The sequence below is a fragment of the Myripristis murdjan genome, chromosome 14 (genome assembly GCF_902150065.1).
Source record: "Myripristis murdjan chromosome 14, fMyrMur1.1, whole genome shotgun sequence".
Taxonomy (NCBI): Eukaryota; Metazoa; Chordata; class Actinopteri; order Holocentriformes; family Holocentridae; genus Myripristis; species Myripristis murdjan.
The window spans coordinates 13,293,482-13,581,839 of NC_043993.1; the positions used below are offsets into that span (position 1 = coordinate 13,293,482).

Consider the following 288,358-nt stretch of genomic DNA (forward strand, 5'->3'; position numbering starts at 1 on the left):
TTACCTATATTAAAGTATTTCTGATACTGATTCTGATTTTCCAGTTTTGTTTCCTCTCACAGTAGGTACTGTATATTGTACTCTGTGTCTGCTTAACCATGAAAAAGTGTTCTTCTCCACATTTTTCCATCTATTCTTCCATCAGAACAGCAGGAATTTAATGAAAGATGGTGGTGTGCATGGAGTCCCATTGACCAAGTGGGCATTGAGAGGGAGTGGGATGTCCTGGTGGCTCAGGGGTGCAGGGTCTCCGCCACGGGGCCGCAGTGCCCTGGATTCCCATCTCTCCTCATGCTATCCAAGAAAAAAGCCTAAAAAGGATTGAAGCCAGGTGAAAGAACAGTTTTTGCTCCTAAATTTTTGCTTTGTGGTAAAACTGAAAATGTAATTATCTAGGTGATTAAGGGACATCACTCACAAACTCATAAAACTACAGCGAGTCTAGTCAGTAAACACCAGGGAGCTTTATTTTTCTATATGGAATAAAACTCTTCGCCTGACCTTCTTTCTGTCTTCAGTCTGCCTTGTTGTGACACTTTCATTATGAGTATCTCGAAAAGGAGGTGACTCATGGAGCACTGCAAATAACAAAACCTTTGCCAAGCACATTCTCCTGGTTTACTCATAGCCTTGCCTTAAAGTATGACTCCTGTTCACTTTTTTTCATAAGATAGATCATTGGTTTGAACATTGTCTAAAAAAAACCTGCTGAAGCTGGAACGCACACTCTGGTCCTCTGGTTACGGTCTTGCAAAATATAGCAGCGGCTAACACCAAATGGATGAAATCATGTGATTAGAAAACAAGTTGAGTGATTTAAGCTGATTTGTGCTCGAAGTACACAGTGTTTTGCTGTTAGTCCTAAGGCTCCCATTAAGTTGAGTAACAGTGGCAGCAATACTTAGCACATGTTCATGTGGTGATCAGAGGTGACCAGAGAACAAAGCATCTTATCCCCGTGGTTCCTCCAGCTGGACGCTCCCACTCTGAACTGTGACTATAAAAGTGACTATAAAAGCGGATAAAGCTTTAAAAGACGACCATAACAAACTTTAATGGAAGAGAACAGAGACTGATACACGTGAGAGAGCATGTAAATGGGTGGAAGAAGGAAATGAAGTTGTCAGTGTGTGTGTGTGTGTGTGTGTGTGTGTGTGTGTGTGTGTGTGTGTGTGTGTGTGAAAGAGAGAGAGAGAGAGAGAGAGAGAGAGAGAAAGGAAGGAGGGACACTAGGGGATGATTAGCAGTGAAGAAAAAAGGATCAGGGTGTTCTTAGTTTACCTGAGGGATACCTTGAGCTCAGCTAATGTCTTTTCCCCTGATGCCTCCTCTAACTGCTTCCCTCTCCGGCCACCATATTACAACTCAAATTTAACCTCTTACACTCTATGAGTGCACGCGTTTTTTGTACTCGGGGGCCCAGTGGTGATCAGATTGACTAACTGTTGCAGAGACACACTTCATTCTTCAAGGCATACTTCATCTTTTGAGCCACACAGGAGTGACGAGGAGTGACATATTTAAGACTGCATACAGCATGCACACAGTTATCATGTTTATCACAAAGTGCTTTACAGATCAATATAGGATAGAGGGAAAAAAAACACCAGAATTTAAAGATATGAAGTGTGTGAGTGAGTGAGTGAGTGAGTGAGTGAGTGAGTGAAAGAGAAAGAAAGGGAGAGAAGTACTTGTAATGCTCTCCAAGCTGAGTACTGCAACATACAGTACAGTGAGGTTGTATCTTACTGCCTGCTAAAAAAAAAGTCTGGCTCAGCTGTCACGTAGCTCATGGCTGCTCATTAACACAGCATCGGAGCAGCGTGTCAGACATTCCCATTTTCATTATCCTCTCCACCCACTCATGTTGTTCTTTGTCACTACCTCTGCACTGAAGGCAGGCTATTTTTCCACGGTTGAGCCGATGAATAATACAAGTCATTATCTTGCTCTTAGAGTTGAAAGGTATTATAAAAATACACAGTAACTGGAAGCATCGGAGAGAAAAAGAAGTTTACAGTGACATGTCAACCCGGTGGCTAGAGAGTTTTTGTAACACTTGTAGCGGGTTTGATTGATACGACGTTGGCCCATGTAGCCAACTCCTTTTACTCTAGCCTCACCGTCACATTGACTCACCAAAAGAATTATATGGACTAACCTTGAATGGCCTTGTATGCTAATCTAAAGAATGCAGCCACAGTGTTTTGCAAGAGGATGGAAAGATGTGATGACGGAAAATTAGTTCTCTTAGGTCACACTAATCTCTCCTGTGTCAGTGTTCCACCTGCAGCCAAGACTGTCACCATACCTCATAATGTGAAAATGAGATTTTTACACAGTACACACACACACTCACATACTCTGTCACATATAAATGTGCACACGCTTTGGCACCTCTGTGTGTTTTTGCTCACCATTTGAATGCCTGGTAATTCAAAAAGTAGATCCCACTCAACTCACGGCAGCTATACTTCATTATAACATTTTTCAACTGTAATTTCTTTCTAAATTTCTACAAACCACAATACTGTGTTCACTTTACCTCTTGGACCAGTGACACACTGTCATTAGGAAGAAAGTATAAGACAAAGTGTTATGCCCAGCTCGTTCAGGCCACAACAAACAAGGGAGGTCGACACAACAAGCTTGAATAAACATGTGTTTCTTTAATGAGAAACAAAAAGTAAACCAAATGTATGTGGTGTGAAGTCAGTAATCAGTGTGTGGTGTAAGTGTTGGATGCAGGAAAGCCGGGTGTGTGTGCAAATGTGTACAATTTGGTGAAAAATGAACAAAACAAACTGAAGAAGGTTGGCAGGAGCTTGGCGTCCAGGGAGAGAAAGAGAGAGAGAGAGCTGAGGGGAGCTAGGCTTTTATACCCTCCCTCCCAGGTGCAGCTTGTCAATCACAATTGCTGGGTGGAACCCCAGCAGCCGGGCAGCCAGACCAGCAGGAGGAGGCATAGCAGGCCTGGCACCTACAGCAAGAAGAACAAAACAACCAAGCAGAAAACAAACACACGGCCAAAACGGAGACCCCTCAGGGTCTTCATAAGCACTACACTAAAGCACGAGACAAAGCATCTGCCATTACATTCTTGACCTTTGGCAAATGTTTAGGTTAAAGGGTGGTAAAAACAACAACCACCGCATTAGCCTCTGGTTGCTATTTTGCATGCTGGACAGAAAAGTCAAGGGATTATGATCTGTGAAAACAGTCACCGGTGTTGACCCAGAACCCACATAAACTTTAAAAAACTGAAGTGCCCAAATCAACGCCAGTGTCTCCTTCACCACCAAATCGTTCAGCTGGTGATGCTTGAACTTATGTGAGAAGAAACAGACCGGGTGGTCAACGCCCCCTTCCCCCTCTTGCAACAGCACTGCTCCCGCGCCAACTCCACTGGCATCTACCAGGATTTTAAAAGGCTTCACAAAGTCTGGAGCAGCAAGTACAGGAGAAGAGCAGAGGATATTTTTCACTGCCTCAAAAGCAGCTTGACATTAGGGAGACCACACAAATACCACCTTTTTACTCAAAAGGTTCATCAGTGGGGCTACCATGGTAGAAAAGTTTTGACAAAACCCCCGGTAGTAGGCTACCCCACCAAATCCAAGAACCTCCCCAACTCTTTCTTCGTTGTTGGCACAGGGTACCTATCGACAGCCTCCACTTTGGCTCTCACAGGTCGCACTTCCCCTTGGCCCACGACCTTGCCCAGATATGTCACAGTGGCCTTTGCAAACTCACATTTTGACAAATTAACTGTCAAACTGGCCTCCACCAGGCGATCAAAGAGAGCCTTAACACGTTGAACATGACAGTCCCAAGAATCACTGAACACAGCAACATCATCCAAATACGCAGTACACCCTGAAAGCCCATGCAACACCTTATTCATGAGGCGCTGAAAAGTAGCCGGAGCGTTCCGTAACCCAAATGGCATGACCTTCTACGAGATCAACCCTCCAGGTGTAACGAAAGCACAAATTTCCTTTGCCCTTGGTGTCAGTGGCACTTGCCAGTAGCCCTTCAGAAGATCCAGTTTTGTAACAAACTTTGCACTCCCTACTTCATCCACACAATCTTCAATGCGTGGCAACGGATAACAGTCAGGTTTAGTGACCGCACTGACCTTTCTGAAGTCAGTACAAAATCTGTCAGAAGCATCCTGTTTAGGAACCAGCAAGCATGGTGAAGCCCAATTGGATGACGCTGGTTCGGCTATACCATTCTCTAGCATGTACTCAACCTCCTTTTCCATGCGTTTTCTCTTCAAGAGGAACACGATAGAAGCGCTGTTTTATTGGTCATACTGGTCATGCTGAACAAGGTGGTTACGTGATGGAGTGTCTGAAAACAGGGAAAGGTGAGAATTAATCAACCGAATTAGATCCACAGGGTGAGAGCCCCTGCCCTACTGCAGCATTCCCCCCCCCTCTCTGACACCACATCTGACTGTCCACCATAATATGACTTCAGTAGACTGACATGACACCATTGCACTTTTTTCCTTCTGTCAGGGGTATGGATGAGATAGTCACACTCAGACATACGGCTCTTAACTATACACGGTCCACTAAACCTTGCCTGGAAAGGAGAACCAACAACAGGCAACAATGCCAACACTTGATCACCAGGTTCAAACAGACGAGACTTGGCTCTGTGATCGAAAAGATCTCTCATCTTCCCCTGAGCTACACAAAGTTTCCTTCGGGCTGTTGCACAAGCAGTATACAAACGACAACGAAAATCATTCACATAACTCAGAATGTTGTCAGGAGGATCCACACTCTTCCAATGGTCACTCAAAACTGCCAAGGGACCACGTACAGTGTGCCCGAAAACCAAGTCATTTGGGCTAAACCCAGTACTCTCCTGACACACCTCCCGCACAGGACCTCTTGGACCAGTGAACACAATTCTCACAGTGACACACTGACATTAGGGAGAAAGTATAAGACAAAGTGAAATATTAATGAGCATGGCCCAGTTAAAACCAACTAGCAATACACCATGTACGCCTTGCAAAGTTAAAATCCACCCTGAAAAACTACACAGCTATTGGTGATGCACTTTGCTTTTCCAGGTCCACTTTGTTTATTGGTGTAGTTTTCTCCGTCATGTCTGCCTCCTCTGACCCAAAAAGTTGTCTCGGTAGCTGCTTTCATTTTCCTCGTAGAATAATACACATCAACTTGGTTCAAACTTGAGAACTACCATTTTCTGGTTCCAGCTGAGAACCAACTTTTCTATTCAGGAACCAATCTATAGTATAGTGAAAATGCAAAGAACAGTTCAAAATTTGCTGTGCAGACCAGAATGGAACCGGTTCTTTGTTGGTGGCAAAGGTGTATTTGTGTGAGTGTGTGTTTATCTGAGTGGAGACAGGTGTGTTGTGTTGGAGTCAAAGCAGATCACCACCAGCTGCCCATCATCCCGCAATCAAGACGCCTTTATATACCCAGTTCATCCACGTCTACCCTGCCAGATTGAAGTCTCTGCTTCCAGTGAGTCAAATCTACACTTCCAGACTTTCTTGTTTGCATTTTTTCAAGTTCTCTGCTCTGACTCTGGCTCCAGACCTGCACAACTCCGTACTTTCTTCTCCTCCGTGCCTTAAAATTAAACTCTTTGCATCAGTCCTGTCCTGCCGCTCTGTGTTTTGTTCTTGAGTTCACCTGCTCTGTAGCCTTGTAACTTTCTAATTACCTTGAGTCCACACTTTGGTGACATTAGCAAAGTGCAGACATATGGTGCGCTAATGAGACAGGGGTCTACAACCTTTGTGAGTCACCAGATGGCATGTTGAAAAGATCAGGAGGATGTTTCCTGTGTTAGATAATCACATTAGGTTAAAGGCCCAAAACTGCTTGGTGACAATGTAAAAGAAAATTGATGCTCACATTGTAATATTTTTTTCTCTGCCATTGTTCCACTCCACAGTGGCGGTTCTAGACCAATTTTACTGAAGGGGCCTGGCTGGGGCCAGGGGTTTTGTCAGAGGGGCACATTCAACCCGGGGCAAAAAAGACAAAGACTCAAAATTATATCTGATTTTTTTCCCTATAAAACTAGTGATTACCCATTGTAACCAAATTAAATGGTTTAAAATATCACATTTGAGACACAAGTATAAGAGACAGAAATAGTGGAGACATCCTGTTTTTCAGTGTAACCGTAGTACAGACAAACTCCTCACTTAGTACAAACTCCTGCTTCTAAAATCTTTATCAGGAACTGCCTGATAAAGATTTTCATCAACATCATCATCACATCTTCATTACACCACTGTCTTCTTATCATCTTCATCAATAAATCATCATCATATTTACACTCTAAAAGCTTATTGTTATCTTGTAACAATAAAATATTGTTCATGGTATTCGCTTGCATTCGATTGCAACGCTCTAAAGCGGCTTTCACATAGCACGCGCACGGCACAGACCGCGGCTGGCTCAACCATTCATTGTGTATGTGATCACGGAGCGCAAGAGCGCACTGGTCTGCGTTTATTTTTTAGAAATCTAGATGATTGACATCATTAGATATGCACTACTCTTGTAAAGACAATGCAGTAGCCTATAGTCATACATTTATTATAAAATTCCATGTGAAGTCACACACACAACAGGTAACAGGTGAAATCACAAGAAATGAGAAAAAAAAATACAGCCTTCGTTCATGTAACATAATTTATTAAGAAGCATTAGTTCAGCTAATTCATAAATTTAAAAATGTATTTGCCTCTTTACACGGTGCATCCGAAGCTGCTGTACTGTCCACCAGAGAAAAATTGCGCCAGAATGGAAAACTACTTCCTAGCGTCTCTTTCAGTCGCGTAGCAACCAGCGCCACATACGTGCACGCTGTGCGTGCGTGCCTTTCATGATGAACGTCTTTGAGTAAACAGAGCTGCATTCAGATTATGGAACTTGGTTCCAGGTACCGTCTGATAAAAACACACCAAGAGAAAATTTCAACCACCACTACAGCTGCTACAACATTTTGGCCTGCTGGAGGTGCTAGAACAAAGCAAGGCTCAACAACAATACACACAATGACAGGAAACACACTGCACATCATTGGAAACATTACAAACTCAAGCAAGGAGCACAAGTGGCAAAACAAAAGGTCCATACACTCTACAGTTACAGTTGTTTGTCTCCAATTTTATTCTGGATCACCTCATAACAATGTTAATCTTAATCGCGCACAGACTATTTCATCGTCATTTCAGCATCAGTTGAGGCTGAGACCAAATTTCAAACTCTAGCACCATAGCCTGTTTTGAAATTTTCAAGCATAACTGAGCGGATGTGTTACCTGCATACTCAGTGTCCGTGGACACAAACAAAAAACAGTCAACAATGCAGAATGTAGAGCTGTAGCCATTGTGACGTCATGCCGTCCGTCAAAAAACAAGTATCTGTGCAGGTGACTGTAAAGTACTGAGCACTGTCCCAGGTGTTGTCTATGCTGCGCGTGCGTCGTCATCATCTGGTTGACTGGTGACGTCACTGGCCGGAGCAGCAGAGGCCATAAAAAGCCAGCTCGGCAGCAGGTGTGTGTCGCACATGCTGGAGTTGGTCTTCGGCTGGTCTGAGACCAGGTTAGGCTAGCCTGTATAGGGGTGGCCGCTCGGCAGTGTGTGTCCGCTCTCCAAGTTCAGCGGGGGGGTGTCCACATCTGCTGGATCTGCTCTCAGACTAAGCAAAGACCAAGCGAGTCTCGCCTTTCCCAGGCGGGCTCTCCAGCTGGCTCTGCTAGCTGCACAGCAGGTGTGCCCCTCAGGCCGGTCTCCGGTGGTCGGTGCAGCCTGCGCAGAGACTATTAGTCCAATCATTTTATGAAAAAACCTAGGACAAATTGCAAGAGAAAAAAACTCTTGCAATTTGCTTCTCTTGCAATTTGTCCTAGGTTGACGCCAATTTTGGCCTAAAATTACTGGACTATAAAGGTCGACAGACCGGAGATGCTGACGGATGCAGGCGATCTCTTCTGCTAGGAGGAGCCAATGCCTGCATCACGGTTGTCATGGAGATGGCTCATTGGCCTGCTGAACATCTGGTCACAAGGACCGTGCTGTTGTCCAGACTGCGCCACCATGGCTTCTGGTCAGGGTCACCAACATGAAGACTGCGGTCGCTGCCGTTAATACCATACCGCCTGCGCCTGCTCCTTGATACAGGGACGGGACCTGGGGTGTGTGTGTGTGTGTGTCTTGTGTGTCTTGTCCTTTCCAATTTTGTTTTTTCAGTTTCAGCTTTTAATTTAAAATGCTCCAATTCAAGATCCATTTAGGGCTACTGTACCTGTTGCCCAACGATAAAAAAAAAATGAATTAATGTATAAATAAAAAAAATTAAAAAGTAACATGTCTTCTATTCTTTGTGGCTGCAGTGAACCAGTTTTCCCTCCAGTTCATTTGTCTCATTTCTTTGTCAGTAATAGGAGATAACAGCACCGTCCCCCTGATGCCCCTATGTTTGACACAGCATCTCAAGTATCCTGTACAGAGCCAACAACCACAAGAAGAAATGGCCCGCGTGTGCACGCTGCTCTGCGCAAGTCTGCGCCGTCATAGATCTATGTGCGCTGTACCCAGCGCAGAGCGCGGCCCAAACCACACGCTATGTGAAAGCATCACAATGTATAATCTTTGTTCGGAGGGGGGGCCACAGCGGGGTCCAGACTCAGTGTTACGGGGGCACTGGCCCCTGCTGGCCCCTCCCCAGAACCGCCAGTGCCACTCCACCATATGCAAGATTGCTCATCACAGGAAGTTATAGGGCTGGTTTCACAGACAGGGCTTAAGGCTAAAGCCAGACTAAAATGCTTGAACTTGAAGGGACTTGCACAGAAATATCTTAAAACAGTTGGAGATGTAGCCTGCTCTAGATTAAGCTAAGCCAAGTGCAAGAGGGAGGATAAGAGCTAGTCGAGGACTAAATTGAAGCCTAAATTAATCCTTCAAGGAGGCAGGTTTAACTTCTGCTTAACCATGTTACTGAGAGCATGGACCACTTGGATTATCTAAATGAAGACCAACATGCAACACAGAGGCCAGCCAGACGAGTCCTTGTTGATAGGACTAATCACTGAATTACTTTGAAATAACTTTTTGAGACCACTTTCATATGTACAAAAACAGTATTTTAATCAACACAAACCAGCCTTGTGGTTTAGTCGCTCATTTAATTTTGCCACATATTACTTTAATTTTGTACAGAATAAACAGTATCAAAGCAAAAATAAGCAATAATGAATGCCTGCCGTATGTCTGAGTGTGACTATCTCATTTCAAGTGGGTGTGGGCCTTCCTCTTTGAGGAAAGAGTGGAAAGGCTAGGCTCAAGCACATATTATTTGTGTTGATTAAAATACTCACACATATGAATATCCAAATAACAAAACATTCAGGTTTTTTTTTTTTAGAAATCACAGAGTTCATTATATTCACAATTTTCTCATTACTGTATTTTTTTCCCCATCTTTCTCCGGGTTGAATTTCCAGTTCAACCTGCAGAATTCTCATTTTCAGTTCATGTTCTTCCTTCAGATATTTAATTTTCTGCTCATGGAATTCTCTGGCTAACTTTTCATCTTTTTGTTCTCTGCTGAAAGGTGGCAGCTCATGGATGGTTCAGCAGATGTGGAGGGTGCACACTCACTGTGCACCGACTCTTCCAACGGGTTCATATTCTTTTCCTCTGAGAAAAAAAAAGGACACCGTAAGAACCACAAAACTCTTATGGTGCTTATAATAAAAGAAGAATAAAGATTGACACAGACAGTGGGATATACTGTATTTACCAAAAGAAGTAACCAGTTTAGTTTCTTTGCTGTATTTACCATTTGTGTTCAAGCCTTCATCTGAACTGTGCAAGTGATCATATCTGGTTTACCATCCAGACAGCACTTAATTCACCAGTCTTGCTTTTTTTCGGACACGCACCACCAGCTGTAAATCAGTCCCTTCTCATATTTGAATTCTCTCTTTTTTTTTTTTTTTTTTTTTAACAGCCAGTTTAAGGCCACAGAGTTCCACAGAGTCTATAAAAGAAGATATCACTCAATATAAGCAACATAAATATGAATATTACTTATGAAATACTGATAATTATGAGGATATCTCACCTGAAGTTGTTGTACTAGCCTTGTGGTTAAACAGCCATGTTTGTTTATTGATAGGATAGCCCCTTGAGATGAATCATCACTTGCATTGAACTCACTGCAAACTGTAGTCCAAGCACTCATTTTCTTATACTCAGTAGCAACAGTATGGTTTTTACTTTCAGTTACTAGATGGTTTAACAGTTTGTTTTAGAAGCATTTTTGATTTTTTTTTTTTAACAACATCTCTAACTCTGCCATTGTTTGGTCCCAAGAGTCACACCAGTAATCATGTTTTCTATTCCACTCCTGGTTTTTATGAGCGCCATGAGACCAACAGGATGTACTCTTACTTCAGATAATAAGGCTTAATCCAGGTGTTCTCATTAAGTCTTACTTACCTTACTCCAGGACTCCATAGTTATAGACTAACTAAGCCGAGTTAAAGGCAAGTTCATGAAAGCCACTTAACCGTTCTAGCTTAACTAGTCCAAATTAAGGCCTACTCATGATTTAATATGAGCCCTATTTCTAATAATAGCCCTATTTCTGAAACCAGCACATCGTGTCAGACTGCTGAGGCTGCCACTTGTCCACTTCACTGGAAGGCACATTTCGGAGTCTATTATGTGAACATACAACTATGGACTGAGACGGCTATTTTGTCATTAAGGATATGGCCCATTTCAAGATACATTAAGCACAGCTACAATGAATTTTGAGAGCAGTTTTTTTCAGCAGTCTACAAAATCAGAAAATCAGTAAATCAGTAAATGCCAGGTGTTGGTGACAGGCTCTCAGAATCAAAGAGCTCGGGCGTCTTTGTAGTTTAACCTCTCTGCACCAATTTTGCACAGTCATACAGGGAGAAAGTGGCTGGAGAAGAGGCAGAGAGACCAATTTCTCCATCAGTGGTGACCCAAGAGGAACATCTGATCCAAGTAACAGCTGAGATTTAGGTGAATTAAGGGCAAATAGTTTGTTGCAGCTTACATGACCGTAAAAGAACTCGTATCACACATTCAAAACAAGACAAAATAATTCACAGTTACATCTTCAGAAGTTCAGGGACACATTTCCCTAAAATACAACAAATTAATAACAAAAATAGTTAAGAAGTAAGACTTTGAACAAACTTAAATGCTTGTTATGTAGCTTAACAGCAGAGTGGATGAAATATTTGGTGTTGTGATTGTTTTTTGTCGTAGGGACTGTGTACTCAGTCCTGCGGGCATCATGAATTCATTTGCCAGCACAAGATTAGGCTGACATGATATACTTTTTGCCTTCCTCACCACTATCTTCTCCCAGACACTCTCATTGTTGGACACCAATAATCTTTTTAACAGACTTTAATAATGTTGTTAAGACTGTTGCTGTCCTGAACAGAAAAGGTTATGGAAATACTGAATTGAATGCATTTCACTGCTGCTCCCGAGCTCTCTGAATGTGCCAAATGTGCCAAAATGTACCAAATACGTTGGAGTTCCTGATAATGTCAATCTGCAGCACACATCTCCTCCACTCTCTTTGTGTTTTTCTCTGCCTTTTCCTCTCCTCTCCCTATAATTTTACCTCACAGCTTCTACCGTGCTAGAGAAATGAATGAATGGAGTCATATCCCACTGCTTTCATTCTTCTTTTCACCTTCTCCTGCCAGTCTTGTGGTTCTGTGCCAGAGCACATGGGCTAGGTAAAGGTCAGGGCAGATTGAGCCAGCCTCAGTGGAATGGCAGGGGTAGCTGCCTTATCCGCTCGCTGTCTTCTTTCTCTTTTCTCAGGTTTTGGGTTTGGGTTTGGTGTTATTATTTGGTGTATTATTTATTTGAGATAGTATAATGGAGAAAAAATAGTAAGTGAATAAGTAGCAATGACAATTTAAGCTGAACTGTCTACATGAATGCTGCTGCTACAGGTTTCATACAAAAGGAGGGAGATGAAATTAACTTCCGGGCCGATTTTCACCTGTAGGTTGATTATCACCATGATTTAGTCCTCACAACTGATCATCAGTATTGGCGCCAGTCTGGTCTGGTGTACTGGTGGTCACAATGGAGAGCTGTCACAGATGTTCTTATATCATGACATATCAGGTAGTTGATCTTTGTCCCCCAGTCCAGTTGTAACCACCTTGGTTATTTCAAAGGTTAGATGTTACAACTTGATTGCGGATACATTTTTAATGTAGTCTGGAGGCTTGACTCATCAAGATGTTGAACACGGTCAGGATATAGCAGCAGGCTTCACAATATTAAACAATGGAAATCCTGGCTAATTTGTTTCACAGAGATGGTAATCAGCTCGATTTGTCAACCCAAGTTTTTCCAGTCCAGCTTTGAATATGTTAGCATAAACGGGATGAGGTTTGTAACAAATAAACAATGGCATGCATTATGAACAAATCCAGAGCAACAGATAAGATACCCTTGGGGAAATTAGGTTTTACTTTTGCAAATGGATTACTAATGTTATAATAATGTATTGGCCTAAATTTGAGCTCTATAAACAAATATAAATGCAAAGATTGACAGTGTTTCTGCTATCAAGGCCAGAGAGGATTATTGGAGGATAATTGCTTCAGACTGTGTAAAAGCATAAGTAAATAGTCCTATCACTTCCCCATCATTCAGGCACAGTGATAATACTTTGCCTTGATATAATGTTGTGTCATCATGTTGAGTCTGTGAAAAGATTTTTCAATTCACTTAAATTTGCCTCATTTTCCCAGGGCAGTGGAGATGGAATATGAATGCAGTCTGCTGCTTCAATCACTCTCAGGAAGAGGGCATTTAATACACAACAGTAAATTTCATTCATTACTGGTAACTGTAGTCAGTTCCTTTAATTTACCTGTTATTTGACAGAAACCCTCTTTTATATCCAGAGAGAGCAATTTGTCTGAAATTTATGAGAACCCCATCATGGAAAGTAAAGTGATTCTTCTGGTCTGCACTCTTCTCACACCAATCTCAAACTCAACACGACCGCTATCGCTGCAAGACTTGAGATCTGTTCTCTCTCTGTCTGCTGTCATTTCGTTTTTTTTTTTTTTTTTTTTCACACTGCACCTCCACCCCTTCACCACCTCATCCTTTTCCAGTCAGATTGTCTGCCTGACAGGAAGAGCGGTCTCTTAAGCACCTGAGTTCACCTCCTACACTGTCTACACTCCAACACAGACTTCCTATATATAGATGTGTATACTTGATTGGACCTCTGCCCATTAAGAAACATTTCCTGTCAGGAAGTAAAGTGCCAAAGATTCACTTCTTCCTCCTTTTCACAAGTAATGAATATTAATTTTGTCCTTTACTCACTGACGTTGGCCTGCCTGTTTTCCCCAGCTTTGCCTTGCTGTAAAGTGCATCATGATCCCCACTGCCAGCTTGTGTGTGTGCCTCAATAACCAATAACACAGAACAAAAAAAAAAAAAAAGAAAAAAAAAGAAATCTGCAAATATCAAACAGAGTGTCTGACGCCCAGTCCTCTGTGTTGAGTCCCCAGCCTCAGGGAGTGCGGTGCAGCTGCTTGTCAGAAATCCCTGAGAAACAGATGGACTTGTGTTGGTAAGAACTTTATTTTCTGAGGGGGCTGAAGTTATAATAATTAAAAATTAACACTTGGCTCGCAGTTTCACCACCCTCCATGATGTACTGCTAATATGTGATTGTGGTGCATTTATGCATGCAAGTCATTTCAGAGCATGTGTTTACACGGATGTCGGACATGGATCACTTTTCAAACATGAAAAGTTGAGATTTAAGATGAAAAAAAATTGGGAGCTGACCAAAAAATAGGACTGGAGCATTAAGACCTGCAGCCCACAGTATGAGGCAGTCTGTTTTTCCCAGCACTGAGGACAAAACTCTCGCCTTGTCTTTCCCTTGTTATAGTTTTAAGTTGAACAGTTTCATCCAAATTATGCATCCAGTAATGGTAGCTGTGTTATTGCTGTTATTGTTATCATTTTTTATATTGAATGCATTTAATAGCAAAAAGTTTACCTTTCACAGAATTGCACTGCTTATGTGGTGATTTTCTTGTATTCAGGTCCTTTGTGCTGCAGAATCTTTTTGTATGCAATCAAAAATCCTTCTCCAATATGAATCACAGTTTCATTGGCCATAAGTTTTTGCATCATAATTTTCATGTTGTGAATCAACTTGTAGTTTTCTTTTTGTTGTTTGTTTTGTTTTGTTTTTGTTTTTGTTTTGTTTTTTTTACATTTTACCATTATTAAAAAAATTGCAGCTTGTGCAGTTTTGATATTGCTCTACGTCATAATTACAATCTTGATTGGTGTTATCATTTGTGGCAAATTTCATTGATCACATTAATTGCCCAGCCCTAATATAAAAGGTTATATGCAGTTGACTGCTCTCTCTCTGTTCATTTTTTCTCCCCTGATGCATCAGTGGAAAACCTTCTGGAGTCTGAGTGCCTGCAAGCGGTTTGGCACCTTGAGGACACAAAGGCACACTGACCTCTTTTTGGTTTTCAGACCTTGTCATTTCTTTTGAGCAGCCAGCAGCCACTTTAAACTAACAAGAATGGAGCAGCTCTTGTTTGTGTCATACACTTATGGTTTCTCCCTGAAAGCCAAAACCAAATTTGTGGAAAATGGTGTGAAAGCCACACAAGTGCATAGTTAGCGTACTCTACACAGTTAAACATCAGCATCACAAAGCTGGATTTGTTTTGCAAAACATCCAGTCCATTTTAATAATCAGAAATGCTTTTCATTTATCAGTTATAACAGTTTGCCCGACTTGCATCCCTTTTGATTTCTGCCCCTCAGGAGGATTGTGTGGGATTATGGTGGATACGATTTATTTTTAAATCTTCATTTACACCCCATCAGGCTAGACTCTGACAGTCTAGCCAGTCTAACTCTTATGATTAATAATAAAATGTGCACAGTAGACATTATGCAGACTGGTACTGAGAGAGATCTAGATCCATGTCATATCACTCATAGAAAACAAATGAAGATTCCTGTACAGAAAATCACTCTGTCTGTATTGCCTGTCGATGTTCGGTACAACAAGACCTCTATCAAGACATTATTCATGGAAATAAAAAGACTTTTGTGCGTGACAAGGCCTAACTCTGGCATCACTGAGGTATGATGGTTTTCTATCAGGTTTTAGCTGTGATATGTTATCAAACACGTCCTGAATCATTCTAATTTTTTTTAAGTTTTTGACCTGACTGTCTTGTGTTATATAAATACTGACAGAGACTTTACTTAAGTGGCCATAATATTGTACATTAAAAGCTTTTCTAGCCTAGTTCTTTACTAGAGGAATGTTTCTCCACGTTTGTTTGTTTTTTATTGTAGTTTTTTGTCTTTGTTTTTTGTTTTTACAAAAGTGATGATAACCTCAGTGGGAGGTAATGCTCAATCAGACTTTCTTTTGTTATGTTTTTTTTTTCTTTTATTCATAAATCCATGCCTGTATTACTACTTGTGAGTTTTTAAAATTGAAGTGAAAACTGAAGTGAGGGACTCTGATGTGGCAATTCTGAGGATGATTGTTATAACTGGGCATGTTCAAGGTTAAGGAAACAGGAGGATATTTTGAATTTTAGTGAGTTATTCAGTTCATCTAACGTTTGTCATATTGAGGGGAAAAGTTTTGCCTTTTGGTTTCCATTAGGAATGAAGACAGGAATAAATACCAAAAAGCCATTTGGAAAGAAAAACCAAACAATGTTTGTGTCTATTTGTGATGAAGTGTCCTTAATGAGAGCTTAAAGTTAGTGTATTGGCAATGAATGTAGTCAATGTAACAAATATAGTTGCACAAGACTGTGTGACTATGTAAATAAAAAAATCACTGGACTGACCTAAGGCCTAAGGCTGCTCGTTGGGTTTCAGCAAATCAACAGAGTGTACTGTTCTCCTAATTTAATTGTTTTGCTTTGCCAACTTGTTCACAGTATTTTGATGATGATGATAATGATGATGATGATGATGATCTCGGATATCAATTCAACAGCCACGTTTGGATGATATATTATGGACTGGCTTGAGATAACCAAAATGTCCCCTGCGCTATTGGATGTGTGTGTGTGTGTGAGTGCGTACATTAGAACAGAGGACTTTATTCTTTCCAAAATAAATAAATAATAGAAATGAGGCTGTGATCCAGAAAATTTCTAAGATCATCAGGAGTTACAAGAAATGATCCATAATCACTCGGTCATAGAAGGCACAGAAATGTGGAGTGGTTGAAAACTGCGTCTCTGCTACAACTACATCAGCTTGAAGATTACATACACCTCTCAGCTATCGCTTAACAGCAGGATGCTGCCCTCCACCTATTTACCTTCCATGTATTTACACAACTGCATCTCTACACACTGTAGCATAGGGATATGTACTAGGTATGTTAATGGGCGCCAGACAGGAGAAAGTTAATCCTATCAATTTTTTTCTAAATTATAAAAGGTTTAAAGATACATAACTAGTACAAAACAAAACCCGATTAGCCCTCCTGCTATCCTAGCTACAAAAGAATACCAACAGAGGAACAAAACACCATTCACAGCGAACAAATCTGCATAAATGAGATGTTAATGAAATTAAATCAAAGGCAAACAATCAAATCAAATATAGGGATGCGCTATCCAAAGAACCAGGGACAGGGGCAGTGAAATAGTGTGGGTCAGGAGGGTGGACAGGTGAAAGGAGAGAGAGGAAGACAAGCCTGGAGAGCGACAGGCAGGGAGACTTAGCACTTAGTTTCAGCTTCTATGGATCCACCCAGGCAGAGAACAGCTTCCAAGCATGCTGTATATGAAGCACACCAAACGACACTCCTCCCAAGCACACTCCAGGGTTCAGCTCCTCTCCTCAGCCCATCGCTTTTTCATACAGCAAACTGCAATTCCTCCTTACTCTTCAGTTGGTTTTGTAGTCTTACTGTTTTCTTAGAGATTTTAGTTACATTTTCTAGAAACTGGTTTAGCTTTTAGTGATCTCGTCCTTTGTGCTCTCACTCCTCTCTGCTCTCCTCCATGCACAAGCCAGATGGCCCTACAGGTGTGTCCAATTTATCTCCTCTGCTCCCCACTCCCTTTCCCCTGAACTAATTAAAGGGCTATTCCACTGTTTGTTTTTTTCTCTCTGCCACAACACATTGAATAGCTCATGTGGGATGCATACTTTTAACCTTTAACATGATGTCAGGTCTTTAGCATATGGTGGTTAGAACTACATCTCATAATAAAGTAATGGCATTTAAATGTTTCTTTATTTGGGCAAGATTGAAATCATCGTAAATGCTTACGTCAGGGCAGTTACGAATGGCGATATTAGTCAAAAAGATGTATTGTGAAGGGATTCAGACAACGGATGGAGGAGACAGCCTTATTAATTGGGGATATTGAGTGATTAGGATCATGTCCACTGTCCTCAGCTCTGACGTATGTGTTGAAGCTATTTATTAGGGGCCGGGCAGCCTAAGCTGCCAGGTCCATCTTGTATTCCTGCATGTTTTTCTTCTTCTTTCTTTCTTTCTTCTGAGGAAGTCCTACTTCCCATGCATGAAAAATCACTAAATTTTGTCCCATGCCAGATTACCTCAGATGCAAACACAAGCCAATAGTCCTGATGGTGGCGTTACAGCAAGCCTCTAAATTTCAAAACTTTGAAAATTCATAACAAATCAACCACGTGCTACAGCTTTGCAACTTTCACCAAAATGTAGCCCTGATACTGAAGAAACTTCTGTGCACTTAAACCTATTGCAAATTATGAAATCCATCACTCTGTTTTTTTTAAAAAAAAACTGTAAAACTTCTTAAACCTATGTCCTCCCACAATTTTTGCTTAAATGTCACCAAACTTGCTACAGAGCATCTTCAGACTGTCCTACACATATGATCCACACAGATTTTTGATTTATCAAAAATTGAGCCTACAGTGCATCAAAATGTTTGACTGTAAACGGTGCTGTAAACATACACTTGCAAATTCTTGGTAAATAAATCTTCAATGTTCATGCAAAAAACTGACAAAATTTTGCAGTCATGGTAGATGATGTGTGGTAAATTTCAGAATTTTATCTCAAAAACTCAATTTTTGACAGAATTTAGAATTTTGCTCTTGTGAAAAATTGGAGTCAATGCAAGAATGGCATTTTTAAACATCAGTTTTTCACTTATGGAGCAAATCAATCATTGTTAAAAAAAAAAAACAAATCCTTGTTGTTGAAGATTGCGAGTTCAAGCCTCAGCTTGTGCAACATTACCATGTGCGAAAACTCACCATATTTTGCACAAAGGTCCAGTCCCATGCCAGATTTCCTCAGCTGCAAACACAAGCCAATAATCCTGATGGTGGCGCTACAGCAAGCCTCTAAATTTCAAAACTTTGAAAATTTATAATAAATCAACCATATGTGCTACAGCTTTGAAACTTTCATCAAAATGTAGCCCTGATACTGAAGAAACCTTTGTACACTTTACACTTTAACATCAGTTTTTCACTTATGGAGCAAATCAATCATTGTTAAAAACAAATTACCAACATCTCCTTGCTGTCTAGATGCAAGATGTGTATTTTCAGATTTTTGTCTTGATGACCGATTTTTTTTTTTTTTTTTTTTTTTTTTTCACAGTGGTTTGAAATCTGTCTTTCCATGCATAGGCGGCTGCTATCATGTGACTGGCTTAGTCAATTTGTGAAGCCTCACATGAACTGACACTTGCCAATTAGCTCAGTGAGACAGAGCATTGTCCTTAATGCTAGAAATTGTGAGTTCAAGCCTCAACTGATGCAAAATGCCATTTTCCTGTTCTCCACTTGTTGCTCAGAATTGCCTACAATTGCCTGGCCCCCACCATTGCTGCACAGCGGCTCTAATTATTTTTGTAATATTGGTTAAATATTTGCACGCCAGGTTAATTTATATACAGGCAATCAGGGACAGGTGAGCCAGGCACTGGGAAGGGTCCTGCCCCGCATTCCAAATCACATACTTCTACTGTGTACTGCAGCTGCCCTTACAAAGTATGTAGTGTAGTATGCAGTATGAATGTGTATGCATACTATTGGGACACACTACATACGTCATCCCTGAAGTGTCTACTCTTGCCATACTGCATCTGGCATACTATGTATTGGGACATACTAATTCTTTTTTTGCCTACTAAATAGTATGGTAGTATGGGTATTGGAATGCATGGATGTTTTTTTACCAGGGTGAGAGAGAAAGAGAGGTAGCAGAGGCCATTGCTTTTTGATTGTCAATGGAAATAAACCACCAAACGTTTGATTTTTGCCTGGACAATAAACTCATTTCTCTCACTGTGTGATTTTACTCCCTTAAGTGCCTCAGTGGCCGTTTGATTGTTTTGTTTTATTTTTAAAGGTTTTCTTATTCTTTTGTTTGTTTGTTTGTTTGTTTAAGACAAATAGCCACTACAGTAAGTAATTCTGAACATGCTGATCTAGAGCTTTCTCCCTCCCTCTCGCTCTCTCTCTCTCTCTCTCTCCCCCTCTCTCTCCCTCTCTCTCCCTCTCTCTCTGTGCCAATTGGTTTGCCCTGTTGGCTCCCCACTGCCTCCTAATGAATAAACATTGGTTTATGTGCTTGTTTCTGTTTATGCCTTTTACCACAAGCAAAACAACTTACAAACTTGTGGTGTGTTAAATGCACCAGCTTAATGCACTGTTTATGTGATGTGTGTGTGCATTCATGTGTGTAACTCCAAATAGGTTATAATCCATTGCAGATGCTGAGGTTGGGTCCCTCATTTAAGTTGATTCTGCTGTTTTTGATCAATTTTAATTCTGTCGGAGGTGACAGCCAGTAGTGTTTTTTTGTTGTTTTCACTGGGATTTTACCTCTTTTTAGCCATTTCATGGATTCACCAACACTTATCAGACACAGTGTGCTTTTTAAAAGTGTTTTAAGAATAGGAGACAAGAAACAAAATACTAGAGACAAGAGGACAAGAGCAACAGTTGTTGCTGTTGTAGGTGAGGTGGGCTACTTTTTTGTTTGTTGTTTGTTGTTTTTGTTTTTGTTTTTTGTTTGTTTGTTTTTTACAAAAGGGCTGTAACCTGAAAGCCACTCTTTCACACTTTCACTTACATTGTGAGTAAGAAGGTATGGACTGGACAAATTGATAATTGTTTGTTTAAGATGTGAATTAAAATCCGTGTCTTCATTGCTGTCAGCTGAACTGACTTGTGCCTCGTGTTTATATGCCAGCCGGTAATCTTGTGGCCAAATATCAAATGAGTCTTCTCTGTCTGTCTATTCAGTGTAATGAGGCGGTCTTCTGTCTGGTTGGCAGGAAAACCTGATATTATTGCCTGGCTGTGGGCCAGTGCTGTGTGATGATGGTGAAATTCAGCATTTCACTAGAGGGAGTGCTTGATCCTCACCCACTTGAGGCTGGTGATGAAACAGTTGATCTCCATTTCCCCTGTAGATACTGTCACTGTTGTGTGTGTGTGTGTGTGTGTGTGTGTGTGTGTGTGTGTGTGTGTGTGTGTGTGTGTGTGTGTGTGTGTGTGTGGATGTCCAATTGTGGCTTATTGGTCAAGGTTAGGGTTAAGCTTAGAGTATGGGTTTGGGCTAGGCATAATTTGGTTATGGACAAGATAAGGCAGAGGCTGTAGTGTGTGTGTGTGTGTGTGTGTGTGTGTGTGAGAGAGAGAGAGAGAGAGAGAGAGAGAGAGAGAGAGAGAGAGAGAGAGAGAGAAAGAGCTTACACATGGTGCAGTCACGTTACAAATACACTGTACTATACATAAAGAAAACAATGGAAAAGGCGACTAAACATAGACATTCACAAGAAAAGAAAAAAGAGACATTTTCGTTCATCTCCCCCCATTGTTGTGATCCTCTCTCTCTCTCTCCCTCTCTCTCCCTCTCTCTCTCTCTCTCTCTCTCTCTCTCTAGAGAGGGAGGAAGGCTGGTTCCGCTGAGGGACGGACAGGGGATGCCACTGTTTTGGCGCACACGCTGGACCTCACCTGTCATCTCATCTCTTTATCCAATGGCTTAGTTTTCAGTTTTCTTCATTTTTTCGCGGTGATGGTGTGACATCGGACTGCCGGGGACCTATCAGCGACGGGTTTCCACGGAGGATCGGTTTGTCTGGAGCCTCGGACCCGGACGATGAGACGGACAATGCGCGCAGGAAAACTTCTGAGCGCCGGCATGGACATACCGCTCATCTTTCTGCTCATGCACTTGACCCACACGGATATCAGAGGTAAGGACAGTGGATACTGCCACTGAACCGCTGACAAAACACTGAAAGAAAGAAGAAAAATTACCACAATACTTTAAATAATATTCCTCTAATGACTTGTTTTGCGTGTCATCAGTATCCTCTAGTGATCTTAATCTTAAATCCTAATCTTTGTCATGTTGTGCTGTATTGTATTATTTGTGTGATACTAATATATAATTTCCCAAGGTTTTAAAGGGATTTTTATACTATCTGTGCAGCAATCCATAATTATAGGATTAGCCTGCTCTGCTATTTTTCTCGAGGGTGCTCTACTTTTTGCAATTAAATATCAGGCCCAAACTAGTCAATATGCTCTCTGGGCTGGGCTGCAGGTCATTTGCACGCACCTATTAACCAATGGATTGTTTTACCAAAGTTAGATTAAATGGAATGAAGCACTTCTGCTTCTGGTATGCTTTGTACATTTAGTCCGTTTTACTTGTTCAGAGTCTGGTGCATATGTCTGGACTTGATGAATCATTTGACATCCATAGTGGAGGAGTTTGCAGCTACAACTTCAGCACTTAGCACTTATGGCTGCTCACTGAAGTTAGTCATGGCACTGCTGAGACGGAGATGATTTTGTGCATTTTGGTAGACAGTAGGTCTTTCATGCTTTGGAGAATGCCTAGATGAGAAGCTCTGTGCAGCTGGGAGGTAAATGGCGTGAAATAGGCTGCTAAAATAATGAAAGCCTCTTTGTTTGTGTGTGCGTGTGTTTGAAAAGTCCTTACAAATATAGTCATACAAACCTGCATGTGCTTGCGTCCTGCACATATAATTCTTGTGGCATTTGCTCTGCTCTCAGATGAGAAATGAGCCCTGTCACATCTCAAACTGTCATTTACTCAAATGCCTGTGTGTGTTTGTCTGCAGAGGATGGGGTGTTAATTATTACAAGATGAAAACCTTGATTCATATTTCATTCATGCACATCACACATGCACAGACTTCCTCTGTCTAACTTCATTAGCAGATTTTTTGCTTTTGTACAGTAGGGAAATGTTTTTGATGGGGTAATGTATATGCTCGTTCATTTTTAATTAGTTGAATTCTCTCTAGTTTTGTTTTTGACACAGCGGGATGTCCAGGGTGATGGGAATCACAGGAGCCTTGCACAGGATTTCTATTGTGCCGCTCCAGTCTCTGCTTTGGCTTTACAACATTTTCCTCTATTCAGTTTCTAGCTACTACTTACAGTGTTTGAGTCCAAGATGCCAGCTGGGAGGTTTCATCAGTCCTATGAAATTGATTGTGAACTTACATGCAATGGCAATGGGGTATACTACAAAGCAGGGATGATGGCCAGATAACTTTCAAAAGTATTGCAAACTGTCTTCTGAAATTTTGTTTATTATCAGCCACCTACAGCATGAATTTACTGATTTAAATCACCAGGATATATAAACTTTTCTCACAGTCAACCTTCTAATCCCACTTTGTGCCCTGATACTACCAAAATAAATACCAGTGTCAAATGAAATTAAATGTGTATTAAAAACATAGCCTTATGATAGACTGCCAAAGAAAGGAAGGGAAGGGCAAGACGCATGCAACACTGAATTCCTATCCTTAGCATTTGTTAGATTTTCTGTATGGCTTTTTCTGCTTTTGCTATTTCTCATCCCTCTTTAGCAAGCATTTGTTTTAAGCCGTCCAAACTGGTGTGTAAGCAACCACCTATTGTCTTTATATCACAAAGATGCAGAAATCCCATGCAGATTTAGACAGAATCAAGTCATTTTTGGAGAAGAGTGGGCCGTCCGATCACATAGACATTTTCCTTTGTGAGACAGCAGGAAGTAGCAGAGACAAAAGAATAGGAGAGCCCAGGACAGAAAGTCTACCATGATTCAGAGGAACCAACACATAGTTCTGAGTACAGTACCACATTCAGTAAATTATACTAAAGGAAGCAAGTCTGTTTTGTTTACTTTTATTTCACATCTCCCTCTATGACACACAAATTATGTACACAATAAGCAGATTATATACATTACATGTCAATTAAACAAGAAACACAAAAACTTCAAAAAATAAGAGTAACATTAAACCAACAGTAAACATAAGGACACATCAAGTCACACGTTTATCAAGTGCAGAGCTCCTGTGTGTGTGTGTGTGTGTGACAGCTGCAGAGCATTGCCACGTAAAAACAAAAAATCGAAGGGAAAGGCATAAACAAAACAAACTTACAAGATTTAGATCCTGGACAGTATGTGTGGAACTGGCCACTGAATGGGTGCAGCTGTGATGGAAAAGGCTGGCATGGTATCTGTTCATCCCATCTCTTGATCTCAGTAAATATTTGTATATGTGGACATCATGTCTCTATCTTTCTTACATTGGGTTAGATTTGCTCTGCAGACTCCATGTGAATCTGCTCTTGGTGGCAGAGTAGACTCTTCACAGGCTAGTGGTCTCCTGTTTGATGTATCCTGCCCGTCTCTGTCTGAAGAACACAGTGTCATTTTGTATTGAGTTGAGTGGAGATGGAAGCAATGCAAAGTGGCTTTCACACCTGTCAGATTTCCTTGGCTTGAATTTAAGTGATGACAATGAACCAGGTGTTGGAAATGAAACTATGCAACAAATGGCGAAGGGTTTCAGGTATGGGGGAATAATTTCTGATCTCACCTGAATCAAATAATTTGTTAAAGCAGAATTATTAGGACTTGTTTGTTGCAATTTGTAAACACAACCTTCACAGTAGGCTAAGCAAACTGCTTGGCAGCAAGGTTTCTAACAAAATGACAAAACTTTAAAAGAGTAAAACTTTACGTCACCATAGGAATACTTACCCAGCACCTACCTGTCCAACATAAAACAGTCCAATACCACATCATTCTTCATCCTCATCCTCTCCTTTAGTGTTCATCAGTGGGTGAAAGCCAACCCCAGGTTCACTCTCATTGTGGAGTGAATTTCGTCTGCTTGGTGTTTTGCTTCGCTGTATTTCCTTTTTTTTCCACATCTTGCAATTTTTGTAGCTTCCTACTGGATGTTTGGCTATCGATCTGGCATTGGCTGGGAACCACACACCCACTGCCCAAAGGCTGATGCCCAGAAGAGTCTTGAGCTCAGCACAACCAGAAAATCCAGGCAAAGGGCAGGGTCTCTGCAGACACTCTGCAGACCAACACACACTTGTAGTGGGTCAAAAGTGATGATTGAGAAGGAGTATTTTTGTTTGAGTCTGTACATAGTTTTTTTTGTTTTGTTTTGTTTTGTTTTTTTGAAAAATCCTGTCTTTCATAAAAAAGTATGTAAAATGCTTTTGCCTAACCCAGTTCAGTTGAAGGCACCAAATATTTGCTTGTCACTCTGTCATCCTGCACCTCCTACACAAAGACATGACAGAGCATTTTGTTCTCCTCCATTACAAAACTGATGGAGGGCCCTGGCACCGAGCACACTACTTTTTAAGGGAGAGGATGAAGCGGTTTGATTACTCAAAATGACACTAAATCCTATCACACCTACTTAGCATAACACTTTATGTTAATCCCCCCAGTGAGACATTTGTAAACAATCTATGAAAAATTAATGTTTTCTAACACACTACAACAGTGATAAGCGCATAAAAAGGATGTGATTAACACATGTCTTAAATTGTGTGATGAACAGTTTTGAAAAGCATGCCAGACAATACTCTACAAAAAAGCTTTATAAATGTCTAAGTTATCTTTATGTGTGCTTACTATTATGTTATAGCATATTAGAAAGCACTTGTTTACTTTTTGTTTGTTTACTGTTAATGCTTATGGAGAGGGTTAAAACAAAGTGGGACCATGTATTTCTTTTAATCCAACTCCATTTCCAACTGCACTTCAGGTGTGCCACATGCGGTTGGCCACAAAACAACCAAACATTTGTGGCCATGCCCTGTGTGCCCTGCACCGCGTTGCATTGACTATGCTTTGCACTAAATAGAGTCCTCAGCATAGACTGTGGCTACTAAACAGCAGCAGAACCTACTGGTCAAAAAGAGAGAGCCAGACCTGAATCTTTCCCTGTTGTCACTGCTCATCTTGTAGTGCTTTTGAATTTGAATTTGAATGCCTTTATTGTCATTGTATGTTCACGTGTAACAAAATTTGCTGTCTTATAAAAGAAAACTGTTTCCATTCACTATGCTCAAACACACACTCACACACCCAGAGAGTCCAGTAATTTTTCTATTGATTTGCAGACCTCGTATCTGTAGGCTGTCTCATTGCCGTATGCTGTCTCATCACCAGTGCTGTGTCCTCTGCGAATTTCATGATTGTATTTGTGGGGTGTGTAGATGTGCAGTCATATGTCTATAGGGAGTAGAGGGTGGGGCTAAGCATACAACCTTGTGGTGCTCATCTTTGGAAGGAATCCAGTTTTCTCCCTGGGTCAGGCTCCTTTTTTTATTTTCAGCACACTTGCCTTTAAATTAATCTGTAACTCTGTCTGTTGATCAGGTTTCACCCTAACTCAGCCATGGTGGCGCTTCCATGCTAAATACACTATATTACCAAAAGTATTCGCTCACCTGCCTTTACTCATACTATGAACTGAAGTGCCATCCCATTCCTAACCCATAGAGTTCAATATGATGTCGGTCCACCTTTTGCAGCTATTACAGCTTCAACTCTTCTGGGAAGACTGTCCACAAGGTTGAGGAGAGTGTTTATAGGAATTTTTGACCATTCTTCCAAAAGCGCATTGGTGAGGTCACACACTGATGTTGGTCGAGAAGGCCTGGCTCTCAGTCTCCGCTCTAATTCATCCCAAAGGTGTTCTATCGGGTTCAGGTCAGGACTCTGTGCAGGCCAGTCAAGTTCATCCACACCAGACTCTGTCATCCATGTCTTTATGGACCTTGCTTTGTGCACTGGTGCACAGTCATGTTGGAAGAGGAAGGGGCCCGCTCCAAACTGTTCCCACAAGGTTGGGAGCATGGAATTGTCCAAAATGTTTTGGTATCCTGAAGCATTCAAAGTTCCTTTCACTGGAACTAAGGGGCCAAGCCCAGCTCCTGAAAAACAACCCCACACCATAATTCCTCCTCCACCAAATTTCACAGTCGGCACAATGCAGTCTGAAATGTACCGTTCTCCTGGCAACCTCCAAACCCAGACTCGTCCATCAGATTGCCAGATGGAAAAGCGTGATTCATCACTCCAGAGAACGCGTCTCCACTGCTTTAGAGGCCAGTGGCGGCGTGCTTTACGCCATTGCATCCGACGCTTTGCATTGCACTTGGTGATTTGTGGCTTGGCTGCAGCTGCTCGGCCATGGAAACCCATTCCATGAAGCTCTCTGCGTACTGTACTTGGGCTAATCTGAAGGTCACATGAAGTTTGTAGCTCTGTAGCAATTGACTGTGCAGAAAGTCGGCGACCTCTTTGCACTATGCGCTTCAGCATCCGCTGACCCCTCTCCGTCACTTTACGTGGCCTACCACTTCGTGGCTGAGTTGCTGTTGTTCCCAAACGCTTCCATTTTGTTATAATAGAGCTGACAGTTGACTGTGGAATATTTAGGAGCGAGGAAATTTCACGACTGGATTTGTTGCACAGGTGGCATCCTATGACAGTTCCACGCTGGAATTCACTGAGCTCCTGAGAGCGGCCCATTCTTTCACAAATGTCTTGTTTCACAGTCTGCATGCCTGAGTGCTTGATTTTATACACCTGTGGCCAGGCCAAGTGATTAGGACACCTGATTCTGATCATTTGAATGGGTGAGCGAATACTTTTGGTAATATAGTGTATCAAGTTCTTCTTTTGTTCATTCCAAACTGGTATTGTAAACTGCATGACTTTCTGTGTGGCACTTAGATTTTCCCTGGAAAGATGTGCCCGATTATAAGTGTTTAAACCAGGGAATATAAATGCTGTAATGAACTGGTTATCAGCTCAATCACTATTTTATGGTATCTACTGGCAATAGACAGCAGCAAAATGTGCTTAATTTTCATTTAAAAGGAGCATATAACCTTGAGGCCACCTCAGTGACATATTTTGTGGGACAGCAGATCATTAGTGTTCACTTTCGTAAGTAATTCAATGAATTTTAACCTGGAATCTCTATTTTCACATTAAGGCTAAATAAGCTTCTGCCAACCCCACTGGCAAATTGCCTTGTTTCAGCCTCTCCAAGTTTTGCAGGCTTCACTAGGTTTCATAATTGTTTCTGGATGCATTTTACCGTTGTAGCAAGTTTTAGTAATTTTTATGGCTGAATTTTAACATAAGCCACATACTCATCACATGCCAAGCCAATTACAGACAAAGATCCAGTGTTAGAATAGAGTAGAATAGAATAGAATAGAATAGAATAGACAATATGCAAAGAACAGATAACTCTTTTATTAAAATATAACATTTTTGCGATTAGGCAGAATGCAGTTTCTTTGGCATCAAGGTTAAATCTTATCCCCCCTTTAAAACAGATTGAGCAGCAAATGAAAGCACAGGAAGTCATAAATGTGAATTCCCATAGGGGAACATGCAGAACAGAGCCAGCAGGTAGATTCTGGGGCGGTGGTGGGAGCAAAGAAAAGTACATGCACAGCAGTGATTCAGCAGCTGTGCCGGCAGCGATAGAGCAGCAGCAGCAGAATTACCAGGTAAGCTTTATGTATGGGGCAGCTGTGTTACGGAGAAGCTCTCATGAGTGGGGAAAACATCACTGACAAGTGTCATATGGTGCCATTTGAGTTATCTGTTTAAAATGTAGGCTTTGCTTCATTACAGTCTAACAACTTGCATACTAAAATGTACAGTTTATTGAAAATTGGTGATATGCAAAATATTTTGGGGTCAAAGCTGTATCTTATTGCTCCCTGTAAAGCTTATTGTGCAGCACAATCTATTGGGCAGATTTCACTGATCCCAAGCACAACATGCCCCCCCAGAGAATGAACCCTGTCAATTTTGGTGACCTCATGATGTTTCCTCCAGCATCACCCTCAAATCAAAATGAAATGGGAATATCAATTGGCAAAGGGTTGTAAGTGAAATATGACAAGAAGGAGCAGAAATATCATGGTGAATAATAAGCTTTTAATTCACATTAAGTTAATCCTTTTCTCTTGTAACTGGCCTGCTGCCAGTTACAGTGGCCTTGAGGGATAATCCACATAGCTAAAGTGAGATCTCTAAAGAAAGAATTTCTTGTTTGGGTAAAGACACAGCTCATGTTGGTTAATCAGGTGTCATCAAGCAAAGATACTTACATCACAAGCCTAATTGGCTACATACAGGCCCAGAAGGGAGGGAGGAAAAAACTTTATTCATCATGATAATGCAGCAAACCGGATGAAACTCAATGATTTGCATGTGTGGGCTGTGCAACCAAAATTTTAATTGGACTGAAAAATAAATTTTGGCTCACTGTTTTACTCCATAACGTTTGCCACTGGGAGGGATGGATATCTAATATCTGTGTATCAGTAATAATCTGCTTTCCTTAAGCAAGCATCTGAAAAAGCTGTTTTAATTATCTCAGAGTAACAAGGATGAGTGTTGAGGATGAATCAGACTGTTGATACTTGGAATTGAACCATGAGGCACTGAGAGGTTAATGAGGTTAATATTTTTCGTTGCTGTACCAATGGTGCTGATTCTCAAAATACTAAAGGGATACTTGTTGAACACACCAATCTTATATCCTTTGCCAGCAAAGGATACAAGACTGTAAGTTCTTCCATATGTGTGTAACTTCAAGTGATGCCTCAATTATATGCTCAATAAAAAAAAAAAACTACAGCCACATGCAGCAGTCATGGGATCCAAGTGCTTTGAGGGAGAAGCTTAGTGAACACTCTTGAAATGGTATCTCAAATTTCACACTGATATCTCAATGCGTTCAGCTGCAACAATTTTTGTCAAAATCAGGCTTTCATCTAAATTTTGAACACAAATTGTAAGGACTGCCCTGCGATGGACTGGCGATCTGTCCAGGGTGTTTCCTTGCCTTTGCCCTGTGTGCGCTGGGATAGGCTCCAGCACCCCCCCGCGACCCTCGTGAGGATAAGCGGTTTAGAAGATGAATGAATGAAAGAATGAATTGTAGGGACACCCTTGAATATCAAAATAATGTGTTTGTGTGGACTGGTCCTGATATTGTCTTTGGAAAGGCAAAATTCGGTGAAATTTGAACCAAATTTATAGGAAGAGCAGCAAAAAACTGTTTTGGACAAAATACAAAATAGTGGGAAGCACAGTGCGAGATTTTTATATGGATACGTACATCCTGACCCAGGGAATCCGGGGGAAAAGAAAAAAAAAGAGTTTTGTTGCTACTACTCACAGTTAGTTAGTTATGGGCCAAAAGTGTCATTATAGCGCCACCATCTGGTCCAACAGGTATAATTTTTGTTGCTTCAGTAGTGGGTGAGATTTCCGCCCTAGCTGCAAAGTTTAATGACTTTTTCTCTTTTGGCGTTGGAGATCCAGATACTTTTAGCAGAGAAGAATGGAAATAATCACTTGCCAAAGCAACAACAACAGAGCCCCAGCACTTTGAGATTGGACCTCTAAAAAGGCATGGCTTTCTCATGGGGATTAACATGGGGATTTCTCAGCAATTGATTAGAACCGAAGAGGCTGTTTGGATGAACTGTGTAACATCTTTAAGCCACAAAGCCAGTCAGTAGATTTTGTAGGAGAGTGGATAGAACAGTGTCAATCAGGCTGTGCCCCCAAGGTAATGAGGTCGGACATCAGTTATGCAGGATTTAATTTAAAGCTGAGAAGTTTTTGTCTGAAGCTTTGTCTGTGTCCGTCTTGGTTGTTCAAACAGTGCCTCTCACCACTTGATCCTCCGTGACTGCAGCGTCACACTTCATGTTCAGTGCCACTGGAGATTGGTATATAGTGGGCATTAAGAGCTTTCAGATGCTGAGGGACAGGTCAGTCACTGCCTGGAATGGTTTTCAATGAGCTAGGAGATACGACAGGGTTGAGAGCTGTCGCTTTCCTCGGTTCAGCTTTAGCTCCATCCAGTGTATAAGTCAAACTCTCTCATGGATGAAGTCCATATCCTCGCTCAGGAGACCCACACTATAAGCCGATTCAGAGCTGTGGAGAGACAATGAAGCGGTGAGGACTAAGCAGATGAGCAAAGGAAAATACCTGTTTGACAGCAGTGTCAGCAGCAATAAAGCTGCAGGAGCAACCACAGAGGCAGAATGAGCAGGTAGGCACAGAGGTATATTTAATACCGGCCATTTAGGGAGGTGTTCTCATGAGTGGGGAAAAAGGGACAAGGGACTAGCTCACAAACTTCACTTTAGTATTTAGTCTACATTGTGTTGGTGATCCTAAACATTTCCAGCGTCACAGATGAGAAAACTGTTTGATATCTGTATAACCAACCAACACCACAGAGTTGCTCCAGTTCTCTAAACACTATGTTGTTGTCTCTGATCTAACACACAGCATGATGACTGATGGGTTCTGCCACTTGGTTTCCTGGTTCCATGGTGTCAAGCTTACCCTGTGCCATACCATCTACTATCTGTATTTTTCATTTTTCATATTTATTATTTTCATCAGTATATCTTACATTTCTTACATTTCAACACTTAAACATCTCATATTCTCACTTTATTGTATATACTTAGCCCTTATTGTCTTTAGTGTATATATTTCGCATATTTTAGTCTCTATTGTATATACTTTTAATTTTATTTTATTTTTTTTTAATTTTTTGCTTTTATTGATGATGCTGCTGTAATGTGTGAATTTCCCAGTCTGGGATCAATAAAGTATACCTATCTATCTATCTATCTATCTATCTATCTATCTATCTATGATAACTGACTTTGATGTAAACTCTTTTCAGATTCCAAAACCATTAGAAAAGATCAGATCTCTTGCAAAGCTGCACAGCTCAGTGTCTATCCGACTCCTCAAAGTTATTCCACATGCCTAGGCGTAAGGTAGTGTAAAAAATAACGCAATAAATAAATAAGGAGAGCAGATTGAGGCTGGGGAGAAAAGACTGGGACCAAAGATGAAAGCAGTTCAGGGTGTTTGATAGTTGAGTGTTTGATTTAAATGTTGCATCTTCGTTGCTAAAGAGACGCCCTTTATGACCAGCCAAGAGTATCCTTTCAGAACATCATGAGTACTCAGTGTTCAGAAGAATATTAGCTATATACTCCAGTTACACTTAGTGCTAACCACTTTGGTCACACACTTCTGAGACAAATAGCTCGCACTGGCTTAGAAAACAAACCAAAACAAAAACATTATTTTAATCCACTTTGAGGTATAATGTACAGCGAGTTCACTTGGACAATTTAGTCTGACTGTTTCCAATGAGAGGTCCAAAGATTGATTGTATTTTAGTTTAGTCTGAAAAATTGACAAAGCAGATGTTACCATGCTTCATTCTGCAGTTTCACATCCAGACTAACCGATTTATCTTCTCAGTCTCTGAACCGGATAGTTTCCCCAGAACATTGCAGTGTCATTAACGTTATTTATCTTGTCATTTTCACCGTACACAAATATTAGCTTGACGTTGTAGAAACTGGAACTCACAATTGATAAAAACCGCTGACTCATTATCAGAATATTTATGACGGTTGAGCTTTCTGTCTTGCGGTTTTTGGACCCATTTTTTGTTTCTCTATTATTTGTCAGAGAAGTTGAGATGTAAATACTGTCCTTTTGTTTTTTTTTTCTCTCTCTCTCAGTCACCCCATCAAACAGTCTCATTCTCTTACGAGTAAGCTGCTTGTCACAAAGAGTTGGACCACAGAGAACAGAGTTGTCACTCAAGACTTGATGACAAAGTCAGAGTCACACAAAGTCATATTTACTACTCCCAGCTAATTCATAATTAAAAGACCATACCAGCGATTCATACCAGTGAATGTTTTACTACAGTTTACCCACATTTTACATCGCAACAAACCATTTTGCAAATCATGCAGGGGGACTAAAGATTTTACAATGTGTAGTATGTGTAAAATCCCATTATTTTCAAATTTGACTTGCTTGACAGGTGCTCAGCACTGAGAGTTCAGTTTCCGAGTTCAGAGAGTTAAACACTAGAATCCCTCATTTTGTGTCAGGAGGATTTGTGAATTGAGTACGTAGTAGAAAAAACATTTATTTTGGAATCAGATTGGTGTCAGTATAGTTCACTTATGCTTTATTCATTATCTCATCTGATATGTGGTCTCATCTGATATGTGGTTCCCACTTTTTTCTCTCTTAAACTGCTGCTTGCTTATACTAATGTGTTTTGAAGGGATTTTGGCTCTGTTACTTCACAATAACCTCTCAGGAATTTCAGGAAAGGTTTTTGGCCCCTCTGGCAGACAGGCCTAAGGTTTGGCTGTGTCGGTGCATTTGTCTCTTTGTACTCTTACCTCATCAACTCTTAATTCCAAGGCAACATAATTCTTACCATGAAATTTGTAAGCAAGTTCATGCATCCCAGAAAATCTGCTCATTTTGGTGATCCCATGACCTTTTCTGCAACACCGCTCTCATGCTGTCTTCCGTAGATGTTACCTGTATTGTCTTTAATGTTATGTGATGTCCTCCATGTTTATATGTGTTTTTGTGCCTTTATGCTGCTGCACACCAAATTGCCCTTTGGGACATTAATAATTAATTGAACTGAACTGAACTGAACTGAACTAAAACTAAAATGACGAATTTGCACATATGATTTCACTAGGTCTAAAAATTGGATTGCCATGATATTTTGAGAGTACATTCATGCTCCCTGCAGTAAGATTACTCTTGATTTTGATGACCCTATGACCTTTCCTCCAGCACCAACTTTAGGCCAACATGTCAAATCTGACATCTTAGAATCTATTGATACCCATCAACTTTCAAGCTACTTTCAAGCTGATGATCTTTCCTCTAGCACCACCCCAGTCTAAAATGTACACAGTCTCCCACTACTTGTACTGCCATGCATCAAAGCATTGGAATGTGTACCTGTTTGTCTTGTTGCCATGTCACTGTTTATCATTTTCCAGTGTAAAGCATCAAAAAACAAAATAAAGACTAAAATGTTTATTTTCACGGTTTCATTAGGTAGCAGTGATCTTTACAAAAAGTGGATTACTTTATTGTATTGTCCTGTCAAAGAAAATGCTCTTCCTTACAGTTGGGAAGCAGTGCTTTATTGTCACCTCCATTGTTGTGGGCTTCTCATGAATCCTTCTTGTGGTATACTACTAGTAATACACTATATACTATTTCCAGTGCATCACCATTCACCATGTATCATCTAAGCTTATTCAGGCATGGATTTTCATCCATGAAATTGCCATTAGGCATTTTTAAGAAGTTGTGAGAAGCTTAGTCAGGGAAGAGAGAACATGTGGGAGAGTCAGACAAAGATAATGAGAAAAAGAGTGTAGAGTGAAGAAAACAAAAAAGACTGTAGGTGAAGCTTTTGTCTGCAGTACGTACTACAGGAATAGGAAGAAAGAATTAGTGAGTAAAAGGAAACCTGTAGGGCACAGAATGTGGGTATTACAGGAGTAGGAGGCATTTCAGAAATTGCTGAGGGCTGAATATCTTCAATCATACTTGGCCTTATTGGGAGACAGCAACAGTAAGATAAAGACATGCGTAATAGGTTTACTGAATTGCTGACTGTATCCAAAGAAGAGCCCACAGTACAATACAATTAAGTTGAGATTAAACAAAATAGAAGTACAGCTGCATGCAGCATAGCGTACAAACAGATACTCACTGTGGCTTTGCTTGGCTTCATTTATGTACAATCCACACCACCTGGAAATTGACCAATATAAATATATGCTTTTTTTTTTTTTCCTTTTCCTTTTTTTCACCGGTTGTCATGAGCTGGTCTGGGTCCAGGGCTGTTTTTTAGACCTGGTCCGTCCCTGTTACCTACCATTCCTATTTACGGTCATGGGGTGCTAGTGTCCAGCATACACTGGGCAGAAGGCAGAGAAACATCTGGAACAGGCCCCCAGTCTATCATGGAGCTGCAGAAGGAGGTCATTTACACTAACTGTGAGAAGTCGCCTTGGTTCTGTGAGTCAGCAGTGTAACATACATCGAGCAAGCCGAGATTTGTCAAATACAGACCTCTCCGCCCCTAATAAATGCTGTAGAAAGCTGGTTTTATATTGCAATCACATTATCACAAGGGCTAAGTTTAAAATGAGTATGCGTGTACATGTGTCACAGGCTCATGTGGGAGTGTGGGCCGCAGTGTGGTGAGTGCATAATTGTGTAAGTGGGTGCCAAAGTGTTTTATATCAATGAGTTAATTAAACATGGGCACGTCTCATGCCTGTCGGGGTTTTCTATTGTCTCTCTACCCACATAACGGACTAGTTTTGTGCACTTATCTAACTCTTTTTTCATTCCCTTTTTTGTGCTACCTTTCTGTGTCCTTGTTTTAGATTTCTCTTTGTTCATTCCCTCTCCACTCTGGGGAATTGGTAGGCTGCAGGGGCAGGATCACCCTGTTTCTCTGACTGGAGTTATGAAACATTTGTGTGTCATGCTGCAATTCTGAAAAGGCCATGCTTCAGAATGTCTGAATGGTGCTCCCTCATACATACATTATTATTTGTACTGTATATCTTATCTATCCACATCTGGCCCAGTTCAAGTTGTAATTGAATAGCCCTGTTCTAGGTGTGGTGAATGTGCACAGTAAGTCTGAAGGTTTAAATGAAAGATATTCAATTTATTGCACAGCCAGGATCTGCATTGATGATGTTTGTGAGTAACTGACCTGAAATTGGTTCCTAATGAACACAATGTTGTGCTGTGCCTCCTTATGCAAATTTACTAAGCAATGAGGCCAGATGATGAGTTTTTTTCTATATATTTGTCTTTGTTATGGCTTTCCACTTTCCAGCTGCAGCTAAATGACTGTTAATGAAACATTTTAGATGAAAAATGGTATGGTATGTAAGCCATTTCAAGTTAAGTATGTGCTATTTCTCGTCAAGGAGAGGCCCTTCAATACTTGTCAGACTGAAGAACTCTCTCCCAACCCAGCAACCAAAGAGATAAGCACCCCCACTCATACCACAGCCTATTTATTGACAAGGAATAGGAGACAAAATGTTCCCTGTTTTTCTTCAATTTTTCTTTATGAACAGAAAATTAACATTCAACCTTTAAAGGAAGAAGACAAGAAAATTATAGGGGAAACAACATTTATTGATTCTTGCTGCTGTTCTTCACTTTATACCTGGTTCTTACAGTGGTGACATTTCCCCAGGTTTGTTAAGTTTATCCAGCCAAAAGAGAAAAATCAAATTTGCACTGTATCTCTCATCATCAATATGAGGTATGATAGAAATAGGATGATTGTTTAGAAGTGATTTGTCTTCCCAGGGCTTTGACATAGTCAATTACACAGCCAGAAATGTTCAATAATTCTCACTTGAGAGCTGTGAGGTCATATCAGGCCTGAGCTGGAAACCCAGAAGTGAGATGTAAAGAAGTAAATGAATTTGAACTAGTGACGAAAATGATATCCCAGAGTTACTATCAGGAATTATGAAGGGCAGGTTAACTGCTTAGGAAATATTTTGTCCGCCCAACATTCAGCCCCACCCTGTCGTCCAGCAAACATACTGTACACTCACACGGTAAAGTTCATGTATTACCCTCTGTTACGACCGGCTCGTTGGCCACAACAAAAAAGGAGATGTACGAGAACTTAAATTATAACAACTGAATTTTAATCAAGTAAATAAATAAATGTATGGGGTGTGGAAGTCAGTATCAGTGGTGTGGGTGAGTGTATGGATGCAGTGAGTGATGTGTGGTGCATGTTGTCAGTGCAGCAAAGGAAAAACAAACAAAAGGCCAGCACACCGGCAGGGTGCTGCCTGGAGCAAGGACCAGGTAGAATGGAGAGCAGAGCGAGAGAGTTGGCGTCTGGGAAGGCGGGGTTAAGTAGACCTTAATGGGAACACTGGCCAGGTGTTCCCAGTCAGCTTAATGGCAGACTGGACAAACCTGGAAGACAAAACACACACACCAGTACACCGAACACTAAACACCAGGCCTGGGGGCCGTCACACCCTCCCAACTCATGCTTTCCTACATCCTCCATGCTGTTCCTCTCGAACCACTCCAATCACAACACTTACTTCAAAATAACTATGATGCCATTTGGAAGTAAAATTGATGTTGTTAAAGTCTAAAGAGATTGTGCTTCTTTCTCATTTTTCTGTATAATTTCATTGTCTTTCCTTTCGTCTCTCTTCCCTCTCTCTCTCTCTCCAGCAGCAACGATGGTGACAAGCAGGGTGGAGGCAGAAGGTGGTTGCCCCTTGGGCCAGTTCCCCTGTGGGAACATCAGTGTGTGTCTCCCTCAGGTGCTGCAGTGTAACGGACACACAGACTGTCCCAACGGAGCTGATGAGGACCGCTGCGGTAAGAATGTGTGTCTGGATGTGTGTGTGTGTGGATGTGTGCGTTGTGATGTATAGTGAATGTGAACTTGTTTAACCCCTTTCCATTCTGGCCCTTTCTTAGACCTATTTTAGTGGTGGGGGCAGGAAGTCTTCAGGGAGAAATAAAAGGTCAATATTAGATGCCAAATATAAGTGGTAATCATCATCTGAAATCTGGGATTTCTTTGAGATACAGCTCAGCACTATGTGTCAAGTTATTATAGGCATAAATCTGTAAACAAACAAACAAATAAATAGGTGCCTAACCAAAACACAGTACTTATTAGAGTGTATAAGGGTTAGAACATTTTGATGGGAGCATATGGTAGCTATTCCCGTGCTCAATTATGTGTCAAAAATTGTCTCATCAGTTTTTGGTTTGATACCATTTGTTATATTAATACCATTTGTTACCACTCAAGAAGTAATAGAAATGGTCAAGCATCCCTCCAAAATACCACAGGACACCAAGACCTCGAGGAGTACCACAGAAAAATTCATGCTTTGGTTTGACATTTGGAGATTTCTATAAGAATTGCATTTTTTTTTTTTTTTTTTGATTGGATGGCGAGCACTTCTGTCTGGAAATTGCTCAGAAATGCCCCTTTATTGACAATGTAGCTAGAATACCATGCACCCTCTGAATGTAAAGTTTCATTAGGCTGTGATTATCCTAGAGGGGTCAATGGGTCATTTTATACAGTGACGTGAAGTGATGTCAAGTGACATCAAAGTTGTCTCACTACAATGAAATGGATACTGTGGGGGCTAACATCATCACACATGAATCAAATGTGGCTCACTGAATCCATAAGAGTCTCACCTTTCCAGTCAAAACCAATTTATGCAACTCCAAGACTGTTTAGACCCCAGGATGTAGAGATACACCATTTTAGTATAGGCCAAAATAATACATCTGTGCTGCATGCAAAACCTTACATGGTTTGTGCCCAAAACTGCATGGCAGTAGCATAAGGTGGGCATGTGTGTAAACCGGAGAGCCGTGGGTGCCCATAGACCCATTCTCATTCAGATATCTTGAGATCAGAAGTCAAGGAACCCCTCTGAAAATAGACATGCTTGTTTTTTTTACTTCAACGTAGAACAAGTATAACTCAGTTTGTAATATTTTAAGAACTAATTTCATTATTAGAAGGTCCTGGGTTCGATTCCCACCCAAGGTCCTTTCTGTGTGGAGTTTGCATGTTCTCCCCGTGTCTGCGTGGGTTTCCTCCGGGCACTCCGGTTTCCTCCCACCGTCCAAAGACATGCAGGTCAGGTGAATTGGAGAGGCTAAATTGTCCCTAGGTATGACTGTGTGTGTGAATGTCTGTGTTTGTCTGTCTGCCCTGTGATGGACTGGCGACCTGTCCAGGGTGTTTCACTGCCTTCGCCCTATGTGCGCTGGGATAGGCTCCAGCACCCCCCCCGCGACCCTAGTGAGGATAAGCGGTTTAGAAGATGAATGAATGAATTTCATTATTATTTACTGAGAGAAACTGTTCAGGCCACATGTCTCCTGCAGTTTTTGGTGTGACAACTGTATTAATGAATAAAAGTGAGTTTATTTACCTTAACATGAGAGCATATCTCAAAGATCTTATGAAAGTGAGACCCGCACTCTTTAATATGAGTTATGAACTATAGTGGCTGATGTCCCAGTTCCAGCTTTAGTTCGCCTGTTTGTGTCAGGTAAACACACCTGAGGCATTTGTTTCTTTGCAATGTTTTAATCCGCAACCAATTTTATGGCATCATGTTACCTAACACTCTTGAATGCTCTACTTTGTTTCCTGAGTCATTAAGAGTTTTATCCCAGATCCAGACTAAATCAATGCCCTCTCTGCTGTTATTCACAACAAAATTATTACAACTGTACATGTTCATATGGTGGCAATCTTGCTTAAGCGTTTTTGGTAGAATCTTCTGAATTCGTTTAGAATTCTTAAAAACATGGATTCAAAATCTTGTCTAAATACCCTAAATGCAATGCACAGCTTAACTTTAAAGCCAAAATCGGTTCACTCCAAGCTCCCTAGATGCTTGAGAATAAATAATACTGAAGCTTGTCTGGTTACGCTGCACTGTAATACAGAAGATGTGAAGTTCCGGGATCTGCCTGATCTTTTTGTACCAAATTTATACACACTGTGACTGCACAGGGGAGATATTGTTCTGTTCTTTATAATTTTGTTAGGCTGTCTTTGATTTGATTTCATGAATGGGTTTTAGAGAAGTACTGGCTTACAAATCTGCACTACAAACCCCTTAAAGTGACTTTATAGATGATCTTTTAGCCATAACAGGTGATGGAACTTATTGAAAAGACAGCTGTTAAATATCCCATTCACAAAAAATCACCTTAGATATATTTTTAAAGCAATAACTAATGTACAGCAATTCAAATCTGCATCTAATTGGTAACATACTGTAGATGATGAGCAATTGATTTGATTTCCGTTAGATTTTCCCCAAAAATGCCCAACATGCCCACACATTTCCTGCCACTGTCATGCGGCTGGTGCCACCTGTTATCAGTCACTGGAACACCAGTCCAAACCCCTTAAGCAGCCAGAGAATTTAATAAATACATTATACTGCCCAAGTCTACATAAAATTATATGAAATAGTGTAATGCAATGAATGAATGAATGAATGAATGAATTGTATTATCATCTCATGCATACAACTGTATGCCCAGCCCATGTAAGTATCGTTGTCAGATTCATTAGACTGTTACCAAGTAGGGCAGAACTCCTAAATCACAGACAGAAGCTTACAACATATTAATAAAAGATCCAAGTACATATTAATTAAACAAACTGTTTTGCCAGGATTATTGTGAGTGAGTATTGATCCAATTAGTTTTTACACACATAACCCACTTTCTAAGCATAGACAGCTGGCAACAGTTACCACCAACCAGCACGGCTACGTAAATGTACGGTTGCTTCTTTATGATAGTGGAAAAGTTTTTAACTCATCCCTCCGGTCTGTTAATCCAGAAACAAGCGAGAGATCACCCGAAAACTCCATCAGTTGAAGCTTCAGCTGAAAATGAGACCTCGTTACCAGGGCAACAGATTGTGAACAAACCTAACACTGGACAGACAAAATGTCAAAACCTAAACTGTGGTTGTGTATAGTTTCCTGCAGCTGAGGCTAAGCTGAACCACTCCAGGTGCCATGCAACAAGTGTGTTGTGAAAATACTTTGATCAGGATCAAACAGTCTTCCTTTGCGGTTTAATATTGCAATATGGAAAAAGCAGTACACCAGGTTGCTTAATCTTCACCAATTATACCTTTAGGTTACTTATTATGACTTTTTGATCATTTGTGTTGGTTACTTCAGCATGGTTAAAGTCTTCCTGTCTGCACACGTGCATAACGGGCAAAAAAAAAAAAAAAAAAAACTCTTCAACGTTCCTCTCATGCACGTTGCATGCATGCACCTCAGTTTCTTAAACACGCAGTTTTCATCACAGCTAGAGTCAAAACAAAATGTAGCCTGGGCAGTGTGTGGGATTGTTTTGGTTCTCTGCACTCCAATATTATAACAGGCTGCATAAACTCTCATGGAATATGAAATAGGAATGAAAATGGAATACTGAATAAAAGTGGTGGGATTTTTTTAATGATGAAGAAAAGAAAATATATGATTGTCAAGCATATGTACATAATTTCTTTCAGAAGTGTATGACACTCTAAGTAGATCAGACATATATAGACAAAGCATGTCACATACAAAAATGCTCTTTTTTTAACAGACGGCAAATAGATGAGTTGTACACAAACAGAAGTGAACTCATCTACTGGTTTAGATAAGGAACCTCCTCTATTTCCCTCAGGGCATGCATAAAATGCCCATCTAATTTAATCTACTATCATTTAAAAACATCCTATGCTGTGGCTCAGAAAATAGCCGAGATAAAAGTTTCATATCACTGGATAACAGTTTATTTAGCTCTGTCCGGCTGAGATAGTGAGAGTGAGCTGGAAAAATCCAACAACGAGCTGTTAGTCATCAGCTCTCAGATGTGTCTGTGGACAAAAGAGACACGTGGCTTCATGGCAATGACTCTGCCACCCAAATGTCACACTTACCGACATCCTGGTCAAAAGATAAAAGCAGTGTCTCTGTGTGCAACTTGTATACACTGCTTTCTGCGTCGAGACGTACTCGCTGCAATTGACTTATTACAAAACAATTTCCATCTTAACTTGTCATTTAATCTCACATTTGTTGTTAAAATCTTCTTTTCCTTAACACAAAGTCTTGTGTTAATCTGCCAGTGGGATGAGATAATCCCACGTGTTTCTCATGCAAATCGGTGTTCCCTGTATTTGCGTGAATCAAGCATCTTTTTCTTGGTATAACTGGGGTGACCTGCCTTATTCTGCCTTGATTCAACATAATTATTCCTGGAGCAAATCAAACTGCAGTGAAGAAAATGGTATTAACTCATCCTGCTGGCAGATGTTTTCACTTGTTTCAAGAAAAACAAGATTTGAACCCTTAATATGAGATTCAGTAACTAGCTAATATTTAGATATCCCAGTATAGAGCCTGGCCTACAAGTTTTGTTCACCACTATGAATAATGTTAACTTTGTCAAAGCTACAGCCACATACCGCAGGCCTCATGTGAAGGAGGGGGTGCTGACCAGTACTCACTGCTCTGGCACACGGGGCTGCAGTGACTGTCCTTTGGTCCGATTGTAGCATCCCCAGAAAGATGATGGTCAGACTCTTCGACTGATGTTTCATGAATTTATTCAAAATCATTCCACACCGTAAGAGCTGAGTGAAAAACACAACCAATATTAAATCAATATACGTTTACAAAAATATTTCTGTCAAAAAACAACAAACATGCCCAAAATGGCTTCAAAGAAAAATAATATACAGTGGTCCCTCGCTATAACGCGGTTCACCTTTCGCGACTTCGCAGTTTCGTGGATTTTTTTTTGTGCAATTTTTTTAACAGCGCATTGTGTTCTGCGTCCTGATTGGCTAAGGGAGAGCCCGCGCATTGTGTTCTGCATCCTGATTGGCTAAGGGACTATAGACCATTGTCAATCAATCTCCTCCGTGCCGTGTCTCCTGTACAGTACAGAATGCGTTCATTCTATAATACTGGACTTATTTTTCTACGAAGGTTTGAATTTTGAGAGTGTTTAAACAAGAGAGAAAAGTGAGAAAATGTTAATGCCTGTCTGAAAAAAGTGTATAAAGTGTGTAGTGAGGGGTTTTACACATAGGCGGAGTTTGCAGGGGGGAGGGGGGGGCATTGCCCCCCTGGGCGTCTGAAATGTGTCACTACATTGAGTCAAAAATAGGTCCAATATTTTTTTTTCCCTGTATACATATCTATAAACATTTAAGCAACGCAATAAAATAAGATTATTTTCAGAAATAAATCTGAATTACATTATGTTTGGTATTGTAATAAATAAAATAATAATAAAAAAAATGTCCCCCCCCCCCCCCCCCCCCCCCCCAACACAAATTTCAAAATCTGCCTATGGTTTTACAGCCTTAACAATAATTGTAAAAAATAAAGCTGACTACTTCGCGGATTTCGCCTATTGCGGGTTATTTTTAGAACGTAACCCCCGCGATAAACGAGGGACCACTGTATAACGGAATAAATTATACATTCACAGTGTTCACTCCAACTGAGGTGCTAAATGCTTGTCCTGTGTAGACATCCTCCCCAGCACAGCTACAACAATTGCAACTGTATTCTCTAACCTTTATGAAAACATTGAGCAAGTTTTCCCCTTTTTTTTTTTTTTTTTTTTTTGCGACAGCTACGGCAGACTGCATCAGAGCCCGTCTACGACGAGCCTTGCCACTCTCCATTAACCCCCGTTGTATCGAACTTGGTTGCAGTTCCACCGTAATTCCACTGGGGGTGATCGCGGGCGAGTGCAGAATGAATGGGGCTCTATGGAGCCTCTTACTCCTGTTTATGGTTGAAAAATCGCAAATACTGTTGTAGTTTCTGAAAGTTATATTAGACATTCTCTGACTGCATTTGGCGCGGAGGACGTTGTTTTCTTCCGCCACCGGAAGTTACAAAATAAAAGCTCAATTTTCAAAATAAAATATCTTCTGTCCTTTACATAGATCCAAACAAAAGGAAAACAATACCACTGGAACAAATGAAAACATGTGCAAATGTGTGCAGTGTATACAGACACAAAACAAAACAAATTACACTAAAATGCACTGTCCTTTACACCGATGCTGATGCATTTGTTTTGTCTGAAGGAGGATCTATAGTTTTCTGTCAGAGTGGATACCTGGTCCGGTGGAGGTTTTGTGGCTTGGTCAACTTTGCTTTGCATAGGATGTATTCAGCGAAAACAACCAAGATCAACAGAATAATACAGGGTTGAAATGCCAACAGCATCATCCAGCATGAACAAGTGGAGGTGTCAAAAAGAAAACTCAAACAGTGGAAGACTCATCTGGAATCACTGATTTTTGAACGTACATTCACCAAAGAGAGACAGGTGGTTTTTAGGACCATCAAACGGCAGGTAATAGAGCAGCTGTCAGAGTTTCTGGAGCAGTTTGACATTTACTTTCTTCAACCTCACAGAAGCCTCTTATTAGTGGATTGGTAAAAACTTCACTGAGGACATTTAAGCACAGCCTCCAGCCACCGCTTTATCCAAACTCTGTTTCTCTCTCTCTCACTCTCTCACAGACTTATCTGATTCAACTGAGAGCAGATTTGGGAGAAGCGCCACTGGAGACCACACTGTTCTGAATGTGGTGCTGAGTACAAAGAACGTCATAACACTCTGCCCAATATATTTATGTGAAGCTTCACAGCCACAGCAGCCCTTGAAACGAAATAGAGAAGCAATATGGAGAACTGAGGATGACATGCATGTTCATAGCTTATCAAAGATATTACCAGGCATCAATCACATTTTTAACAAACATCAGCAGCAGTGCTTACATTGACTGGGGCACTCGGACAATGTTTTCAAGAGGAAATGTCAACCTCAATAAAGCTAATGTGTCAGAAATTCATTTTTCTTACAGTTCTTACAGAGGTTTTGTTTTGAAGAAGAGTGGTGTAAGTGTGTGTGTGTGTGTGTGTGTGTGTCTGTGTGTGTGTCTGTGTCTGTGTCTGTGTGTCTGTGTAGAAATACAGCTAATTAATGTAATGGCATTGAACTTTTTATTTAACATTTGTAAAAAGCTACTGTCACATATGAACCAGGCACTTTTACGTTACTGCTGTTACTGTCATTTTGGGTAATATTGTAAAAACAAAGTTGGTAAGACTTCATTTGAGGGGGTGTTCACAAGACTGACAACTATGTCATTATGATGTTTTCACAACTGTCATGATCATTAAGGAATTTATGTTGCCTCTGTCATGTCAATGTGACAGCGAAGGTTATGACTATTATCATGTTGGTCTCTTATGTAATTTTCGGTGAAAAGCTGATGTTTTGGCATGTCATGGTTATGACATCTTAAGATTAGCCAAGGCACTGCGTCCTGTCATAAACATGACAAGGCAGGCAAACCTACAGTTATCTGGTAGTGTTGCAGTACCAGACTGGAGCACTGGAAACCAGCATGAAAACCCACTTGGTTGTGGAGGGGACTCTACAGGATCATCACCAGAGTATTAACATTAACATCCTTTCTAAACTGGAGGAAAACACGTCATGATGATTTAGAGATTTACAATTTGTGAGGCTTAATGTGTCTTATTCTTAGCACTTGTACGTGTTTATGGAATAAACAGCAGGCCAGGTGAGTTTTTCTCACTTGCACTTTATCTTACAAAAGTGTGCAGATAAGTCTCTCTTGTTTGGTCTGGCAGGGGACAACATCGGATGGGCGGACTTATTTGGAGAAACATTTCAGAAAACCAGTCCCACGGACCAGTCATCCCAGAAAGAGTGTTGTAAGTGAGTTTGCTTGTGTATGTATATGTGTTTTTGTCATTTGTGTGTCTCTGTATGCCTCTGTGTGTGTCCATATGCAGTTTTTTATGTGCATGATTGTGTGTGTGTGTGTGTGGGTGGGTGTCCACTGATTTATCAGTATTGTGTCACCATGTTGGCCAAGGAACAAAAAAAGAAAGATTGTAATTTCATCACCTTTTCCTCCCTGATCTTCTCCCCATGTTACCACTTAACACATTGTGGAGTACAATAAACCCAGAGCACAGAGATAAGGCAAGAGGTTATAACATCTTGAATTCTGCTTTTGATGTCACTCCTCAAACATGGTGGAGTGTTTCATATATCTGCTGGGAGCTCCTCCTGGTGGTCTGAGATAATCCTCTGTTAGTAAAACCTTGTAAATGCCATCTGAAGGTTATATGTTAATTTGTATGCATGTGTGTGCTTGTGTGTGCATGTGCATTTGTGTGTGTGTGTGTGTGTGTGTGTGTGTGTGTGTGTGTGTGTGTGTGTGTGTGTGTGTGTGTGTGTGTGTGTGTGCGCGCATGTGTAGTCTTGCAGGAGTATCCAGAGAGATGTGACTGTATACAGACAGAAGTGGAGTGTGTGAAGGTCAACTTAAAGGATGTTCCTCGGCTGTCTCCCAACATTACGTGGTTGTAAGTGCAACCATTGTGTGTGTGTGTGTGTGTGTGTGCCAGTGTTCTCTGCAAAGGTATAGAGTAGTGGTGGGTTATTATTATTATTATTATTATTATTATTATTATTTGCACAGTTTCCATTTATTATATGCATTAGTCCAAAAACAATCTATTGATTCTAATGACGCTGTATCCATATGTAACATACAGTATGGGCCACTTTCCAGAGTTTCTCAGGAAAACTCCTGCAGGCAGCTTTAGAAATAACAGCTTAGAGGAACCAAAGATGACATATCATGCTGTTGTTTTTATTGGCTGAAAACCTTGTGATGTCAGGTGGACTGTTGATAAGAGGAACCAAATGGAGGAGCAGAGGCTAAAATAGGCTGGAACTACACAAGTGAACAGGCTGACAGAGGGCTTGAATACACACAAAGGCGATTAACACAAGCAGGTACAGGTGGCAAAGAGAGACACCGTGAACTGAAACTTCACAAAACTTGTAACTCACATTTTGTGTTGTAAACCTGTAGTGTGGAACCTTTACATGTAAATTTGTTATGTTCAACCACTTTTCAATCACAATTTTTCAACTGGAGGACTACAAAGTTCCTTTATGAATTGAGAAAACTGTTGGGCTTTTTTTTTGCTATCTTCATCTTCTAGCTCCCGTCTTTCTTTCAATAAGTTTGCTAAGAGATGGTTTCATCCACTTGTCTTAATGCAAGATGATAATAATAAGCTAACAAAGTTGTGTCAGTCAGACAGTCATCAGACAATCAAGTGTGAGGAGACTGTTGATCAGTGAGTCTCATAGACATACATACACTCTATGGACAAAAGTATCGGGCTACCTATACATTTCACCTACAGGAGCTTTTATTACATCCCATTCTAAATCTATAGGCATTAATATGGAGTTGCTCCCCCTTTGCAGGTAGAACAGTTTCCACTCTTCTGGGAAGGCTTTCTACAAGATTTTGGAGTGTCTGTGGGAAATTTTGCCCATTTATCCAGAAGAGCATTTGTGAGGTCAGACACTGATATTGGACGAGGGGGCCTGGCTCACAGTCTCTGTTTTAGTTGATCCCAAAGATGTTAGATGGGGTTGAGGTCAGGGCTCTGTGCGGGCCAGTCAAGTTCTTCCACACCAAACTCACCCAACCATGGAGCTGCTTTGTGCACTGGGGCTCAGTCATGCTGGAACAGAAACAGGCCCTCCCCAAACTGCTCCCACAAAGTTGGAAGCAGAGAATTGTCCAAAATGTCTTGGTGAGCTGAAGCATTAAGATTTCACTTGACTGGAACTAAGGAGCCGAGGCCGACCCCAGAAAAACAAGCCCATAGCATTATCCCTCCTCCACCAAACTTTACAGTCGGCACAATGCAGTCAGGCAGGGAACGTTCTCCTGGCATTCACCAAACCCAGACTCATTCATCAGACCGCCAGATACAGAAGTGTGATTTGTCACTCCACAGAACACATTTCCACCACTCCAGAGTCCGGCGGCGGTTTGCTTTACACCGCTCCATCTGACACTTGGCGTTGTGCTTGATGATGTGAGGCTTGCATGCAGCTGCTTGGCCATGCCATGAAGCTCCCGGCTCACAGTTTTTGTGCTGATGTTGATGCCAAAGGAGGTTTGGAGCTCTGCAGTTACTGAGTCAGCAGAGCGTTGGTGACTTTTGAGCTCTGTAACTTTATGTGGTCTGCCGCTTGGAGGCTGAGCTGCTGTGGTTTCTAAACACTTCCACTGTGCAATAATACCACTTACAGTTGATGGTGGAATATCTAAGAGGGAAGAAATTTCACGAACTAACTTGTTGCAATGGTGACATCCTACTTCATTGCTGTTACAGTACAACGCTCAAATTCAGTGAGCTCTTTAGAACGAGCCATTTTTTCACAAATGTTTGTAAAGGCAGACTGCATGGCTAGCTGCTTGATTTTATACACCTGTGGCAAAGGGACTGGATGAAACACCTGAATTCAGTGATTAAGAGGTGTGTCCCAATAGTTTTGTGCATACAGAGTATATAGATATGATTCATTTGTTATTGCCAGATTGCACCCCATAGACATAGAACATTCTGCTGAGTTTGTTTAAACCAGATCAAGCTTTGATGTGATGATATATGTTCCAATCAAACAAACATTGATTTAAAAAAAAAAAAAAAAAAAAAGAGTGTGGGAGCCATTTTGCAATGAACAATATTTGTGTGACGACACAATTATTGTACTGTATCAGAGATAAAACAGGAAAAGAATTACAGTAAGAGCTAAGAAGAGACGTATAAGTTTTTTTTGTTTTTTTTGTTTTTTTTTTATTAATACAGCTGTTCGCCTGCCGGTTGGTGTCACAGCTTTTTGGATAACTGGTCTTCCCTCTGCGGTCAGTCTGACCTCCTTAACAGATGGCATTTACCTCCACTAGCTGCTGACATACCTGGTTAGAAAGCCCAATTTATGTGTCCACTCTGGCCCTCTGCCATTGAATCCCCCACTGGACAACTAGTTGTGCTACTCACTGATTGTTATCAATACCATTCAGGCCCTCATTTATTCTGTGACTTCTGTGCATCCAAAAGTCATTAGTTTGAGGGCTAATGGTGTGAATCTGATCATGTTTGTGTTTGTTTATCTTACATTTCGGCTTGTCTGAGTAATAAGGTTCGAAAGATTGCCTTGTTGCCTATTAAATATGTCCTTGAATTACAGTAAATATGTGGATGCTAAATCTTGACTCCCCAGAACAGCAGCTTGCTTATCTCTCATATTTTTCTTAACTCTCGGTCTTTTGCTTCCCTCACATCAACTGAAATGTGGTTATTCCCTGAAGACGATGTCTTTTTTAATGAAGGCAGCATGACAGTTACTCCTGAAGGACTGTAATGATCAGCGTCGGGAGGGTTACTTTTAAAACGTTTTTCACTACAGATTACTGAATACATGCCTCTAAAATGTAATCTGTGACGTATTCTATTAGATTAAGCAAGTGAAGTAACATATTTTGAATACTTTGCCTTACTTTGGAATACAAAAAGTTACTCATATTTTGTTTTTTAAATACGCCATGGCTTGTATTCTGTTACTCCCAAACCCTGATAGTGATGCAGTGGTTATCTATAAATCACATTTGCGTGTAGCTCCACATGTCTTGGGGATTTATCATCCTGTACCCAACCTCAGCAGCCTCCTCTCTCTGCCTGTGGCCAAGTATGACAATGTTGTAATTCACGGTACCTAGAATAATCACATCTCAAGAGTTGTTGGACTTGAACGAGGCATCGTCTTGTGCAATCTGCCAAAAAATCCTACACAGAGTCTTGAACACCCATTTGTCCTTTACATGATATTACAGCATGTTCCTAAATGGTATTATATTATCTTTATTATGCCAACACCCACTCAAATTGTTAACCTTGTAGTATACTGTAGATTATTTTTTATTGAAAAGTTTTACAGCAGTAAAAATCACACTGGAGGCTTGGAGGCAGTGGACGTAACTGCCCTTCCAGGCAAAAATATGATCTATACATGAAGTACAAAGATCTTCAGGAGATTTATTTTGTAGTACAAATAGTTCTTTGTTTGTGTGTTTATCAGATGACATTATCCTTATCAAAATCTATAACCGTTGATCAAAGTTGGCTACACTTACAGTTTGCTTTTTGGCTCTGACATAAAGTTTGCCAACACCTATGTACACTCCTCTGGCTCCCAGCCCTCCATGTTAGCCCCTCCCATATATGGCATGTTTTCCTTCCTGCTTCATTCTCATCCATAAGCTGTTTGAGTGCCACTTCAGGAGAAAGTCTGCCGGGTCTTTTACCCCTTCTCAAGTTGTAGTGGAGGTTATAGAGCCAGTTCACTTTGCTGAGGCCTCAAGGCGGAGGCTCAGGTCACATTAGCATCTTGGGGCTCGACTGCTGAAGTTATTAATAGGCATCACTCATGTTCTGCATCTTTACACACACATTTAGATTTAGAACGGTTACATGCATGAATGAGTAACGCTCCTGTGTTTTCAGCACCGTCATAACGTGTATACACATGCAGTATTTTCTCTCAGCATAAATCCTGCAATTTAAATATGGTGTGAGTGTCAGCTGGAGAAGATATGTTTTTGTATATTTTAGGTATTTTTCAGCAGAAAATACAACAAAAACACTGACTTCAATCACGCTTTTTATCCACTGAGAAATGACACTCCCGAAGTCAAAATAGGCTGTTTTAGTCATTTCCTAATCTTGAAAGAACTTGATTGAATTATGTTTTCTTTTCTTTTTCTTTTTTTTTTTTTTTGTACCTCTTCCAGGCAGTAGTTTTTATTCCTATTAAGTTGCAGCTGATCAATTCCATATCCAACTGATGCCAGAGAGATCATATCAGCCCTATTTTAGTTTTTAGTATCTCTGACTTGATTTTATAATGATTGATCACATTTAAATGAAAATGGGGTCCACCGTCAAATTTTATGACACACATTTCAGCTTCCTGATATAGGACATTGCCCTATATAACCAAAGCCCAAGATTTTGGAATTTCCTCTCAAAAGAAATAAAAAAAAAACTTTAAAAGGTTGCACAAGACCCATTTTACAGTTTTGCCTTTTGTATCTGCTGGACACAGTTTTTGATGGTGCTAATTTTTAGGCATTGTAGTTTTCTCTTTTATTTTTGTATGAATAAAAGTTATTACTATATTTCATGAAGTTGGACTTGCACAATCTGTTTCAAACAAGACCTTCTGCCTCTGTGAGAAATCCTTTGCCTGCCTTGTATGTGTGCGTGTGCTTGCATATGCATTGGTGAGGGTGACTATGCATTATGCATTCAGGATCTGAAGAAAAGCCAACATGAAGCTTTCATCAGTCCCTATGGGTCTGTGTGTCTCTGTCAAAGTTATGCTTGGCCTGTATTATCCTCCTGTGCTTGTGGTAATCTTCCCAGAGCTCAGGACACCACACCTTTGGGGATTCACATCTTCCTGCTCTGACAGATGGTTCCTCTATTATCTACTCTTAGTGTGTGGTGATGTGACACCAGGAAGTGGTTGAGAGGCTCTTACAGGGCTGTTTGTAATAGATCCTTAATAATACAGTAATAATGAAATGTTTTGAATGTCTGTTTTTCTGCATAATACATCAGACATATCTCTCTCTCTATCTCTCTCTCTCTCTCTCTCTCCTTCTCGCTCTCTCTCTCTCTCTCTCTTTCTCGCTCTCTCTCTCTGTTTGTATCTGTGATTGTCTGCTGTTGGTGTCTGTTCAGAGGAAATGTGTGCTCTGTTTTTGTAACTCTGACATTTCATGGTCTCCATTTCAGGTCTTTGAAGAGCAATGAGATCCGAGTGTTGTCCGACAATGTCTTCTCCGAATACTCTGCCCTAGAGAGACTGTAAGTAATATTTGCGACTCTGCATTACAGCACACGCGTTCATTTACTTTGATGTAGTCAACCATCATCGGCCATTATTCATGTTTTCTGAATTCACTTAATATTTAAAATGAGTGTCCAATTGGCAGTGTGAGGTTCAGCACCATGTGCAATAGGACTTGACATTTATGGAGCCTCTAGTCCACATGACTAGAACTTAGTGGGGTTTCTCCAGGGGCTGATGTAAGACAACTTCCTTTCACCTCCTTTTAAAATTACATACAGACTGATGTCAAATAGTAAATCCAGATATGTGTTTTGGCTGCTCTAGCCCATCTTTGCTCCTGCTTCACAGTTTATTTGTGTCATTTTGATGCAGTAAAACCCACTCATTTGGTGCCTGAAGCAGGATAAATTAAACAGACAGTAGTAAACAGCAACTTTGCCCTAGACGAATGTTCCATTTTAACCAGACATATGCTGACGCTCGAAATGCCATCCTGGGTAAAATAGTAGTGGCTCGGTGTCACTGGCAGCCAGGTGAAACAACGGCCTCAAAGTGAGAACAGGACAGCCACAGTTTTGGGATTACAATAACACCAGAGCTGAAATATATTTAAAAACCTCTTTGATTTGAGAGAACGTTGATGATACAGAAATTTCAGGCCAAACTTTCTTTTTTCTTTTTTTTTCTTTCAGGTCACAGTTGTAATTAATGCTGAAACTTTGTGTCTTCTGACAGAAAGACCGTCTTGTTGTTTCAGCTTGGTCTGGGTCAGTGATGTAAATATGACATGAATACCTATTTTTCAAGTCATTCACTATGTACCAATAAAAAGCTAAAATACCATAAAAACAGTCACATCAGAAATGTTTGTCTATTCTGTACCAAACCCACCCAGAGACACATTAAATAAATGTAGCCAGGCCAACCACCCCACTGAGTCACTTTGGCCTGTTTCACCTCAAAATGTCAAGTCAAACAAAATAAAATAAATGGAAACAAAACAATGCATAAGGCACAAGATGCTGCCTTTTAAAGATGTAACAGCCCTACACCAAAATGCAGAAAACTAATAAAAAAGCATCCCAAACCAGGTTCGTGCAATAAAAAATAACATGGATAGTGACAATGACTCATTTCCATAAAATGGCTTTCACTGTGGAAATGATAAAATTAAATAGTTATTCTTCACAAAATTATTATTCACAAAAAAAAAAACACAAACAGGCAGTAATAAAGTTGATGCAAATTTTGCACATCTGTCAACACGAAGAGAAAATGGTCAGCTGATAATAGTGTTTTTTAAGTGTCCTCATTTGCATCTGAGCTTTTGGCGGATTTCTGTCTAAATGGGGAGAAAATAATTTATGAATGAGTGAATTATCAAAACAATCAGTTAGAGGATGATAATAATTACACTAAATGATTATATACAGTACAGGCCAAAAGTTTGGACACACCTTCTCATTCAATGCGTTTTCTTTATTTTCATGACTATTTACATTGTAGATTCTCACTGAAGGAATCAAAACTATGAATGAACACATGTGGAGTTATGTACTTAACAAAAAAAGGTGAAATAACTGAAAACATGTTTTATATTCTAGTTTCTTCAAAATAGCCACCCTTTGCTCTGATTACTGCTTTGCACACTCTTGGCATTCTCTCGATGAGCTTCAAGAGGTAGTCACCTGAAATGGTTTTCACTTCACAGGTGTGCCTTATCAGGGTTAATTAGTGGAATTTCTTGCTTTATCAATGGGGTTGGGACCATCAGTTGTGTTGTGCAGAAGTCAGGTTACTACACAGCCGACAGCCCTACTGGACAACTGTTAAAATTCATATTATGGCAAGAACCAATCAGCTAACTAAAGAAAAACGAGTGGCCATCATTACTTTAAGAAATGAAGGTCAGTCAGTCCGGAAAATTGCAAAAACTTTAAATGTGTCCCCAAGTGGAGTCGCAAAAACCATCAAGCGCTACAACGAAACTGGCACACATGAGAACCGGCCCAGGAAAGGAAGACCAAGAGTCACCTCTGCTTCTGAGGACAAGTTCATCCGAGTCACCAGCCTCAGAAATCGCAAGTTAACAGCAGCTCAGATCAGAGAGCAGATAAACGCCACACAGAGTTCTAGCAGCAGACCCATCTCTAGAACAACTGTTAAGAGGAGACTGCGCCAATCAGGCCTTCATGGTCAAATAGCTGCTAGGAAACCACTGCTAAGGAGAGTCAACAAGCAGAAGAGATTTGTTTAGGCCAAGAAACACTAGGAATGGACATTAGACCAGTGGAAATCTGTGCTTTGGTCTGATGAGTCCAAATTTGAGATCTTTGGTTCCAACCGCCGTGTCTTTGTGAGACGCAGAAAAGGTGAACGGATGGATTCCACATGCCTGGTTCCCACTGTGAAGCATGGAGGAGGAGGTGTGATGGTGTGGGGGTTTTGCTGGTGACACTGTTGGGGATTTATTCAAAATTGAAGGCACACTGAACCAGCATGGCTACCACAGCATCCTGCAGCGACATGCCATCCCATCCGGTTTGCGTTTAGTTGGACCATCATTTATTTTTCAACAGGACAATGAGCCCAAACACACCTCCAGGCTGTGTAAGGGCTATTTGACCAAGAAGGAGAGTGATGGAGTGCTGCGGCAGATGACCTGGCCTCCACAGTCACCGGACCTGAACCCAATCCAGATGGTTTGGGGTGAGCTGGACCGCAGAGTGAAGGCAAAGGGGCCAACAAGTGCTAAACACCTCTGGGAACTCCTTCAAGACTGTTGGAAAACCATTTCAGGTGACTACCTCTTGAAGCTCATCGAGAGAATGCCAAGAGTGTGCAAAGCAGTAATCAGAGCAAAGGGTGGCTATTTTGAAGAAACTAGAATATAAAACATGTTTTCAGTTATTTCACCTTTTTTTGTTAAGTACATAACTCCACATGTGTTCATTCATAGTTTTGATTCCTTCAGTGAGAATCTACAATGTAAATAGTCATGAAAATAAAGAAAACACATTGAATGAGAAGGTGTGTCCAAACTTTTGGCCTGTACTGTATGTATATGTGTGTGTGTGTGTGTGTGTGTTGGGGGGGGGGTGCTTGTGTGTGTGTGAATATGAGAGAGAGAGCAGGAGAGACAGAGACAAACTGTCGAGGGTTATAGAGTTGTAGACCTTGAAAAGAAAGCAATTCACTAATGCTTATTATAAATTGCTGTTGTTTTTTTTCTTTCTTTTCTCCACTGTTTGCAGGTTCTTGCAAAACAACAGCCTCCAGACAATTTCCAGACATGCCTTCAGTGGCCTGTACAAACTGAAGAGGTTGTGAGTACCCTGTTTGCTTCAACACTGAAGTGGTAATGGTTGATGAAAAGAAGCAAAACAAAACAAAACAAAACAAAAATGTGTCTCTTGGAAGCTGTTTTTTTTTTTTTTTTGGCTGCAGGTAATGGAGAGTGGACAGAGCGATCAATCAATCTGTTTTTGAAATTTCGAAAAGCATATCTCATTACAGAGGACAGAATCCAAGGAGTTTCATGGAGAGATTTAAAAAGTGAAAAAGAAAACATCACAAAAACAAAGATCTGACAAGTGCTGTGCCACAAGTGAAACTAATGAATCAAACCCCTAGCCTGTGGAAGTGATAATGCCACAGTCACTGACTATTTCTTTCCTCAGCTGCCACCATCTACATGTACATGGATTCCTCTGGGATGCAGCTGAGAAAGTGGCGAGTCTAAAAAACGCTGTTGGCTGCATTTTTATCAGATGAAACGGTTTTCAGGAAAATGGCCAGTGACACCAACAGTTTCTGTCAGCTGACTAATAACGACAAGAAGATCAGCTACAGAACACCATTATGATTACAGTGTGTCAACATCATCAGACCTTTTTCATTTAGGAAAAAAATGTGCCTGAGCACGGTCAACAGCCAGTCCACCAGCGAAAAATTTTGAAAAGTTGTGGTTGTCAGCTGGCCCCCCTTTCTCTTTTTTTTTGACTGAACACTATTAGGTTACTTCCAGTAAATGGGAAAGGAATTATGATCTTAACAGTAATCACACCAAAGTGAGCCAGGCTCCTTGACTTTGAGTTGATGGTCTACTGTGGTATTTTCAGAACCAGGCTACTTCAATACCTGGGTTCAGATCTGGACCCTTTATGCCCATAAACATAGTCACTTAGTTGTGGAGTTATTTGCCACAGAGTGAGAAAATCTCAGATTTTATACCATGCACAAATCTTCTTACTGTATATACTGGAATCTTGGATTATGTTACTGCACTGTTGAATAATACTGCTGTTAATACTGAGATGTTTATAGCTTTAACATGTTCTGCAGTCACGCATTAGTCCACTTTCCATTCATTATTTTTCTAAGTAGTAGACAAAAACAACATCAGCTATCCATTTGGCCTGTATGCCTGCCTCTTGGGTAACCCAGTGGTTGTGAAAGTGGGTTCTGGAGACCCTCAGGTGGCCTTAAGGGACTTCCAAGGGGTCCACCGCAAAATGAGGAATAGTTTAATTTCACCATAATTCACCAAAAATTACTACTGTACAAAAATATATGTCATTATTTTAACATTATGGTTTAATCCCACCACTTTGACTCTATTTGTCAGTGTTCCAGTAACATTTAAACAATTTAAAACTTATTACAAAGCAAAATATCTTTTCATTTCATGATACCTAGGACAAAATCATTTAAAAAGGGGGCTCTGCAGCTTAATGAAGGTCATTGTGGGGGTATGGAATAGCATTAAAACCCCTGCTTTAGCCAGTTTGTCACTGAAGAATTGTTTTATTGTTGTGTTATTGTTGAAGAAAAACCACTGTAGTCCAATCTAGGAGTTTGCTGTAATGGTGTGAGTTTATTGAAGTATACCGGCACACTGGTGAACTGACCGTCACATTATCAAGCAGGAGATGCAGTACACACATTGATGTGTGTGATACAATGTGATTGATACGATCACAGTATGCACTAGACTGTAGGTTCTGAGCTACTTTCTGACGGCCAGAGCATTAGATGTAATAGTTTACCATTCAGCTGTCCGCTGCTTTATTAGAGAAAATTTGTTAGAAATTATGTGTATTTTTAACTCATTCTCGCAGGTTTCTGAGCGAGAACTTGATATCCTCTCTTATTCCTGGTGTGTTCAGGGACCTCCATCAGTTGCAATGGCTGTGAGTAGCACACACACACACACACACACACGTATACACTCATACACACACATACACAATTGTAATTCTTATTCTATTAAGATGAAGAATAGATGTTGATTAGTGGATCTGGCAGTGACAATGTAGTTGTGCTTTTTTATTGTTTTATTTATTTATTTATTTATTGAGCCAGCCTTTTTTGAAAAGTTCATGTAGGCTTGTTGAAATTCCTCAACCCTAAACCATTTCCTTTACTTGGTGTGTCAATTTGTCCATCCTAAAAACACGCCCCTAGGTGAACTAACTCAAATTAGCTGGAAATGGTGCAGTGTGTGTTTCAATTTAACCATATATGAGTCATAAATTAGGGCGAGCTCCTGTGTGGATTTCTCTGTATCTGCTCTAAACATAGATGTGATGGTATGTAATTCAGAAACCTCTGAAGTCAGATCTGTGATGGAAAACTTTTTATTAAGTGAAACCTTAAAGAGAGTAAGTAAGGCAATGAAGTAAGTAAGCAAGTAAGTAAAAAATGAATACAATAAGTTAGTTAGGTATTAGAATTTATCAGGCAGTGTTACAATACAAATAAAGGAACACAGTCACAATAACGGAATAGTTGCATTTGGCACGGTTGGCATGTCAAAGAAAGTTATAAAAAAAAATGACTGTAAAATTACCGCTGAAAGCATGATTTCTTTTAATTTTATTCAGTTTCACTGTGGTTCAAAATGTCCAACATTCACGTCATTATCTCCTAGATTTTCCCCTATCACAGAGCTCCTGCCACACTGCAGCCATTTTACTGAAGAGTCTTGTTGCTTTCATGTGATTTTCTTGCGCTCATAACATCGGAGTTTTACAGTCATAAAATACAGAATATGCATTTATTCTGAGAATTTTTTGGTGACCGCATAGCACAGAGCTACTTTGTGCTTCAGAATGAATATGACAATATTCAGACCAGTTTGAATTGATCATTGAAGAGAGGATTTTATTACTGTATTCTCAACTGCATTATAAGATAAAAATGCAATGGCAGCTCTTGGGTTTTAGCAGTCTTGCTGAGTGCCTAACATGGTGAAATTGTCCCTTTGTGTTTGAAAATGGAAGAATACAGTGGTGTGATGCATCACTCCACCAAGAAGAGGACTGAGCGCAGATATGTGTGATGCATGAATGGACAAACCACCTAACAAACAAACAGACCAACAGAGACCAATCAATTGCCCCCTCCAATTTATAGTGGGCATCCACAATCAGTATCTGCTGAAATGCTGACATTCTGTCTGAAATCAAATGCTCATTAAAAAGCTGTACCACTCACTCATATCTTCAGTTTCTCTGGGATTATCCCATGGATATGGCGGTCAGTCAGCACAACTCCCACTTTTCTCTTTGCAAGTCCCAGTGGCATAATTTATTCTATTTCAAGAGGATTTAGTTTGGCTAGGTCTTCCCTGAATAATTCATAATCTTCAATCAATCTATGACCAGCTTTTCTCTCCAGTTCCTCTTTATGTTTTGATATGTGGTGTCGGTATGGCATCATTTCAGCTGCATCATCAGAAAGAAATGATTCACTTGACAGAAAAGAAAAGAGGATCCTTGCATTGCCTTATAAAGAGACAAAAGGCAAACATCCTTGAATTCAGTTGTTTGTGCTTTTTAAGCCTGGACAGTGGCAGCATCTCAGTCCTGGTATTATTGGATGTCAGTGCTGCATTTGACACAGTTGACCATAACATATTACAAGACTGGGACGGCTTTCTGGCACAGCACTGAACTGGCTTTATTCCTACTTAAAGGACAGTGCCACTGCCTTTAATTCAGTCAAATGTGAGGCTTTACACTGCACTGTAACTCTTACTTTTACTTCTCTCTCTCGGTTTTATCTGTCCTTTTCCATTTAAATCTTTTTAGTTGGATTTAAATGTCTTTTTTAAATGCCTTATGTTGTTTTTACATTTGTGCCTTTTATGTTTCATGAAAAGCAAATTGAATTGTACAACTGTAGAAATGAACTTGCCTTGCCTCTTTTGCTTCTAGGACAGGATTTTAGTACCGTGTTCTGAACTGCATTATGAGATAAAAATACAGTGGTAGGTCTTGCCAAGTTGCTGAGTGCCCAAAACTGTGAATGTATAGTCCCTTTGTGTTTCTCAGGCTTAAACTTGGTCTTTATATAAAGTTTGTTTGGAGAAAAATATCAAGTACCACTTGAGGAACTGGGGGGCACTAGAAAGTTTAAAGGACAAGTCATGCATACCATAAATTCACATTCAGTCTCTCAGTACCTGGGGAAGAAATCAGACACAAAGGCAAGATGCTTCATCTGTCCACTAAACTGTCTTACAACTAATACACTTTAATTCAAGAGATTTAAAGTAAAATTTTTGCATACGTTTATCAAAGGACACAGATATTATACATGAAATTGCTTCTCCCACATTAGTGTGCAATGCAAATATTTAATTTGATCTTTAATTATAGTGTTTATAAAAGAAGACCATCATACAGTTGTGATTAGTGTGTTGATGCCTGGGATATTGCTAAGAAATAAGGAATTTTAAAAAATCTGAATGAAAAAATATATATTAGCATATATATCAGCAAACATCCTTGTAACTGGGCCCAATCCACATGATGCAGTGGCTAAACTTGAGTGAAATGTTTATAACGTGAGACTTTTTTTTCTTGGCAGGGTGCTGGATCATAACCCGCTGAGGAGCCTGTCCCAGGACACCTTTGTAGGCCTCCAGTCCCTCATGTACCTGTGAGTGGCATTTTATTTCCCTTCATAATCTGCGATGCACAGCGCTGGCTGTGACGGATCCCCTCTGTCGACGGGACAGCAGCATAATCCGGTTTTCCTGACGTGAATGCCATTTTGAGATTTCAGCAGTGCAGTGCCCTTTTTAATGCAAATTTTCAAGAGTTTTGGTTACAATGTGACAATATGACAGTATGATTACTGACTTAAAAGTGAAATTCATCACAGAAAAACTTTTTATTTGTGCTGCATTCAAAGGGATCTGAACACAAAGTGCAGACAGTTTTGAAGACAGATATTTTTCACTTTTTGAGATGAATTTCAGGTGGCAGAAAAATGGATGTATAGCATATTGGAATGATTTTTTTTTTTTGTGTGTGTGTGTGTTGTATACAGTTGAGTTCAGATGTCTCCAGGATATACTGTATAAGAGGCTTCACTGCTGCCTTCACAAACATCATAAACCAGTTATTGTCCAAACATAATGTAGTGTAATGTAGAATTTTTTTCATGAAGCGCATCTGAACAATCTAAATTTAATCTCTAATCTGCTTTACCACACACAGCGTCATTATTCTAAACACAGCAAGAATAACGTCGCCTGCGTTTGTGTTGTGTCTGTTAAAAGACTTTAGCTGTGAGGCCGTTTGGAGCCTTTCACTCCAAATTTCTCCCACTGATTCTCCTCCAAATAATAAAGAGTAGATCAAGGGGTTTTATTGCTCATAAAATACCTGCCAAGTTTCACTTATTGAAAAATCAGTACCTCCAAACCTCATTCCACACTCAACCATGTCTCTGTGGAACCGTTGTAAAAGGAGGTGATGAGGGAGTTATATGGGTTTGAAACCGCAAACTGCCTCACCGTTTGATTTAAAATCATTTCAAAGGCTTAAAGCAGTGGATTCCCACATATCTTTATTGACAGACTTACAGACTTCACCAAAACTCTGCTGCTCGCTTATTAACCAGAACCAGGAAGAGAGAGCATATTAGTCCAGTCTTAGCTGCCCTACATTGGCTCCCTGTAACATTTAGAGTTGACTTTAAGGTACTCCTACCTATACAAAGCACTTCATGGGCTAGAGCCAAGCAACATTGCCAACTCCCTTATTGGCTATGCACGCCAAAGAGCACTGCAATCATCTGCTGCTGGCTTATTGGCTCCCAACAACTGTCGAAAGAAAATTGGGGATGTCGCCTTTGTTACTTACGCCTAAGCTTTGGAACACACTACCTTTAGATATCAGGGAAGCCAGCTCACTAGATATCTTTAAGAGAAGATTAAAAACCTACCTTTTCACTCTAGTCTTTAACTAGCTTCTATTTTATTCCACTCTGTGTTGTCTTTTATTGCTTAATTTGCATCTTTTGTTTCATTTCAAAGTTCTCGTCTTTAGCGTTTTCCTTTTTTAACTTCACCCTGTGCTGTGTTTTTTAATGTTTTTTTAATGTGTTTTCAAATGTTCTTCTTTTTATCGTGAAGCACTTTGAGCTGCAATTCTTGTATGAAAGGTGCTATACAAATAAAGTTTTATTATTATTATTATTATTATTATTATTATTGTTGTTGTTGTTGTTGTTATTACATTAGAATGGACTGGCACCAGTTTTCCTTTACCCTATGAATAATGCGATTTTTGAGTTTCATTCATGTGTTTCTTTCCTTTATAAACAAAAGATTCACATGCAGACTTTGTACTTCCACGATCTCTCTCTCTCTTGCTTCTTTTCTCACTTTCCTCCCCTCTCTCAGTTTCTCCTTCAGCATCCTTGCTAGGATCAACCTTCAAATACATACATCAGCAAAATCAAACTAATTTTTTCACCAGTCTTTGTCTCTGTTTACGCGTCATCCCTTCACACTGATTGTCTCATTCACACCTCCCTGCCCTCTGCTCATTTGAGATTTTGTTTATCTGCTTGACCAAGCCTCAGTATATTTTTACTTGATCTGTGACAATCAGTTTTTTTTTCTTCATCCATTTCAAATAAATGTCCTTCTCTTTCTCTATCACATTCTCTACTGTGTCCTTAATCTGTCTGGTTCTTCTGGATGTGTTTCTCCCTCCCAGGGATTATTGTTAATTAATGACCTTGTGTCACTGCAATGGGTTACTGCATTCATCTGTCTCGTCATGGGAGAATCCCTTGCCTCTGGAGCACTCCTCTATCTTCACATCTAGCTGAAATATATTTTACAACCCCATGTATGAAGACTAACTTCAATTATTTTTTCTGAATCAGTAGGAATTGAGATATCACTATATTATAGGTACACCATATAGCTTTTCTTCTTTTAGAGAGATTTGACTAAAAAAAAGCCAGGCTTAAGGGTCTTCTATACATGGTTTGGTCTAGTGGTTTGTTACAATGTGTGCTTCCTTAAAGTACTCATATTTTATAAAATTAATTTCCCTTCACCTTCCATATTTAAGCCTTTTGTCATTGTATCTAATAGCTTAGAAAAAGTGGCATATGTAACTCCTCCTGTCCTGCCACAGCTTCCTTTAACATCATGCAATTCCACAAACTGTTTTGAATTAGTGCCCTTAAAGCGAAAACCTTTTTTACAACCTGGGTCACATTTTTGGCCTGGGCTCATATTAATCTGACTGATTTAATGTCTATCCACCGAAAAATAAAGACCAGGTTGTAAAAAATAGCCTTTTCTTTATGATGGAAACACCCTAAAACACACAGTACAAATGCTATGGGACCTGGCAGGGCAGTTGCAGTGTCATTTAGCTGTTTAAGGACTGTCAGCTTTGTGCCTTCCCTGTGAAAAGTACAGGTCTTTTCCTTCCTTAAGTGTCTTTCCTCTCTTGTCAGATCCATGGTGGACGCCTCGCTGCAGCACCTGTCTCATCCAAGCTTCTGTAAACACATGCCTGCTTTGGACTGGCTGTGAGTTTGTTTTTTAAGTGTGCGTGTGTATGTGAGTTTGTATGTCTGTGTACATACACGTGAACTTGTGTGTGGCTTGTGTAGATGTGTGCATTTCAGCTGAATTAATACGTGTATATGTGTATGCTTGAAAGAATTAAGCGGAGGGATGGAGGTCTGTGTGCATATGGCACAGAGATGAGTTGGGCTGATGGATAGAGGCAGCAGAGAGCTTCAGTGCTGACTGTATGACAACCACATGAGTGGTTCTTCTCGGTACATGAGAAGTCGTGAAGTATCCTTGGCAGGTGTCATAGCGATCAGTCAGCTTGACCGGCTACTTTTGTTCCATGAGTTTTGAATGGAAAGTAGCCACTGGACAAGGCTGCCACTGCTAATGACCCGAGTGTCATCTCTAGCTTTTAGCAGCTGCAGCTGCATGCACTTTAGCAGCGCCAAGTTCCATTTACGCTCATTTAAAACTTCTTCAGCCGTGCCGGTCCGACTGAGGGGGTTCTTGGTTGCAAATGCATGCTGCACGGCCAAGCTTTGTTCAAACCCCCAGAAGTTTGTTTTAAATTCTAGTGGAGATTCCAGACACAAAATATGCGCAAAACTACAGGGAATAAATGTGAATAAAAAGATGAACAAAATTATTTACTATTAAATGTAGTTTTGCAGCCATAAAACGATTTCATCTTGGGTTAGAATATTTCACTCAGTATAGGACTATAAACTTTGAGAGACTTCACTGATCATTCACTGAAACCTGCAAACACCACATGTTTTATACTATTCTGCTAAAAATTGCCCCCTCTGCCCCCTCTCTTTTTCTCTCTCAGGGACCTTGAGGGAAACCAGATTCAAACTATCAACTATTCCATCTTGAAGACCTGCAGTAAACTTGAAGTTCTGTAAGTGTCATACTTAAACACTTGATAAAAACATCAGTGCTTTACATAACAATAGAGCCTGAGATAGCTTTCATGAGTTTCCATGGGTTATATCACTCCACTCCACGTCAGGCAAGCTTTTGAAATGAACCAAAAAATAAACTTCAAATTATATGGGTTTTGGTCTGCAGGGTTGAAGTGAATAAACAGGCTTGAGTGCGGTGTGTACATCAAAAATAAAAAGTCTATGCACATCAACATCATCTGTTATGCAACAAAAGTGTTTCCATCAGTAGTTATCTTACAGTTTTGTTTTATTTTGTTTTGTTGTTTTTACCAACAAAGAAACCCTTCTCTACCTCTAGTTTGTTTGAAAAAAAATCTGATAGTTTCTATTCTTAATCAAAATGCAGCTCAGCTAACTGCTTATACTTCTTGCATTTCAACCTCAGCAAACATTGTTAATAACTTCCAATTTAAGAACTACAAGGGGAACTTGGTACTGTCAGATTCTGAGGTTATTACAGCTTCAACACTGCAGCTTGTGTATATTTATGCCCTTGGGAACCTGTAAACTAATTTTTTTGGGACGGCACCAGATCAAATACTAAATTCTGCCTGGAAGTAAATTGAAATGATCAGTTTTGTCGTGTACCAGCCGTTATAAAGGCACCTTATAATTGTTTTTTTTTTTTTTTAATAAATCTTACGAGAAAGTTAAAACAATCTGAATAATCTTTGAGGCCTTTCAAAAGGGCTACATTCTGTGGGATTTATTCTATAGAACGGTAACAATGTCTGTGTTTTGGTGTTCTTGTTCTCTTGGGGTCAATTTCATTAAGAAATTGTACAAATTAGGTCCACTTTTACTTCCGTTCCCTTCATGTAAGAGTTTGGCGCTGCTTGATGGTGAAGATAAGGTTCTTGTGTTACAGTAAACTGAATTAAATAACAGTTAAACTGAAACAATGCAATTTTTCATCATTAATTCTTAAGAGTTCAGAAAACTTATGGAAAACAGTCATGTTAGCTGAAGAAATGATTACTATGGATCCCTTATGACAAGTTTTTTTTTTCCTCATGCTTTCTTTATACATCCTTTTTATTCTTTATTTAATCTCCTCTCTAATATCCTCCATTTTTTCTCTCTCTCTTACACACACACTTCATTTCAGCCTAGTTTACATTTTTTTTTCTCACCTGTATGCTTTCCATTGTAAGACAGTAAAGTAAGGTGTGTTCATCCATTAATTGCAGATTTGTGATTTAGCTGGAGAAAAATTATAGTGTTATTAATCTGCTCATTTCTGTCATTTTTCAGCCTCAGAACCATGGAGCGTTTTGCAAACGTGCAGCATGTCATGACATTCAATTACTGGTGCAAACAAACAAACTAGTGCAGTTAATCACCAGTGGGTTGTAGACTCATGCAGAAACTAAACTTTAAATGCTGATTTTTAGTTAATTCATTAATTATCATCTCAATAGGCAATAAATTGTGCAGAGATAGATCCTGCAGCTCAGTCGTTCTGGCGGTGTGATACATGAGCACAAACTCCTAACAAAGAAAACAATCTCAGGCCAGCTGGGATACACCTGCACCAATATGCATCATATTTGACACCGTCTCTGTCCCATCTAGCTTGCTGATGGACAACAGGATCCAAAGTGTCCCTGAAAACACTTTCCAGTCTCTGTGGAAACTGGCTGAGTTGTGAGTAGCAGCCCACTTTTATCGTGCCTTTCTCATTCTGCTCACGTCGTCAGTTCAGTCCAGTGAGGAAAGATTTTGCCAGGTTTACTCTATTCTGAAATGTAAGTCATTAAGAAGAATCTCTTGATGAATGAACCGCAGTGGAAATTGAAAGGTCTCTTTTATGGTGATAAATGCTCTTTTGCAGTGGGATTTTCATTTCCTGCTGCTGATATTGACAATGGAGAGTGTTTTTCACAAACAAACTGGAACTTAATTAAATTGTGTGTTATTTGAAGTGTAATTTCTAACAATGGCAATTTCAAGGGGTAATCATGGAGACGAAATTCTGCATTTTAATGTTGTTTTTATCTAATTTATTTAAAGTGAAATAAACTTCAGAAACAGTTTTATGTTTTTGCTTTGTGATTAGGAAAAACCTTTGCTAGAATCTTTGTAAAACTTTATACAGATTATTGTACTCACTATTAAATGGTCATGAACTGATCAGAGCTCTGTGTATGATCAGTTGTACACCTCTTTAGTGCATGCTGAGGTTAATCCTCATATGGATCCCCCCAAAACACCATTTTTAACAAAGGCTATAATGTCTGCTTCTAGTAGCAATAACCCACCACCTGATAGTTGGATATTAATGATATTAATTTGGCTCTGTGCTATTGTTTTACCAATCTTCTGGAAATTAGAGGAGTGTGTTTAATGTTTTGGTGCACTATGCAAAAAAAGAAGTAACATGTGAAGTAAATAAGTAAATGATGAAATCTGTGTTTTTTAATTGTATCCGTGTAGATTAAGTCATCCTTCTGTATCTTCAGTTAACATACAGTAGTTTGTAGTTATCCATGCATTCTGATGACAGGGTGAACTCTTATGTTAAGTGAACCTACAGGCGTGTCACCTTCCTTTTTTGCATAGAATTAGTGTTGCACCCCTTTCCCTCAACTCTCTCGGTGTTTCTCTTTGCTTAGGGATCTATCCAGCAACAGGATCAGGGAGCTGCCAAAAAACACGTTCAGGAGCCTGTCCAAGTCCCTCCTCAAACTGTGAGTAAACTATGGTCAGCAAAACCAGAGAGAGGGGTAATTCATTGTGATCAGATGATGATACTTGAGATGGGGATTAAGATGTCTGAGGATCCGATTTTTAAAAGTAAGCTTAAAAAACACACCAGGTTTGTCAGGATTCAAGGTTGGATTCAGACAGCTTAATTTTAACTGTCTTCTCCAGTAAACAAACCAGGAAAGAGGAATCATTCTGAAATACTTTAGTCATCATACAGATACTATATTTTGAACACACTTGATGGCAAGTCTGTTTATTCATCTGTTTGCTAGATTAAATGGTGGAGCTGTTCTGTTTCCATGGTGCTGCAGTCCATTTTAATCTACTACAAAATATAATGAGAGTAAATTAAATGATAGTCTTTACTTTACTGTGTCTTCAATTTAATTCATCTTCAGGATTTCCTGGAAAGAGCATTTATATTGTGTAAATGCAATGTGGCAGCCACACCAAGTGATTGTGGTAGCGTTTGATCAACCCACAGCTGCCTTTACATCAGACAGTCAACGGCAGAGGATTTCATTACAGCCCACTTCTCTATCTCTTTTACTTTCTGCCTCAAAGTTAAGTAGTTTGTTAAAGCTGAAGCTGCAAAACTCAAGAGTTTTCAACGAGCCATCACATCCCACTCACTGGGTCGGTGGTGATGTACTTCTTACAGGAGCACATATACACTCATACACAAAGCATCGTCCTAGTTTGCATCTCTGCCTGCCACGCCATCACTAGGAGCTCTTAAGCAGGTTTTTGTACCCTTAAGTGACATCACCTTCTCACATTACATAGTAAAGTACCTTTTAGTACGTCTAAATTGCAAAACCAAGGTTATGTCCATCTTTGATCATGGTTAGACTGAAAACAAACAACTTTGTTAAAGCAAATATTCAAAGTCATCAAAGAGCTAAATCACGTACTGAGACAAATCTATGCATGAAAGCCTTTGGGATGTCCACTGTCTTTCATCACCTCTGGTCAACCAGCGCACAGAATTTACATATGGAAAATAATCTCTTTTAATCACCAGTGGGTTGTAGACTCATGTGGAAACTAACCTTAGATGATCATATTTAGTTAATTCATTCATTCTCATCTCAGTAGGCAATAAATTGTGCAGAGATCCTGCAGCTCAGTCATGAACGCAGGGTGCTAAATTGATTAATCATAACAGTGACTAACTCTGGATTGCTCTAGCTCAATTTCAGCTAATCAAATATTTTGTCACTGAATTTTCACAGACCCGCTGTTAGTTGATCTAATAACTTAAAATCAGAACTGTTTCCTGTTAAGGACAAATGGTTTGATTCAGAGTTTGCAGAAACAAGCAATGCAACTGTTTCTTTCAGCCACAACTAAAGCTATGTGAGATAAGACCTGTGACATATTAAAGGAATACTCCAAGGTTTTGGTAAAATATTCTTTTTCTAACTTACAGGATGTTTGATACCATTTTCACCTCGGTACATCAAGTGGTTCAACTCCTATGGGTAGCAATTCATGTTAGCTTAGCATAAAATGGGAGTCATTACACAGTGTATCGTGTATTTGAAATAGACATCTTGGAATAAAAAAAAAAAAAAAAAAGTCATTTTAGGAGAAGTTAGATGGTGGAACTGTAACCACGGAACACATTTATCCTCCCATCTATCACAGTGACCCACACGCTGCTGAGGGTATTGGTAGATCCAGCACAAATTTATTTCTCCTAAAACGGAGTATCGGAGTAATCCTTCAGGTTTTTGTAGATATGCACTCAGTGAGCAGGCTGGTCAGACCCTCCATTAAAGAGAAGCACTTGTCTTTGACTGAAAAGAGAAATATAGATCAAATAAACCTAAATGTTTTATTAACTACTATAATAGCTGGATTTGCACCATTACATTGCTTTTTCAGTAATAGGTGTATATGGTTTTAGCTAATTAAAATTCTGTATTTATTGTTGTAATTTGAAAGTGATGTGAGGCCCAAGAGGTTGTGTGTATTGAATGCATTACAACCAGTTTGGCCAAATAAAATGAAACTGTGGCCTTGATACTGGGTATTGAACATCACACACAAACACACACACACAGACTGCTGCAAGTCAGAATCTGAGATGTCAGGAAACAGCTCCTGCTGTGCACATGTAGCTGCTGGAGAGCTGCCTGGAGAGCCTCAGTATGGGGAGCAGAACGAATGCTGACCCACACAATTTTGTGGCTAAATGCCCAGTATGTGCACTCAACTCTTAACTGTGAAACTGACTAAGAACCCAAGAGCATCCCCATACAGTTGACCTCCTCTGCCACATGTTACTAAGACATCAGGTTTCTCATCATCTGTTTCCTGTTTGTTGCAGAAATATTTCCCACAACCCCCTTCTCCGCATTCACCCTGGCCACTTTAACCACCTGACCCATCTGCAGTCTCTGTAAGTACACACACTCACACATCACCCTTCCTCATATCCAAACCTTTGTGGGGGTCCCGTGAAAAATGATGACATGAAAACTTGGCTGAACCCTTCATGAAAAAAAAAAAAGACTAAAACTCCAGATGGAAAAAAAAGAAGGATGGAGTTTTAAGAAACCTTTCAGCTGGGTGATGCCCTAGTTTAGTTTCCCACTTACCTCTTTTGTTTGATTTTATGACACAAAAACATCATATAACAAAATGACAACATTCCTGATGTCATATTGCTCTGCTGTGTCTGTAGCTGACCACTCCTCTTGTTCTTTTCTATTTTTGAGACTGTACCCAGTGACTTTTACCACTTCATGATGCTGTAATCACTCAGCTGCCAAGTAATTTGGCTTTTTGGCTTGTGGCTTGTCCCAGAACTGATTCTCAAAAAGCAGTGTTGCAGTATTACGCTGTCTATATGAAAATTGGGCGATTTGCAGCCGTATCACCCATTAGCCTGCAAATCAATGTGTGTGTATGTGTGTGTGGTGGCTGTGGTGATGGAGAGATTTTATTTGAGAGAAGATACCCCTCCCAACTACAGGGATGCTTATGTTCCTTTTGTTTATTGCCTATGCCACTGATTGCCACCACACACACACACACACAATACTTGCTGCAGTCACCATTGATGAACTGTGCTCTGTTTTCTGTAGAGCGCTGGAAGGCATTGAGATCCCAGATATTCAGATTAAGATGTTTCTGGCTATGGGAAACCTCTCCCACATGTATGTATAGCTCTACACAAGTGTCATCACAGTCACTGCAAGCATTCGTCATCATTGAATAAGCAAACAAGATGTCTCTTTATCTTTTATCTCCTCTACATTGTTCATTTTCCCACTCTGCCTCTCCTCCATGTCTCTCCTGCTCACTCCCTCTTCTTTTCCAGCTACTTTAAGAGGTTCCAGTATTGCTCCTACGCGCCCCATGTCAGGTCCTGTAAGCCCAACACTGATGGGATCTCTTCATTTGAGGACCTGCTGGCTAACATGGTCCTGCGAGTGTCCGTCTGGGTCATGGCCTTCATTACCTGCTTTGGCAACCTCTTCGTCATCGGCATGAGATCAGTGATACGGGCTGAGAACAACCTGCATGCCGCCTGCATCAAAGTCCTCTGCTGTGGGTCACTACACACTAAATTATGCTGAACACCATATAGAAAATAAAGGTAGCAGTCAGTACAAATGCAGAAATAGTGAAAAAAAAAAAAAAAAAAATGAAAAAAAACACCATCTACGACACTGGTTCTCAAGGAAAGTATTACTTTGCATGTCTGAAAAGCCTGTACAAATAATCTCCATATATCTGAGGTTTTTACTTCAACTAACTTCATTGAATCTACAATATCAAAAGTGCCATTCAATAATTCAAAAAAAGATCATATTTTAACTGAATAAGCTGATGCAATTAAGAAAATTAAAGTAATAAATTACTTCATTATTTTATAGGTATGGTAGGGCAGGGTATCGCCACTGATTTCCCCAAATGATTTGATATATGCTTTGATTCGATTTAATTTGATTCATTTAGGGATATTTCAGTTATGCATTTTCCATGGATATGAAAGAGATTCTCAGAGATCTATTGCTGTAAATTGTACAAGGAAACCTCTAACCAGGGCATTATTAAAAATATTAATGTTTACATTAAGAATTGACCACAAACAGACAAGATGTCTACAATTACAAAATGCTTGTTACTTAATCAGATCGTTTTACAGAACATAATTAATTAATATGCTTTTTATAATGGTAATTTACCTGTGCACTTACTCAAGCACATTATCCCACATTAATTTTACATGCCCATTTCGTCCTATTCATGTTGCTAGTCCATCACAGGGATAACACACACAAATGGACATTTCCACTTTAATTCAGAGCCTCCAAAATGTCTGACACACATTTCTTTTGACTGTAGAGGGAACCCAGGCAAATACTCAAATCCAAGGCCTTTCTGCCTATAAGACCACCTAAGACACTTAATGTGTTGTTGTTTCAATAAGTCACCAGTTATTTATATATGTTGGTTCTAGGCTGGCTCTCATTTATTACATGTATTTTCAACAGTTTGCTAAAGTTCCTTGACCATCAACTCTCACTCTCTCTCTCTCTCTCTCTCTCTCTCTGTATAGATAGATTTCAATCGCTGCTCCTTTATGTCTCCCAGGCTATACAACTGCATTTAAGCATTAAGAATTTATTTTATAGTTATTGTCAGTGGCGTTATGCATTGTGATTTTTTAGTGTGAGCGAGTGCTGCATACTCAAGTGCACACTTAAGACCCTTCATCTCAGAACAAATCAGCTCAGCTTCTAAAACTGAAATATCTCTTTAACACTCCATCCTTCTTACATTGTTGGCGGTGACTGATGTCTGTCTTATCACAGGGATTTTGAGCTACAAAAGGGATCGCTCAGTCATTTTGCAACAAAACCATTGTGTGTGTTTGTTGCCTGGCTTCAAGTAACATCAGACATCAGATCATTTTATCTGTTGTGAGCCATGGTCACATTTTTTTTTTTTTTTTTTTTATCATAATATTTATTTATTTATTTATTTGTATTATTTTTTGTTGTTATTTTGTATGGGAAAGTTTTTAGATTTATAATGTTTTTTGTTTTAATTGTTTTGTGTGTGTTGTTTTATTTCGTTTTTGTTTTGTTTTTTTTTGTTTTGTTTTTTTTTGAGATTTTGTCCTTGAGTTTTTTGCCTTTATGTATTGTGGAGATAGACAGGGAAGACTGGAAGAGAGGGAAGGTGATGGCACGTGTTTTCCTGATTTCATGGTGTGCACCTCTGCCCACTGAGCCACAATGATCCCCATTGTTCATCCTGCCAGCCGTGCTCCCTTTGCTCTGCCCTCACCTTCATTTAAGATATACTTAAGTGTCTGAACGCCATGTGTTTCCTGCCCCACGTTGTCTTTTATCCCAGGACCAGACACCCCAAACAAAACAAAAAAAAAACCCTGAAATAACTTTAAAAAAAAAAAAAATGCTGACAGTTCTTTTCTCAGATATTTCTTCAATTACAAATTTCTCATTTTTCGTCTGTCTGGTTCAGAATCTCAATAGAGCAGGAGAAGTAGAAAAGTGTTGAAGCTCTAAAACTTGCTTCCCAAAATTTTGGATTGCTGCTGCCCCACATCAAAAATACTCAGCTGATTTACCTACTTTCACACACTCACCCTCAAACACACACCCTTCTGCCAAGAGGAGATTGTACTTAGCTGTGCGCGCAAGTGTGTGTTTTTCACTGGGCACTAGCAATTGGTCTTGTCTGCCAGAGACTGAAAATGGAGGTAATGACCTGTTCTGGGTGTTTAAATGAGAACCTCCTGGTGCTGTTACAGCAAATGCTTCTAGCTGACACATATACCCCTGTGGGATACTCACACAGACCATTCCTCGCTGTAGATAGATCATAACTTATGTTTGTCTCTGTCTCATATCTCTTAGGTGCAGACTGCCTCATGGGTGTGTACCTTTTCTTTGTTGGAGTGTCTGATGTTAAATTCCGCGGGCAGTACAACCGAAATGCCTTGCTCTGGATGGAGAGTGCTGAGTGTCGGACTATTGGATTCCTTGCCATGCTCTCCTCCGAGGTAATCTTCTCAAATGTGCATGCACAGACATCAGCACTCTGTAAAATGCAGTTACTGTAATGCATTTTCTGTTGGTTTTTGGACGGCCCCTGCACACACACACACACTCTACACCACCAGCTGGATCTCAGAGAGATGCAAGTATCCTGCTGAGTCATGGTACAGATTCATGATAAGCAATTTTTCTCAGGTGTCTGTTCTCCTCCTGTCCTACCTGACTCTGGAGAAGTTCCTGGTCATCGTCTTTCCCTTCAACAACCTGCGGCCAGGCAAACTGCAGACTGTGGTGAGGCATTCAACTTATACAGTAGATTGTTACACTCAACATGCATTTAGATTTACTTAAAACCTCTTTGCCTGCAGCTGTCCGGTAAATAATTTGAGCTACCTACTGGGAGATGTAACATTCAGTCCAGGTTCAGTTCATTCAAGTTCAGCGGCAGCCAGCTAGTGAACCTTTGGGAACTTCAGATAACATTTAGCCTCCAGGAGGTCACATTAAATTCCCGAGGACTGATTTAAGTGAGTACCTGAACTGACAAAAAGCCTAGAATAAGCATGTAATTTATCAGTGAGTCAGGCTGATGATGAGACTCAACCGTCAAATTATTTGCATCCACATTTTTTTGCCAGTTGAGTCTAAAGGATCCTAACTTAAATTGAGACTAGGCAAAATAGCTCTTAGAAGTGTTGTAAGTTACTTTTTTGGTGGACCCACTTTTCCTGAGCCTGCCTCATTTAGCTGTACTTCAGTTAGCGTTTTCCTTTGTATCCCAGAATGCCTTTTTACAAACTCCAAAGGATATGCATAAACTTTTTGCAATCAGTGCAGTTTGGCGCAGAGAGAAATAACAGCAGTGATTATTGACAGTGATTGTGATAGTAAGAGCAAGAAAGCGAGTTTTCCAGTCAGGAAAAAAGAATGGCCCCTACTCAAAATTACAACATGTCTTGTCTGTATTGTATTATGGATTGTTTGTGAGTCTAGAAAGAAGCCCTTGTTCTTTGACTGTTGACTTGTTTTTTTAATATTTGAAATGTGCTTTGCTGTCAGACTCCTTTGTAGTTGTACTGAAATATCTCAAAGTGATGCCACACCACCTAAGTAAGGCCAGTTATCAGTGTGAGTAAGATAATAGTACCACCAAAAAACAACATGGGCTCCATGGGCTATTATAAATTCCATTTATAATAGCTGTTTTTTTCTGTAACAGTTTTAAGGTGTTTTAGGGCAACTTTCCCATTTAAAATACTGTGTGGTACGTATCTGCTTTTGTGTAATTGTAAATTTTAGAATTTTTTTTGCACATTTTTCGTATTGAATTGATCAGTTTTGTTTTGTTTTTATGGAGTGTAGTTTATATCTAATCGCAGAATAAACACCAAAGTTTGTTGCTTCTCTGAGTTGTTTCGTGTGTAAAGTAATTTAAGTTATTAAAGTGATGTGAAAACTATGCTATTTGAAAAACTTAACAAATTGACCTGCTTTGGCTCTGGCCATCAAGGTTATTTTTGCTGCCTTTTATCACAACCATCAGAATAAAGTTTAAGGGTGTTGGGCAAACTCAAATCATATTATCTGTGTGTCTTATTGATGCAAATGGATCCCAGCTTCCAGGTTCACTAATCAGACACTCTGTGGTACTGACACACTGTGGCCTTGGTGAACACTTGATTCTGATTGACAGGATATTGATTAGCTCTAGCACAGGAGTCTTATCCTTTGACCATTTCGGTGCTCCGTCAAGCCGTCAGCCAGTGCATACAGTGTCAAATTTTATGTGAACTTGCTCCACTGTGCCCAAATTAAGGAATTTATAAATTATAAAGCAGAGTAAAGTCAAACAAGCCCAGTAGAATGCATCATTGTGGGAAAAAAAATTATCTTTAGTTATGTCTTCTGCATAATAAATGACAGTGAAATATGATACACAATGTGCGATACACACTGGTGCTTGATCCTGCTGAGCTGTTGTGTGTGCAAGCTGTATAATACCAAGGTCTTGATCAATGTTAACAAATTAGTTATGATTCTAATCAAATCAGATTGCCAGATATTGCCCACACAGTTTAGTTGATTCTACAGTTTAAGGAACACTTTAACACCACAGGGAGGGAACAAAGATGGTATCAGGACTACCAGATATGGGGTTGCTGTATCTGATTTTCCCTAGGTTGCTTATCTACAAAATAATAAACAGAGGAGTGCTTTCTGCAGTTCAGTGGCAAAGAATGCCTCTAAAATTTATGGGTAAAGGTCTGAGTCCTAGTTGAGCCATCCATGAATGAGTGATGAAGCTCCCATGACAATCTAATTTCCTACTTTATTAATCCTGCAGGATTAATAAAGTATCATTCATTCATTCATGCTCAAAAATGCTCTCACATACTGTATATAGTTAGTCATATATAAATAATATAAAATGTTCACGATACCTTAAATATTGATTGATGATTACATGAAGATTACAAAAGAGGAAGACAACAAAAATGACAATAGACAATAAAAAATGATTGGTGCAAAAAGAGGGGAAATTTCCTGCTGTGTCGCAAACATGAGGCTTGTTGCCTTTTACTGTTTTTTTCTGTTTGAGATTAAAAAAAACCCCACTAAAATCCCACTTAGAGTTTATCAAATACAGTACGTTAATGCACCCAATGGTTTCGATAGAGTGAGTCTGAAAAATAAACGCTAGATGTATTAACAAGTAAATACTCAGTGACTTAACTGTATATTTCTTAGTAGAAGAGTAAAATTTAAGTTACAAAACTTGTATTCAAACTCACACAAACTCCTCAAGTGTGTGCCAGTTGGAGCTTAATTGTCTGCAGTGCACAAAGGACTGTGGAGCATCCTATCTGATGTAGGATGCATCTATGCTGTCTCCAAAAAGTGTCCAAATGGAGGCACCTCAGCACAAAGCATTTTATGCAAAAATTTGACTAGAGCATGACTTGATGTCTTCCTGCTCCGCAGTGGGAACCTTTTTCTGTTTTGGACACAGGGATGTACCAGCATATTATTCCAACACAGACAGAATCTGTGCTCCGTGGGGAAGTTTTGCCATTTAAGTTTTGCCGTTTGTTTGCTCAGGGTCTTCAAAGGGGGCGAGAGCTTTAAACAACTTGTTGGTCACAATCAGTGTCCTAGCTGGCACAGTTTGACTATGCTCTGATTAATTAAATAACAATGAAAGTGTGGCTAATTTTTTTTTTTTTTTTTAAGTCATTGTTTTGCTTTAAACAGTATTTTTTCTTTGTGGAGTAGGAAGAGCCCACTGTCAGAAACACTTCAATGCACTTGTGTTTGGTGTCTCACTTCAAGATTATCCTGGCCTCTATCTGGATGCTGGGGTTCATTATTGCTGCTGTGCCCCTAATGAATGAAGACATATTTGGAAACTACTATGGCCGCAACGGGGTGTGCTTTCCCCTGCACTCCGACAGGCAAGAGAAACCCACTGCCAAAGGATATTCTACAGGAATTTTCTTGGGTAAATTAAAGTTTATTTATTTCTTTATTTATTTTAAATTGACATAATAATTTCTGTAATATTCCTAGTTGTAGGTGAGCTGTGGAATGTCACTGAAGTGTACAGCCATTGTCTATAAACAATATATACTGTACATACTGGCATATAAATGGAATGAGTATTCTGAACAGGGGAAATTGATTTGAAGCTCAAAAAAACATTACATCATGACAAAAGCACATTGCACACTGAGATTAAATACTCCCCTTCTTGTGCCTCAAATTGCCAGGGAGAAGACAAAGTTTATCAACAGTCCCCCCCATTTCTTGGTGTAAGTCATGGTGTAACTCATCTAGGAGTCAGAGAGTGAGATAGATAAATGACCTTTATATTTTAAATTACATAATGATAAGAAACACCTCATGAATTGTCTACAGAACAGAGGAGTGTAATGCTGAATATGAAGTGAGAACTCGTTTTGTTTCAGTTTCCAGTGCTTCTTGAGTAATCTGATCTGATTTTTAGGTAGTGTTGCACAAAGCCACAATGTGCCTACCAGTATCAACAGCATGGCACATGTGAAAATTACTTTGTACACACTCGGGCTCCATCAACAATACATAGTTGGTCTGGAGGCGTATTACTTCATGTTCTCACTGAGGAACAGATGAGTAGGAGTGTGTCAGGGGGGATGAATGAATTTCTGTGTTATGAATTACTTTTGATATTCCCTCTCTAAGGATGCCAGTATTTACGTCAGTAGGAGGTCAAGTTGAGATTTCTGTGAATCAATTCATGAGGTGCCTTGTTTTTGCCTTTTAATGACTCTTAATGACTTGATTCTGCCTCTGTGTGTGTGTGTGTATACATGCACAAACTTGACCACATGTCAACAGCATATGTAAGGGTGAGACAATCTATTTGCCCTCCTTGCACGTGTCTACTGTATGTGCATTTATATGTATGTACAGTCGGTGTGTTTGTTTAGGTCTGAACCTGGTGGCGTTCCTGGTGATCGTCTTCTCCTACTCCAGCATGTTCTACTCCATCTATAAGACTGGCATCAACGCCACAGACCTGAGGAGCAGACTGCACAAAGATGTGGCTGTGGCCAACAGGTTTTTCTTCATAGTGATCTCTGACGCCCTCTGCTGGATTCCCATATTTTTGGTCAAAGTCCTCTCACTGTTGGAGGTTGAGATTCCCGGTGAGAAACAAAACAAGATGCCTGCAGTAGATATACTACATACAAGTGCATGTGCAAGATAAACTAGTGCCATTTTCCAGAGCAACTTGTGAAATTCTAATTGCATAATAATCTCTTTAAATATCCCCTCCAGTCTTTTCATGACCTGAGTAGTTTTCAAAACTCTTCCTCGGTTCATGTATGATTCATGCATGATTCATGTATGATTATCCCACTGATAACAATGTGTACGTGTGCAGCAGGTTAATCAGGGCCTGCTATGGGTGTGCCAAGTGTCTATAATTAGTTGTTACTCCCATTTCAGCAGGTAAACTAATGATTTACTTGCAAGGCCTGTTCGAAACTACTTGAAGGGGTGTGGTTACACCTGCTGCACAGGTGACACTCATTCTGATTGTGACTGTCATAGGTGAAGATAATCATACATCACTTAACTGTTTAAGGAAAAGTCTGGAAAGCAACCAGGATCATGAAATCACTTGAGAGGGGCTTTAGCACAATTTCAAAACTTGGTGATACACATTACATTTCTGGTCTCATTTTGTTGTTATACATTGTATTTTTGTTACTCTGTCATAACTGGCCAACAGTAAACCATTCTCAGACATTCTCAGCACAGCTACAATGGTGTTTATAGCAAGAGCTTTTTGTAGACTCAGTGATTTGCAGTGATTCTAAAAAGAGAGGGAGGGGTATATTTTCTTTATTGCATTAAGTCCCCTTGTAGCTGCAGCTGTTCCCTATATGCATTGCATTGCCAGTTTACCCACAAGAAAATAGAGTTATACCCTCTTTAAAGATCTTTAAACAGCATTAAGGTCTTAACAGCATTACATCCTCATATCTAACAACAACAACAAAAAAATGTCACAGTAAGACAAATTGAGACATATTTGGACAAAGTCCTATCAGACTGGGGTTGAAGTTCTGATGTACTTCTATGTCTATTTTGGCATCTTGGCATTAAAACCCCTCAGAGCTTTGCATTAGTTCACCACCACCACATGAATGGTAGCGATGGAGTGGTTGTTTTTTCAGCCTGATAACAATATCATCCCACTGTAGTAGCTGACAGCAATACTGGTGCCAAAAAAAAAACAACAAAAAAACAAACAAACAAACAAACAAAAAAAAACCCATCATAATAACAGCTTACAAATGCAGGTGCAGAACAGGTTTACCTTACAATAATTGTTTTGTAATCAAAGAGCATGTTAGTTTTATTCTATTGCAAATTTGTGAGTTCTATGTGACACACTCCTAACAAAAGGCCAAATTTCACAAAGAGCCAAATATTGGTAGTAACAATATTTTTCGGTCTGATACCGATAAAGCTGATATCAGTTTACACATATTATCTACTGATATATCGATCCAACCCTAATGAATGGCACACATTTACTGTGTAAACAGGATTGCTGACAATTGCATTCTTCATTGCATTGTTTTTCTTCAGGCACTATCTCGAGCTGGGTAGTCATCTTCATCCTTCCCATCAACAGTGCCCTGAACCCCATCCTGTACACCCTGACCACCAGCTTCTTCAGAGAGCAGGTGGAGCTCTTACTGTGTCGCTGGCAGAGGAGATACACTCTGAAAAAAGACCGCAAAAGCCTCACCTCCTCCACAGTCTTCATGGAGAACTCGCGGGCTCCTTGCTACCAGCCGCCAGCCTACCTCCCACGTGTGTCATTGACAGGCACAGACCCTCGCTATGGCTGAGGGAGGTGTAAACTTAAACTATGGGTTGGAGGCCCAAAATTGTTTATATACCCATTTATTTTGGGTTCCCATGTGTCTGTAGCATCTTGTGTTTTAATGATACCGAGTGCCAAGCGAAACAAGCTTAACAGCCTATGAGTTATCTCATCATCCTTTGTTATAAAATTACAAAAACCACAACAAAACAGGAAAGACAGGATCAAAGAGGGAGAGGAACACATCCAGTGTACTGCTGTGGTCATTGTGATATTGCTCTAGGTGATAGGAAGTCAACAACAGGAATATCAAAAGACAAGAAGGGGAAGATGCTGTAATGGATGAAATGATAATGATATGATAGGATCACAGTGGATATAAAGTGACTTAGAAATGCATGTACACCATGTATTTTAAGAACTGAAAAGTGAGCCAAGCCAACTGGAAGAGACTGTCAAGCAGGAGCAGTACTCTCAATGTTTTCCTCACTCCCCCACATGACAAGTCTTACTGCAGTGACCCCTCGCTCAGCAGCTGAGTCTGTCTCTCATCTGCCTGGAAGTCTCTTCTGAAGAGAGGCTAAAGGATGAAGCTTCCTTCGACTTGCAATGCATCAGACTTTGAGCCAAGAAGTGGATGCGAGGATAGTAAATGGTTCAGTTTTAAGTTGTATGTTACCATCATACCACTCAAAAATGTGATCTGTATCTGGACATGTTATCTGGATAAGGAAAAACACATTAACGCAAGGTGTAAATGCAAGTCCTGATATCAGATTTCATTCTCCAAATAACATGTCTGGTAGAGAGATCACATTTTAATGCCAGGTGTAAATGGTGCCTTCGAGGAAAAACCTGTAAGACTTGAGACTTGACCATATTGACAGTCACTGAGTTCTGCACAATTACATGTAGCAGCAGCAGCTATCCCCCTGTTCCCATTTTAAATTGCCGATCGGCGTCCATTTTTTCCCCATATTTTCATGTTTTGTTGAGAAAAGGGGGTTTTTACTATATGTAATGAGTCAACTATTTTATACTGCCCACTTTGTACTGTCCATCTGCATGTATTTGCTCTGACTAACAGTGAGCCTGAACTGATATGCTGCAATCTATACCTTGACACTGCTGAATCATGCAGTTTTGTGCAGAGCGACTTATTTATATGCGACTGATAGAAACTGGGTGAAACAATCTGGTTTTAGCATGCCACATCTCCTGCAATTCTTAAATCTATACATGAACAATTCATTTAATTCATTGGTGAAGTCATTGTGTTTCACAGGTGGTACATGGACTGTTCAAATGTCGGTACTTGCTATGTCTATTTGTACTTTTCTATACATATCTGTTCGGGCTGTTCGGGCTGTTCGGGCTCGGGCATCTGTTTCGGATGCCCCCTGGACGCCTCCCTGGGGAGGTGTTCCGGGCATGCCCCACCGGGAGGAGGCCCCGGGGAAGACCCAGGACACGCTGGAGGGACTATGTCTCTCGGCTGGCCTGGGAACGCCTTGGGGTTCCCCCCGAGGAGCTGGCGGAAGTGTCTGGGGAGAGGGAAGTCTGGGCGTCCCTGCTTAGACTGCTGCCCCCGCGACCCGGTCCCGGATAAGCGGTAGAAGATGGATGGATGGATGGAGGTGGTACATGGACTGTTCAAATGTCGGTACTTGCTATGTCTATTTGTACTTTTCTATACATATCTGTAATAAACATAATGTATGCCCTTGTTTTTGTTTCAGTTTTTGCTTATTTTGCTGCCTTTTGATAGTTGCTTCACGTTATAGCAATCAATAAGCAATGATAACTGGTTACACCAAAATGGGGAATCAAAAGAGGTGGAGATGTCATTTAAGATTTGGTGGTCATCAGTGGAACCCCACTGATAACATGAGGACTGTAATTTATCATTATGCTCTACCAGTGTAAATAGTGAGGTTTCATTTTGTTGTGTTCTACTTGGTACGGGTTACCAGGGTTATTTTTCTGTATGTTTGTTATTTATGTTATCTTACAAGATTTGTCTGGCAATGTCATGGCTCCGTTACCATTGCTAGTGTATATCATCGTGTTAGTTGGAGTCTATTGTTACAGTGAATTTTATGCTTCTTGGTTTCCCCACTCCTACCTTTGCTGAAGACCCGTTTGACTGGTATAATAATAATAATAATAAAAAAAGACAAGAACAAGCTAGAAGTCCTCTCACACGTTTTGTCCTGCTGTGTGATCTAAAAGGAGTAATACCCATTTCCTGCGACCACCAGAAGCAACAGAATTCCACAAAAATGAAACAAGCCAATTTCAGTTTAGCAGTATGTATTTACAAAACACTGAGGCAGCAGCAACAAAACAAGCATAGAACATATGTACACATACACACACGACAAGATGTGACAAGTATGAGGTTATATATTTTTCAAACATACAACAGATACTCCAGATATAGATGTTATGAAGTTATAAAGTAATCCTAGTTGTAATGGAATTAAGCAAACAGATAAATACTTTCAGTTTTTTGTCTGGTTTTGAAATGATTTTTTAATTATGTTTCATAACTTTGTTGAAACTTGAATGATTCCTGTTGGGAAACTGTGCCATTGCAGCAGAAGATAACAACAGGATACATCAAAGATAAATACAAGATCATTAGGAATGTAACAAATGAGAATTTGGACAGGAGTAGATGCTAAGCTGAAAAAAGAATGGAAAGGATTAAAGCACTAATAGGTGAGCAACCCAAAGCCATATATAGACAGTGTCAAGGTGTGTGGAAATGCACTGAAAAAATGATTCACCTTATCATATTCCAATTACTGTGCATTATATACACAAAAAGTGCAGATATGGATAAATTAATTACTGATATTATCCAACTGGCATTAAACATAACATAACATAACGGTAAAACGTTTACAACAACGCTTTAAACATCCAAATGTTGACTTCTTTCATTGTCACAGCCGTCAGTGGCAAGCTTACCCGCCTCCTGCTCCAAAATGTCTTTTCAGGTTCCCCACAGCTCCTTCATTACTTCATTGGTTTCACACCTGCGGCGCTCAGCATCCTTCCATGGCAGGTGTCCTACCCTTGGACCAAGGTGCGCCCTTAGCGACAAGTTGACTGACCGCACCGCCAACCAATAGGCGACGTGCTTTGCCTCAGTTTCCAGAGGACCGGCGTCTGATTGGTTGCTAAGGGCGGGACCCTGTCATCCCGAGCTGTAGTGCTGTCAGCCGAGGAGGCACGACTCCTGGAGGAGAGACGAGACGGATTGATGAAAACAAGACACTATCCACATAAACAAAGCATCCGCGCCTGGAAATGATTTTGTAAACGCCACGGTCGACGCGGAAAAGGTACGGTGTGATTAAATGTTACATTACTGCAATGGCCGGTGATGTTTCTTTGGTCTTGGGTTGACTACAAAGGCAAACCGGCAATGTCTCCTGGTTCTCTCCATACAACTACCAGAGGGGTTTGTACTAGCTCGTTGGCTACTGAGTTAGCTACAGCCATAGCTGGTTATAGTGGTCGACACCCATTATTAGAGAAACGTTAATCTTACCCGCTGAGCCTCCTTGGTGCCATTCATAGTTACAGTGAACAATGCCGCGGTGCTTTGTGAGCACACAACACGGATTAGCTGAGCAACAGCTTCTGTGAACAACGACGCCGATGGTAAATAGACCCACCAGACAGACTCGTGATGGCGATGGATGATAATGTGCTAAACTGCCCGCTGGGAGCCTGCTAGCTCACAAGGATCCGCTATCAGTTACCATACCATGACGATACAGTGCATGACCGTAACTAAAAAAAAAAAATACTGTAGACAGTGTTGTTACATAAACAAATGCCTTTGAATGTGTACGTCTGTCTGATACAGTTAGTGTGAGCTTTAGGATTACTTTTCCCTGACTTGCCTTTGAAACATCATTGTTGTTGTTGAGATGTATTGCTTAGTGGCATAAAATCCAGATTGTGTCTGGTTCAGTGGCGCTCATCGTCCCACCTGAGTAGCTGTGCGTTTGGTTATTCCAGCATGCCTAGGATTTTTTTTTTTTTTTTTTGAGTGAATTTGATCATGCATTATTTACTGAATCACTCACATTTAAGCACAGCCAGATACTAGGCTATGTAGGGCTCCTTCGTTGTTATCTATTTATTTATTTGTGTTCCTCTCATATACAGTTATGTTGACATTGTTAATGCCTTACTAGCCTGAGTAGTTTTCTGTATGGGCATTACCCCTGGTTATTAGCACCTTATGATGACCCTCACCTTTTGGTGAGGTTGCTTTCCAACATGATAGTCCTCCCTTGTACTCCTCCACAACTTGGCTTAATGCCATACTCCCCATCTCCACTCTTATTCCTATTTTAAGCCCACTACTCCTAATTCCTCCTCCTCCCCCCTCCTCCTCCCCCGCAACTCTGTCAAGCTCTCTTTACATCTCTCCAGCTGTTTGCCACAGCCAGTCTAAAACGGCGACCCAGTTAACTCCATTGTTCTGCGTCTGGACTTTTACGCTACACGTAACACACACATTCACTTAATATGTTATTGTGTGTGACAGTGTTGTGTGTCTTGGGCGTTCCTCCCACAGTCCTACACTCGGCTTTCATCCTCTACACATTTCAGTTTGTGCATCTCCCCTTTCACACCCCAATAAAAGTGCAATGGTATTGTCCCACATTTTCTAGTGAATCTTATACTGGTATATACATGCAGCCAAAGTGTTGTAGTCTGTCTAGTAGATACATGCCCTCAGGGTTTTGTCCCAGAAAAGCTGTCAGGTTTTCGTGGCACCTGGTTTTGAAGGACACCTGCTATAAACTCATGGACTGATTTAGATCTAAGGATTAATCAAATATTTAATTAAGCCCTATAATAATGCAGTGTTAACAGGTTTGAAAACATGAGAGGAATTCAGATTCTCCATTGGACCTAGCCTTTCCAAGCAAATATATATTGGAGGGCACAGGGAGGTGACTCATCCCATCTGGCTTATAATACCCTGGATGAAACACTGCATCTCCATAACCCCCTTGTTTTTATACCCAATAAGTGTACTCCCATACAGCACGGGCTGGGTATTATTTCAATATTGTCTGTCATCTTTCAGTGCAGTCATGGCGCGATGAAATTTTGATATCCTGTTGCTTTGATACATAATTTTGTGGTCTAATTTAATAATAAAAAGAAAATGCAATCAAAATCGCTCACAAAATTAGATTTGAAACCAGTTAGAGAATATAAAACTAGTTTAACTTTTTTTAATCATAGTTAATATGGTAGTGTAGTTCAATGAGATTGAATATATTGCATATATTAGCTGATACTGTCAGTATATCAGAATCAAAATAATTACTTAAGACTGTTGGGATATTAACGTCATCCATATCACCCAGTCTTGTAAAGCTGTTTGCTACACATCATCTCTGCTTTAAGGCAAGCATGCTGTCATTGTGAGGCCACAGGTGATGATATTTGAACTTTTCAGACTGGATAAAACAATGCTCATGACATGTCTTGGAAGAACCAGTGCTTTTAACTGTGAGAGGCAGGGACCGTAGATGCTGACAGACACACTAAAAGCAACACACGTGGAACCTGTTTTTCCTATTTTCTTGCAGTCAACACAAATATTCACCGCAGCTACCATGAACTCCAGCAATAAGAGTTGGACAGAAGCCTCCATACAAATCTGATGACATAAATAGTGACAGGACATCAATCTTTGACAAAAACCCTATTTACTGTTCCAGTGTGTGTTCAAACACCAACTCCACTTTAGTCTCTGTGCATGGCACAGATCACTCAACCATGTCATCCAGGTTGTGATGGCCATAATGCCCTTTTAAACTTAAATAAAGGTAGTTGTCAGTGGGTGTCAGGAGTTCCAGTTCCCTGCCTATTTCTGTTTAGTAGTTGCTCACAGATGTATGCAATCTACTATGATAATAGAAGGCGTTAATGGGCTGTATCTATCATCATGGAATAGAGAAGAACTTTTTTCAACCTCCCACTCCTGACTGGTGAGCCTCCATTAACTGGTGAACCACTCGAGGAAACATTCATCCTTCTCTGCTCTCATTGTTTCCATAGATACCACCAGGCATCCCAGGTCCAAAACTCACTCCCACTGGCTTACATAACTTGATGTTTCTGTCAGACACACACTCTGTCAACACACATGGATACACACACCACAACATCCTGCCCCACTCCCTATCTGATTTTGCCTGAGGTGCTGTTGCATTATAAATTGATGTTTATTTTATTGGCAAGCTCTCCTCCTGAATGTCACTATGAGATCAGCAGAACACACTTTCACTTTAGATGGTCCAGTGCACCTGTTTCAGCTTGATATAATTACATTGTTATAGCACAGAATAGATTTGTTTGACCTCAGTGATTCATATGGGTGAATATATCTTCTTCACCTGATTGGTCATGAAATGTTTTATTTATTTTATTTACTCCTGTTAATTTTTACAGAGCACTGAGGACATTCTGATTTTTGTGTTTGTGTGTGTGTATGTGTGTACATCCATGGATAATATTTGTGTCTGAATTAGTGTGGATAGTAATGTTATGACATTTCACCAACTAACTCCAAGTAAATGACAGGACTGTCATGTATGTATGTTCCTTAGAGTATTCTCACAAATGCCACTTGAAATCAGTATTTAGTGGGCTGATTTTTGTTTCTTCTGAAAGACATTCCCGCCTCCTAAGTGTCAATAAATTTCTCAGTTTGATCATCAGCATAGAATATTTATCTCTGCGGCAGAATTATGTATGTATTATGTACGCCTGACTTCATCAGGCATGGATTACCAGTGAAGGGCATGACTGAAATGGTACAGCAATAATTTATTGGGGGCTTTAATTTTCAGTGTCTGGATACCCTTTTTTCTTCTGTTGTATCTGCTCTTTTTGTCTTGCACCTGATCCCAAATTGGGTTTGATATGCAACATCACCAACACCTCTGTCTTTTCTTCAGTCTGGATGGCTCTAGTCCAAGCCCCCCAAAACAGCAGGCATCCACCCTGCTGAGGTTGTTACCTTGAGCAAAACAGCAAATCTACCATCTCCAGGGTTGGTGTTAAGGATCAGTTCCTGCCCTCTGTCCTCCCTGTGGAGGACAGCAAGCAAAAAGATTATTTACAGAATTACAGAATGTTACAACAAAAAAAAGTCTAGGTCTCAAAGTGTCCTGGAAAATGACCTCCTGAACAAAAGACAGAGAAGAGTGACTGACTGCATGAGAAGCATTAGCTTTTCTCCCATAGGCTCAAGGGGGCGCCATTGCAGAGCTGGTATGTGGGTTTGAATTGAAGGAAGAGAGACATCAGTGGAGGTTGACACACAACTGGCATTGCTCCAGAACAAAGAGTTGGTACAATAATGCCTCACTACTCTGACTCTGACCCTGTGATTATTTTCAGTTCTGTATAACTATTGTTGCTATACTACCACTATTGTCAGTGGTAGCAGTGGCAGAGGCACTGATAATAATAGCAGTAGTAGTGATGGTAATGGTATTGTTGTTGTTAAATAAACTTGCTGAAGACACTAAATTTGAAAGGTATGAAACAAAATTATTGTTGCTATTTTGCTTTAAGTAAATACAATTCATGTTCATTTCAGTGCAGACTGTTTTCCTGTTTTCTGGCAGCACGCCTGCCGAATATGATGGAAGTCATTCAGCTGAGGCATAAAGCTTTGCTATGTGCTTACATTAGTGCAAAGAGCTGCCAGCTTTTTTCAGTCTAATAAAAGAGCATAGCCAATATCGCCACTATTAAATTATTCTTTAATCTCTGTTGTGTTCACAAGTTCTCAAAATGTAAGCTTGTACTCTTACTTGATCACGTGTATTGTCAATATACATCTACAAGTGACTAAAGTGCAATGGATTTGCTTGTTTTTGTATGGCACTGATATGTTTAATTTATAGCTAATCTCCGTGAATGTATGAACTTGAATCTTACTGGAGGGCATAAGCCAAAAGCAAACTTGTTTGTGCCATCACTTCTCCTGTTAGACCAGGTTGCTGTAAATCCGGGGCGGTTTGGGCAACAGTCAGCATGACAAGAGGTTTGAGTGACAGGGTAAATAGCTTTTCCAGTTGAGAGGAAATCACAGAGGCAGCAATGTAAGATGATTAGTGAAATGGTGATAATGTATTTATGAAGGGGTTGGAGGTTAAAAGTGAAAGATCAAGTGATAGGCTATGTCTGAAAAAACTGTGTGTTACCCCTCGCTGATGAGTCTGCTATGTAAAGTATGCTTGACAATTTCTACAGTATCAGTGCAAAAATGATGGTGGCACATTTCTTGTAACTTTTTGGCTCCGAATGTGCTGGGTGGCAAAGAAAATAGTCTACTGTTTCAGAGGACAGGACGTGAGGCTGAGACAAAGTGACGCTGGTTTGTTTTAGTTAAAAAATTTACTCTGCACCTCACTTCCATATCACCATCAGCTGTGTCACTGTGTCAGGGGCTTGTTACTGTTTACTGGGATGTGTTTTCTGTCTTTGAAAGGCTGCTGATTACAGTGCACACACCCCGGTTGATTTTATTGTTGATAGGGGAGGAAGTTGAGCGAATGTGGAATCCTGTCAGGAGAGAGCAGGGAGGAGACAAGGAGACAATAACAGAAAAGCGGCTGGTTGGATGAGTCAAAAAGTGAGAACTAAATAGAGAGGGTAAGGAGGGCAGACATGAGGACATGCGTGACTTGGTGGGGCTTTGAGGCAGGGGACAAATCATGGTTAAGATGTTGTTGTTTACCACACATTTCAGGCTGAAGACAGGGAATGACTCTGTGGTTTACATGTGTCTGTGAATGTATGTCTATATTTGCTTGCAGTCCCAGTCAGCCAAATCATGTCTGTATAGTGGGTGGCAGGCAATGCAAAGCTCATAATTCATGCTAAAGCTGATTGATGTTCAACATCTGTTTACAAACCAATGAAAACAGGCTTTGAACAACACTCATACCATATATCTGAAATGATGTTACATCTAACATATTTTGACTGCAACAATGATGGAATCTGCTGCTTTTTCTATCAAGCTACAACTCAGGATTGCTATTCTCTTGTTTGCTTGACCTGATTACTGTAGCCTGATGTGTTTGTCTTCATTGCGTCCAAACACTGCAGATCTCACCCGTTCTACACAAAGGATAATCCCATCCCTTCCTCCTTTAGCTTTCAAGACATCTTGATGCAGTTTATCTTATTTACTCTGTCATGTAAATGAGTCTTTTGATTTCTTTTGAGTAATGCAAGTAGACTTTTATGCACACTGAGGTGAGGTAGTTGTGCTGTTGACAGGATTGAAGAACTAATAATGTGCAGCCTCTTATCTTAATTTGTCCTTCAAAAAAGTTTTTCTTTTGCATCAGATTCAGATTTAGAGGTTTGATGCTAATTAGGCTGCCTTTAGGGTAGCAGCATGACAACAATCTGCCTTGCTATTAAACACAGATTATTTTGTTGATTTGCTCTTTGTCTTTCATCCCCCCGCGACCTACCCCGCCCCACCCAGCCCCTCCCGGCACTACCTTCATCACACCACCCCCTTTTGTTTGTCAACATATTCCCAATTCCCAAAGATGACTGGTTAACCACAGTGCCTTTTCTCCCATTGGTTGTCTGCAGTTGTCAGTAACTGGGAGGACAAAACACCCTCCTGTTTATGAGGGTGAGAGACGTGTGTGTGTGTGTGTGTCTGAATATTTTGCTGTTGTAGTACCCTAGGGGATGGCACGCCTCTCTAACTGACTTTGGCACTATGCCTCCCTCTCCTTTTTTGCCACCCTTAACCATTTGTCTGCCGGATCTAAATACGCATCAATGTCGCTGCAACTGTTGACAGACACACACCACCCTTCTGTCAGGTTGGCTGTGAAATGAATTTTGGGAGACAAATGCCCACCACTAAAAATATTTATTGCACCAGGTCACTTAATATAGTATTCAATCTCAAATTATAGTTTTAGAATTAGCCTACTTTCTTAAAACAGTTGTAATATCAGTTTTGTTTTAATTTCACTTGTTCTAAATATTTCCTTGAGTCAGTCAATAGATCTTGAAATCCTGAAACCAGTGGGGTACTCATTGTATTTCATTGAAAGCAAATGAAAATGCAAGATTAAATGTTTAAAGTGAAAGTACCAAACATTCAACAGTAACAAATGAATGCTTTACTTTGGGATCACTGCAACAGACAAACGCAGATAGATACTTAATTTTCAAGTCATTCATCTCTACTTAAACTGTTATCAAACCATTTTCTGTACGTGTATACATGAACTCTCAGCTGAGGTGCTTCAGGGAGCTGATGTCATGACAATTATGGTATAAACAACTAGAAGTCACCTCAGGGTAGGTATCTCCCTAGAGACAGACAGAGAGTAGGATACAGGGTAAGAGAATAGAGAGAAAAAAGATAGAGGGGGCAATAGAAATTGTGTATATATAAGGGAATTTATGGAAAGGATTCTCAAAAAAACATCCGAGAGTAATGTAATGATTGAGGTAATAGTAGGCATACTTCAAATGGGTTTTGTAGATCAACTCAAAAGAGAGTCACTGTAATAAACCGATTTGATGTTTGTCTTTTTACACACACTGTGTAAAAGCACTTTTGTTTACCTCTTGGAAACAAGGTCAGGTTCTTGTCATTTTTTTCCCTTTGCTTTTAGTGTTCCACAATACTTTTTTTAACTGGTAAAAGATAGGAATGTAGTGCAACACTCTGCACCGCAGCTGATGTTGACAGCTTGGATTTACTTATGATCAAAATCAGTGTCAATTGTTTGGGTGCTTCTCTGATCTCAGTGTTTGGATTGAAATTGTCTGACAACAGCTTGCATTAGATCAATCAAAGGAACTTAAGCAATTAGGGCTAGACCTCGACAGTGTTTCTTGTTTCTATAATAGGGGTATGGACACCATTGTGGTCCTTAAACCCTAATTCTCACCTGGTCCTAGGATCATATTTAGAGATTTGAATCATGATATATCGACAGGTGTTGTGTAATTTCAATTTTTCTAACAAGTCGAGCCAGAAGATTATTTTTTCTGTGTAAAGGAAACTCAGGCTAAATTTTCGTCTTTACTATTTTTGTCATTCAGGTTTAACAGCCTACTTTCACCTATACACTGTCTCTTTGGGCATTTGAGATTCTTCCTGTTTGTGTTTGGCTTACTTTTTCCCCCTCTGTAAAGGGGTGTGTCTGCCCTGAGTAATCCTACACCATTAACACACTGAGGTTACTGTAACTGGCTAAACAGCCTCGACCAGTGACTACACTCACATTTATTCACACCCACATGCCATTTGTTGGCCATTTGAAACAGGCGGATGCATGCCATTCTGCCTTGCTTTACCAATATGTGAGATGAAAAAGGAGAGACAGATACCCAAGAAGAGGGAGAGAGGTGTATTTGAAAGGGCGGGAGTAGGAAATGATTATCTCATTGCCGAACAGTGAGGGGAGGAGGTAGTTGAAAAAACCCTGGAGAGAGAAAAAAGAGGGGAAAAAAAGACAGTCAGTAGGAGAGGGAGTAAGAGAACCACCCAAACTTCCCAAACCACCCAATCAAGCTGCGTTCTTGGAATTGGATCCCTCCCTTGTTCACCACCTGAGAAGAGAGGAGTGCAACTGTGCCTCCGAGACTCTCAGAAGAGTGAGAGAGAGAAAGAGAGAGAGGGAGAGAGTGAGAGAGAGAGAGAGAGAGAGAGAGAGAGAGAGAGAAACAGGTGAGAGCAAAAACAAGAGGAATCCCAGACACAGAGAAGAAGACGGCATTTGTTAAACTGTCTGCAGTTTGGCAGAAAAGACAAACACTGCTCAAACAAATTGAGAAACAAAGATATTTGTTCTTGAGCGAGAGAGAGAGAGAGTGAAAAAGAGACTCAGGAGAGGAAAACCTGGACTCTCAGGAGAGTTGTGTGTGTCTGTAACAACAACAAAGCAACGAGCTCACTGTCTGTCTCGATTGGACATCTCTCTGTCCAAGGACTGGGTAAAGGAGAGGGAACCCGTCATGAGAAGAAAGTCAAGAAGTGCAAAACGTGAAGATAAGACAACAGGAATTGTGGCACTACTTGAACAATAAGTTAAAGGAAGAAACTGAAGAGGGAGTTTAGAGGAGCAAGAGGGTACAGCATCTCCAGAGAAAAACAACACAGTAGCAAGTGGCTTATGCTTTGCTGGCAAGAAAGAGAAATCATCTTCAAAATTATTGGAAATATTTTTGTTTAAGTGTTCACTTGTGTTGGTTCTGATTCAAGGACTTTTGTGACCAGCTGTTTTTGCGACTACTCTTGAACCATCATGTAGTAGAGTTCCCTTGTTACCTGTGAGGAGGACAGGGGTTTGAAAGTAGACTGCCAGTAGCTCCTGCTTTCTGACAGTGGAGTCATGTCCCTGGAAGATGTAAGAAGCATTGCCAGCCTTGGGGCCGAGAGCGTGGCCTCGGACTACTGCGACAGCCACTCTCTGAGCCAAGGTCAGGACCAGCATCCAGAGAACCACAGCCAGCAGTCCCAAGATGGGATTGTTTTGGAGCGGATCAAGTCTCTGTCAATGGACATGTTTGATCCCAGTGACTTCACAGGGAGATTTACTAAAATCCAGTCCAAGTCAAGGAAGAGGACAAGGATCATCAGAGGTAGGTGATCATTGCTCCTGCTCATAATCAGAGTTGTGGCAAGAGCAAGACTCAGTTGCGTGTCCGAATTATGCTGGGCCTTTAGCCTTTCAAGAATTCCTTTCAAGGTGGCATTTACAGTGGACTATAACTTCCTAGAAATGAAACTATATCAGTATCTTACAAAAGTCACAAGAGGTCAGATGATTGTTGCGCAGGCATGCATGTAAGACCCGTATAATCATTTTTTTCTACCTGCCCATCATGCGCATAATCGAAGAACTTTTGTGACATGAGTGATGACATAATTGTTTGATTGCTAACTGTGATTACTGAATTTAGGAACAGTAACATGTTACAGACAAATTTAGTATGATTACAGCCCAACACATCTTGTAATAGGCAACATTAGAATAAATATGGGAAGAACACAGCATCAACAAACAAATGACAATGACAAAATAAATGACAAAGATTTAGTTTTGTAAGAATCTCACCTTTGACTGTTAGTGTAAAATGTACATTCCTCATGACCTCAGGGGTCGGAGATTGTACATGAGCTGGTTCAGCATTGAGTTAAGATTGTGATCCTTGGAATGACGCCTAGATTTAATCCACTCTTGAATATGCAGACATTTTTTAGATGTCTTGCAACCTGTGTGGACCATCTGTGTCTGTTCATGTTTGCCAGAAAGTCCTTGCATTAGTCAGAGAAGCACTGTTGTGGTTTCTCAGACACTTTGAAAAGTGAGACCCTCTGTGTCTCGATAACAATACAGCACTTTATGACTGTGTCTTTACTCAAGAAGATGAGATGAAGACATGCTTATGTGGTTCTGGCCTCAGATGTAAGCAGTATTTTTTTCTCCAAACCACATACTCTTTCTCGGCTTACCTTAACCTCTGGGAATTTCATGTCCAAATACTTCCAGTTGCGAGGTTATGCCAAGACCTTACGGAGTCAGTCAAGTAATAATGGTCTCAGTCTGGATGCTTAAATCCCTTTCTATTGGTATTACACATTGTCTTTACAGTAAAGCAATGACTGTTTTTCACAAGTTTTACCAGTCACCGATTTCTTACATACTGATGATTGAATTGATTGTTAAAATAGTGGTACCACTGTATCATATGCCTTTAAAACCTGATCAAAGGGGTCATTGATGAAATGACTGGTGCACAGAATCCAACATGAATGTTTATTTCAAATCACTGCAGTAAAATCTTGAAATAATCCTGGCTTAAAACCTGGTTTATAGAGACAAAAAGCAGATTGCAGGCTTACTCATGGTGGATCAGCACCTGACAATATATTTTCATAAGCTTGAGACCAAAGGAGAGAGACTAAATTGCCGGGTGCTTAGATGAAAACCTCAAAAATTTCTGTCGGGAACACTGAGTTATTGTGAATTATAGTATGTAGTGAAAAGCACAAGTACAAAGATGAAACACACAAGTGAACATTTTTGGAATTTCAAAAACAGCTTTTCATTGAGCAATAATTGTGTGGTCTGTTATCAGAAATCTTAATGTACAACAATACCAACATTTAGCATTAGCAGTGTTAATAATAATGATGCATTTTATTTATAACACACTTAATTCAAATTCTAACAATGCAAAGCACCACAACAATATATCATATTGATTTTTTGTTCTATCCCCTATTGCATTAATAACACCCAAACGTCACAATATTGACACATCTTATCACAGCATATTCAAGCCTGAACTTGTGAACTTGTGACCTTTGTGGTTGCAGGATTGTCTGTCTAACAATGTGAAACAATGATCAGTATATCCTCAATTGATCTCTTCACATGTTCAGTGCTTAATCAGTATGATCTCTTCCTGGAAAGCCACCACACTGACAATGCCATGTCAAGATCATGGAGATCTGTTGTTTGCAGTACATTTTCGCATTTTTATGTAGCTGATGCTCATATTCAGAGTGCCTTGGAATCACAGCAACAACAGAATAATCCTCTATTCCTAGAGCTCACCTATCACTCAGTAGTAAGGAGTGCAAGAGTAAGAGCCAGTATCCTAACAGTATTCCCATAACCCTAAAATAATCACATAAGAGAGTAGTGAGAGGAAAAGAGGAGAATTCCAAGGCAAAGGGGACTATTTTTTATTTTTTATTTCAAGATAAGGTGTTATTAGAGCTAGGGGGAAGATTTAAGAGTGCAGTGAGTATTTTTCACTTAGTCTTTCTATATCTGACTTTGTTTTCCCATCCAAAATTTTTACTGGGGTTCGGCCAAACTTGAGAAGAGTAATATGAGCTTACCAGCAGTGTGCAGAAAAACGTGGGTGTAAAGTGAACTGTGAAAGGGGAAATGTAGAATGAAGTGGTGCCGATGTAACAAATTTCCACCTGCACAAACATGTTGCACAGAAACCCGAGCGTATCAGTGTGTTGCGTCAGTGATTTGCTAACAAAAAACAGTAGAGCTTAAATTAGAGGTGATTCAAGAAATGCCAATAAAGTCAACAGCAAGTTGATGAACCTCTAAAATCCCCTCTTAAAATCATGAGCACGTTTGTGTGTGTGTGCGTGTGCACGCGAGTGTGTGTGTGTGTGTGTGTGTGTGTGTGTGTGTGTGTGTGTGTGTGTGTATTTATGTGACCAAGTGAGTTTTTTCATTGGGAAAAAAACCCTGATTAAAACTTAGATCTGGCTCTAGTAAAAAAAAAAGTATGAGTGGCATGAAAGCACAGTAATCTCACACATCTATTATTTATCCAGCCCAGCTGTGTCAAGGACACACCAGTGCGTGAACTGTGAACCTCAAACATCCCTCTGTGGCTGTCTGTGGGGGTTTTGTTTGTGTGTGTGTGGGAGTGTGTGTGTGTGTGAGGATAACGGTGGGTTAGATGACACCCACAGGCATGCCCGATGACCATTCGAGGAAGATGGATCAATGGTGCATGTAGTAGTCGTCATATTTCACAGAATCATGTGGTGGAGTTGGTATGATCCAGTCACTCAAGTTCGCCCCGTATGTAACCCTCTCAAAATCATGCCGTCTTGGTCCATATCCCGAGAAGAGCATCACTGCTAAATGCTTGTGTGTGTGTGTGTGTGTGTGTGGTATTGCATGCTTTAGTGTGCATATGTTGATCAAAGCCACTGCTCTTTATCCCCCCTTCTCTCTCTCTCTCTCTCACTCTCTCTCACTCCTCAAAGTAATGAATGGATTGATTTCAGCAGCTGCTCCTTTATGTCAGTCATTGTCTTTCTTTCTTGATCTCTTTTTTTCAAGATAAAGAGCCAAATGAGTTTCCCCAACTATCACCTCATGAATTAACATTGGTTTATGGTTTTGGTTATGTTGCCTTGAAACACAAGAGGAAAATTACACCAGAACTGCCCCGTGAAAGTTGATGAGTCGAATCATGGGTCATAGACCTCCACAGTTGACTCAGGAGGTGGAGTCGAATAGTCATGCTTTTTTTTCTGTTTGTTTTTGTTTTGTTTTGTTTTTCAGTACTTACTGGGCATTGCAGTATGACAATAAAATAAGACAGATCCTCTTAAAAATGCACTGGTAATACATTGCAATAGCAAACGGACAGATATGAAAGGATCACTTTGCTTATTTTCAGCCTTATCTCTATCTATCTGAATGAGGGATGAAATGTAAAAAATCTGCAAAATCTATTTTTCTTCCAGCACCAATGTCATTTGACATGTAAGGTGACGTAGTTGGTCTCAAAGAAGAACTCCATGTAGCTTCTGCTTGGATTTCTAGTCTCTACCTCTGGGTAGCAAAGGGGCATGCAGTAGATGGTGATCAAAAACAAAACTTCCTTGTTCTCTTTGCTTACAAAATAGCTACATATCCAATAGGGGAAGTGGCATCCCAAAATGTGGGTGCAGAGGATTTTATGGACAAGGATACATTTTACAGTGTTTTGGCTGACTGAGATACTCAGCCATATTTCTTTGAGCCAGAGTATACGGCCATAGAAATGCAGCTGGGAGAGGGCGAGGCTACGGCTGCAATCCGGCATGTTTATTTGTGCTCTAGGTTATGGATGGACAATATGGACACACATGTTATCTCGACAAAACTACTTATGAATTTTTATTTTTATTTTATTTTATTATTTTTTGGGGTTTTCTGAGCTGGCCACCTCATTGAGCTAGGTGGCACCAGAACCGTGCGTGCAGTGCATCTTGGTATATGTAGGCACTGCTGGCCTGGCACAAGCAGGAGAAGTCCCATTCCTTCTGCAGTGAGGAATGTATTGCTTGTATTGACTGCGTTTACCATCAACCCTGATTGGACATGTATGTAAATAGTGGCAAAATCTTCCTGTAAGTTTTTATATCTTTTTTAGAACTGGTAGATGCACAATTAAGTGGATTATTTAACTGGAGATTTACATAGCACAGTACTACAGCTCCTCTGTCAGCAACTCTGTCCATAATCACCATGAAAACATACCACATGTCTACAAGTGGGTAAAATCAAGACATACCTACGTTACCAAACAAAAGCTGATGCCGCCCACTGAGCTGGTGGAGTAAAACCGTGGCCCGCTGGAAATGCTGGCGAAAGCAGCCCCGCAGATACCATGCACTGTCAGAGTGGAGGAGTGTGTGTGCGTGTGTGTGTGTGTGTGTGTGTGTGTGTGTGTGTGTGTGTGTGTGTTTGTGTGGGTGGGTGGGGTCTATGCAGGAGTACAGCCCCAGATAGCACGTCTCTTTCATATGGAACGACATGCAGTGCAAAAGTACATGTATTTATTTGTTGCGTATTTCTTTGTATGTGTTTTTTGATTGTTTGTATGTATCTGTATATGCATGCATACCTGTGTGAATGAGTGTGTGTGTGCATGCATACATTGGCGTGTGCATGTGTGTGTGTAGAGGAGTCACATTCCAACAGCTGGCATGTCCAGGCCCGTGCTCAGAATGTGTGGAATCCTGGGAGCTCTGCAAGTGTATGTGTGTGTGTGTGTGGGTGGGTGGGTGGGTGTGAACTGTTTACTGGGTACAGCTTTCTGCAAGGAGGAGTTGATTTGTTGCGTTGCAAGTCGGGATGGATATCATGGAAGTTTTTCAGTTCTGGTTCCTTGTTTGGGTACAAGTTTCAAATCTGTACCTTTTTTTGACATCTATGAAATAATTAGGATTCCTATGGAGATCTTCTTAAGCAAACAGAAGCAAAGCAGACAGTAACATAAGCGTTGTTTTTATCAGATGCCCAAAAAACAAACAAACAAACAAAAACTGCATGATATCAGCATAACCCTGCTCTTTAAATATTGGGAACGGCATTGGCTGTTGAAAAAGGAGCTGAAGATCAACTGCTCCAGACAAACTGCATCTTTAGTTTGTGCATAACAAGTAAAAGTCTCCTTTGTCCCATTGTGTATGTAAGCGTGGAATTTGTAACCTTTCAACCTAATGAGAAATTTGCACAGTGGGGCCAACAAACAATAATTCCTTAAAGCTGTCAGCTTCTGTCTCATTTTCTCCTGAATGAAGGAGAGTGATAACAGAGCTGGGATGGAGATGAGGAAACAGACCTGGGTCAAATAAGTTCTGCATATCTTTTGCAGAGTTTGTATTCATCACTCCTTCTGGGTAGAAACTGTGCAACGGAAAATCCACTGAGTGCGAGAAAGATTATACAATCCCAGGAGCTACTTGGTTTATTTTTCTGTGATTGTCAACTTGGCAGAATTGCCCTGATGCGATTAACTCCCAACCATCTGGAGTACCAGGCAGGCTAAATATTTGGCTCAGGACTCTAAGGGAGTCAGCAGAAGTTTGGCTAGAGACAAGAATAGGCCTGCAGTGATTCTGTCTTTCATTTCTCCTCCTTTGAGATTAGATTGTAATTGTCTGTTAATGTGAACCAGGCCATCCTGTATTCCGCAGCTCTCTCATGAGATGTGGCTTTGAATGACACCGTACCTTGTGCCCTTTCTCCTCCTCCCCTTTTCTCCACTTATCTCTCATTCGCTCACAACCTGTTTTTCACTAACTCTTATTTGTCTTCTCTCTCTGTCTCTTTTTTCTTTCTCTCTCTCTCTTCTCCTTTTTTCATCCTCCCCATGTCCAGTGGCACTTCCGCAGTTCATCCAGGGAATTACATAATGACCCCAATTATCTACTTACTCTTCCGCTCCTCGGCCAATCATAGCATCATCACCATTATACCTTTCCTTTTGTGGAGACGCTATTGTGGTAATTCCTGTTTTATGTCTCCAGACTACTTTTTGAACATCTTGATTAGTCTTGTCTTGGCATTTTACTGAATTTGTCTTTGTTCTTGTCCCAGATAAGATCTGTATTACTTCTCCTCTGCTAAACACAAATAAGCTCCAAGCATCACTATATATGAGACAACCTGTATATGAAATAAAGGGTAAGGGTTATAAATGACTGAATGATGTGACTTGCTCCAGGTTTATTAGACTCGGTGTTTGGTCTTGCTCTACACTCTGAGTTGGTTGGTGGAAGAAGTTGGAGAAGTGGCATAACTCCTTCAGCAGTCAGATTGAGGTTCCCTTGAGGAAGGCACTTAATCCACAGCTGCTATGGTGAAGCTGCTCAGTGACTAACAGTGAGAAGTTGTGGTTACACAGCTCCCATGTGCAAATGAGAAAAGCTGAGAAACAGCATCACATGTCAGTTTTCTAGCCAAGATTTGTCTCGAAGAGAATTGTGTTTAACTAGTAGGAGAGTCGTTCTCCTTGTTATCTGCTGCTTTCTTGTGAGTTTTATGCATTTCAGGAGGAATGCACACACACATGCATGCATGAACACACCATGAATAGTGTCCAGAAAGAGCAGGACAAGCCAAATTAGTGATGAAATACTTGAAAAACAACTGGCTCTCCTGCTGTATGTTTTGATTCAGTGAGGTGTGTTGTTGTGTGTTGTTGCAGTGTCATCGTTACACCAGTAGGGGGAGGTGGAAAGGTTACAGTTTAGGACTGATGTGATGATGCTGATGACCAGTGTTTTTCACTGGCTGTTGGTTGGTGCAGCCTGCCGGGTTTGTCACCGCTTCTCTTGGCTCTGATTGGCTGTGGCGGGCTCGCAGCACACTAGCTCAGCTTTTATTGCTAGCCAGAACTGGATAGCAAACATCACAACAAGGTGCCTCCTGTCATTTCTCTTGTCCATCTTAATTTCTCTAAACATCCCTTACCTCCTCCATCTCCCTCTCCATTGTCCCTCACTCACCTTCTCTTCTTCCCTCCCTCTTTCTATTTTCCGCTGTCTCCCTGTGCATCTCTCTCTCTCTCTCTCTCTCACACACACACACACACACTCTCTCTCTCTCTCTCTCTCTCTATTTGCCTGTCTATCTATCTCTCACATCTAACTCTCTTTTCTCTAAGAGGATTGGCTGTTTGTGTCTCTCAACATCTGTGTATTACTGTCCTGAGAGAGCGAAACACAGAGGGGATGGGTGGTGTTTGCGAGCAAGATAGCACCACAGAGCAAGCAAACAACGCTGCGAGCCGCTGACACACATGCCTCTCTCTCTCTCGTTCTTCCTCTCTCACACACACAGACGCAGACAAACACACACACTCTCACTGGCAGCAGGAGGGAGAGCCGCAACATACGCATCGCTGGCTGCCCACCCGCACCCCTCTCTCTTTCTCTCCAAGTCTCAGTCGCCCTCCTCCTATCTTGGAGCAAACTCCTCTTTATCTCTCGCTCGCTCTGCCAGCACCGCCTCATCCTGCCGTCCTGTCCTCCCTCTGCTGTCTGTCACCGTGGCGACATAGCCTCTGCAGCCATGGCGACCAGCCAGCAGGATTCAGGCTTCTTTGACATCAGCATTAAGTCTCTGCTCAAGTCCTTAGGAGGGAGTGAGTATACACATGCATCACAGCTCAGGGTGCTTGTTTACATGCTGAACAAATTTGCAGTACGGTCTGCTCTCCTAACAGTACAGTAGATCTTTGAGAGTGTGATGTACGCTTGTTTTGTTTGTGTGCGTGGACATGCTACGAGGGTTGAGGAGTGGACACAGAAAAACAGGCATCGTAGCAAGATCCACATTGTCAATATTTGGCAATGTTACATAATGGAATAATAGAGGGAAGGGGTTAGCACAGGCTCAATCTGGCTCCTCAGCACTTTTCTGTATTAATTACGCACCACAGTATTCAGCAAAGGCAAAAGTCTTTGACTTTCCTTTGAATTCCTTGAATATAAGACTGGGTAATATATGGAGGCATCTGTTCCAAAGTGCTATGTATCCATCACCTGAATACAAAGAATCCAGTCTGTAAAAGTGTTATTTTGTCAACTAAGGCCCCAAGCTGCCTATTTGCCTTCAGCACATACAATAACTTGTTTTAAATATTGTTACACCAGTTATTTTATCAGTCAGTTATTTTATTCGTCAGAAACACCGCTCTAAATGTAGGATGTTTAATTTTAGAAAAAAAATGTCTCATATTAATCTGTATGCTCTTGCAATTTGAAAAACTCCAAACTCTTAATCCATTACTCGCTCATAGAGTCACATTGTTTACCAAGTAGAGCTGCATCACTCTGAGGCAGTCTGTGGTCAATAACCTTGAGCCATTTCTTCATTCAAGTTCCTCCAATCCGACTGTTCTGTGACATCATGTACCTGAGACTCATCAGAGAGGAATGTTATCTTATAATCCTATACAGTCATCACCGTACAGCCTGCAGTTTACATTCAACATACAGTAAATGTTTGCTTGGTGAAGTATGCGATGAGGAGATAGGCTGGCAGTCTTTGTTGTAATCAATAAGTGGTTCAGAGAGTTCCTGTTATTTTTGCATATTGACACCAGCTGTGCGTACATGGTGTGTTTATGTGTGTATATGATGTGTTAGAGTGTGTATGTATCATTGTGTTTGTAAAGATGTGGGTGCATATACGGCAGTTACTTACATTTTTGTGTGTACTGCATGCGACCTATCATTAGGTGTTATTAAAACTCCTTGGTTGTGTGCATAGTGTGTGTGTGTGTGTGTGTGTGTGTGTGTGTGTGTGTGTGTGTGTGTGTGTGTGTGTGTGTGTGTGTGTTGTAGCAGCAGGGCAGCTGTGTGGAGCTGGTGTATATTAGCTGTGTGCTGAAGGTTACTGTCAACAGGGGTGGTGTTGGAGGGGCACAGCGTGACTGTGGTGGATGTGTTGATGGCTTTTCTTCAGTTGACTTTGATGATGTAATAAAGTCAGAAATCACAGGGGTCATGCTGAGATGGTGTGTGTGTGTGTGTGTGTGTGTGTGTGTGTGTATGTGAGAGAGAGTTATGAGAGAGAGAGAGAAAAAGAGCGAATGAGAGCAAAAGAGTCCCCAACTTCTCCCTATGATAGTAAGAAAGTCAGTGATTTGGTCAAGGCCCCAGGGTCAGGCGTCTGACGCAAAGAAATAATATAAACCTCCTCTGTTTATTCCTGGTTGGACTCGTATGTCAAGTAGAAAGTTTTGCAGTGAAATCATGACATAAATAGCTGACTTCACTAACTTGTACTTTCATGCCAAATCATTTTGTGGTCTATTAACAGCATTTCCTTATCCACATGCACACACACACACCCACACACACTCACACACAGACAAATCAAGGAAAGCTTGGTTCTGAGTGACTATTTGCAGATATGAGAAGAACTACTTTTTTCATTAATTTAAATGATTTATTATTAGAAAATTCATCTTATTGTTAGTTCAGTAGCAAAATGTCTCAAAAGTAAACAAGAAAATGATAAATAAAGAGTTGATTACATGAGCATAGTTTAAATCTATTTAAACCCCTCTTTGCACCCCTCTTTGTATTCTTAGAGGACCCTCATAACTAACAGGTAGAAGCCCACACCTTCAAAAAAAAAAAAAAAAAAAAAAAGCAAGAAAAAAAAAAGCAAGAAAAACAAGGGACATTCCCGAGGCAGGTAATTGTCATGCCAGCACATTAATCAGACCTGATGAGGGACTGCCAACAGACAGCCAAGGTGTTGTGGCATGTTGTGGTCATTTAGCATATTTAAGGTATTCTAATTGTCAGTGGCATTAAAAATGAGTCATTGCAATATCCTTAGGACAGGCTGTAAAGGCAATAAGTTATTGATCTGTTATTTTCACCATCAAAGGAAACTTGTTGCTTACCAACTCAAGTTAACATCTTTCTGACCTCATCTTCAACCAGTGTGTGACACATTATGAGTGATTACCATGGTGTCTGAAATGTATGTGTGGATGTGTTTGTGTGTGTTATCACTCTGCCTCATCTTGGACATGGTAGTCATTATTCAACATGAAACCATGCCTGTTTTTTTTTCTTTCTTTCTTTCTGTCTTTCTTTCTTTCTTTCTTTCTTTCTGTCTTTCTTTCTTTCTTTCTCCCTCTGCTCATGCCTCATCCTTGCTGTATGGCAAGGAAGTCAGCCCATTAGAACAGAGAATTTGATTTAAGCAGAGGAACCACGTATTGACTAGATGTTACTAATTTCTGCTGACTCATCTCTGAAAATGCTGAGTCATGCAAATGACCACAAAGGTCCTGGGAAGTGCTGTTGTGCTGCATTAACAACTCTACTGGACATGTTATGTCGCCCTGCTCTTTACTGCCTTCCCACAAATACATGCGTGCACACACCCACACATGCATGCATATAACACACATCTGCACACATGCACCTTAAATTCATGTCACTGAAAAGCTGTTAAGGATAATTTCTGTTTACGACCGTCTACCTTATATTTTCTGTATTAGATTAGTGCTATCTGCTTTGTAGTGTAACTAAATTACTGAATTTCCCTGATATGTCACTGTCTACCTTGTTAAGATGTCATGCGTGTGTGTGTGTGTGTGTGTGTGTGTGTGTGTGTGTGACTCTGTGTTTCTGTGTGCACGTATATATGTTGTGTGTATGTTTTGTGACTGTGTGCATGTTTTGTCAAATGTTTGTGTGTGTGCATGTGTGGTGTGCATGTGTGTGTGCTCCTGTGTATGAGTATGGGTCAGTGGGAGTGGTGGGTATGTAAGAGAGTGACCGCCAGCGGTCTATATATAGTGCCTCCTCCCTCCTCCCCTCTCCTCTCTCGGGGCAGTGTTGAAATTCCAACCCAACTCTCTGGACTTTTTAAACTGCTACTGACAACCAAAGGACAGATAAAACCACCTCCAAGACAGCACTTCATTTCAACACAACTTTCCAATGGGACAGACAGAGGCATGGAAGTGTCCCGCAGACGGAGGAGTGCCAGCCGACTGGAGGGGCAGGAGGACCTAAAGCAGAGACTGATACTTGGTCTGTAGGCTTATATAGCTCTCCAGCATGGGGCCCTACACAGCCTGTCATGGAGGAGTAGAGTGGAATATTTCCCGTTCAGTCGTGGTAGAGTCCCCTTACAGCAGAATACTTTGGCGCTAGTGGGCTTGGCGTCGCTTGTCTCTTCTGTTATTTGGAGGAGACACTTTGACACCATCTCTTCCTTTGTGATTGCAACATTGCAGCTTTAAAACATCAAGCTGTCGTGCCACTTTCAAGTTAAAGTGGTAGTTTCACTGTGGTCATGGATGTTCCAGTCTTCTCCCATGGATATGAGATACCTTCCTACTTCATTTGGATTAAGTGCATCGTACAGCTGTAATACTGCAGTTATTAGAGTTCCTTCACTCAGCCAAGTCTCGGATGGTTCTCTGTAGCAACCTATCATTTACTGAACAATGAATCTACAAGCTTTTAGCTTTGGTTGAGCCTGCCTAGTACCTAGTACATTACTGGGATACCCGCAGTTACTGTCATGGTGGAGTAGTTGGACAACAGCCACAAACTTCTTCTGTGCAACTAATTTTCAATGAGGGATTTATTAATTTGTGAATCATGGGAAATGTAGTGTTCGCCTGGTAGACTACTCAGCGGCCCCATCCCTCCTCATCCTGTTACCATTTCCCAGTGTCCCATTCCTTACCCTTCACTGTCACCCATTTGTGGCCATTTTACCTTCCTCCACCTGTGGCACCTACCTGTATCCCTGTCTCTCTGTCTGCGTGTCTACACCATGGAGGTGCCAACTAAATGGAGCAGGGCCAGTGTCATCAGCTTCATCAAGGGTCTTGGTAAGCGTGAGGTGTGCGCGGGCGTGTGTGTGTTTACATGTGTACATGTTGCACCGCACAAGTGCTCAGGTTTCCCACAAACTGGTCTGTGTGTATGTGACCTGCTATTTGTCTGCCAGGGGTCCAGTCCTGTCCTGGATTGAGCGTTTACATCTAACCTGTCCAGTGAAAGTGTCAGGGTTGGGTCACAGGGTCAGGAAAGGTCAGTTGACTCTTACACAAGGAGAGTTGTTGACACTGACACAATTAGCCGGGTCTGAGGAATGTATCCGTGTGTTTTTGTGTTTTACTCATATTTATTTGAGAAAAGATGAGTGGTCTGAGTTTTTTTCACATTCTCACAGACACAGTCTTACCTGGGAGCTGACCAGTACATCCATAGTCATCTACTGAGCAGCTCCACTTGAGCAGCTCAGGGTTAAAGAGCATTGCTAAAGAGCATTTTGACATCAACAGTTGATGTATTTTATGTTCTCCATGTAATTCTTCCAAACATGCCCGGTGATTTGAACTAACAAATTTGGTTTGGTTATAAGCCTCCTTCTTCCACTTCTAGGCCAGGGGGTTTTATGTTCCAGACCTCCAAGTGGACTAGGATTTGAAGTGATTTTGCCCAAGGAATCCTGGTTTAAAGAAAGGATATATGTACTTATATATCCTTAGGTTAGGTAGGCTAAATAGGTTCAGAGTGGTGAGTTCCAATTGTAATGTAAAATATAGTAAAGTTAAACTATTCCTCATTTGATTGAAGGCCCTCCTGAAAGTCCCCCAAGGACACCTGGATGTCCCTGGACCCCACTTTGAAAACCACTGTCCTAGACCTCTGCCACAATCAGTGCTTGTTTGTGTGTGTGTTTGGGTTTACTAAGACTATTTAAACGGTTGTCTTTTGATTACGTGTTAGCAAGATTGCAGCAAGTGAAAGTTTTCTCAGAGGTATTGCCTAAGCTTTCATAGTACGTAGTCACTGAGACTGGAAATATGCAGTTTCTTAGAGTGATGAGGTTGTGCTATTTTAAGGGCATGTAATGTCACAATATTCTTAGAGGCACATGACAGGAGTGGGGCCACCCCCTTTTCTGTCTCTTTGCCTGTCTGTCCGTCTGTTGTCTGTCTGTCTGCCCTTGCAGACACCAATGCCTCCTTGTCTGTTTACCTCCCTGTATGTCTGTCATTTCATTATATGAGAACTCATATAACCCAGTATCCCTAATGTCTTCCTAATGATGTCATCAGCAGGGATAAATGAAAACATCAGCTGTCCAGTCAGTGTGGATGTGTGTGTCTGTGTGTTGCATATATGTGTGCCTTTAAATTAAGTGTAATGCGCAATTTTCGCCATCATGCTGGACGCATATTGAATATAATGTACTCAACAGTGCCTGAGAAATAAAGATTTATCTGTTTTGACAATACAAACAGAAGCATCCATATATTCAGTCGATAAGCACAAATCAACTGACTTTTTCTGTCCTTCTCCAGCCTCTCCAGTGGGACTGAAGCCACCCCTCCCTCCAGTCAGCGGAACCTTGGGCGAGAGGAAGGATCCTGTCGTCATGGCGCCCGTCAACGTGGACCCTGAGAGCAAGCCGGGTGAATTCGTCCTCAAAAGCCTATTCGCCAACTTCACCCTTCTTTCCGAACGGAAGATACGAATTATCATGGCAGAACCACTGGTAAGTGACTTTGCATGGATACCTCTTTGTTGTGCATTTTTTCATGTCTCTCTCTTCTGTTACATTTACATTTACATGTTAGACCTTTTACGAATGCTCTCATCCAGAATGATTTACACTGAAAGAAGGGATGGATTTATTCTTCTAATACAGAGGAAGTGAAGCCTCTGTGCTTAGTAGTTTATTTATAATATATCTTCAACTTCCTGGCTTATTTATAATGCAACCCAATTTAGAATAGGCCTACAAAATTTCTAAGCCCTATTTTACATATTAACATGCCTGAGGTTGCATTTAGGGAATTAGCTTCCTCTTTTAATTGTGATTTCATGATGAGTCACAACTTCTTGTTGCTCATTTGTTCAAAACTTACACAGTAATATCTTTGAGGTTTGTGGGTTTTGCAGGTGTTTTGCTGTCACACGGTTTTTCCCCTTGATGAGGTTCCATGCACTCAAGTCAAGAAGTTGATATTTGAGCAGCTTTTAATGGCTGTTTTTGCAGCACTACTCCATGGTATCTAGCTGCCATTGCAGTAGAACAAACATTTTTGTTTAAATATTTTGATAGCTCCAATTTCTTGGACCAATTTCCTGCTCCCTAAGGAGGGAAGAGTATAGTTTATGCACCAATACACATATGGCTGTTTAATGTGATTCAAAGCAGTGGTTCAGCACTTTATTGTCTTGGCTTTACATATTGCCATTTATACTGCAAATGGGAGTTATCAGATAAGTATACATTTCTTATATCACTTTTATTTCTGCCCCATTCATAAAGTGTGCAAAAAGCTGCTTTCTTGGGCTCAGAGACTGAATTCGGGTGTGTTGAGTTTTCCAAATGAATCCACTATTCAGAGCACAATCCACAATGCAGAATGTTGTTACTTGTTAGAGGCACAGTGTTGCATTCACTCAGGCAAGCACTCAGGGCTCATCTCCTGGTATGCTTTATGAGTGGAATATAAATAAGCTGATCTCAAGCTTTTAGTCTGGTCCAATGAATGGTTCATATGGCACTGGGTGAACTTAGAGATACTCCATATAAACTTTTAAAGTTACATTTCTTTTTAGGCACTTAGTGGGTGCTCATATTCTGAAGCATAGGCTTAAAATCTTTAATAAAACTGGACTTTAAAAAAAATGTTTTTTCATTTGCATACACAAGACCAGGGCAACATGTAAGACACAGGTGAACAGTGAAGATGGGTTTCCACAAAGGGTCCTGTTCAGGGGCAAACAACAGACCCCATTTACATGAACCAAACGCTGATCTAGTGTGATATACTGCCAGATATGGAGCTCTATATGCAATTAAACTTGTACCATTTACATTTGCAAGGGTTAGGGTTAGGGTTTTTTTTTAGTTGAGAGAGAGAGAGAGAAATGACATACGAGGTTTAACAAAAAAAAAAAAAAGAAAACTAAACCCAGAGGATGGTGAAACGAACACACATTCACATTGTGGCCTGTAATAGTTCTCTAGTATTCCCCTAACCAGTCCTGATGGACAGCTAGGTACTTTGCCATGGTAGCCTTTGCCATCAGTGTGTGAATGTATGTGTGTGAATGGGTGAATGTGAGGCAAACATTGTGAAGTACTTTGAGTGGTCAGTGGACTAGAAAAGCGCCATAGAAATGCAGTCCATTTACCATTTACCATTTAGTTACTGCAACGCACACATTCACACTGTTGCACACTGCTTGCCATGTCTGTAGGGGAGCTCATATAAAGGGGAGCTAAGCTCTTCCTGGCTCCCTTGTAATTCCCACCCTCAAGGTAGTGTTTTTATTCAATAAACAGCTGCTTTATAGCTGACCTGCACTTCAGTTTACATTTGGCCCATCAGCTGACAGTTCAGCTGCACTGGGCAGAATCAGGCAGGAGATTTTTTTCTATCGAAAAAGTGGCGGTCTGCCCAGTGTCAGGGTGTTGGTGTTGGGCTGGACCAGAGCTTAAGAGAGGGGGACATCGGAGGATGTTAGGTTAGAAGGTGGTCCTTCAATTTATCCTGGGACACGTGTTGGTTTACACTTCTGATGCGATGTGGACAAAAGCGTCCCAGGCCACCTCTGAATGTGGCCTGAGTGATCGGATCTCAAGACGCACTGAGGACACATTGGTGCTTTTAACACTTGTAGTTAGAGGTGTCAGCTTGAGAAGAAGAATTATTTTGGTATATTAGCAGATTCCCTTTAAAAACAACAATGTAGAGAGTTGAGCCAAGAATAAAGTTTAAAACGATGTTAAGGACCGTTTGTGCCAGTTTCAGTGTATGCCAGTGTTTTACAGAGAAATGTCTACCTGATCCCAAGTGTGCTGTTGTGCAAAAGATATGACTGTTTTCTCTTATGTCTTTTCTCTTGTCACAGGAGAAACCTTTAAACAAATCCCTACAGAGAGGGGAAGACCTACAGTTTGATCAGGTATGTGTTCTTGACATGAACACATCATCCCTTTTACCTCTCAGCTAAATCCCACTGTACACAGTTCATATGAGACTCTTTCTTTTTGCAAGGGGCAAAACCCCTCTCTCTCTCTCTGTCTCTCACCTGTTTTTCCTCTCTCTTGTGCAGTTGATCAGCACCATGAGTTCTCTGGCTGAATACTGTCTGCCGTCAATCCTGAGGACTCTGTTTGACTGGTACAAGAGGCAGAACGGCCTGGAGGATGAGTCTCACGAATACCGACCTAGGGCCAACACCAAGTCCAAGAAGTGAGTGAACATGAGCAGCACCTGCATTTAATTGTAGAGCTCCTATCTGTGCATGAGAAGTCAGAGTAGATCTGTCAAATGAATTTAGCTCAGCTCAGTCCAAGACTTTGGTTTGCAAAGAGGATTTACAATAACACACACAATCAAGACACAAAGTGATAACAGCAAAACAAGCACAACAAAAAATATAAATCATCACGACATGTATCAGATGAACAGGCCTTCCTCAACTCATGCCTCTCAAAGATTTTGTTTAGGTGTGCCTGGATTATACCAGTTTCCTAGCTCTTACTCAATAATGTGTCCCCCTACCCCCCTCTGTCTGCCTGTCTGCCTGTCTGTCTGTCTGTTGTCTGTCTTATCTCAGTGATGAGCAACAAAAGGACTACTTATTGGAGCGGAGAGATCTGGCTATAGACTTCATCTTTTCCCTTGTTCTCATAGAAGTTCTAAAGCAGGTAAAACCTAAATACAAACTGTGATCATCCTGCTTTGTGTTTTTTTGTCACCAAATCATGTATGTCTCATTATATTATTTGTATGGATTTCACTTTGGGTTAGAATTCACATAATATCCTGTCTTCAAGCATTATTTTAGTTACTGGAATAAGGGCCCTTGGTCATTAGTATCTACAAATACATTTCTGTATTTATCTTAATCTTGTTGGAGCGCTGGATGGGTCTGGTTTGACGCATCAGACAACAGCGTGTACTGAGAGGTGTAGACAACCACAGTGAAGTATTTGAAAATCAATTCAGCATACTCTTCTGGGATTAACAGCTTACTTGACATCAGCTGAATTGTCCTAAATGGAGTAAACCCCACCCCACCCATCTGGTACCGTAATCAAATTTAAAAAATACCAAGAGTTATTTGCATACTGTATGCTCTGTGACACACTTATGGATCCAGGAAACACAGTCGCATCCCAAGCTCCTAAAGCTCTAAACCAAGCAGGAAGAAATGGCTTATTGGGCTGAACATATTGTGTGGACTGAATGCTTGGGTGGATTGAAAATTTCCACCAAGTGACATCTACACACACACACACACACACACACACACACACACACACACACACACACACGTGCTATATATACTGTGTGTGCTATATACTGTATATGTTATATGTAACAACCATGATAACTTTTTCTCTCAACCCAGATCCCCCTCCATCCTCTCTTGGATGGACTGATCCAGGAAGTTATAAACTTGGCTTTCAAGCACTTCAAATATAAGGAAGGGTAAGGAGGAAATTAAAAAAATAAATAAATAAATAGCGCTTGAATGAAATGAAGCATTTCAGTGTAACTTTGTGTGCTGCGCTTTCTTGTCCATGGTTACATATCCACATGCATTCACGCACATGTCTGTGATCATGTCTGTGATCAGCTGTATAACATACATATACGGATTTGCTAATTGTGGACTCAGCTGTGTTCCTTACTATTCATGTGTAATGTTTTGTCTTTACCTCACAGGTATTTGGGACCCAACACAGGGAATATGCACATTGTGGCTGACCTCTATGCTGAAGTAGTAGGGGTTGTAGCTCAGTCCAGGTAGGCTGCACCTCACTGTATCAGTTTATATATGTGTATTTGTTTTTGTGTGCTAATTAAAATATGCACAGGCCATAGAAGATACCATGTATAATTTTACACTGGGTTTTTGTGAGAAAATCAAATTTGTGTTTTGAAAAATTGTTTTTGTGTATTAATCTCCAAAATGTCACAAAGTACCAATCTGTGAGAAAACAAATCTGACATTCATCATTCAATATCACAAAACTGTTGAGGATGCAGTCTGTAAAGGTCATTTTGAAAATAACATAATACCTTTCAATTTTTTGTAGCCCATCATTCTGTACACATATCACTTTATGATGATGATGATTTATTGTGGAACAAAATGCTTCATTTCCTCTTTTTCTGTGCAAGCAAAGTTCCAGTTCTTGTTGTAGCAGCACGCTTATTTGTGAGGATAGAAAATTCAGTGTGCAGCACAGTAGCTACCTGTCCTCTTGACCTCATTTGCAGTAGAAAGAACAAATGTTGTTTATCCCTTTATCTTCAGTACAAGGAAGGAAGGGCACAGAACTAATGAATGCACTTCCTTTGTGCTAGTATTTGGGTTTTGTGTGTTTGTGTGTGTGGGTGGGTGTTTATGTGTGTTGGTAAATATACTGTATGTGTGCATAATCCAGCATGCGAGATGGCAAATGAGGACAATGACGCTACAGATGATAGTCTTTCATCTGTGTAATGCTGCATGTGATGAGAAATGAGCACTGCTCCTGGTTTCCTGGAGGTTATTACTGTGATGGAGGAGGTGTGGGTTCACAGAGCATAGAGCAGCACTGCAGTCATGCAAACACACGCGCACACATGCGCGCGCGCACACACACACACACACACACACACACACACACACACACAAACACACACACACACTAGCTGAGCAAATACAGTCTCTTAACACAGCTATAAATCTCATGATGGGTCAATGTGGATACATTAAGATAGGAAATCTAATAGATGAGTGCCTTGTGAGTGAAAGATGGCTTTCTTTCATTTAAGCGATTAAGATCCTTAGTTGATTTCTTACCTTTGTTTAGGATTCTGGCTCTTGGTTAATGAAGTGCCCTTTTCAGTGTATTTATTTCCACACATGCACACACACACACACACACACACACACACAGGAGCATAAACATTCCGAGCACAAATTCTTGGCATTATCTGTGTGTATTTGCAGCTGGGTGTGTGGTGTTTATCTGTATCTTATTTAAACAAACACTCTGCACTACACAGAGGGTTGGTCACTGTCCCGCTTACTTAACTGTTGTGGCAACCCCCGTCAAGCATGCAAAAGCACACAGAAATGCACGCACACAAGCACAAGTGCACACATGTACACACTCCCTCCACATCACCCTTCCAGATGCCATTCTAAATATAGAGATGGTGAGCACTGTCCGTAAACCCTATCTGGTCAGCGGGCACACACACACATACAGTATATATGCACACACTGCTGTGCATATATACGCACAAACACACACATAGAGGAGTTTTGTCTGTGTGTGTTTGCGTGTGTGTGTGTGTGTGTGTGTGCTTATGTCTGTGTGTGTGTATTTCAAGATTGTATATCATAATCTAGTGAGAGTTAGGATCTATATGAGCTGTCTACACATTACACCCTTTTAATAAATAGGAACTCAGCGCCGACAAATGAACTGCAGTACTCATAAATAAATTCCCGCTGTCTTATTAATTCTCATAACAATACTCCTAGGGAGTGCAACAGTTCATTCATTCCATTGATGCACTGATTTTAATTTTGCAGATTCAATCTGTTAAACCAGTCTGCTAAAAGGAACAAATAGAATGGATTGCTCTGACTTTGGCCTGCGTTGACATGAAATGCTCTGAATCGATCCAGTCACCACTCAAAAAAAAAAAAAAAAAACCCTAACATTGTGGCGACCTAACGGAATACTATAATTTGCAACTTGTTGTAAATAAAGCTGTTTATAGTGTAAATAGTTTAAAGTAATCCTTTTGTCTATGAAGAAAGGAAGAGTAGGAGAAGGCTACAGCGTGTCAACATTTCATTTAAAAAAGGTTCATTTCATGACCCAAGAAGGTGCTCATTGGACTTACGGGGAGATATTTCCAAGAGAAAGTTCAAAAATTCCTTCATCAGGAAAAGATGAAGGCCATGCTCTGGCCGAAACATGTTGAAGCTTCTTTTTTTAATCATGTAAGCCACCTTTAATAAAGGCTTTTTAATGAACAAGAAGAGCTGCCTTGGAATTTTTGAACTTTCTCTAATCCTTTTGTCTGTTTTTTTCATGTTTCAAAAGAAAAAAGGAGGTCTTATTGCATGTGTGTATTAATGGGTATAAAGTTTGAGCTAAAAATACAATTGAGTCAATCATTGACTAGCTAGTGAACTGTGAATCAACTTGAATCAATGTTAAGCCACAGATTCACAACTCCACTACTGTCAGCTAAAGTCCACTTACATAAATAAAACAACAACATATAACTCAGGAGAACTGAACACTTGATTGAATCTATTTATCATTTACTTATCAGGTTCCCAGCCGTGAGGAAGAAGTTTATCTCTGAGCTGAAGGAACTGAGGCAGAAGGAGCAGACCCCCTACGTCATCCAGTCCACCATCAGCCTCATCATGGGAGTCAAGTTCTTCCGCATTAAAATGTACCCAGTGGAGGACTTTGAAGCCTCCTTTCAGTTCATGCAGGTATAGTTTGCTGAAATGACTTGATAATTTACCTTCATGGCCTTTTAACCCCTGTAAACTGAAAATGGGCTATAGTATGGGAACCTCACACAGTATTTTTTCACCCTCCCTCACAGTCAGACAGATACACACATACAAACATGGAAGCTGCTCAGTATGTTTTACTATTGGCCAAAGAGATGCTCCACTGGAGGAAAATAGTGTTTTGTCACTGGCAATAGAGCAGCCGTTGATGGGATTTGAACCGCTGACCTACTGCACCATTCACAGGCTTGCTTCAAGTCTGCTTAATAACTATATGGATTGTGCTTATGTGCTATGAAAATGATAACGCATATGCACTCTCTTGTTCTACCTGTCTTTCTCTCCATCTGTACAGGAATGTGCGCAGTATTTCTTGGAAGTGAAGGATAAAGACATTAAGCACTCATTAGCCGGACTCTTTGTGGAGATACTTGTTCCTGTGGCTGCTGTAAGTGTCTCTGTTCACTCTGCGCTTTGTAATGAGTTGGCAACCTGTGCACTACTGCTGTTTCATATTCTTCATGGACCATAAAGTCAGTTAAAAGTCAGTGTCTGTCTTCAAAGTAATATGTCTGCCTCTCTCTGTATCGTTCTGTGTGGGTGTCTGGTTTCTTCATGTTCCATCTGTCTGTCTCCCTTAATCTTAAGAAAGAGTTCTCTCTCTGCATAAAAAAGTGGAATAATCGTCAGTAAGTGAAACTGCGTATTGCTGTGGACGTTCAGGTTAATGACACAGGAACTTGTAAGCAGCACAGAAAAAGGCTTTCACAGTTTCTGATGTGTAACTTTAGTGTTACTTGAGCTGATATTCATGTTTAAAAGGTTTCTTAGCAATACATATAATTTATTTTAAATTTATTCATTTTTTAACGTAATTCTTCATTTTTCGTTTCATCAGGCGTTTGTTCTTTAAATCCAGAGTGGATACATTGATGTTCAAGGGCAGAGCCTTAATTTCTGAGCTTTGGCATAGGTTTTCATAGTTTGAGGTACAACTTTTTGAAGGAGTAGGGATTTTTACCTCCTTGTCTGTAGTAAACCACGCAACCACAATACAAGCTTCTTCAGAGATGTTGTTGAGATGTTGAGAAAGCAGTATTGAGAAAGTAACTAGACTGTGTTGATTCAGCTGGAAACAGTATGTTAAATACCATCTGTGGTAATTCTGCTACATAGTTAATAACATTAAAAATGTATTGAGACATCTCAGTGTCTGGCATTTAGATCGTAATCGTGTCAGAAGTATGAATGTACTCTCTCTGTCTGTAGGTGTGACAAGGTAATCTTTATTAACACTTGAGAAAAAAAATCTTGTATGTCAGGGTAATAAAAGTAAGACACAGAGATACTATGCAGGAATTTTATAAATGTTTGAAAAGAATGATTTTTATGTACACTGCTGATACAGTTATATGTGTTGTGTAATTATAGACCCATTATAGGCCCATTTTTATTTTAAACTGTGATAATTATGAGTAATAAGTCCTCAGATGCAAAATGGCGCATATTTAATTATGTATTTATACAGTATATGGATTTTTTTTTTTAAATTGCTTCGGAAACCATTATCTAACACCTTCTCTGTCTCCCTTCCTCCCCCAGACTGTGAAGAATGAGGTGAATGTGCCATGCCTACGAAACTTTGTGGAGAGTTTATATGATACCACCCTGGACTTGTCCTCCCGCAAGAAACACTCTCTGGTCAGTCTCTCCCCTTCTTCTGTTTCTCCACTGCTCATCTCTTTTCATTTCCTCTCCATTACTAGCGGTTGGTGAAAGCACTTACTGTAATTCTCCAACATGTGGGCTTTTATCTCTCCATGGGAAGAAGACAGGAGTGCTGTAAACTTTGCAGTGTTCTGGCTAGGTTTTGAAACAGTGCCAGATGGGCAATATTTGCCCCTCAGCAGGGATGGGAATTAGGAAATTGGCAATGTCAGTGTGAGTACGATAGTGGGCTCAATGCAATGAAATTTTACAGTTTAATCTCTAAGCTGTTAAAGTGACAGTTAACCCTGAAACCACATTTGACCCATAAAACATCTTGATCCTAAGACTGTAGGTCATGCAAATAGGTTTTAACCATCAAGGTCCATGTAAAAAGCATCGGATCCACAGAGTAGGAATGTTAGGAATTTACCGTAAGTGTTTTTGGCTGAACAGGCAGCTTGTGCTTTCTGATACTTTCTGTCTCAGAACATTATGCCATTCATTGGTAGGTCTTCAGTGAGGAAGAGGAAAGATATGGATTGAAATGTGTAGTTGAGTGTTTACGATTCTGCAACATTAAAACCCACAAGTATGACCAGAATCTTACAAACTAGAAACAAGATTTTCTTCCCACACTTTTTAAAAATGTTATTGTAAACGTGGTGAGGTTACACAGCCATAGGGTTACCATGCACTTTAAGATTTGATCACAAGATTTCCCATTTCCATTGCTGAAAAATCAGTTCTCTCAGGGTAATGACCAACCCAGCAGCTTTACAAGAAACATCTCAGTAAGAGGTAAAAAACTGAGACAGAGCTAACATTTTCTTCTTTCAACACTATTTCTCCATTGCAGAGACCATTTTAAAATGAACAAGAACTTTATTTATATAGCACGTTTCATACTAAGTTGTAACTCAATTTGCTTTGCCCAAAACAAATGAAAAAAACAGCAAACCCTTAAGTAAACAATTTAAAAACAACAACAAAAACAAACATCTTAACAAGAATTTGAGAGCCAGTTTGAGACTTAAGCTAAACTGAAAAGATGGGTTTTGAGGTTCCTCTGGTGGTCAGGGTTCCTGCTTCAACAAAAGGGTTGCTGTGTTTGTTCCCATGGTGCAAAAGGTGTGTCAGATTATTCCTGGTTGCCACTGATGTGCTATGTGAGATATGAGCTGTGGGTTCCCCCGCTGTGACTGTTGCCTGTGTCCTCAGGGCACCAGACATGTCATGCAGCCAGCCTGCATGCTTCCTCCTGGGATTCTTTAAATACTCCCTCGTCACCCATGCATCCAAGACCGAAGACACAAAACACCCTTGACACACCTCACTTCACACAGATGGTTTTTTTTATATTTTCCAAACAACTAGCGCACAGGCACACACGCAGACAGACAATAAGCTGTCATGTCATAGTTGATGGGACAGCATGGAATGGAATGATAGAAATGTGCCGCAAGTTTCTAATTGTTATTCTTCTACATTCTGACACTCCTGTTCATGTAAGTTTGTGCAGCACTGATGGACATGACAGGATGCGACATGACACGGAGAAGGAGAGAGAGAGAGAGACAGAAAACAAATACCCTCAGTGATAAGCAGTGACAGACATCTGATGCATTCCTTCAACCTAGCATTTCAAAAATTATTAATGACAAGGGTGTATCTGTTCTCAGACAGACCATTAGCAAAGTTTTCTTGTTAAAGAATGATCTGCATGAAGTGTGTGACCGGCCCATACAGCAACTTAAAGGGTTGTCTGCTGTAAAGGTATGAATAGCCTGATGAACAGTGTCAACCCAAAGTTCAAGATTCTCAACTTCAGACTGCAGAATGATTTAACATATTTGTCCCTCTTATATCTTCATGAAGATACAACCAATCCTAAAAACTTTAGGATTGGTTGTATCTTATTTATCTATATTTATATTTTCAATTCACTGTCCTCACTTTAAATCCAGAAATGCACGAAATACTAGACCCATCTCTCTCTCTCTCTCTCTCTCTCTCTCTCTCTCTCTCTCTCTCTCTCTCTCTCTCTCCTGCCATAAAAAATGTAGACTGTTCAGGTAAATTAAGGTGAAAGTTGTGAAAGCTGATTTCACTGTTTAAATTTTGACAAGATGCAGATGATTGAGAAGAGACAGGTTTAAAATTTATTTTAAATTTATTTATAAGTGCTGAAGCATCTAAGATATAGTTGAGTGAAAGGTAGAATACAGTATTTTGGAACAGCAGTGTCAACATATTACAAGCAGTGGACTCAAAAAAAGTAACACTGGCAAATTAATGTGCTTTAGGAAGCTGCTGAGGAGCCAGTCTGGATCTTCATATTTTAGAGACTGAATAATGTACTTTAATGATTGTAATCATTTTTTGTACCAAGTTTGAATGTACTTAAGCCAAGCACATTGTGTTCCCTTGGTTGTGTCTAATGCTTGTCTCCCATCTTCCCTCTCCACCAGGCTCTGTATCCTCTGGTGACCTGCCTGCTGTGTGTCAGTCAGAAGCAGCTCTTCCTCGGCCGCTGGCACGTCTTCCTCAACAACTGCCTCTCCAACCTCAAGGTCAGCCTCTCTGCCTATATGTAGTGCAAGTAGTCTAGACTGTCATGACCAGCCAGTAAACCAGTGACTAGTATCTAGCCTGTAGCACACCTACTAGTAATCAATTAGTAACCAGTTGACAGGAGTCTACTAACCTTTCTGTACGTTAGTGTGTGTGTATATATAACCAAAGCTCATGTGCCATGATCATGCTGTCCCTGCAATAAATTCTATGCCCGAGGGAAACACCTCAGGTAGAGAATGCAGTGCTATTAATTGGCTGGGACTCAAAATGATTTACACTAAAGTTTTTTTCCTGGTGATTTCATAATGCTTCTTGGAAAGCTAAGGCGTGCATTAGATTGGGTAAATTCTACATGTGGCTGGTTGGAACAGCATGTTTGGAATGTACAGTCGTATACTGCAGTATGTCTTTGCAAAAAGTTTTCTTTGTGGAGTGGAGAAACCTCTGAGTGATCCATGCTGCGTTGCTGGTTTAGTTGTAGATGAAACTCTGGTGCACTGAATTTCTGTGTTTTTGTATGTATGTGTGTGTGTGTGTGTGTGCAGAATAAAGACCCCAAGATGGCGCGTGTGGCTCTAGAATCTCTCTACCGCCTGCTCTGGGTCTACATGATCCGTATCAAGTGTGAGAGCAACACTGGAACACAGAGGTAACAGGAACTTTTAAATGTTATTTTAAAGGTGCTATGAGTTTTATTTTTTTAGCATAAATATGCTGTATTATTGTCCAATGAATTGTGATACTTGTTATAAATCATGCATATAAATTAGACTACAATTGATTCGGTTATTGATCTTTTTCCTATGCTGGTGTTACTGGAACCGCAAGTGTTTCTAATAATTAACATCACATCTCTAATAATCCCTGTTTCTTCAAACAGGATGTCGATATTTGCCCCCCATTAGTAAAGAGATTCACTCATTCCACCATTTCACACTGCAACAGCTTCTGACAACTTTAGCTTTGTTTATGCTTCTTGTTTTGTGCATGTTGCACTATCCTTTCCCTTCCCACAAAAATAACCTAATTGTACACAATGTCAAATTTAGTGTAAAAGCTGCCAGTTGTCTCGGCGACAATGTCATTTATTTCTAATAAACTATTATTCTATGTGGTAACGCTACACAAGATATATTTTTAATGATTTGTAGTGAAATCTGTTACTAATGTCTTATTCCCTCCCATCAACTCTTCTCTCCACTACTCTCCTCTCTCTCTTGTCTCTACTCTCTCCCTCAGTCGTCTGACGTCCATCACCTCCACGCTGTTCCCTAAGGGCAGTCGTAGTGTTGTACCCAGAGACATGCCCCTCAATATCTTCGTCAAGATCATCCAGTTCATTGCACAGGTGTTTATGAGACATGCACACACACTCACACAAATGCAAGCACAAACACAATCACATTAAGCCATAGATATAGCTGCTTTCGGCTGAGTGTAAAAAAATATTGGTGTATTCTCACTGTTTTGAAAGACATCCTTACAGAATACCCTCAAAATAAATCTTACAAGACTCAACTCTGAGAAGAATCATCAGTTATATGCATCCTTAATGCAGTCATAAAACTGGCCAAAAAAAACATTTAGTATGAAGAAATTTCACTCCTTAGACTTTATAGAATGTGATTTTAGTACACACTCCCACAGTTGCACTAATGATACAGGATTACCAAGAATTAAGGTCATCAGACATTTCTGACACTTTAATTTCACCAGAATCCATTATCTAAATTGATTACACTCCAACTAATGGCTGTATGAGAGGCAGCAATGAGATTGCACAACTCAGTATTACACTGAGACTTCCTAAAACTGTATGTACTCATGATTCATCAGGGTATGCTGGCTAACACTGTCCACCAAATTGCATATATGTCATGTTTTACTGATATTCTTCTAGCAGCTGAATGTGCTTCTCATATCTATTTTCAGCCTCTTGACCTCAGTGCCAATAAAAAAAAAAACACCTGAATTACTGTATCATAAAGAAATCATGATTTCCTTTCTATAGATTATAAAACTATCAAAACTCATAGACAACACAGTCTTGTCCCTAAAGTCTCTTATATGTCATAGCTTGACAGCCACATCTAATAAAATGTTGTACCTGTGTGCCAGTGTAAACTGACAAGAAACTGGCTGCCTCACGTTCCATGAACACTGTTAACACTAATGTTTTTGTCATGCGTTCAGGAGAGACTGGATTTTGCAATGAAGGAGATCATATTTGACCTGCTGAGTGTCGGGAAGCCTGCCAAAGCTTTCAGCCTAAATCCAGAGGTAAAGAGAGCTTACACAGACATGCAGCCACATGAGCACACTCACCCCCACCCACCCACAGATGAGCTATGTATCCTTTATTTATATTAGATGAACAAGCATTCCATAAAGAACAGCATGTTCTCGGTTGTAGATTTGAGACAAAATGCACCACGAGTTTAAACTGGCAGCCTCTCAGCTATGGTGCACATAGGGCTGGGAGGTGATAAATGATATACAAGCAGAAACAGATAACAGTATTCTGATTAGAAAAATTGTAACAAACTGTTTAAGTTAATGCAGAAGTTCACAGGAAGTACATCATAAAGATATTTTCAACAAATTTGCTCTTGTACAATTATTTAGATTTACAGTATTTGATAATGGATTATGTAGATGATAATTATCAAGCTACTCAAATGTCGATTTGTAAACTGGTGACAATGTCATTGACTCAGTCAGAGAGGTGACAATTAAAGACACTCTCCCTTTACTTAGTAATACCATTACAATTTTAAGCACATAATTAAGTGATCAATAATGGAACACATGTTGAAAATAATCAACCCAAAATGTTTATTTAGTTTATTATATATCATTCGCCATATGAATAAGCTTTGCTCTTTGGGGTAGAAGTAGCACCTGGTGTTACCAGGTGATCTCATGCTGACTATGTCAACTGTAAAGCCTCCATTGTTCCTAACAGCTATCATTTACCGCATGTAGTAAGGATGCTTTGATGTATCTGTGTCTCAGCGTATGAACATAGGTCTGCGGGCGTTCCTGGTGATAGCAGATGCTCTACAGCAGAAGGATGGGGAGCCTCCCATGCCAAACACAGGAGCCACCCTGCCTTCTGGAAACTCCCTGAAGAAGAAGAAGACCTACCTCAGCAAAACCCTTACTGAAGAGGAGGCCAAACTCATAGGTCTGTGTGTATTAGCTATAGTCATGAGCACTTGTGTTCACTAATTAATTTGTATTACCTCTCTGTAATTCCATGTTCATGGTTTTCTCTGCCCTTTGTAGGCATGTCGTTATACTACTCCCAGGTGCGCAAGGCCCTGGACAACATTCTGAGGCACTTGGACAAGGAGGTGGGACGCTGCATGATGCTGACCAATGTCCAGATGCTCAACAAAGAACCAGAGGACATGATCACGTATGCAAACTGCACAGTTCACTATCTGAATATGCTTTTAAGTCTTCTGGCGCTAGTGCACCTCTGCTTATTCTGTGTAATAATTAAAACTCCAGTCTGAAAATGCACTATGGACACTTGAAAATTAACAACTGAAACACTGATGCCACTATCCTGACTTTGTTTGCATTTTGGCAAATTGAATATAATGACATTTTGTGGCTATAAACAGTTTGAATACACTGGCAACCTGTAACTGATTTGGTCAGATTCTTAATGAATATGTGTAAAAAAAAAAAAGGGTGTTCAAAACAGTCCTCTCTCTCTTTCATTGATAGTGGTGAGAGGAAGCCTAAAATCGACCTGTTCAGGACATGTGTGGCAGCCATTCCTCGTATCCTCCCTGACGGCATGTCCAAGCCCGAGCTTATAGACCTGCTCTCACGGTGAGTCAGCCTTGAGAGACAGGATAGTTTGCTGACATAATGAAATGAACAATGAATGTGTTTGTAATGTAGAATCCTGTGACAATGCATTTATTATTACTTAAAATTTTATAACCCTGCATCATTGTCTCACTGTTTATTGTACTGTAGCTCCTCTGTTGATCTTTTCTAACCCACCTCCCATTCCTCCAGTTCACTTTTCCTTTCCTTTGAACTGGATGTTTAGTTCAGTGTTCGTATGCAGGTTTGGAAAGGCTCTAATTTGGTGATTTAAAAGTCTTGAAAAGTTTAAAGTATGAAGGATGATGAAATATTGTTGATCAGTCACCATTCAAATTTTACTACATATTTTATGTAGCTGATGAGGCAGATCCTCTGCACACTGTACTTATTGTTGAACTGTGACATGGTTTACTTCTGTCATTTTTCTCAGTCACTGCGAACGTTTGTTTCCATCTCCATTGGCTATAATCTTCATATCCAAGAGTCTGTATAGAACCTGTTCAGTCAGAGAAATTGAGATTTTTTTATTTCACTTGCTATCAATAAGAAGAGGCGCTGAAATGTATATGGTTTCCATCTCTATCTCTGTCAGTAAGATCTTTGTCATTTTATTCTGTTTATATGTTTTCCATCTCTCAGACTGACAGTCCACATGGACGATGAGCTCCGCCTCATTTCCCAGAACTCCCTGCAGAGCCTGTTATTGGATTTCTCAGACTGGAGGGAAGATGTCCTGTTCGGTTACACACACTTCCTTTTGCGAGAGGTAAGCACTCAAGAGGTATTCGATAAATTTAAGCTGAAGATTTAACCGAATTCAACAGGAAACTGTAGTCTCACAAAGAACATAAGTGATAGAAGGAGATTTTGAAATGCATTTGCAGTACTTGGCCTACCCACAGTATAGTTACAGACTTAGGTTGACTTTATTTAAACATGCAATGAATTTTGAAGCTAAGAAACTTCTCACGCATAAGCCAAAGACATAATGTTGTTATCTCACTTTGTCTGCATATTGTCTTGCTCCAGTCTAGGACTGAAGACAATTCTTTGCTCGGTGTTGTGTCTCATTCACACATGGTTTCTTGCAACTTCCAACTGTTTTTTTTTTCTCTGAAAAATATTTGGGGGATAAAACTAAAGTAGTAATAGTAGAATTTCTCCTAATTGTAGAGGAAGTAGCAGGAATGACTCAGCCAGTGTAAAATTTAAAAAAAAAATGATAAAAAAGGTCCTCTACAATGGGTACTTCTATGATCAGTATGACTTTGCTCTTGTCGCACTGCAACCCCATCCAGGTACAGGACACCCATCAGGGTCTGCAGGATGCGTCTGTCAAACTGTTGCTGCAGCTCCTCACCCAGTGGAGGTTAGCCCTGCAGCTGCAGGGGAAGATGCGAGGTGGCTCAGAGGTTTGTACAGTTGTCAGATATAAGTCTTCTTCTGCCACTCCTATCTTTATACCCATCCTAATGTCACTTGTTATATATATCACCTCTCAAGGCACATTTGACAGGACGTTTATACCTGTACATCTATCCATCGCATGCAACAAGTCAAGACACCAGTCATTGTTTTCTCTCTCTTTCTTTTCTGTTTTTTGGGGCGAAGTATGGAGGAAAGATGCATCTCACCAATACATATCCAGCATTTCCAATTTACATTGTTTTGCCCAATGCAGCAGTGTTTAATTGTTTGTTCATTCATTCTGTCAGATGTGATATCTCAGACACAGCTTGGGGTAATGGTGGATCTCTTCACTGTGTTCTAACAGTTACCAAATTACATTCTCTGGCCTAAGGGAAGTTCTGTAATTATAAGCCAAACAAGATATTTGTTTGGGTTCTGCATCCTTTGTAGGGGAGGAAAGGTTTACTGTAGCGTATTTTGTTTTCTGTTTCACTGTGAAGTACTCTTTCATTTTGATTTGAAAAATGAATATTGTTTTCAGTATTTTTTCTGTATTTCTGTTGTAGTGCATCATAATCTCTATTCTCTTTCACATAAGACGTTTCTCAGCATTGTGACCCCTCTGCCATCTTCCCTCTCCAACAGGCCAGTCCCAGACTGCCGGATCGGAGCCCTCACTGCTCAGTTCTCCATGCTGTTGAAGGCCTGGCTCTACTGCTGCTCTGTTCCTGTCAGATCAGCACCAGGAAGCTGGCAGTCGGTGTGCTGAGAGAAATACGCTGCCTCTTCACTGCACTGGGACATGCTGATGTATGCTAAGGTTTTCATCAGCTAAACAAAGTTGCAAGAGAAGAAATCACTTGTCTCTCTCATACTATTCAATCACCTAAAGTGGTTAAAGTGAACCTCTAAATGATAATACCATTAATGCAATACTTATTGATCTCCTTAGCAAAAGTCCCTTTTTGCTTGCTAGTGTCTTTCTCAAGGATGCTTCAGTAGAGTGGATGCTCTAGAGTTTTGATCTTGTTAAAGTTTTGATTTACTGTCACACCAACATACTAATTGTTATTTATCAAAATAGCAGGCAGAATAGACATTTTTACAATCCACTAGCAAATCATTATTAACATTGATCAGTCAGCTGGTGTTAAATGACTACTATGGTAAAGAAACGCAGACATAGAAGGAGCAGGACTGCAGGAAAGTGATATGAACATGGTTGTGATTATACTAAGTTTATTTGTATGATGCAGTTGTAATAATAGGCATTTCTATGAATGTCTTTCACTTCTAGGACGATGACAAACCTATGATAGAGATCATGGATCAGCTGAGCCCAGCTGTGATGGACAGCTTTGTTCATGTGGCTGTATCCGACTCGGTGAGCACCTTTGTGTATTAGTGTTTAGGGTGTGTCAGTGTAATCAGAAATAACTTGGTTTTAAGACAGCATTCTTCTAATGTCGTTCTTTGTGCTGTTGTTTATCATTTCTGTTAAATTCCTCGCCTATCTTCCCCTCCCCTCCCCTCCCCTCCCTCAGGCCACTCTGCCAATGAGTCACCACATTGACCTCCAGTGGCTGGTGGAGTGGACAGCTCGGCTCGTGAGCAGTGCCTACGATGTGAAGAGCCCCAGCCACGTCTGGATCTTTGCCCAGTGTGTAAAAGACCCCTGGGTGCTGTGTCTGCACAGCTTCCTGCGCCAGGAGCACCTGCCCAAGCACTGCCCCATCGCGCTGGGCTACGCCTGGCCCTACGCTTTCACCCGACTACAGCTGCTGCTGCCCCTGGTTGACCCCAAGTACAAGAGCCTTTTAAGCATTTACCTCACCCTCTTAACCAGTGTGTCTTGGGCAGCAATAATTACAACAGTAAAACAAGGTTAAATTCCGAGGTGACCAAAATTGACCAACCAGAATCAAGGAGTCCAAGTGTCAGAAGATGAAAAAAACAAAGAAAATAAAATACTCTTATAAGTATATATACATAATGACATGACAAGATAAAATAAATTAAAAGAGTAAAGTCAGTAAGTTAAAAAATAAGTTAATAATAAAATAAAATAAGCAGGCTAAAAAAGACTGTCTACACAGAATAAACTGTACACATGAAAGCTAACGTATACAGATGGCATATCAAGAGTGATTTATAAGAGGACAGTGATTCAGCCACTCTGATATCCTCACCAAGGTAATTCCTAAGCCTTGAAGCTCTAATGGCAAAGGCACAGTCACCTCTGGGGATTATCACTCAACTCAAGTGCACTTAACCACAGTAAAATCTAAAGGCAAAAATCAATACAAACAACGGATGATACATGTGTATGAAAGATTAAATTATCTCTGACTGTCTGTCTTTATTCTCCGTCTTTGCAGCAGCCCAGTGAATGCTAAGAAGACCAGCACAGCGGGCTCCAGCGACAGCTATATCCCTCTGTGGCGTAACTATCTGATCCTGTGTCTGGGTGTGGCCAAACCCAGCATCATGTCTCCCGGTCATCTCAGAGCCTCCACGCCAGAGATCACCGCAACCACGCCCGATGGCAGCGTCACCTATGACAACAAGGTATGTCTTTGTTTTTTTGGGGCGTGGTTGTGTTGGAAAAAAGATATATTATCCTTCTAAACCACACACAAAAAACAGTGGTAATCATAACTCCCAATGCCCTGTTTATGTACTGTGGCTGCTGGGCATTTTATTTATTGTCATAATTTGTTGTAATAAACAACCTATCGATATAGAGTGATCTTGCTGACAGTGATATTGTCCAGTCACTATTATAAATAAATGATGCATCATATCAAAGCTGAAGGAAAGTATGCAGTTTTGAAAAGGAAAATGATGATAATGGTAGTACAAAAGTGTCAACAGGGGTGTGCATAATTGTTCAATAATTTCTCTTATTCAATTATTATTAAGTTATTATTAATAATTAAATTATTTCATCATTAATAATAATTATTATTTTTATTTTTTAGTTATTGTAACTGAATAATCATGGTTTTATGTGTTTCACTGATATTTGTGTTTTTGTTTTTTATTGCTCAGGTTATTGGCACTCCTTCAGTTGCCTGGCTTTTAAAACAGCTGGTCCCACTAATGAGAGCTGAGAGTTTAGAGATCACTGAGTCTCTGGTTCTAGGTTTTGGACGTACAAATGCCCTTGTCTTCAGGTACTGGACCACACACATGCACAAAACAAAACAAAACACCAAATACGAGTGGTTTTCCACAGCCTCAAAACAGTTGAAACTGTTGTTTAACCCAGGCCTGATACCTTATTGATTTCTCTTGCAGTGTGAGATTTTGATTAAGCAGAGAATGAGAAATAAAGGATTAATGTAGGGAAGTGCAGTCCATAGTTTTAGGCCACAATACAAAATGGATGATGTGCTAGATGTGAGTCTTTTTTTCTTTTAGGAAAGACATGATTCATCTGTCTCATTTTTCACCCACCCTTCTTCCAATAGCTGTCTTGTTGGTCTGTACATTCCCTTCATGCCTTAGATAAGTGGCATACCTCTTTGACATTTTGAGAAGAAAAACTACTGCTTCACTGATGTAGAAAAGGCATCATACATGGGGAGAGGTGGATCACATTTTTTGAAGGATAGAGCTTCCATTGTGACAGGAGAGCTAGTTCATTTTGAAAGAGAAGATCTATTTTTAGTCTGAAATGTTTTCTGAAAGGTCATTGTTATCAAAGAGATTAAGGCCTCTCCATACAAATTTGTCTAACATTACAGTTTTGGAGGATTAGTGGTTTTAGGGCATGTGACATTTGAAATTCGAGCAGCACAAGATAGACATCTGTTACAAGCTTTCGTGCATTAAATCATATTGTTGTCATTCACCAAGAAGAGAAGATTTGATCAGCCACTTCTAACGATGCACCAGTGAAGAAATCAAATGATGTTTTGCCTTTGCATGTTATGTCTGTGTTAACAGGGAGCTAGTGGAGGAACTGCATCCATTGATGAAGGAAGCACTGGAACGCAGGCCTGAGGTAACGTATACACGGACACACACACATACACACACAGACTACTGACATACAGTAAGGTGAACTTTATCGATCCTAGGAAATTGGGGTAATAGAATCTAAATTAACTTGAAGTATGCTGTCAATAGGGAGTCAAGCTCTTTAAATACGGCAGTAAAATAAAGAATGCACAAGGTGTGTAAAGATATATTCACTAGCAAAGACCACATCGTCAACAAAAAGCATTTACATGATTTATTGATAAGATGATGATTGTTTGAGGCTTGAACTTGATTGTAGTGTGTGGGGAAGCTTTGGTAGGGAATCTGCTGTAGCACCCGGGCATGATGCCCCCCCCCCCTTAGGAACTACAGAGGAAGCAGAGCAGGAGAGAGGAGCAAGAAGAAAAGAGAAATAGGGAACATTGCGGGAGAGGGGCACAGAATACGAGAGTGAAACCGTAGGAGAGGGTTAGGTGGGTATTTATAGGAATGCCGGAAGAGGTGTGGATGAGGTGCGGTCCTGCTCCTGAAGCTCCGCTAGTAGCTTCAATACAAGGAGATATATTAGCTCATAGAAATTGAATATGCCTATGAATATAAACAACTAGTATTTCTCTGTCAGTAGATAAAGTGTTAATCTAATCCCTAACTTATAGCATTAAACTGAACCCCTTTCTCTGCTGTGTATGTTCCCAGAATAAGAAACGACGTGAGAGGAGGGATCTGCTCCGACTACAGCTGCTCAGGATCTTTGAGCTGTTGGCTGATGCAGGAGTCATCAGTGACAGGTATTAACATATTCAGTTGAAATTTAGGTCTCTGGCCTAAAGATTAGTTGATTTTAGTTGTTATGCAGATCTGGGAATATCCCCATTAGACCATTATTGTTTTTTAATCCTTAAAGATTTTGCTGAAAGCTAGCGGGAATGTCCAACATGTGGGATTTCCAAGTCATCTGCTAAACCACATGGGAATCACGTTTAATTTGTCAGAAATTTAAACCTTGAGGACAAACAATTAACAAACAAAATTATTATGACGGCTGCAGCATTCCGAGCTGGAGAATTGTTCTTAGGCCTTCAGTTCAAACCTACAACCTTTTCTAACTTGCTTGCTGCTCTAACCTCTATCTTACTGACACCCTTCAAAACTGTACCATAATCTTTAATCTGTATAATCTCATAGATGACCTCTTTAATCCTGCTTTTACTGAATTTTATCTAATTCCCTTGCTGTACAGCACCAATGGAGCACTGGAACGGGACTCCCTTGCGTTGGGAGCCTTGTTCCTAGAGTATGTGGACCTGACCCGGATGCTTCTGGAGGCTGAGAACGAGAAGGAGCTGGACGTGCTGAGAGACATCAGGGCCCACTTCAGTGGCATGGTGGCCAACCTCATCCAGTGTGTGCCTGGTAAATAATTAAATTACTCTTAATTCATTGGTCTTTCAGTCATAGTAGTTGTGGTAGGAGTAGTGGTACTATCAATGGTCCACATACATAGAGTGAATTTTCTCACCAGTTTAAAATATAAATTATTCAGTACAATTATCGACATTGACTAAAAATGTAAAACATGAAATGTTTTGTACGTATAGAAATTAGACAACAGATTGATATTTTGACTACGTGTTGACAAACAATTTCTTTTTGACGCTCAATTAATTTCTCTGTTCTTCCATGCAGTCCACCACAGGCGCTTCCTGTTTCCTCAGCAGTCTTTGAGGCACCATCTCTTCATCCTGTTTAGCCAATGGGCTGGACCATTCAGTGTCATGTTCACACCCCTTGATCGCTATAGTGATCGCAACCACCAGATCACTCGGTACCAGTACTGTGCTCTCAAGGTAAGCAGTCCTCACAAGTCACAAAACCATAATAATTTTGCAGAATTTACTGCATTTTACAGAATCCTCAGCGTTAATTCTATTTAACTCTTATATTTACCCTCTTAACTTTACCTCTAGGCTATGTCAGCAGTGCTGTGTTGTGGTCCAGTGTTTGACAATGTGGGTCTGTCTACTGATGGCTATCTCTACAAGTGGCTGGACAACATTCTGGCATGTCATGACCTGCGGGTAGGTCACCGTTATGACTGGTTTATTGCCTCCAAGGTGTTCTACAGGAACCTTGTATGTATACCTTATAATACACACAAATGCTATAAAATAATGTGACATACATATTAAGGATGTGTGACACTTACACTTACCTCAAGAAGTTGTTTTTCAAGTCTAAATTTCCATTTTTTCCAGTGCATCCTTTGTGATATTTCTTATATCTGGATGTATCCTTCTACATTATAACATGTGAACATTATAACAGGTGCACCGTTTGGGCTGTGAGGTTGTGATCCTGCTGTTGGAGCTGAACCCAGACCAGGTCAACCTGTTCAACTGGGCCGTGGATCGCTGCTTCACTGGGTCTTACCAGCTGGCCTCTGGCTGCTTCAAGGCCATTGCCACTGTCTGTGGGAACAGGTAGAGAATAAAGTAGTTGACACCCTTCTGAGGTGTTCTTCAGCAAAATGCTGAAGTCCTACCAGCTCTAGGGCACTATTCTGTAGCTTCTGACCTCCATGCTTGAGATGGTTATAGTAACTTATACAGCAGTTATCAAGGCATATGGTCTAACTATAAAGGTTTCTTCAGGATGGTACACACTGGTTATGACAACCAATAAAATACAACAAACCATGCTCCATGGTTACCATTATACAGAATGACCACTGTATAATCTATAATATGCAAACTAAGTTGAAATGTCACCCACATATTTTCCCCATCAGATACTGTCCTGTTACTCTGTCCACTCAGAAGTCTGTTAGCCTTAATCAGTTTCCACTTAAACTGAAGCGTGTAGCATAAGAAGAAATGCAAACTTTGAGAGTACCAGTTTTCAGTGTCCCCAGCAACCCAAATAATAACCACATTTTGTTGTTGCAACAGGAATTATCCATGTGATCTAGTTACCCTGCTTAACCTGGTGCTGTTCAAGGCCTCAGACACCAGCAGGGAAATCTATGAGATCTCCATGCAGTTGATGCAGGTACAAACACACACAGACACCATGCAGTAAAATGCTTATTAATGCATACATAGAAGTGAAGAAACAAAATAAAGCCAAAACATGACAGTGCATTTTGGTTGTAAAGGATAAATATTATGTCCGCAGGTGCTGGAGTCTAAGCTGTGTGCGTATTCTAAGCGAATGGTGGAGCAAAAGCCTGGCAATATTCTGTATGGTACCCATGGGCCCCTGCCGCCTCTGTACAGCGTCAATCTGTCTCAGCTCTCCATCCAGCTGGCCAGCATGTACCCAGAGCTCACTCTGCCTCTCTTCTCAGGTGAATACACCTTGGCGAATCTGTGTGCTCTGTTTTACACGGAGAAGTCAAGTCAAGGTTATTTATAAAACACTTTTAATAAATAGTCCTGTCACAAGGTGCTTAACAGGAAGTCATAGACTTTACTGAATACAAGAGTTTTGAGTTTTTATAGAAATACTCAGATGTGGTCTCAGTGGTAGTAATGATCCCAACACACTTCAAACCAAACACTTTGAAGTCAAAATGAAGCACTGTTTTGAGAGGCTCTTGCTTCCTTAATTTGTTTTCCTGTTGAAACAGGTTGTTGCGGTTTGGAGTAACTCAACAAGGCATCTTTCAAAAGTCTAAACCAATGGTTGATCAACTAGGGAGAGAAAGGTGGTTTTATTTAATGGGAGAGGTGAAAAATAGGATGTTTTTCCTGGTTAAAATTTGTATTCATGCATACTGGTTCAGCATGACATCACCATTGAAAGTATTGTTTTTTTTCCATAATGTAAATTTAATAGGATTTTGCTACTTAGGGTAACTTAATGTTTGGTGGTATAGCCAAATTTAGACAATGTGACATCATGTCAGGATGTTTGCAATGCGGTTACAATGGAGTTTAACAATAGAAAAGAAAAATCATTAATCTAAAGCTTCAGTGATAAACATTTTGGCACCAGTTCCTCAACATCAAAGACTAAGGTGTGACCATTACTTGTTGTAGACTGGAAAAACTGGCTGCCCATGCTATCACTATCGCTAATGCTCGCTCCACTTACACATATAAGCTGCAGCTAAATGAAACAAATTACTGTACTTTCTCTTTGGTTTGTTGAAAGCCATTCTGGGAAATCGTAGAAATTACTAACTGAAATAGAAATAGACAAGAAAGGTTGAGGGTCCAAAAAAGACAAATTGCAACCTTTTCTCACAAAGTAACTCCTGGAATGCATTGAACATCACAGATTGATGATATATAGTAGTGTTAAAGTATGTGTGAGTGGAATTTTCCTCTAAAGAGACAGCAGGTTCCTTAAACCTTTTATCACATCCTCTCCTCTGACTCTTTCTCCCCACACAGAGGTGAGCCAGCGTTTCCCCACTACCCATCCCAACGGCAGACAGATCATGCTGTCCTACCTGCTGCCCTGGCTCAGTAACATTGAGCTGGTGGACACAGGGCTCCTCCCACCTGCCTCCAGCCCATGCACCCCAGAGGAAGAGCCTCGCGGTCGGACACACAGCCTGGGGCTGTCCCCTAGTCTCAGGGGTAACGGCTGGGGTTCACTGCAGGCCACCTCGCTGGTGCTCAACAACCTCATGTTCATGACTGCAAAGGTAGGGAGCTGGATTTGCATATACGTGTCTTTCAGAATTAAGCAAATCTTTTCACATTAATATATCTTTCCTTTTAACATTTTAATGCCTTCAGTATGGAGATGAGGTCCCTGGCCCAGAGATGGAGAATGCCTGGAACGCTTTGGTGTCCAATGAAAGGTGGAGCAACAACTTGAGGATTGCCCTGCAATTCCTTATCAGTCTTTGTGGAGTCAGCAGCGATACCACACTGTTGCCCTATGTAAGTGTGCAGTATTTCCTCATTCACATGCATTATGAAGTGCCTCTGAGTGACGGTTGGATCTACTGGCTTTGCTTGCATAGAGATTTGTTGATTGTTTTCACTTTTTTGGGGGGAGTGGGAGGGTAACATGTTGCTTCAGTAATCCACTGATGACTCTCTACAACATATCAGTTGAGTGTCAACAAGGTTTTTCTCAACAAACAAGTAACATGTATTCACTATTAGCAAACTAACTACTAGCAGACTATAAAGGGCATCTCAAATGCTAATCATCAGCTGAGTTTATACTATCAAGTTTGAAGAAACACATTCCCATATAAGGAATTGTTGAAATGCTTTACAGTCCGTTTTTTTTTTTTTTTTTTTTTTGTGACTAAACTTAAACCTAACTCTAAACTGTAAACTGTATGTGGCAAAGTATCCAGGCCGTCACAGACTTCAAAATGGTAAACTCAACCCCACCAGCCCATAGTGTCTCCCTCTCTGACAAGCTCAACACTTTATATACTCATTTGTCAGCCATCAAAGGCTCCCTGCTGCAACATGACCAACCCTTCAGACTCTCTACCTTTGTTGTCCGGCTGACACTCAGCTGGGTGAATGCTTGCTTCAATGGCATCCACACATGTGCTCAAAGCATGCACTGGACAACTGGCCGAGGTCTTCATCAACATCTTGAACATGTCACTGGCCCAGGCTTTTGTCTCCACATGCCTCAAGGCCGCTGATGCACATAGGGACAGATTGTTTAGGCAATGTGCCAGTGCATTAACAATCTGTTGGAAGGAGCCTGAAACGACTTCCACCCTGTCGCACTCACCCCATCACCATCAAGTGCTTTGAGAGACTGGATCTGGTCTGCCCCAAATCCAGCCTACCCCCACATTAGAGCCCGACCAGTTTACCTACAGTTCTAACAAGTCTACTGAGCATGCTGTATCCACGGCCTTTTACTCTGCTCTGAGCCACCTAGACAATAACAACGTATTAGGATGTTATTCATAGACTTCAGCTGTGCATTCAACACGGTCATCCCCTCCAAGCTGGTCACTAAATTCAGTGACCTAGGCATCAGCACCTCCCTCTGCAGCTGGACACTGGATGTCCTGATCAACAGACCCCAGTCTGTTAGGTTAAACAACCTTACCTCCTCTTTTCTGACTCTTAACACCAGTGTTCCACAAAGTTGTGTGCTCAGCCCACTCTTCTGGTCCCTCTTGACTCACAACTGCAACCCTATGCATGGTTCCAACACTATCATAAAGTTTGCTACGATGATCAGCCTACAGGGAAGAGGTCAAGCTCCTAGACGTATGTTGTGCTGACAACAACTTGCCTCTCAGCACCACAAAAATGTAAGAGCTTATTGTGGACAACCAGAAGACCAAAGGTGGCAGACACACCCCCAATCATAAAAATGGTACTGAAGTAGAGTGTTTCTCCAGCTTCAAATTCCTGAGGGTCCACATCCTGGTCACTTTCTACCATTCGCAATAGAGAGCATCCTCACCATGCATGTGGTGTGGCAGCTGCCTCCCTCGCTCTGCCTTTATATTCCTGGATGACTTTTATAGCATGTCCACCGCACCCCCACACTGCTCTTTGCACTATCTATACATCTGTTGATACATTTTATCCATATTTATCCATATTTATTAATTGTCTGTTAAAACTGTAAAAATTATCTGCCCTTTTAGTGATGTGTATATAATACTTATTTATTCAACACTGATAAATATCCAGATTATTATTGTACATTTCATCCTATAAAACCCTGTATATGTCACAGATCTATAACTACGCATTAGCACCTTATCACTGTTGCACTTTCTGATTAGATGCAAAACTACATTTCGTTGTATTTGTTCTAGTTCAATGACAACAAAGTTGAATTTAATCTAATGTAATCCTCATTTAATGTAATGCTGTAACGGAATAGGGGGTGTCATCGTACAGCATCGGCAGCAAAACTGAGAATCGCGATGGATTCCGTCCATCGCTGATTCAGTCGTCAATCGGCCCAAGCCTACTGTGTATAAACTTCACCTTATCCTTTGCTGAAATTGTTGGCAGTCTACCAGATGTCTGTTGATAGTAATTTGAGCAGGCGTACTTTACAATTAATTTACAGGTAGCTGACTAAACTTACAGGTGCTTTGTTGAACATTTGTTGATAGTCAACTGAAAATACTGTAGTAAGCTGATAGTCTATCGAGGCATTTCTTGTTGACAGTGAGCTGATACACTCTTGAATCTGCTAATACACTGTTGAGAGTCAACACTGGACTGTTGAAATAAAGTGATACCATTGGTAGAGCTTTTGATACACAAGTTCTGCCAGCAGAACATGAGGGTTAAATAAGGTAACATAAGATGAAACTTCACCATCCCGATGCAGATTTGGCACCATGTTTTGAATTTTCAGGTTTTAAAGTGGTTGTTTTGTTATTTTTTATGTATGTATGTAAGTAATTATTTATTTATTTGTTTTTATCAGGATTTTTTAGTATCATGAGTTTTTCCTGCATACTGTACCTAAACACAATACTGTTTCAACTATAAAAATATGCATGCAATCTTTGTTGTACATTGTAATTCAACATGTGTTTTATGCAATATTGTGAGCTATATCTCTATGTTAGGTACTGAAAACCATGTTGTGCATCTGTCTGTGTTTTAGATCAAGAAGGTCGTGATCTACCTTTGTCGCAACAACACCATCCAGACCATGGAGGAGCTTCTGTTTGAGCTGCAGCAGACTGACCCAGTCAATCCTGTCGTGCTGCACTGTGACAACCCTCCCTTCTACCGCTTTGCTGCCAGCAACAAGTCCTCCGCCTCACACACAGGTCAGAGGAGGAATTCCTGTTATTCATTAGGATATATCATAGAGATATTTGTTAAATTCAAATCAGAGGAAATTAACTGAATGCAGAATGTATTGTATGTACTGGGCTGGGTTTAGCTTGCAAACTCCTTTGTTAAATTGAATTTCCTTTGTATTTTGTGTTGACTGCTGCTCATTTTCATTGGTGTCAAATGGAATTTTTGTATCAACATTGACCTCCTTAACTATTTTTTATTTGAGTTGGGAAGATATTGGACTTGACTATATTACAAAATAATTTCTCTCTATGTGTCTTTTGAGTAGGAACCACATCTAGCAGTAACACCGTAGTGGCTGGACAGGAGAACTTCACAGATACAGATGAGACCAAGCTGGCAAGAGAGAACGAGGAGAGGTCAGTGTTATTATCTGGTATTACTATTTATAGCATATTAGCATAGAGTAGCCTGTGTCATACTTTACCATTGCTGCTTAGTTCATAAAGTCAGTGCAGAATGTCTCACATAAATGCGGGGTACATTTTGCAACCCATCGAGACACATTAATGTGCATCTCTGTGTTGAGCTGCATATAAAAGTGAAAGTTTCCTACGATACCTGCATGCATGTGCTGGAGTATAGAGACTCAGTTTTGTCCTCCAGTGGTCAACAGAAATATTTTCCCTCAGTTGCACTGCACAGTCACTGCCACTTTCAAGCTGTGTCAAATCCACCACTCATGGAATGTGACTGTGTGTCAGTGCAGAAAGTTTGAATTGCACTGTAATGTAAGACTGTGGATTCAATTTGTCTCACCAGGGCCAAGGCTCACAACAGACTGGAGTCTCGCTACAGCAACAGCTCAGGAGGCTCCTACGAGGATGAAAAGAGTAAGTCCTTATGAGGCTGGATTCACAAAACCTTGTTAAGAAGTAAATCTCAAGTGCTGTTTTCCCCTTAACTTTCATCTTAAAAAATAAGGCAGAAAATTATATACTCAGAAACAGCTGATATGTGCTTCATCCTAAGAAAAAAAATATAAATAAACTGTATCCTTGAAATGAAAATTCTCAAATTTGTTTTTTCTCAACAAGTCCTACACTAAAAAGCTAAGCTTCTAATTTTATACAATTTTTAAACAATTAGGTTGTAGTTCTTTATGAGTGTTCTTACACCTAATATTGTAAAGATTAATTTTGCCCAAGTAGAACCATGTCTATTTAAAATAAGCCAGCAAACTTTACAGTTACACTTAAAAGTTTTGGCCAAATAACAGCAACCAGAATCAAAATGATTGATTTGTTGCCGAATATGCTTAATATGCCTAATAATAATAATAATAATAATAATAATAATAATAATAATAATAATGATAAAAAGTTTTCTACTTCCTGATACACTCTGTTAATATTGACAAATAAGTCTATCTCAGTTAATGGAAATTTTAAGACTCTGTGGCAGTAAGCCTAATGTTTGTTAACCATAGGTAATTCAGACCACATTCTGAGAGATTTGTAAATAGGAAAATTATGGAAATTCATCACAAATTGATTATTTGCCCCATCCATCTTGAAAAAACATTCTAAAATTTCTCCTCATGGTATTTCTTAAGATCTATCTTAATAGTATATTTGTGAATCCAGCCCATGGTTCTCAGCAGACTGAACACACAAACCTTGAGAACATTGACTGTGTCACACACACCAACACAGCTGCAGGATATGGATTCTTCTTGTCACTCCATAGTGTTATGTAGTCACTTAAACCCCATTTAAAAGTCTCCTGGTAATTACTGCTAATCCCCTGAGAACAGACAAACAAAGTACCAGAAAATGTACAGCAAAAAACAGCACCTGTAGAAACACACACAGCATAACGGTGTGTCGAGGCTGGGCTCAAACCTGTTTTGTTCAGTTCCAAAAGAAACAACTCTTATTTTTTAATGCATTATGTTGCACTTTCATCCCTACACAATGTTACAACTTCCTGGAAGATATATATGCTATCAGTGGATCAGTCATGTAAATTGGACACGAGCCATGTCCTACCACCATATCCAATGACACAGACACACAGATACACACTGATACACACTGTCATGCGTCAGCAATGCCTTTTGCTCTATGTTTAGCAAGCATGCCGAACGCATCTGCTTTGGGAGGGTCCCATGCATGAGTCTGCTGCTCTAGTTCTCATGTGACAAAGGCTGATTAGCTCATATTTGGCATACCGCACATTTTGAATTAGATGCTCTGGGGTTGTTTGTAATCAAAAGATAATTATGGTCATTTGTAAGCTGGGCCTTATTTTCCTTCCTTTTTGCCTTCAAGACAATTGTGTTGAGAATTTCATCATTTACGTCAGTGTAGTAGTTTGCATAACTCCAGGTTGCCAGGGGTGCTGTTGTCCAATACACACATACACACATGTATGCACACGCACACACACACACACACACACACACACACACACACACACACACACACACACATAGAGCCAGCAGGTAATCTCCAACAGCTGATGAAAACATCCTTTCAACACAGTAACTCTCACACTGCAGTTGCTCTTAAATTATCTTTAAATGGCCAAATATATATACACAAGTGAAAATGATTGTGTCAAACAACTTTTGACACAATCAGTTGTCAAGATAGTAAAAAAAAAAAAAAAAAAAAAAAAAAAAAGGAAAGATGAGTCCAGCTAGAATTATCCTTTAAACTGTTGTCACTTTAAACTGTTTGTTTGTCACTACTTTGTCACACAGGGGAAATGATATATATATTCTAACCACATCTTCTGATTGGTCTATTTCTCTAGCAGACCCACTGCCGCCATATGCTGGTTGGCTACTGGGTGTCCTGGAGACCAACCATCCTCAGCCGTTACCCATGCCTGTTAATGGAGGCTGCTGGGCACCTCTAGTTGACTACCTACCGGAGACCATTACACCTCGAGGACCACTGCATAGGTAGACACACACATACACACACACACACACACACACACACGCAGAAATAAAGTGGGAATTATCTTGTGAGTGCTCAGTATACACCCAAATCAAGTGGACAAAGACAGTCTAAAATAAAAAACAGCCATCTATATAACATATTATGGCACAGATGGTACACACAAATAACAAACCTGAAGTTGGAACAGCAATACATTCACAGGTACACACATATACCCATAAATGCAAGAACAAAGATCACACCTATTAGTCACAGATGGACTGATAAACAACCACAATGGAAAGAAACCTGCTTAGCCAGCTTGTTTTCCTGCTTTGTAAAGACTGTAAAGTAGTTGAGGGGATTATTAACTAATCACTTCTTGTACGCGTCAACACTTAAAAACAAGATTCCTTAACATAAGATGAGGGAATGATGTCTCTCCTGTCTTAGAGATAAATGTTAAAATCACATTTGTGTTTCAGACCAGTTGGTCAAATGCATGGCATGAACTGTAGAGTACAGCAAATACAGACACCAAATCAGTGTCTGTGGTGCTGTTTGACAGATTCACTGACTGTGCAGAATATTATGAATGCCTACCTAATATTAACTGGCAGCTCATTTTTTTCACACAGTCCCTGTCTCTGTTGTCTTAATGAATTAAAGTTCTTCTCTAGCCTGTCTCCTGTTTTAGGTATGCATCCTCTCGTTATGACAGATGGATTTAAGAGATGAAAACAATAAAGCATTCATGTTCGTGTCTGACCATGCTTGGCCAGAACCTGAAGGACAGTCGTCCTGTTCACTATGCCATCCTGATGCCCGTGGAAAGAGCAAGTATTCTTGATGTTTGATGCGCTTGGTATATTTGTGTGTTTGTTTGTCCTTAGGTGTAACATTGCAGTGATCTTCATGACTGAAATGGTGGTGGATCACAGCGTGAGAGAGGACTGGGCTTTACACCTGCCCCTGCTGCTCCATGCCCTCTTCTTGGGTACGAATGACACACACACACACACACACACACACACACACACACACACACACACACACACATATATATATATATATATATATATATATATATGCACTACTCACAAAAAGTTAGGGATATTCGGCTTTCGGGTGAAATTTCACGATGAACCTAAAATGCATTCTAACCTTTACAGGTGAACTTAATGTGACCTTCTGTAAACTTTTGAATGCACATGTCCAACTGTTCAATGTTTCAGTACTTTTTGCACAAGTTGCTGTTCTCTAACAAGGAGTTTAACGGCAAAATTCACATCAGGTGTTTGATGCTTCAGCTCATCGAGGTCGTATCATTAGGGAACGGCTGCTGGAGACTGGGGTACCTCAGATGGAGTGGCCTGCACTTTCTCAGACCTGAATCCCATAGAAAACCTATGGGATCAGCTGAGTCGCCGTGTAGAGGCTCGGAGCTCTGTACCCCAGAACCTCAATGTCCTGAGGGCCGCCCTTCAAGAAGAGTGGGATGCCATGCCTCAGCAGACAATAAGTTGACTTGTGAACAGCATGAGATGTCGTTGTCAAGCTGTAATTGATGCTCAAAAGCCAAATATCCCTAACTTTTTGTGAGTAGTGTATATATATATATATATTTATATATACACACACACACACACACACACACACACACACACACACACACACACGCACACACACACTTCTCTTTGTTCCTGTATGCACACAATGCACACAGAGGCGTTTTCCCTTCACACTTAATCAGTCATTCTCCCAGTGGGAGGACATGGGAATGAAGGAATCTAAACAACTTATAGTCAAAGATAAGATCAGGCACTTCACCATCCATCATTCACTGAATAGAGTAGAATAGAAAGCCTTTATTGTCATCAAGAACAACAAAATTAGGAGTGCCTACTTCTGACGAGTGAAATTAATAAGACAGTTAAGACAGATAATAAACACACATCCAATAAATATGGAACTTAGATAAATACTGTAACTAAAACAGATACTATAAAGAATTGATATTACCTTTGAAAACATGTGTATTACCCTTAAAAATAATTGCGTATTGCCTTGTAATGTTGAGAATTAAAAGTTAAAGTGGCTCAGCAGATGATGTTATTTCACTATATTATATGTGTGTCGCTGGTGTTAAGAGATCTGATTGCCCAGGGGAAGAGAAACTGCTCTTATGCCTGTTTGTTCGGCTTTTGATGCACCTATAGCGCTTCCCAGAGGGCAGGAGGTTGAACAGGTGGTGTCCAGGGTGAGATTGGTCCCTGATGATTTTCCTGGCTCTGCAGAGGCACTGTGAGCTTGAGATGTTCGCCAGGATGGGCAGAGGGTAGCTGATAATTTTTTTTCTAGCTGTCTTTACGACCCTCCGCAGAGTCATAAAAACAGCTCAAAAAACATCTGCGCTGCCAGTTGAGCAGTAGGCACACCCACAAACCCACACTTAAGCTGTTTGTATTTTCTCTGATGTTCAATTAGCCCATGTCGTGCCAGCTTAAAGTTTTATCTCCTGTCTCAGCTATGAGAGACATGTGCTTTGGATCAGATTGTTGCTTTGCATTGCCACAGACACACACATTCCTCATCGTTTGCATTTCTCATGATATACACATACCTCTCCTGTCCGCTGTGAAGAACTGCTTAACTTTATGTTTTCTGTGTAATAAAATTTGTGGAGAAAGTGGAGAATGCACATCATCATCTACTCTGGTGGTGTTTCCTTATACTGAAGGTTTTGCTGTAAGCTGTCTAAGCATCCATGTTATGTCACAGATGAATTTTATGTCACAGAAATTTAACAAGTGGGCCATGTCCTCTGTTCAGGGGTTGGCATCACATTTGTTCTGACTGAAAAAAATGTTTAGCATCCACATAAACAACAGAAAACAAAAATCTAGTTCCTTGGTTTGGAGTTAGGAATCAGTGAAGCAGAGTTGCCAAGCTGGGAATTAACAAATTGATACACACCAGTAATCTTGGGAACATCTACTTGCTTAATAAATGTTAACGTCATGAAGTAATTCATTCTTAATTTTACAATATTGTATTTACAGCAGAGACAAACAAGTACGTAAATTTCAACAGTATAAGAAGCTGAAAGAGCCATTTAGCGAGTTTTGTGGGTTTGAACAAAACTTTACTGCACAGCATGTATTTGTAGTGATGAACCTACCTGTGGGATTGACAGGGTTCAAGAGGTTTTATCCTTTGAGACATGCTTGTGATGAAGGGCTATATGAATAAACTTGACTTGAGCTGTCTGTAACAGTATGCTCTATCATCCATCCAACATGTATGCATAATCCTGTAATGTATATTTATTGTCCAGGTTTGGATCACTACAGGCCAGAGGTCTTTGAACACAGCAAGCGCCTCCTGCTGCACCTCCTCATTGCCCTCTCCTGCAACAACAACTTCCAGGTCAGAGTGGGATCCCAATACCTTTTGGAAGACAATTTTGAACTTACATAACAATGTTAATTTTTTTTCCTGCAATACACTAGTGCATTGGCAGAGTTTTATTGTATTAATCGCTTGAGATGCTATGGATAATAATACATGTTTAATTTCAGCATTTATCCTTAAAGGGTTTTCAAACGATTGCAGTTAATCTAGCCAAAATTTTATTTATGCACACATTAACAAGGCCTTTGACAAAATTTACTGAGTGACCGTCCTTATTGTGTTCACAGGTAATAGCCTCAGTGCTGATGCTGACCAGAGAGATAAGCGACAACAAGACTCTGACCGTGAAGTCCAGCTACCACGCAGAGTACCAGCAATCACGTAAGGAGGAAATAAAACATACGCGCACACACTCAAAATGCCACCAGTACTTGTAAATTACATTGTGTATTTGTCAGGGAAGGATTAGATTACACAACAGTATTGTGTGATTTCATTTCTCTTAAATTTGTTTCCATCATCTACTTTTACACACAGGATCACAGACAGGAACAATATGTGATACAACACTGTGTTAATAGATGACTCTATAGACACACATAAATCCCCTGAGACTCCAGATCTCACACCCTTAATCACAAGAGGCCCTTATGTACATATTTTCCTCCGACCGCTTTGTACTCGAATGCATTACGACACTAATCACACCATGACATCGTGTTCCCTCAGATACACCTGACTTCCTGCGCGAGTGGCAGGCATCTCCGGTGGTGGATTCTGGCCTCAGCTCCACCTCCAACTCCTCATCTGCTAGTCTGGGAGGTGGCAGCAGCACTGCAGGCAGCGTGGGAAATTTACCCCTGGTAACCCCTGACGACCTGGAGGATCTTGATGACACACCCAATGAGACAGATGAGAAGACAAACAAACTCATCGAGTTCCTTGCCACAAGGTACATATGGTACATTTCAGAGATGTATCACCTATTTTTTAGTGTAATTACTGGTGGTGCTTACAAGTTTGTATGAACATGTAGGTATGTGGGTGAGATATAACCACTTGCGGAGCTGGTGGCTTGAAAGTGTGTGTATATAGGCATGTGTATGAACAGGCGTGTTTGCATTTGTTTATCTTGATCTGAGTACATGTCGCGTGTAAGAATGTCCCCGTGGCAGACCATGTGATATGTGTGCACCTATGCAAGTGTGTGTGTGTGTGTGTGTAATCTGTGTGGTGGTGCCGGTGGTGGGTATACAGTGCCTGGAGTACTGTGTTATCGTTGCTCAGAGCATTCGGCCCGCTGTGGGCGCATGAGGACATCACGCCAAAGAACCCCAACTCCAAGAGCACAGAGCAGCTCACCAACTTCCTGCGCCACATCGTCTCCGTCTTCAAGGAGTCCAAGTCAGGTGAGACACCATGCGTGTAGCATTTTTACACATCAGTGTTGTTGTGTAAATGCAATGAGATAGTGTTATCATAAGATGATAATGCTGAAGACTCTGGGTATTCATTTAACCCATAAAAACTATTCACTTGTGTATATATATCCACAAATCTGTGTTTGTATGCAGACTTCCACCTGGAGCAGCAGCTGAGCGATGTGGCCTTACAGACGGCTCTGTGCAGCTCCTCACGTCACTACGCCGGGCGCTCTTTCCAGATCTTCAGAGCCCTCAAACAGCCAATCAATGCCCACGCTGTCTCCGACCTGCTGTCACGCCTCGTTGAGGTGGTGGGGGAACACGGGGATGAGGTGCAGGTGAGATAGAGTTGGGTTAGAGAAATATTTGAGAGAACTCTTCGAATCTGTCTGGATATAGAGTTGCTCTACAACTGATTATGCATGGTTGTGTTTATGTGTGTGTTCTCTCTGTGATTCAGGGCTATGTGATGGAGGTGCTGTTGACGCTAGAGTCCGTGGTGGTGAATCTAGCAGAATGTCTGAAAAACAGTGATCTTATGGCAGCTCTTACCAGGTGGGCCTCTACTGTGTACTGAAAAACATTTTGTAGCAACACTCAAATACTAAAAGTGTGTAGAGCAGGGCTATTCAATTACAAATTCAGTTGGGCCAGATTTTTAACCGAGACCTTAAGCTGGGCCAGACATTTTCCAGACATTTAAAACGGCGGTTTTCATCGTCAATTTTTCGTTTAAGGGTTGAAAAAGACATACTTTTGAGCTGCTAGCATCAGTAACTTTCAAAACAACGCGCTGCAGTGTGAGTTGGTTGTGTGTTACTAGGCAACGTGGAGTGTTGCATTCACTTTCTGAACTACTGCAGGGATTTCGAGTTCATTCTCGCGAATGTTTTTCTCTGCTTTTTTGGTTGAACCACGAGCTGGGCCACTCGGGAATTGCTTGTGGGCCGCATGTGGCCCGCGGGCCGCCAATTGAATAGGCCTGGTGTAGAGTGTAGAATCAGGCTTATTCTAATCCTGATTAGAATTAACTAGATTTGATTTTGAATTCATTTTGGGCAAAAAGAAGTATACATGCCAAAATACCTATATCATTATATCTGTTTATACCCAGAGTCTATTACCTGAAGTTCTTGAAAAGGAGTTACTGCCAATATGGTACTAAGTCAAAAACAAGCAATACATGATGGACACTGATAGATAAAATGAACCAAGTTATTCATTTACACTGTGTCTGTTTTATAGGACGTCCTCTCCAGACTTCTTGACCAGTGATAAGCTGATGAACAGGAAGAGCACAGGTCAGCTGAACTTCCCTGGACCGGGATTTGTCGGTCTCTCGTCACAGCGCCACCAACGCTCTTACTCAGTCCCAAAGAAGTTTGGCGAGTGTGGTAACCAGTCCAGTGATCCACCTCGCAGTGCTACTCTGGACCGTATACAGGCAAGGCATAGGAAGATTGCTGTTTACCCATTACCCTAACGGTTGTATACACTTGCTTAATATACAGTATATCATGCTTATGGTATTTAATTTTATTATCACTCTACAGGCCTGCACCAATCATGGCCTTGCTAGATCAGGAAGAAGTGCTGGCTCCTGCACATCATCAACCAATCGCATCGACCCCAGCGTACTGTCTGATCCGGCCCACGTTTCCCATCCCTCATCAATACTGGCCACAGTCTTTTGGGTGGCAGTGTCACTCATGGAGTCAGACTTTGAGTTTGAATATCAGATGTCACTTCGCCTGGTTCACAAGCTCCTGTCAAAGGTAGAAAATATGAACTTTTTTGATGTCGGGGTGACAGGGATTAAAAAATGAAGTTACATGAAAAAAGTATAAATAATTATAAGATATATTTATTATGTGAATAGAAGGGCCTGCTACCTTTTGTATTAATTAAAAACACCCTGGGTTATTAGATATTGCACATTTTTCATTACACTAAACCATATGATCATGACTGTCATTAAACAAAAAAAAATATTTCTCAGGTGCCCCTGGACAGAGCAGAGAACCGCGAGCGCCTTGAGAAGCTGCAGGCTCAGCTGAGATGGAGCGGCTTCTCTGGTCTCCAGCAGCTTCTTTTGAAGGGCTTCACCTCCCAGGCCACCTCCGACCTAACACTGCAGCTCTTCTGCCAGCTCACACCAGTTTCCCGTGTTCCTGTTGTCGACACCTCACAGGCTTTAGGTAAGACACTGGGCATCACCAGACCAATGTCAGCCTCAGCCTCAGGATTTATTTATACTGTATTGTGTTGAGGTTCTGTTTTTGGTGCCAGTGCTGACTGGTGTTTCCTGTGTGTGTAGGTTTCCCTTTGAATGTGCTGTGTCTACTGCCTCACCTAGTGCAGCACTTTGGCCACCCAACTCAGTTCTGTAAGGAAAGCGCTGAGAGGATCGCACAGGTATAAAGCCAGTTTATCAGCCAAAAAAAGCATGCTTCAAGATATAAGTCATAAATCCAATAAACATCATGTGCATCATTCAAGTTTATGGTTTCAAGTTTCTTTTCTTTTCCCTTTATTTCTTTTCTTATTTTTTCTTTACTTGACTTTCCTTTTGGTTTAATTTCTTAATTTGTTTTTGTTTTGTTGTTGTTTTGTATCATTTTGTTTTCAGGCACACTGGTAAATGTAAAGGCAGTCATTAAAAACTAAAAAAAAACAGTACATTTGTGTAGGTGAAAAAAAAGCAACCAAGACATGACAATATCTGATTTCTTACCTCACACAAATAAAAAAACAAAAAGAAAAAAGAAAAATAGCAATTTTACCATTCCCTTTCCCTCTCTCTTTCCTCTCTCTCTCCTTCAGGTGTGTTTGGAAGAGAAGAACACAAAGCTGTCACATTTGGCCCATGTGATGACTCTGTATAAGACTCGCTCATACACACGTGACCCCTTCTCCTGGGTCAGCGTGGTGTGCCGCTACCTCCATGAAGCCTTTTCCGACATCACACTCAACATAGTCACCTACATGGCTGAGGTAAGCACTGAGGAGCATGCATGATATACCAAACACATGTCCAGGTTTACACGGTTAGCCATGTCCCAGTGTAGCTATGAGGGTCTTTACAGGTATTAGACTTAGAAATATTTAACTCATTGCGCACTAGACATCATACTTGTCTTTCTTGCTCTCTGTTTTAGCTGCTGGATAAGGGCCTGCCGAGTATGCAGCAATCTCTGCTCCAGATCATCTACTGTCTCCTCAGCCACATGGACCTGACTGCGGTGCAGGTCAAACAGTTCAATGGCGATGTCTTGAAGACCATTGAAAAATTTGTCCAGGTTAGTGTTCCTGCAGTACAGACCATAATATGAACATCTTAGATGCATTATTCTTCCTCCATGAATCACATCTTCTCTCCCACATCCTTCTCGCCTTCTCCCTGTAATGTGTATGTAAGCACTGCTACCTGTTTTCTCCCCAAAGACGGTGCACTGGAAGGATGCCCTTAACATCTTGAAGCTGGTAGTGTCACGCTCCGCCAGCCTCGTTCACCCGGTGTACAGCCACGCTCAGGGTGACCTGTCCAACCTGGAGGTCAGCAGGGTTTGGGACGGTTCTGCCAAAGCCCTGCCTGGGAAAACACTGGACTTTACTTTTGACATCTCTCAGGTGAGGAAGCAACATAAACGCCTTATTCCAAAGTGCTTTAAATTGCCATCAGTGCATATGTTTTAACGATCGGCAGCCCCAATAAGAAATAAAACCTATCATGCCATTGTACCACCAAGACACACAAATTTGCTAACTTCATTCATTCGTTCATTGTCTCTTACATTAGGAAAAACAATGCTTTTATCATCCATGTATGCCAATACATAAATACACGCAGCTTTTTTTCAGTTTCAGAGACATAAGAGGATCACATTGTATAAGTGTTAGTCATATTAAAATAATCATTTGCATGTGGGCCTTTCTGTTTTGTTTACAGACTCCAGTGATTGGGCGTCGGTTTGATGAGCTGCAAGGTTCAGGGGGGAGAGAAGGGAAAGCCAGAGCCATGGCTGTGACCCGCAGCACTTCTTCCACCTCCTCTGGATCCAACTCCAACACCGTCTTGGTGCCTGTGAGCTGGAGGCGACCGCAGTCATCTCAGGTAAAGTATCATGATATTAAACTCTTGCAATTCCTGTCGCACTAAAGACTTTCAAGCATAGTAGCAGCTTAAGTCTCAATATTTACAGAAACTCAGTTTGACAGCATTGATCTAGCAACGGCAGTGTGGCCTAGTAGTTGGAGAGACTCTACTCCAACCTGATGATGTGGGTTTATACTGATGTGTAGCAGGCATCCGCCCTGCTAAAGTGTCCTTGTGCAAGTCTATGAGTCAGTTCAATTCCCAAACCACCCCCACACCCTCAGCCTATCCACTCCTCTTCCATTTGCACAGTCACATGGAGGGTTCACCGCATTAATAGCTGTGTCAGAGTCACTTAGCAGCGAGTGGAAGTGGACAATAAAACCCTCTGATAGTGAGTCTACATGTATGCTGACAACTAAACGGAAACGGCAACAGTTGTCTTCTGCTTCAGGTAGCAAGTGATGAAGGCATCTTGGAGTTTACACATACGTTTATGCCCTCCCTCTTATCAGATGCTCTCTCTGCAGCTACAAGTGTGATACCATGAGGAGTGTCACCACTTAGTGAAGTGCAAGTGGGGAGGAACCCATTTGGGAAAGGACCTATAAGTGTTTCAGCTTAAGGGGCTCTGTTCTACAGCTGACGGTGACCTCTGACCTCCCTGTGGATGGAGAAACTAGGGCAGGCAAAGATGTAGAGGAGTGTGACATAAAGAGAGCAAAAAAAATTGAAAAGAAAACTACACAAATAGTGAAATCACTATTCATGTTTTTTGACTTAATTTGTTTTTAAATTTAAATCAGGAGTTTAATCAGCCAGTTCTGATCAAACTATTAATTAACAAGTAATTTCCCAGACTCTTTGAAGTAGTGTCTCAATACTACTACTTGTGATACTTGATGTAGATAGATAGGTAGATAGGTATACTTTATTGATCCCAAACTGGGAAATTCACACGTTACAGCAGCATCATCAATAAAAACATAAAATAAAATAAATAAAAAAAAAAACATAAGGCAAACATATGTAACATATTGCAAAATTATAGTGTCATGACAACTGCCTTACTGTCTTTCCGTCTTAGATTAAGAGTTTTTGTGTCTTGCTCACTTTCTCCTGCAGAAGAGAACGAGAGAGAAGCTGGTGAACGTTCTGTCTCTGTGTGGACAGGAAGTTGGACTCACCAAGAACCCATCTGTAAGCTGCCTCCTTTATCTTGTTTGATTGTCCTATACCTCTCTTGATTAAGCTTGTCTTTTATAGTTTAACAATAGAAACACGCTGCTACATCTGAGTTTTAGGGTGAGTTGTCAGTTCAGGCAAATCAGGGAGTGTATTTTTTTATGTTTTTTAAAATCCAGTCCATGGAGACATTCTTGACAATGATGATCTTATTAAGGAAATTGCATTTTACTTTTCCTTAAATTGACAAAACTGAATTGGACTGAATTGAATATGAATTGACCCTGTTCCTTTATTACATATTTCTTATTTTCTTATTTTCTTATTTTCTCCTCAGGTGATCTTCTCATCATGTGGCGACCTGGACATGATGGAGGTGCGGGAGAGCGGTGTTTCATCAGAAGAGGGCGGGACCAGAGAAGACACTCTGGATGACACAGCCAGTGAGCAGCAGTTCAGAGTTTTCCGAGACTTTGACTTCCTGGATGTAGAGCTGGAGGACGGAGAGGTGAGATACCTAGAGGATGTTTATCATTGTTGGCATAAGATATTGCCAGTATAGGTTCACAGAAGTCATATTAGTCTTGTATTTTACAAGTTGTCATCCTCACTGCCCAACTTATTCCGTTTGATTTATGGTACAGATTTTTGTCTCTCTCTCTCTGTCTCTCTCTTTCCCGTTTACTTTGCATGTGCTTCACTGTATCACTCTAGCTTTCTTTTGTGTAAAAATATTTGAAATGAATTTCTCTGCCCCTCCTCCTTGTCTCTCTCTCTGTCTAATTCTGTGTCTCTCTCTCTCCCCTGTGCTGCCTAGGAGCTCCAGGTAAGGTCTCACACTGAGCACGTACTTTCGCTTTTATCAGTGCTGTGGTGATGCTGGCTTTTTGTTAACTTGAAAATCTGGATCTTTGTGCTTCATATTGCCCAAATGCTTGGTTGCTGAACTGGATTCCTCAGAATAACACATCAGGATAGAGATAAAGATTTTGTCAAATTGGAGAGAGATTATCATAGAAAATGCAAACATAGCCTATCCAGCATATTATCATGCCATGAATTTCTTTTGCATCTTGTGCTTGTCATCAGACGCTCTCAGACTAGTATCCATTCATCATTTTGAGAGAGACTGACCTTAAAATGAAAAGGCCTCCCACAGCAGTGAACCTCACTGCTAATGTTGCTTCTGCCTGTGCCTTCCATTGTGTTTATTTGTTTTATTCAGGGTGAGAGCGTGGATAACTTTAATTGGGGTGTGCGGCGGCGATCTCTGGACAGCACAGAGCTGGGCGACCTGCTGGAGGAAAGCCAGCACTCGGGCAGCACGCCCAGTCTGGGTCACGAGGACCCGCATGATTCAGACGAGTCCTCAGAGGAAGAGGAGTCTTCAACCAGCCAGAGCCTCTCACACTCTCAGCTTGTATGTAGCTGGAACAACTGGATACATGTGTCATTTACATCCACCTGCAGTTGTGTGTGTGTGTGTTTGTGTGTGCACAGCAAAAAATACCCATCTTTTGAAGTTATGGAATACAGTTTTGGTTTTTGTTCTGTTCCAAATAAATGAAAAAAATCTGTCGCTGGGATGAGATTATTTTAGTAATTTCAAATTCAGTTTTACATGTGTCAAGGAAGTGACATCTTGGAAAAAAACATTGGATTGCTAATATGTCAAGAAAACTCTTGAAGAATTAGAGAAATATGAAATAATTCATTGACAGATTTTTTTCCCTTGTATTAAGAAAAATAAGGCCTTAACTCTCAACACAAGGAGAGATACCCTGTTTGCAGTGTATGTGTGTGTGTGTGTGTGTGTGTGTGTTTGTGTGTGTACAAAACCTCCAATATGCTGTGAACTCTTTCTACTATAAACATTAACCCTCAACATCTCTCCCTGGCTTACCTTCTTGTTGCAGACTAACCCCTCTCCATCGGAAGAGACCAATCACACTGACTCCCTGTCTACATCTTACGACACATCTGCTGACCCACAATCCCTCAACGCCACCACGCCGGGCCATGGAATAATACAAGATGAGCAAGGGGGCCTGCATGTGAGTCAAAGCAAATTTCCAAATGTAAAGCAAAACACTTTCACACATTGTGCTTTTTGTGTGCTCAGCTAAAAATATCACCTGTGTCCACTCAGGGCGGGGTTTGTGGTGAGGATGAGGACACCCAAGCTCAGGATGATGAGCTGTCACTGAGTGCCAACGAGCTCCCTCACGGCTCAGACTGTGGTGAGAGCTTCACCCTGGAGCTGCCTGGCCAGCCTCAGGATCAACGGCCTAATCCCGATCCCAGCCTCAACCCAGACTACTGCCAACCACCACTGGGCTTTCTAGACCCCAACTGCCTGCCCAGGTACATGTGACAGTTTGGAACACTTTCACTGTGGATCCTGAATGGGATCAGACCTGGGTTGAACAGTATTTGCATATAATTGTTTTGTTCCTCTTGGAAAACCAGGGGGGTGGGTAAGGGATAACTATGATGTTGTATTTTGAAATTGGAAAAAAAAGGTTGAAACTCAGTGAAAGTTTGAAATCTAATTAAAAAAAAAAAAAAAGGTTTTGCAAGATTTGAACTATGTTTTTATGTTTTATGGCAGGCATTGTGTTTGAATAGGCTGAAAAAAGTCAGGTCTGTGCAACAAGATTTTGTACATGATTTTCTGTTCTTCACAACAACTTTGTGTGAATGCGGCAGCCTCATGGCAGTGAGTCTGCATTACCTCGATATTTTTCATTATAGCATTATAGCATTATAGAAAATTAGCATTATAGAAAATTATAATCAGATGTGTTTCAGACCATCTCTTTTGGAGTTTTAAACCAGAGCTCGAGACAGCGCTGCCAGAAATCACATGACTGGCAAGCGTGCAGCTGTTCTTTCAGATCTCGGAAAAGCAGGTGTTGTAAACTGAGCTCTGAAAGTTTCAGTGTTTTGGACCTTTTTTCCCAACACATGCTCACCGGTTTTAGGTCACCATTTGGAGTGGTTTTATTCATAGAAAAGTATGCTAGTATAAGTTTAAAATACTTTGTAATATTCACTCTGTGAGTATTTGCTTATGTGCAAACTCTGTCCAACTGGCAGCTCATGTAATTTTTAACAGCCACTATGAATTATTATTTCCAAAAGCTAGTTGACTCAGCTCTCAGGCTTTCAGCTTTTAGTCATGAAGATATTAAAGTGTTTTTCCTTGTGTCACCATCTTTCCCATCTCTACGGTGACAGCTTGCGGGATGATGTGGATGACCTTGAAGACCTGGGCTTCCCTCCTCCCCCCTCTCCATTTTTCTCTGCCATCTTGGCAGCTTTCCAACCAACAGTGTGTGACGATGCTGAGGAGGCGTGGCGTTGTCATATCAACCAGCTGGTGACAGACTCAGACGGATCCTGTGCCGTCTACACTTTCCACGTCTTCTCGTCTCTCTTTCAGGTAAATCAGGGGAAGAATTAGTTGAAAGTCAGTCATAATCCATCACTGAGTCTCCCTGTTTTCACCAGTGTTTCTGTTGTTCCTTGTGCATTGCTTTTGGTCCTTGATTATCTTATTTAAACACTGAGCAAACACTTATATCTAGTCCAAAAATTATTGGAAAAGCTAACTTCTCTCATGTTCCTGTACTCCCAGAACATCCAGGGTAAGTTCTGCTCCCTGACGACTGATGCTGCCACTTACCTCGGAGAGGGCCTGAGGGGCATCGGATCAAAGTTCGTCAGGTCCTCTCAGATGCTCACCACATGCTCAGATTGTCCCACAATTTACATCGATGCTGACACGGTGAGTGTAGCTGTGAGACAGTATTGACTTGCAGCACGTAATGAAGAAATGGGATTTTGTGTTTGATACATCCTCATCCCACCTCTCTCCAGATCATGTCTTATGGTCTCCTTGAGAAGATGAAGTTCAGCGCACTGGAGCTGCAGGAGTACCTGGACACCTACAACACCAGAGAGGAGGCTGCAGTATCGGTACACAATATGACTATTTGGTTGAATGAGATGATCAGTGATCATGTGTTTTTCATGTAAATTTAAGAGCAACTGACCAAGATGATCCTACTCTCACTACTCCCCTTTCCAACCTTTTCTCCTTCAGTGGCTGAGGAACTGTAAGGACACATTTCCAAGGTGCCCTGGTGATGGTGTGGTTACCTGCCAGCCTGGAGACTCAGAGGAGAAGGTAAGGGAACCTCAGTCGCATAAATATGTGTGTAGGTTTTCTCTCTGGAAATATAAATTAATCAGTTGCTTACTTTCTTGATCTATGATCTGTATCTCTGTTTTTCTCTTAATCTGTCTGTTTTCTTCTTTGCCCTCCCTCTTTTTTTAACACTCTGGGGTGTTTGCTCTCTTTGCATGTGTGCCGTGTATATTTTATGATTCTCCTGACTTGACTTGACTTGACTGAGGTTTTGTTTTAATAGTTCCCTTTTACCTGAGCCTCTAAGTACTAATTGAAATGGTTGGGTTTTTAAACTGTGAGCTAATTCCTGTTAGCTTGACTGTAAATCTTTCAGGTTTACACTGAGCTGTGCATGTGTTTGACTGATGCTTTGTCTTCCTCTCACCTCATTCTGCTGCCCTAACACGCTCTCTTGCTGTGTAGCAAATGGAGTCTCTTGCCGTAAGTTCTATTACCAGTTTCTTCACTTCACTGTCCTATATTCCCCTTGAATAAAAGCCTTAATTTATTCTGAACAAGGCAGTCAGCTAATCAGTTTTATTCTTGTGTTTGTATTCTTTTGCTTGCATGTGCATGTTAAAATGTGTGACTGTACCCATGTGTATGTGTGCGCTATGCAATCAGTGAATCTCAACTTGTTTCTCCATTTGTATCTTTTAGCAACTGGAGCTGTGTCAGAGGCTTTACAAGCTACACTTTCAGCTCCTCCTGCTCTTCCAGTCATACTGCAAGCTCATTGGTCAAGTCCACGCAATCAGCTCTGTGCCTGAGGTAAGAAGACTCAATCAAAACAAGGTTTAAATGCATTACATACAGTAGTAACACAAGAGACTGTTTTTTTATTTGATCCATTATTTTCTATTTGGAATAAAACTATAGACATACTGAATCTAGTACTGTAAACACTGACAAAAATGCTCACTCGGACACACATTCAATCACCATCTGTTGTCCTCACAAAACTAGTTGCTGAACATGTCCCGAGAGCTTACTGATCTGAAGACCAGCCTGCAAGCTGCGGAGGCGGCTGTTGCCAGCGACCTGGAACACACACACTTGGCCCACACTCACGCTCATGCCACCCAGGTGGCAGCCATGGCCGTGCCCAACTTCCCCACCTCTGAGGCAGCTGTGCAGGCCATCTTGGAGTGCCTTAAGAACCAAGAATTCACCAAAGCTGTCTGCTACATCCAGGAGTGCAGGTGGGGAACATATCTGTTGCATTTAGGCTCACACCTGTTCAAACTCTAACATAGCCCCTTCCCACATGCACATGCACGCTTACACACACAATCACACAGGGTGTATCCACACTGGGAACTGATTGATATGAGTCTTTGAAGTATAATACCAAAAGTAATGTTTTTGTACTGAAGTTGTTAAAGACTTTCAGCCAGTTTGCTGATATTTTTTAAATTTGATGAATTTATCCCCCCAAAGAAAACACTGTTATTCCTGTGTGCCCCCCACAATTCTTGCCTCTGCTTGGCTATCTATTCGGTGTTAACAGCGATATTTTTGAACAATTATAAGATAAAATGCCCAAAGAAAATAGACTGTCACTGCAGGTTTTACACATTACTGTTACACATTACAGTTGTGGTCATGATGGAATCTCCATTAAAATAGTGCCAGATAATATTGCCTAGCCAATATCAAATAACTGATAAAACCCCAATTTTGGAAATCATGACAAACTAATATAGCAGTCTAAACCTGCCTCACATGTTGTACTGACCTCTTCACTGCCTCTTGCTCAAGAGGCAGTGACACATTCGTAAAAAAAATAATCCCCTGAGCACAGAATACATGCACAGACACACACACACACACAACATATTTCAGGCACCAGAGTGCAGTAGTCTCATTATATCCACGTATCATGCTGACCTCATCACACCTTCTTCCAGGAGGCAATGGCCCAACGGAGTGTTTGGCGGCAGCTCAGAGAGCGAGGTCCAGACACTGCTCAACGTCTACTTCCGCCACCAGACTCTGGGCCAGACGGGCACCATCGCTCTGGTGGGCTCCCGCCAGGACCTGAGCCTCATCTGCTCTAAGCTGCTGGAGCTCAACGGGGAGATCCGCGATATGATTCGCCGCGCCCAGGGTTACCGGGTAGTCACCACCTACCTCCCCGACTCCAGCGCCTCTGGGACCAGCCTCTGACAGGACCTCAGGAGCCCCCCACCCCCTCCATCTCCTCCCTTACCTCCCCCACCTCTGCATTCAATGACCCTCCCACCTGTAGAGGTAAACCCAGTATCACTACATCCCACAATGCAACTAAACCCACCGACATCTCATACCTGGCCCTTACCCCCTCCTGTGTGTCTGCTGCCCAGAATTCAGGGCAGCAGACAGACCCCAGCCTTCAACCTTACCCAGTACTAGAACCAGATCCACACCGAGGCCATGATCCTAACCTTCCTCTGCTCTCCTCATCCCCATCCACCATAGATTCTGATGCTCTTTGGCTCGAGTTTCCTAAACCCCCAGATCTCTTCTCACCCCATAGCTGTTCAAATGTACCAAGCCCACACTTCCCATTCGAACCAATCAGAGATTTTACACTGCCACGCACACAGCAACCAAGGAGTGATTGCGTTAATGAAAACACTGATATTTATCACCCTTTCCTAGGGTATTCGTCACACAGTTCGCCATTGTTACACACACACTGTAATAAGCACCCATTATCATCCCTCACACCCAACACACTCCCAACTGTAGCTTCCGAACCCACCCTGCTGTCACACTTGGACACACATGATTCCCCCATTCCCCCATGGGGTTCCCATCTTCCTCATTTCCCACATTCTCCATACAAGCACTCCTTTGCACATTCAAGCCAATCACCAACCCTGGACCCTGGGCACAACTCAGTCTTAATCCAGGGTCCCACCCCTTCTTCGTCCCTCCCTCCTCCCCCACCACCTCCTCCCTGTCCCCCTGATCAAGGAGAGGCTGCAGGATGGGGTTGTTGCTGCTACCTCGGTGAGGCTACACCCCTATCTCGCTACCTGGATAAGGTGGGACACACCGTTCTGCCCCTATTTAAAGTAGGGGGGCTCCTGAATAACGAACCTTCAGACGTTCAGACCTGAGAGGCTGAACATGTACATTAGCAGAACCCGAGGGCCTACAGACCTGAGACGTCTGTGGATCCAAACACCTGATTGCAACTTTTCCTAACTAACCTGCTGATCCAAATACAGTTGTAAGAGAAGATGGCATCCTAGAGCTACCCGAAGCCTGGATGATTGACTTTTTAAGAGCAGTGAGTCATATCCCAGAGATAAAGGGACGTATGATTGGACTCACTTTTTACTAGACGCTGTTACCTTCTGATGAAGATGACCCGATGTGATTCTACTTTAGTACTTTAGTACTTTAGTACTTTAGTGTGTAACAGATCTGCTCCTAGCTATGTTCTGCTTGACGGTCATCGCTCAGCATCTGATCTGTTCCACACCTGAGGACCTATGAAAGCACTTGGCTTCGATTCAAACTTGCTTCCCAAATGAACTGAAGGCGAGACTGAACTTGATTGGCTGTTGCTGCCTCCTGTGGGAAGAACACAGCCAGCCGGCGTTACCACAAGAAATAGAGTGAGGGAACTCGCCATGATATGATCTAACATTGCCGGTGAAGTTTTCGCTATTGCACTAAATGGAGTTTTGTTAGTAGATTAAAAAAAAAGAAGTTCCATTAGGGAGGGTATATTACTGTTTGTTTTGTTACTGTGAGAGAAAAGGCTGTCACTTCCACAGAGAAGGAAAAGCCAAAAGCTGGAATTACTTTTCTCTCCATTGTGTGTCTACTGTTTGAAACCTCCTTTGAGGGAAATTGTGCAATGCATGACCCAGTTGAATGCTTTCTACTGTACTAGCGTCCCTTTCGCACCCTACAACTCTCTGAGTAGGCTACTCCTGACTGACTGAAAGACAGATTGACTGACAAAGAGCGGATGCAGAACATTCAAGCGTAATTTGTGCTGTCCTTTCGCTCGTTTATATACTGAAACGCTTGTGTATCAGTGAACCAGCTCGTCTGTAGACTACTGTCGTAAACATTGATACACTCGAGTCACGCCATTATCTGTGCAAGGTGTACACTCTTCTGTGTGGCTAGCTGTAGCATCATATTAGTGAGTGTACATACTGTATATCTGTAACTGTCCTACACTGTAACATGTTGACCTGATGTGTTCACATGCCAAGAGGATAGTGCATGTATACACTCAAATATTTAGTCTTTCTCTGTGTATCATATTGATGATTATGGCACACAACGGTCATGTTACCACTGTACACTGTAGCATATGTTAATGTGTGGTTTGTAGGTACTGATACACGTAAGGGAAATGCTGACATTCAGCACTCATTGTTGATGTTCAAAACAAAACTTGTGCTACTACTGTTCTGAAGTCAAACACTTCCTATTGTCAGCCCCTTTTGTGATTCCTCTCCAGCGGTATTTGCCCTTTGCTGTATAAATATCTTTTGCCTATTTATATCTGATCAACTATAAATCAACACTCATTCAACTTAGTTTTTATATTGATGTTTGTTCTCTCAGTTCAAACATTTAAACTGCCATGCATGCATCTTCTGTTGTACTGTATGAAGTGTTTGAAATATTTATTAACAAAATCATATTTTATCTGAAAGATACGTTTGTATGAGGTACAAAAGGGAGCTTTAAGCTCATGCGGGTATGTTTCCTTTTTTTGTTTGTTTTTCTATGTGTGGGAGAATGTGTGTGCATGCCAAATAAGAAATTGCACATTTTTAAAGCTTTTTAGATGAAGACTGTAGCTGTTTTTTCACCTTGTAAATAGTTTTACAGCCTTAGTGAAGTTGTTTTGAGTTGATGCTCTGTACAAGTCTGTGTCAAAAGTAAAAGACATATCAGAACGACATCTGGTGCATTTAATTTGTATTTTTTGTTGGCTTGAGTAGATGCTTACCAACATCCTTGAAACTCAAGACTTATAGTCCGACTAACCAGAAGTCCTGTGCACACAAGACTAGCGGTGAGTTGTGACTCATAAACGCTGATTTTGTAATTTTGGTTATCTAGACCAAGACACCATTCTGACCTGTTAATACATTTGTGTTTAAAATTACAGAATACAGGCCGTGTGAAATATGGCTCAGGTTAACTGGTGCTGAAGGGCATTTCTGTAAAAAAGGTTGGATGTGGGTCCCCACTCCTTTGACTTGTTCATCAAAAGAGCACTCTGTTAATGAGTTCAACTTCAGCATAATGTAAACAAAGAACTGAGCAAGGTTTGCTGCAAAACATTTAATCCTTATTTTTACTTACAAAAATAGTTTAATTTTTTTGCTAAGCACCAAGAAGTTGCTTCGAATAACCACCCAAGAGATTCACCACTCAAGTCGTGGCTCAGTCTCGGCCAGTTTGTTACTGGAGGCAACTCCACCTGTGATATAGGTACGTCAGACACAAGTAACATGGCCCAACTTTGATAGCAAAAGCCATCACATCTGCATGAATTATAAGGGATGATTAATTCCAAAGCAAACATTCTGCCTGGCTTAAAAATCCCCACTCAGATGATGTATTTGAAGCTATAGGTGGCGTCACAAGACAGCTTCATGCCCTTGCAGCGACAGCACAGGTCCTGGCGGTGAGGCCGCCTCATGTTTATGTGCCTCTGCTTCTTCTCACAGCAGCAGGAGGTCTTGGAACAGGCCTGAGACAGCAGGGGAATGGAAGAACACAGGAGCAAGAAAGTCAGTGAACTAAGAAAAAATGCTGATTCCTAAGAAAGGATACCAAAGTTTGAGAAACTGATCAAGCCTCAGAGACCTCATTCAATTAATGACGCAATTTTACCATTCAGAATGGGAACCAGCGCTCTCCAAGCACATCATTTGGAGTAACACTGAGACATGACCTGCAGATTGTCATTTTACAGCATATTTGAGTAAACATACACATATTGTAGTATTGTATCAGATGAAATACAATACTGAATCCATCCAATCACCAACGACAATCAAGGGTGGTAAAGTTGTCTACAGGATGAACACAAGAAAAGTAAACACACCTTGCAGAGAACGGACTCCACTTTGTAGGGATTGAGCCCCACCTGACACTTCCTGCAGAGCTGCCTGTAGTACACCTGATATGGTGGGGAAGAGGGGGTGATGTCACAGCAGCATTTGATATTTGTATGCATGCATAATCTGATATCAAGTTTCAGCAATATATTTATCTTTTGTTACAGCAGCCTATATAACGGACAATTACCTTACTGGTTCCAGAGATGCACCACACATAAGCACTCTCCCACCGGATGTTGCATTTTCTGCAGTGGAAAAAGCCATACCTCTGCTCCAGAAACTACCAAAACAAACAAACAAAAAAGTTACACTTCACTTTTTGATAATGGCACTGGGCATAGAAGAGACAAGACGGTGTTGAGTATGGCGTGTTGAATGGAGGATTGCATTTAAGAATCAAAGACGACAGGGCCTTTAAACCTGCTCTAAAGGTCTCGTGTAAATGCACTTTGAACCAGACACATTGTAAATTAAGGAGTTTAATATATTAAACCTCTGATCAAAATAGTCATACATTCTCTCCTACAAACCTAACTGCAAGTGAATATAAAACATCAGAGCTCTAACTGGTTAACTTCCCCAGCTGGATCCCTGCAGGCCCCTGGATGGGATGGAGGGGCGCTCCTTTGGGTAGCAGAGATCCTGTGGCCAATAAACCCACCTGAAAGTTGGACCCCCTGGGTGCCCGATGTGGGGGCGCATTTAACTCCTTTAGCTCGGCTTGATCCGCCTCCGAGTCGCTGTCGCGCTCAGGTTTCTCGACGGCTTCAACTTGAGCCTCACTCTCCTCGTCATCACTAACTTTCCTCAGACAGATTCTGCGATCAAACACCGGAGAGTAGATCGAAACGGGCCGCAAAAACCGCATGCGGTCCACCGGTGTGTTGCACCGCGCCTTTCCGTGTGACATGGACGAATCCAGGCTTTTCGGGGACTTGAACGAGGCTGGGTTTTCGTCATCCCGGGAGAACAGTGTTTTGGGGCCAAGCGAGCACTGGATGGTTTTCTCCACTTTTGCATTCACTTGCACGCCGCACTCTTTCGTGTTTCCTTTCGCGGCTTTGGCGGGCACGACAGGGTTGACTTGGGACAGGATGGCCTTGCAGAGCTCCAGGTAATTGAGGCCCTGGGGGGTCATGAAGCGGCCCTCTCTCTTGGCCCAGCTGCTGCCCTGGAGGAAGGGACCGCAGGCCGGGTTGCCACTGGCATTGTATGGTAAAACCGTGGACACGAACCCCTCCATCGTGGAGCCATCAAAACAGGCGGGGTGTGTGTCCACTCTGATTTATAGGCACTGAGCTGTGTAAAGTTGCCTTCTGGAATCGCTGATTGGTTAATTAAGAGCAGAGGCGTCAGCTTTATTGGAGCAACCCTGGATATCCTGATCTTAAATCCCACTATAAATCCCCTGAGTGGAATTTTAAAAGGAGACTAAACATATAACAGCCAGTTTCATGAAGCTAGATTAAAAAAAAAACAAAAAAAAAACTTTTCTACAGAAAGCAGCAGTTAGATAGCAAAATGCCATAAAGTATATATATATATATATATATATATATATATATATATATATATAATAATTTTCAGTGTTGTAGTATCATGCAAAAAGCATTTGCATTATACTGATTTCCATATTAAGGGTTAAGTATGACTAGTATGTGTATGTCAGTGCAATTTGAAATGGGTGAGTGGGGGAAATATGGGAGAATTTCAATGGCTGATAGCACTAATCTGTCTTCCTAAAATCAGCTTATATCCAACAGTAACTGAGAGTACACTGATCAAGATAGTGAGTTTGTAATCATTAAAATTACTGTCATCCATACATCCATCCCCGTTTCAAACAGGAAATATACGACAGTCATACCACCTACAGTACATCTAATCTGCAACCGATTACACTGTGACATTCAAGATGACTTTAAATGAAATATTATGATATTTGAAATGGGTTATTGCTGATATAAGGCTTAAAGTAATGTAATGTTCAGATTTGCACTCAGCCTTCTTCTTGTTTTTGAATGCAGGGTATCCACCTCAAGATAAACCATGAAGCAGTTAGTCTTTGGGGAGGACTAACCAGCCTTTGTTGTGATTTTCATGCAAAAGACAACCTGCATGCCTGAGGGTGTGTTTGTGCTAGGGCCTTTTGCAGTACTTCCTATTCAATACAGTCAAATCTAGTGGACACAGTAATAGTAAACAAGTGTGCAAGATCGTATAATCTGAATACAATTTATACATCAGCTGATAAATCAGACCTTGCTGCACTAGTAAAAGCTCACTGACATAATAAAAATGTTTAATGATAAGAAAATAATAGATTTTTAAAAATCATAAAAACATTTACAGTAGAGGGGTATCTCTGAAATAAGAGCAGGCGTAAAATATTCAGAAGCAAGTAAGCGAATTAAAATGCAGGCTAATAAAAGTGTCTGCAGGGCTTTGATGCTTACTATTTCATTGCTTCTGCTACAGTGAATTTTATCCCCATCGGGCTCCTGCACATCCACAAAATAATTACCAATGAAAGCATAATATTTTAACATGTACTGTGAATTTAGGAACACTCGTGTATCAAAATGCTGCATGAAGTTCATTGCTGTAAGCTGGCCAAAGGAAATGAGAGTTGGTTCCATTTCAGAATTACTTCAGGTGAACACAAGAAGAGAATGACTGTGTAAGTCAGAAATTTCACTGTCTTAGCTGTAGCTTGTACCAATCTGAGACAGTTTTGTAATTACATAGGAAATCATGTAAACAACAGCAGTGTTTTCAGATAGGACTCATAGTTGCACATCTTATCAAATAGTTTCATCTGTTTCTGGGTTCTTGACATAAAAATTTTGTGGAATCCCTGATTTAAACTATGAAGCAGCTTATGAGGGCGCATTTTTGTGGCGCTCTGTCTTATTTATGAGATCTTTATGTATGATGTCACTTGCATTATGGCTCTGTGTATGTTGCCTTCTAGTGCTGTCGGAAATATTTCACAGCACCCGCGAGTTGCTTAACTGTGTTGGTCGAAGAGCGTGAGGGCAGCGTTAACAACTTGTGGTAAAAGTGTTATTTTTATAATAACATTATATTATAATCCTATTTATACGTTGGCATTCTACGTTAATAGTTAGCAGTGATTTACCTTTCTATTCATCATCTGTTTAACCTCTACTTTCACACATTTTCGCATGACTAAATCAGGATAATTAATACACCAGTTATATACAAATGTTCTCTTTTTTAATATACCGATGAAGGGCAAATGTCCCTGCGTCATTTATTTTAAAAAATAATATTTAAATAAATAATATTTCCAAATTCAGACATTGAGAGGATAGCGTGAGTGTAGCACTGGGCCTGTTGAGAGTTTGGATGCGCTAACACTATAGGTGGCGCTGCGCACCCATGGTTCGCTTTTTACCCATGGGCACTGAATCTATACATATTGGCGCCATTTTGGAGCTAGGAGGGGGAAGAGAGCTGCAGAAGAGGACGCAATTGATCACAATTCACCCTAACAGGTATGCGATTGCACCGACAAATAATTCCCATTTGATCTTAATGTACTGATATTTTCAGGTGCTGCTGCAAATGGCTTTATCAAACCCTGGATGTAGCTGCGGAGGCGCCAGGTTTCCAGCGCTGGTACGGGGAGCGCAGCCCGCCTTCCTCTCCTGTGTCTCGGGTAGCCGTGTCAGATTCACAGCGCTGGTTGACCGGGTGGTGCGGCGCAAAATGGTTAGCTAATGTAGTGCTAGCCTATTTGCAAGGCTAAGCTTCCCAGCAGCACCGGGAAACACCATCTAGAAGTGCTTGTAAGGTTGGAATCGGAGAATTAATTACAATATAGTTATGGAGGTTTATTATGTGTGGTAGCGTACCGCCCTCTGGCACCGTGATTGCTGCTGTTAGCGTTAGCTCGGTAGCGCTATCCAGTGCAACGGCTAGCAAGATGTGCTCTCTAGCTAGCTAGCTAGCTAACAGCAGCTAACTAACGTTAGATTAGCCACGGTCAACATTACAGCAACAAGGCAGTCCAGACTACACCACTGTGTATGGCCTTGACATGCTTCTGTGTCACAACAATGCGCACGTCCATTCAGAAAATTATTTTCCAAACATAACTAGCTACGTGTGTTACTGTATGAATAATGTTGGTAATAACCCCCCGGTTTCATAGACGTTATGCTCAAATTACCCTCGTTTACCGTTACGAGTATGAGCTACTTCTGTAGGCGCATTGTTTTGGGCAGAATTATGTTCATTCCACAAATAATCGGCTGATCGGTTGTTTAATGTTACTCGGTATTAGTTAACCAATGAATTATGAAGGGATCCGCTCTATCACTTTTCCCCCGCCGATAAGGCTGTATAGTATGGTTGTTGAAAGCAGCACACCACCGCTATTGCATATTTATTACTGTAATAACAAAAGGCTATAAGCAAAGAGGTCGCATTTGTAGAAACCTCGATAGAGGGGCAGAACGTGGGATTTCTACAGAAACATTTGATAAATGATTTCCACCAACGGTGATTTAAGCCAGCAGCCTGTGTTGGCGGTGCTTCAGTGGTTTGCTTTGACATCTATCGGCTTGTGGTTGTTGGACTTGAAACATGTCCCTGCCGCTCAGCACATTTCTTCACTGGATCACAGATAAAATGTCCATCAGAAAGCACTTTGACACGGCTGCGGTTCCTGACAAGACTATGTAACCTGTAGCAATGCAAAACAATAGTGTTGAACCATTTTCCTAAAATATCGCGTTTGAGTCTGCTTGATAGGACTATGTTGTATAAACCATAATTGCTTGGATTTTGCTGCGGGACTTGCATATGCCATCTTTTGCATTTCTAGTGATTTTATGTTATCATTGCCATAAGTGCTGTCTTCTCTGGCTTGGGGAATTTCTGAAATTGGTGTTTTTCAGGAAGCTCCCATGTTTTCTTTCTTGCTCGCTGGTCAAAACAGCAGCACATGGAGCCATATGGATTGTTTCCTTTGTAACCACTGTGCAGCATCGGTGGTTTGAGGGGTAATTTTTGGTTTTGGTTAAATGTCCCTCCTTGTTTTGGTCGCAGTACAGATGGCAGCACTCTAGCTTGTTTGCATTTCGAGGGAAATTGAGATAAATGATGTTTGCTGGAATTCATATTTTACCTAGCCTTGGTGGTAGTCTGTATATTTATTTTTTTCTGTTGTGATGTGCTGGCTTTTAATTAATGTAGAGGAAAGAAAATGTGCTTGCGTTGCCAAAAAGTCCGGACTATGTAATTCAGCAGCGTGTCTGTTTGTGGACGGAATTACATATGGCTTCCCTGGCAGAGTGGCTTTCTTGGGGGTTTACTCCAACTCTGTTTTCTCATTCTTTTTTTCCTGCTGGTTTCACTTCAATCCCCTCTTCTCTACTTCCTAGTTGTTTCTGGCCAGTTTCCACGGGGTGAGATTTGGCAGAGAAAGCTCCATTTAAGCGAAGTTTGTCCATGAAGTTTGAAGCTTAGGATATTATTTGCCCTTAACCCTTGACAGTGCTTTCCTGTTCAGCTTTTTTTCCCCTCTTGGTGTTTGTGTGTGTTTGACTGTGCACATGGATGTGAGGTCAGTGAGTTCAGCCTTATAACCAGCTGGTGCCCAGTTCTCTCTCTCTCAGTTCGCTGTCACTGTCACCCTCTCCCCCATGATTGCCCACAGAGACACCCATGGATAGCTGGGTCAAAGTTCAGATTAGGTTAGGCCGGCTGCTGTGTACATGTCTACCAGGTACCACAGGGGGAGAGCAGAAGCAGCAGGCAGAGAGAAAACTCACGAGGGGATAAATGTGTTTGACTGTGATAAACCAGGAATGAGCTCAAGGTAGTCCATGTTGTGCAAATTTAATGTCGGCTAAAGCGCGCCTGTGTATCATTATTTACAGCTGTCTCTTATTCAAAGTGAAATATTCCCTGCTGGATGGCACTCAGACAGACCCCCAGGTTGACAAATACTTCACTCTGATTGGCTGCTAGCGCTTTCTGTGTGTCTCTGCGACAGGCTGAGGGAGAGATTGAACTCGTCTTTGGCAGCAGCTGCGGGGTGGAAAGAAGGTCAGAACAGAGCAATTTGGCCGCCTGCCAGTGTCCAGTGTGTTCATTTGTGCCTATTGACGTGCATGTGGTGTGTGTATGTGTGGTGTGCATGTGTTTATTAGAACTCAAGTACAGCTGCGGAAAAATGTTTGGTTGTGATTCAAAATTCAGTATTGCCGTCTGGCCTCTCTAAATCAAAAAAAACACAGCAAACAGGCTGCAGACCTAGTGACCCAGACTGTTTCATAACAATAAATTCTCCTTCACTGACAATCACAGCATCGCTTAAGAGAAGTAAGAAACAGGGCATTAGTTAGTGAAGCTGTCCTACCTGTTCATTTCATTCATTCAGTGTTTTTTAGTTAGTGTGCATTCAGTGTAGTAGAGCCTTGTTTTGCTAAGTCTGGGATTGCTGGTTGTTTTGGGTTGGAATGTTGGAAGCAGGGCAGCAAACTAACTTTTTATACACCAGGTGACCGCAGAGGCTGATGGATTCCACTTTTTGTTAGCCGATTTGGGTATTTTAAATGATTTACTTACTGGTACGGCTTATCCACAGTCAAAATTGATCAGAATTTGCTTTGTAGTTAGTGCAGCTTCGACACCATGGTTCTGATACAGGATTTCTAAATTCCAGATTGTCTCTTGTCTTCCATGATGAAAACTGGAGGAGGGCTATGGATCTGTGTCTGTTACCCATTTGTTTTTGCTGTCTGTCTATTCATCTGTCATGCACAGTCACTCAGGCACAAGTGATCACATTTTGAGAAAGTGTGGAGAAAATGTTTGAGAAAACATTTTTTAATCATCAAGACAGATTGTCTTGATGATTACCAAATTACACCGACAAGGAGGGAGTGCTGCAGGTCAAAATGTGGTGGCATTTGTTGCCAATTTGTCTCAAAGGGTGTCATTCATCGTGTGCGACATGTTTGCTGTTGTCTAGTTTAATATATGAAAGCTGAATAATTAAATGCTAATGTTAATGTGACGTACAGACTTTGATTGAAATTCAAGTATCAGTTTGAAGTCTGAAAAAGTAGCACAGCAGAGTAAAACCAAGATGAAGAACAGTAAGGACGCCATAAATGGTGTTACACTTTCATCTCTCTGGCATGCAGCAGTTAACAGCAGAGCATAATAGGTTTGTCTGTGGGAGCTCTTGTTAGAAATGGGACCTTTTGTTGAAGTGATCACCTCTAAATCAAAAATTGAACCAAGTGGTGCTTTAAATTCACAGCTGCACATCATCTCTGCAGAACACTGAGTTACATAAGCTTACAATCGGCTTTTTCCACCCCAGAAACGGCATTAAACATATTTTCTAGGAGAGGGAGCTGGAACTGTTAAACACTGTTGAGGGCATAAATAGAATTGGATGCTGATATAGTGAAGAAAGCGAGATCAAAGGCACTCCAAAAATCGGAAAGCCTGATGAGGGCAAAGAGGTTGAAATATAATTATAAATCTAATATAAATTAGAATAATGGGCAGCCAAAAGCAATAGCTAAAGGCCTTTTTAGAAATTCTTGGAGTGCCTTGAGTCTTTTTTTTCCACATAGTTACCAGTAAACCGTTTTTCAGCCAAACATTGCCCAGCTCCACAAAATTTAATATTCAAAGCTATGAAGTATTCTGACCTCCTGCTCGTTTTCCTGGATAATGATCAACAATTTATGTTGTTTCACATAATGATCCCCCCCATTAAGAGTGACCTTTTATCTTTATTACTGCCTAGCCGGTTCAGTTTCTAGGTGTGAACCAAATTGCACCCCAACCAAAAACCTCACATCTAATCAGAAAATTAGTTTGGAAAAAAATCTTTTGAAGTATGCAGGAAATTGGTATGCACACATGGAATGGGAATTGGGAAATTAACTGTTTGATTAACAGGCCAGTTTGCCTGTTGGACTCTTTAAATTATAGGCTGCAATTTTGTTGATGATAGTGGAAAGTAGATTATATTGGCAATAAGATAATATGGCTCAAATTAACTAACACGTTCATGAGTAAAAATTTGTGAACCAATTGACTCGAGTGCCATGAGTTAAAAAAGACTTCTTTTCCTTTGAAATGTAAAGCAAGTATTTGACAACAGAATTGTTTTAACTGTTATTTTAAAAACTAGTGAAACAAATTTTATATACCTATTTTCTCTAATGTGCCACTCATTCAGCAGTCTCATTTGTAGAAGTACATCATGCATGGTCCAGTGTTTATAAGTGAAATGGGCAGAGATCGTTATGGACCCCATTGCCTCTCTTCTAAAAGTCAACATTTTCCCAGACGTTGGATTTTAGATTTCACTGCAACTTAAAATCCTGTGTCTGTGTTCGCCATGCTGCTATGTTGTTGTGACTTGCACCTCGTGTAACAGGAAGTCGCTCTCTGCAGCAACTTGCACGTTGCAGCATTTACCGTACAAGAGTTTGGTATATTTTTCCTAAGAATCAAGAATAAATTGATTCAGAGCATGTCATCTCAATTCAGGCCGGCAGTGGCGACATTCATTCTGTCAGTTTCTTTTTAGCTGATCGATTTATTCAAAGCAGCATAATTCAGAATCCATTCATGAAGACAGTGATTGAACCATTATATCCTTTTTCATGAGGGCACCTAACTGACCTGCTCTAAATAGGATTAAAGTCTTGCCTTGTTCATTGTGCCGCCCCGCTCACTGAAACATCACTTTTTTATCTTTAGCCTCTGTGTCTCCTCCCTCGCTCGTTGTAATGCACCACCTTCCTTACTTTCTGTCTGCCGGCCGCTTAGCTCTAATAATATTTCTCCACATTCAGCTTCCAGTTTGACACTCTTATCAAGCCGCAGGGTAGACAAGTCAGGCTGACATAGTGGGCGGTGAGGCCGCCCTTGTTATGTTTTCCCTGGTAACAAAATTTTATATCAAAACAATTTATTACTAACATTACCATGTCGATAAGCACGATACCCAGGAGCAGTAATGGGGAACACTATTTAGCCTATTGTTTTTCTTGGTTACAAGATTTCGTGTCAGAATGATTTGCTTTTGAGAGATGTTGCTCTGTGGGTACCTGTGAGCAGCCCTGGAGAAAAATCAGCATATTGGATGTAAACAGAGGATTAGAACCGTAGAACTTGCATTGGAGTAGAACGGTCACAGAAGTTTTTGCTGTGGTTATTTGGCTAGTTCAAAATAAAACATTGTTTATGGTTAGCTGATTCAGTGACAGCGCACATATAGCACAGTAAGATATGTCACACACTCTCTTGAGAACTGAGATGCTGTTGTGCTGCCTGCTCGCTTAAAGTAGTGAATAAATGTAAAGCTCTTTGCAATGGCAGTGATTCAAATAAAGATGGCTGCTTCTCTGAACGGCCTGCTGTATTGATTTCAGTCGGAAAGTCTGTTCTTCTCTAAATCAAATTGTATGGGTGGAACATAAGCAGCAATGTAGTTATTTATTTATTTATTTTGCCCAGTTTTAGCCAACTTTGTTCATCACCCACAGTTGCTGGGGGGCCTAATCAATTTTACAAGATGCTGCTCAGTGCCTAATACAGTCGTCCCTCGTTAATCGCGGGAGTTATGTTCTAAAAATAACCCGCAATAGGCGAAATCCGCGAAGTAGTCAGCTTTATTTTTTACAATTATTATAGATGTTTTAAGGCTGTAAAACCCCTCACTACACACTTTCTACACTTTTCTCAGACAGGCATTAACATTTTCTCACTTTTCTCTCTTGTTCAAACAGTTCAAACCTTCATAGAAAAATAAGTCCAGTAAAAAAAAAAAAAAGCCTGCAAAATTGCACAAAAAAATCTGCGAAACTGCGAGGCCGCGAAAGGTGAACCGCGTTATAGCGAGGGACAACTGTAATCCAAATTCAGTGAGCGGTGGGTGAGAATTTCATACGCCATACACAACTGATTTGGTTGGGTATTAGCAAGGACAATCAATGCAATAAGTATCACACAGTACACACTTTTATCACACTACATTACAGTGATCTACAGAGTAAACTGATACTGTATAAATAGAACGTAAATATACCCTACTGTATAGCACCTGGGTAGACCAATAGAATCTACAGCATATTAAATGATAAATTGGATAACAGACTGAGTCAAAATAATTGAATTTTAAAATTCCTATTCCAAATTACAACAGAATTGGCACAATGTGCATACTTAACATGGTGCCCTAAAATGTAGATGCCATGAATTCCTATGAAAATCAAGTGGGCCTAGAAAATCAATACAATATTACAAAAAATAATATCACATCTGAATTATTATATATTTTTTGCCCAGCCATATCACTGACATTATGTGCTTTGCCCAAATTGCAGAGCATTTGAGACTTTGATTTCTTTCAAAAAGAGTAGGCGATATGTTTCTTGCACTGTCACCATGACCATGGATCTGAAAGCACCAGTGCTGTGATGGCACTGCAAGCAAATCAAGCAAACCAAGTGCTCCGAGTGCAATAATCATAACAGCTGATTGGAATCAGCCACTGGTTTATTCCCTCTTTGTTCGGCCAGTCCTAATGGACAATGGGCACATGTACATCCTTGTTGATTTTAAATCTCAGGTGGTGTGTGTGACCTCACATACAGCTCTGAAATTCAACCAAAGCACTTAGTCATTTGACTGCAACTACATAATTTTGACCCCACAGATTCTGTTTTTGTGTTCCACACCAAGCATCAACTATGCTCAGTTTGTCTGACAGTGAAGGGGGAAAGTAAGCAGAAAGTAGAAAAGGTCAGATTCTTGGGCTGTATTTCTACCTTTTTAAATATCTTTCATGGCCACTGGCCAGACAACAATGGCAAGGTGAGACCAGTTTAACAGCAGTGTAAATTTTAAAAGTGCAGTGTAACTGACCTGGCCATGGGCAATACATTAAATTGGAAGTCAAAGCACATTTTACATCATGCGAATGCCCTAACCATGAATTGGGTGTTATCCCTGTTAGGCCAAGGCTGTGGTAATGAAATGTGGAGCACAAAGCCAACAGCAGCTTGCAGTGAAACCAGCCTCTCTGCTCACAGAATGCAGCATTCCCATCCTAAATTCATCTTGTAGAATGCCATTACCTTGCTGTGAATACCTCACTGAATATTTCAGAGGCTCCTCTATCGCAGGCTGCTTCAGAGCTTTGAAGTCTTTAAAAGGTTTGCCTTGGGGTTCAGAACAGGTGATGATGCACTTTTTTTTCTCTTAGAAGTTGAAGTAGAACAATTCTGCAAAGAGGTTTATAGTACCTCTCTCTCTTCACCTCCCTCTCTCTCTGTGTTTCACCATCTCCCACTCATTCTCCTATTTTGAGTTTGTAATGTTATTGTATCTTTCTCTCCTCAGGCAGTAGAGAGCTAAGAGGATGGCTCACTCTAAAGCTCGAGCCGCAGATGGGAAGGTGACGTACCCCCCGGGGGTCAAGGAGATCTCCGACAAGATCTCCAAAGAGGAGATGGTCCGCCGGCTCAAGGTCAGTCCCGTTCTCGCCTTGTGCTGCAGCTCTGTCTGCTGAGATTACAGCGGTGGCAGACCTGGAGAGTAGGGGTGGGAATTGCCTCTTGTCGTATTACCACTCTGCTAGAGTCATGATAATATCACTGTTTTTTATACTAGTACTCTTTTTGATGTATTGCAAATGAATCCTGTAATCTTAACATTCACTGTTTTGTTTCTCTGTAAATGGGCTGCACTAAAGCAGTGAACTTGTCTGTAATCATTAAGTCACAGTCACATAGACTAACTTCACAGCCATTCAGTTAGATGCCATGAAATGAAAAGTACAGTAATCCCCAGTGCTTTCATGCAAATTCAAGTTCAGTTTTACAGGGATGGGAGTCCTTAATCACTGCCACAGTCTCAAAGGGCTTTACAGACCCACAATTTACATAAAACAAAAATGATACCCACAAACCTTCATAGATGACAAGAAAAAAATCTCCCAGAAAAACTCCAAAAGTCAAAATGTGGGAAAAATGGAAGAAATCATTGGACGGGTCACAGGAATGGAAGGTCCTTCAAGGCCAGCCAGGAGTGCAGTGGTTGCCTTATGGAAAATGTCTAGCTCAAATCAAATATAGTCAACCATGCACTATTGAAACACAAAATAAGCAAAGTGCAACAGTGGCTTACAAGTCAAATGAAATAAAAAGCATTTGCAGCAACTAGACAGTTAATGCAGGTCTCCAGCGCTCTGGTTTTCTAGACAGCAGTAGCAGGACAGCAAAATATTTAGGCTTGTGTATTTGCTGAAAACAAATAAAGAAAAGAGGTATTTTTTTTGGCATGGCATGTCGTGTTTAGCCTTTATCCTTTACTCTGGAATTTTTTGTCTTTATTTTCACAGTCCCTGTTTAGATATGTAAAACTTATTAAACTGGTTGAAAAGCACAAGAATTGTCATACTTGTGTTTGGTTATGTGACATGCATTGAGCTAGCTAGCTTCCTCTCTCTATGAAGCTAATCACTAAAAACTCCGAGTTGACCTGCGGTTCACTTTTTGGCCACAACCCACCACTTCAAACCACTGCCCTACAGCATTTAACCCTATAAATTAACGCCTAAAATGAATAGTTTTTTCAAGCATGTTTTTCTTATGTTTTCTATCAACAGAACAAAGATTGTCTTAAAAATGGTAGTCCTACATTATAGCCCTTAAATGTAATTTATTTGATGTCAGTGTATTTTCAGGAAGTCTTCTTCCATGGTCGAGTTTAATGGTGAACTTGTATGGAGCAGCAGTTGAACAAATGGAAAGTTATGGGTGGATTTTAAGCCGCATTGCCTCAGTTTTGTGGCACACTCATGCACTATAAAAATACCTCTTTATACATATTTTTTTTTCATTCCAGCTATTCACCCAACCCAGCCACTCTTGACACCTCTCTCTCTCTCCCTCTCCCTCCCGCTCTCTCTGTTCCAGATGGTGGTGAAAACATTTATGGACATGGACCAGGACTCAGAGGAGGAGAAGGAGCTGTATCTGAACCTGGCCCTCCACCTGGCTTCAGATTTCTTCCTCAAACATCCAGACAAAGACGTGCGTCTGCTGGTGGCCTGCTGTCTGGCAGACATATTCAGGATCTACGCCCCTGAGGCACCCTACACCTCCCCAGATAAACTCAAGGTAGTGGAGGTGGACTTGATGTGATGATTTAATTTGGACAAATGAAGCTACTATTTAGGTCAGCAGTTCACAGCAGCTGGTAGATGTCTCAAATTCCCAAGGCTCTTTCACAGTTTACAGTTTGAAGCATTCAGCTAATTTTTTTTTTTTTTTAATTAGGGAAGGGAATCTCTCTGAGTCTTCACAATACAGTACTCTCACAGTATTTGTCCCCTGATAATACAATAATCTGTATTTGTTGGAGTTGTTGGATTTGTTTCCTTTTGCTGATAAACCCAGAGTTGGGCCCACACGTTTGACTTGAAGGCTGACAGCGCATATTAAATTGGTATTTGTGATTTCTCTCCCTCTGTCGTTGACTCCCACACTCAAATCAAAAGAAAGGACCAAAGATTTCTGACTTCTGTCACGGTGCAGTTTTTTAACACTTACCACCAGCAGGATTGTGGAAGCAAAGCATTTTTTGTATTACTCTGGCTAACAAATCAAAGGAAAATTGGTTCATGGGTCTGATGGATTATCAGTTCTTAATGTTGCTGTGTTTATATTGCATCATAAAAGAAAATATTGTCAAATGATGATTTTTATTTCCCCTCAGTCTTTTTTGCTTTGTCACGTTGCTCAGATCATATCTGATTTCACTTCGTTTCAGTGATGCTTACTATTTCCTGTCCCTTTTTCAGGACATCTTCATGTTTATCACCAGACAGCTCAAAGGACTGGAGGACACCAAAAGCGCTCAGTTCAACAGATATTTCTACCTGCTTGAGGTATGTGTGTTTGTGTGTGTGTGTGTGTATCTGTCATCCAGATGGCTTTATTTACATGCACAGAGATCTTGGTGCTCCACCTCGTTACTCGGATAACCAGGTTTTGGTAGGGCTGGGCAATAAATCGATTTTATCAATTAATTCGAATTTGTACTTTACCTCGATTTGTTTTAATGAAAATCTTCATTATCTGCCACCAACGTTCCCTGCTGGGCTACCGTAGTTCAGAGTGCGCGCACGCGCACCCCCCGAATGTTTCATGTACAAACAACAGCGTTGAAGTAGAGTAGGGCAGAAAGATGGAAGCAAAATACATTCAGTGTTTCCCCTATCATTCTATTGGCGGGGCGCAGCGCCCGACCCCCCGACATGCTAAATTAATTTTCAAAATAAAAAATAAAATCACAACAGAAATAATTTAATGTCACTTTTCTATACCCGCACTCATCCACACGCAGACAGAGAGAGGAGGAGAACAGATGAGAATTACACGTGTACCCCCGTAAGTGAAATAAATAATTCATGTCGCCTGGGCTGCAGCCACCTGAAAAACAGGCGAAAATATCGGCGTTTTTTAAACGCGCGGCGTGACAGCCTGAGTCGACCACCAGTGGTGAAGATGAGTGCGTTTGCACTCATCTTCACTTGTTTATGGGGGCTTGTTTATGATTTCCCTTGGAAAATCAGAACAAAATAAAATTAAAACTTGTTTTGAACAATTTATTTGCCATCTGCAAACTGATTTTAAGTAAGGGGGGGGAAATCGATTTAAATTGTGAATCGGATTTGTTGGAAAAAAAAAAATCACCCAGCCCTAGGTTTTGGTTTATCTGAGTAAATCTGTTTGGTTACTGAACATGCCTGGTTTACTCTTAGTGCATTTCACTGCCTGCACAAACTCAGACTCGCGCAGTGTACCTTTGATGAAAAGTATAATGGCCTCTAACAATGTTTGTGAGGAACATCAAGAAAATTGCACAGACTATTATTGGATCATCATTTCTTTGCTCCGTATTAGAGAGGTAATTTACCATTGCTCAGTCAAACAGAGAGCAGGAAGCTGGCGGCTGCTCTTTTTCATCTTTTTTTCTTTTTTCCTGGCAGACAGTTATAGCTGTTGGCGGGACATCACAAGTGTATAGGAATATGCTGTTAATTAGTTTATTAATGGCAGCAGGGATACTTCGGCACAGAGTACAGATTCATGTGAACAGTTTAACCTGTGTAGGACCAGCACCTGCCATTCAAAATGACAGCAAGTACATCATTCCATTTGTAGGTATTTTTGTTGGGAAGATGTTTCCTGATGAAAGGAAAGGGGCAAGTTGGGAGAAAGTGGTGGTAAATAATATCTTGTGGTGAAGACATTATATAAATTGTGTTAGTTGATTTGCCTGTAATTGGAGATAAAATTGGGCTGCAGCAGCTGTCAAGCTTTAATAACTAGTTAGAATTTAAATGGCCATAGTTTGAAAACAGGGCAGTATTATACAATAAGATGCAGGAAATTATGAGCTGGATCATGAAACAAAATTGGTATTCAGTTTGTATTCTGCCGCAGTCATAAAGGATTAGCCTATTTGTGAAGCTATGAATGTTAACAGATAGGTTTGATATTTTTCTGCTCAGGCCATATTAAAATGTTGATACGCATCATGTATAACTGTTTATAGCATAACCTCATCCCCAGCTTTAGTGACAAGAAACTTATTTGCCCAATACAGCTTCTTGCTAGTTTTTCAACACCAACTGTTAATAAATGGTCTTTTTGAAAACAGGAGACTCGCACCACGGCCAAATATGTCTTCACGTTGTCCATGTCCATCAAAATTGTTTGCAAGCTGTTCAAGTTTTATTTAGCATTTACAATAATGCATGGCCTCAAATAGATCCACACTGATCTTCTGCTAACTCAGCTAATGCTGTCTTTACTTGAGCTTGGGATTTCTGACCAATACAAAAGAAAAGAGCATCCTTTGTCCTGAGTTGACACCATGAATGCCATATTAATAAAATTTACAAGATCGAAAGTTTCTTGTCACTAAAGCAAGTGGGAAGATTGTGCTGTGTACAGGTATAAATAATGGGTGTTATCATTTTTTTAATAGCCGGGGTTGAAAAATACCAGACCTATCCTTTAACAAAGTGTATTGGGACCAAACAAACCAGGAGAAGAGCTAATATCTCTGGAAAGAACAGGCAACGTGTGCCTGTTTTCTCTCTGATTATGTACACATTGAGAAGGTCCACACAAGAAAATGCATACTTTTTGCAATATGGGCATATGCAAAGACTCTGAGGACTTCAGTGGTTTGTTGATGTCCCAGAGTTAGCAACAACTGCAAGAACAAATACTGTGAAAAACATCTTAATAACATACAAAAACTGTAGGGAAAATGAAGTGGGATGATAAAAAGAAGGGGAGTGTTTTGTAAGGACAGAGGAAGACAGTGTTTTGAAATTGAGAAAAGGAAAATGGCATTTTTGAAAGATTCCACTCTGGAGACCATTTTTGAAATGTTGCATTTCCGGTGACCAGAAACACCGTTTTCGTGTGGACAGAGAGGTGTTTGCATTTTCAAAAAATAATCTCTTTGACATATAGTTTCTGAAAACATCCTGAAATCCCCACCTGACTAATAATTGTGGATTACTCCTTTTTTCTTTCCTCACCTTCCCGTTTCCCAGATGTATCTACACAATAAATCACATCATAACCTTCTTCTCTTCCTCCTCCTGCACAGAACATAGCATGGGTCAAGTCCTACAACATTTGCTTTGAGCTCGAGGACAGCAATGAGATTTTCACCCAGCTTTACAGAACACTTTTCCAGGTCATCAAGTAAGTACCTTAATCATATCTCACTGCAGTTTGTGAGTATTTGTGTCAGTGTTTTATGTTTTTTTTTTCCCACATCCTCTGTAATGACAGTCTGTTTCACCCCCTCGTTGCCCTCTGTGCCGCCTCATTCTGTCTCAGCCGCCACACAGCACTGTAGCGATCCGTTTGTTTCTCTGATTGGCCCCTCCCCCCTCCTGCTGTTTTTGCTGCGCACACACACACACAAACTCTCTCTCACTCTCCTCTCGCTTTCACTCTGCTGAACACAACCTTGAGGGCTGAATTCTGCAGCACAGAATTTGGCACTTTCTCAATGGAACAAAATTGTGTGTGTGTGTGTGTGTGTGTGTGTGTGTGTGTGTGTGTGTGTGTGTGTGTGTGTGTGTGTGTGTGTGTGTGTGTGTGTGTGTGTGTGTGTGTGTGTGTATCACAGTTGTGCAGGCACAAAATGTTTTATAAGAGAGAAGCTAAAGAGCTCTGCTTTCCATGTTAAATGTTTGCAGTGAGCTGGAAGGTGTGCAGGAATGCAGCCTGTGTGTGTGTGTGTGTGTTTCTGTGTGTGAGTGAGTGAAAATTACAATGAACAGGAAGGTAATGAGACTAGTAATGCCTGGCAGCATTGAGGACAGCAGTCTGTCTAAGATACAGACTCAGTTAATAAACTTTCCTGCCTTGTAACATGAATAATGATGAGCAGGTAACCCTACCCTGTGTATAATCATAACATTATAGCCATGTGGATGGTATGGGATACGGAAGGTTTGACTATGAGTGCAGTAAAGTTAAACAGGATTATCTGTTTACCAATATGTCAGGCCAATATCTGCCTCATCTCTTTTGGATATCTGTTATCTATGTGTCCATGTCCTCCCTCCAGTATGAAAAAGGCCATTCTCTTGCTTCTTTGAAAGTTTTTTTTTTTTTTGTATTGTTTGACATTATATTTCTCACAAGTTTAGTTTGCATCTGCAGTATTCCCTTTTCATTTTGTCTATTCAAACATTTGATTAAAAAGAGACTTACTGCAGTAATAGTTTTCTTTTTTTTTGGATAGTAAGTTTCAGATCTTTTGTTTGCTTATATTTATTCAACAAACGCATCACAGAATGACAGCATGACAGGCTGTTCAATCAGGTTAGCATAGAGGAGAAATGATGAAAACCATGACTGGATAAAGCTAATGATAATGGAGTGAGGGGAAAAAAGGACAAAGAAAGTGGACAACCAGACAAAAAAAAAATCTGAAAATCTCTGCTGATATTAGAGCCAAACTCAGCTATGGTGTACATGAAATTATTTTTTCTTTCAAAATAGACAGTTTTGATAATAACACACAATCCACTTTATTTTTTTAATGACCAGTGAACATTGCTCATCATTTCCACACAAAAAATAAATATTCAACATTTTTGATTAATCTGAAATTGTAATGTGAAGTTGCAACCTCTGTTGAAGCCAGTGCTGAATATGATATGCTTGAAGCTAAATTGTTTTAGGTCTTCAGTGATGTGACCCTTGACCCTGTGGTGTCTTGTTTCCATAGCAACGGCCACAACCAGAAAGTACATATGCACATGGTGGACCTGATGAGCTCCATCATCTGTGAGGGAGACACTGTATCGCAGGAGCTCCTGGACACCGTGCTGGTCAACCTGGTGCCCGCTCACAAGGTATGTGCACACACACAAGTGCCAGACATGCGCAAGCACATGAAAGGCATCACACAAGCATCAGCACTTCTGCATGCACTTCATCCCACTATGGATGATGATTCTGCCACAAGCAGGGACGGCTCCGTAACAAACACCAATCTGAGGTGATTTGATAGTGCCGGTGTACTGAGGCCAATGTCATTTCCATGCCCTGTAATTCAGTGAGACCCCTGCAGGTGAGACGAGGTAAAGCGGGTTGAGAGCCACTTTGCTGTCTGTCCTCTGTGCCTCCTGCACACTTCTTGATAGCAGAGGAGAGATGAAAAACTGTGCCCTTCTCTTCTCACATGTGTGGTTGTCGCTGCCATTTTACTGACTTTCATTTTCTGTTCCCTGTCTAGAATCTGAACAAACAGGCATACGACTTGGCTAAAGCTCTGCTGAAGAGGACCGCTCAGGCTATTGAACCTTACATCACTAATGTAAGATGAAATTTCTCAGACAACCCCTTTTATTTCATTGGACTGTGAGTTTGAGAGCGTTCGTTTAATTGTGGAATGTGAGAGCGTGAGTGAAGGACGCTGCATTGTTTATGATGGATGGATGCATGTTTGCTGTTTGTGTTTGCTTCTGGATATCTTGCATGTGCATCCTGTGAACATGAAGAAATTCAAAAATGGAATTAGGTCTGTAGACATTATTGGTAAAAAGGCACATGCACACAAAATGTCTCCTGTACATTGAGTAGAGCATGGCACTGGAGGTTAGCACTTGAATTTCAGATAGGACCACTCATTCTAAAACCTGTACATTCATGACACTGAATGAGGCTTTAGATTAAAAAACGAAACAAAATAAATGAAAATTGAAACTTATGGGGAAGTCATGAAATCCCCACTGCAATGTATTCAGCCATTTATTTAGCAGCTGTTTCATGTGTAGTTCCCCGATTTCATTAGTGTGAAGTTACAGCAAGCCAAAATGACAAGTGGGACATTCAAATGAGTTATTCAGCAAAGACAAATCGTGGTGCTTGTGCCATAAGGTGCTGACCATATACTTGGCACCCGCTGTGCTGGATGAGTTCAGATCTAACTGGGGTAGCAGTGTGAAGTAATATGTGGGGAAAATGTCCTCTAACGAGGACCGGGGATCAAGCCGCTGTGACAGAAAGCAATCCATCCTGGTGAAGTGCTTTTAAACAAGACACTGAATCACTGAAACCCCCAGGGATGCTGTTTCTGTAGCCAACCTTGACCTCTGACTTCCCTGTGGAGCAATAAGTGAATTTCTTTACAAGGATCATATAATCATCACATTAATTAATGACCCTTGTCTCAGGTCCACTGTCCTCCTGCTGTCCCCCCTCTATCCTAGGCAAAAATAACCTCAAAATAATCCTTAAAATATCTCAACATAGATGCTGATAAATATCAGTTGTGAAAGCTGCAGTATAGGTCACAGAAATGTCATGTTTTGGAAGTGTCATCTGTAATCATCCCTCCTTTCTGCCTCTCCCACGTCCAGTTCTTCAACCAGGTTCTGATGCTGGGCAAGACGTCGGTCAGTGACCTGTCTGAACACGTCTTCGACCTCATTCTGGAGCTCTACAACATAGACAGCCACCTGCTGCTGTCTGTCCTGCCACAGCTGGAGTTCAAACTCAAGGTACAAACATACTCACACACACAAACTTCAGCTTTTGCTTTGTAGAGACAGAACTGGTGAGTGGCTTTCCAAGCATATCATGTTAGCATTTTAATGCATATTTGTACTGTTGTAGTATTAGTCGATCTTGCCCTTTCTTTTCTGCTGAGTGTGCCTGAATGGAGTCAGCAGTACAAATCTTTCAGTTATTGTAATACAGATATTTTGTCAGATGTAACTTTCGGAAATTGGCTGAACAAATGCCATTATTTTCTGCCAGTATTTGCTGTGGTATCGTTATCATTATTAGTAGTAATAGTAGCAGCAGCAGTGGCAGTGCTTTTGCTAGTACTGGTGGTGGCATTAGTGTTATTTTATACACACACCAGAGCCAATAGTCAAATTCTCTGACCCATTACACACAGAATTGCGCACTTTCACTTTCTCGGTGGGTTTGTTGATTCATGTTCGAAAGATAAGGCAGTCAGCCACTCAGCATAATGTTGCCTCTGCAGTGTCTCATAAAGGCATCCTGCTGATGGATAACGCTCATTAACTGTTCAGTGGGAGTGTAGATCACTGCTGTCTTCTCAAAATAATAGCCATGATAAAATCTCTCTACCCCGCAGAGCTCTCTCTCTCTCATAATATATATGTATGATGCTTGCTCATTCTTTCCCCCTCTCTCTCCTCCACATCTTTATGCCTCTGTTGCTTTCTTTCTCCACTGCTCTTCCCTCTCTCCCAATCACTTGTCTTTCTCGTTATCATGCTCCCTCATTCCCTCTCCCAGTCTTCCTGTACTTATCTTTAGACCTCATTGTCTCTGTTGTTTTCACTCCCTCCGGCTTTCTAAAAAAAAAAAAAAAAAAAGATTGATACGAGAGAAACTGCTGCCTTCATGTGATATGAAAATGGTAATGTTGCCAGTGTAGTTAATGTAAATGACTTGGCGCGCTTGTCCATCCCACACAACCACATTCAGTGCATCATTTCTCTCTCTCTCTACCCAACTCTCTCTCTCTCTTTGCTCTGTCTCTGTCTCTGCAGAGTAATGATAATGATGAGAGGCTTCAGGTGGTGAAGCTGCTGGCTAAGATGTTTGGCGCCAAGGACTCAGAGCTGGCTGCACAGAACAAACCGCTCTGGCAGTGCTACCTGGGCAGGTGGGCATCAGAGCGCTGTGGGCATCGTGTCCAAGGGATGCAGTGATATATAAGCTGATAGCAGCTTTTAGAAAGTAACATCTGTAACCATCCGATACTAGTTTTTTTTTTGTGACCATTTATTCTGGCTGTATGGCATTGAATACTAGCAAAGCATTGATACAAAACCTCAAATGTCTTGATTTTCTGTATTTTTGGCACACAGAAGCCTGTATTGCTCAGCTGGTGGGGAAAAGGAAGGATTTTATATGTACTATTTTATCCAGTGATTCCAAACTAAGTTCCAAGCTACACTGTACAATAAAAAATAACAGATCAGATTTTATCCACATTGAAAATGTGGTGTGGAAAAAGTGCATTCATACTTAATGCAATTGTCAAATTATCAACATGTTAGGAGTGACATGGTATTTTCATTATCATAAGACAGGCATGTCTGAAATGTGGAAAGCCACATTCAATTGGGAGTCAGCATTTAATTGTAGTAAATTGTGGTAATCAACTTGCTCTAGTTTGTGCTGATGATGGCAGCACAGTCATCATACATTTTCCCTTAGGTGTATGGTTTTACTGCTAAGCATCTTGTACTGTGATGTTGCTTTTTAAAACGATTTGTCGATGTTTATCAGGATGCTGTCTAAGAGGTCTTTTTTTTTTTTTTTAAAGTGTTTCCTTCACAGATTAACACAAATCTAGTGTGATTGTTGTGTTCATGCCTACTAGTGTACATGCTCCCCTTGTGGGAAAATATTGCATGTTTGTGTCAGCCTCAAAAAAACATGCGCGCAGAAATGCATCCCTAATATCTGTATGCAAAATAAGTCGACCGTGTGTCCATGATTAATTTCCAGGTGACCTTTTCCTTATACTGCCCATTTGTTTCAGAATTTTCATTAGTTATGTTTAAATACAAATAGTAATGTTTTGCAGGATTTGCCTGGTTTAGGAGTTGAATTGAATTTCATGTAGCATTTGAAAAGTCTTGAGTTAGGCTTTTTTCTGTATGTATATGTGTGTTTCTATGTGTGTGTGTGTGTGTGTGTGTGTGTGTGTAATGTGTAATGTGTAATGTGTAATGTGTATGAAATTTGCTGGCGCCACCGGGCAGGTGGTTATCTGAGTTTCTGTGTTTCTGTGTACATGTCAGTGTGCGGATACACTTGAAAGTCTAACTCAGGGCATTTGGTGTTCTTCATTTTTTATTTTTACCCATGAACACTGAGCTTTTTTGTTTTCATTATATATGTAGGAGCAGAGGGTGTTAATATCGCATCCTCTCTCCCTCCCTTGAGAGAGAAGAGTTTTTGACACCCCGCCCCCCAACCCCCCCAATCCCTCTTTTTTTCCCCCCCATAGGTTTAATGACATCCACGTACCCATCAGACTGGAGTGTGTGAAGTTTGCCAGTCATTGTCTCATGAACCACCCAGACCTGGCCAAAGACCTCACTGGTAAGTGACTTAAAGACTTGTTCTTGCTCCTCCCTGGTCGACTTTCATCACAGCGATAATTGAAGCAATGCGAGAATACAAAGTAGCATCCCCAAGGTTTTTGTGTGTGTATGTGTGCATGTGTTTGAGGTGACTAGGTCTTCTTCCATCCCACTCCCTCTTGTGTGCTTCCTTTCCCAGAATACCTAAAGGTCAGATCACATGACCCAGAGGAGGCCATCCGCCATGATGTCATCGTCTCTATAGTAACAGCTGCCAAGAAAGATCTGGCCCTGGTCAATGACGCACTGCTCAATTTTGTGAAGGAGAGAACCCTGGATAAGAGAGTAAGTTTGGTCTTTACCTCCCTGTATGTAGGTTGGATTAAAAATGAATTTCTGTATTGTTATGAAGTTTTTTTTCCCCCCTTCTCTCCAGGAAGCACTGCCAAACTAACTTAATCGATTATTTGAAGTTCTCACTGCAACCATTTGGCATAATTTGAAATTAAAAATGGTCTGTCTCTCTTTCCCTGTTTTTCTTTTTATCTTAATCTTTTATCTTCGTCTCTCTTCATGTTCCTCCTCATCCACTGCCCATCAGTGGCGTGTGCGCAAGGAGGCCATGATGGGCCTGGCTTCAATCTACAGGAAGTATTCGCTGCAGGGAGAAGGAGGGAGAGAAGCCTCCAAACAGATTTCCTGGATCAAAGACAAGCTTCTCCACATCTACTACCAGAACAGCATTGATGACAGGTGTGTGTCCATGTCTTTGTCTGTAATATTAGAAACTTGAAGACATCATAAAACTTAATCATAAGAATAAAGCATTAAATATTTACGAGCTGGTGGTAGCTTAAAGGATTAAGAAATCAGTTTGAGGCAGTAAGGATAGTGTCTGAATGTTCGGACTGCCTTGGAAATATCTGGGTGCGTGAAGGGCATGAATTGCTCTCCCTTTTCTCAGAGAGAGCTATCGTAAAACATTAGCAGTTTTTGGGGATGTGGATTGAATGGGTCCTGGAGGGAGTGCTGATTAAAACATTGGAGAGTGGAAGAACCTTAGAGCTTTTTGCTCATGTTTATTCAATAATGAGGTGAACTGCAGCAGGAGGAATGTGATATCCGGATGGTTTTAGCTAGAAAATTAAACAAGAAAAACAATTAATAGAAGTAAACTATCAAACGGTAAGAAAATTAAAAAAACCCCAAAAAAGTTGAATAAAGCAACCTCTAAGGTGGAACACATCCAATAGAAATCACTTGCTTTTCTTTGTTCAAAAAATCCCCCCAAGAAGACAGCTGATTGGATTTTGTTTGGGGGATTAATAGTAGTTACCTTAGACTATTTACACAGGTATTGTGATGCACCTCAGCAAAAATTTACCCTCCAAAAATGGCTATTAGTGATGTTCCTTTCATTTTTTTTTCTAGCAGATGGTGTGATGACATGCTCACATATTTCATGATGGATTTTGAAAACATTTTTTTTCTAAAGCATTTTTTTTCTTTGCAAATGATGGGTTTTATCGTCAGTCCCTCGCAATCAAAAAGCAATTCCTGCTTTTTGGACTGAACTTTTTGCACTGATATCCAACAGTCGTACAGAAAGAAATTGATTATAGAAACGGCAAAGATGCCACTTTCTCCACTGATGGTAGCCTCAGTAGACCAGAGTGCACTGTGGTCACAGCTGACATCTTTGCATGTCTGTCATCAGCTACATTTTTACACCTCTGCACCGGCGACAGTCATGGCAGGAGGTACTGTGTTTTCAGGTTTTCCGTCTGTACATGCGTCCCGATCTTGTGAACACAATATTTCAGGAATACCTTGAGGAAATTTCTTCAAATTTGGCATGGACATCCACTGTGACTCAAGGATGAACTAATTACATTTTAGTGGTCAACAGTCAAGGCCACCGTCATCTCACAAAACACGTTTCTGACCATAACTCAACAGTTCATATTCTAATTATGAACAAGTTTCACGCAAATATAAAATAGGATAAATTGATGAAGTATTAATATTGCACCATGTAACAAACCTCTCCATCAGTCCTTTGTACTCCACTGTGAAAATAGTCTCTAAGTGAAGACAGCATGATTCTCACTTGAAATCATCCACTAGAATAATACATGTCAATATAGTGATAAATTCCATTTTGCCAAAAAATACACTTAATACTGTACTGTGCAAAGTCCTCACTGCAAGTAAGGGTCTGGACTGACATGGATGTAAACTACAACTTGACTGGTTTGCGGAGGCATACAGTTGTGAGGCGGTATTTATAGCTTGAAATAATTTAAACTATGAGACATGGTACACCCCCACACTATTCACTCTCCACTCTCATTTTCCTCAAGTAGAGTCCTTAACTGTGCTGTCGCTATTGCTCTCTTTACCTGCACAAATACCTGTCAGCTGAATGCTACAAGTTCATCCCCGCTTGCTGCAGGGCTGTCAGATCAGTCGGGGAAATGCAGGTAATCACTGACTGAGGTAGAAACCGGGAGGGCAGATTAAGGGGAATGTGAGTACACCAAAAAGTAAATTACAGCACTTTATCAGAAAATAATTTACTGAACGTCACAGATTGATCACATCTAACTGTCTAGATCATCTTAGGGTGCATTTTCCCTTTCATCCCAAACTGCTCCACTGGAGTCCTGTGTGTGTGAATAAAGTTTTTAAAAAGTGTGTGTGTGTGCGTGTGTGTGTGTGTGGGCGTGTGTGTGTGTGGGCGTGTGTGTGTGTGCGCGTGTGTGTGTGTGCGCGTGTGTGTGTGTGCGCGTGTGTGTGTGTGTGCGCGTGTGTGTGTGCGCGTGTGTGTGTGCGCGTGCGTGTGTGTGCGCGCGTGCGTGTGTGTGCATGAGCTCCCGAAGCGTGCACCTCAAAGATAATTGCTGAGTAACACTTAGATTTAGATTTCAGCCTGAACTTTGCAGCTTTGTTAATATCATTATGTTGTCCTGACTTTAAAGGAGGAAGCGCAGGTGTCAAGCCAGGAGGGGAGATTGAAGGGAAAAGCCTCTTGTTTTGATGAGTTTACAAGATAGATGTGCAGATGCTGAGCTCATACTTAGAGAAAGAATAGATAATCTCATTAAATAGATCTAATGGCACATTACAATCCCTTAAAGATGAATAATTATAGGAAAAGAAACAATAGGTGACATCCAAAATTAAAATTAAATATTGTGATATTTTTCAGAACAATATTCTACAATATTGCATCCATTTACCTCCTTGGGAATTTTACCGAACCCATGAAACTAACATTTCAAGAAATCTGTTTAGTTTATTTTTTTCCAAATTCGTCCTCTAATATCTTCTTTTTTTTTTCTTTTTTGTGTTTGTGTTTTTTAAATTTTTAATCAAATGGACATTAAACAAAACAACAAATCTGAAACAAAAATCAATATTAAATCATGCAAAGGCTGCAAAAATAAAATGTATCAGAGATGGAAGACTTCCAGCACCTCTCAGAATAATGTTTTCAGGACTAAAGAGTTGTCTTACATAGTCATTCTGCTTTGGTCTGAGTAGGGAGGGTGTTTGCTATTTAAGAATATATCATATATCGACACATATTGTGATATTTGATATTATCGGATATTGGCCACATTCCTCAACGCACATAATCCGTAGATCTTTTCTTTGATGTTCTCCGATCCTCATGTAATTTTGTCCATGACTGTGATCTCAGGTTGCTGGTGGAGCGGATCTTTGCCCAGTACATGGTCCCTCACAACCTGGAAACCGCAGAGAGGATGAAGTGTCTTTACTACCTGTATGCCACACTGGACACCAACGCTGTCAAGTAAGGCTCTCTCTCTCACACACACACACACACACACACACACACATTTTCAGTCTTCTCTTGTTCATAATAGAAGAAACATGAGAGAAGAAAATGATGCCTGTCTCTGGGTTGATTAAATGTAGCCTTGAGATGCTGCCTACTTTGAACCATTAAGAATGAATGAATGGATGGGAGACCTCCTGTCTCCCCCTCCACCCGCAGCTACTATTATTTCTCATCATTTTTTCACGCCTCGTCCTTTCATTTGTGTTCCTTTGTGTCCCTTTGTGTCTCAGGGCTCTGAATGAGATGTGGAAGTGTCAGAATATGCTGAGGCACCATGTCAAAGACCTGCTGGACCTGGTCAAACAGCCCAAGGTGAGGGAGCTAAACTCTTACCCAGAGCACACTGCAGTAAATAGAGGGCGGTCTGACAGATTAATCAATCCTTGTCTGATGTTTCTAAATGATTTTTCTTTTCTTTTTTCTTTGTTCTGTCATGTTTTGTTGAATGTTTGCTCCAGTCTGAAGCATCCAGCAAAGCTATATTTGCCAAGGTCATGGTGATAACAAGTAAGGGGCCTTACACACACACACACACACACGCAAGACTGCAGCAAATGGCATTTTTTGACTGAAGTCAGAGCACCATGGTGGTTGGGCTAACTGTTGTGGTGTTTGCTTTGAAATGGTCTGTGTTTCATCTGAGGAAACTGCATGTACCAACTCATGCTGTACTGACACAGTTGCCTCATGTGTTTGTTTTATCCATCTTCCATGTGCTATCTAAAAATCTAATAAAATACCCCAAAAGGGTGACCTGCCCACTGGAGCCCGATGCAAAATCCTATTGTCCAATGTTTGCAGATTTTAAATCATCACAGACATTGTTTGGGAATATTTGTTGGGTGAGATAGATAAGAAGACAGTACATATTGCATTTAGAAGCACTTGAGATAATTTAAGAACAGCAAATAGTTTGCACAGCAGTGAGTTTTTGCAGTGTAGTGCATTACAGCTGAGCAGATGGTGGTTAATAAGTGTAAAACATCAGTAGATATCAGTATTAAAACACTTTGGATAATAAAAGCACACAATTGTAGCAAAGAATCAAGTCTTGTCATCAAAGTGTTTTACTGTCTAATATCTGTTGGTATTAGCTTCAAAATTTTAGGATCAGTCAGGCTCTGCTGCCCACCCTCATTAAAAGAGACAAAAAAAATAGCCTGTGGACATCAGCTGTGGTTCTGTCTGTCTGTAGGGAACCTGCCAGACCCAGGCAAGGCCCAGGACTTTGTGAAGAAGCTCGCCCAGGTCCTGGAGGATGACGAGCGGATCAGAGACCAGTTGGAAACCCTGGTCAGCCCCACCTGCTCCTGCAAGCAGGCTGAAGTCTGTGTGGTAAGCACATTAACATTTTATATCTGTGATCACAAAGGAGCCTTTGAAATGCTGCCATCTCACTGCCGGTTTTGTTTCTGTTTTGATGTGTCTCAAATTAATTAAAACTCATAATATTTTCATTCTCAATTGGCTCTACAGTACGCTTGGTATGATGTTTGTATGATGTAGCTGTAAAAGGCATGCCATATTGTTTTACATTTATGTAATGTCGAATTAATATTTTACAACGTGTTATTAAGGTTGTAAAATCTATGAGTCAGTCCTCGTCCTGTTCTTAGTGTACCTGAAAATTATATGGCTGGTTTGGGCTTTTAAGTATGTTTGGGCCTGCAGCACTAACAAGGTCCACAGAGCTTTACCGAGTCTGAATTACAGGAGGGAGAGGGAGTGATTGTCAACAATCGTGCATTACAGAGCCATTTTTATTTTACTGGTATATTATTTGTTTGTTTGTCTTCTCCTCAGAGAGACATCACTAAAAAGCTCGGGAGCCCCAAACAGCCCAGCAACCCATTCCTGGAAATGGTAAAATTCCTTCTGGAGAGAATCGCCCCCGTACACATCGATACAGAGTCCATCAGGTAAATAAAACATAAAAGCACACATTCAGTTTGAAGTTAGCACTTACGCATGGAGTTGAGTCTGGTTTTGAAAGGTTGATCTCAGACAAGGAAATGTAGTAGAATGTAGTAGATTTTTGGGATTATTCATGGAATATCAGGGTATTTTGTCAGTCCTAATTTTATTAATCAGTAACTTGTGATTCACCAAATGTAATATCTATTTCCACTCTGTCCATGTTATGTTCACTTCCCTTGCTGTATCCTGAAAATACAACATTGAATGCATGTAACGTTTTTCTTCAACCAGAATAAAAAAAAAAAAAAAAAAAATAGGCAAGGAAAATCATGTTTTGTTAATGTTGGTCATTAATATTTTAGTCACAAAGAATTCAGGTAATTTTAAAGTATGACATTCAGTTGGAACCCTGGTATATGTACTGTATGTATGACATTTTTCTTGTTGGTCCCAGTGCCCTGATAAAGCAGGTGAACAAGTCTATAGACGGGACAGCTGATGATGAAGAGGAAGGTGTTCCCACTGAGGAGGCCATCAGGGCAGGACTGGAATTGCTCAAGGTGAAACCCAAACTTTAGCTGCGTTCCCATCTATGTACATGCCAAATACTGCGACGATCTGTAATTTGACATGTTCGTCAAGCCGTTTACCTGATTTTATTCTTCCGCAGGTGCTGTCATTCACACACCCGGTGTCATTCCACTCCGCAGAGACCTTCGAGTCTCTGTTGGGCTGCCTGAAGATGGATGATGAGAAGGTGGCCGAGGCCGCACTGCAGATCTTCAAGAACACGGGCAGCAAGATGGAGGAGAGCTTCCCTCACATTAAATCGTACGCAATTGTTTCATGCAAGAAAAATCCCTGCTTATTTTAAACCTGCCAACTTGATGACTTCGTCTGCAGTCACACTCAGATTTTTGCCAGATTTAATCACATCATGCCTGGGTGGTGGTGGTTGTTACTTACACTGAAACCTTGCTTTGAATATAATTTACTGTTTACCAGTACCAGTGAAATTGCACAGTTCTCAATAGTTGATTCACAGGCAAAAACAGAAATTCCATTTCACACATACTCCTTTATTTAAAAACTCTGTATAAACATGTTTTTCAAATATTTAGACTACTATTTAGGCTACATTAGAATAACAACGCTGAGTAACAGAGGAATAAAGTTGTCTAAATACTGCAAATACTAAACACTATCATTGGGACCTTTTTCAACATTTTACTATTGTTTTTAATATCAAAGTGATATCAAATTGGTGGAGTCTTGGGACATCAGATTTTGGTGGTGAGGTATCCAAATCAGGGACAGTGAGGCAGAAGGTTCCACAGTAAACTGTGCTTTATTGCCACAAGAACTTCCTCTTTAATAACATCAAGTGGTGGTTTCTGACGCACTTGGCGGACATAAGGGGACACAGATCTTGTTGGTTGCAGAGCAAACAGAGCAGTGATTTCTTCTACTGCTTATAGTAGCACTGATTCAGGCAGATTGATTTCACCTGTGTCCAGTTAACTCCAGATAGAAGGGTTGCTCTTCCCTGAGCTCAACAATGTCATGACAGACGTGGAACATTTCAACACTAAGCATCGAATCCTGTGACATCCCTAACTGTTTGTAGCCACTGACAGAGCAGATGTCTGTCTCCTGAACGGTCTGTGACAGCGTTCTCTCGCCTGCTCCCTCTAGTGTTTTGCTGCCAGTGTTGCAGGCCAAAGCCAAGCGAGGGCCCCCTCGCCAGGCCAAGTACGCTATCCACTGCATCCATGCCATGTTCAGCAACAGAGACACACACTTCGCCCAGATCTTTGAGGTTAGTCGCATCTGTTTGATCAGTGTGTGCACATACAAGGCTGTTTGATGGGAACCTGAAGAAATATACGGAACCTGTCAATACCTAGATCATGTGTTTATATTTATATAGCAACCTCCTGCTTTTACAGTTTCTATACCTGTCCTTTGGCATTCTCGTGCCAACATGCCATAATTTGCCTGATTTGCACAGAGACTTAAAAATTAGCAACTTTGTATTCAGTGCTGCTCCCTTTTTTGAAAGTTTAGCACTCTCTTTGAACGTCTCTTCAAAACCTTTTAATTCTTTTTGCTGAAATGTGCAAGTTTGATCCTCATGTAGGGTGCTGGCAATAGCATGCCTTGTGAATGATATGTTTTTATTACCAACTTTGCTATAGCTAGCAGAAGTAATTCAACACGATGAGTCATCTATGCTAACAAACAAGAAATGATGAGCAAACCTGAAAAAAACAGTTATCATCAGTCAGCTTTCATTTATCAGAAAAAAATGTGATGAATAATTGAATAATGTGTTTCTCCAACAGCAGATGCACATTTGTGTTTCTGGATAAACCACATGCCAGCCAATGAAATGTATTTCTCTGTTCTCAGTTGAGTGTGTATTCTTGTCTCCCCCCAGCCTCTGCACAAAGGCCTAGACCCTGCCAACCTGGAGCAGCTCATCACCCCTCTGACCACGCTGGGCCACCTGGCTCTGCTGGCCCCAGAACAGTTCGCTGCCCCGCTCAAATCTCTGGTGGCCAACTTCATAGTGAAGGATTTGCTCATGAATGACAGGGTACACACATCATGGTTATTGTCTTCATGTGTCCAGAGTAGTCAGCAGAACTCTTTGTCTATCAGAAAATTATGTGTATCCCTATTTTTGAGCGGTCCCAAATATTTGCTCATTTACTCCAGTAAATCAAGTATTAATTGTCAATCTTGGCTGCTGGCAGTTCCTTTGATGGTGTAACATTTTCCAATTTATCATCGTAGATTGTGCTCTGTTTGAAAAAAAAAAAAAGATTTAAATAGTAAAAGAGTGTAGGAGCCCTGGAGAACAGAATAAAGTATCATGCTCCCACATTTGAGAAAAAGTGTTAATCACAGATTTGGTGTGAGTAGTTTTCCTCACTATCTACCCATGCCTTTGCATTTTTTGCAACAAAAAAGAGACCATCATTACATTTCTTCCATCGCTGATGTGTAGTGTTGCTGCCCTTTTATTCACGTGTCATGGGAAAAGTGCTCCTATAATGGTATTTCAGCTCATAATGGTATTTCTGTTGTCTCTAGATCCCAGGCAAGAAGACGACTAAACTTTGGGTCCCAGATGATGAAGTTTCTCCCGAGACTCTGGCCAAGGTCAGCAGGCATCATCTCATCTTTTTTTTTTTTAATGCTAATCTCATACTCTGCATTACAACCCCACCTTTCTCCCTCAGTATGTGTCCATCTTAAAGAAAAAGGCCAAAATTTCATTTCTAGAGACCAGCAGAATTCTGTGATCCTGATTATCAAAACCCTAATATCTTGTTTCCCACATTTGTTTGGTCAAGGCCAGAATCTGGTTTGTTTACTGTGTAGACAGTGGGCCTCATTCACACAACTATTACATATCATAAAACATAAAATTAGCTCCTTTTTTCTTTTCTTTGGTATTTCTGCTTTTCTTGAATATTTACAGCAGCAATAGTCAGGAAAGGCAGGGTTGAGAGAGCACACTACTGTGTAGAGGATGCATCTAATCGGCTGAACCACCAGGACACCTCTGAAAAATTATATCTTACCTGGAAAAATCATGCCAATGAAAGGCCAATGTGGCATTCATGAAATGTTAAGACTTAGGCGGCCTGTCAAAAGGATCAGGAGAATAATAGAGACACCACTGTCGGGTGTCCAGTCACAGATTTAATTCAAGCACTAAGCCCATCTGATGGTCAGGTCAGACCTTAGACTGTATAGTAAAAATATTGATTTTGACTGTTGCTCATGACTCTTTGCCTCCGGTGGCTTTCCAGCGCATAGTTCACTCTGGAGGAACAAGTATTTTTGTGTGATATTGTTCACTGCTGAGGGCTCAGAGGGCTGGTCTAAACTTAAACTCTGTTACCTACAGACGAGTGAGCCGTAAAACCCCAGCTAATTTGCCTTCCATTCAGTCTGTGGAAATATCACTTAGGTCATGCTGTGCTGTGGATATTCAGCCACACTACTATTCTTGCGTCCGTCCTGAAGCTGGAAGCTACATGCGGGGTGATTATTAGGTTTGCTTCAGAGTCTATTTGGATGTTTCTGGAGTGTCATCGTAGATTAAGCAAGTTCATTTTGTTTACATAGTTCAGCCTTGTACAAACAAAATGAGCCTGCATAGATCTAGTCACCAATGAATCAGGACAAGGCGACAAAACAAAAACAGGAGAGAGGAGTAAAAAACACAACAACAAGGACATAACAGATCAGCATATCTTACAGCATACCTCACTCCTTACACCCTATGCAGCACACAAAGAACAACTCCCAAGGAGTTTTTATAGGAAACCCAACAAAAATAGGGATCTCCTTTAGAAGACAGTGCTTTGATGGGCCTGTCTGTAGTCTGTTGCCCCTGTGGTGTTTAGCGGGCCAGCAATAGCACAGGATTCTTTTCTATTTGAGTCTGCTGGCCCAGTGACATGTCTCCCTCTGGGGTGTACCAGTGGCCAGGAAGGCGACACGACAGTGGGACATGTGGAGGGACAGGCTGGGACCTTTTTGATGTCCTGCTCAGTCGTGGCTCCAGGGTGTAGCAGAGATCAAGTTGGATTGGCCTCAGAAGTCAAACGCACATTACAAGCCATCTGTGCAGTCACTAAAGACACAATTTGTCCTGTCCGCCGCTCCATTAGCAACAAACGCAGCATTGTCAGAGATGGCTGCGTGCTAGCGGGTCTTAATATTGTAATTTATGACTTCAATTAGTCAGCTAAACATGTTTCAGGTTGAATAGATTTGCTTGTAAATGTGTTCATGTAGGTCTTTGTTATGCTGAAGAGATATTTTGCTAATACAATAGAGATGTGGTCCAGACTACAGTATTAGTATTTCAATCAATATTCTTAGGTTTTGTCTTGTTTTTCTCGGTAAAAATAAAGTTTTTTATGCAAATATTAGCATCCTTACTAAAATGAGGTGTCATCACAGTCACAATTTGGCAAAGTAATTGTAATAGTAGCAAGAAGAACATGGAGGCATCTGAACGCTTCTTAGGTCTGTTGGATCCTGTGGTGTTCTTGTGGAAAAAAGGATAATACTCTTAAGCGTACTTGTGTTTCAAAGACACTCAAAGGGAATGGAGGATTAAAGTTTATTCAAACTTTGCCTAAAGAACAAAACATTCTGAATAGAAACTTATTCGGCGTATATGCCCTCCTTGTGTCCAACCACAGACAGGTTATGACTGTGCCAGACAGCAAATTCAGTTTGTTTAAGAAAAAAAAAAAAAAAAAAAAAAAAGATGCATACTGAAATGTTTATGGAAACATTCACAAGTACACTTAAAGATCAAATCTGATTGCACAATTTGTAAATGAGGCCCCAAGTGTGTAAGCACGCATGTTTTTCTTTTTTTTTTTAACAGGTTATCTGAAACATGAGAGCAGTAGAAAAGTGAGCCAGTATACCCAAACGAGTTAGGTGAACATGAACTCAAGGCAGTCTTGAGCAGAGAGGAATGTCGTCAAGAGTTTTATGGCACAGTAAAGTCAAAGCAAGTGCTGTACTCTCCCCTTCAACACATTTACATCTTTGCTCAAGGCAGACCTAACTGAGAAAGCACAAGAAAATTGGCAGAATGTATTCAAAGTGATGGAGTTGCTATTGAAACAGTGCGAATGTGTCTACTGCTATATCGAATAAGCTTTTTAACCAAAGTGACCTTCCTCGTCTCAGATCCAGGGAATCAAGCTGATGGTGAGGTGGCTGCTTGGAGTCAAAAACAACCAGAGCAAGTCAGGCAACTCCACCTTGAGGATGCTGACTGCCATATTGCACAGTGATGGAGACCTGACCGAGCAGGGCAAGATGGGGTAAGACACAAAACCTTTGCCACTGTGGGATGAAAACTTTATTTCTTCTGTACTTAAGCTTCTGAATTTTTAAAACAGCTTTGGCCTCAGATTAATAACCATGTATTTTTCATTGAAACACTGGATTTTTAATGGAATTTGTGTGCCTTAGGGTCATGAAACTTGCTCAGCCAATACAGAACAATATAACCGTTTGTACCAAGTTAAAACAGGAATATCATCAATATTTAAATTTCAAGGTTTTTCTCCTACATCAACACATTGTGGATATAAATAAAAGCTTGTTTACTTTTCTCTACTTTGTCTTACCATTTGTGCCTCTCTCTTTCTCTCCCCCCAGTAAACCAGACATGTCGCGGCTGCGGTTGGCAGCAGCGTGCGCCCTCCTGAAGCTGGCTCAGGAGCCGTGCTACCACGAGATCATCACTCTGGAGCAATATCAGCTCTGTGCACTCGTCATCAACGTAAGAAGAACCGCACTTGAATTGTTCTGTTTACATCAAGCAGGAGGAGATGTGTAAAGGTTTCACTCCCCATTTGGTTTATATTCTTGGGGAGAACTGTGTTTGTAACAAGAGACGATGTTACTGTGGGTTTGACTCAGCACAAACACAGTCCCAAGCACGTCTGGTTGCTTGTAAAGCTTTTTTTTGGCTCCTGCACACATGATTTCCAATCACAAATAATCTTTCTTTGTTGAGTCCTCTGCTCACCTGCCCGGTCCCTCCTGAGGGCGCACATTTCAGTCTTTTTAACACCTAAAAAACCTCTTAAAAACCTAAATATTGCAGAATAATGAGCAGAGCAGCCATCCTCCACTGGCCCCAGTGTGTGGGTCCCAGGTCCAGCAGCAGCATTGTTTAAAGATAAACATTTTTTGGCTGTGACTGCTCTCAAAAACAAGCTAATGTGCTGTGATAGGCTCCTCAATAAAGAACACACTGGATTTACAAAAAATAAACTCACAAGGCTCCGGTTCATGTCAGTATTTAATGTTATTGGTTTTGACTGGTCTGGCTTTGGCTTTCAAAGACAACTGTCTATGTCTACAAACAGTGCTATGTCAATAGATGTCATTTTCTTTTCAGTACCCAGATGTACTCTACTCCAATCCTTCCTCCTCCCCTTCTTAGTTCCATTTGTTTTTTTTTTCACGCAGTGAGACTGACCATCTCTCTCCCCCTCCTGACTAACATCTCTGTTCCCACGTATGCCTCTGCCCTCTCTGCAGGATGAGTGCTACCAGGTGCGGCAGTGTTTCTCCCAGAAGCTCCACCGAGGCCTTTGCCGCCTCCGTCTGCCCCTGGAATACCTGGCAGTGTTCGCCCTGTGCGCCAAGGATCCCGTCAAAGAGAGGAGGGCTCACGCTCGCCAGTGCCTGGTAAAAAACGTCAACATACGCCGGGAGTACCTCAAACAGCACGCTGCTGTCAGCGGTGAGGAAAAGGATCATACCTGCTTTGTGTTTTATTTTGTTTTTCTTTTTTTTTAAATCCTAAAAAATGCTACAAAATGACTCTAATGACCCCAACTGCATGGACCTAGACTTCTACTATTATTATGGTATTGTTATTATGAACATTATTCTTGTAGGAGGCATCGTAAGGCAGAGTTTACAAAATTATTTACAAGAAAGGATGAAAGTAAGAATAGTAACATAAGTAGGAAATGGATTCAAAAGAAAATTGGTTATAGACAAAAAAATACTGAGTTATTTGTTTTTTGACAACTCTAATACACCCCAACACACAGGGAAATTGCCATAAGCAAAGTGTGACATAATCATGGTGATGGTCAGACTCTTTTGATGTCTTACTTTCTTTGTGTGTGCTAACAGAGAAGCTGTTCTCCCTCCTGCCGGAGTATGTGGTGCCCTACGCCATCCACCTGCTGGTCCATGACCCCGACTACGTCAAAGTGCAGGACATTGAGCAGCTCAAAGAAATTAAAGAGTAAGTCGAGTATCAAAAAGAGATTGAGTTGATTATACAGAGAAAGAGGTCACTGATAACAGTGATGACGGCTTCTTCAGAAAGGCCCAGCAATGCTGAAAATATGATTTTTAATCCTATTAAATGATTGCCATCACAGACCCAAAGCTCATTATTACAGCTTTCTGCTTGTGTTGTAGTCGTAGTTTCTGAGGCTTCATTTGCATTGATTCTAAATATGCTGAGCAGTGAGTATCAGGCCCCTTTTCCCCAGTACATACAGTATTGTTACTGTTACATTTTTACCATTACGCTTAACTGCATCTAGTGTGTACAACGAATTTTAACATTTTAAACTGTAGATGGAATATCTGCACACTTAGAAGTCTTCAGTACAGGTGCAGGAGGAGGTAAATAAATGACCTAAATACAAAAGAGAAACTCCATGTAAGCATTGCCATGAGTTATAGTGTGCTTGTTTGTATTGTTTAATTTGCATTAAGGTTTTAAGAAGTTGTGTAATCACAAATACTAGTAATCACACTATTCTTAATGATTTGAGGAAGAGAAGAATTTTACTGCTTTTTGGCATCTTATATAACATCTAGACCGGTGGTTCTCAATGTTTTTGGCTTGTGACCCCCAAAAATTATCTCACAACCCCCTGGGGGGTCCAGTTTGGGATCCACTCATCACTGATGTGTTTTCAAGTACAAGTGGCATTACAAGTGAAAAGAAATTTTCTAAAATACAAATACTATTTTTTTTTATTACTGGAGGAATGCTATCTGAACAGCAACAACAGCAATAATAATAATAATAACAACAGTAATAATGATTCATTAAATTTAAATACCTATATGATTATATTCAGTTAATTAAGCTGTCCTAATTTTAAGATGCTACTTTACAGAGTGTACCAAGTAACAACAGAGGTCCCACTTGACCTCTATACTGTCTCAAGGCCGGCATCCTCATTATATCCTCGCCTACACCACTCTTTGCCCGCCCCCCCCTCCTCAGGAGGATCAGTGTTGGGTTTCTTTATCTTTATTACCAGCCCACAGCACAAGTCGGTGCTATAAACTGCTTCAGTCGGACCATATGGTCTCCATCAGCATCAACTCTTAAAACCATTTTGGCTGAACCACAGCTGTTGAAACCTAAACCTCAGGAAAAAAAACACTGCAGCACAGCTCCAGGCATTTCTCCTGAGGTCAGTCAGTGGCAAGTTGCAAAGTCCTGTGTGTTGATGGTGAACTCTGCCCCCCTCCTCGTTAGGTCACTGTGGTTTGTCCTCGAGATCATCATGGCCAAGAATGAGAACAACAGCCACGCCTTCATTAGGAAAATGGTGGAGAACATCAAACAGACAAAAGATGCCCAGGCACCTAATGACCCCAAGACCAACGAGGTACACGAGATCTGTGAATCTACATAAATCTGTCAAAAATACACACAAATACACCGTGCACATTCATGCTTTTTTCCCCCCCTAACTGATACGTACTCATAATTATGCTGACCAAACTTTTGTGTTTTCTTGAACAGAAACTTTACACAGTGTGTGATGTAGCTATGAACATTATCATGTCCAAGAGCACCACCTACAGCCTGGAGTCGCCCAAAGACCCTGTCCTGCCTTCACGCTACTTCACCAAGCCCGACAAGGTAGGTGTCTGTAGGGGTGATGTGCCTTAGCAGCCCGAACAAAAAGTGGTTTCAAAACAATGGCTTAAATATTTTTGTTGCCAGCGAGAAACATCTTAGTGTTTTGTGTTTTTCTCAAATTTTTCTGTGTTATAGCAATAACTCCAGAAATTAAAATGCATCCTGGAATAAATATTCACTTTGATTGTGTGAGTGGTTGTGACAGGGCTAGAAATTAAGGCCCTTTTGGACGTTTGGAACCGAGGCATGTATCACAAAAGCACACATACAAGAGGAATTGCAAAAAAGCTCAGTTCCCTGGTCTCATTTGTTGGCATGGCAACCAGGTTTTTTATAAAGCACATGCCTGCTGCGGGGGGAATTATCAACATGGCTGGAACACATCTTTGACTAATCAGATTTCACTTGGCAGGAACTGCCTTTCACATCATAATCCCAAGCATGTGGTTGAGTCTCCTTTGTGTTTGTTGTTGTCTGTACACAAATTAAGCTTCTGACACAAAATCCTGTTTGGTTTTTCAGAATTTCAGCAACACAAAAAACTATCTCCCACCTGAGATGAAGGCATTCTTCACACCAGGAAAGGTAGGCTGAATCCAGAGTTTGAATCTAAAGTGGTCATATTAGGTTTATATTTAAGTTCTGCGTATTGTTTTTGCACTGAATTAGCGAACGTGTCTAATGCATTTCTCGTCTTTTCCAACTCTCGCTCCTTCTCCAAGCCCAAGGCAGCTAACGTTCTGGGTGCAGTAAACAAGCCGCTGTCCTCAGCAGGGAAACAGCTCCAGAGTAAAGCGTCTCGTATGGAGACAGCCAACAACGATGACTCCACCTCCAACCCCAGCTCCCCACAGCGCAGCAAGACCAGGTATAGCACATACAATGCAGACACACACCTGCTCTCTGTGCCATTTGGAACTACAGGGTGGTGTAGTGGGAACAATGACTGCCACTCAACCAGAGGATTCCAAATTCAAATCTTGGTGTTGAAAAGCTTAATCCCTGCTGAAATGTCCTTGAGCAAGACGCTGAACCTCAATCAGCTCCAGGAGCGGGACAAGAGAAAACACATGTTCCCTACAGTGATCGATAAAGCATCATGCTGTCATTGCTTTCAATTTGGAAGATACTTTGTTAGTGCATCTACTTAAAATGAGTTATTTATGTAACGCAGGCAATGTTAAGATACTCAGTATTATAAAAACATGTGGTTGTCCTGCGTTGCCAGTTAATACATCTTTTGTGTTGCAGGCATGACAGTGCAGAGATGGACCACAGTGAAAACGAGGACATCAGCCTAAAGAGAGGAGACACTGCAGACAAGGTATGGCACCTCTCTCACATCTCTTCAAGAACTACTCCAAATTAAGATGGAGGAAATCTGTGGAAATCAGAGCAGTGGATAGGTCCAGTGTTTGGGAGGAAAGTTATTTTCTCTGTCTGAATGTCAACATGTTTTTAGTTCTAAAAATAGAACCACTCTTTGCCATGTAGAAATATTTTGTTTTTTAAACAGACAACAAACAACTACAGACTCTGTGGTGTTGTGCATCCCAAGGCAATAAAGTAATTACTTGATTTGACTTCTTTTTATAAGGACCAACATTTGAATCAGACACTGAAAACAAGAATGTTCAGTTCTTTTTACTTTGAGAAATACTGCAGTGAAAATGTTTTGAAGTGCAATAAAACAGTTGTTTCTTGTAACCAGAACGATATTAATGATCTGTAATCACAGTCACACGCTTTAGCAAAGCAATCAGGATTATAATTTATTATTGTGCTGCCCTATTTGAAGCTTAATCTATTGTTGATTTTCATGTGAGGTGCTTTGGATAAGAGCTAAATGCCCATTTTGTCACTTATTATGTCAAAAATAGGATAAATAAGCAGAAATAAGTTGCTTTGAATATATAAGGCAATCTTAATCACAAAATCAAGGAAATTTGCTGTCAGACATTAGAACAAGCAGACATTTTCTTAGTGCGTTACATACAGTCGTGTGTCTGCACAATGAATTGGTATGTATTGTTAATGAGAAATGACTTGGTAGCTTAGGACGTGTTGAAATGGAGGCGTTGCCAGGGTCTGGTGAAGTGTCTAGTTGCTGACTCTTGTGTTGCCGTGTTTTGATTCTCTTGTGCAAACACCAACTGGATTTAAGTCGAGATAAGCTTAGCAAGTACAAGTTGTATAAACTATGATTAATAGCAGCCTTCAGACCCTCTGGACCAGCTTTGTCTTTGCCTCAGCCCACAGCAATTATATACTGGGTTACTTTTTCAGATTGTGATTTTATTAAATAAGAATTAGATATTTATTAATTTTAAATATGTTAAATATTTATCACTACAAAAGGCTAATAAAGTCAGGGAATTTGATCAGTTAAGGAACGCCAACAGATTTTACAAATCCTTACAAGACTGTAGCAAAATGTTTTTGTTCTTTTCTACCATCAGGGAGGAAAACATTTTTAGAGCATGAAATATTTCACTTTTCCATTCTCATTAAGCATTTCTTCTTCCTGCCACAGGACAGTGAAAAGCCTCGTGGGCGCAAACGAGGAGTGGCATCAAGCGACGACCAGGACAACAAGCCAAAGCGTGGGCGCAAGAAGGCAGCAGCCAATACGACCGCAGCGGCAGAGTCCGAGGACCAATGGGACGAGGACAATCGGCCGGAAGACGAACAGAACAGTCCACCCAAAAAAGGACGCAGGGGCAGGCCTCCCAAGTCCGCCACACCTAGTCAGGACACGCCTGCCAAAGGGAAGAGGGGGCGAAAGAAGGCGGCTCCTCCACCAGAGGAGGAAGAGGAGGAGGAGGAAGAGGAGAGGGGGGAGGAGGAGGCAGAGGAGGACGACGATGAAGACAGGAGCAGTGAAAATATGGAGGTGAAGACCAAGGGAGGAAGGCAAGCGAGAACACCACGGCGATCACAACAAGGGTAAGTGGGGAGGCTGTCTTGTCTCACAGTGGAAAGATCACCACAGTGTTTGAGTTTCCTGTTCCTTGCCTGAAGAACGGGAAAATATCTTGGGGGTACAGCATCACTGCCTCAAACTAAGTCTGAAGTTAACGCTACTGCTTTGCATGATACACCAGGATCTGCAACTCTGTGCTCTTGATCAGTGATGGTTAGCTAACATTAAAACAAAAAGTGTACTTACAGTATATATATATATATATATATATAAAGTATCTGGTTGGGAAAGTAAGCTAATACCAATCTCAGATGCTATCACTGCACTGCACTCAGGCTGTTCTCTTGTGGCTTTATGGCATGAATCTTCACCTAGCTTGCCAGCATATATATATTTAGGAATGGATTAAGTTGATAATCCATATTTAAAAGATGAAATGCTCAGTAAACCTTGTTCATTTTCACAATATACCAACATGCTTATGTTTATTTTAAGCGAAATGTCACTGTTTACAGTCTTAAAGGGTTTTAAATGCCCACAGGTTTACAGCAAAAAGGATGAAACCCCCTGACTTTATCCTCATAGTGGGCATGAAAAAACAGAAAACATAAGAAAGGGGCTGGATGCGCCCTGGAAACCCCAACCATTTTGATGATCTGTTCAAACTCATTTCCCATGTGCCCTTCAGATTCGTGTCTGCAGGACTTGCTTATGACTGACCCTTGTTGCTCTGTGCGTTTTGTCTCTTCTCAACAGATCAGAGTCTGCAGAGTCGACACCGCAGAAGAGGAGAGGACGCCCACCCAAAGCCGCTCAGCCACCTGCCAAGAAACCAACGTAAGATGCACACCATCTTTTCAGGCTTTTACAGGGCTCACGTGTGTACATGCTTAACAGTGAGCCACAGTTGTGGATGATTGTGTGTGCATGTGCAATCAATGTCTGGAAAAAAACTTCTTGACTCATCTACCTAGAGTGTCTTTACTGGCCAAAATCATTTAAATACATTTTTCATAGAAATGCAGCCGTATCATTTTTCAGTGCTTTTGTCGTGTTTCTCTATTTATGGATGGCACTGTCTTCATGAGACATTCATATTCAGTGTGTATTCCTGCCTTGCTCTGCAGACGTGGTGGGCGATCAAAGGCAGCTGCTGCTAAAGACGACTCTGAGGAGGAAGAGGAGGAGGAGGAGGAGGAGCAGGAGGAGGAGCCCACACCCAAGGTATTGAAGTCTTTCAATATTAAATGAATCATTTGAGACTTCTGCATAGTAGATCTAATTAAGAAGTTGGAAGGGATTTGTGAGATTACCTGTCCAAAGAGAGCTGTCACAGATCTGGAAATAACAGAAAATTATCAACAAATTTCTGTATTTGAAAATATGGGGCCAAATCCAAGAAAACAAGCAGTTGGAAAGTCTGGAAAGAAAGTTCTGGCCACGCTACAAATTTGTCAGTGGGTTTCCTCAAGAAATATGGAATTTTTATTCAAACAATAACAGATCAATAAACTTCAATAACAGCACAGATTCTGATTCTGAAGTGTGTTTAGAATTTTGGTCAATAAAAAAAAATCATGCTAGGTGTATGTTGGTCATGGAAATAAACATTTTAGTCATGTAAAGTCATAGAAAATTGGGGCAGTTTTCATTTTGACAGAGTAGAGTACTAGTAGTTGACATAGAGAGACACTGATGATGCCACCAGGTGTTAGTGATATTATGAACCAGTAGTGAAGTTCAAATGTAGAAAAATGTGTGAGGTGAAATGCCTAAAAACTGAGGTCTGGAAAGTGTATGGAAAAATCAGCAACATTATGCACCCTACTGATACATTTTCTCCCTTTGATTCAGGGACGCAAGAAGGCAGCGGGGAGAAGAAGATGAATCGAAAAACAACAAGAAACAAGGGAGGAAAAACAAGCGAGCCTGTCTCCTCTATAGAAAGCCGGGGAGTAAATGACGTAGGAAAGAAGGAAAGAAAAAATATGGACATTGAACTTTTGAACTTTTCATACGCCGACGCTCCTACTGTTACATAAACTCACACACTTGCATATACCACACGCACACTACGTCAGTTCATCAGTATCATCAGCTGTGGGTTGTTGCATTGTGTTGCATTGTGATGATGTTCGCCACATTAAGTAGAAATTTTAACTGAAAACGAAACAAAAAAAAAAAACGATCACTCTTGTAAATAGTCTCTTATGTCTGTTTCATGTTCTGTTGTGTTTGATCCTGACTGAGGGGATGCTGTATAGCCTTTACCCGCTGATATTAAAGTGCTCCCTTAAAGCAATATTGCTTACCAATCTTCCCTCTGTGTCCCACTTTGAAAACTGAAAGAGATTAACCATTTACTTTTTTTTTGTGATGTCAGTTGTCATCTTACTTTTATGAAAGCCCGTTCGCCCGTTCGTTCATTTTTGTTTACAGCAGTGTATATTCACAACTTTTTTTTTTCTTTTTTTTTTTTTACCATTTTATGAAAGATTTAAAAAAAAAAATGTCAGTAAACTGTCCAAATGTAGAGTTGCTTTTGAAAAAAAAAAAAAAAAAAAAAAGACTAGTGTGCGTTCCATTTTTAGGTTTGTATTTACTGGTAGACTGAAGTCGTATGAGCAGCTGTGGTTGTAGTGTTTGTCACTGCTGATTGACATGGCTTCACATCCACTCAGTCAGAACCTCCGTCTGTTGTATCAATATAATTCTCTATAAAACCTGACACAGTCGCTTTCTCTTTATTTCATTTTCAAATCAGTTTCAAAGTTTCAGTCAAACTGCTAGAGGCCATTAACTTTCATCCTCAGTTTTGCTGGTAGTATTGGTGAGTTTTGTCATTTCAAATACATGCTGCCTGGACGATCTTTCTCAAAACCTGCAGGAGTTCATTTTAAATTCTAGTGGCGATCCCAAGGTTTCAAAGGATAACAAATTTGCCCTGCTGCATTCTGGGGAAATGTGTATAAAATGATGCACAAGATACGTCGATTATTTTCTGTTTGATGTAACGATGTAGTCAAAAAACAAGGGCATGGTTTCAGTATTTCACTCAGCACAAGTGTGATGTTTCAGTGAAGCATTACAACCTACAGATACACCGAATATGTTTGTACAATTGTCATACAATAAGGAATTATTCTTTTTAACTTTGAAACTGCTACCTGAGTGAACACAGGTTTGTGTTAAGAGACGTTATGCAAGTTAGTCAACCTTTAACTATTGTAACATGAGTTTTATTAAGGCTCCAGCTCAATCACTGACATTTTTGCATAGCTTTGGATTCACTTTCCCTAGATTAAAGATGACTGTTCATGCAAAACATAGTGGGCAGACCGCACCAGGCACAAATGCTAATCATTTTACAGTCAGAAAACCTTGAACATCTAACAAAGAATCATTCATACACCACATGGCAGAAATTGCTTGAAAGTGTGACCATACTGCCAAGGATTAAGTTCTTTTCATTTCCCCTTTTCAATAATTATGTGAAGCAGAACTGTGTGGTTAATTAATGAAACCATTTGCCAGATAATAAGTGGGAAGTGTGCTAGTTTCAGAGCGCCAGCATGGTGAGATAACCGGAAAGTGTGTTCGAGATATTAACTCAACATAAATTTGGAGTAGATAGCCTGTGCATTAGGGGGGGGAAATGAGTTTTTGATCCATCAGTGTGTTAAAATAGAGCCAGTTCTGTAGGAGCTGATGAACACAGCAGAACAAGAACGATTTATTTGATGCATAAAATCTTGTGACACCCACTAATAACATTTGTGCATATACATTTCAATGTATATGTGCAATATTAAGGCAAAATTACATTTCAACATGTAGTCCTTGGGCTGCAGGGCTGCAGGGCATCACGTCACACCACTGCTCTCCCCATACTGTTTGGAGACTTGAATAAAACCTCGCTGCTCTGCATTGCTTATGCATGTACACTTGACTCCACAGCGACTCTGAAGTTTCCAGTGCAGATGGGCTTGTTGGAAAAACCACCCACACAGCGCTGCCTCTGGTCATGAGCCACGACTGACTGGACATAATCACATGCGGCTCGGCAGCCAGGTGAGTTCATTTCTCTGTCTCGCCCAGATGAACCTGCTGCCCTTCTAGACAGTCTCACCCCATGACAGCACTCTCCATCTCCTTGGTCACTTCAGCACAATGCAGGGTTTAGACCAGTCTTAATATTCGCATGCAAATTTAATGTATTAACTTGAATTTTGAAGAGATTCAATTCAACCAAAATTCATTAAAATTCAAAGGCTTTACTATGGAAAATTTTGTAGTTGAGAGGAATTAGTTTAAGCCCTCTGAACTCGTTGGAAAATGATGTGCTCCTGTGCAGATGCATTGTCACAAAACTGCTCAACAAGAGTGAGTTGAAGATATCCATCCGAGCCATTATTTCCTGAATTAAAACTATATCACCCCAGGCACAATAAATAGATGAATAAATCAATTACAATAGATGTATATATATCACACTTGATTTTACTTGCAACTTTATTTTCTTCCATCTAAACTCTGTTGCTTGTGTACAACTTCAGTTAGCATTTAAGCAGTGAGTTGTAATTTACTTCCTATTCAAAAACTACATTGGAACCCAATGCAGATGGCAATGAATACTTTGAGTTATTTTTGTTTGTTTATTTTTTTTTCCTTCTTTTTGGCTGACATTTCTCTTCCTTAAAAATGCTATTTTTGTGCTCTACAGAGTGGAATTTTTCAAAAAAGCAGTTTGATTTTAGTTTAACAGTGAAAATAGTACAATACGATAATGCTGATGTCACCACTGTGACTTTGCTTTTTTACACATGGTCATATTGGAAAATGTCCTGACTCAGCTGAGACTTTTGACATTCTCCATTATTTTCGGTAATCTGTATTCACTTGTAACATTCAGTAGGAGCTCTCCCTCATTTTCTGTCCATATAAATGACTCACCCTTGTTTTTGTGATCCAGTGGTTTGTCTTCTTGTGTGTACATTTTCAACAAGCCCCATTTTTTAACACAGAATCCCCACTGTGCCTGCTGGTGGCTCTAGAGGGAAGGTCATGGAGTCACCCAAGCTGCCAGGCTTCATCCTCCGGCTAACATGAATGTTGTCACAAAAATTGCAACTATTACAACTTCCACTACCGCTGTTACAACATTTTGGCCTGCTGGTGGCGCTAGAGGGAAGGTCATAGGGTCACCCAAGTGGATCAGTTTCACCCTCTAGGGCTTGGAGGGTGACATTTGGTGACAACATTCACACTGCTTAGAGTCCAGGCAACATGAATGTTGTCACCAAATGTCATTCCAACCAATTTTGAGATACTCCACTACAGAATTGAAAGTTTGGTCTGTTGGTTGCAAGTGATTGTGTTGTATATTTCTGTTGTTTTTGGTGTCTTATAATCCAGTAAAGGATGGGTCGTAAGACAAGACACAGAAATAAAATTCATTCATTAATTAATTAATTAATTCATTCATTCATTCAATAATGTACTTGCACCAGAAGCAGGTCCTACCATTCTTTAGAACAAACTTAATGCCTTGTCATTTTCTTTAAAACCAAACTGATTAACAGTAGTGAGCCAAAGTTGAAACTGGGTGTGCTAATGGACCATGTGCAATAATATTTTGGGCACGCAGAGGATAAATAAATAATCAAATCAAAGATTGGTAAAGAGCACATTAAGGGCAGTATACACCTTTACACATGGTGCATCTGCATTGTTTAGGAAACCCATTTGTGACAAAATTTTACTTTATAGTTTGAGCAGATAAGAGATTATGATCACCCCTCCAACACACACAGATGAATAATTTAAAGATATAAAGACATACAGAAAGACAGCAATACATCACAGAGGAAAGAGATACTAAAAGTGCAAAAGAAGACCAGTGACACTATAGATATTTTTCAAAAGCAAGTAGCCCACAACAGCAACACACACCTCCTCACAATATATTTATGCAGATGTCAGATGGACCAATGGCCAACAGTGAGATGCCTGCGTCTCCAAGCAACCAGGCTGAAAGCAGGAAGAGTGGGAAGTAATGTGATCACGCAGGGTACACTGACTCTGCCGCCGCTGTTTGCTTATCTCCTCCTTGCTGCTCCTCTTGCCCTGCCATCATCTGCACCTGAGGGATCCAGTGAGAAATGCAGATGACTTTTGTGCTCTTGAAATGCAATTTAAATGCTGTCCATTACCTCTCCCTCCCGGCGGGGTTATGAGATTATCTGCCAGCTGAGGATGTATGATAATGGTGGTGGCACTGGGATCATAATGGGGCCTTTACACCTGGGTCTTGCCCGTCTTTCACGGATGCCACTCTCTTATTCTATAGCCCTGTAGGACTGGGCTAGTGGGCAGCTGAAAGTGCTGCTGTTTAAGGCAAATGCAACACCAGTTTGTGCCAATTTTACAGTTAACATGGTGCTTATAAATTCAGTTCATTGCCTTAAAACTGAACAGGCCTGTATGTGGTTACACTTGTCAACAGCCGGTGATATTTCAAGTTCAAAAGCATCAAATATATTTTTATTTTATCTGCCAGCTTCTGTGTTTCTACAACTTCAGCATAAATACTTCAATTATTAATTTTAAAAGATTACTAATCAATATGGTCTTGTAGTTTAAAAAACAAGGCTGATCATTTGGGGCTCTTAACATCATGATGTCCCTGAGACCTCCGTGCGTCAAGTGCCTTGGGTAATAATTGACAGATTTGGAAGAGCGGCGTGTGGCGGGGCACAGCTGGGTGGCTGCACTCCACGGGACACTGGTCACTGCAAGCCTCCAAGCATGGTTAGGTGAGCATCAAATTAATCATCAAAAACCGGGTGTCCGAGGCCAACTTTTGTCCAGATTGATCGGAGATGAACGACTGAACACCTGGCACCATGCGCGGTTTGCTCGCCCTCTTCACGCTTCTTGTCATTACCCCCGCGGCGGCAAAACCATACGCTGGTTTGAAAACCTGGGGTCGGTTCGATAAGCTCCCCTATCCCGGAGATAAAGCTTTCCTCTACGATACCTTCCCCGAGGAGTTTATGTGGGCGGTGGGCACGGCGGCGTACCAAGTGGAGGGCGCGTTTGAGAAGGACGGCAAGGGGCTCTCCGTTTGGGACACTTTTACGCGCGGTGGGAACCGGATGGCCACCGGGGACGTAGGCAGCGACAGCTACCACAACATCCACGCCGACATCCGAGCCATCAAGCAGCTCGGGGTCAGCCACTACAGATTCTCCCTGTCCTGGTCGAGGATATTTCCCAACGGCACACGGGGGAGTTACAACGAAATCGGCACCAACTATTACAGGACGCTCCTCAAGAAGCTGAAGGGGATCCGCGTGCAGCCTGTGGTGACCCTCTACCACTGGGACCTGCCGGATCACCTGCAGCAGACCCTCGGCGGCTGGAGCAACCCGCAGCTTGTGGAGATTTTCAAAGACTACGCCGATTTCTGCTTCCAGACTTTCGGTGATGATGTGAAGTACTGGATCACCATAGACAACCCGTTCGTGGTGGCTTGGCACGGGTACGGGACAGGGGTGGTCGCACCCGGGATAAAGAACGGCCCTGAGCTCCCGTTCCGGGTGGGACACAACCTCCTCAAGGTGTGTGCCAGCCACGGATTTTTTTTCTCTTTCTGATAATTTGACCCGAGTGAACTTTGAAAGCATCCTTTTAACTCTCATCTTCTCCACCCTCACCGCCTCTTTCTCTACTCTTTCCTCGTGCATTTACACTCGAAAACTATGCATTTTTTTTTTTCCAAACTAGTTTTATTATGTGTATGATTTGTTATGATTTAGCCACCCGCCCCTCCGGTCCATCAACAGGCAACACATGCTTTCTAACACGCTGTAATGTCATGGTAAACACATATTAGGATTTAAAAAAAAAAAGATAACACTAACATTTATTTGCATTTATTTTAAGCATTTATAAGTAGTGTATGAATTTATTAGCTGTGTGTAAACAGTTAACAAATGCTTTCTAACACACTTTAACATAATGGAAAGCACATACAGTGTAAGGATGCGTTTAATATTTATTATTCAAGCAGTCTGATTGGTCGAGATTCATGCGTTATTTACGATGACGTCATCACAGTCGCATCACTGTATCTGTATTATTCCGCTTCAACAGCCGAGAAACTGACAGCTGGTTGTCTGTCACATACAGGTGTGCCTTTCTCCTTAAGCTAGCTAACAACTGACACCAGGTAAATGAAACAACATTATCCGTGTTGCTAAACAAGGGTTGTTTTTGCAAATATAAAAAGAAAATGAAAACAATGCACACGTTATTGCTCCTCGTCACTTAGTGGTCACAGAAGGTGAATTGAACAAACCTGAGAGGAAATTAGTTGCTGCCAGACGTTGTGAGGCCTCCACTTTTTTAACAGCTGGCTTAAGAGTAATATTGTGACAGATGTAACTTGTAACATGTAAAATGTAAATAGTCTACCCTCTGACTGGTTTCGTTTGGGGAACTATACTATACTATATATTTTCTTGTTTCAGCTTTTTATTTGAGATTTTAAAAAATAGGCTTTTGTTGCCACCAAACTGGAGCTGTTGTATAAAAGCAACAGGCCTGTGTGTTAAACAGTAAATAACATTCTGTCCAGTTTCACTCCTTATAACCTCCCTCCATCTCCCTGTCTGTATTTCTCTCTGTCTTTTCTCCTCCATCCTCTCCACCTCCTCCAGGCACATGCGGCTGCTTGGCACCTCTACGACCGCTACTATCGCCCTCAGCAGCATGGTAAGCTGTCCATGGCACTGGCTTCTCACTGGATCAAGCCCAGCCGCACCCGCCGGGAGAGCCTGCGGGACTGCCAGTGCTCCCTGGACCACGTCCTGGGCTGGTTTGCCCGGCCACTTTTCACCGACGGGGACTACCCTCCCTGTATGAAGGAGAGGCTGGGCTCACGGCTGCCCTCCTTCACCCAGGAGGAGAGGGAGCAAGTGAGGGGGACGGCCGACTTCTTTGCCCTCTCTCACGGAGCGGCCCTCAGCTTCCAGCTCGTCAATGACAGCCTGAAGTTTGGACAGCTGGAGGATCTGGACCTGAGGATGCTGCTCTACTGGGTCAACGCAGAGTATGACAAGCCGCCCATCTTCGTGGTGCAGAGCGGCTGGTAGGTTTGTGCTTGCTGCTGGTGTCGATCTGTCTGCTCTTTCGTGCCAGGCTCTCCTGAAGGAGGAGGTGTAAATCTGTGCTTTTCTTGTGAGCTGTCTTGTGCTGTGACAGCTTGTTATACTTACTTTGTTTTCATCACTGCACGATACAGGTATGTTCTGGGCAACACGAAGACAGAAGACCCTAAACATATGTACTACCTCAAGAGATTCATTGTAGAGGCACTGAAATGTAAGTATTGATGACATGTCAGTGAACCCAGCATCTCTGCAAAAAAAGTTACAATTGCCTAACTCAGTTTAGTTTTTGAACTAGAAAGCCACTTGAATTGTCTCACATTTTTGGTTCTCTCTTTGTGTTTTCCATAGCAATCAGTATAGATGGTGTGAATGTGATTGGCTATACAGCCTGGTCCCTAATAGATGGCTTTGAGTGGCACAGAGAATATGGGATACGCCGGGGACTTTACTATGTTGACTTCAACACTCCTGACATGAAGAGGGAGCCAAAGACATCTGCCACTTTTTACAGGTTCTTACATATTTTAACATGGATTTGAGACTGTTATTTCTATATATGGTTGGGAACATTACACTATGCATTATTGCTCTTTCAGTGTAATAAAGTCAGACACGACAAAAAGGCTTGGCTTATTTCTAAGTGCAGGCTCAGTGTGGAAAGTAATGGCTCAACATGTCCAGAGTTAGGTTTTCAAATCGCACTCCAGCCACCCAAGACAATAGTATGTTAAAGAAGCTTTACATGAAAGTTCCCACCAAATGGTTGTGTGTAATGTTGCTGGATAAACAGCAGTGCAACTCCTCCAGAAATGATGGCTCTAATCTGTGATTATGATCCCTGTAGGAAGCTTATCCAGAGGAATGGTTTCCCTGAGCTTCCAGAAAACAGGCCGGCCCAAGGCGTCTTCCCATGTGATTTTGCTTGGGGGGTATCTGCCAACTCCATACAGGTTTGTGTGTGTGTGTGTGTGTGTAAAATGAATGTCTATCAGTATTGGTCTGTGTTGGGGGGTGGGAGGTGTGCTGGTGTGTGTTTGTGTGGGTGTGTTGAAGGGGTGGGGGTTGGGTCTATGTGTGCGACAGTGATGAACACAACAAGAATGCTTGCTTGTAAATAAGGAAACAGCAATCATTAACTACGCATTATCTTTGGACTAACACAGTGGTCCAACATATTCATGCCTCACTAATGAAAGATTTACTGAAGAGTGCACTAATATGTTTCCTCACTCATGTCTACAAACAGGAGAAAAAACATTCGGTATTACACATTATTAGTATTTGTTAAATTCAGGACATTGGCTTTGTGTACTACTGAATGTATTCAGTCAAGTCAAGTTTGTTTATAGAGCACATTTCATGCACAGGCCAACACAGTGGGCTTCCCAGACCCAAACAAATCATGCATATTTAACTCTCAGGTCCACTGGATATTTGAAGAAACAATGATCTTGTAACCGTTTTATTATTATTATTATTATTATTATTATTATTGTTGTTGTTGTTGTTGTTGTTATTATAGCTAACTTTTTAGAAATTGTTTTGTTTGAGGTTTTGTATAGAGAAACTGAAAAGGTAGTTGCTATTATTAGTCTTCCCCTCTTAATCATGATTGATGACGTTGTTTTGAACTCACAGTTCTCATGGTGAAAGTCCAGCAGCTCAGAAACGATGTTGGTGAATACTCTCTTAATCATAAACTACATAACCTCATGCTGCCTCTGCTTGCTAAACCAAACAGCACTTTTCACTGACTTGCCTGTTTTGCCTGTAGGTAAGGTAAGCTAAGGTAATGTACAAGACATAACAAAACAAAACAACAAAACTCCACCAGATGATTTCACTGATCACCCTACCTCCAAACAGAGAGGCGGGACTAATCAGTAAAATCACCTGGTGGAGTTGTTGGTTGAAATGAAAACCTGCAGCCTCTTGGCCCTCTATGGCACGAGTTTGACACCTGTGGCTTACAATAACCGCAAACCCCAGCACTATTATCTAAAATAGGAAAGACAGAAAATTTATACAACTGTGTATGGGTTGTTATAACCAAGATCCTTATTGCTGAACCTTACTAAAGACAGCTCCTAGTGCCCTACCTGCAGAGTCTGATAAGGCTTTTATTCCCTCTTCAAGGGTAAGATCATCATCTCAACTAAATCCTAAGTATTTTGTTAAACCAAAATGAAATTTAAACTTAATAAACTTAGTAAACTTAGTTTAAACTTTTAACTCTCTCTTCTTCCTGAAATGCGTAACCTGGGTTTAATCTTTGTTTATCCTTAATCTCCATTTACACATTTAACAGCACACAATACTACAAACTTTGAAGATATTTTTCAGTGTCTGCAAAAAGGACTATATCACCTGTTTGTAGAAGAGAGCCAACCTTAAAGTCACCCAATCTGATCCAAATACTGTAGCTGCTTGCTTAATTTCTAGTGATAGATTGTCTATATAGACGACAAACAGCATGGGAGAGAACACATTCCCCTACTTTACACGAAATTAGATTGGAAACCAGCCTGTTCTATTGTCACTAACCTGCACCCATGCAGCTGGGGTTTGATAAAGAGCTTTTATGGCATTATAAAATTACCATCTATACTAATTTTTAGTAATTTGCAACAGAGAAGGGCATGATTTATGTAGGTAAAAGCTCTCTGAAAATCTTTAAAACAACCAAAAGAACGCCTTCCCTCTTGTATTCTAGCATGAGCTGCAGTTAAAGACTATCTATGGTCAGTACAAGATCTCCTCTTTTTCCTCTATGTCCTTTACTCGAACTTGTGCACGTTAGGCACATGCAACACAAGGATGGGCGAGAGATTTCAGAGTTCAGATTAGTACGTATCTTCTATATCTGTCCATGTTTTAGGTAGAGACCATGCCCACCCAGTTTGCAGACCCCAGTGTTTACCTCTGGAACGTCTCCAACAACGGCGAGCTGAAGAGGCTCAAGGGTCTGAGTGCACCACCTTTACGCCGAACTACCCACTGCGCTGATTATGCAACCATCCGCCAACAGGTCAGAAGACAATTGCTTCGATTATTTTTTCTGACGTTTCCTCCCACACAGGCCAATCCAGGATTACTAGAAAAAGTCTGGAGTGTGGAAAAATTATTATCGCTCAATCTTAATATACCAATGACTACACCTTCACAATATTGCCATAGATGTTGTGAATAATCACATCACATTGAACACCATCCAAAATCTTTACATCTAGTGGAGAGATCGATGTGTGTAATGTCAAAATTAAAATTACAAACAGTTCCTGCCACCTCTCTGCATCTTTATCCTTTCATCTTCCCCTGCGTTTCCAGGTGGATGAAATCCGGCAGGTTGGGGTAAGTCACTTCCACTTCTCCCTCAACTGGTCAGCCCTGGTGCCTTCAGGTCATGTGGGCCATCCTAACACCACTCTGCTGGGATACTACCGCTGCTTTACCCATCAGCTGCTCCGGGCCAATGTCACGCCTGTGGTCACTCTGTGGCACCACACACGCCAGCGCAGCAGCCTGCCCGCTCCGCTGGACACTGCGCACAAGTGGCTCAACAGGTCAGACAGTTCGGACTGGATGATATGGGGGTGGATTTTTGGTTTTGTCAGTGATACTTTATTGATCCCTGAAAGAAAAGGTATCTGCACCCCTCCATAATGAAGTCAGAGGTCAGCTACAGAGCAGCACCAGTGACAAAGTGCTTTGCATAAACACATTAAGATAAGTTGGTAAAACAAACCTAAGGATAGTAGGAATAAAATTGTGCAAATGACAAGTATTAAGATTTAGACGAGCAGTAAAAAGGAGGACAGTAAAATTGACCTGGCATAGTGGAAATAAAAATGCACAATTAAGAAAAGAATACAAGTAAAACAACAAAAAATGAATGAATCAAATGGTAAAAGCAAATCTATAGAACTGAGGTTTAAGTTTTAAAATAGAATGATAATTTATTGATATATTATTTGATTGTATTAATTTCACGTGTTCCTCAGGGGGACTCCAGAGGCTTTTGCAGATTATGCCAGACTTTGCTACAGAGAACTGGGTGCCCATGTGAAGCTGTGGATCACCCTGAACGAGCCCAACGACGAGATGGTCAGCTACCAGGATGGCCATGAGATGCTGCGGGCTCACGCTCTGGCCTGGCGCGCCTACGACCAGGAGTTTAGACACATCCAGGGAGGGCAGGTTGGTACTGTATTGCAGGGCTGAGATGAACATGACCAAGATGATTTCTTGGGTTTTCCGTTGATTAAGTTTGAGATATTAGGTGAAGGAATCACTGGGTAACTCACAATATAGTACTGTCACTGATAACGGTGGTAATGATGGTATCACGATGCAGGCAATTCAGTGATATACTGTAAGATAATCAGCAACAATACCTCATGGTATGTGTCACTGAAGAAGATAACATACCCTGGAAAAGGCTAAATTATTTTTCAAAAAGCAGGAATCAATCATGTTTTTCAGTGCTTTAATATACACCACAACTGTAACATGTACATGACAGAACAGTTCCGGTTAAAATACCTAAAGGCCTCATAGTAACTCAAATGTGCTATCAGTGCAAATTAGGTTGAAAACTCAAATACCGATTCTTTACACAAGTGTATCAATAGCATATCACCAGGAAGGTATGACTCACTGTCTGTCCAGCCTTGATGGTTTTCTCTGTTTTTGCCAACTAATTATCTAGTGAACCAATTCTTCCTCTGTGTATTCCAAATAAATCTGTATTCACTACATTCATTAAGATTTACCATAGACATGTGCCAAAGATTTTTCTGAGAGAAGATCCACCCAATATTGGGTGTGTAGAACAGTAAATGTAAGAGATGTAAAAGCTCTCATGAACTTGGTTATAGGTTGAATCACCACTACATTGTATCAGCTGTCAGTGCAGCGAGTGGTAAAATGGCCATATGTTCAAACAAACAAACCATGACAGTGGTTTGTTGGCTTAACTATTTTCTTTTTTCATTCTTTCTTTTTTGAAACATCAGCATGAGCATCAGCTGGTCTCTACGTTGTACAAGCTCACCAATTTACTGTATATTAAAAGGTTCTTTAGCTGCTATTCTTTGTGTTAACACTTCATGACTAATGTCAGTTCTTTCACGCTGTCTCAGGTGTCCCTGGCTCTGCATATGGACTGGTTGGAACCGGCCTTTTCATTCAGCCGTGAAGATGTGGAACCAGCTAAAAGAGTTTTAGACTTCCGTGTCGGCTGGTTTGCAGAACCAATCTTTGGCAGCGGAGACTATCCTCTTGGCATGAGGAGCTGGCTGCGTCAGCTCAACTCACTTGAGTACAAATATTTCTTTGACTTTGATCTGTTTTCTTTGAGGGGTGGTGCTACAGCCCATCCCACTACAATGGATTATATATCAATTTGGTCAGCGTGGTCAGACAAAGAATAAGCGTTGCTGAAACAGCATTTTGAATATGTCTTGCCTCTGTAGTTTGATATGTGTTGGGTTGTGACATAATATGCAGAAAGATCATTCAAAAGTGGACAGCAGTGTAAACCAACGGGCTATTAGATAAGGAGAGAAAGCCAGTTTTATCAGTATCGCTACTGTCCATATCAGTATTGCTGTTGGTGGGAAGATATCGGGACATGTCCAACTGAAATCAAAACTGTTTACCTGCCTGCAGTTCTTAGAGAGTGTCATCATTAGTTTGCAATCATACTATTTCCTGTGTCACAGCTTACCGGTGTTCAATGAGAAGGACCGGCAGCTGGTTAAGGGGACATATGACTTCTTTGCCATTAGCCACTTCAGCACTGAGTTGGTTACTCACGCCAAGGAGGACCCGTAAGATTATACCCTTTCACTCCATAAATTTATAGGTTTAATTTAACAAATTCTTAACCATTCTGATATTATTGTATCCCAGTTTAAGGCCACTGCGCTCCAGCTGGTAGGTTTATCATCCTGATGTTGAATATCTGTAGTATTTAAAGCCACAAAATCACAATCGATAAAGTGAATGAGTTTCCTGTTACTTTCACCATCAGTGCCATTGTACCATGACTGTGGATGCTGACAATAATATCTTCTAATACAGCACATCTTCCTCTCTGCAGGTACACGTACACAGCTATGCTAGAGGTCCAACTCATGAAAGACACCACGTGGATTTTGTCACCCAGGCCTGTGGTGCCCTGGGGCCTGAGGAAAGCCCTCAACTGGGTGAGACAGAAACATGATACAGTCCTTTTCCATTCAAATGTAGATACAATTCAAATGTAGACAGCTAGGCTGACTGATACACCGTTTGTTTTCGCTGTTTGTTTGGCGGGTGAGAATGAGTGCCTTGTGCAGGCGCACATGGCTATAAATAGAAACATAGTAACACAGTACAAACTGTTACACACCACAGGGACAAGAGGACAGTTTAGATCTACACAAATCACTTACACCAGCAGTTAAATCAAAGGTCTTATTAGGAGTCCGGCACACTGCAGTCGCACAATGTCATCAGTACATGAATTACTAATATTGACATAATCAATGGAGTTCTCAAGTTAAAATATGTTTTTCTGCTTCAGTGTGACAAACTTGGACCAATAAATTTGAACTGATATAGAAAATAACACTTGCGTCTAAGGTGAAGGAGCACTACAGTGATGTGCCTGTCTATGTGATGGCCAACGGAGTCGAGGAAGACCCGGCCCGCTTCAAAGACAGCCTGAGAGTCTACTACCTGTACAACTATATCAACGAGGCCCTGAAAGGTGAGGCTGCACCTGTAAAACCAGCCATAGACCCTTTAGTGTTGATGACAATATTTTCCACTTAAGATTTAAAGTATTTGCACACAGAATGATGACACTGCCGCCCTCACATATCAGCTAATTGATCCAGAAGTGTCGCTTGTTCCCTTCTTGTTTGTACAGAACTTTGATTGCACAGCCTCTGTAGAGCTTAATTATTAGACAGGAATTCAGCTCACTGACCCCTGAAAAGACAGTCAGCTGACTGAAAACACACACACACACACACACACACACACACACACACACACACACGCTTTCACAGATTCTTACTCACAGCAAAACTAAAGCTGTGACTTTTCAAGTCAAGGTCATGTGTGATACAGGTGCCTGTCCTTGTTAGCTTTTAGGTTACAACCAGTGCCTCAAAATGACCTTGGCCATGCCATGTGTTTTGATACCTTGCAGTGCTGTTAGTAGTAGTAGAGTTGGCTGCAAGGCTGTACTTCGTCACCACTAAGACGTATCCACAGACCACAAAGGAAGTCGTGATCCAGTGACACATAAAAAAAAAAAAAAAAAAAAAAAAAAAAAAAAAAAAAATTCTTGGTAGTACATGAGCACTGAAGAACTGATTATGAAGAATTTCATACTAGGTCTGACCAAAAAAACCCCAAAGTATTCATTTTATAACAATATGAAATGGAGAAAAACAAGCAAGCCCTAGCTTTAAACCTGTAAGTTTATATATTTACTTGCTAAATTATTCAAACAATTATAAAATTTATAAATGATTAATTTTCTGTTGATTAACTAACTGATTAATGGACTAAGCATTTTTAGCACCAAGGAGGTGATATTCAGAAAAAAACAAATTACCATTTTTTCCACTGTACGAACATTAACTCCAAAATGCATTACATATGGTTGTAAGGCATTTTCTATAGGTCCCATTCACAGCCCATGCTTTGTCTTATTTACTCTTTACAGCGAATGCTTTATGAAATCTTTAGACTTGTTCAAGTCATATAAGCTTCCTCATGCTATCTTGATATATTCCTTCTGTACAGTCAAGAGTACCATATAATACTTTCACCTGACCAAGACCCACATTGTGAACAACAGATGTATGTACTTTTAAGAGCTTCAAGGTGTGCATGTTGTACACATTTTAGTCACTGTGACCAACCTAACCAGCCCACTGTCTTACCTTCATTTGTGCCGGTAACACATTCGTTAACATTCAGAGACTTAATGACATGTCGATTTGAGATTACTTATCATCTTTCCATCCTCAGCATACACTCTGGATGGTGTAAATCTGAAGGGCTACTTTGCTTATGCCCTGAGTGACCAAAGGGACCCGGGCTTTGGTCTGTACGGCCATGTCCAGGATGAGGTCATCATCAAGGCGTCGCTCTCCAACTACCGCAACATCATCCAGCACAATGGCTTCCCCATACAGGGGGCTACGGCCCAGCAGTGCCCCAGCCAGCCCCAGCCCTGCCTGGGCTGCCACATCTTGGCCAAGAGGCCTGTGCTGGGCTTCCTGACTTTGGTGGGCTCTGCTGTCCTCATCACTCTGGGCCTCATAATCTACTACGCAGCCAAGAGACACAAGGAGTGCTACTGATGGCTGTGATCGTAGTTTTCGGTTTGTATTTTAATAAATGACTCAAGAAATTGAGCTTCTTGTGCAGCAGTGTAGATTCCAATCCAAACTGTAAGTATTGGTACCAAGGAGCTAAGTTGAGTTTATATTGCCTCATCTAATTTATATCTCGTATTAGAAAGATGCAGCTAAAGCAAACATTTTTAAAGTCACATTACTTTTTTGTCCTACTTTTTTAAATTTTGTGCCACGTTAGACTGATCTCTGTCATATTTACCTTGTAGGTTAGTAACTGTCCAAGTTCTACATGTCACTCTTCCTCTGCCACAGCGCTGGGACATACAAGTATTGGAAAAAGTGACAGGTAGCTCACTTGGTAAAACATGTATGATTTGTTAAGGCTGTCCTGACCGCAGTATCCTGGGTTTAAATCCAACTCCAAGCCTTTTGCTGCATGTCATCCTCCCTCTCTCCCCTGTCCTTCTCTACTTTAACTGCCACATAAAGGAGAATGCAAAAAAATAACAAAAAATATCTTTAAAAAAAGACAAACACCATACAGAGAGAGACTATAATTTTTTAAGGAGCTAAATCACTTATACAGGGAGCTACAGTCAGGTCATATTAAATCGACTGCCATTTAATGTGTCAGATACATGTCAGTCACCACTTTTTTATGCATTTTTGAACCATCAAAAAAAATTGCCTTTGATCATGAAACAACTGCAAAACATCATGTGAGTACAGTCTGGTTGGTGTTTGGAAGTGACCCTCCCAAAGGTGAGGCGTCTTAACAGGAAGGAAAAACAAGACTTTGGGATAGTAGTCCAGTCCACAGCTTAAAAAATTCCCAGTAATCCTGTGATATTTTATAGACATCATTAAATCTCACTGAAATGCAATGAGATGCGGGTGACTACATTTGTGAACATCTCAAAGGAAAGCTTTTTTTTTTTTTTTCTTAAACATTCCCAGTCTTGTTGGATCAGACGTGAAACACTGCATTGCTTTGTGACCACATTACTGAGTTTCCTAATACGGTACTTTCCTTAATTGCTGACAGGAGTGACTATTGAACTGCTCAAACACAAAGGCAAAAAAATAAAAAATAAAAATAAGCGTTGACTTTGTGCCTCCCTACGTCATCTTTGCAAAATGAAACGTCGGACGAAACCAGAAAAACCCGTTACTCTCCCAATATTTTTGAGCATTTGTTAAATTATTGTAGTTGTGCTCTGGGCCAAGCTCTGTCCTGGAAGTGTTATTACTCAGTCACCCTCATGAAAAAATATCAACCCCTGTGAAGTTGGAGCAAAATGGTGTACTGGACGGCTTTGTCTGCCTAATGCTGACAGCACTGAGAGATATAGCCTACTGGTTGTGTGCTCTGTGCCAATGTCTAGTTAATGTGTAAACTGTGAAAATTGTTATCTGTGTGTTCATGGTGATAAAAGTCATGTTCCTCGGAGCAGTAATGTGCTTCTTAAATGTTGTACACAGAGCAGTTTACTGTAATGAGCTGATGTTTAAACAGGCTGACTCTGACTTGTTTAAATATATTTATTTAATTACAAACCATTGCCTGCTACTATGAAAATGTGTCTTCTTGTTTAAGTATTTTACCCAGAATAATTCACTGTTTTTTTAGGTTTTACTTGCTGTGTACAGTGCGACAATTTGAGGCATCAATCACTGGCATGAGACCACAGTGCACCACTTTTTTTTTTTTTTTAAACAAACTGCAAGATCCTTTACTAAATAATTCAGATAACATCCTCCTGTTGAGATACATTCCAGAATAGATACAGAATGCAATACTGTATTAAAGCTGACCTTTTCAAAAGTCACCGGGACTACTGACATGAGGGTGATAAACTCCTGTCAGAAACGTGTGTGCATGTGAGTCCATTAGAGTTCAAAACATCATGGCATCCAGGCCGTCTTCCATGAACTTCTTGTAGATGGCCATGAATTTGGCGGTGAAAGCCTCCAGGTGGTAGATTGCCTTGCTGCCCAGCTGCAGCCTGTGCTCGTAGTAAGCCGCCATGTGGGCCACCTCCGTCTTGAGCTGGCCATCACAGTTACTCAGCAACTCTGTTACCAGACCCTGAGGGAGAGGAGGAGCACAGCCAGGCAGGCAGTTAGCCCTGAAAGTAATGCACATCATCTATCCGTACACTTCTAGAAATCCTTAACATTTTTTTAAAGACTTTGATGGGGAAAAAGGTAAGGTGCAGTAAACGGTACCTTCATGATGACTTCAGGAGGGATGCAGTGAGTCAGGAGTTCATAGAGCCTGGCTCGTACCTCCAACAACCTGGGGAAAGACAAAAATGTGGATTCAACCTCACAATAATCTGACTTAGCATGATTTTGCTGTCCTAACTTCACTTAAACTTCTGTCCTGGCCTGTTCTCACCTCTGAGGGCTCTGCTGGCTGACTATGGCGTTAGCTGTTTCTCTGAGGTAAACCTCCCAGTCAGTTTCTGGGACATCTTGGTCTGCTGAGAATGGGTACCTGGAAAACAAGGAGGTTAAACAGGTTAAACAAGGATTTATTCTGAATACGTATACAGCGGAAATCACTGATAACGCTGTTTGTGAAAAATGATAAAGATGTGCGCACACTTACTGCTGGACTCTGCAAGCCTCACACATCAGAAGAGCTTTGCGCAGGTTGCGACCAGACTTCTCACAGATCTGCTTGGCCAGCTCAGGTGGGAGCAGCAGACCTTCCTTTTTACACACTGTTGTCAGAACATTACAGACCTGGCAAAAAAGAGAGATAGGAGGGTGTGGGATTGGTACATGATGGTGTCTTACTGTAAGTAATTTTTTCACACATTCTAATACGCTGCCTTATTAAACCATACAGTTCAGATCATGATTTTCCAAAACCATAATCACACCATCTGCATCCTACCTCCTCAGTGCTGGGCAGGGGAACTCGAATAGCCAGACAACGGCTCCTGATTGGCCCAATGACCTTGGAGGTGGAGTTACAGCAGAGGATGAGGCGGCAGGTGGCCATGTACTTTTCCATAGTCCGACGCAGAGCATGTTGGGCGTCCTTTGTGAGGCGATCCACCTCTGTTAGTAACACCACTGAGACAGAAAACATGTGATGACAATTTCAATGTCAGTGGTTAGCATGTGGTGCAGTCAGAGAAGGCAGATTCATATACAATAGCAAGGATGCACCCCCATTTGTTTTTATACATTTTTCCTTACCAAGAATCATTGCTTTTCGGTGTAATCGACTTAATAGCAATGTATTTGTATCAGCTATATCTTTATACACTGTATTTTACCAGAGCTTGTCTTTTTTCTACTTTCTGAACTGCACTCTCCGCTGTCAATATTGCTGTCACAACCACAAATGAGCATCAGTCTTCTTGAAAAGTTTGCTTTAAAGCAGGAACAAACTCAAAGAGGCTACTAGCAAAGTGACGTTGGGTTGCGCAGCAGCAAATTTGACTCAAGCTCAACTTTCTTGCTGGACACTGCTATGTTTTTTGTACGTGCTGCCACAGCCAAAACACAATACCTCAATATTAAATGAATGAGATTCCTTGTGTTTTTGCTGCCATGCCTGATCCTGTCTGAATAGGACCTAAGGCATAAAGCGGAGTGTGTCTTTCCCACCTTTGAACTCTCTCTGGGTGCTGGACTGGATCTGCTGAGACTGAGCGACAGTTTTAATCAACTCCTGGATCACCACACGGTCCTGGTTCCCTGCATCACTGAAGCAACACACAACAGATAAATATGTGAGTCAAGGCACATTAGCCATGCGTACCTGAGGCAACTGTCAAGTTCACTGTCATTTGAAAAATAACAATTTTATCACTTACTTACCTTGGGTTGACCTCCAAGTGGTAGTTGCTGGCTATTGTGTTTATCTCAATTTTCTTCTTTGAGGGAGCCTGTGGACATAAAACACAAAGACTTAATTATCTGTCATAAAGATCCTTGTATTGCAACTGACTGTCTTCAACAAATAATACAACTGTAAAGTTTGAGAGCATGACTGCTGTAGACACCACAGGTGAGTGGTGTGTTTGCATGTTTTAATCACTGAATGAACCAAGTTAAACACCGAGAGATCTAATTACTGTATTTCATTGCTCATTGCTCTCACCACGATGGTCTGGTGCTCGATGCGAAGTTTCTCCACCCCAGCTCCATACAGCTCCCTCAGCACACACATGATGCGGGTCTTCTTACCAGCACCCGAGGGGCCGTACACCAACAAATGTGGGAAGTCTCCGCATTGAACCTGAGACAAACAGACAGGTTTGGGTTCATGACAGAGATTAGCTGATGATCAGCACATATTAGAAGTAAATTTCTAAACTTCTTGTCCACCCATCCACAGAATAAACCTCCACAGCTCACGCATGTGCACTACAACCATCCAGGCTCTGGAATGACAAACCATAGATTAGACTGCCAAAAGCTATCATCTTCGTAATCACCAACTAGCTGCACACATCGGGTTCACCTGTTACTCCCACCTTCATAGTTTTTAAACAATGTTAGCTAAAAAAATTTCCCCTCTGATCAATATATTTTATTATCTTTCTTGGTTGACTGCATGTATGTTTACCAAACGAACATAAACTTTCTTGTAGGCTTTATGGTGTTTACCAAGGTGTTTCTGGTGTTTTACCAAGTATGTAAGTTAGCCGATAGGTAAAGAAACATTATAGAAAACAGCACGTATCATGACTATTTGAGCACAGAACGATTAAATTACACACTAAAGACACGAGGAAACGTCAAAACATTAGCTAACGTTAACCAGTGTTCGATGCCATATTAATTACAATAACGTTAGCTTACCAGCTTTTTTACCTTGTCTTACTGTCGAAATGTGATACTTACACGTCCACTAGCACGTAAGACAGTAAGTTTATGGACACTTAAGTGAGAATAATTCTCACTGGCACCGGCATTAATCTAAACTTGCGCAGCTTCAGTCTGTGACGCTAACTGTTAGCTTAGCATGCTTAGCGTCCGTCAGGCAGCCGCTCTTACCAGGTTTTTTAACTGCGCTGCTTGGTCTTTGTGATAGTCCAGTTTCCCGAGGGACGTCGGTCTGTATTTATCCACCCACAAACTCATTGCAAGATGATTTTAGGAGCTGACAGCAGTGCAGCTAACAGATAAACAGTCCCGTGTTGTTTTGTGTGTCACCAGCAGCTCTCCCGCGAAATATTCACAAGGCGCGCGGCTGTTTCCGTCTGGACTACAGTAAGCGAGAAGGGTCAAAAATGTGAAAGACAAAACGACAGACAAACGGCAGACAAAACAAGACAAAAAAGATAAAACGCTTGAGCTCACAACTACAACCGGGACACAGCAATAAAACTACACAGCTTACGTTGTAATGTAACGTTAAATGTCGGCGAACTGTGTGGTTATTACTGTAATGGTAGTCAACTTACGCTACTATCTCAAGCATTGTGACCTCCGGTGTGTCGTTTGTCAAACCGACTAAGTTTAGACCAACGTGAGGGGAAAGTTTCAAGAGGTAGCATCCGTGCAGGTCGACACAATAGTAATATAATTTATCCTGTGGTCACCAAAAGCAGTTTGAGCATGTGTTTGTGTCGTACAGTCCCCGTGTGAGGGACACGTAGATACTGGTAGGTCCCCACCTGAGTCCATGGTCTCAGAAAGGCCTTTCAGCCACTGTCAGCCACCCAGGAGAGGGACTGCCCTGTCAGTCTGGTTGGCGTTGACCTTCAAGGACTCCCGAGCCCTTCATTCTTCCACAAGATGAGTATAATGATAATAAACCCTGAAGATGTGCCCAGTTAAACCTTTGATTGAAAGCAAAGTGGTGCAGTGTGGTTACCTGGTCAAAGTGTAGTCTGTACGCCCAACATGAGGCACAGCATTTATTGCAAAAACAGAGGATGACTTCAGCTTGCCTATGTGAGTTTATTTGTGAGAATGTGATATTTTATCAGATCAGTGTCTTAGGAGAAATGGCCTTGCTTTCCATAATGCCACATTTGCCCACTGTTCAGAGATGGTTTTATAAAATACCTGCTCCAGATAAGGCTGCAGAGGAGGGATTTGACTTGTCTGCCACTCACTCATGGCTTACAGAATAAGAGTTGAGGGTTGTGTAAGTAACCTTTAAAAAATGTTCTGTACATTATCAAACTATAGCACAGGGAATAGTGGATTTGTGATAGGTGTTTACACAGATGACATTTACACTGTAACAGGAATGTGAGATATGGTGTAATCCTATGTAATAAACAAAAGATCACAATAACCTTCCCTTCACAATGTCAACAAAGTGTCACGCCACACCGTCATGATCTAAAGGGTGTGAGCTGCCTTTAGGGACCTGAATGGTGTTTGAGTTAAAATTTCAGTGGAGACTTCACACAATAGGTTCCCTCTGTTGTCCCGACTGCATGATCACCCTCTGATCAATATATTTTATGATCTAACAGCGTGATTAAGGGAAATACACTGAATTTATGTAACTACCTTGAACATAATCCATTCATGCTTACATTTAAGATTTGCAAATCCCCTATTTGCAATGCAAGCAATCAAAACAAATATCCGGTGTCATCATTAAACATGTAATTTATCTCTAAGCAAGAATAGGCTACATGAAAATGTAAAAAGGATAAATAAATATAACAGGGTTTACATAATTTAGTGTTGAGATACTGGTCACAGATTTTCTGTGACCATTGGGATATACACTTTTTGTTTGCTTCCTCATGATGATTTGGCTGACAGAGAAAAAGAAAAAAACAAACCTAAGCTGTTCATTTAGGCAGTTGTGATCTTTCTTTCTAATTGGTTTATTGTGCATCTGTCCGTCTGTTTACCTCTCAAACTCCCTCTTCTCTTTTGCTGTCCTTGCAGTCCTTCTCCTCAGTCTGACCTGGTTATCTAGACTTTTCTGCAGCAGGAATGTTACAAATGGAGGAGCATGTTGCAGCAGGCTGGCGTAGCTTGTGGTGAAATATATGTTTGAGGTAAATTAATGTGCATCCATCATCACAGCCTCAATGTAGGACAGAGTAGAGCGGTGGGAGGTGAGGACGGGAGGTGTTGGAGGATACCGCAAATAACTTGAAATGCAATTAGGGAAGTTAATCAAGTCCCTTCAAGCAAAATAATTTGTGTGTGTGTGTGTGTGTAAGTAAATGATTACATTCACTCACGTTTCTGTGATGGAGTAGCTTACATATATATGTTTTTATATCTATTTAAGTACAGTTTTTTGAAGTATTGTAATTAGCTACATTTTAAATCACATCCATTACTAAGTACAAATGTTGTACTCTCTATAACCATCACCAAGTAGACCGTCATATATTACCAAATTGTTGAGCCTTTCAGAGTGACCAGTATGGTCAGTAATTACACATGACAAGAGTAATCTGGCTTTACTTTGTTGGTGAACTTTTTTTTTTTTTTTTTTTTTTTTTTTTTTTTGGGAATTTCCAAATATTTATTAAAAAAAAAAAAAAAAAAAAAATCTAGTTGTACTCTTGTCCTTTTTGATATGCAGTGCACAGAAAAGGTACATCTAGTAAAGTCCCCTGCTTCCACAAAGTAACTTTTACTGTGATTACATTGTAAATTAGCTATTTGTTTACAGTATAACTTGTAGTGAAATAACATAGCAGCAGCGTAACAATGCTTCTACTTGAGTAGCAATCGCTTGTTTTCTTTCCACTTGTGATAAGTGTCACTTTGACCCGCAGAGACAGGACTGTGTGTCAGGCAGTTTCCCTAACAGTCTCAAAGTGTCATCGGACTGGACTCTGCATGGTTATTTACCACTGATGTCTGCCTTGGGGAGAGGTGGTTTAAAAACACAAGATCAGAGAAAGCTAGAAATTCATGTGAGTACACCTTTGATTCTTGGAGAGCCAGCTTTTTTCACCAGGTCATGATTCAAGACTCCTTTATTGTCATTGTACCAGTACAATGAGCTTAACCTTGGAACAGTCTGTGTCAGATGGATCAGAAAACATGGAGAAAAAAACAAGAACCAAACCAAATCAAAGAGAAGTTGTGCAGCTGCATCATTATTGTGCATTAATGTTTGGATAAATGTGGAACTAAAAAGTATTACATTGATCTGATTGACAGGACTACAAAAAGAAAATATCAAAAGCATATCAGCAGCGTCTCAGCGAAAAAGTCCTTGTTAAACGCTTGTATTTCTGCCAGATCAGTGCAACTCTGTTTGACCAGGTCTCTTCCCTCTCAGATCTTGAGGGTCAAACAGGCCTCAACAGGCAGAGTCATCCTCAAGGTTAACATGCTAGAAGCAGGCTTTTACTCTTGACCAAAGACATTCCCTGCAAAACATGAAATTCTCTGTTTGCTTGCAAACTTGAGGAAATTCCTCACTCAATCGGCAGCCTTGCAAGGCTCCTAAGTCCTGTGTTGTTCAAGTGAGGCTCACAGACAGTCGCTGTTATTACTAAAAAGAAGAGTTTCATAGAGATTGAGGCATGATAAGGAGATGTTTAAAGCATTACCTCATATGCTGTTGAGGAATGTGCTTCACAGGTGAAAAACCCCTAGCCCCAAGCCATATTATATAGCATGAATGAATAGGAGGAATGAATAGGATAGGGGTTAATATGGGAAAAGGTGTGCCACAGACCCCAAGCCCTTTAATCAACGTCTTGTATGAGCAGCTGTTTTTTATTAATTAATGTCATCATTTTCACAAGACTACTTTCCTTCTCTCTTGATCCCTTATCTTTTACTCTCTCTTGCCCAGGCTCGTATGCACACACAAAATCACACTCACTAGCACACACAAACACTCTCCATACACACACACTAGCACACACAAACACTCTCCATACACACACACACACACACACACACACACACACACACACATATACACACACACCTGTCTGTGGAACTCCCTCTCTTGTGCTGAGGTAATGTAGGAGGGAAAAGCATTCCTCAACTCTTTCTTGTTTCTCCTCCCCTCGCAGCATTTTCATATCTTTGCTGAGGTAGATTCTCTTTCTCGCTCATCTGAGTCATACAGCGCGTCAGCACAGACGCTGCCTTTGCTGGATCTCGCTCTTATCTCTCCTGGTGAACAGGCTGCTGCGTTCGATGTGTGGAGCTGTCTGTTTAGGGATGACACAGCTTTTGTCCGAGGACTTGTGGTATGTCAGTGTTGAAATCTGTGTTTTTCCAGGTGCATCTCAAGGTTGCTCAAATGCTTTGTTCAAGCAGCAGTATATATTGTCACAGTTACAACTGTTCCCATTTTTACCTTTATGTTAAATTATTACTTATTTATTGTAATCAATTGTAAAGGTGCTGTCAAGTTACTGTGGAGTAGTATGTGCTTTTTTCCCAAAGAGAGCCAATATAGAATATTTAAAAATCTACAATTTATTCACAGACCTGCTGAAAGAATGCCTATATGTGCACTGTGGGGACAAATGACACTCTTATGGGACTGGATTTATATCTTATACAAATATGCATAGTCTGTGTTTCTGATGGGAAGTCCCTATGATTTTGACCACATTTTTAGACCTGTCATGTAACTCCTGATTTAAATGCAAAGCAAAACATCTTAGGCAAGGAAAGGGTGTGTTGGCTGCAGCCAAAAATATCTGCCAGGAAAAAACAATGTCTTTGAGCAAAATGCATTTGTCATGAAAACTGAAAGCTACTGCTAGACTAAGCTATGGTTGACTTTTACGTGGCCAGAGTATTTTTCTTTATACTAGGATGACTGTTCTGCTCTTATCTAATACTGTTATCACAGCATTTATCAAACTAGCTGAAAATCTATTGTTACTAAAACATAGTAAAGTCCCTTCACCATATCAGAAATGCATGCTTTTAAGATAAAATGTATATCCTTAAACAATTACCAAATATACAACAGCTTTTGTTTTGTTTTAAACTTTGATTATTTGATCTTTTAAAGTTTAATTGAATACCTGATATTCATCATATGTTGTCTAAAAAAGTTGGTCATTAAGGAGGTCATTGTAACATATGCAGTTTTGACAGTGATGCTAATAGAGTTAAGATTTTTACTGCAATAGATTGTGGAACCAGCCCACCAGGCCACCCCTAGCTGCCCTCAGGTCTATATGTTTAGAGAGAAAAATGATTGAATAGTCAAAGTGCAAAAATGAGCTTTTCTAAACATCAGCGTTATCTTTCTTGATTATGCGCACTGGTCTGCAAGCAGATCCAGACTTGAATCCCGACAGCACATAACTCTCCAGAGACAGATGGCAAATTATACAGGCATAAATTTGAGACAATGTGCACCCATGTGAACATCAATAAATCAACACAGTTTATGTTCCCTCTCTCTCTCTCTTTCTCCTCTCCTTGCTCTTTAATCTCAGGTGTCAAAGAAATTTCCTGGAACCTGCAATTGTGGGTCAAACTCAAACTATCATACACTGAGTAGCCACATTTTAGTGGCTATACCTGAAATGACAATTGAGTAAATGCTGGATTGCACAGTAAAAATGGCTCTGTTTAAGTGAGCCCAAAATCAAGGAATAAACAGTTGAGCAACAGTGATGCATGAAGGTCCAACAGCCGCTTTGCCCATCCAGCAGCACCCTCACCAACACGTTTGTCCCAAGGCTGTGTGTGTGCCTTTGGGTGGCCTACAGGGTGAAGTTCCCCCTATGGTTCAGAGCTCTGACACCCCACTGAGAGCCATGTCTGAGCCTGTTCCTTTGCTGCATTGTGCACCAGATCCAGTGGTGCTTCAGGCTCAGAGATGGACAGGGGAGGACCACAGTGAGCTCCAGAGGGAGAATAGCTCCCCCTGTGTCTCTGCTGAGCTGGACTCCAAGGAGAAGGGACCCTGTGGATCCACCCAGAGTTCAGAAGGAGCAGGTGTAGACATGGAGGTGTTGAACCGAGAGTCAGAGCCAGAGAATGTGAAGCATGGCCAAGCTGCATTACCTCAGGAACAAGAAGAAGGCTCAAGTCCAGATGATTATCTTTTCCACATGCCAACGCTTTTTCCTGCTGAGGCTAAAGATCCTGGTAACCATCTGCCAGTTTCTGTGGACACATCAGAGGATTGTTCTTTAGATCTGCTCAGAGTAGTAAGGCACAAGCCAAGTGCCATTGTGTTCGATGATTACGACCAGAGCAGTGACAATCACAGAAACCTTGTCGACGAGCGCACAGATGGTGAGGAGTCCTCAACCACTGCCGAAGAGAGTGAGGGTGACGGGGATGACGACAGGGAAGACGATGATGTTTTTCCTGACATGTTACAATATAAGGAATTCCTGGTCAGCCGTCGCCGTAGAAACTTGAGCAGGAACAGGAAGTGGTTGAGGAAGAGATCGGACGCCCTGCCCAGTAGCATTTCTGGCTGGCAAAACCCCACCAGTAAATGCAAACCTGGGAGCCCAGGTAGTGAGGGGGAGGAAGAGGATGCAGTGAAGAACAATGGCAAAGAGGTAAGAAAAACAAGAGCAGGAGAGAAATAATGAAGCTAGAGAGAACGTCTCTCAGTCTCCCCTGACTCAGAATCTTTTACATTTTATGTCAACTTACCAGAGAAATCACTTCAGTTGCTGTGTGACTGTGTTGCATTGCACTGTAGAACTTTTGTTACAGTAATCCATTTTTTTACCACTAGAGGGCAGCAATGTCAAATAGTATTGTGACTGACAGTATTCAATTCACATTAGTTTATAGACCTTCATATTTTTAATTGTGGTAACTTTTTGCCTCTGAGTAGATTTGAAGCTTTGTGAATTTGGTGTCCCATTACCAGATTAGGAGAAATATCATTGATTCTATTTTTGCTCTAGATAAAGTCTAATATCAGAAACATCCCATATGGAAATGTAATGTGTGTACATATAGGGGACTTCCATATATTGCTTATAAGTCAATATTAAATGCATGCATATGAAACATATTTTATTCTGGCACATTCTCATATCAATAAAAATCAGAAAGACTTTATTGACTACATGGACATACTGTATATACTACAAATAAATGTATCCTCCACAATTTCACCAGTCACCACTGTCATCTGTCATCACCATGTAGAGGATCACATACTGTTGGGGCTGGGCAATATGGACAATCAAACATCACAGTAGTTTTGACCCAGTACCTCGATATTGATATTGTGATGATAATGTATGGATGACATTTTGTTTACATAAGATATTTATACAATTAGATTTTTGATAAACAGTCATAACTAATGTGGATATGATGACCAAGCAAGAAGACGCAACTAACACAACAGCTAGAACAGTCTAATAAGTTAAAAAAAAAAAAAAATCACTCTTTTACTGTAATGGAGACTTTCCAGGAGAAGACGATCCAGACGATTTCTAGTTTTATATGATGATATTGATATAGAGTTGACATATTGCCCAGCCCTGCTTACTGTATGTGAACATATAAGGACAATGTTGTTTTCACATATGCACATATGAGTTACACATATATGGGCTACACCTACACAACCAGATTCAGAGGGGTGTATATGTTTGATTCATTTATGACTATATATGTAACATATGACAACATTTCACTGCTATAGGGACATATATGTTGATATATTAGATTTCCGTATGGGATTTGGAGTTGCATGGTGTACAAAAATTTGAAATATAGTGTTTTAATGTTTGGGAGAGGAAAAAAAATAGGAAAGAAAAAGAAAAGAAAAATATTTCTATATGTGTTCCGGAGTTGGGGCATAGAAATGAAAAGTAATCTTACACTCTCAATTTTGGCAGATACATCTTGAAATATAAATTCTCCCCATTTTTCCACTGGCCTGCACTGGCATCTCCAGCTCCCAGCATGCAGTGTGTCAGCGGGCGTCCGTGAGTGTGAGCGTGCCCCTGACCACGTTCTCACACCTGTCAGTGCAGCCCACAGCTCCTGGCACGTTCCCATAACGGTCCTCCCTGGCACGCCACGCACTGTTCTCCCCTCTTGGCCTGAAATGAAAGGATTTGTTTTCCCCGCTCGCCTTTTGTAACGTGGCTCTTAGAGATTGACCGAGCAGCTTTTAAAGTCACTTACTGACAGGCTTAGGCTAGTGCTCATTTGAATACCTGTTAACTCAAAGAGGCCCCTTGTGTGGCTCCACATTCCTGGAATATCTTGGCTTAGGCAGTTTCGTCACACTGCACAATGTGGGCAACAAGTTAGCAAAGCAAAATCATTTATGGAATTCAGGGTTCATGAACAGGTGGCAACCTGAATAATGCACAAAAAATCACTTGCTATCACCGTAATGCTATTAGTAACAAGCACTTCAAAGCGAGAGTTAGACACAAAAATAGGCTTGGAAAGGCAGCTTGAAGGGTGTCGCAGCTTACCTATATTTGTGTCCCATTCCATGCTTTGAAGTGCTTTTTTTTTTTTCAATTAAAGCATTTGTGATAGATTTTTTTCTTTTTCTTTTTTTTTTTGTGCATCATAGTTTTCCCAACTTGTAAACAGTGGTTTTGAAACTTAGGTCTGGGGACCACCTAGTGTCCTTGAGAGGGTTCAGGGGGTCCTCAGTGAAAGGAGGAATAGATTCATTTATATTGTTGCTAGTTTGATGATAGTTTAGCTATACCAACTTGTGTTATTGTCAAACCTGACAGTAAAAAAAAATCTTAGCAGTGATTCCTCTCAAATGGGGATATTGGTATCAGAATTAGAATCAGAAATACTTTTATATTTATTTATTTTTTTTTATTGTGCATGTATTTTGGGAACCGCAAACCTCTCCGAGTGGGAACCATCTTTTTCCAATAAAATGTATAGATTTTATTTTTTCACAGAAGGGACATTCTGTACTCTGTTGTTGTACGAATTAGTATGATTATGAGTGAGTTGAGGGGGAGACTGTGGCTTATCTGTGGTATTCTTGTCTGTCCTTTCATTTTGTTTTGTTTCATTTTGTTCAGTTTTGTTATGTTTAATTTTTTATGTGTTGGTTTGTGATGTCTCCTCTCCTCTCCTCTTCTCTCCTCTTCCAAAAAGCTGTAAAGCCACAGAGGGAGGTATGTAGTAGACCTTGGTTATAACAACTGAATAATGTCTTTGTTTCTGGCCCCTAAAAGACCTTTGACTCCAGAGTGGCAGAGGACAGCAACAGATGAAGCAGGTATTGCTGCGGCTATTTATACTGAGACGTATGTATCATGGTAATAGGTGTCTTAGCCTTTCCAAGATAACACAGGCCAATAATGAAATGGTCTTGTAGCTGAGCTAGAGCGTTGCATTAAGGGCTTTATCCTCTGTAAATACTTTGAAGTGGAAGAGAAGACTATTAATATTTAATGAACTTTGAGTGCATTCTACTGTGAATATGAGTGTGTGCAAATGTGTGTGTGTGTGTGTGTGTGTGTGTGTGTGTTCATGTCTACAGTCACTCAAGCCACTGAAAAGCCCCCACTCCTTGTGTTCTGTCTCCGTGGCTCTGTCCCCCATACTGAGGGTAAAAATAGCACCCAGTGCACATAGACGGCCCTCTGTGTTCCTGTGTGTAGGAATCTGGAGATGTGGGGGCTGTAACACACAGGAAATGACTTTACTGCCAAGCCGTTAATGCAGATATTTTTTAAAATGGTCAACATGATGGGGTTTGGGAATGGGAGTGGATAGAAGGGTGTGTGTGTGTATGTGTGTGTATGTGTGTGTGTGGGAGGTAGGCATTTTTGTGTGTATGCATGCATGTGTGTTTGTGTGTGTGTGTGTGTGTGTGTGTGTGTGTGAGATTGAGTGAGGGGGCTGTTTTTGGACCTCCAGCTCCTCAATGGGGCCCTATGTGCTGCTATCAGCCTCTGGGACTCTGGGATTGGCAGTCCAGCCCAGAAACAAAGCAGTTTGTTCATTTCCTGGAAAAGCCAATGAACAAGTGTCTCACTCAGAGTCCATGACCAATGGGTGGAGAAGGAGAGAGAGCGTTTATGTGTAGAGCTGGGTTGTATAGTACTGGCATGACGAGACATTTACATCACCTACCTTGGCTGCACTTCCATTTTTATATCTCATAACGGCAGCTGTTTCGTCACTATCAGTTGGTGTTATCTTAATTTGTGGCTTTGAAGTTGCTATTGCCACTTTCTGCTTGAATGTCTCTCTCTGTCCTTTTTTTTTGCTCTTAGCATGTTTCTCTCTTCCTTGCTTTCTCTCCATCAAAGGCTTCTCTCTTCCTCGCTCTACAATAATCCCATTGAGAGGGTGTCACCTCCTCCTCAGAGCGGGGTACACTGTGTACCCCTGGTCAGGCTAAACAGCTCATCTGCAAGGGGCCTGAGGCAATGTGAAGGAAACAGAGAGGGTGGAGTTGGTGGATGTGGAAGAGAGGTAGGGCGAGGGAGGGAGCGAGGGAGGGGGTGTCTTAAAACCATATAGAGATTCTAAGTGTTGTAGTCTCTCGGGTTAACACCGAGCCACATGCTGCAGATTTCTCTGTGAGTGAAACAAGGTAAAGTATGCGGTGGAGTCAAGGCCTCGGTGCTTGCTCCAGGTCTAACCTGGCATCTTCACCTGTCTGTGTTATGTGTGCGTTGACCCCACAGGTTCGAGGCGTTGCATGTGACTCAATCACCCAGCTGATGAGGAAGCTGGACCAGCTCAACCAGGACGTCCAGGAAGTCCACAGCACTAGCTCCTCCCACTCAGACACGGCCAGTGCTGACCAGGAGCAAAAGACCACAACGGTAAGTCAAGTGAACTTTGTCTTTTTGGTACACAAAGTTGCATTTTCCATGTACACTTTCTTTGATATGCAGTACAGTGATCCAACTATATGGCTTTCAACCTTGCCATCCTGAGGGAAACTGTTTTGCAGCCAGGCATTGAAAACAAAGTCATAAAGCACAAACAAGTATTCATACACAAGATCACATAAAAACATAAGAGGATCATGAATATCAATGTAAGTGGAGCTAAAAGAGCTAAAAATGGGTTTAAACAAAATGCAGATGCCTGTAGTAGCTAAACTTTAAAAAACACAGTATTTTAGCACTTAGCACTCAGGCATGAGTTTGCTGTGTGTACAAAAGTGCTTGACAGAATGTGCAATTAGGTTAGATTAAATTTTTGGGCAAAGTGCCGCTTGGCAAATTTTCCGTCCACTACGAGTGATAAATAAACGGCTTGAAGTAAAAGAGATCTGTATTGTTTGCTGATGAATACAGCAAACAATACAGTCTTAACAAACCAAAACCAATATCAATATCTAATAGTAAATACTTACATAAGATAAAAAATGCCTCACTGGGAACCATAGGAGGATAACCTCCTAAGTCTCAAACAGGAAAAAAACAGCTTTAAGGAGCTTCAGATTGTCCACTGAGTTACTTCTAGGCCATCCCAGATCACTGTGATGCCAAATACACAGCAATTACAGCAAAACAGTGCACATAGTGCTAATAGTGCACTATTATCTCCAAGTAAATCAGCCTGTCAGAAGTTAAGAGGAGTGGTGTGATATGAGCACTGATATGAGTGCAAGAGTTTTAAAATAGCCCAAGGGTGTGTATGTCTGATATGTTGTACATGTTATTACATAAATGATGGTGTCAACTTTGAATTCAAATGGAAAGAAGGATCACAGCACACACTTGTAAAGTTTCCATTAGTCTGCAGTTAAGTGTTATACCAAAGTGAAACATCTAGAGTTCATTTTTTAAACAAGGCTCACAGTTTATGTAAGTAATACAGAACATCAGAGGCCACACACACATTGCCACTAAGTCATACAGCATACCACACACACATCTGACAGAGAGCCTACTCAGGGGAATGTGTTGCCATGCTTGCAGTCTCTCCCCCTATTTAAAATGGGGCAGATTAATTAAGAATAATAGTTTGGCTGGTGTCCAAGCCTGTTGTTTTTCCACCATTAAAGCTTTTTATAAATCGGGTTGTTTGTGCCTCGTCTGGCATCCAGCTGGAAACAGGATTAATCCTTCAGAAACCACAGATTGTAAGAGCCCAGCTCATTCCAGCTCACTGTTACTTCATCATTAAAGATTTATTCAACATGTACTGTACATCATGTAGAACTGTATATGATAGGTATGTAAAGGGACCTTTGAGACATGCCTGTGATAAAGGGCTATAAAAATAAACATGACCCGACTTGACTTGACTCAATAAAATATTTGGAAGCCGAGCACAGTCAAGTGGATGGCTTCTGTGCTCTCCTCTCACAGGGTTTTCCAGCTGCCTCATTACGTTTACCAAAGTGCAAATCTGGTAACCTCAAATAGCTCTTAAACCAACAGCACAGAGCTTTAGGAATTCTTATAAAAAACCTTATTTAATTAGGCTGAATCTTAATCAAATGTCTGCCTGGCAAGCCAGCAAAAAGCAGGAAAACAGATATTCTTAGCATTATGTCTCAAATTATATCTATATATCTATATATCTATATCTATATATCTATATATATCTATATATCTATATACATCTATATATCTATATAGATATATATATCTATATCGATATAGATATATAGATATAGATAGATATAGATATAGATATCTATATATATCTATATATCTATATCTATATATATAGATATATAGATATATAGATATAGATATAGATATAACATTGAAGTGAAGAGTACACTGCTATGAGGGTGGATTTTTTGCAACCACACTCCAAGGTAAATATATCTCTTTCATCTAAACTGATAATTTTGTCTCATATGCAGTCCTGTTTTTCTTAAAACAAGAAAAAAATCTGACCGTGGGAAGAATTAAACCCATTTGTTTCCAATGCAGTGTCACCTTTTCCAGGAACGTTCCTGCTAATGAGTATGAATATGTCAAAACAAGGCAGAAAATGCCAGATCAGCCCAATGAAAATCGCCCTTGATTCTATTTTTTTTTTTTCACTTTCTTTAAGAAAAACTATATTTTAAGACTCAATATGAGACAAATGACTTGTTAAGGTTGAGATTTTTGCAGTTTTTCTATCTCGAAGTATTGTAGATTATGTCTAGTGTAACAAACATTATCGGACTGAAGCCTATGACAAACACAAAGTTAAAGTGGTTTCATAATTGAAATTCATCTGAAATATCTTCAAGCCATTCAGTGTTGCCAAGTCTTTGTCCTTTGTGCCATTATAACAATCACCAACAGTATCATAGCAAGGCCTTAATATAGAAATACCAGGAAATTAACCATCTTCACCACAAAACAATTTTCTGATTATGTTTCCATCCACCCCTTTCCCATCCTTCACTCACTATCCTGTAATCAGAAAATATCTTTTCGCTGTCTAGCTCCCTTCTCTTCATTCTGCTGATGACATTAACGGAAGCTGAGTTCCTCAATTCTTGCATTTAGAAAGGAGGGTTTTTCTTTTCCTTTTTTTTTTTTTTTTTCAAGGAATGCCAGTTTTTTATGGACTTTTGGACTTTCCAGTGAAGGAATTTACTCCCATCAAATTCCTATTAGTTTAACAAGGAATAATGGAACTCTCAAGCCAAGAGAAGTACTGTGAACTTTTCCTCAGTCCATTTGTATGTGAAAAAATTTGAACAAAATCGGTTCAGTTAATAGTAACATAGGTGCAAACATATTTACCCCAAATAAACCACTCTGTTACTGAAACTTTTAAAGTCTACCCACACAAATTTGGTGTAAATGTGGTGATTTTCTGTTTGTAGTGTATTCTGTTTGGAGGGTGGTGCACTTGATTCCTCTAACTGAGTGTGACTGTGCTGTTAGAAAAGCAGCTGCAGCATCAAGCCAATTCTGTGATGGATAGTGTCTACTGGAATTTTCTACACAGATGAGCATTGTACATTGCGATGAAGGGAAAATGTGTGTCTCTATTCAAACATATATATATATATATATATGTATATATATATATATATATATATATGTGGACATGACATTCAGTGAAATGAATGCCATTCCTCCCTTATTTACACTGAATGACACATTGCATCATAGGGAATGCACCGGCCCAGTGTCGGGTGGGAGGGGAGAGCGGGAAGCGCAGCAGCGGTCTTCCCAGTGAAGCGGGTGCAGTCAGTGGTTGAGTCACGAGGTCAAACAGAAATGGACTTTCCACTGGTGTCACTGAGGAGAGAGGAGGAGGGGAAGGGATGGACTAGTAAAAAAAAGCACATTTATCACAGCGAAAGCACATTAACAGCAGAATCTTAAATCTCTAGACTCAAAATCACTGCTGCCAACTCCACAGAAAAACCACAGCAGAGATAGTGCATGAAGAACAGCTGCAACAGACAGGTGAAGTGGAAAGAGGCACTGGGGTAAGAGACAGAAAGACTGGAGCAAAATTATAATACACAGATACGTAGAGATAGATAGATAGATAGATAGATAGATAGATAGATAGACACTTACATAATAGACTGATATTAAAGTCGTAGCAATTTATCATCTGTAAATCATTACTGCATTTACTCTGCCTTCATACTGGCCTTTACACTACACATTTTAAATTGCTTGCCACTGGATTGGATTTTAGATTGGAAAATAAGCGCAATAAGTTAGCATAGCACAAAGCAGAGTTCAAGCTGTCAAGAGTTTCTTACAGTGGTAGATGTTGGAACAGGCAAAAGGCCAGTGGTAAAAAAATAATTTTCAGCATGTTTATCTTCTTCAGTAGGGGAGAGAATCTTTGGCTGACATAGATTTTGTTTGATTCACTAGTTGGTGATTTGATTGAAGAGCGATTTTTCTTTTTTGGAACGACTTTGACTCAAGTTTGTAAATCAGCATTCAAGTCAACAATTTGATTCAGCGCAAAAGTTCTGCAAATGTTTCCATCTGCTAAATAGATGCAGGCAATAATGTAGGACTATCATTTGAAATGTGAAAAAAAATCAGACACTATAGTTACTTAAACATTTATTTTAAAAGAGAATTGACAAAAAAGTTACAATTCATAGTATTTTGTTAGATTACCAAACTATTGGATCCAATATATGTAGCACCACTGAAGTTGCACCACAGACGATGCTTATCTCATTGTTTGGCTTGTGTCAGGCCACCTTTGTAATTCATGGTTTGTTCCACTGTCAGTCAGAAGTGTGTGCATGCTGTGGTTAGATGAAACAGCTTTTCTTTGCCCCATCTGACTGCTGTGTCTCTGTGCTGTCAGGCTGCTCTTCCTGCGGGCAGGATGGCAGGCCGAGCCCCGAGCCTGGATCAGGGAACTTCCAGAGCTCCAGATAGACCTGAGCCGCTGACTAGACACCGCTCCCGCCCGCTGACCCGCAGCAGACCCCTGACCCGCTCCTCCCTCTCTTCCCCAGCTCACCTCCATGCTCGACGGGCAAGGGTGAGAGAGATTTTATGCCTGCGAAATGTGTGTATATGTGTTTATCTGTGAGTGTTTCTGTCGTTGCAATGAAAGGGAGTCAGTCACAGCTTTGAATTGGGAATCTTATGCCTGTCTGCCCTGAGCTTTATGGTGGTAACTTTAATTGTAAAGTGGCACAGCCAGCTTAACTAGTGAGATCGCTTTTGTTTGACTTGCAAAACCATCTGGCCATGCTCCAACCTAAGCAATACTGGAAGCCACCAAATGGCCAGACCAATCAGCCTCCTCTGAAGAACTCCAGGGGTGGTTTAGGTGATCAGTGATCAGTCAGAAACTATTCTACATTTCAGTTAATTTTTATTATACAGGAAAAGGTTAAACAATAACACCGCACATGTCAAAATGTGTTGTAATTAAAGCTGACCTGACTCAGTTAAAAACTGTTTTGCAGCAGGATCCTGTTCTGCAGCATATACATGACAAAGTTACAAAACAAAACAAAAAAAATCACAAAAACAGAAACAGACACAGCAGGATGTTTTTCTGATTGAATAAGTTGGCTTCTGATAGACAGATGCTCGATCCATCATCTGCTACGCATTTTTGCAAACAGCCATTGCCGCCACGCCTATTCCGAATGGTTTAAAATCCAGCCATGCCCAGAGTGCAGCTGTGCGAGGCTAGTTTAATTGTATATCTGAAGTGATTTTGTGATGAGCCTCACAGCCAAAAGTGTGTAAGTGTGTGTGTGATGTTACTTTATGCTTACCAGTCAGAATACTGATGATGGGAGGCCTGCCTTTTCAGCACTTTACCATCAAGTTAATAGAGCTCTCTTTTGTGTATAAGAAGACAGGCAAAAAATGTGTGTGTATATAGCACATGATCCAGCCAACAAAAAAAAAAAAAAAAAAAATCTCTCTGCCCTGAACTTTAAATGAAACTTTGCCACAATCTACTGGAGCCTTTCCCATTGGATACCCACTGTGGCTCAAAGAGTTGGGTTATAACATCTGGTTACTTGGTGCTGTAGTGTGTTTTTACTAATGTCATAATCATTTTGATACAGTATGCATGCTGATTTGGAGTCAAACAACATCAAGCACTTTGCAGCTGACCATGCAGATTATTGTAGATCAGGCAGCTTCAGAGGCAACTTCGATTTATCTAAGTTAATCAGTTACACTTCTGAGGGAATGCTTTAGTGTCTGCCAAGCTTGATATGTTAGATCTTCTGAATCAAACCTCAAGGCACAAACAGATTGTGTGCCGTATAATTGTGGTCAGTGAGTTGGTGTTTTGGGACAGACGTTGCTGATCCAAAATGGTTGCGATTGAATGCTCTTTTATTTTTACTCGATTATAGCTACTCTGTCTGTGCAGCCTCATTGTCCTTTCTTACCATCTTTGCCCTGCCTTTGTGTACTTTACATCTTATGGAGGGCATTTTTTACCCAAAGCTCCTTACAGGAATATAAGTCCCTCTCTTTCCTCTCCTTCTTTTTTTAAAACTCTATTTGCTGACTCTCCAGTTTCTCTCTCTCTTTGTATGCAGCTTTCTTCTAGCCTCTCCCTCCCCCTCTATTACCCCCCTCTCTGGGCCTACATCCAGTGTACATGCACCCCACTGTTGTGCAAATAAGGTGAGGGTGAAGGCTCACACAGCTCTGCTCCATCCAAGAGTAGACAAGGTCACCATGCTCTCTGTCAGCACTGTGGCAGATGACAAATATTACTGTTCAACAGCTACACCTGTCAGTCAGATAGAGGCAGATACAGGGGAAGAAAAGCAGGGAAGCAACATCGATATAGGGTATTAGGTTTGGTTGACAGGTGCACACTCCAATCAGAGAGGGCCATTATTCTTCTAACTTTCTAAGGCTAGTTAGTGTTGAAGGAAAATTCGAGCCGAATACACATCAAAACTAAAACCTTGGATTGGTGATTTACATTGTGTTTCTGGTGCCGTTTTGTTGTTTGTATTTTTTTTTATTCTGCAGCTAAGTAGCCAAACTTGAATCCACTGACATCACACAGAGATATTCTCAGCACAACTATAATGGCTTTTAATTGAAAAACAAAAAATCATTAATCATTAGCTGTCAGGTGTCAGTGTCAACCCTGAAAAATAAATGAGCAAGGGGTTTTCACTGATTGGTTAAACAAACATACAGCAAGACATCCAGCACAGAAGCAGGAGAGCACACTTCCTGATCCCTTCAAGCTCCATAATGTCTTTAGCTGCTCTGTATATGCATTGCATTTGGTGATTTTTCCCAACAGGATTATGTTATTACACCCTGAAACAGCAATAACAAAAAAGGCACCAGACATGCAATAGAAATGACCAATCAATTTTTAAATAGTGTTTATGTTTTTAGGGTGGATTTTTCCTTTAACAACATGATAATAACGCTTTTTGGCCTACCGATATTCACCTAATTATTCATGTTACTGAAGTTGGGAAGGGAACCTTATTTCTGCTTCTTCCAGTAGATCCTGTCTTAGACTTTTGGTTGCAAGTCAAATTTTAGGACTATAGGCAAGGATCAGAGCAAGGACTGACTTGTGAATCGAGTGTTTTGCCTGGTGGCTCTGCTCTCTCTTTGCTCCCACACAGCACCTGCATTACAGTAACCACTATGCCTAAACAGTCAATCTCACAATCCCTCTTAGCTCCACTTGTGAATAAGGCCTTAAGATACCTGAAATTCTCCGTTTGGTAAAGTTGCTCACTCCTCACCTGAATGTGACTTAGATTTGTTTTTACTGATATTCATCCCAGGGCAATTACAGCAATAATACAGCAATACAGTACGCATTGATCACGGTCTGATGAAGGTAAAGGACATCATCATCATCTGCAAGTAAGAGAGATGCTGCACTTGTCTCCCAAACCTCAACACTCTCCAGACCTCAGCTGTGTCTTGATATCCTGTCCATTTCTTTCACAAACAGAGCACGGGCTCTAACACAGTTAGAAACATTTCCAAGGCTCATAATTCCTGTCATCTGTCTCCCTTATGTATTCTGTTTTGAAAGCTTCCAGACTGACAGTCATTTCACTCAGAAGAAAACAAAAAAAATAGGAGAGTTTGCTTGTTAGGGTTGGTCAAAAGAGCACATGGTTTTATGGTTGACAGAGTGTGTACCACTTAACACGGAAGACTGCAACTCAAGATTACCCTGGCTTTATTTTTGTTTGCAGGCTTTCTCTCTTTTTTTTTTGTTTGTTTTAGCTCTTGTCTCAACTCACTATATCTAACCAAAAAGAAAAAAAAAAAAAACCTGGCAGAAGAATATTCTTGAGGAGACAGGGGAAGCTGCTTGCTCTCTGGTTGTGCTGTCTACTTCTACATTCATTGACTGTACAGCTCTACATGGTGCCTTCCACCAGCTTTTATTTCTGTTTCTGGTAGGAAATGCAGTCAATCCTTTTTTAGGAGTTTTTGTTATTTAAGTAATTTACCTCATTTTGGAACAAAACTTATTAAAGTTATTAAAGTCAGCCTGTTACAGTAAAATTGGGACAGTTCCAGCTCTGGGTGAACAAAGCAGACTAGAGGTCAAAAGGTCACTGAGGTGACCAGGTCTCTTTGCCCCCTGACCACTAACTCATTCCTAATCAGCTCCCAAATTACATGCTTTGATGGTATGCACATTCACTTGACAGTAACAGATAGACACTAAGCGTTAGTAGAGTCAAACCATATTCATATTGTCTGCAAATAACAGCAATAGCCAAACACAGAATTAGAATCACATTTTATTTTCCTAGTACAATATGTACAGGCAGTTGCTGCATATTGCTGAATTTGTTGCAGGTGCATATTGACTTTTGTACTGGCACAGAAAGTACAGGGACAACAAGATGTTGCATTCAGTGCCTGGGGATAGTGCAAGACATGCTGTAAAAGATGGACTACACATATTTCTTCATACATATGTTAAGCATCAAGTCAGTGTGTGCATTGAGAATGGAGAGGAATCACACAGTGTGTAGCTCGGCTCAGCAAACTGTGTTATTGGAGCAAGAGCAAGAGTGATAGACTGATGTGTCAAGGGTGTTGGAAGTCAAGGGGTTTTCAGAAGGAATGTGTATGTATCTGTGTGTGTGTGTGTGTGTGTGTGTGTGTGTGTGTGTGTGTGTGTGTGTGTGTAGGTACGTAGGTAGAGAGCACAAGGGGCCGTGGGATCAGACTGATGCTGAGGAGTGGGTTTATTTTCCCCTAACCGTGACTGATAAAGTACAGCTGTCCAAACTGACATGGACACACATGAATGCTGCGTGTGCGCACACATACACACACACACACACACACACACAGACACACACACACACACACACACACACACACACAAACAAATACATACTGTTCTGCCTCTCAGCTCCAAATTTAGAGCACATTTTTCTTCAAACCTATTTGTAGAGTACATTGGAGGTTAAGGATGGAATGGATTGGAGGATGTTTCAAAGTAAATTTCGAATAAATTGTTTATTAAATTTGCTAAATACAAGTGGAAGCAATTAACACCCTGCACACACAATAAACCCACTGCCCCGACACACAGCAAAAGGCATAAGGCATAATAATAAACTGTAATGATCATTAAACAGCATTCTCGATCCATGACTTGCAGTGATGTCACTATTCTGTTGACATCTGACACTCAAATGGACTCCCAGAGAGTCCATTTGAGTGTATATTGAGTCTGTAACATTTTTTTGGGAAGTCAAGTTTTGATGACAAAACTCTGATTTCACTTTAAGTAATCAATGGTCTTCGAGTATCAATATTGCTTTCCTTGTCCAGCTACACAACTCTAGTCAGCAGTTTTATATCAGTTCATCTCTCTAAGTCACTATACTGTTATAGATCGGTCACCGTCATTGCTACTCGGTGCCTTTAAAGATCTGTGCACCCGTCTGTATGCCTTAATTAATTATCATAATTCCAAATTTAATATCCCACTCTCATATTTGTTTTACTTGGATTTAAAGGTTAAGAGTTTCTTCATGTATTGAGTTAAGTATATGACCCTCTAAGGCTGATGATGAATGGGAAATGAGCTAATTTTCTCCAGCTTTTAAAAAGTTGACCTTTTTTTTGGACATCCTGGGTTTTCCTATGACAGTGGCATTATTCAGAATAAGTGCCTGTGCAAGGACGGTATTTCACATATTGATTAGGAAATAAAACTGGACTGTATATGGTTTCCTTGCTCTTATCAGAATGTAGTCTTTCTACTTGTCAGGATTCTGGGATTGTTTAGTTGTGCGTGTGTGTGTGTGTGTGTGTGTGTGTGTGTGTGTGTGTGACTGTAGCCTATGTCCTCCTCATGAGCAGACTCTAAGCTTCAATTTCCTGTATAAATATTCCAGCAACTGAATATCTGAGTCATGCGTTGTTGATGGTGGATCATATGACAATAACATGGATGAGTGTCTTCTAATGCATTTCAGTTAAAAAAAAAATTAAAAATTAAAAAACTTTACTTGAACTCACTGACTTCCCATACTCTTTTTTCTTCTACCTTTATCTACATCAGGTATAATCCTCAATTTTGATTACCAGTTCTCGGTCCTCTTTGTCTCTCCACACTGTTAGAGTCTCAAGAGAGAGCAGAAACACACACACACACACACACACACACACTACTGATTGTGGGTCAGAGGCAGACTTCGATATCCTCTCCAATTTCCTCTAATTCAATAGTGTCATTTATTATTATTTATATGCTTGCCCTGCAGGGACTGAATTCTCATTCAACAGGACGACATGACACAATTAAATATTCCTCATGTTGGATATTTTCCCTCATTATCACAGAAACTCCCAGGTTAATATTTAGACAAATAAACTGCTGGAGCTTGGTGGGTTTTAGTAGGATCCTGTGGTATAAACACTCAGGAAATGTGTTTTCTCTTTGTTGAAATGTTTGTGAAGGAGGCTTTGAAATATGGGTCAGCTGAGCTACTGCTGTTTGACCAGAAGAGCTTGAGTTGGGGAAACTGAGTCATTCGGCTCGGCTAATATTACGTTTACATTCTCACAGCCTTGGGAAAGTTCATGTGAATCCATTAGCTATCTGTTTGTTATCTGAAAACTTTTTTTTCCCCCACTCAGTTGTGGTAGTACTCACCGTGTATCCCTTTCTGTCTACCTCTCTTTTTCTTGTCAGGTTGCAGCAAGAATGACGAGTGGATCGGCAGGTAAGATGACCCTAAAGTGTGAGTGTTTGTGTTTGTGTGTGCTTCACTGTCCGCTGGGATAAAACAGGACTTCTGGGAATGTCTCCCACAGGATTTCAAACCACAATGTCAAACCTCAGCCACCCAGAAGCAATGATATAACAGCCATGCTCATTTGCACACACACACACACACACACACACACACACATATTTGGGTGTGTGAATATGCATATTAAGGAATGCAGGCACAAAATATACAAACACCCAATGCTTTGAAGTTCTGGATTGGTGGGATTTTGTGTTGTGATAACCCAGAAGCTCGAATGTTAGCGCACCAAAATAAAAACAGACCAGGATTAGGAAGCCTTATAATTGAAAGTATCTGTTTCCATTAAACGGACATTAATAGCATTTTTTCCCTTAAGGGTTGACAGAATTTATGAATCAGCCTGCTTCCAGTGTAATCCTCTCCCTGTGGGACTCGAGTTCCCATAGGAGACAAGCTGGAGAGACTGTATGATTAATGGGTCCCACTCCTGACCCCTGTCCATATCTCTTGTCCTCGGAGTGTGTCCCCTTTGATTGGCAGGCACAGGCGTCATGGCGACGGCGGTAAGCGCAACCCAGCGTGATGCCTTGACGACAGGGTGCCCCTCACCATGTTGTGGGATTGTTTATTTTTGTGTATATGTGCGTGTGCATCTGGAGCGGGGGTTTGGATAGCTCTGCATATGTGTGTTTATGCGTGCATCCATGTGTGTGTGTGTGTGTGTGTGTGTGTGTGTGTGTACATGTTTGACAAGTTGGGGTGTCTCCAGCATGGCAACACCACCAACCAGGGTCGCATTACTGTCACTGATAGTCCACGTAGGAGAGGTGCAGTGTGGGTAATGAGGCCCTAGAGGCTGCAGGGAGGTCAACCTCGCATGACAAGAGTGCATGTGAGAACAAAAGAGAGAAACATTTCATTTACACATTCAAGCTCAACAGTGCTGCTGAGGGACGAGTGTGTTTAGGGTTCATTGTTTGGGCTGTAATGCTTCAGGTTTGTTTTCTCACTTGAACATGTTTGTTTTCTCTTCTGATACGAGGAAACACACTGGCCCTTGACAGAAATCCTGTCTAATCAATCAGTGTTTTGTCGGCCTGTGTGGTCTGCGTAGTAACTCCAAAGGGATCCGATATGATATGGACATATCTTGCCTCACATAGCTGGCATTCACGCCGCTCTCTGCTAGATAGAGAGGGAATTCCAGAGAAGGCCAGCGTTATTGGCACCGGTGATACTTGTGTTCCCCGCTGGCAGTCTGCTGATCTGCCTGTAGTGTTTTGAAAGTCACATAACTTCAATGTAGTTTTGTTTGATTTAAGCTTTTTGGTTGAATATTTGTAGGTGCGTCTCTGTTTCAGTGAAAACACAGTGCATGCCCCAACAGTATGTGGTTTAAATCAAATCTGCCCTCAAGCAGCTGAGTTAAATGGTATAATCCCTGCAAATATGAGAGGATTTATTTTCAATACATTTTCTCTGGAGAATTAATATGCAATAACAGAGGAGCATTTTTTGTAGACGATTAAGCGCTTCAGTCTGCATTGATGTCAAATTTAATGTCATTTCAGTGCTAGATTCCAGTGCTTGATCTTTTGTCTTCACAGTAGCTTTGCTGTCTTTAGTTGAACTTTAAAACCGAGATGTAGGCATCTAAGCCCTATTCTAAATTCTAAACTTCAATTAAGGATTAAAATGAGGGAATTTGGCATGTTTTATATCTCTGGTGTCCACAGTGGGATGTGTCACCATTTGTAACTGGGCCTTTATTTTATCTACGAGTAATGTGTAATACAATACTCGTTACCTTTTATGCGTTACTCAGCAACACCGCCTGAGATGTATTGTCACATACATTTCAGTTTACAATATGACGTTAAACCTTACATATGCCCACATATCAGGACAAATCCACATCGTAATATGAAGGACATACACAAGAGATTCCTTTTATGGTCTTAATAAGCTAATCGTTATTAATCATTCATCATTAATAATCATGGTCTTAGTAATCGCACAAAGCCGACAGCAAAGCCGGTGAAAACCAGCCCGTTTGATGTTGTGTTCACAGCAGTGGATAGCTGTTTCTGGCCTGGGCACAGTTTGCACTTTACCGTCACATTCTTCTCCTTTCGTGCAACAAATTCAAAGTAATGTGCGTATCTCCACGCCTCAAAAGTTGTACACTGCTCTGCCATTTTGTCCTATCTCCCGCACGAACTCTAGTCAAAGTGAGGTGATGACTCATGAGAGGTCAGGCGCCTGTTCTGCAAGCATGCATTAAGACATGTTAGATTTTTTTTTTATCTGCCCACCATGCAGATAATTGAAGAACTTATGTAATGCAAGTAATGCCACAATTGTTTGAGTCAACATAACAAAACTGACAAAGGGATTTATACTTGAGCCCGAGTGATACTGTTTGAAGACAGAATGGCGTATAGAACTGACTGTTTTATCAGCACAGAGATCCAAGACTGTATCATTTTAATAATGACTTTAAGCATGTTGTCAGCAGTTGTGGCAGGAGGTTTGTAGAGAAACATTAGTAACTGTCTGTTTTAACCTCACTGACCTCCTACCAGACAGTCTGGATGCACAAGCTCATGTTTATTGAAAAAAAAAACATTTATTTATTCATAAATCATATAGCTGAGAATATTTTACCTTTTGAAATCCTTTTTGTGTGGAGGCAGGTCAGTAGAATTGCATTTATAAATCATACCCATGCCCAGCCACACAGGGCTACATGTTACACTCCTGAATTTTACAAGAAGAGAGGGTGCTGTGGAAGGAGAGTGAGAAGTGAAGACATTCAAAAGACATAAGAGAGGCTAAGAGGCTAAAAATGAGATCAAGATGAAGGATGTATTTGTAACGAGCACGCCGAGAAAGAGCTATAACAAAGATCCCGCAAACAATATATTAATGGCTTAGAAGATTTCTGTACATGTTTGTTCAAATCAGTTAAAGACAATTAAAGTTTACAGACATTCAAACTGGTAGCCTGCTGTGTTGAGACAAGCCCCAGCCATCTCCACCTCAGTACATGGTGGTTTTACTGGAAGCCTCACTGGACACAACTGAAACCAGGGCCATGGGGCTGACAAAACACATGACTCACCTGACAAACGCAGCTCTGCAGTGTTCATAACAAGAACTACTTATTACTGTAGTGCTATAGTGTTTCCTTGGCAGCAAATGAGATATAATTCTAGCACAATCTTCATGAATTTTTGATGTGCAGCATGCAAATATACTGAAATAGGCTGCCTGTCTGGTTTTCAAACACAAAATACATGCACACACACAGAAAGTTTGGGATGCCTAGATGCCTAAAGGTACACTCTGTAAAACTGAACTGAGGTGAGGAGCATTTAGACTCGTGGAATAAGCACAATATTTGGAGGTTGAATTGACATGGTTCTCATTGTCGGCTCGCTAACAAGTCGTGCTCAAGTTTTTTTTTTTTTTTTTTTTTTTGTCAGTTGAGTCTACATGGCCCTTACCTCAATCAGCCCTATATTGTGCACCATACACCTTTTAACTAGTGAAAATGGAGCTCTAGTGGCTGCCAGTGAGTATGCCAGCTCCAAAAAACGACCCAGCCCCAAGAACATTGTTTTAATCGCTGCAGCAATTTGATGTTGTAATGGTTTGTAGTGTCATATCAATCAAAGTATGACTGCTAATATCCACAGAGGCAAAGTTGGAGTGAGAAAAGGGGTAAGGCACAGTGGCTGACGCAAAACCACTCAGAAGTCATTCAAACACATACCCTCGTTTGCAATTAAAAAAGCGCGATTGTCACCTAAAGCAACTAATTTGCATCCCTGAATATCTACAGCAAAGTATCTGAGTATGTTTCATCAGCACACTGCACAGTATTGCAGAAATTTGTACATCTCTCTTGTCTCCTCAGTCGGGCTACAGTGCAAGTAAAAATTCACAAACTGTCACAGTAGCTGCGGGACAAGAAATGAAAAGAAACGGTCATATTTTATGTGCAGTGTACTTCACTAAAAAGGCCACAAAAATATAAAGGGAAGGTGATTTATGATGCCCATTAAGTTTTTATGGTCCTGACACATTGTTTCAGGCTGTATCTCTTTACTCTCTGCAGTCATTGTGGTGTTCTTGGTTTTGTTATGGGAATACAATTGTCCAGTCCTTAGATCCCATCAGATAGTTGGGAAAGGGATGGAGAGAGAAGACAAAACACTCAATACTTTCTGGTAAAAAAATATGTAATTTTAAGACCTTTGCCGGTTGAGCCTTTGTTGTAGTTACGTATTGACAGCTTGAGTGTAACGTTGTGGATGTAATTTTTCCCATTGCTCTTAAACCTCCTTTTATCTAAACAAGCTGGACGTGCGCACTTCTACTGCTCCTGTAAAAATTACTACTCAAAACATTTAAGACGAGTGTTGCTACTGCAGAATAGCTGAAGTGTAGCAAATGACCTTGGCATGAACCAAATCCCCAGTGACACACATTCTGTACATTTTCACTCCCACTGCCGGATTATAAAAACCATATAATCCGTCAGAATTTTCATGTTATTGGAAAGCGCTCGGGGAGGCTGTGGATAATCTCAACCTATAGCCTGTGAATCCTTTTAGTGTGTCCCATGCATGTCTGTAATATGTTTTTAATATGGCCGACTGGAGGGATTCAGCTGATTTATGGCTTCAGTGTATATCTGACACACTGGAACATATTCCTACTGTCACGCTGATGTACCTTGAGCACCAATGTTTCCCCCTTTTTTATTGTTTAGAGCAGAGGTTTTCAAACTTTTTTATGTTCCAAGTTGATTTCATTAAGCCGCAGACCCCTTCAGTATATAGTGTGATTTTGCCCCACGAATCCTGATAAAATTAGATATTTTGGTTTGGCGTAAATGTTAAATTGTTTTGTTGTCATACTTGAACACTGATCAAAGGGGTGAGATTAAAATATTAAATAATTTGTCATTTTTTTTTTTTTTTTTAATGCAACGTGTTCAAGTGGATTAACCTATAGTGAAATTAACCTATTCCTCATTTTGCTGAGGACCCCATGGAAGTGTATCAAAGACCCCTGAAGGTCCTTAAAACCCACTTTGAACACCACTCACTTGAAGAGTTTATTTTCTTTTTGAGATCACCTATGTACCGCTGGTTTATCACATGTGTGATACATTTGTATATGACAGAGTTTTCAGTCTGTGTACACTCATATCTGTGCCTGTGAATGAAGCATGTGTGTGTCTGTGTGTGTGTCTATTTTTTGTCTGAGCATGAAATTTTGTTATATATGACATACCTCACACAGAAAGGGAGTTGAATCAGCAATTAACTTGCCATAAACATTTATAACGTAATGAGTGTGGGTTAGGGTTAGGTTCTTGTGGTATTTATGTGTGTGTGTTTGTGTGTGTGTGTGTGTGTGTGTGTGTGTGTGTGTGTGTGTGTGTGTGTGTGTGTGTGCTAGTGAGTCCCACCCTAATGCATATGCACTAAAGGTTTGTGATACTAGGAGGTCCTTTATTAGCACACTGCTTAGTAAGTGAGGCTGTGTTTGTGTGTGTGTGTGTGTGTGTGTGTGTGTGTGTGTGTGTGGCAGTGCTTTAACAAGTCTGGTATTGTAGATTTGGCAGTAGTCCCAGTCTCTCCCTCTGTTCCTCCTCTTGTCTTCCTGTTTCTGCCCTCTGCCGTTTCTTCTGACTGTTCAAACTGTAAGTCGACCCCTCCACCCCCCTCACCGCCGCTGATTTTTCACAGTCACAGTCTCCAGGTTTGTTTCCATGCTGATGCGCCATCTTGATTTGGTTTATTGTAACACTCTACTGTATTCCAGTAAGGCTACTTCTCTCTCTGTCTCCCCTCCAACGTCTTTATGAATTCCGTGTGTTGCCTAATTTTGCTTTTCTCTCTGTGTGCCAACACAAGAACACACATGAAGACACATGCATGCAGAAACACACATCTGTATTGCTATACATGTGAGGCTCTACTAAATTGATTCCCAAAGCACCGATTTTATCTTGCCCTTTCCGAGAAATATTAAGGCTGAACGATATGGTAAAAAAAAAAAAAAAAAAATCACATTGCAGTTAATGCAATTGACAGATACTGTGACTGATATGACTAATGGTTTTAGAGGAAATGATAATTTCTGTAACATAATTTTCATTTTCACTGCAAAAGCTAGTAAATGATGATGTGATTTTTTTTTTTTTTTTTTTTTTTTTTTTTGGTGGGGAGGGTCTGTACCAAACAAACACGCTCTTATGTCTTGAGAATGTGATTTGTAGGTCAGGGCATCTCTGCAGCACCACAGCACTTCACTTTTATAATTGCACACAGTTTGCCTTTATCAAGAAATTACAGTTTCTGCAATTTGGATAATACACGTTACCATAATACGATTTTGATAATATTTTGATTGATTGTTCAGCCCTACATTATCCATTGCTATAAGATAAAATAAGTTTATTTTCTTTCTTTACTCTGGGTTTCTGTATAAGTACATCCTACAGACTACAGTGTAGTTTGGCAGACACGACCACACACACACACACACACACACACACACACACACACACACACACACACACACACACACATATTGCCTCTCTATTCCTTCATCAACTGCACTACTGCTGGACACCAACTAAACAAAGTAACATGTTGAATGAACATCACTTCACTGAGTGTGTTTTGTACATTATCTTGGCAGTATGGCTTGATGGACATTTAGAAAGAAGCCATAATAAAAACTGACCAAACTAACCTGGACCTTAACCCATCACCTAATCCAAAAGCTAAAGTCAACTTAAAACCTGCCCTTTATAGAAGCAAAAACATGCCAACTGTCCTGGTTTTAGGCCAGCATACAGACAGACAAAATGTTCCCACAATTTTTTCTTTTTTTCTATTCTTGTGAGAACATATGGTCCTCATAAGTATAGAAATACAAAAACAAACATGCACACCTTCCAGAGGCTCTTCATTCATCAGGGACTTAATGTGTTTTCTACAAGCCACAAACAAAAGTGCTATTTAAAAGTTAATGGACGCTAAAGTTGTGTTTTTTATTAAATGTGGGAAAATTTTGTCTGTCTAAATGCTGGTCTTTAACCGGTAAATACATGGCAAGATGCTCTGGGACTGGATTTCTCTCCTGTGCTGCAGTAAACACCAGCGCTAATGGAGTGAACTATTGTAAATGGATATTGACCGTGGAGTTTCAATATGTTATTGTCCCTTGCTCAGGCTTAATGTGATAATGTTTGATAATGGATATCATGTTCAATTAATTTAATATATGTGTGCATTAAGATAGTCAGGGAAAAGATGGCAGGAAGCATGTAAGCACATCTAATGGGCACACAAGGCCAAATAAACAATGTTTGTGTTTATGAGTATATGTGTAGGTGTGTATTTTGGTGGGGTGGATAGGCAATGCATGTTTGTGTATCGCCTACACACACTTATGTGCTTGTGTGTGGCCTTATAGCCCTATACTAACACAGGAGAGTGAAAGCTTGAGGAAGGAAGTACTAGTTGGTCCTCGAGGTTTATTCCTGCTAAAATGCTTATTTTAACAGCAAGGACGTGGCTGTGTGTGTGTATCATTCCTCAGTGCCTTTTAAACGAGACACTCAGCAGCAAGGTCTCCTATCAGCATGTGATCTGCTCTCCCATGACCTGTAGAGTTTCCTCCATGTCCATTAGCTATTGTTTCCCCTCCTGGTTCTGCCCCAGGTCTGGCTCCTTCCATGCCACCGCCTGCACCCCACTGAATTCAGCTTTCAAACCCCCACGTCTCCAAATACTCGACCCACATTACAAGTCTCAGCGGTGTCAGCCTTGGACCTTTGTCTGCCCCCCCTCACAAGTCGAGCTCCATACTCTATACCCCAGGCCCGGTCTGCTTCCCATGTCCCAGCTCTGGTCGCCTCTCGTTCCCATCTGTATCATCTAATCCTCTGCAGACTGTAGGCCGAGACCTTTGCTTTATGTCCTCTGGCCCGAGGCAGCATACCGTTATGGCCGCAGTGATAGCCATCTCGTGGTAACAAACTTATCTTCACAGGACAAGGGCATTTCTTGTTGTTGTTACTGGAGAGTATGGGGGATAGTCACTCCACATTAGCTCTTGACCCACTTTCTCATTTTGCTTTAAGAAGTAGACATTCCTTGAAGGCTGGTGCAGAAATATTGACAGAGACACACTGATACTGTTGATTCAAGTCTGGACGAACAGATGTGTATGATGTTAACTCTGTATAATGTTGCTGTTTCATTTCAGGGTCTTTTATCAGATTTGTTGATATTTCAAAAGTAATACATGATACATTATAAAGATGTTAACATTAAAATAACAACTCGCGTCACTTGTTCATTCATTTTAGTGTAGCTTGCTGAGAAAGTGTAAAGTGTATGTCTCATGGTGGGAGATTGCCCGCTCATTTTTATAAACAATGTTTACATTTTAACTGAGGCCCTCCATTTTTAATCTTCTCCACCCAGGGACACTCCTGCTACATTTTCAAAATAACAAATGTGGATGAGCAGAATGGCTCTGTCTCATTTGTGAGGAAGCTTCATCAGGGTACCAATTATTTTTTCCACAGATTAAATGAATTTAGACAACTTAAAGGGGTGGTCATATTATGCATCACCTCTAATTCAGGCCCATTCAAACCCCATGAGGAACGAAGAAAATTTACTTCCAGAATCAAAATCAGAATCAGAAACACTTTATTGATCCCCGAAGAGAAGTTCGGTAAATTGGGTTGCCACTGTGATCAAGCCTATTATGAAACTAGAATGTAAAGAAATGTAACATAAGCATAATGTTAGTTACCTTACAGCAAGCTGGCTAACTTTGAGATTGGTTACTTCAGTGTCATTACAGTATAACCACAGTTCTCTGATTGATGCATATCCTATGCAATGAAGGAACAACTGTTTGTTTTTCTTTTCATTTTATTTAGGCCAAAAAAGGATGTTTTCTGTGTTTCCTGTTGTAATGAAAAAAGTCCTAGGTGGCTATGTTTCCTAAAGATGCTACCAAACTTGGACGCTTCCTTGCAAATGAGACAGACCCTGTGACGCCACACTGTGTGCAATTCTATATTAATGTCCTTGTTCTTGTTGGCCATCTTCATTTCAGTCTACTACTTAGCTTGCTTTCTCCATTTCCACTCCCCACTGTGCTCTCTTCCCCTCTGTCTCCTCTACATCCCTGTCTTGCTGAGTCTGAACTGCCAACATCATGTCTTTGCTTCTGCGGGCAGCACTTGTCCATCACTTCATAACGCTGACATATTGAGGTCAAAGGTCAAGTTAACAATCTGGGTTCTGAATACTGAGCTCAGCACAGCTACAGTATTTTAAAACTTGGAGCTTTGAACATGACCACTGTATTGGTGAGGATACCCCGTATGCCACAGATTTTGTACATTTCTGATAAGATTTACCACTGATTTGATTCTTACAGTTTCCATTTACCTCCTCAGAAGTCCTTATGTTCTACAGAGGCTCCTCTATTTCTCTGTGAAGTGGACTTTCATGGTAAATAAACTGATATCAGTTCACCTCAGGTTGCATAAAGGAAAAGAGGGTGATCACATGAGTGAACACATAAACAGATGCTGTGATGTGAGTCCTGTAGCGTTGCTCTTCAAAAGGCTATTTGAGGAAGTGAACAACATATGGAATTATGCGATTCATATAAGATGATTAGATGTGTGTGTGTGTGTGTGTGTGTGTGTGTGTGTGTGTGTGTGTGTGGAATTGCATGCATATACTCTCAGGGATCACAACAAAGAGAGTCTGAGCTAAAAAAAAAAAAAAAAAAAAATGAGGTCAAGGTTGCACAGGACCATCTGTTCAACGCTTTTATTTAATCCTGAAGTTTTTCCACTTTGAGCGGAGCTGATGGCACTTATTCCAGGTAACAGCATGATGATAATTCATTTCACAGAATGCGAATTGCTGGATTTTATTTTGCATCTGCATTCTTCCAGTTCAGTTTTAATCACAGTACACCTCATGATTTCAAAGCAGCTGACATGCAAGTATTGGCTTATTGGTGCATGTAAGTTGCATGCCCTAACAGTAGAGTCAAGTGAGCTGGGCAGCTTGGCCTGAATGACTGAGTGTTGCTGAAAATAGAAGACAGTGAGGAGGGAGAGAGGGGCAGAGATGAGGAGCAGGAAGGGAGAGGCAGAAGGTGGAGGAAGGCAAAGAGGGAACATAGTACCAGACGAGATGGGGGGGTGAGATGCTTTTGTCACCGCCTTTTATCACGTGATCTGTTAAATCATTGACCAAGATGAACTCACTAACCCCAGCTCTCCTTCTCTGTGGATACGTAGCTATTGAATTTTTACAGTAACACTATCGCAGTCATTGCAGTAGAGCCTCACTGCAGATCTTTTGGAGGAATAGCTTGTTTGAAACACTGAAATGTAATCGTTTAGACCAAAACTTAAAAAGAAATAATATAAAGTAGCCTAATATAAGTTCTGTTAGATGGCTCAACAAGGAAATTCTAAAAACTAAGCACAATGAATAGATTATATTTTCATGCTACTGAAGTTTTTTTCGCTTATTAAACCCATTCAGTGTAATGATTTTGATGAGATTTGGTGAAATTTGGTACATATGAGGTCAGCAAATTTAAATACTAAATCTGTCAAGAAGGCAGATGCACTAAAGTTGACGTGGGTTGATGGAAAGTGATCATTATCTGCTGGATAGAGGTTAACTATATGTATGAGAAGGGCATGCTGATGTATGTTTGTCACTGTTACATGCAGTTAGTGCAATATATTTGAGTTTGGCTCATGTTGCTGTTTATTTCACACAATTCCCCAACCTCAAATGACCCAGTGTTTGAGACAGGAAGAAGAGAGAGAAACATAACCCCCACCCCCCGCACCACCTTCTCCTCCTTCTTTTCATCCTCCTAAAGACAGAAGCATTTTCCCTGCAAATCTTCCCCACTCTCAGTTTCTGTAACCACTGCAAGATCCGATTCCTCTCCCAGCGGAGACGCCCATGCTTTACTGTGTATTTGTTCTGAAACGCAGATCCTGACTCCGTCCAGAACGTGTCCATTGTGCTTTTTTGATTGGCCGTTTTGAGCCCTGGAATGTGTTAGGTTGATGTTTTGATTGGCTACTGCTGTGAGACAGTGTTCTTGTGTTATTCTCCACGCTCAGGGTAGAGGTTGACCTCAAGGACTGGCTTACCATCCACATATCGTAGCCTTCCACATCACAGAGGAGAAATACAAAACTGACGCTGGAGCAAAGTCAAGTGGAAGTTCAACAGTTTTCCCAGAGACGTGTTTAATTACTGACCTGTGGGCTCTTTCCTTCCCATTTCTCTCTCTCTCTCTCTCTCTCTCTCTCTGTCTCTCTCTCTCTCTCTCTCTCTCTCTCTCTCTCTCTCTCTCTCTCTCCCTCTCTTTCTCTCTGCATCCATCACTCTCTCATCCACAGATCCCTGAGCAAAACAATATCCACTACCATTTCTATTTAAGAGTCTACATATGTTATTTATTACTTGACAGATGCAGCCCAATTAATATTTTTAAAGGTGCAATAAGAAAGATTTTTCATGTTCCACAGCACAAAATGAGCATAATGAAAGGGCTTCTGATTAATTCTAAAGACTCAACAATTAATTTGCACGTTGCTTGGATTTTCTGGCCAGTACACTGTTTTGGAACAAAAACTCCCTTCTAATTAGTCATTTAAAAAGGCTCCCATTTTCAGCTGCTCAACAGTGGAGAAAATGCCACAGTATGACTCAGCAACCAGTGTTGCAAAAATTTTGTACTCAATTATGCAAAAAAAAAAAAAAAAAGCATTGTTATTAAAACTGCAACCTGCAACTTTCCCATGATTTGTCTCCCTCTTGAAACAAGAAATTAAATATACTTACAGGAAAAAAAAAATCACAGACTCATCAGATAAGGTAATTCACCATTCTATATTTATAATATAATATAATGTAATTTAGCGGTGTTTGATAGGCTTAATCATCATTGTGTAAACTCCTTTGGCATTAGATTGAATGTAATATATATATGCTATAGCTTTAATATGTTTTTGCATTGTGATAAATTACCTCCTCACGTGTATATACTGTTGGATGTCTACTCTAGCCAGCTCCTCTCTGTTTTAATATAGAACTGCAGTAAATATCCTAAGGCTTAAGAATCCTCTGTGTCTGTGAATGCTATAATTCAGTGGCATGTTTAACCTTTCTCTCCTCCCCCTCAAAGTTTGTTAAGGTTATGGTCCAATTATAAGCCAGTTAGCCTGTGTCAGTTGGCTGTGATAATGTGCTAAAATCCCTTAATCCAGCGGCCCACACATGACAGCGTTCACACATGGAACAGGGTTCATGGGGGTTGTATGTGTGTGTGTACGTCTGTATATGCCTCCCTACCTTACCATACCATACTATACATACATATATATATATATATACACACACACACACACACACACACACACACACACACACACATATGTTTTATGTCGTGTGAGTTTAATTTTGTTTGCATGAATTTGTTCATGCACATACACGATATGAATGTTTTCGGTTGTGAGCAGAGACAACTGGTCACCATGCTGTTCAATACCTTTAAGGTTAATGTTACATCTCCATGTTGCTCTGGGTGTTGCGGTTGTAAAAGATCCCGTTGCAGGGTGTATGTGTGTCAGAGATGACATAACTCCTACCACATGCATACTGTTGTACGACGCATCTCACAAATTCAAAACAATGCACAAACGATCCGTTGCAGATCCTGTTGTGGATCCGTTGCAGTGCTGTTGCCGTGACTCATACTGCAAATGATTATTTTGCGGTTTGTATTGACTGGGTTGCATTTTGCGGACTTACTATAATGTGACTCCAGAATCTTGGCTGGGTAAGGATCATGCCAGTGTCCTTCATGACCCCTTTGGAGACAGCTAGCAGTTTGTCTTGCACCCATCTTGATTGCACATCCATGTGCTCCAGTCCCACGCAGGCTCTCTCCTACACCCTCTCAGCATTCTCTCTTTTCAAACACAGGTTCACCGCCCCCCTCTCTCTCTCCTGTCTGCCTTTTCAGCTCTCTCTGCAACATGAGTAATTCTCTCCCACTCATAACACAAGCTTGCACAATTGCCTCACAATGCTCACATCTTTTTCTGTCCCTTCCCTGGCATCAGCCTGGACATCTCCCTTGAATGTCTGTATATCTCTTGGCCTCTTGCAGCTTTGGCATCTATAACCTGCTACGACCTGCTGATTCTGCAGTTTCAAAAGCTTGTGTCTTTCCAGGTCCCTTGCAGGGAATCTCAATATCACTGCCTAGAAGTCAGGCCAATCCAAAGTTCTGTGGCAAAGAACATCTGTGATGTTATTTTCAAGGATACATGACATTACTGCACCCACACCCTCCACCTCTATCTTGACATCACTGGTGTGCACACACACACACACACACACGTGTATCATATATCAATGAGTGTCTTGTGAGTTTTGACTTTTACACCGGTAATGCCTCTGTGAGAGAGGCTTATTCTTGAGAAGTAAACATTTCATAGCATCTGCTGTTTGATATTTGAGCTGGTTTTCTGGGTAGCTCCAGACGTTACCAAATCTTTAGGCCATGCCTTTCACTGCCCTTCTATTATGCATCAGTTGTTAATCATTTGAAATTTACCGCTTCTCTTCACCATCTCATGTTCAGTTGAGTAGGGCAAGGCAGGTGGGCCTTGCCTGGTTCCTCTGTCAAACAACAAAAATCACTGCCCCACTTTCATTTTCCACTTTATGGTACGATTTGATCAGATGTGGCAGGCGCACAAGACCTGAAACACGCCCAATTACTTATTTAAGTCAATGGATCAAAATTTTCTCGTCCCCCATCTCTATATATTACACTCATCTCATTATACTGTTTTATTGAGTTCAATCCAAATACAAATGGGAAATGTAACCTCGGTGTTAATCCTCTAGTGTGTCAGTTAACAGGTTTTTTCTGCTTCTTTGTATCCCATACCAGATGTTCAGATATGTTGGTGGTCTTGTCAGTGCACTCGGGTTTTTGTCTCTCCCTCTCCCTCAGCTCCTCACTTCCTTCCCTCTCTCATTCCTTCTCCTCTCTTTATCTTATTGTTCATCATACTTTCCCCTTCCAGACTCTCTCCTCTCATCACCGCTGTCTACCGACCATCAATCTTAGCCAGGTCTCAACAGTGTAACTCAGTGTTACAAATCACTTGGTCTCTCCATACCTACACTGTCACCAGGGCATGACAGGGCAGGGCAAGAAAAGTTGGAGCATGAACCCAAGCCTTTGTAACAACTTCCCTCAAACATACAATATAGGCTATATGTGCTGCATGCCACACAAATTGTTAACAGCTATGCAAATTGTGTAAAACACACTTTAGATGAAAACTATGTTGTTTAGCCCAATGAATTTCTACAAATATCCACAGCCCCGTGTATGATACTCAACCTTTAAGTTTATGTGGTCATACCAAGTGGTGTTAGGTGTCCAGAGAGACAGAGGATTGTGCTGACCTGACAGGACAGCAAGAAGAGCAGCCTGTTTAGACAGGCCAAAGTGACAAATCTGGTCTCGGCACATAGATGCATGCCAGCCTGGAACTCAACACCACAAACAGGACGTCCGACAGCGGAGCGACACAGGCAGGCAAACAGCAGCTGATGAGAGTCCTGGATGGCCTGATCACTCTGTCTGGCATTCCTGGGATAACACAGGGGCAACGCAGGGTCCAGAATGACATTCCCAAACTCTTGACTTGTCAGATGGGTTGATGTGACTCACAAAGAGAGACAGTTCAGATGGTTGATGTTAATGCACTTCCACTTTCTCCCAGATTCACTGGAACACATGTTTTTGTACGCTGTCTATCTTTTTCATGGAGTGACTCAGCCAGTCAGTCAGCCATATTGCAATGCGGTCACCTTCTTGTGCAATTAATGGAAAAATCCGCACTAAGCCACTGTTTAAAGGGACAGATCAGCCAAAATCTCCCCAAAAAATACATTTGAAAAACTCAATACCAGCAGTTATTTCCAAAAACAGTTTGTCTGTTTGTCCTGGAAGTGTACAAACTCATTCAGACAGATGCAGTTTTGTAAGTGTTCTTCAGCAGGAAATAGTTCCCAATGAAGCGCTTCCCTCCCTGAGGACTGTGGATTGTTCTGGATATCCATGTCATTGTATTTAGAGAGAGCTGTTGCTGCCAAGTTTTTCAAATGTATTTTTATTTATTTATTTATTTATTTTTGATTTGAGGTCCACAAACAAATACCCATCCACCCCCATTGTATCTGAGTACCAGGAGATGTTAGGGAAGATCACCACAGTCTGGAAACCTTGTCAAATCCAAAGAAACTATCTGGATGGATAGATTGCACCATAGGGATGAAAAATATATATATTTTTTTGTATTAATATTATTAATTAATTTATTTTATTTATTTATTTTTTTTTGGTTTGTTAGATAAGCCGCCCCTTAAAAAAAAACAAAAAAAAAAACAGCAGTTTGTGATATACACTGTTTTTCTGGGTCCATTTTGTTGTTTGTTGCTGTATTTTTTCTTATTCCTGTGCATATCTGACCAAACATAGATGACATGATGTCATGTTGAGATATTTCCAGTGCAGCTACCATGGAGTTTAAATAGTAGGATCTAAAATATCACTGGTAAACATGAGGTTGTGGTGTCAGTCTGTCACAATCAAAGACCCCAGCTTCTTTCTAGTCACCATTTTGCACTGACGATCAAAACACTCACGTAGGGAGAAAATGACCATAGAACAGGAAGAGATCTCCGCTCACAGTAGTGTCAGTCAACCCAGAACATAATGCAGCCACAAGACGTTTTGCTTTGAGGAAAGGGCATGACTCTTGCTTTTTCTCAACTGGAAAAACCCAATCTCATGCTCTTACTATCAAGATCATTATCATCACTGCTCTCTCCTTGTACATTTTGATCCCAGATACACAAACCAGGAACGTTCTGTGGGGATTATCAGAAGGCATTTTGGAAAATTTGGAAAATCCCTAAGTGAAGCAGCAAGGCAGGAAAGTGGATACAACAAAAAGATAAATGACAACAAATGGACGTGACTTGGACATCTCAGATTGATGTGTAATAGTGTAAGACTATCCAAGGGTGTAGTTTTCCTTTTGACATTTACTGACTTGTTTTTCTTGTTTCCTAAACACTAACGCAGTGATGGACTCCACAGAGAGACACAAATTAATGATAAAGGAGCTTTGAACAGCACCTGCACCCCAGCAATGCCCGTAGGAGGAAGCTTGGTGGTGGATGGCAGAGGTGATGGGTGATGGGTTAAGGAATAAGGAGAAAAAGATGAGGAAAGGAAGGAGAAAGGAATAGGACAGAAGGCATGGATTAAAATACAGCCCTGCAAGGGAAAAGGCAAAAGAAACAGGTCAGTCTCTCATCAAATCTTCTGTGTCTTTTTGCTTTAATCTTCCTAAAGCCATAAATGAGTGTGAATGAATGACCATACAGTAGCCATAGGCACATCATTCCCTGGTGACCCTACACTACTGGAAGTTTTGTGTGTGTGTGTGTGTGTGTGTGTGTGTGTGTGTGTGTGTGTGTGTGTGTGTGTGTATCAAGGGACTGAAAGACCTGCTTGTTTGGGTGTGTGGGTGGGTTTGAGTGGTAAAGAGAGGGAGCATGTAGGTTATGTGTATGTCTGTGCATATGAGAGAGAGAGAGAGAGAGAGAGAGAGAGAGAGAGAGAGAGGGAAAGGGAGGGAGGAAAACCGCCTCTCACATCTGGCTCGCCTTGTCAGACGGCCAGCCTCACATACAGAAGTTATGTTGAAACATCTCTTTACCTTCGCCCTAGAACGGACTGTAAATGAGTCGGACAAGGGCTGGCGGGGCAGAAACGCTACATGAAGTAAATATGCATTTGTTTTGCGGGTCCAGATCCGTGTAGGACCTCATCCGCGGTTGGTGCAGGAGGGTGACGCAGCGCCAGATCTAGAGGAGCGTACCAGGTGAAGCAGTGACGACCATTGCGGCAGCCAGACGCAGCCAGGGCGCACGGTCCCAGCCCGGGCCGAGCACGGCAATAAGGGATTATAAGGAATAACGGAGTTTTCGCTGCGCTGATTCAGACGGAGGAATAATTATGCATCAGGGTGCACCGCAATGACAAGCAAGCGAAAGTCAGCCAAGCTACAGCTGCGGCGGTCGATCAGCGAGCAGCTGCGGGACTCCACGTCCAAGGCTTGGGATCTGCTGTGGAGGAATGTCCGGGAGAGACGGCTGGCAGGTCAGAGAGCCAAAAGCCAGGGATGTAATGGAGGGCAAGCCGCCTGAACTCAACCCAGGCTACCCGCCTTTTTATTTGCGGAATAAGTTTAGCCACCTTTTTAGACTGTCATAAATTTAAATAAAATGCGATGTTGGCTGGATATGTGGGATAATATCAAATTGCTCTAAGCCGTTAAAAAAACAAAACTAAAACTAAATTAATGCTTTTCAAAAAAAAAAAAAAAATGTTATAATGATCATTGACTGGGGGTCATAATTCTACCTTTTATTTAGGCAGCCGGTACATCCCTGGAAATATCCCCTTCCCCGTTTGATTAACTTTGCCGACCAATTGTTACATTGTAACCGAGCCAAAAGTTTACCCTGTGTGCTGCATATATGTGTTATGCTGAAGCGTCATGCGCATGCTGCGCTACTGATATTTTGGGAAGGTCATTGTCAAATTTAGTGTCCATAACAGCACAGGCATGCACTGTGGAGAGGAGCCCGCACGGGGTTTAAGATGCCAGACGTGCAACATTTTTTTTTCTTGTCTGAGGAAAAAAAAAAAAAAATTCTAGTCACTGCTGAGAGATAGACATTTTAAATGAGGAGTTTTAGATGTTTGGATTTTTATTTAGATATTTGTGTTGTGCATACGCCAATGCACCAAGTTTGGAGGGTCACTCGGTTTACTCTATATTTACTGTGTCCTGGATGCGCAGGACACAGACTCTCTCTCGCTTTCTCTCTCTCTCTCTCTCTCTCTCTCTCTCTCTCTCTCTCTCTCTCTCTCTCTCTCTCTCTCTCTCTCTCTGCGTGTGTGTGTGTGTGTGTGTGTGTGTGTTCGCGCCTGCGTGCGTGCGTCAGAGGGAGGAAGAGCGATAGAGAAAGAAGTGAGGGACATAGAGAGAGAGAGAGAGAGAGAGAGATGCAGCTGTCTGCCCTCCTCGGTTTAATGTAATTACTGAGATGTCTGCCTCTTAAGCAAATTAAACGCCGAACATTCCCACATTCACATCCGTAATGGCACGCCACAAACCACAGCATAAAGCAGGCCACCATATCAGCTAAAACGATTATGCCTGTCAAGCGTGTTCACGTGCACAGCAGAGTTTAATTGCATGTGGTACCAGCAGAAAGCATGCTTCATAAAGCATATAGTCTGCTGCTGATAGTTGCAGGATACTGAAAAGGATAGCTTTCAGTATTGCATGATACATTGAATTTTTATGATTGATATTTATGATGAGTAATTATGATGATGACGGTGCTGGTAGTGGCAGCTGTAGTGATATTTTATATGATGGCACACAAGTAATCAGAGAAGAAAATGAGTCAGTGATGGTGGAGTGGAGTATCAGAGAGTGTCTGCTGTTCCAGTAATCCTCTCCTCCCCTTATTCCTCGCCCCTTCATCCTCTTCTCTCCTCTTCCACCCCCACCACCCCTCTCACTCCCCACCATCACCCCACTGCTTAACCCCTCACTCCAAGGCGCACAGTTCACATCTGTCTGGATCACATTCTGGAGCTGGGAAATCCTCAAAAATCTGCCCATCTGGCCTCACTGGTGCTCTGCTGCTCTGCAATGCACTTTCTGCTTGGTGAATTAGTCAGTGCAGCTGAATACTGTATCAGCAAGACCATTTTTAGCAACTGCTGAAATGTATTGTACTTACAGCTAAAATAACTGTGTCTAAATTGATTTAAACAAATGGACAAATGAGGATGTTGAGGAAAAGGCTTGCAGTTTGTTGATTAATGTGGTTATGATGGAGTTGATGATGTTTGTGGTTCTGTTCTTTCGTGTGCGTGCGTGTGTGTGTGTGCGTGTGTGTGTGTGCGTGTGTGTGTGTGTGTGTGTGTGTGTGTGTGTGTGTGCGTGTGTGTGTTTGCAAACTAAAGAGTACAATAACACCCAGACTTGGTTGTAATCCCAAGGATTTTAGGTTAAAGGTGGGGGTTAGTTCTCCCTTAGCATGTAGGATTAGTGGGTTTTAGTTCCTCTTGTGTGTGTTTGTAATGGAGGTACATGGAAGGAGTATGTGTTGGTTTTGTTAAGTAAACTTAAATCCAGATGAGGGATTTTACACAGATCTATAACCACCGTACCTTTTGCATGAATCATCCCTCAGTAATTAGACACATATACGTCCAGTATGTAGTTCATATTTTCAGTGTATGTACAAATGCTTGGCCAACCTATCTATCTGGTGTCATCTTCCACTGGTATGCTGATGATATTCACCTTTATGCACCATGTAAACTGATGACTGAAGTAAGTTGGCCGTATCATATTGCTGCTATTGCTCAGCACTAGATGTCTGAAAACTTTCTTGAATTCTACTCAAATTTTGGCCCTAGTTCATTGGTCCGTTAACAGATAACAGATAACAGATAAAGGCTGTATCAACACCAAAACAAGGTGTCATCGAGATGTCCATGTTTTAGTTATTCTATCTATCTATCTATCTATCTATCTATCTATCTATGTACATTTTTTACAATTTTTTAAGGGTATTTCACTTTTATCAGTAGTCACAGTGGAAAGAGACAGGCAGGGAACATAGAGGGGATGAAGGGCTAACCTGAGCTGCTGCAGTAGGGACCGAGCCTTGACATGTAGTATGAGCTCTACCAAGTGAGCCGTGCACGCTAATTTTGAGTAATATTCCAGAAGCTAGCTCAGTCATGTTTCCTTTAACTAAGGAATACAGCCACAATTTGATTAATCGTATCTTTCATTGTCACAGGTAGAGTCATACAGGCTTTTATACCCTCTTGTTTTGACTACCTGCCTTAACCAACAAGCTCTCAAAAAATGGCTGTTGCATGGTCCCTGACTACGATGCAAGAGAGAGCACATGACACTGTTTTGGTCATTTTGAAGGCCTCTCCATCTCTTGACCTCTTACTCTTATATGAGCCCAGGTGCAGCTTTGGTCTTGTTCCTGGTTTCTATGTCTGGGTGACCATGCGTTCCCTGTCAGCTTTTGAGTGACCTGTCTGATGAGCTTAAATTGGCCAAATTAGTGTCATCCCTTAAAGCGCTTCTGCAAAAACAGAGTGATGCATACAAAAAGGCCTTTTCATAATATGACCTGCATATTTTATCCTACATTTCTTTCCTCTATCCCACTGTTGCTGTATATGGTTTCTTGTTGTCACCTGTTTGTGAGGCACTGATTCTACATAATGCTCATTGTTATTGTTACTGAATCTTTGATTATTCTCTGAAATCATCTCATCCTCTCAAGATGATGCACCAGAAAATACTTTGTAAAAAAACGTATCAGTGACATAGTGTACCCTTGCAACTACGTACAATAACCACAGTAACCACCTTCACCTAGCAACCCCCTTGAATAATCATGACAACCACCTAGTACACCTTAAAAACCACTTGGAACAACCATAGCAACTACATAGTACACCTCAGCAACTAGCCTACCTAGAACAGCGAGCAACCACCTAGTATACCCTAGCAACAGCCAAACACCCTTGTCAATTAACAATATCTATTGGTGTTGTACAGACAGTTGGTATTGGTTAAATGCCAATATATCAGAAGGTATCAAAGTGTATTGAATGAGAGCTTCCTTCTTGTTAATGGGCATTTGCATTGACGATTTCACATAAGGTTGTTTTTAGAATCTGTATGGAATTGAAACTACTGGGACTTCTATCAGTGCTGAAAAAAAAAAAATCAATAGACAGTCATGAGCTCATGCTTTTAAGCGTCCCCACAGGAAATAAATTTTCTTTAGTGGCACTGTAAAAGCTGTTTTTTTTTTTTTTTTCAGCTTCCTCTGAAGTTAATTTGTATGTTTAGTCTCTGCTCTGAGTAAGCCTGATGTAACGGATGTAGAGATGATGCGGATTATCTTACTGACGTCTTACTATAGCACTGCACTGTGCCAATCCATTTACACACATCTATCTCTCTGACTATCTGGTTGCTCTGCCAGCCTGTAATGCCCTGCACCAGTGTGTGAAAACCCTGAGGCTGTTCATTCTGTACTTCACATAATGGTTTGACTGTTTCAGGGCTTTTTTGGGGAACAGGGTGATAGTAACTTGTCATTTGAAGAGACGCAGACTAAAACATAGACTGACAAGCACTCAGGCAGGATAAAAAAAAAAAAAAAAGACAATACAGGCTGCACTTTGATCCAGCAGTGTGACAGCCTTGAGTTCAGTCATGATAATTTTCTCTTAGCTTGCCTCAAGAGGGCAGTCTAATCAAATCACTACCCTTCCATTATTTCAGTGGAAAGGGAGTTTAATATTTTACAATTTAACTGTTTTTATTTTATTTATTTATTTTTTTGGCTGGGCATACAAAGCTTTGTGATGTGAGGTTAATGGACATAGAAATTTCAACAGCTTTTATGGAATTTCATTGACTGTTCACACACACCTTCTTGACAGCCTGAGACCTTAAGACTAAAAAGCACTTCTGTGAGCCTGTGTTTGTATGTGTGTGACTACTGACCTGTGGTTGACTTTACTATGACCTACTTTTCATATTACCCCCCCCAACACACACACACACACACACACACACCCTCTCCCAACCCTCTATTCTTTCTCCAAAATGAATTAAGGTGACCCCCACTAACCTCTGATCTTGGTACTTCACTACTCTACTAAGCCAGACCACAGAATGAGCTCCCCTCCTCCTCCCTCCTCTCACTGCATTCCATACATTTATATGTTAACTCTGTTACTGTATGGCAACATTGTGTCACATTTTAGCCTCTTAAAACTGCTTACTGCAACCAGTATACACCAGATTTTGCTGCATTTGTTGCTCACTGTGGTGCCCGAGATCCATTATGGGCAGAGTGTATTATGTGTGATGTGTTAAGCTGAATGCTATGTGGTATGGGCTTGATGCTATGGTGTGGATTCAGGGAGCATTTCTCAGTAGTGTTACAGTCCTAGTTAGCAGTAGTAACAATAGCGTGCTCCTACGTACATTCCTCAACGTACTCTCACACACCCACGTACTCTCTATTGTTCTGCCCTTTCCCATTTCACACTGGGATATGGTTGTTGGGATAGTGTTTTTTCCAGGCCTATCCCCTTTCTGATTACATCTTCCATCCCACATATGTCCTACTCACAGGCACACACGCACACACACTCACACATGCCTGAGGCTCGCTGTAGCAAAATTGTCTTTCTGGCACAAGTTCAGGAAGAAGGGCAGTGTTTCCAGGGAAGTCACGCCATTGGTTGGTGGTCATGTGACCAAAGGAAGGACGTGGTGGAAGCAAGAGTTTGGGACTCTTCCTCCCATCTCAGATTCAGCATGTTTGTGGGTGTGGGTGGGTGTGTGACATGAAAGACTTCTTATCACTTGAGTCAGGTAGTTTGATGAGGCTTGAACGTGTCGTGTTCCATGTGTCATGTTTGTTTGACTGTGGTGGGTTGAAGGGAGGGAGTGAGAGGGTGGGGACCTGATTTGGCTTCCAGTGAGGGCATGTTGAAGGCAGGAATGTTGAGGGAGTGCAAAGACAACACAGCTCATCAAGACGAGAGCGAGGAGGACTGTGCAAGTTAGACAGAACTAGATGGTACGCCATGGAGGCTCTAAACAGCACAACCATTGTGGACAAGGTGGACAATGCAGAGATTATAGACAGTGTGGCTGTATTAGCAGACTGTATAGGCGCTGTACAGAATGCAGACACAGCAAACCCCGCAGGGGATGTCAGGACAGTAAATAACACTCCGGACAGTGCGGACACTGCAGACTTTGAACAAACTGCTAACTGTAAGGATATTCCTGACGGTTTGGAGACTGTGAAAATTTTGGTTCCTATGAGTGCAAACATCGCTGACAGCGTGGACAGTGTGGGGAAAGTTGACAGTCTAGACAGTTCTGACATTGTCAGTACTGAGGGCAACACGGACTGTGTTGAGACTACAGATGGTAGGAGTATGGAAATTGATGACAGCGTGGACAGTGTGGACTACAGCACCCAAGGTGACAGCAGTGACAGCGACAGCACCAATGAGAGCGCCTGCCTGGAGGCGATGACACCTGATGGGCAGGAGCACTACCTGAGGCTGGGCGACACCCCTCGACGGCGCTCTGCCCTGCGCCTCTCACGCATCATTGCCCGGCAGCAGCTGCTCAGGCGGCTGGAACAAGGTAGAAATGGAGAAAAGGCAAAATTGATGACATTCAACTAGTCTTATCACTGATTCTTGAAACTTTGGTAAAATCATGTCCCACTAAGAAAAATGCTATTTCTGTTGGAAAAACCACTCAGGCTCCTCTAAGTTTGCTATTTTCTCTTAAATCTCTTCATATTTTTGGACACTGCTACTGTCACAACCATAACATGTCAACACCGTCACTTTTGTATAAAAAATATTAGATTAGATTATGGTATAAATGTATACTTTTTAAGAAGAGGTCTGATGCAGGTAGCAACAGGGTGAAAACAAGCTGGCTAATGTGAACAACTCATGCTTATCATGTGAAAGAGCAGGTTTTTGTCACCACCGTCAGGTTGACGGTGATGACTGAAGTCTGAAATATGCTTATAACAGTGCTCAGGATTGTTATTTTTTGTACCAAATAGTTAAATAAAGTTGTTAAGCAAGAAGGCTTTGACTTGAGTGGTATAAATTTTGGAAATGTATGTTGTAGTGAGGCCACTGTCACCACCGTCAGATTAGTGTCGCCACCGTCAGAGGCAGTTATTTGTTTTAAATGAATATACGTACAATATGTTTCTTTGGTGCTGTTGAGTTATTAAAGTAATAGTCTCTTTTAATACAAAAATATGTTTTTCAAATTTAAAAAAAAAAAAAAACATTACGGTGACGGTGTTGACAAAAACAAAGTAGCCTAATAACTGGAAAAACGCCTATTTTATGAAAAAAAAAAATTAAAATGAGGAGATTGCACCGGTACATTGCTGAACAGTAAGACCTTGGCCTATAATCATATACCTTCAGATTTTGTAATTTAACTCACTTTTTTTTTTTTTTTTCAAAATTAAAACCTGTTTTATCCAAATTCCCAAGAATCAGTGTTAAATGATCCAGGAAAAGATCAAGCTTACTTCTGATCAGTGATACTCCAGAGGTGGATGTGTTTTTCAGAGGAAAATAACAGATGGAACTTAAATCAGTTATAGTATTGTCACATTGTTTACATAATTATTTTACATGTCAGCAAAGAATTTTATCCTCTAGGTTGGCTGTATTTCACAGGCGAGCAATGGAACAGGAATAGATGTGACACCCAACACTCACTTTTTTGCTTAAAACCTATGTATTTTTGTCATTGTCAGTTAGTCACAGCTTACATAGTTTGGCTTTGCACCCATTTTTCTTTTCTGCTGTTCATGGACAGTCAGAGCCTTGGACTGTCTGCTGGAAAGTAGAAAAATAGACTGTCTGTTAGCAGTTGCTGTCGTCTTCACTAAGTGGGATTTTTTAATGCAGATTTAACTGTTTTGTTGTGCTGGCACGACACCGAAAATGAACAAATAGGACTTTTTTTGGAAGAAGAGCCAGTGTAGGAAACATCTCTCCTTTATTTCTTTGTGGTTTTAAGTATGCTGTATACACAGACTACAGGTTGCCAATACGCCCACTTTCTACTCTAAGGGACTGCAGTGTTATTGTTTTTGTCTCTGTCCTCTGTGCCCACTCTTCAGCTTTGTATTCCATGGTTATTTCCTCAACTTCCTGTCACATGACTCATGTTTGCAGGGGAGTGGATAGTGGAACTTCCTGGTTTTCATGGAAATGTTGCAGCACCGACACTGAGCTGATCCAGTGTCTATAAATGTGTGTGTGTGTCTGTGTGTGTGTGTTGTGGTTTACCTTATTCTGTGTTCAGAGATTTGTCTGGGTGTGATGCTGAGGTGCATGGTGATGTTTTCTGTTGGAATGATGGATGACTCTGGTCTGTTCAGGTGGGAAAGACATGTCAGGTCTTGTGGGGTTTTTTTGTTTTTTTTTGTCCCCCTGACAAGTTTGACTCTGTCTGCCAGATTTTGCATCAAGCATCAGGTGCAGACACAGGCTGATTGCACCATCTAAAGATTGCCATGTGTGGGGAGGGCAAGTCAGAGAGAGTGAGAGGAAGACAGGGTGAGGAGGAGGGACAGGGAGAAAAAGAGTTGCTGCAGGGTAGGAATGTAGATGGAGAAGCAAGTTTATGCCTGTGCTCTTTTTGGATATGATTCATTTAAATTTCACTCACAGACTCTTGGATGCATGCACACACTCACACACCACTCTCTCTCTCTCTCTCTCTGTCTTTCTCTCTTTCTCTCTCTCTCACACACACACACACACACACACACACACACAAACACACACACATATTCCCCAGATGCATTCCAATTCTCAGCAGCTGGTAGATCCTAGTTAAAAGCAAAGAACCCAGTGACCTGACCAAACCCACTTCTGATTATCAGTGCCAATGGTCTTCATCTGAATCTGAATACTTTTCAAATGCAGCAGTTTTTGGAGTAGCTTTTGATTCATATTTTCTATCCTTCTATCTTATATCCTTCCATTTATCCACACCATTATGTTTTACATTCTAACACAGACATGTAATGTATGTGTGGCGTATACTGTATGTCCATATTAAATACTCATATGTGACACATATTTGAATTTGGCACATTTTCATATGTAGAGATATATGTCTTCATCCCCAGTTTTTTCAGCCACCAGCTGCCACTGTCTTATATGAATGTTTAGCAGGTACAGGTGCACATATATGACCATATAAGGACAATATATGTTCAACATTCATGAACTACACATATATATCACCATCTACAGAGGGTGTATTGGTTTGGGTCATGCATGTCATGACTGTATATAACATATAGGACAACATTTCTCTGGCATAGGGACATATATTCATATTCACATATACTTATATTCATATATTATATGAGGTTAGTGGATGCCCTTTGCCAGAGTGACTCGTGCCATGCAATTGCAGTGGAATGGTTCAGTGTCTTGCTAAATTATATTTTGACAGGACTCTTGGCGTTTGATAGGCACATTCACTGTAGGAATCATACCTGTGACCCTTCAGTTGTGGGCAGGTGTGGCAGAGGGTAAGATAAATTTACCTTCTAAATCTTTACATAGCACACATCATAAAAAATAGCACCAATCTGGTGCAAGTTATATGAGGATAGGGATAGCACGCATGGAGAAATTAAGTAGTAATTCTCATATATTGCATGAGCAGTGAACACAATAAAAGTGGTGCCAGGATCAGTGCTGAACCAGACAATGATGTAATACCAATACCAAAATACCTATATACCCTCAGTGGAAGTTCAAAGCAAACTCCCTGGGACAATGAGTAATGTTATGAAGTAAACACTGATAACTTTTGAAGCATAAATAAATAAATGCATAAAGCATAAATGAGTATTCTCAAAGTATCATTGATTTGAGTTCATATTGTTAGTTATTTTTTTAAGTGATTACCACTACATATAATAGCTTGTGAACTTACAGTGAGTGCCTATGTCACTAAAAATGGAAAAATCTGAATCTGTGCAGAATGTAACACATATTTTAGCTCCTGAAGCTGACAGAAGTGCATTACAATAACTTGAAGGAGTAAATGTGTTGCTGCAGTGCGTTGCTTTAATACCCTCTGCTGGAGAAAAAGTGGCATTACAAGAGAAACCACTTGGTCACCCTTAAAGCTTCTTGTGTCTTCCTTAAAATCTTTCTTCCTACAGTCTTTGCAGCATTACTCCTTACGTTACATCATTTTCACTGACTTCAGCAATGCAGTTGATGTTTTTTTTTTTATTATTATCACAACCACATGTTCAACTACTCACCTACAATAAGAAAGCCATGGTGCCATCACTTATCATGCTTTTTGTCAGCACCTATCTTGCTGTCTGTCTGCCTGTCTGTCTGTCTCCAGCTGTCTTCTACAATGTACAGAAGAGTATGTGCTTGAACCTGTACTGATTTCATGCCAGTATTGATTCTGTTTTACAGTACATTCCTGAGAGCTTTACATCATCGCAGATGTACCACAAAGGACAGGATAGGCACATTCCTCCTGACATCCCTCCCTCCCATCACTCCTTCTCTGCCTTCTTCACTTCTTTTTCTCAGTGACCATTAAACATGGAAGGCTAAGTGCTTTAGCTTATGTGGGAATATGGCTGCTGTCCAGACTCTGTGTGTGTGTGTGTGTGTGTGTGTGTGTGTGTGTGTAGTATTCATCCTAATATAAGACAATATGACTGCTCACTTCCACGCATTGCAAATTCATACCCATCCTGAAAAAAAGAGCATTTGCCTCTCTTCTGTTATTTATTCATACCATTGTTTGAAATATGCACATCAAAACTACAAAACCTTTATTTAAATTATACTGTACATCCCCATGTATCCATAGATACCAAACATGTCCTGCTGAATTATAGAGAAATTTGTATAAAATGCACGAGACATCAAAATATTTTCTATTTGAGATAATAGTGCAATGACAAAACAATGGTATCTTGGCTTTGAATATTTCACTCAGTGTAAGTGTGCTGTAACTTCAGTGAAGCGTTGTAACCAGCAGATAAAGAATATGTATGTGCCACTGTAATACAATAGGCAGAAAAAATATTTTTTTCTTTGAAGCTACTTAAAGGGAAAGTTAAGGAAAAAAATCAGAGTTCAAGGGGTTAAATTATGGCACTGCTTGAGCATGTATCTTTCTATAATTAACAGTACTGTGTGTCTCTACATGCTGTTCCTGCTCATTATCCATCTGTATGGCTCAGTCAGTCTAGCAAATCCCAACAATTATCCCAGCTGACTCCCACTGACATGTTATGTCCAGGAAGTGTTGTTCCTGATGCCGTTCTTAGCTCACACTCCGCTCTTGAGGCCTGGGAAATTCAGAGCAGGAAATGATGTCATACAAGGCACATCAGGGTCCTTGGGACCCAGCGTGAGGCAGACATAACACTGAGGAGAGGCTGACGGAAAGTCAAGGTTATCGCCCCCCTCCAGCTTATAGAGGAGGTCTTGGATAAAGGGGAGGAAATGAAAGAGAGGGAAAAGAATGGCAAAAGCATACTTGCAGAGAAAAAAACTTCTAAGAAGTTTGGGGCACTTTTATTATGTAATCTAGCTGGCACTCTTGTTATGTAAGGAATTACCTTTACAGCCCTTTCGTCCCACACACACATACAAATACCATCTGTCTACCTTCCCTGCTGTTTTTCTGGTGGTTTGCTGCCTGTTGCCATATATTCTACTCAGCAGGAATGTAAGACTGAAGGAACGGCATGGAGGGCAACTTGGATTAGCTCTATCTGACTAGGTGCATTTGTGTCTTTTGTGGCCCACTAATGACATGTTTGTGTACCAATTAATCTCTTGATTAAATTCTGCACACATGAATAGAAGCTCTTTGTTCCCACACTGACGCGAGCTCTGACACTTGGCGCCTTTGATCGCACTCAGACACATCCACACACACAAGGCAATGAGGCATGCCATTTCATGCATTTCCTAATATCTCTAGGGACTACAGTACAGTGGCTACATAATTAATTACTAGAAAAGGCACTAGCAGAAAATATAGCATAAAAGGGTTTGGGATGTTGCTGATTTTTCATATTTAGTATACTAAAGGAGTCAAATTGGCCACAAATAGGATCTGTTAAAGAGTCTGTCCCATGTACCTGCTCATAGATTGAGTCGCTTCTGTGTCTAGACAAGAGATTGCAGCAGGTTTAATGGCATCAGTCTGCAGTGGGTTGAAGAGATTGAGATGATGCTGTCCTGTGTACTTAAGCTGTGGTGGGAAAAGTTATTGAATTCTTTACTATTCTAAACTAGTAAAAGTAACAATTCTATAATACTCCAGAAAAAGGTCCTGCATTAAAGATGTTATTTAAATTATACAGCTATCAGTAGTAAAATGTACTTGCACTCTGTTTTTCTCTTCAAATTACCCCTAAGTAGCTTCAAAGTTAGAAAAACTGTTTTTTCCATATTGTATAACAGTGTCACCCACATACTCTGTATCCGCTGGTTGCACTTTATTAAAGTTTATCATGCTTATATTGAGTGAAACATTCAAACCCAAGATGTCATTGCTTTATGGCTGCACTGGTACATCAAACAGAAAATAATTAGATGTCTTTTGCATCATTTTATCATCATCAGCTGCATCGCATGCATTTGTGAAGACAAACCCCCCAATGGGACCAGCAGAGTTAAAGATTTTATGAAAAGTAGTCTTTGTTAAGAATACTTGTTCCATAGAGTTAAATTTTTGATGCATTAATCTGTAAGACGTATTTTAGTGTTGTTTTATATTTGGCATGGAAAAGCTTATTGTTCAGCGTCACTACAGCTGTCAGTTAAATCCTGTAAAAAGCACAATATGTTCCTCTGAAATGCAGTGCCCACAAAATAGAAATACTCCAGTAAAGTGTGAATACCTCAAAATTGTACCAAAGTACATATTTCAGTAAATGCATTTAGTTACTTTCCATTGCTGCACTACAAAAACACTACTGCTTTGCCCTCCCTGTTGCATAATCCATATCTCAGTTGCCACAGAGTTTAAAAATTCTTCCTCACACCATCTCCTTTTCTTTATCGGTATCTCCCCGTCTTTTGCCACAGACGGATCACGTAATCTTTCTTCATTCGGTGTATAAGTGGGTGGTGTGGTATGTCTTCCTCCCTGTGGCTTTCCCACTGGCTCTGTCCAGCTCAGCTGCCCTCCCCACCCCAGCTGTCTGCCTGTCTCAGCCTTTTTTGCATTCTCTGACTCACTGGGGGCAACATCTGGACTTTGCTAAACGTCTACTTGTCTGTGCTGATGTGTGTTTGTGTGCGCACACCGCCTTCCCTCACACATTGTTCTGCGGTCCTCCGTTTCATGCAGTCAGCCAATAGTGACAAGCCTAGGTCAGAGTCTTCTTGCTAGCCTGCCAGTAGGCTCAGATGACAAGTTAAGTCAGTGTTCACCAGTTGTCAGTCTAAGGGCCTCAGGGAGTTGGCTGATGCAAAAACAGGCTGAAATATTTTTGCCTTTTTTTTCCATCGAAGTAATGAGGCAACAGCAGCTCTGGAAATGATGAAGAAGATGTGACGACAGAGCCATTGGCTGAAGTGTACAAGGAGGACAGTGGAAGACAGGATGAGGGAGACTCAGTGACGAGGAGGAAAGCGGACAGATGAAGGAACGTGTGAGCAAGTACTATTGTTAAAGGTAGTGAGTGGTAGAGATGATACGGATGCATGTTACAAGTGATAAGGCAAGATCAAGACTAAGGGAGTTGCAGTAAGGGTATACAAAGATATAGAAGTTGTGTTTTATTATTTTTTGTCCATTCAGGCGTCTTACTGTACAGCACTTCTTCTTCAGCAAGTTACAACTGAAAATATTTAACGAAATATATAGATACTGTGCTAACAGGAATAATGAAAACAACAAAAATATGACATTGTGCAAAGCAACAGAGAAAGGATGAAATTAAGAGATCAAGAGTAAGCATAAAAATAAGTTTGCACAGAGGGAGGAGGAGCGACGCAAGGCAGAGAGCAGTAAAAGTAGAGAGATATTATATGTGAATTATAATGAAGTAGAAAGTGAGAGAGGCGGTTAAGGATGTAATTAGAGGGAAGAGAAAACCTGCATGTGGCTGGCTGGAAGAGGGCGGCAGAGCTGTAAACACTGGCTGGAAGGAAAGAGACTGAGAGGAGGGAAGGCACAGAAGTCGTCGTTTGATGGAGTGGCGGATGGATGTGCCACAGGATGGAGAGGAGGCTTCACTCTGAGCGAAGAAAGAGAGAAACATAACCGAGTCGAGCCCTAAACCATGAGTGAACCATGAGGACTTCAAGTGAGTTTTTCCCACTCTCGGTGCTTCTTTGGTTTTCATACACTGCAGCCGCGTGCGTGGTAGGCTGGCGAAACGGCGTTAACAGAAATTTCTCAGTGTTCAAAGTCTATTTTCAGAGCGTGACAAAATTTCTTTCATGTTTCGTCCTCATGTATGTGATTTAGAGCGAGGAGTTATGCTAAGAATGTAGGGAGAGGGTTGTAATTGCTGGATTGCGGTGAGAAGATGGTTTCTTCTGGCCGTTCTCGTCTCTCTGATGGTGAGGATGGAGCCTTTTTATTGAGCCGCTGGACTTTCTCCTCTATGTTTGCGTGGTGTCTCTCTTCTCCACTTTCTGTGCCTCTAAATGAGTGAATGAGACAAGTGAGTTACTGTGAGTGAATGAGTTTTAAGAGGTATGAGATAAGGGCCAAATACCATAGTAGTGACTACAGAGTGTGGGAGAAGCAGGCGTAATGTAATGGGGTGTTTGGATTTGACTGAGAATATTTGCTGAAAAAAAAAAAAAAACTGTGTGTGATAGTTCAAATTCTTTCTCACTTCATTTTAATGTGAGTGTGTAAGATAAAAATTAAGTTTGGGGCGATATGGACAAAACCAAATATCACAGTATCTTTCACAAAATACTTCAATAATGATAATATGATTGATAATGTGAATATGATAACCAAGCAGGTAGAGACAACTAATAGAATACCTAGAACAGTCTAATAAGTTCAGAAAATCACATTTCTTTACAGTAATTCAGCCTTTAAAACCAGAAAAGGACAACACTTAGGCCATATCATGATATCATGATGTCCAGAATCCCAGATGATATTTATTTTGATATCACAATATCGATATAATTTTGATATAATACCCAAACCTACTAAAAAAGCTCAAATCGTACAGGAACACGCGTACAAAATGTAGCACTAGCACTAAGATCTTTTAAAATTTTGTTGTCAGCATGAAGCTCTACAGGATGGTTTAATCAGTGTTTTCCCATAAAGTAAATGTGGGTACACAGACATATATGCATCCACATGGCTGTGCAGACTCACACACCCACATACTCAGTAGAGAGGTGCCAGTTTAGCCGTGTGGGCCATACATATGCTAGCGGAAAAAAGTAGTAAAAGCAAATGCCTGTAAAATGTGCACTGGTGTTGGCTACGGCACTGAATGAGGTGTGGTGTGAAGTTTACACATGGACAGCTGAAATCTGATGCTGCGTGGCTATTTCATATCCAAATGGATATCAGATTTTCCCAGTATCTCTATGTATATATGTAAAAATAAATACACTGTGTAAAGGCATTCCTCTGTCCTCTCAAGACAATATGCGCTGGCTCCGTTCCAGCTTTTCCGATCTCATCATTCCAGCGGAGATCTCAAAGGACAATTTAACACTGAGATGTTCCTCCACATATGTTAGAAATACTGAGATGGGGATCTCAGCTTCTGAATTGGATAAACCCAGTGGTACAGTCTATATTTCTGGCTCTGACTCTTTATTTGCTTAAGTTGACGATGTTATTAGTTGATTGATGTTATTGTTAAGTAAATACTGCAGGGACTTTACATCACAAAAATGCCAGGCTGTCATGTCACACACGATATGTGATGTACAGACCAAATAAATTGTACTTTCATGTTGTGGTTATGCAGCTGTACATAGAGTACAACCATACACATCTAATAATTCATAACCATTCACTGGGCCGATAGGTGATCGATATTTTGAGGCGTTCACTCAACCTGTCTGATCTCATTTTTCTTTTACAGAGATTGAAGCTAAGGAGGCTTGTGATTGGCTGAGAGCAGCAGGGTTTCCACAGTACGCCCAGCTCTATGAAGGTAAAACACACACACACACACACACACACACACACAAACATGCACAAAGATCAGCCACAGTGTCCAGCATTTACACAGCTGCTGCATTTCACACAAAGACTTCAAATCCATCCTCTGTCCATTCCTCTCTCTCTCTCTCTCTCTCTCTCTCTCTCTCTCTCTCTCCCTCTCTCTCTCCCCTCACCATCCCTCCATCCCTCTGTCCCGGTCCTCTGCTGTGGTCTATTTCCAGGCTCCAGTTCCTGTCCAGAGGGAGGGGTCATGGGAAAGGCCTTGTTATCACTGCTGGGACTCTCACAGCTTCTCTTTCTCTCTCCCCTCTTCCACCTTCCTCCCTCTGTCCTCTGCTCTCCTCATCCTCCGCTCATCCACCACTCAAATTCTATTCATCCTCCACCCCGGTTTTGATATCAGAACCAGTGCCTCTCTTTCTTCCTTTCTTTCTTTCTTTCTTTCTTTCTTTTTTCTTTCTTTCTTTGTCTTTTGTTTTCATTGCATTCCTTCGTTCCATCCACCATCGTTCTCTGCTTCCTTCTCACCTTTTTGGAAAACCCAGAGGCATTCATGTGATGATTATCTTGTCTCGTATAGTTGAGGCACAAACAGGAAATGGCCCCAGTAATCTAAGAAGTAGCTCTTAAACGCGCTGCTCCTTGTTTAGCAGCTCACCCTACGCCTCTCTGAGAACCGCTTTTGAGCTCCAGTAATGTCAGGTTATGGATGCAGGCCTGTGTGACTGTGTGGCTTTGCGTGCTCCCAGCGTACAGAAGGTCTGCAGTCCACCACCACACACAGAGAATCACCAAAATAAAATGCTTGAGTCATTCTTTAAGTTTGGCTGTCTGTGGAATTTAAGTTATTTTGGGGTTAACAATTTTGTGAGAGTGTGTGAGTGTATGTGTCTATGGGTCTGTCTCATTTGCAAGGAAGTGTCCTATCACCTTTGTTCCTAGTCAGGATTGTTACGTATTACGAATGTAGGGAACCCTATCAGGGTCATATGCCAGAAAAAATAATACATGTGTATGCACAAATGTGTATACACATATTTGTGCCTTCAGATTTATAAACTATGCCCTTGGATTTACAAATCTATACCCACAGACTGACAGTGAAGAATGAAGAGGACAATTTACAATTTGAAATATACAAAGCACAATAATGTTGTATAATATTGGCATTAAATATATCCTTAAATTTGGATAAATTATATTTACCTGGCTGATGCTGTATCATCATCTGAATAGCACTAGATATGTTCTCCTTGCAGGAAAAGGTAATTTGAGAGCATGGTTTAATTCCTTATTCCATGGTATAGTTTATGAATCTGTGTGTACAGATTTGTAGATTGTAGAGTGTGTTGCACTTAGATTTATTTTTTCTACCATGTGATCCCGGGGGACCCCATAGGAATGTATTTTGTCCAAAGGTTTTCACGAAACAAGTGATGATAGGCAATAATATTGACGATGATGTAGTAATGTAATAAGCAAAAATATTTTAATCAAAATCTGGTAATGAGACCTTACAGCTAGCAAATATTCACTTAGATTACTTCTGGTAGGATGACTAGCAGACAAGGTACATTACAGTATGAACAATAAAAAAAAAAAAAAAAACATGGGCAAGTAACTGAGCACTGATTAATTTAAATCAGAATGTATAAGAGCAGGACTGATGTGGGTCTGTTTACATTTACAAAACTGTAATTCCAAACTCGCCTTTAAGTGACATTTCCATCTGCTGTGAAAGTTGTTGGATGAAGGGGCTTTTTCCGCTTACTGCACAGTCTTATGGGACATCAGCACAGCGAAGGAACGCCTTGATGTTTCCTTAAATTTTTGCAGAACTTCGTGAAGATGAAATGAGTCGGTCCTGAGCGGTCATGCCTCCTTCAAATGCTCCCTAATTAGGAAGCTTCCTTTCAAATGAGACAAACCCTCCATGTCTGTGTGTGACTTATTACTCTAGTGGCAGATGACTGGTGTGAACAGTAGTGGCAGCAGGTGTGCTAAACATCACAGGCTTCATTCACTGCTGGCTCCTGTCAGTCATTAACTAGCATGTTGTAAACCTCTTTATCTCTCTCTTTCCCTCACTCCCTCCCTCTCTCTCTCTCTCTCTCACTCAGACTCCCAGTTTCCAATTGACATTTCGGCGGTGAAAAGGGACCATGACTTCTTGGACAGGGATCTGGTCGAACCCCTATGTCGGTAAGGACACTCACCCCTTCTCTCTTTGTGTCTACTGCAATTTCAATGCATACATTTAAGAAACCTGCCCCCCTCCAAAAAAATTCCACTCCACAGCCGCCATTTCATTGATTCATCGATCCCTTTCGTCTCTCTCTCCGTTCTGCACCATGATCCGTCCCTGCGGCCCGGCACTAACCACTAATCATCAGACGCCTGACCCCGACCCTTAATGAACTCTCAGTCCCTGTCTACCCCTCCAACTCACAAGCTTTGATCTGGTCAGCCCCACCGCCACCCCCAACCTCCCCCACCCCTCTGACATGCTCTGATCTCCCATTCAAAGAGCACAGACCCTCAGGGGGCAAGGCAGGAGGGCTAAGGCGTGAGGGAAATGGGGAGGGGGCTTGGGGTGAGGTGGGGGATACAGAGGATGCCAACGTTAGACTACCAGATGGCTGTGTGTGTGTGTGTTTTTAAACCTTTTTGCACACTTCAGCTAAGATCTGTCTGTGTTACATGTCTCTTGGTCACGCTCTCACCTTGGTAAATCACTCCTTTCTTCTTTCTCACTCCTTTTTTTGGTTGCACCAACATACTTACTACTAATGCATTTGGGAGAGGAGGGTGTGGTAATGACAGTGTTAGTGATTCCTGACAGCTATACTGTGAGGGAATACACATTAGACCCCCTGAGAACTGGCTCAGAGGCTCATAATGAGCTCTCTGGCTTTCACACACAGCTCTGACAGACACATATTCCAAAATCCATAATCTTTGTCAGATAAATGAAAAACTGACTTCAATTCTTCCTCACTGCTGTGTTCAGCATTACAAATGCATGCTGCACATCTGAGCTTCATACAAACTAAGAAAGCTTCATTTTAAATTCTAGTCGAGATCCCAAGGTTTCCAAAGATAACAGCTATGTCATGCTGAATTACAAGGAAATGTGTATAAAATGATACACAAGACATCTTGATTGCTTCCATTCCAACAGTGCAACCACAAAAACTTGGCATCCTGCGTTTGCATGTTTGCCTCAATATAAGCATTCAGTGAAGCACTGCAACAAGCAGATACAGAGTAGGTATGTGACTCTGTTGCAAAATGTCACAACAATTATTTTTCTATCTTTGAAGCCTGTTAATTTTGATTGTTTACTTATGCATATGTTCAAGACTTCATACACATACAGCCGTTGCAGAGTTCTGAGTCTGAGTCTGGATGGATGTTCCTTCAACACCACGGGGAATTGTTTGTACAAACCAAAGAGAGGCGGGCACTACAATGGATCCTACTGTATATTTCCCAAATTTAATGTTTACCTCTAGAAGGACAGACAGCTTGTTTCTGTGTACCGTTATTTTCTGGTTATATGTAGTAACAAGCAATCTCCCCAGTCTGCCAGTCTGTTTGGGAGAACAGGGAAAGTAAACACTGAACAAAGGAGGATTTCCCACTGTATCCTTAGAGGCTGAAAACCATCCCCAGTGACAGAGGTTGTGATAGACATGTTAGCCCCAAAACATGTTTTTAATGAGCCTTTCTTGAAAGACAGGAACACAGACACCACCCTGCTAACTAACCTCTTCAGTCCCCTGAGGGGGAGGCAGTGGGTGGGAAGGTGGGGACAGAGCAAGGCTTCTTGGTAAGGTGGCTTTCCCCAAGGGTTGAGAGTGTGGAAGAGCAGGGAGGGGAGACAGATTGGGGTGGTGGGAGGCAGGGCAGGCTGTGTTTGGTGGAGAAATGCTAGTCCTTGGGTGAGGATCAGTCTGAGAGGAATGCGATGGAGAAACGCTTGCTGATGCCAGGGAGTGGAGGTAGGAAAAAGTGTAGGAAAAAAGCAAGGATACAGAGGTCATGTGGAAGAGAGGGACAGACAGTAGATGGGGAAGAATAGAAGATCAGAAAAGAAGATCAAAGAGAGTGAATGACTGAGAGGGTTGAGGAAAGTGAGAGATAAAATAGTAAAAGTGAGCAAGGAGTTACAGTGCAGACAGAAATGCCTCCAACCCATCAGTTCTAGCATTTTTGACTGGGTCTGTGTACGTGTGTGTGTTGCAGACGTCTGAACACCCTGAACAAGTGTGCCTCCATGAAACTGGATGTCAGCCATCCCAAGAAGAAAGTAAGACAATTTGTAAAAGCATGTGTTTTTTGTTTTGTTTTTTTTTTTTCACCTTAATGGGGTGACACTTTTCTGTTGTTGTTATGTTGCTGCTTTCTAACAGAACACAGTGTACTGTCAACTATCAGCTTTCATGAATGGACTCATTCTTCTCCAATATCTTTGGAGGGAACTGTACAGTACGATGATTGTGCCCCCTTATGCATTTGTTCTTTCTATTCATAATTTGTCATAGTACACTCACAGCTTAAATGACTGCCCCTTTGTCTTGATCCTGTACAACATCTGAAAATGTGGCACCATATTATTCAAAGGGCCTCCTGTCTTTAATGCCATCTAGTGACACGAAGGAAATATTGCACCTCTTATCCAGGTTTCGCTGCTTGTGTAATGATACGTTCTTGATAGAAAATACCGTGGGTGACATACTTATTGTATCTGTCATCCTTTCCCAGGCTGATGACTCTGATGAGGATGACCCACTGGCGATCAGTAAACGATGGACATTTGAGTGGAGCAGCCGGCGCTGGTCTCGCCTGCAGGATTTCTTATTGGACAGCACCAATGAAAGCAGCCCTACAGGCCAGGGGGAAGGGCTGCACAGCACTGTGAGCAGTGAGAGTGTTTTAACTGACCTGAGCGAACAGGAGATCACAGAAATCTCCTCACTCCACAGTGAGGACTCTGCCTCCGCCATGCCTGACTCTGTCTCAATGGCGTCCCTTGCCGCTTCCTACCAACCTCCCAGGGAACTTCCGCACTACAACTCCCTGCCGATCAAAAGCAGCCGCCATGGGCAAGGAGGGCGGAGTAAAGCCAAGGAGTTCTTGCGCCGAATGGAAATAATGCGCACATGGGGGCCATCGACGAGACGGAAAAGCTCGAGTCGCAGGCCCCCGCTGGTCATCAGTGGGCCGGTGTTACAGGGGGAGGAACCTCAGGCCCTACAGATGCTCCAGTGTACCCCCATCAGCCAATTGGAAAACAGCCCTAAACACAACCACCAAACTGATGGCAGCACGTCCTCTGTCTCTCCTGGCAACAACTGTAAAGACCAAACAGTGGTGAACATGAGTCCCAGCAGTGAGACCGTGGCCCCCAGTGTGAAGGAGAATACATATAAAAGGCCCCGCCCTGCCAGTAAGAGAGGGAGTGTGTATCTAGAAGACATGGAGCTGCCTTCTCAGGGCAAAAGAACTGAAGGACAGAGCCAGTTTGGCAGAAACCAGTTCCACTCCTATGAAAACCTCCTCATTCACATCCCTAAAGACCACAAGCCAGGCACTTTTCCAAAAGCTCTGTCTATAGAGAGCCTGGCTCCATCCCCTGATGACAGAAACAATGCCAACCAGACACAGTCACAAACTTCTCCACCCAACATTTGCCTGGGTGAGCCCTGGTCTGGGAAACCCCTGTCCAAGCCCTGTCCGGGAGCTCCGCGGGGCAGCAGGGTGAGTGTTTATGACAATGTGCCGGGGTCCCACCTGTACGCCAGCACGGGAGATCTGATGGACTTTGAGAGAGAGGACAACTTGTTCCCTCACCTGGATGACATCATCCAGCACGTCAGCGGTTTGCAGCAGATTGTGGACCACTGGACTCGCAGTGTGTTGCCTGAGGGTGAGACAGGGGAGGGAGAGGGGGAGGAGGAGGGGGAGGGCAGGACCACCCCTAGTGAAGGCGATAGAGATGGGGTTTCCTTGAATGACACTGACTCTACAGGGACCAGCCGTGAGAGGCGGGACTCTGGAGTGGGAGCCTCGCTAACCAGACCACGGTGAGGATCTGTCCAGCCATTCAAATGAACCAAGTTCACGGATAGATTCAGTATTTTTCAAGCCAGATTATATTAAAATGTTGATACCCATCATTTATAACTGTATATAACACAAACTCACTGCTAGCTTTAGTGACAGGAAACTCACCGCTCTGCTGCAGCTTCTTGCTAGCACTCATCACTGTCCAACAGGGCACTTGTTTTCAGCCTCAAAAAATTGATGAATATCCTTTTTCAAAAAGGGAAAGTCATGACACAGTCAAATATGTTTTGAAGCTATCCACCAAAAACCAGTTGGTAAAAGTTGCCTGGTATACATCCACACTGCTCTGCTGTGGTTAATGCTTTGTTCACTTGAATTTAGACCTCAGATTTTCCATCTTGTAAAATTCCAACCTATAACAACACGGCTGTCATGCCGTCAGCTTGGGATAAATTAATGCTATAAAAAGAAAAAAACTCAGAATTTTCATCCATGGGAAATACCAGAGTAAAGAGCATAAACTTTTCCTTAGCTGACACTGTGAATGCAGTGTCAAAATTTACAAGACGGAAATTCCAAGGTCTGAGTTCCCGTGAATGCAGCATTACCTGAGTTTGCAGCAGAATGGTGTGGATGTATACCAAGCAGTGTATTGTCATAAAAGTTTAACTAGGAAAGACTCAGTAGAGTGCATATCTCTGCCAACACTTTGCAAATGCCAAGATATGTGAGTTCAACATGTTGGATGTTCACCAAGAGTTAATCATGCCCACCTGCACACACCCTTTTGGTCATGTGGTGTTAGAAGTTACTCAGTTCCTCCTTGCTTCGTGAGCAACCTTTCCGCAAAGTTTCATTCAAATCCATTCCTGACTATATCCTGACAGATATCCTGCAAACAAAGAAACAAACAAAATGAATTGTCTGGAAACATAGCCGCCATCCAACTCCTTTGGCAGAGGTAATAAAACTGCTTTTTGGGTGAGCTTTCAAAAACGGCATTTATAATGGTTTTTGAGGCTTAAAACTAAGTACCTTGTTGGATTATGTTAAGGCCTAGTAAAAAGCTGCAGCAGAGCGGTAAGTTTCTCATCACAAATGCTCGCAGTGTGGTCGTGCTATGTGCAGTTATAATTGATGGGTATCAACATATTAATACTACCTGTTTTGTAAAAATACCGAACCTATCCTTTAAACTTCTGTGTTGGCTCAAACCGTCTTTTTCTCTCAATCTCTTTACATGCACTTCCTCCCGGTCTCAGACTACGATGGCCCAGTTTCAGAATGTCAGACCCTTTAAGCCAACCAGCATCTTCGCTACAGATCAGTTGCCAATCAGCAGGCCAGCTCAGTTTACTACAAAAGTTCTCTTTGCTCCGCCTCACCGCCATCATGGAGAAATACTCAATGTCTAATAAACATGGTTGGACATGGTGGGTATATAAACACACACTGATACACACATGCATATGCACATTGAGGCTTGACTCAGTGTGTGTTTATTAAGTAATATTTCTGACATTCCTTCTTAATTTAGAATGTATACAGGATGTGATATCAGACAGCTGGACATAGAAAGTCCCTGTCTGAAAAAAAAAAAATTGTGGATCAGACTTTCTTTTTATCATTTCACTGTACAAAGCATGCACAAACACTCTTTGCGTCCTTGCTGTTACCACATCATCTTCAACTCCCACACCACTTGAAAAGCCTCTGTCATTACAACTGGCACAGCTGCTTGTATGTCTGTGACTCAGTTTGTGACAGGCTGTCGATTTCTTCCTCTTTATCGCTATACATCTGCTCTCCCCCTTTAATCTCTTCTACATTTTTATATGTCATTGCTGAAACAGCAGGACTGCATGCACCATCAATGCGGCAACTGACAAGACCGGCATGCAAACATGCTTACATTTATATGCACAGGCACGTCTTTGCGTTGTTAATGGCTAGTGAGGTTCATCCTTATTATCCCCAAGAGGGAAATTCTGTTGACCAGCATCCACATGGAGAGAAAGATAATGATGGCATAGATCTCTCAGTCTCTCCGCCTCATACACACACACATACACTCTCACTCACACACACACACAAACACACATAGCCCTAATTGTTTTCTCTGTAATGCTCCCAGGTCTGTGCCAAAATTTATGAAGCGTATGAAGGTGCCAGACTACAGAGAGAAGAGTGTGTTTGGTGTTCCACTTATCGTGCATGTCCAGCGCTGTGGTTATCCACTCCCTCTGTGTTTACAGCAGGCCCTCAGCCACCTCAGGACACACTGTCTGGACCAGGTCAGTGAAAACAAAATAGCCGTCTCAGGATTTTTTTTCTTTCCCTAAAAAGAGGACTGGATACATAGCAAGACCAATATAGATAGCCAAAGATTTATCTGTTTGAGCCATAGTGACAAACAAATAGCTCACCCCAAAATGACAGTTGAAACACACTGGTGAAGTTTGCATGACCACATAACACACAGCGAGTTACAGTGTTAGCCTTCTCCACAGCAAATTAAATGGCTGGGGAATGGTTCTTTAGACTTCAAAAATGGGCAAAAAAATTGACCAAAACATTTCTCCAAACAGCTCCTGCAGCATAATCCAAGTCAAACAATCATGGGTCTAACAGAACAGTATTTATCACATTATCTCAATCTAGATTTGCGTCATTGTCAGTGATTTGTTCTACTTTCTATTTCACAAAAATCACCATGTTTTAAGTGACATGAGGGTGAGCAGATAATCACAAAAAAAAAAAATTCATTTCATGCTAAACTTATTTCAGTGTTGATTGTTTGCAGTTTAAATATGACTAAGCTGGCGGACATGCAATAAATAAGCACCATTTTAAGTGTGTGTTTATCCCCTGTCATACAGTAGTCCTTTCCCTTTCACCTATTTCATCCATTCCACTCATCCTGTCTGTCTCTTCTTTCTCTTTTCCCGCTCTTGTTCCTTAATCAGGTGGGATTGTTCCGTAAATCGGGTGTGAAGTCTCGTATTCAGGCCCTGAGGCAGCAGTGCGAGCTGTCTCCTGACTCTGTGAGCTACGAGGACCAGTCGGCTTACGACGTGGCTGACATGGTCAAACAGTTCTTCAGAGATCTGCCTGAACCTCTGCTCACCAGCAAGCTTGGGGAAACCTTCCTGCACATATACCAGTGTAAGTCGCCTTGCAGCCAGATAATCATGCTCCATCTCACCAGGGAGTGCTCAGAGTCCTATTGAGAAGTCATTTATCTCTAAGAGTGTGGTTGTGAATTGAAATACTGGGATTCAATAGCGGCAAAAATGTGCCCAATCACAAGATTCTGTATTTATGTGCAAGTAGGATGTTTATTATCTTAAATGTCTGACAATAATTGTTACATACTACTTCTCATTTTCCCTTGTCAGTACTTTTACTTGTCAGTATATTTTGTTCTTTGCTCCATTGAAACCCACACAGAGAAAGTGCTCCAACATGAACATAGGCCTACTGGTGGGCCAATTCTGGAAGTCCAACAGGCACGCACTTTGATATGAAATACTTTAATGGTAATTTCTGCTCCTCATTTCCTCTTCCTCCTCTCTGTAGATGTCCCAAAGGAGCAGAGGCTTCAGGCTGTGAGAGCGGCCATTTTGTTGATGTCGGATGAGAACAGGGAAGTGCTGCAGACGTTGCTCTACTTCCTGCATGATGTCACTTCCTTGGTGGAGGAGAACCAGATGACGCCGATGAACTTGGCTGTGTGTCTGGGTCCCTCGCTGTTTCACCTCAACATACTGAAGAACGAGATGCTGTCACCGAGGTATGCACACTTACAGACACAAACTTGCATGTAAACACAAAGATGCATGTACATATGGCTATATATAAACTGACAAACATATTGATGGCCACATAGACAGAGTTATGTCATTACAGTTTGTGGGTTGTGCAACATTCTCTAAAGAAAGGCGTTAAATGGACTGTAAAATGGACTCACCAATGCTTTTATCCCTTTTCCTTTGCTATTTTCAAGTGCCTGCCTCTTGTTTTAATTATAATTATGATGAAAATGACGATAATTGCACTGGTATTATTGTAATTGTTATGAGAATTAGTTACTTCGGTTATTGCTCATGTAGTCCTACAAAACATGTTATACAATAAAATGTTATTTTCTTTACATTTTCATCTTATTTTTATAGAGACAATGAGTTTGTGGCAACTTCTATATTCTAAATATACTGTACACTTCCTATTCTTCAAGGTCAATCCAGAGGAAGTACACCACGGGACGTCCCGATCAGAAGGACCTGAGTGAGAACCTGGCTGCCACCCAGGGCCTGGCTCACATGATCACTGAGTGCCAGCGCCTATTTCAGGTCAGGCTTTATGTTTGATTTTACTGAAAGTGCTGTCATAATGACCCCAGCTGAAACGGATATTGCTTTCAACCAGTTCCAGCTGTATTGTTGTTGCTTTTTTGTATAATGTGCGAGACTGTTGTTTTTAGGTTGCAATCTTACAAGAGTGAGACAGATGTGAATTCATTTAGTTGGTTATATTTACTGTGACTTATTTAAATAAAATGAGCTGCTTTCCAAAACACTCCAGTATATATCATCCTTACCTAGAGGATGTCATCCAATATTTAAAGACAGAGACCGTGGGCTGAAAATGTTATTTTTTGCAACATATTGTTCTAGTTTTGTCCTATCTACTACCTTACAAGCGTGGAAGTGATCTCTCTCAGAGTTTTGACGTCTCATTCTTGTATAAGCATTTGTCTTAGCATTTGCAGCCTTGGAGACTTGGCAGTATTTAGGCCACTGCTGATGTGATGTGATGTGATGTGTGTTCTGCTGTACTTCAGATCCCAGAGGAGATGGTGACCCAGTCTAGAAACTCCTACATGGAGGCTGAGCTGCTGGCGCCCCCGCTGGACGAGCTGTGCAAGGCTCACGAAGAGGAGGTGGAGGAGGACGAGGAGGATGAGGAAGAGGAAGGGTCCTACCGTGCACACCTTGAAGGGCTCGTCCAGAGCTTGCTGAAAGAGGCCAAAGACAAGAGCAAAGGCTGGGTGTCCCGCTCCACTGCTGATCATACAGAGCTGGCGTCTAAAAAGGTGCTGATTAATAAGATGCATAGTTTCTCTGATGCAGGATTCCCACTGGTTATGGGATTTATAGAGTTGTGCTGTGGGAGGATTTTGATACACTATAATTTCTGGGGAGGTTATGGAATATTAGTGATTTTTACAAGCTTGCCATTTCACAGAAATGTACTAGAATGTAGTTTGTATCTTGTTTCACACATTCACTGCATTAGGTGATGGTTTTTAGATGTTTTCTCTACAGTGTGCCCATATGTTATAGCAACCTGACTGTATGCCATTTTAAAAGTTTTCTGAGCTAACACCATAAATAAACCAGGATGGAATCAAATTTTTATGTCATGCTATCATGAAATTTTGCATCAGTGGCAAGGCGGTCACCCTGTTTCTGTCTGAGACACACACACACACACACACACACACACACACACACACACACACACACACACACACACACAGATATACTCATACTCACAAATTTATGTTGCCTATTATTACTCTTCAAGGCATTTTTGCACATACCTACACACTTCATCTTCATCATGATGTGTTTGTGTGTGTGTGTGTGTGTAAGGTGGGAGATGGGAACCCACTGCGGCGGTGGCGGGTGAGTGTGGAGGTGTTGGCCCCTCCCAATGATGTGCTGCAGCGGCTGCTGAAGGAGCGCCCCCTGTGGCAGGCCGACCTGCTGCAGGAGAAGGTTCTGGAGACGCTGGATAAGCAGTCCGATGTGTACCAGTACTCCTGCCACAGCATGGCACCTCTGCCCAGCAGTGACTATGTGGTACTAAGGTTCGTTACTAAGTTACTGAATTTCAAGTATTTATTTATTCCATGTTTACTTTATAACTGAACTTCAGTGAACAGTAGTGCTGAAAAAATTAGTCGAATAATCAATCAGTCAGTTGATTGAATGCTTGATTTTTATTTAAAAGAAAGTTGAAATCTCATGTAGAGCTGGACCCTGTTTTCCAAACAGTACATTCATCACAAACAATTTCTTATGAGGATGAACACACAAATTCTACCGACTCATTTCCATTGTGGTTCTGTAACTGGAAAATTAACGCTCCTCCAGGTGGAAAATTAATCCGTTACAATTTCCAGTAACTGGTTGATTGTTTGGCATTTTGTCATTCATCAAGTAAAAATGCCAAACATTTGCTGATTACAGCTTCACAAAGAACACTAAGATGCAAAGATGTGCTTATTTTTCAAAATTCATATCATTATAAAATCAATACTTGAAGGTTTTTTGGTTGCTGCTCAGACTAAGGATAATGATACAATCACAATAAAAAAACATAGATATTTCTAAAAAAAATTCCACTTAATTCCTTGCTGAAGCCACCTCCTCTGTGTCTCTCCCTCTGCCTCCTCAGATCCTGGCGCACAGACCTGTGTAAGGGCTCCTGTGCATTGGTGTGTGTGTCCGTCGAACACGACGACAGCCCCCGCATGGGTGCAGTGAGGGGCGTTGTGCTGGAGTCCCAGTACCTCCTGGAGCCTTGTGGCACTGGGAAGACCAGGCTCACACACATCTGCAGAGTGGACCTCAGGTGTGTGTGGTTTTCATGGTTTAAATGTGGGACAGAGAGTGAATGGAAGTGTTTAAAGTGAAAGTTGATTATTAATGCATGTGTGTTGTTGCTGTTACAGGGGCCGGTCTCCAGAGTGGTACAACAAGGCATTTGGTCACCTGTGCGTCAATGAAGCCCACAGGATCCGCTCCTCTTTTCAACCTCTAGATCACACAAGCACAGAGGCCAAGATCTGAAACCCACACAACAAGCTTTATCAAGGCGGCGCTGCCAGGGCAGCAGGGCCTGAAAACTGAGAATCTACAGGGGGCAAGCAAAGGATCTAGGGAACTGTAGTTTCAAGCAGTCGGCCTACACTAGTCCTTTGTTATGGACCTCAAGCTAGCAGTCCTTTTACCCCGCTGAGCCAAACTGAGCTTCACGGTACCATACTGAACTGGCCTGAAATCATTCACACACAGAAATGGGAGGAGCAAAATTTTTCTCATGTGTGGCTGGAGATAACAGCATGTGAGTCAACGTGGCATAAGCAGCATTAGAATAAATTCTGTTCAGGCGTCCTCAGAATGCATATCATTAGCTATTTATTTTATGGATCATGAGTTCTCAAGCCATCGTTCTCACAGCTGAACTGTGGTAATGCACCACGGCTGGTTTTCAAACTGCAGATTTTTTGCCTGGTTTTCTTAGTAGAGCCTTTGGTGGGCGTTTATGAAATTGCCTGTAATGGTGTGCATTTTGACAAGGTAAGATGGTTTTTGAGGTGCTTCATTCAACTTTAGAAAAATCTTGTACAAAGTATATGAAATGTAAATGTGAACTGGCATCAGGTAAAATAATATAAATAATTCAACAATTCTAGGGGCGACTGGTTTCTAATTAAAACATCTAAACTTTGCAGTGATTAGTGCAGTAAAGCCTTGCAGGCTTGATGATGAGCATGATCACGGTTGCTACAAACTTTATCCTAAATGACACTGTAGTTGTAGGGCTAGCATTTGTGAACCCCCCCATTTGTTGGATTCACACCTTTATATCAGTCATTGCTCGTCCTAGAGTCCCTAGGTGTAGTCTGCTCATGAGAATATTTATAACTGATTCAGTAAGATAAAAAAGTGGGTTTGGCATGATTGTTACTATCATACATGCACAAAACAGCATGAGTCGAAATATGCTCATATTTACTCATCTTAACTCCATATCTACAACATTTGCCGGTGGTATACAGCTGGCTCGTCTAATTCAGTTAGTTCATTACTCCTTTTATCAAACCTGTAATTGCACAGAGTGAACATAAGTGCCACATGTATACCTCATTTTGGTCACAGCAGTTTATCACAGAAACAACCACTAACACTAACAATACACGGTTTCTGGACGATGACATTCAGAAATTGACGTCAGGCTATAAGATCCACATTCCATTTAATACACTTAGATCCTGGAAATGAGCCAGAGTCTGTGGAAAATTGCTACATCCACAAACTAATGCACAGCAGACCTGCCTCATCTGCACTCATGCTGTATATTTTTTGGCCCGTTCCACAGCGCTTTACTCGCCATTTGTCCACCTGTTCTTCTATGAAATACATTTTTAATCTTTCTCAAATGAAGACACACTAACTCATGAAAAGGGGCCATGTGCTTTAAGAGAAATGATCAAGGCCAGTACAGTATGAGTACACATTATTTTGAAAAGAACAGTAGTGCTGGGGAGCAAGAACATGAGGGATCCTGAACACAGAGATGGGGAAATGCTCATCAGGTCCATAAATCTGCTTTTACCCCTTGTATAGATACAATGTGTTGAATATCACTGTTGATTTAAACTACTTTGTCACTATTTTCAG

At 41.0% G+C, this 288,358-nt stretch overlaps 7 protein-coding genes across 17 annotated transcripts; 5 read left to right on the forward strand and 2 right to left on the reverse strand.

The window, feature by feature from the left end:
- Nucleotides 1–21,230: 21,230 nt before the first annotated feature.
- rxfp2a (relaxin family peptide receptor 2a) lies at nt 21,231–83,704 on the forward strand. Of its 6 annotated transcripts, XM_030068227.1 has the most exons (22): nt 21,231–21,357; nt 36,624–36,773; nt 44,654–44,737; nt 45,292–45,397; nt 50,708–50,779; nt 54,020–54,091; nt 55,886–55,957; nt 58,641–58,712; nt 61,542–61,616; nt 62,438–62,509; nt 64,131–64,202; nt 65,171–65,245; nt 67,600–67,671; nt 68,360–68,431; nt 68,596–68,825; nt 71,168–71,313; nt 71,504–71,599; nt 74,639–74,807; nt 75,076–75,117; nt 75,775–75,993; nt 77,450–77,722; nt 83,694–83,704. In XM_030068227.1, exons 1-21 carry the CDS (start codon nt 21,261–21,263, stop codon nt 77,713–77,715), a joined length of 2,331 nt encoding a protein of 776 aa, XP_029924087.1. In that variant the 5' UTR covers nt 21,231–21,260; the 3' UTR covers nt 77,716–77,722; nt 83,694–83,704. The 6 variants fall into 6 exon arrangements, with proteins under 6 accessions (XP_029924087.1, XP_029924086.1, XP_029924090.1 ...); XM_030068226.1 differs by lacking the exon at nt 83,694–83,704 and having other exon boundaries at nt 77,450–79,005; XM_030068228.1 differs by lacking the exons at nt 21,231–21,357; nt 83,694–83,704 and adding an exon at nt 36,172–36,515 and having other exon boundaries at nt 77,450–79,005.
- Nucleotides 83,705–89,106: 5,402 nt separating this feature from the next.
- On the forward strand, nt 89,107–154,578 carry fryb (furry homolog b (Drosophila)). Of its 3 annotated transcripts, none has more exons than XM_030068223.1 (67): nt 89,107–90,386; nt 103,932–104,125; nt 106,498–106,551; nt 106,702–106,841; nt 107,209–107,299; nt 108,007–108,086; nt 108,324–108,404; nt 110,946–111,114; nt 111,494–111,586; nt 112,741–112,839; nt 115,317–115,418; nt 115,968–116,071; nt 116,662–116,770; nt 117,616–117,702; nt 118,438–118,609; nt 118,711–118,843; nt 119,161–119,268; nt 119,911–120,037; nt 120,570–120,683; nt 121,327–121,491; nt 121,979–122,065; nt 122,226–122,485; nt 123,060–123,249; nt 123,733–123,857; nt 124,633–124,690; nt 125,365–125,456; nt 125,909–126,081; nt 126,355–126,515; nt 126,636–126,746; nt 126,994–127,148; nt 127,617–127,716; nt 127,843–128,014; nt 129,066–129,322; nt 129,417–129,563; nt 132,247–132,415; nt 132,718–132,808; nt 133,212–133,282; nt 135,210–135,360; nt 136,234–136,337; nt 138,678–138,769; nt 139,042–139,135; nt 139,484–139,706; nt 140,012–140,163; nt 140,329–140,516; nt 140,639–140,733; nt 141,424–141,622; nt 141,732–141,953; nt 142,178–142,376; nt 142,496–142,593; nt 143,002–143,172; nt 143,337–143,477; nt 143,623–143,808; nt 144,128–144,292; nt 145,400–145,474; nt 145,797–145,967; nt 146,277–146,285; nt 146,685–146,879; nt 147,376–147,513; nt 147,609–147,823; nt 148,700–148,904; nt 149,100–149,249; nt 149,342–149,440; nt 149,568–149,651; nt 150,078–150,095; nt 150,315–150,425; nt 150,621–150,856; nt 151,565–154,578. In XM_030068223.1, the coding sequence occupies exons 1-67, from the start codon at nt 90,137–90,139 to the stop codon at nt 151,821–151,823; spliced, it is 9,336 nt and encodes a 3,111-aa protein (XP_029924083.1). In that variant the 5' UTR covers nt 89,107–90,136; the 3' UTR covers nt 151,824–154,578. The 3 variants fall into 3 exon arrangements, with proteins under 3 accessions (XP_029924083.1, XP_029924085.1, XP_029924084.1); XM_030068225.1 differs by having other exon boundaries at nt 140,042–140,163; XM_030068224.1 differs by lacking the exon at nt 150,078–150,095.
- A 371-nt stretch (nt 154,579–154,949) lies between these two features.
- Nucleotides 154,950–157,020, reverse strand: zar1l (zygote arrest 1-like). The gene is made up of 4 exons (XM_030068232.1): nt 156,411–157,020; nt 155,937–156,029; nt 155,734–155,808; nt 154,950–155,376 (listed from the first exon to the last, which is right to left on the reverse strand). Exons 1-4 carry the CDS (start codon nt 156,990–156,992, stop codon nt 155,233–155,235), a joined length of 894 nt encoding a protein of 297 aa, XP_029924092.1. The 5' UTR covers nt 156,993–157,020; the 3' UTR covers nt 154,950–155,232.
- A 2,168-nt stretch (nt 157,021–159,188) lies between these two features.
- pds5b (PDS5 cohesin associated factor B) lies at nt 159,189–199,359 on the forward strand. 2 transcript variants are annotated; one of them, XM_030068795.1, is made up of 35 exons: nt 159,189–159,270; nt 167,162–167,288; nt 168,739–168,942; nt 169,626–169,712; nt 172,457–172,554; nt 174,098–174,224; nt 174,608–174,688; nt 175,734–175,874; nt 176,904–177,019; nt 178,376–178,470; nt 178,651–178,796; nt 179,053–179,204; nt 182,158–182,271; nt 182,550–182,631; nt 182,778–182,826; nt 183,515–183,654; nt 184,123–184,238; nt 184,691–184,796; nt 184,907–185,067; nt 185,932–186,055; nt 186,677–186,835; nt 187,336–187,404; nt 189,970–190,106; nt 190,447–190,570; nt 191,338–191,542; nt 191,944–192,058; nt 193,319–193,451; nt 193,589–193,708; nt 194,231–194,293; nt 194,431–194,576; nt 194,960–195,032; nt 196,242–196,654; nt 197,388–197,468; nt 197,759–197,855; nt 198,486–198,518. In XM_030068795.1, exons 2-35 carry the CDS (start codon nt 167,181–167,183, stop codon nt 198,516–198,518), a joined length of 4,215 nt encoding a protein of 1,404 aa, XP_029924655.1. In that variant the 5' UTR covers nt 159,189–159,270; nt 167,162–167,180. The 2 variants fall into 2 exon arrangements, with proteins under 2 accessions (XP_029924655.1, XP_029924654.1); XM_030068794.1 differs by lacking the exon at nt 159,189–159,270 and having other exon boundaries at nt 167,181–167,288; nt 198,486–199,359.
- Nucleotides 199,360–203,536: 4,177 nt separating this feature from the next.
- On the forward strand, nt 203,537–215,070 carry kl (klotho). The gene is made up of 13 exons (XM_030068624.1): nt 203,537–204,253; nt 205,355–205,785; nt 205,939–206,018; nt 206,156–206,318; nt 206,652–206,757; nt 208,686–208,835; nt 209,135–209,370; nt 209,809–210,004; nt 210,949–211,127; nt 211,531–211,638; nt 211,911–212,016; nt 212,435–212,561; nt 213,839–215,070. Exons 1-13 carry the CDS (start codon nt 203,537–203,539, stop codon nt 214,171–214,173), a joined length of 2,934 nt encoding a protein of 977 aa, XP_029924484.1. The 3' UTR covers nt 214,174–215,070.
- A 758-nt stretch (nt 215,071–215,828) lies between these two features.
- Nucleotides 215,829–219,415, reverse strand: rfc3 (replication factor C (activator 1) 3). The gene is made up of 9 exons (XM_030068625.1): nt 219,193–219,415; nt 218,294–218,431; nt 218,011–218,078; nt 217,798–217,895; nt 217,076–217,257; nt 216,785–216,921; nt 216,572–216,670; nt 216,400–216,469; nt 215,829–216,259 (listed from the first exon to the last, which is right to left on the reverse strand). Exons 1-9 carry the CDS (start codon nt 219,277–219,279, stop codon nt 216,068–216,070), a joined length of 1,071 nt encoding a protein of 356 aa, XP_029924485.1. The 5' UTR covers nt 219,280–219,415; the 3' UTR covers nt 215,829–216,067.
- Nucleotides 219,416–224,652: 5,237 nt separating this feature from the next.
- Nucleotides 224,653–287,183, forward strand: stard13a (StAR related lipid transfer domain containing 13a). 3 transcript variants are annotated; one of them, XM_030068620.1, is made up of 17 exons: nt 224,653–225,638; nt 229,734–229,874; nt 234,313–234,492; nt 240,658–240,688; nt 273,730–273,801; nt 275,933–276,014; nt 278,061–278,124; nt 278,580–279,901; nt 281,147–281,317; nt 282,019–282,178; nt 282,851–283,049; nt 283,464–283,677; nt 284,122–284,236; nt 284,728–284,979; nt 285,542–285,759; nt 286,350–286,526; nt 286,627–287,183. In XM_030068620.1, the coding sequence occupies exons 1-17, from the start codon at nt 224,736–224,738 to the stop codon at nt 286,742–286,744; spliced, it is 4,419 nt and encodes a 1,472-aa protein (XP_029924480.1). In that variant the 5' UTR covers nt 224,653–224,735; the 3' UTR covers nt 286,745–287,183. The 3 variants fall into 3 exon arrangements, with proteins under 3 accessions (XP_029924480.1, XP_029924481.1, XP_029924482.1); XM_030068621.1 differs by lacking the exons at nt 224,653–225,638; nt 229,734–229,874; nt 234,313–234,492; nt 240,658–240,688 and adding an exon at nt 263,531–264,227; XM_030068622.1 differs by lacking the exons at nt 224,653–225,638; nt 229,734–229,874; nt 234,313–234,492; nt 240,658–240,688 and adding an exon at nt 271,900–271,959.
- Nucleotides 287,184–288,358: the final 1,175 nt, after the last annotated feature.

Coding starts and splice junctions, on each gene's coding strand:
- zar1l (XM_030068232.1), bottom strand. CDS start 156,992: ATGGAGGGGTTCGTGTCCACGGTTTTACCATACAATGCCAGTGGCAAC. Junction 155,809..155,936: donor GCATCTCTGGAACCAGTAAG/GTAATTGTCCGT, acceptor CCACCATATCAG/GTGTACTACAGGCAGCTCTG. Junction 155,377..155,733: donor TGGAGTCCGTTCTCTGCAAG/GTGTGTTTACTT, acceptor CTGCTGTCTCAG/GCCTGTTCCAAGACCTCCTG.
- kl (XM_030068624.1), top strand. CDS start 203,537: ATGCGCGGTTTGCTCGCCCTCTTCACGCTTCTTGTCATTACCCCCGCG. Junction 211,639..211,910: donor ACTCACGCCAAGGAGGACCC/GTAAGATTATAC, acceptor TCCTCTCTGCAG/GTACACGTACACAGCTATGC. Junction 212,562..213,838: donor TATCAACGAGGCCCTGAAAG/GTGAGGCTGCAC, acceptor TTCCATCCTCAG/CATACACTCTGGATGGTGTA.
- pds5b (XM_030068795.1), top strand. CDS start 167,181: ATGGCTCACTCTAAAGCTCGAGCCGCAGATGGGAAGGTGACGTACCCC. Junction 193,709..194,230: donor ACTTCACCAAGCCCGACAAG/GTAGGTGTCTGT, acceptor TTGGTTTTTCAG/AATTTCAGCAACACAAAAAA. Junction 197,856..198,485: donor AGGAGGAGCCCACACCCAAG/GTATTGAAGTCT, acceptor CCTTTGATTCAG/GGACGCAAGAAGGCAGCGGG.
- fryb (XM_030068223.1), top strand. CDS start 90,137: ATGTCCCTGGAAGATGTAAGAAGCATTGCCAGCCTTGGGGCCGAGAGC. Junction 123,250..123,732: donor GCGTCACCTATGACAACAAG/GTATGTCTTTGT, acceptor TTTATTGCTCAG/GTTATTGGCACTCCTTCAGT. Junction 140,517..140,638: donor AACACGGGGATGAGGTGCAG/GTGAGATAGAGT, acceptor TCTGTGATTCAG/GGCTATGTGATGGAGGTGCT.
- rxfp2a (XM_030068227.1), top strand. CDS start 21,261: ATGAGACGGACAATGCGCGCAGGAAAACTTCTGAGCGCCGGCATGGAC. Junction 21,358..36,623: donor GACCCACACGGATATCAGAG/GTAAGGACAGTG, acceptor CTCTCTCTCCAG/CAGCAACGATGGTGACAAGC. Junction 74,808..75,075: donor TTCTACAGGAATTTTCTTGG/GTAAATTAAAGT, acceptor TCAAATTGCCAG/GGAGAAGACAAAGTTTATCA.
- stard13a (XM_030068620.1), top strand. CDS start 224,736: ATGCATGAAGGTCCAACAGCCGCTTTGCCCATCCAGCAGCACCCTCAC. Junction 273,802..275,932: donor GTACGCCCAGCTCTATGAAG/GTAAAACACACA, acceptor TCTCTCACTCAG/ACTCCCAGTTTCCAATTGAC. Junction 283,050..283,463: donor CTTCCTGCACATATACCAGT/GTAAGTCGCCTT, acceptor TCCTCTCTGTAG/ATGTCCCAAAGGAGCAGAGG.
- rfc3 (XM_030068625.1), bottom strand. CDS start 219,279: ATGAGTTTGTGGGTGGATAAATACAGACCGACGTCCCTCGGGAAACTG. Junction 216,470..216,571: donor AGCCAGCAGAGCCCTCAGAG/GTGAGAACAGGC, acceptor GTCTTTCCCCAG/GTTGTTGGAGGTACGAGCCA. Junction 216,260..216,399: donor CTCCTGAAGTCATCATGAAG/GTACCGTTTACT, acceptor CCTCTCCCTCAG/GGTCTGGTAACAGAGTTGCT.